At 41.0% G+C, this 285,711-nt stretch overlaps 10 protein-coding genes and 2 long non-coding RNA genes across 16 annotated transcripts; 6 read left to right on the top strand and 6 right to left on the bottom strand.

The window, feature by feature from the left end:
- Window positions 1–44,879: 44,879 nt before the first annotated feature.
- Window positions 44,880–56,234, bottom strand: LOC124152354 (cyclin-L1-like). 2 transcript variants are annotated; one of them, XM_046525274.2, is made up of 11 exons: window positions 56,003–56,233; window positions 55,812–55,886; window positions 55,446–55,555; window positions 50,063–50,183; window positions 49,634–49,698; window positions 48,295–48,394; window positions 47,452–47,556; window positions 47,193–47,313; window positions 46,933–47,020; window positions 46,201–46,293; window positions 44,880–46,078 (listed from the first exon to the last, which is right to left on the bottom strand). In XM_046525274.2, exons 1-11 carry the CDS (start codon window positions 56,204–56,206, stop codon window positions 45,751–45,753), a joined length of 1,410 nt encoding a protein of 469 aa, XP_046381230.1. In that variant the 5' UTR covers window positions 56,207–56,233; the 3' UTR covers window positions 44,880–45,750. The 2 variants fall into 2 exon arrangements, with proteins under 2 accessions (XP_046381230.1, XP_046381231.1); XM_046525275.2 differs by lacking the exon at window positions 46,201–46,293 and having other exon boundaries at window positions 56,003–56,234.
- Window positions 56,235–56,602: 368 nt separating this feature from the next.
- Window positions 56,603–67,975, top strand: LOC124152355 (45 kDa calcium-binding protein-like). Its single transcript, XM_046525276.2, has 6 exons — window positions 56,603–57,178; window positions 59,384–59,520; window positions 61,619–61,732; window positions 62,069–62,227; window positions 62,428–62,603; window positions 64,095–67,975. Exons 1-6 carry the CDS (start codon window positions 56,787–56,789, stop codon window positions 64,269–64,271), a joined length of 1,155 nt encoding a protein of 384 aa, XP_046381232.2. The 5' UTR covers window positions 56,603–56,786; the 3' UTR covers window positions 64,272–67,975.
- A 1,738-nt stretch (window positions 67,976–69,713) lies between these two features.
- Window positions 69,714–108,341, bottom strand: LOC124152353 (condensin complex subunit 1-like). Of its 3 annotated transcripts, none has more exons than XM_048394111.1 (34): window positions 108,274–108,341; window positions 107,849–107,978; window positions 106,287–106,359; window positions 104,661–104,719; window positions 103,733–103,911; window positions 102,663–102,808; window positions 101,496–101,617; window positions 98,687–98,810; window positions 96,309–96,456; window positions 95,720–95,842; window positions 95,069–95,143; window positions 94,667–94,801; window positions 94,065–94,158; window positions 91,862–92,006; window positions 90,472–90,687; window positions 89,962–90,026; window positions 89,252–89,352; window positions 87,813–88,066; window positions 85,529–85,613; window positions 84,200–84,396; window positions 83,577–83,709; window positions 83,378–83,462; window positions 82,806–82,964; window positions 80,286–80,497; window positions 79,433–79,547; window positions 78,383–78,506; window positions 77,400–77,555; window positions 76,147–76,324; window positions 73,668–73,762; window positions 73,222–73,302; window positions 72,428–72,611; window positions 71,434–71,578; window positions 70,797–70,952; window positions 69,714–70,424 (listed from the first exon to the last, which is right to left on the bottom strand). In XM_048394111.1, exons 2-34 carry the CDS (start codon window positions 107,961–107,963, stop codon window positions 70,285–70,287), a joined length of 4,419 nt encoding a protein of 1,472 aa, XP_048250068.1. In that variant the 5' UTR covers window positions 107,964–107,978; window positions 108,274–108,341; the 3' UTR covers window positions 69,714–70,284. The 3 variants fall into 3 exon arrangements, with proteins under 3 accessions (XP_048250068.1, XP_048250069.1, XP_048250067.1); XM_048394112.1 differs by having other exon boundaries at window positions 84,260–84,396; XM_048394110.1 differs by having other exon boundaries at window positions 108,251–108,321.
- Window positions 108,342–108,529: 188 nt separating this feature from the next.
- LOC124152352 (mucin-5AC-like) lies at window positions 108,530–135,522 on the top strand. The gene is made up of 11 exons (XM_046525268.2): window positions 108,530–109,185; window positions 111,326–111,559; window positions 113,099–113,182; window positions 113,685–113,756; window positions 115,730–115,982; window positions 116,731–116,846; window positions 124,365–124,446; window positions 124,889–125,011; window positions 125,349–125,472; window positions 126,876–128,933; window positions 130,567–135,522. Exons 1-11 carry the CDS (start codon window positions 108,575–108,577, stop codon window positions 130,692–130,694), a joined length of 3,885 nt encoding a protein of 1,294 aa, XP_046381224.2. The 5' UTR covers window positions 108,530–108,574; the 3' UTR covers window positions 130,695–135,522.
- A 4,304-nt stretch (window positions 135,523–139,826) lies between these two features.
- On the bottom strand, window positions 139,827–183,923 carry LOC124152350. The gene is made up of 3 exons (XM_046525267.2): window positions 181,186–183,923; window positions 146,899–147,088; window positions 139,827–142,293 (listed from the first exon to the last, which is right to left on the bottom strand). Exons 1-3 carry the CDS (start codon window positions 181,945–181,947, stop codon window positions 140,285–140,287), a joined length of 2,961 nt encoding a protein of 986 aa, XP_046381223.2. The 5' UTR covers window positions 181,948–183,923; the 3' UTR covers window positions 139,827–140,284.
- Window positions 183,924–201,769: 17,846 nt separating this feature from the next.
- LOC124152349 (myeloid leukemia factor 2-like) lies at window positions 201,770–213,511 on the bottom strand. Its single transcript, XM_046525266.2, has 6 exons — window positions 213,351–213,511; window positions 205,626–205,863; window positions 204,838–204,972; window positions 204,324–204,483; window positions 203,447–203,630; window positions 201,770–203,029 (listed from the first exon to the last, which is right to left on the bottom strand). Exons 1-5 carry the CDS (start codon window positions 213,500–213,502, stop codon window positions 203,464–203,466), a joined length of 852 nt encoding a protein of 283 aa, XP_046381222.1. The 5' UTR covers window positions 213,503–213,511; the 3' UTR covers window positions 201,770–203,029; window positions 203,447–203,463.
- Window positions 213,512–218,301: 4,790 nt separating this feature from the next.
- On the top strand, window positions 218,302–238,835 carry LOC124152348 (solute carrier family 35 member F6-like). 2 transcript variants are annotated; one of them, XM_046525265.2, is made up of 9 exons: window positions 218,302–218,641; window positions 220,312–220,384; window positions 222,218–222,530; window positions 223,628–223,798; window positions 224,683–224,793; window positions 225,372–225,527; window positions 226,663–226,989; window positions 233,088–233,181; window positions 235,582–238,835. In XM_046525265.2, exons 1-8 carry the CDS (start codon window positions 218,565–218,567, stop codon window positions 233,141–233,143), a joined length of 1,284 nt encoding a protein of 427 aa, XP_046381221.2. In that variant the 5' UTR covers window positions 218,302–218,564; the 3' UTR covers window positions 233,144–233,181; window positions 235,582–238,835. The 2 variants fall into 2 exon arrangements, with proteins under 2 accessions (XP_046381221.2, XP_046381220.2); XM_046525264.2 differs by lacking the exon at window positions 233,088–233,181 and having other exon boundaries at window positions 218,303–218,641.
- Window positions 238,836–247,011: 8,176 nt separating this feature from the next.
- LOC124152316 (potassium voltage-gated channel subfamily C member 3-like) lies at window positions 247,012–254,467 on the bottom strand. Its single transcript, XM_046525212.2, has 4 exons — window positions 254,381–254,467; window positions 252,145–252,409; window positions 250,689–250,910; window positions 247,012–250,055 (listed from the first exon to the last, which is right to left on the bottom strand). The coding sequence occupies exons 2-4, from the start codon at window positions 252,364–252,366 to the stop codon at window positions 249,075–249,077; spliced, it is 1,425 nt and encodes a 474-aa protein (XP_046381168.1). The 5' UTR covers window positions 252,367–252,409; window positions 254,381–254,467; the 3' UTR covers window positions 247,012–249,074.
- Window positions 254,468–262,626: 8,159 nt separating this feature from the next.
- On the top strand, window positions 262,627–262,897 carry LOC125378772. The gene is made up of 2 exons (XR_007220489.1): window positions 262,627–262,744; window positions 262,782–262,897. It is a non-coding gene; the product is annotated as an uncharacterized LOC125378772 (long non-coding RNA).
- A 3,566-nt stretch (window positions 262,898–266,463) lies between these two features.
- LOC124152346 (E3 ubiquitin-protein ligase TRIM56-like) lies at window positions 266,464–273,730 on the top strand. The gene is made up of 3 exons (XM_046525262.2): window positions 266,464–266,632; window positions 268,457–268,754; window positions 268,869–273,730. The coding sequence occupies exons 2-3, from the start codon at window positions 268,457–268,459 to the stop codon at window positions 270,467–270,469; spliced, it is 1,899 nt and encodes a 632-aa protein (XP_046381218.2). The 5' UTR covers window positions 266,464–266,632; the 3' UTR covers window positions 270,470–273,730.
- A 3,543-nt stretch (window positions 273,731–277,273) lies between these two features.
- LOC124152347 lies at window positions 277,274–279,397 on the top strand. The gene is made up of 2 exons (XM_046525263.2): window positions 277,274–277,578; window positions 277,693–279,397. Exon 2 carries the CDS (start codon window positions 277,884–277,886, stop codon window positions 279,321–279,323), a length of 1,440 nt encoding a protein of 479 aa, XP_046381219.2. The 5' UTR covers window positions 277,274–277,578; window positions 277,693–277,883; the 3' UTR covers window positions 279,324–279,397.
- Window positions 279,398–281,730: 2,333 nt separating this feature from the next.
- LOC125378771 lies at window positions 281,731–283,872 on the bottom strand. Its single transcript, XR_007220488.1, has 3 exons — window positions 283,809–283,872; window positions 283,021–283,123; window positions 281,731–281,815 (listed from the first exon to the last, which is right to left on the bottom strand). It is a non-coding gene; the product is annotated as an uncharacterized LOC125378771 (long non-coding RNA).
- Window positions 283,873–285,711: the final 1,839 nt, after the last annotated feature.

Raw genomic sequence — 285,711 nt, 5'->3', positions numbered from 1 at the left:
TTTTCCCGGTACATGTTAAATGGTTTAGAAGTACACATGGAGAATCGCACTCTCGTGTCTTTCGACATAGTATAAAGAAATATATCAAGACGAGTTGATATAAGTTTGACACTCCCAGGCTTGCAGAGGAGTCTTAAACTTTTATTGAAGAGTGTTGATATGTTTGTATGAAAAGACACGAGAGGGGGGGGGGGGGGGGGGGGGGAGGGGGGTCTTTTTACCATCCTAAATCATTCTTCTTTTTTCCGTTTGTCATCTGCAAAAAACAGTGTAATAAGGACAGCTAATTACTGATCACGTGATACTTACCGATGACGTCACAAAGTTCTAAAAAGCAATGTGATGCGGTATTGCTGAGCTAACCCAAGCCATATCTCCCGTGGGAGCCAGTTTTGGGATGATAAGCAAGTTTAGTAATGACATTGTCAAAGTCAGACCAATGATTATTGCCTTCGTAGTCTCAAATATCGACTCACTAGGAATGGTCTTCAAACATTATATACTACTTTTATCCTGCCTACATTTGATTATTATTATTACATACATAGCAATAGTACCAAAACTCAAAGAGTTTTAAAAAAATATACTCAGATGCCTTGAGAACCATATGCGGAGCTGTCAGAGGTATTAATCATTGCAAATGTTATGATGAAACTGGATTCACTTTCCCAAGTACTCGCCATCAAACTCACAAAATGATCTTTGGTAAAGCTCCGCAATATCTGTTTGAATCCATCTAATGTATCGATAAAGCGAGGTCATTAAATACACTCTTAATGCCATTGTGTTGTGCTCAATTATAAAACTCATAATCAAACTCATTATTAAAAAGACTTTATTGTACCAATAATAAAAATAATGCACATAAGATATTTAGAATGGAACAAAACCAAGGCAACCATTCATTAGACTTGGATGTGGTGACCTTAATGGTCAGACCGTTTTATTCAAGATGTTATTTGCTGTCTAATTGTGGGTATAATTACGAAGGCAGACTTCTCTGCCATTTTCGGTGTCCTAATTATACTTATTTATGATCAAATAGCTACTTTTACACCGACGGTTTTGATCTGAATACTGTCATGTATGATAATCCTAACCTGCCAGAAGATATTAATTTGAAATTAATAGAATCTGTATATGATATTAGAGCTGAGAAGGGAGTGAGTGCAGGCTGCTAGAGCTGAGAAAGGGATGAGTACAGGCTCCTGGGGCTGAGAAGGGGGTGGTTATAGGCTGCTAGAGCTGAGAAGGGGGTGGTTATAGGCTGCTAGAGCTGAGAAGGGGATGGTTATAGGCTGCTAGAGCTGAGAAGGGGATGTTATAGGCTGCTAGAGCTGAGAAGGGGATCAGTATAGGCTGCTTGAGTTGAAAGGTGATGAGTATAGGCTCCTAGAGCTGAGAAGGGGGTGGTTATAGGCTGCTAGATCTGAGAAGGGGATGGTTATAGGCTGCTAGATCTGAGAAGGGGATGGTTATAGGCTGCTAGAGCTGAGAAAGGGATCAGTATAGGCTGCTAGAGTTGAAAGGTGATGAGTACAGGCTGCTAGAGCTGAGCAGGGGATCAGTATAGGCTGCTAGAGTTGAAAGGTGATGAGTACAGGCTGCTAGAGCTGAGCAGGGGATCAGTATAGGCTGCTAGAGTTGAAAGGTGATGAGTACAGGCTGCTAGAGCTGAGCAGGGGATCAGTATAGGCTGCTAGAGTTGAAAGGTGATGAGTACAGGCTGCTAGAGCTGAGCAGGGGATCAGTACAGGCTGCTAGAGTTGAAAGGTGATGAGTACAGGCTGCTAGAGCTGAGCAGGGGTTCAGTACAGGCTGCTAGAGTTGAAAGGTGATGAGTATAGGGTCGCAGTGCTGGGAAGGGCTGATTATATGATGTTAGAGCTGAGAAGGAGATGGGTACAGGCTGCTAGAGCTGAGAAGGGGGTGAGTATATGATGTTAGAGCTGAGAAAGGGATGAGCATATGATGTTACAGCTGAGAAAGGGGGAGTATATAATGTTAGAGCTGAGTTTGTTTGTTGTTTAACGTCGAACTCAGCAATATTCCAGCTATGTTACAGCGGTCTGTAATAATCGATTCTGGACCAGATACTCATGTGATTGATATCATGAGCATTGATTCACGCCATTGGGATACGATGACATGCATCAACCAATTCAGCGAGCCTGACCACGCATTCCCATTAGTCGCCTCTTACAACAAGCATGGGTTGATGAAGACCAATTCTAACCCGGCGTCATTTTGGAGCTTAGAACAACAAACAAACGAACAAAACAAACAATATCAACCAGCCTGGACTCATCCCCTTCTCATGTTTTTTTCCAACAATGTGAGGCATTATTCATTTTTTTCAAGAACTTTTGGGAAGAATATTTTTGTCGATGTAGTCATGATATTGCCTATGTAAAAAAGAATGCTCCATTGCCATTAACTACAATGTGCTCAGATGAGATGATTATTATCATTATTGTGTGACGTCATAGCGCTGTGGTGATACGCTCGCAGTCCCTTACTCGTGACAACCGTTGTTTGAATTTACACTGAATTCAAAAGACAGAACTTCCATGCGTTCAAGATATTGCATAAAAATACTCAATTGCCATGAATTACAAGATGCCCAGAGGAGATGATTATTAACCCATTGTATTGTACGTTTACTTTCGGTGACACGTGAAGATCCGGGGTAGAATCGGTTTAAGCAACACATGCTTGCCGTAAAAGGCGACTATGCTTGTCGTAAGAGGCGACTGACGTGATCGGTTGGTCAGGCTCGATGACTTGGTTGATGCATGTCATCGTTTCCCAATTGCGTGGATCGATGCTCATGATATTAATTACTGGATTGTCTGGCCCAGGCTCGAATATTTACAGAATATTGCTGAGTGCGGCGTTAAACAGCAAACAAACTTTCTGACTCTAAATGAGCTGTGCAACTATGAGTGCTTCATTATAACTACGACTTTGGATGGCGCAGTCTATTAAGGCGCCGCATTCGCTGTGCAGAGCTGCGACTATTCGGCACGCCAGAAAACTATGATTGCTGGTTCGAAACTCTGTTCGCTCTGATTATGTTTCTTGATTTGTCAGCACCCCTGGTTGTGGGTTTCAAACGTCTGAGAGCTGCATCATTTCGGGCTTTCCTCCCACATTAAGCTGACATGCCATTATATAACTGGAAATATTGTTGAAAGTGGGGTTACACCCAAGTCACTCACTCACTCACTATAACTAAGACGTCGGTGCGACTTTGGCTGTATGAGCGTTGGCCCATTGACAAGTCGGGGGCAGATCTCACTCTCAGCTGGGGTCATCCATATTGGATTCTAGGAGATTGAAGTTTCTTTTGAAAAAAATGAAAATGATGGAAAAGGAATAATCCTGTCCACAGGTTTTTACAACAACAAACACTGGACATACTCGGTTGTCCCCCAATCCCGTTTGCAGAAAAGAAAAACTGTTTTGTCTCCATTAAAAAAACCACCACACCTCCACACCCTCATCTATCCTCGATTATTCACTGAGAAATCTGGGATGAGGCAATCACGCGTTGGTTAATACTATCATAACTCAAATGATATCACTCTATGATTCATGTCCACGTTACCATTTATCTTAATGATCCATGGAACCTTTTGGTTTAACATAATAGTTTTCGTGTGCAATATGATCAAATAGTTGTTTCAATATTGATTCTAAAGCCAGACATATCAATTCCGTTTAAATATATTTGTAATATGTTTTGTTTCCATTTGGTGTAGCCTATCATGAAACCTTTGACGTAAATGCGACGTTATAGTTCATCAATGGTATCAGTAAACCGGAGACACTAAGGAGATCTGTTGTCAGTTTGAGTTGAGAAAAAAAACTTAAACAACTTAATTGAAAAACTAATTTGAGCATGGTCAGACATGTACAAAACTACCGAACAAACTGAATAAATGTGTCCACGAGAACGGCTTTGGCAATTCTCAGCCTTGTGTTACCCACGCATTGACATTCCTGAGTGAGTGTCAGCGTCACACCAAGATGACGTAACCGACAAACCAACACACCGACATGACGTTACCCACACACTAACATGGCGTTATCGACAAACATGACGTTACCGACACACCGGCATGACGTTTCCCACACCAACATGACGTTAACGACAAACAAACATGACGTTACCAACAAACCAACATGACGTTACCGACACACCAGCATGACGTTTCCCACATACTAACATGACGTCACCCATACACCAACATGACGTTTCCGACACACCAGCATGACGTTTCCCACATACTAACATGACGTTACCCACATACTAACATGACGTCACCCATACACCAACATGACGTTTCCGTCACACCAGCATGACGTTTCCTACATACTAACATGACGTTACCAACCTACTAACATGACGTCACCCATACACCAACATGACGTTTCCGACACACCAGCATGACGTTTCCCACATACTAACATGACGTTACCCACATACTAACATGACGTCACCCATACACCAACATGACGTTTCCGACACACCAGCATGACGTTACCAACACACTAACATGACGTTACCTACACACCAACATGACGTAAAGGTCAAAGCAACATGACGTTAAGGAGACACCATCATGATGTTACCGATCCGACCATTTTCCTGAGGTAAGGGAGTTAACTGTCTATAAAAGTCATGTTTTGCTGAACTTGGCTGGATATTGTTCGTTATCGTGTGGCTGGGCAATTGAGTATGCAAAGTAAAATCAAAGTCGCGGTTTGTAAATAACATAGCAACTGCCGTACAAATTTTAAAGTTGTTTTAATCAAGGTGCCCAAGTAAGTTGATGGACTTCTCGAGGAATAACCCGATTTATTACAATATGGATCTTTATTATCGATCAGATCGATCGCAAATGCAAGTGAGTGAGTTTGGTTTTACGCCGCTTTTAGCAATATTCCAGTACTATCACGGCGGGGGACACCAGAAATGGGCTTCACACATTGTACCCATGTCGGGAATCGAACCCGGGTCTTCGGCGTGACGAGCGAAGGCTTCAACCACTGGGCTACCCGATGGCCCCGCAAATGCAAGTAATATGATAAGTATAATATGACTGGTCAGTAGAAGGGACATACATCGTAATAGCCACTTGTGGCTCTCCGACCTAGCTACGAAATTCCAGTCCAGTTCAGCAAGGGCAGAAACTGGACTTTGATAGACAGTTTAACTCCACTGCCTCGGGAAGATGCGATCCGACATATCAACATGACGTTGCCGAAACATCATTATAACCTTACAGACACAGCAACCTAACATTAATAATACACCATCATGACGTTACCGAGACTTTATGGAGACGAGTCCGAAGTGATGTCCGAAGTAAGGGCATGGTGCTGACGAGACAAGAAATATAATCAGGATGAAGCTAGTATTCGAACCCACGATGACAGATTCCTGAAACGAAAAGGGGACGCAACTCTGCACAGCATATTCCGGCATTTTAACGAAACTTTCAAAGTACTGAAACAAGATTTTCACGCCACACCAACAAGACTTTATCGGGGGAAAAACATGACGTCACAGTCTTGGCAACAGTTCATTAAGGGGACATAAACGAGATATCGTGGTGACGGTATTTGCAACAGACGGTAACGGTGAGAGACGCAGTAACGAGTGTATTGTGTAACATCGCAATTGTAAAAGTGTTTGTAGCAGACGTGGGCATTCTTAATAGCATTTTTTCACACCAAGTGTCAAATGGTCATACAAGATTTATAAGATTTGATAAAGAAAAGGCAAAGTTCTTTCAAAGTATCACGTACAAGTTTTGTAACTTTACAACTTTGCCAGTGAATTAAAGGTCTACAATCCATAACAAAATATAGCGGTGACAATAGCGAATGTTATATTGATAGGTACGGCTTGGAATGACCCAAATCAATCTCCAAAACACACGTTTTTGGCTAACGCAGCGGATGGCCTTTGACGTCGGTGCACACGTTTCCTGATTACATACCAGACATTCTCTATGTGGGGAAGGTCAGGACCCATGGCTAGTCATTGTATTCAGGTTAGATTTTGCTGCTGAAGGTCGTCAGTTTCGATAAATACATTGTGGGCACGAGCGTTATCGTCTTCAAAGACAAAACGTGGATAAGCATGGGGCGAAAAGGGCACAATTATTGACGTCAGAATATTGCATCGTGGCCCTTCCATGGACAATATGTAGCGGCGTTCTGATAGTCATAGTAATCGCGCTCTTCATCATTAAAGACCAACTCCTAAATCTGCCATGTTGCCTTACGTTGACGTTCGCATGGCGTTCGTTGGGACGCCTCGAGACACGGCAATACCTGTCTGGACTCATTTGAAAACATTACACGAGACCATAGGCGATTCCCACATTTTCTACGCTCTAAACACTATTGGCATCTGGCCAGATTGTGCCGATTATTGACCGTGGTGCAACACGTGGTCGTCGTGCATGAGACGATTTTAATCGCCTGCTCAATAATATGAACTCTGGTGGCCTGGCGCAAGAGAACATCGATTTTATTGGTTTTTGGGCTCGATTTCTTAAAGCTTGGTTTCTGTTTAATCGATCCTGGACTTGTTGACAAAGAGCGCCCCGTGCGGAGCCGATGATTATTATATTGCGTCTGCAGAAACCTGTTTAAGTCTGCAAATCACAGGCTGAGACACATTCAACGGATTGGCTACCTCTCGAGTTCTATTGTAGACGATGTATTCCTAATATGATCACTATAACTGTTTTCGCGTAACAGTAGAGAGCTCACGTGTTACTGTGGATAATGAAAATCAACAATACTTATGGCTCACAGCGATTTGACGATCTTTCGCTCAAGAGTCAAAATCAAGAATGACTCTCCTACCCAGGTGCACGGAGGAATTGCCGGACCACGTGCCCTGTTTCGGGTGTTTGAGGGCGTTAGGTTTTCTCCAGCAGTCATTTATCAAAGCTGATCTTTCTACTGAACACAGATCATAACATTTTTATTTCACTATCTCCGTTTTTTGTCCGAGAGTATATTTGACTTTTGAAAAGATCAACCAAGTCATTGAGCCTCACCACCCGATCCATTTAGTCGCCTCTTGAGACAAGCGAAGGTTGTTTGGGAGCAAGATCCTTACCCAGAATCCCCACGACGCAAATCTTCATGACAGAAAGGTTATGTATACTCAACAACAAAAGTTCCTGTGACACCAATATTTTAGTGTAATTTTTCGTTTTGGTTTTCAATAGTGTAGTCCATGTATGGAATCAAGTCACATAAACGCAACTGCTACAGAAAAGCATGCATTCCATGCAAAAGTTGACTTATATGCAAGCCCAATGCATTTCACTACCCAAGAATGGGTATAAAAACATGTGCGTTAACAAGATTCCATATGTATTGTTTAGCATCGTGCTGACAACAACCAAACAGAAAAACAACAACAAAAATTATTTTTTTAACGCAATTTTTCAACATTACGAAATGCCACGCCTGTCCGAAATGAGCGTCTGCAAGCCATTGGTATGCTTGAAGCAGGACAAGACAATTTAACGTCCACAGAAACACCATTTGGTGTTTATGGCAACGTTGGCAACAGACGAATGCAGTCAGAGACCATCCTCGGAGTGGCAGGCACGCGTAACCAATTATCGACAAGACAATTGGATTCGAACAACACACCTACGAAATCGATTCCAGCCAGCAACAGTGACTGCAAGAAGCATCCCTGGCCTTCGACGAATATCTTCACAAACCGTTCGTCGTCGCCTCAGATGTGCAGGGATTGTCACCAGAAGACCCGCCAGACGTCCCATTTTGACAGGAAACCACCGTCAAGCACGTCTACAGTGGTGCAGACAGCGTTCTATTCACTGACGAGTAAATTTGTAAATTGACATTTTGGCATGTTCATGGTTTTTTTATGAAATCACGCATTTTCTGAAGTCAGTGTGGCAAATTAAACCATTTGGACGATTACAGGAGTCTTTTATCTGTTGCAAACCGAAATTGTTTCAGATTTGGTTAAAAACATAACTTTGCATTAAATCTTATTCAATTGCACAGGACTTTTTGTTAGTATATTACGGCGAGGAACACCTGGTTTCATCACTATTTGATAGTGATTCATAAACACCAGCTTATGTTATAGTTGGAATCGAACAATTGACTCTGATTTTTTGTAGAGATTTTTGTGTGTTTTAAGCAGAGATTCCTTATGCATATGGAAAGAGTCGCTTTTATTTACGTATATATATCTTTAGAATAGTTTCAAGGCATTCAAGCAAGCCTCCGCTATAAGTGAGGATTCTAGTCTTACACGAGGATCACTATATTTCACTGTGTAACCTGACAAGAGTGTCCATCCTGATTGTTTGACCAGATGGCATGGAATCTCGTTTGTCAAGACTGTATTAATTAATAAAAGACAACGTCAGACATGTATCTTCTGTAGAAAACAACTGAAAAGTTTATCTTATAACTTTGCATTAAATCTTATTCAATGTCACAGGAACTTTTGTTGTTTAGTATATGTCCATGGTCTCTCTCTCTCTCTCTCTCTCTCTCTACCCTCTCTCTCTCTCTCTCTCTCTCTCTCTCTCATTCTCTCTCTCTCTCTCTCTCTCTCTCTGCATTATCAGCACATTCACATATCATAATGAACATTAAACCATGGCATCATTAAACCATGATTCATGAAGATGAAGATGATATTTCATATGATTGATGCACGGCATTCTACGGAGTTGTTGAATTCCCTATATGTCTAGTTTACTTTTTTCGCAGCATTGCAATATACAGCAAAATGTGAACATTTGGGTTGATCCAAATATGCACGGTCATGTTTCGTGAAAATGAGATCTTCTCCCACACAAATTCTTGTATCTATATATATTTATCCATAAGTATACAAGTAAGATAAGAGCCTTCAAGGTGTCTGCTTGCTTCATATCTATCGATCGGGAGACGGCGGCCAGACACGGGCACCGCCAAGACACCCAACAAATCTTAGGACACCTTTGGGAAGAGCACCGGCAGAGGAACTAACTTTACAAAGGTAAATGTCACATGTGTGTCCAGGTGTGAAATGTCCTTTGTATTCATCACTAGTAGTTGTACTTGTGTATTGAACACATTCAATATTTATAGACTGAGGAACTCCACATGCTGGAAATATTATATCCAGATTATCATTAGCAAAGATCATTATGATTTTATTTGAAAGAAAGACATCTGTTTTGCACTTTGGGCTGAGCCATGAAGATCCAGGGTAGAATAGGTCTTCAGCAACCCATGCTTGTCGTAAAAGGCGAAGAACGGGATCGGGTGGTCAGGCTCGCTGACTTGGTTGATTGGTTGATGCATGTCACCGTGTACCAATTGTGTAGATCGATGCTCATAATGTCAATCACTGGCTTATCTGGTTCAGACTTGATTATTTACAGACTGTCCTCATTAAGCTGGACTATTTCTGAGTGCGGCGTTAAACAACAAAAATTCAAACACTTTGGGGTATTATTGAATATTTTAAACCATGGTGTACATTTGATATATCTTGTGGTCGGTTCAAATTCTTCGATGTTTATACAAAATCTTGTAACTGTTTGTTATCGATAGGTCTCAGAATGACTTCATTTAGGAATACGAAAAGTCATCAAAACAATGTTTGCAAAACGAATGTGAGTGAAAAATGTTGTTGAATGGTATGCCGTGAAATTTGGACGTATGAATAATTTCTCTTTCAGTATCTTGTTTCGTTGTCGTAAATTTGAAAGCACTGTGTTACAATTGGTTGTTATTAGTATCCTTGATATCATGAGCTTTTCCACTGTGGTCCGACTTTCTATGACCATTTGACAAAGGTCCCTGCCGAGCCTTATTTGTTTTTTTTGCTTGAGAATTTCGCTGACGTGGTGTTGATGAATCTTGACTGGCATATTCACATGTGTCATGCGCGGATCCAGGACCAGAAGCACGTGGTGCAGGGGTGCGCACCATCCACCTATTTCAGAAGCATGCTAATCATGTAAACGTATAAAAAACATTGAACGGAATAACTTTGAGACATTTTTCACAAACATTACGATCAATTTGTTGACAAATTGTTTCCCGAATGAATTATTTAAATCCATCCACCCCCACCCCTTGCCTGTACCAAGCAGCTGTATTAGTGCTTGGGATGCAAATAATTGGGCCATTTTCCTGAAAAAAGTGCAGAAATGTGTTTTCTACTCATATTTACGATACGTAAATACTCTCGAATAATATTTTTTATTTATTAGTTTTACATAAGATACACTTTAATTGCCATTTATACCAACCAACTCGCCTCAACGACGACAAGCTTATCAGAAATATGTCTTTGTCGACTAAATGAAAATAGCAAAAATACTATTATGTCAAATACATCGGGATTCGGTAGTTAATTGACGCAACGAAATTGGTAAAGAATTCGAAAATGAAATTGCAAAAATGACAAATGGTATAACGGAGTTTCATGGCTTTTACCAAGTAATTTCAAAGAATGAGTAATTGGTAAGGTGAGTTCAAATGGAGTTCTCGTCCAAGGTTAATGCACTTATACGGAGCGCGTGCGTGCGTGCGTGCGTGTGTGTGTGGCTGCTTGTACGAGTCCGGTTTAATGCAGATGTTCTAGTGCTAGCTCACTGAGATACCATGCCACAGTTTTAACATGAATACCCCACTCAGACATAGTATACTGACTCCAACCGACCAGAGCTTGTTTTAGAACATTAAAGCCGAGTGCCAGGTAGGGTAACAACAAGTACCATCTTTTAACGTCATTTAGTATGATACGGCCGGAGATCGAACCGACCTTCCGCTGGCCGGGCAGATACACTACTACTTGATCACGGAGGCGGCCTGAAAAATAAGGAAATGAGTGGATAGACAACATAACAAGTCAACTTTTATTATTCAAATCCTACAGATCTTGTGATGTGGGAGGAAAGCACGAAGTGATGCAAGTCTTAAACGTTTACCACTTGAACCCACGAGCAGGGTGTGATGCTGACAAACCTAGAAATATACTCAGGGCGAATCTGGGATTCGAACTCACGATCATAGATTTCTGGCATTCCTATGGAAGGCAACTCTTCTGCATGATCTGATGATCATATGCAAGTTGTGAAGTCATATTCCCATTCTTGAATGACCACTTACACCCTTACCGTGAGATGTGAAAGTTTCCCCCGAGGAAACATGTTGCGAATCCGATGAAATCAAGGCAGTACAGATATTGACACCAACACTTACTTGAAGAAGCCCCAAGATAAGGAAGACCTTCAACTGCCACCACTGAGAAAAATATTAATAAAACACATTATATAATTATGGATGATCGACGAGTCACTACACATCAAATGGTCAATACGGTAGGCATCCCTCGTGAGGCATGAACTGGCCGTGACAAAGGTCTCAGCACGTTGGGTTCCATGATTTCGTACTCCTAATCATCTTTTGTGAGAATTTACGCCCGTGGGAAGCAGAATCAGCTGATTGTGTTGAGCGATTTCTAACAATGGATTAGTCGTAGGTTAACCACTAACAGCCACAGACCAAACAACAGTCAAAACAGAGGAAACAATAATGGCCAATATTAGGCTCATCTGCTGAGGCAACTGCATTAGAGAATCAAGGCTCAACGTCGTGGAAAACTCACTGACGGTGTGTACAAGTTTGTTGATGGCAGCAATGCATGACTGGTTTTGAACACCCCGTATTCACCAGAAATGGCACATTCAAATTTCTACCGCTTCCCAAACTTGTAGGAAACATTATGGCAACCATTGTGCAAATCATGATGACGTCATTTCAGCTGTTGGGAACATTTCACACAACGAAGCGATAGCCTTCTAGACAAGTAGGATCTGGGCTCTAAAGCATCGTTGGAAGAAGTGTTTGGACCTCGGAGCCTTCTAAACAAGTAGGATCCAGGTTCTCCAGCATCGATTGGCAGAGGTGTTTGGACCTCGGAGCCTTCTAGACAAGTAGGATCCAGGTTCTCCAGCATCGTTGGCAGAAGTGTTCGGACCTCGGAGGGGATAATGGTGAAACCAGTTGAGCAACCAACGCAGTCCATCATAGTATTTCAGCCACCCTCTTGTACATCGACACCCGTAGTTGCATCAAAACTCACACCGTCGCTAATGCATGCAAAGTTGCAAGAAGGTATCTTCAACAGACCACAGTATTGACTACAGTTTTAACGAACTTAAAGTGACCACTAATTTTAGTTTTTATTGTAATATATACAACAAATGGCCGGGACAAAAAGAACAGTTCGTCATATCCGTTATATGTTATAAGCGTGTCCGTAGTTTACTGTACCGACAAAAGTACATTTAGATTAAAAGTGGGGGAGGGTAATAAAATTCACATTAATCGCTTTTTCAGAATAAAGTTCCACATGAACGGACCTAAACATCTGCATATCTCTGGTATCATATTCTGTATATTTTTTTCTCCAACTCTCGAGAAGTAAGCACACCTGCCGATACAGAGGGATCAGATTTCAGTCAGCGTATTTCTCCATTTCGTTATACATTTATCGTACTGTCTCACGCCGTCGATACACGATTAATAACCAACAACCAAGGCAGCGAGTCTGACCACCCGATCCACTTAATCGCCTTTTTCGAACAGCATAGTAGGGTAGTTTGTAGTGAGTGAGTTTGGCTCAACATCGCTTTGAACCGTATTTCAGTCAAATCACTCCATGAAGCAAATCATCGTATCTCAATTGTGAAGATCGATTCTCTGGATGTCAGCCAATGGATAGTTGGGTCCAGACGTATTTACAGACCACCAGGATATAGCTGGAATGTTACTGGGTACGGCGTTAAACAGCAAACAAACACACAATCATCCATATGTGTGAGCATGTTCAAATTGACGCAGGATGTAGACGTTTTCCACGTTGGCGAAACAAACAGCTGGGATGTTGTGCTGTCCGACTAAAGCTCATAAATTATGGCGAACTCTGGTTTGGAATCTATTGCTAGCGTATCCTAGTACAAATAAGGAACGCAACCCTTTACACAGTGAATAGCGACGCCTTATTTAACGGGAATATGCATTCTATCATGTGGGAAATGACACAGAAATCTTTTAACGACTGGCAATATGACTAGCAACAGTTGTATCTGCAGGTGATGTTAAGTTAAGACGCGTACTGCTCAAGTTAAGACGTACACTGCTTAAGTTCAGACTTATACCACACAATTCTGCTTTAGGTAAGACGCGAAATGGTTAAGTCAGGACACGTATTGCTTAAATTAAAACTTGCAATATACAATTTAAACGGGTAGTGCTTTAGGTAAGGTGTATAATGCTCAAGTTAAGACTTGCAATATACACAATGGTTGCTGCTTTAGGAAAGACGCGCAATGCTTATATTGAGGAATGAACATATGGTATACAAACCTTTGTTTCGGCGATCTATATTTTTGACAAATTTAATGAAAATGACAACTTGACGAAACACTGGGACGAAAATGGGCAGATTATTAAGCAGTTGGCAATAGACAACCTTATGCCAATATTTAGATTTGAAAACACAAATCTTGACAATGCGTTTCGATATTTTTCTGTATGTGGTATATGTTAAATATTTTTCGGGTTCCAGTAAATATTTAATTGATCTACGAGTGTCACATCTTGAACTAAAGTACTTCATTCTTGACTAAATATGCCAATTCGCCTTTCTTAGAATTTATTGATAAAAGCAACTTCATCGCCAACAGGGCGGTCGGGTAGCCTAGTGGTTAAAGCGTTGGCTCGTCACGCCGAAGACCCGGGTTCGATTCCCGACATGGGTACAATATGTGAAGCCCATTTCTGGTGTCCCCCGCCCTGATATTGCTGGAATATTGCTAAAAGCGGCGTAAAACCATACTCACTCACTCACTCATCGCCAACACGAGTCGTCTTATGTGCCGTTAATCGACGTGCAGAGTCACGTCCTTTGCACGTGTATGTGGATTCCAGATTCTCCCTCATTATGTTTCGAGGTTTGTCAACACCATACCATTGCTAGTGGGTTTGAACAAAGTGGTAAACGTCTTCAGGAATTCCTCCCACATCAAATTGACTGCTACACTGTCCAAAACGGCGTTAAACGGAACTGACCGATCAGAATCGATTATGAATAGATCACCGTGATGTAGTTGCAATATTGCTGCGGGGTTATACGGCAAATACGACAAATGTAAAAAACAAAGGTTGTTGGTGAAGACATAGCAGTGGTATCAACATGTTTATCGTTGCACTCACGAGATACCGAATAGACCAGACAATCCAGTGATTGATAACATGAGCAACGATCTGCGCCGTCAGGGTACGTTGGCACGCCACCAGCCAAGTCACTGAGCCTGCCAAAGACGGCGTGTTTATGACGGGTGTCACAGGTAAGGCAGGATACACTCACATTTTCGCGAACACCTGGAAGCATCACTATATGATAGTGATTCATGAACACATGGTCATAACATAGTCGGAATCGTACAACCGATTCTGCTTTTAGCAGGCATTTCTAATAAATATGAAAAGGGTTTTATTTTACAGGCATTAAAAAGTCGTTAAGTCTAAAACTCGTCTTTTGAAATATGACACCTAACTGTTTCCACTGAACGAATTTGCGAGTAGACACAACAAACAAATCGTAAACCCGAGGCCCATCAATGGAACTTTAGAACGCTACATTCATTTTTAGCAACCTGAGGCTATGGTTTTCGGTTTCAATTAAAATACAATTAAAAACACAAAGCAGGTGTGTCTACATTCTACCAAGACTTACGCTTATATACTGAGTCAAATTAAAAACTTCACATTTTTAAAAGTAATCCCATATATGATATACAACGGACAAATGTATCAGAGAAGGTAATTTTTAATCATTAATGTCCAAAGAAGGATTTTAATCAACGGTGGTAACCATAATTTGTTCCAAGCACCTACGGTATTCGGTAATAACATCAACAGTTTAAATCATAAGTCCCAAGCACGAGAATCTGATGGCACACAAGTTCAGTAGCGTGTATGGCCACCATGTGCGTTGACAACTGCCACACAAAGCCTGCGCATGGACCTTGTGATGCTTGTGAACACATGATTGGGAAGACGACGCCATTGTTGCTGCAAAATGGTGCCAAGATCTTGCAAATTCTGTGGTTAGTTCTGTAGAGTGCGCAGACTTCTGCCAAGAGCATCCAAGACGTGTTCGATGGGATTGAGGTCGGGAGACCTTGACGGCCAGTCCATGACGTTGACTCCCACATTCTGAAGGAAATTCCTTGTCAAAATTGCTGTGTGGGGTCTGGCATTGTCGTGATGGAAGATCAAACCGGGTCCATGTGCTGCCATAAAAGGCAGAGGTTCTGGTGCCAGTATCTGGTCGCTGTAAGCAGCAGCGTTGAGGTTGCCACGGATGACTAGAAGCCTGGAACGTGCATTGCCACAGAAAGCACCCCACACCATGACACTTCCGCCTCGAAATCTGTCAACTTCCTGTACACAACACTGGGCGTAACGTTCATGACGGTGCCTCCACACCCTCGCCCTACCATCAGCAAATCGAAGATTAAATCGGGATTCATCACTGAAGATGACTTGATTCAAATTCATCTGAGTCCATCGTAAGTGTCGCTGTGCCCACAATTGACGTTGACGTCTGTGTAATTGAGTCAGAATCGGCCCGCAGTATGGCAGTCGTGCTTGAAGGTGAGCAGTTCTCAGACGGTTTCGAACAGTTTGCGCACTCAGTCTACCCCTAAATAGTTCATTTCTGGTTGATGAAGCCTCAAAAATCAGTTGCGGAGGTGACGTAAGACAATCTGACGATCTTCGGCCGAGGGCGATCAGCGGTGGTACCCGTTTGCTGTAGACGCGTCTGTAAATCATAAACAGTCCGTCGACTACAACCCATCGTCCTTGCGACTTCAGCTACGGACGTTCCCGTCTGCAACATGCCGATGGCACGTTCACGTTGCACATTTGAAAGGCGTGGTATGACAAATGTCCGTAAAGACTTTTGTTTTCTTGTGTTTTTCTTTTTTTGTTAATGACTGCTAAGAAGTATGGCTGAAAATACGTGCGGTATTATGGCCACGTGACCAGTTGCACGTGAAAAACCACTTTTGCCACTATAGTGCTGTGCACATGATTTTGATCGATTCATCTGCACAAAAGAGGGTGTTATATGAAGACAATACGTGGCCATTACTGTAAATACACGATAAGGGCCCACAATGCTAACTGGTCAAAATGTTAAAATTTTAGGATTGTGAAGTTTTTAATTTGGTTCAGTATATTTATTATTACCTGCTTAATAATGCATATAGTTAGGAATGATACAGATTGTTGTTTTCATTCATCATAAGCTATGTATCACAATTGTGATGATAATGAGTGAGTGAGTTGGGTTTAACGCCGTTCTTTACAGTATTCCAGTTCCATGTATATCACGGCGTGTCATCTGAATGTAAGAGACAAGCCCGAAGTGATGCAGGTCTCAGACGTTGATCACTTTGGTAAAACCCACGATGACGGGTATGGTGCTGACAAACCTGGAAACATAATCGTTACAGGTTTCTAGGGTGCCGAAGGGGAACAACTCTGCACATCGAATTGCGACGCCTCAGGCGACTGGGCCACCGGTGCCACCAATTGTGATTTTAAACAACGGTTTCAAAATGCGACTGGGCTTCTATTTTTTTCTATTTTTGTATGTTTTATATACATATATTAAACAAGCCTTACTCCCGAGGCTAATATTATTTGCCCAATGTACTATATACGCAGGGTGTGATACGCCAACTGTAGCACACTTCTTTTCCCACCAAAGGTTGTGATTTACTTGATTTCATTCATTGTTTGTGTTTGAACTAGCAATGGGGCGTCCGCAATGGTCTTAGCGTCTTCGGGCGATTGGCATGCTGGAAACTGGCAAAAGTCAGCGTGGCCAGTACCTTTCGATCTTTAACAGCCTGTGATTAGCAGACTATGGAACAGGTACCGACAAACCAAAATGTTGACGATCGGCCTCGTTCAGGGAGTCCCAGGTCAACGAGATCCATTAATCCGAAACCAGGAACCACGAAATCGAGCTGAAACGGCAAATCAAATCGATGTGCAAACTTTCATAAGGATACTGGAGTGCGAGTCTCATGATGTGCCGCCCCCTTACAATAACGCCGACAGACGTCAATGGTGCACACAACGTCGAAACTGGTGTAGTCGTTGCTGGTCACGTGTCATGTTTTCAGATGTGCCCCGATTCACTTTGCACTTCCTTTATAGACGTGGTCGTGTCTGGCGACGTCGAAATGAACATCTAGTTAATGTCATCCTGAGACCTCATGACAGATTTGGCGGTGGGTCGGTTATGGTGTGGGTTGGCATCACTAGCACTATGACTAACCGAACCCCACTCCATATTGTGCAAGGAAGGGTCACTAATCAGCACTTTCGGGACAACACACCGACAGCCTTTGTTGTCCCGTTTGCAAGGCATGTGAGTAGACGTTGTGTCTTTCAAGACGACAACGCCCGTCCTCACCGTGGAGGAGTAATGTCGCCCAAGCTCACCTCCAGCAGTACAACATCCATGGAATGCCATAGCCAGCAACGAGCCCAGACCATTTCCCCATTGCACACGTCTTCGACATTACAAGCTGCTTGTACAAGTCCGAATTTATGCCGGTTTAAAGTGCTAGTCCAATGAGAAACCAAGCTGCTGTTTAACATGGACATCCCACCAAGAAAACAGTGTACTGACCCCGAGCCAACCAGTCCTTGATTTATACCAAAATTCCGAGCACGAGGCAGGTAACAACGAGTACAAACTTTTAACGTCTTTCGTTATGACGCGACCGGGGATCGACCAACCGACCTTCCGCTCTCCGGGCAGACGCTCTATCCACCACAGATGCGGTGAACACGACAGACGGATCGTATAATTTCCCTGTTTACATATGAAAAACAGTTCAATAAAAACATTTCCCATCTCATGCTCCAATTACTTTATAAGCAAGGTACCCCTGAAATACCAATAAAACAGTAAGGGTTGAAACGACAGAAGAATGCTAAATTGAGTGCCAAAATAGAGAGAATGTACACATTGTTCTCCGATGATTAATCGAAGCTTTCAATATCGCTGAATAGTGCTTACTATGTACAAGGGGTGGTCGGGTAGCCTAGTGGTTAAAGCGTTCGCTCGTCACGCCGAAGACCCGTGTTCGATTCCCGACATGTGTGAAGCCCATTTCTGGTGTCCCCCGCCGTGATATTGCTTGAACATTGCTAAAAGCGGCGTAAAACCATACTCACTCACTGCTATGACAAATCGTTCAAATTGCTCATAATAGATTACTGTAATCACATGGGACAACTGCAATATTCATAAACATCGATACTTGAAAATTTACATCTTGACGCGCTAAGTGCGATAGGTGGTGATCCAAGAGGTACTGATCGTTTGAAACGTTTTATAGAGAAAACTTGATGAAAGTTTACTAGTACAGTCAACTACGGTTATAACGAACCCAAAGGGACCACTAATTTTAATTTGTTATAACCGTAGTTCGTTATAAGCATATGTACAACATATAAACTCAAAATGGACGGGACCAAGAAACAGTTCGTTATATCTGCAAGTTCGTTATAAACGTAGTTAACTGTATTTAAAAATTAAAGTCTGTTGTTTCATGATACATGAAGAAAACCTTCAATACTTATATAACATTGTTCCAGACAATATCTCGTCGGTAATAATCATTCTTCAGAAACATTGATCCGAATATAACCTGAAACTTGGGCGACATGTTATCCGAGATCACTCTCACCAGACACCGTTAAATTGTGCAACTAGCTGTCTGATAGGTGAGGTGAAATGGGGTTTAACGTCGATTTCTAGAATTTTGCTCTTATATAAGCGACGTGCATACACGTGTGTGTGTGTGTGTGGCTGCTTGTACTAGTCCGGACTGATGCCGATTTATAGTGCCAGCACACTGATATACCATGCCTCAGTTTTAACAAGGATACCCCACTAAGACACAGTGTTCTGACTCCGAGCCAACCAGTCCTTGTTTTAGCCCAGTACCATCTTTTAAGGTCCTTTGGTATGACGCGGTCGGGTATTGAACCCCGAACAGTCGCCAAAACTGCAAACTTCACGTGCAAAAAACAACTTTGATACCTGTATTAATTAGATCACCATTGATACCATATTGCCATGTTTGACGTTTTTGTTGAATGCTTGTGTCGGATGAGGCGTTGTTTGTTTTGCTAATCCTGTTCGAAATATTTTATAGGATGTGATGTGCACATTCACTCACAAATCTACTCGTTTACCATTCAATCAGTAATCAGTCATTTCACTCAAGAAACAACTCACTTATCAATCCAAACACCAACCTGTACCTTCAATCACTCGCCCATTCAATTATCAATCTATCATTTCACTCAATAATCCACTCAGTTATCAATACAAACACCACCTGTATATTTACTCACTCACTGACCAACTCACTCATTCATTCGCCCATTCACTCACTAACCCGTACACTGGATAATCCTCAAAATCAGTCATTCATATCTGTATGAAGAACACTTGAAAGTCTTCGTCTTTAAGAATTGCCATTTTAAGAAACAATGTCACGAATGGACAAGTGGCCGAAGCTGCAGCAGTTGCTTCCCTTTGGCGTGCCAGGATCCTTTCATCGTGAGTTCGAAACCCAACTTTTAAGCTTTCTCTTAAAAACAAAAGAACATATCTCTGTTCCGTGGGTTGAAACACAATCAATATTGAATAAAGGAGTTGTTTTTAATGAAATTTCGCGACGTAAACGAGATGCCGGCGCGTGTCATGTAGCTCCGTCTGCGAACATCTCGAGATGAGGAACAGAAATAGATCTAACGGAGATGACGCATTTGAAATAGAATATGATTGTTTTTTAATGCAGCACATTAACTGCTCTCTCCCAGAAGAGGGATATTCATCGAGTTATTGTCCACAATGCGCAGAATCCAGTCACAGTTGCCTTCTCACGCTGCTACGTGTCACTCCAATGTCATTTTCATCTGGAGAGAATACACCCCAAACTGTCGTATGTGGTGGTAGTAGCTTCCTGCAAGAAAGTTTGGCCTGGAATGGGTCCGGCTTAACGCCGTTTTAAAAAATATTTCGCTTTTAACAAAACAAAACCCACGTAGGACACACATTCGACGGAACTTGGTGCTTTTGGGTGCCATGGAGCTCAGAAAGGACAAGGAAGATATATTATCAACAACAACATATGGCGGGGTCTTCATTATGTAGATTCGGAAAAAAGTCGTTTAAGCTCGTTTTCGAGATGCAGAAATCAGGTGTGCTGATCTGAATGCTTCGGAGTCCTCAGATCTACACACACAGAGGTCTCGTATCGCAGTAAAAGATTTGATGTTAATGACAGGTCGTTCCCCTTCTTGGTCAAAGGGTCATTCTTGGGGCAATACAAGACTTTACATCCAGAGACTTACCCTGCGAATGTCTACCACAAATTATGTCGGCAAGGGCGGTAGGACAACCTAGAGGTTAAAGCGCTAGCTCGCAACGCAGAAAACCGAGTTCGATTCTACGGAAGGTTAGTTGAAACAATATGTAGCTAAACACGGCGTAGCACAAACCTCACTCAGCTTTAAACACACTTTTAAAGTGCTGCCGCCCCTCACAATTTACTTCTAGGATAGAGTTCTGAGGGTATTTCTTTCAGTTTCGTCAGGTTTTGACAAATTTAGTAGATCTAAATGACGTTTATCACCCGGTTTATCACATTGACAACGAAATTGGGAGCCGAAGTACAAACGGCTTTTCATCTGATCTTGAACGTCAAGGCCACCGAATATGAGTGAGTGGGCTTTCCTTAGCTGACCAGCCTGTGGTAAGTTATATACTTCCGAAGCGCAGTTTTTTCACAATATTGATCAAGTAGATTACTTCGGATAACTATGTAGTCCATTCCATAACAGTCAAAGTGTTTGAATCAGCGGATTTTCGTCGCCTTTGCTCCAGCTGCATGACGGTAGCCTGTACATGTTTGTTTGTTTGTTTTTTAACGCCGCACTCAGCAATATTCCAGCTGTATGACGGAGATAATCGACTCTGGACCAGATATCCCAGTGCTTGACAGCATGGACATCGATCTTCGCAATTGGGATACCATGACCTGAACCAACCATGTCAGTGAGCCTGACCATCCGTCGGTCGCCTCTTACGACAAGCATGGATTACTGAAGACCAATACCAACCAGTATCTTCACCAGGGCATGTCGATTTGGGGGGTCATATATGACTTAGTCACAGAAGCGGTACACTTAAAATGTGTAGAATGATTGTCAATGTCTGGAATACAGTTGAATAGCGAATAAAACAACTTCGTTGTCATTTGAGTTCCCTATCCCTTGAATAAAACAGGCCTCCCGTGGACAATATTCTGACAAACCTGACAATGTATTCATCATGTAAAGTTTACATTTGGCGAAACTGTACGTGTCTCTTAGTTGGTCTCTAATCTAAAACATGTTTGTTGTTTAACGCCACACAACTATCCCAGCCTGTAAATTAAAGAATCTGGACAATACAATCCAGCGATCGATAATGAACGATCTACGCCGTCGTGGTACGATGACACGCTATCAACCAAGTCACCGAATCTTTCCACCTGATCTATTAAGTCGCCTCTGACGACCAGCATTGGTTGCCTATTCTAACCCGGAATCTCCATGATTTCTTTTAAGTGAGACAGGCGGTGATGGAAATGCTACTATTGATTTTACGTCGCAACTGCTATACACTGATTCTTTTGTTTCAGAATGCCCTGTATTGTGCCTGTCGTTCTCTTTCTCCTTCTCCCGTACCAGTTCGACTCGGCGCCTCTACACCAACCTGCCATAGACGACTACAGCCTTATGAACTACACCCACAGACAGTTAAACCACTACAAAATACACACAGGCAGCCTAAGCAAGAGTGTCTCCAAACTAAGCACTCGCGACAGAAAACACATAAAACAAGACGCTGATGAAAGACCGGTGATCGAGAGAAGGAATATGTGTCGTAGTGTGTGTACCCTGTGTGAACGGATGGGATCGGCTGGACATTCAGCTGTGTGTCATAGTGGGTGCGTTTTGGCGCCTACGACTAGTCGCGCCTTTGAATACTGTCTTGGACTGTGGGAACACCATAATGGACGACAAAGCACATGATTGGAACTGGAACATATTGGCACTTATTTGATGCCATTTGTGTATCATAGAGATATATTTTAGTAGTCTGTAGCATACATATTTTGTAAAATGCATCGCTAGTTCAGCTCAAGTCCGACATGACGAATATGAAAAACTGTAAATGATTCAATATTTAAATGATAAATTGATTGATTCGACTTTGCTTGCTGATGATAACGAATATTTGTTGCCTTATCAGAAAATGTATTGGGCAGGACACTTACACCAGGTATCAACACAATTTGATAGTGATTCATAACCACATGCTTATGATATAGTCGGGATCGTACAAGGGACTCTGCTTTTAGTGGAGCTTTCTCATGATTATGGACATTTTCTGACGCTTTATATTTATTAGATATGTCATAGCAATGCTTCCTACGTCTGCCATGACTGTCAATGTCTGGAATAAAGTTGAACAGCGGATGGAACAAGGTCGTTGTCTAATGAGTTCCCTATTCCTTGTATAAAAAGGGTATCCCGTGGACAATCTCTACACGAAACCTGACAATGTTGAATGAAGACGTTTTTGGTTTACATACTTCTGCATTTCGTATTTGTGGATTTTGATACGAGCGTTACTCTAGATTATGTAACTGTATCCTGTCAGATGATAGTTATCCTCTAGATAACGTAACTGTATCCTGTCAGATGATAGCTACCCTCTACATAATATAACTGTATCCTGTCAGATGATAGATCTCCTCTAGATAATGTAACTATCCTGTCAGATGATAAATCTTCTCTAGATAATGTAACAGTATCCTGTCAGGTGACAGATCTCCTCTAGATAATGTAACTGTATCCTGTCAGATGATAGATCTCCTCTAGATAATGTAACAGTATCCTGTCAAATGATTGGCATCCTCTACATAATGTTACTGTATCCTGTCAGAAGAGAGGTCTCCTCTGGATAATGTAACTGTATCCTGTCAGAAGAGAGATCTCCTCTGGATAATGTAACTGTATACTGTCAGATGATAGCTATCCTCTAAATAATGTAACTGTATCCTGCCAGAAGAGAGATCTCCTCTAGATAATGTAACTGTATCCTGTCAGATGGTCGCTATCCTCTACATAATGTAACTTTATTCTGTCAGATGGAATTTATCCTCTACATAATGTAACTGTATCCTGTCAGATGATAGCTCTCCTCCAGATAATGTAACAATATCCTGTCAGATGATCAGTCTCCTCTAGATAATGTAACAGTATCCCGTCAGATGATTGACATCCTCTAGATAATGTAACTGTGTCCTGTCAGATGATAAATCTCCTCTAGATAATGTAACTATCCTGTCACATGATAAATCTCCTCTAGATAATGTAACTGTATCCTGTCACATGATAGATCTCCTCTAGATAATGTAACTATCCTGTCAGATGATAAATCTCCTCTAGATAATGTAACAATATCCTGTCAAATGATTGGCATCCTCTACATAATGTTACTGCATCCTGTCAGAAGAGAGGTCTCCTCTTGATAATGTAACTGTATCCTGTCAGAAGAGAGATCTCCTCTTGATAATGTAACTGTATCCTGTCAGAAGAGAGATCTCCTCTGGATAATGTAACTATATCCTGTCAGATGATAGCTATCCTCTACATAATGTAACTGTATCCTGTCAGATGATAGATCTCCTGTTGATAATGTAACTGTATCCTGTCAGAAGAGAGATCTCCTCTGGATAATGTAACTGTATCCTGTCAGATGATAGCTATCCTCTACATAATGTAACTGTATCCTGCCAGAAGAGAGATCTCCTCTAGATAATGTAACTGTATCCTGTCAGATGGTAGCTATCCTCTACATAATGTAACTTTATTCTGTCAGATGGAATCTATCCTCTACATAATGTAACTGTATCCTGTCAGATGATAGCTCTCCTCCAGATAATGTAACAGTATCCTGTCAGATGATCAGTCTCCTCTAGATAATGTAACAGTATCCCGTCAGATGATTGGCATCCTCTAGATAATGTAACTGTGTCCTGCCAGAAGAGAGATCTCCTCTGGATAATGTAACTGTATCCTGTCAGATGATAGGTATCCTCTACATAATGTAACTGTATCCTGTCAGATGATAAATCTCCTCTAGATAATGTAACTGTATCCTGTCAGATGATAGATCTCCTCCAGATAATGTAACTGTATCCTGTCAGATGATAGATCTCCTCTACATAATGTAACTGTATCCTGTCAGATGATATATCTCCTCCAGATAAGGTAACAGTATCCTGTCAGATGATAGCTATCCTCTAGATAATGTAACAGTATCCTGTCAGATGATAGATCTCCTCTAGATATTGTAACAGTATCCTGTCAGATGATAGATCTCCTCTAGATAATGTAACTGTATCATGTCAGGTGATAGATCTCCTCTACATAATGTTACTGTATCCTGTCAGATGATTGGCATCCTCTACAAAATGCAACTGTATCCTGTCAGATGATAGATCTCCTTTAGATAATGTAACTGTATCCTGTCAGGTGATAGATCTCCTCTAGATAATGTAACTGTATCCCGTCAGATGATAGCTATCCTCTAGATAATGTAACTGTATCCTGTCATAAGAGAGATCTCCTTTAGATAATGAAACTGTATCCTGTCAGATGATTGGCATCCTCTACATAATGTAACTGTATCCTGTCAGATGATAGATCTCCTCTACATAATGTTACTGTATCCTGTCAGGTGATAGATCTCCTCTGGATAAGGTAACAGTATCCTGTCAGATGATATATCTCCTCCAGATAAGGTAACAGTATCCTGTCAGATGATAGCTATCCTCTAGATAATGTAACTGTATCCTGTCAGATGATAGATCTCCTCTAGATAATGTAACTGTATCCTGTCAGATGATAGATCTCCTCTACATTATGTTACTGTATCCTGTCAGATGATAGCTATCCTCTAGATAATGTAACTGTATCCTGTCAGATGATAGATCTCCTCTAGATAATGTAACTGTATCCTGTCAGGTCATAGATCTCCTCTGGTTAATGTAACTGTATGCCGTCAGATGATAGCTATCCTCTACATAATGTAACTGTATCCTGTCAGATGATAGATCTCCTCTGGATAATGTAACTGTATCCTGCCGGAAGAGAGATCTCCTCTACATAATGTAACAGTATCCTGTCAGATGATAAATCTCCTCCAGATAATGTAACTGTATCCTGTCAGATGATAGCTATCCTCAACATAATGTAACTGTATCCTGCCAGAAGAGAGATCTCCTCTAGATAATGAAACAGTATCCTGTCAGATGATAGCTATCCTCTAGATAATGTAACTGTATCCTGTCAGATGATAGATCTCCTCTACATAATGTAACTGTATCCTGCCAGAAGAGAGATCTCCTCTAGATAATGAAACAGTATCATGTCAGATGATAGCTATCCTCTAGATAATGTAACTGTATCCTGTCAGATGATAGATCTCCTCTACATAATGTAACTGTATCCTGCCAGAAGAGAGATCTCCTCTAGATAATGAAACAGTATCCTGTCAGATGATAGCTATCCTCTACATAATGTAACTGTATCCTGTCAGAAGAGAGATCTCCTATAGATAATGAAACAGTATCCTGTCAGATGATAGCTATCCTCTAGATAATGTAACTGTATCCTGTCAGATGATAGATCTCATCCATATAATGTATCTGTATCCTGTCAGGTGACAAACTCTCCTCTAGATAATGTAACAGTTTCCTGTCCGATGATTGCTTTCCTCTAGAAAACGTAACTGTATCCTGTCAGATGATAAATCTCCTCTAGATGATGTAACTGTATCCTGTCAGGTGATAAATCTCCTCTAGATAATGTAACTGTATTCTGTCAGATGATTGGCATCCTCTAGATAATGTAACTGTATCCTGTCAGGTGATAAAGCTCCTCCAGATAATGTTACTGTATCCTGTCAGGTGATAAAACTCCTCCAGATAATGTTACTGTATCCTGTAAGGTGATAAATCTCCTCTACATAATGTAACAGTATCCTGTCAGATGATAGCTATCCTCTAGATAATGTAACTGTATCCTGTCAGATGATAAATCTCCTCTAGATGATGTAACTGTATCCTGTCAGGTGATAAATCTCCTCTAGATAATGTAACTGTATTCTGTCAGATGATTGGCATCCTCTAGATAATGTAACTGTATCCTGTCAGGTGATAAAGCTCCTCCAGATAATGTTACTGTATCCTGTCAGGTGATAAAACTCCTCCAGATAATGTTACTGTATCCTGTAAGGTGATAAATCTCCTCTACATAATGTAACAGTATCCTGTCAGATGATTGGCATCCTCTACATAATGTAACAGTATCCTGTCAGATAATAGATCTCCTCTAGATAATGTAACTGTATCCTGTAAGATGATAAATCTCCTCGAGATAATGTAACTGTATCCTGCCAGATGATAGCTATCCTCTAGATAATGTAACTGTATCCTGTCAGGTGATAAATCTCCTCCAGATAATGTTACTGTATCCTGTCAGGTGATAAATCTCCTCTACATAATGTAACAGTATCCTGTCAGATGATTGGCTTCCTCTACATAATGTACCTGTTTCCTGTCAAAAGAGAGATCTCCTCTAAATAATGTAACTGTATCCTGTCAGCAGATGAAAGATGGATATATTGAAATGGCCGACACAGTGAAAAGACGGGTACAGGCATACGGATCCAATTTTAACTCCATTGTAGTTACAATATTGTTTAATATTCCTGTCATAAAAAAGTAATATTTGGTTCAGTGTGTGCTCTTGAAGTTTGGTTGCATCATACAAAAGATGCTTAGTATTAAAAAATGATTGGGCGCTTTCTACTACTCATGATATTGACAAGTAGGTATACTTGTTAATTCCATCTCTTTCTTCCAATCTGCCCTGGGATAAGACCATAAGTTACTTCGGTCATGAAATAGTATACGGTGAATCTATCGGGGAATATGGTTTTATGGACCCTTTTATGTGGGCGTGTAGCCGTCGGATCTGGTGACTAATTCTACTTGGAATGAAAACAAGCGACGCTGATCATTCACAAAAGTGACATTATTCAATGTCATGAACGTCAACCCTTTACATTAAACACATAAAGTGACCCCTTCTTCACAACGTTTTTTTTTTATTCTTCGCGACATGGCTTATTATTATAGAATTTAAATGTTTCCGCCATATTAATTGGCCAAGAAGCAGTCATGTGTCATCCGACAGAAAGGTCTGATAATCTATTAACTTGTGTTATTACAAATAGAATGAGAATTACATGGAAGTGGTATTCCCCAAACCTAAGCCAATCTTATGTCTCGTTTGTAAGAACCGACATACGTTATTGTAGCTAACAGTTTGATTATAGACTTTGCGTGAGGTCAACACCTGTTTTTTTATGGACAAATGGAGTCTATTATTGTATAATGTCACCGCATGGAGTCTCTCTATGTGTATATTTACATATTTCAAACTGTATGAAATCACATTCTATATATTTAATAAAGCATGACTGTTTAATTGTGTTACTTTATAACTTCAGCAGTGGGTGGTGATTTGGGCTCAATGTTATTTACATGCGGGTAACAGTATGCATGTAAGCCTTGGGAAAAATGTTAGAGAACCGATAGTCAAACAAGAGTAATCTTTATAAAGGCTGGTTTGGTAGATACGCCCGAAGTGCATTTCTGAATGGAATGTATGTTATGTAACAAACTACCTCCAAAAATGTTCTTTCTCTTGCTCTCCTGTAACCTGTACACCTAAACACATAACAGGATACAGATGAATATGTTCTTGAGGTTTTGGACAATACATACAGGATCTCATTTGCTCAAACCATCGGAAATAGAAGTAGGAAATAACATCCTCACTTCATGGTTTTAGGACAATAAGTCAGTGGTTGAAAAAAGTGTCAATGTAACACAATTATTTGCAAAAATTCCAAATTCCCCATATACTGGATTGTCCAGTGTATAATATACACATGAGACTCATTGTTTGAAACATGACAAAAAGCAGTTAACTGACAAATAGAACGCCTGGCACTGCCATCACACAAATAATGAAGTTGACACTAGCAATCGCTCACTGTGATTGTGACTGGATATGGTTGTTTTTTCAAATGCTTTGTAAATTTATACCTTGTTACCCACTGCACATACTTGGGAGACACGTTTTCTTTAAAAAATGAGTCATTATCTAACATGTCAAAGTAAACTTATTTCATCATACATTAGAAACATCCACAACTACAATTATACAACTAAATCACAATACAGCTTTACCATAAACTGCAAGACGTGGATAAGCCTTCTGGCAAGATTGTCAGTTTCCTTCTTATCAGAATCGTCCTGCAGTAAAATAAAACATTCTGGTTACAATATCTTGACATTGTTTTATACGAAGGCTGGTCAAAACGTTCTAAGCCAAACAAACAAAACCAACAATTGTGAAAGTGTTTTTCATTTTATTTTTTAACATAATCTCCTTGCTTTTAAATACACTTCTCATATTGATAGGGAAGCTTTTCAAATCCAGTCAGGAAGAAGTTTTCCGAAGCCACCAAGAAAAAAACCCATTCACGGAAGGTTTGAGCGTACCGTTGTCGTCATAGCTCCTTCCACAAAGGTGTTCTTTCAGTTAAGGGAACAGGTGGAGTATGTAGGGTGAGAAAGCGTTTCGAACCCACATTGTCGCACAGCAGCCTTTGCAAGTCGAGAGGTGTGAGAAAAGGCGTTGTCAAGAAAAAAATAGAACTCGCGCAGTTAGCATTCCTCGCCACTTTCCTTTGATAGAATCTCTTTGGCGCTGAAGCAAATCAGCAAAGTAGGCACAAGGTAATCGTCTTTTGAATTTCTAAGTAATCAACAAGGGTCAGACCCTATGCATCCCAGAATACAGTGGTCATAGCTTTCTTCAATGATCTTGAAGACTTGAATTTCTTTGGTGTCGGTAATGTGGAATGGTGCAATTCCATGGATTGAAGTTTGGACTTGGGATCTAGTAGTAGACCCATGTTTCATCACCCATTACTATTCTCTTTTTGATGAAATCCTTCTCAATTAGCTCTGGCAATGTCAGTTCTTTTTGCCTTGCGATAAGAATTTAGAAACTTTGGCACCCAACGAGCAGTTATCTTATTCATAATGCTCATGAATAATATTTTCAAAAGATTTATGACTTAGACCTGTGTCTTCTTAAAGTTCAGTAATGGTAATACGTCTATCTTAAGTTTAATATTTTCAGCCTCCTTGATTGATTCTTCATTGCCACTGTTGTGTTGCATATATTACCCAAGTAGAATGTCAAAGTAAGATAAATGTGTAATAAGTAAAGAAACTTCAAACTTACATCATATACTTCAAAGAGTGCGTTTTCTTCAACACCCAAGTAGTGTCCCACACACAGAATCACAAAAATGAGCTAGGCTTCCACACTGTCCATCTTGCTCTGGTGGTCAGCTTCTTCAAAGAAGTCTTCCGCTCTGTCGTTTGTACATGATAATGCATTTCGAAAAAAAACACTATAAACGTGGAGCCTTATTAAAAAAAGGCATTGTATATGGTATCCTTTACATTAACCCCCCAAACATGCCTCAAACTTCAAATAGCAGGGTCACATGTCCATTAACTCAGTGACAGGTCGACCTTTATTGGTGGTTGCACTCTGCAGAGGATACCAGCTGCCAGGGTCCTCGTTGTGCATGAGTTTTAAATCCTCTCTACCTCTTTCTGAAGAATTTTATATCTGTTTCAGGAGGTGACCAATTCGCGCACACATGTACATCTTCACTTTGATCATTGTCTGAACCTGACGATTTCCTTTTATTAGTCTGGGAGAGACAAAGACTTTGCGAATTCCTGTCTTAATTGTCATTTCGGTTGACAAACTGCATCATAATATTCTGTCCAACAACATCATTCTCTATTTTACCTGAAGGCTTTCAGAAGACATGTCCACAACTCTCTCCGCAATGGCACCAAACTGTTTCTTTTTTGGACGAGGGATTTCTTGACGGACCTGATCCATGACATCTCTGACAAAACCCAGTCTAATACGTCCTGTTAAACGCTGATTGTTCCTTAATCATGTGTAAATATCCCTGGGTAAACGGTCCCATAGTATGTGAAACTTTGATGCCCAGTTTGGATCTCTGTTTCCAACTTCAATAAGGATGGGACTTTGGGGTTATGAGGATGATGCACTACTTGGTGGAGGTGCAATTACTCCTGATGACTGTGTGCTGTAACTATCTGTAAGACTTACAAATGAAGAACGGGATGAAATAGCTTGACAACTTCATGGTGATTGTGACAATATATACTGAGTCAAATTAAAAACTTCACATTTTTAAAAGTAATCCCATATATGATATACAACGGACAAATGTATCAGAGAAGGTAATTTTTAATCATTAATGTCCAAAGAAGGATTTTAATTAACGTTGGTAACCATAATTTGTTCCAAGCACCTACGGTATTCGGTAATACCATCAACAGTTTAAATCATAAGTCCCAAGCACGAGAATCTGATGGCACACAAGTTCAGTAACGTGTATGGCCACCATGTGCGTTGACAACTGCCACACAAAGCCTCCGCATGGACCTTGTGATGCTTGTGAACACATGATTGGGAAGACGACGCCATTGTTGCTGCAAAATGGTGCCAAGATCTTGCAAATTCTGTGGTTGGTTCTGGAGAGTACGCAGACTTCTGCAAAGAGCATCCCAGGCGTGTTCGATGGGATTGAGGTCGGGAGACCTTGACGGCCAGTCCATGACGTTGACTCCCGCATTCTGAAGGAAATTCCTTGTCAAAATTGCTGTGTGGGGTCTAGCATTGTCGTGTTGGAAGATCAAACCGGGTCCATGTGCTGCCATAAAAGGCAGAAGTTCTGGTGCCAGTACCTGGTCGCTGTAAGCAGCAGCGTTGAGGTTGCCACGGATGACAAGAAGCCTGGAACGTGCATTGCCACAGAAAGCACCCCACACCATGACACTTCCGCCTCGAAATCTATCAACTTCCTGTACACAACACTGGGCGTAACGTTCATGACGGCGCCTCCACACCCTCGCCCTACCATCAGCAAATCGAAGATTAAATCGGGATTCATCGCTGAAGATGACTTGATTCCATCGTAAGTGTCGCTGTGCCCACAATTGACGTTGACGTCTGTGTAACTGAGTCAGAATCGGCCCGCAGAATGGCCGTCGTGCTTGAAGGTGAGCAGTTCTCAGACGGTTTCGAACAGTTTGCGCACTCAGTCTACCCCTGAACAGTTCATTTCTGGTTGATGTAGCCGTCAAAAATCGGCTACGGAGGTGACGTAAGACAATCTGACGATCCTCTGCATGTGACGTCACACGTGGTCGACCTGGCCGAGGGCGATCAGCGGTGGTACCCGTTTGCTGTAGACACGTCTGTAAATCATAAACAGTCCGTCGACTACAACCCATCATCCTTGCGACTTCAGCTACGGACGTTCCCGTCTGCAACATGTCGATGGCACGTTCACGATGCACATTTGAAAGGCGTGGCATGACAAATGGCCATAAAGACTTTTGTTTTCTTGTGTTTTTCTTTTATGGGTTTATGACTGCTAAGAAGTATGGCTGAAAACACGTGCGGTATTATGGCCACGTGACCAGTTGCAAGTGAAAAAACACTTTGCCACCTGCACAAAAACGGGTGTTATCTGAAGACAATACGTGGCCATTACTGTTTAAATACACAATAAGGGCCCACAATGCTAACTGGTCAAAATGTTAAAATTTTAGGATTGTGAAGTTTTTAATTTGGTTCAGTATATATGTGCAAGGCTTGAGTGAACTGAAGACGTTGGTGAGCTACTGAAGCTTGTTGCTCGAAGTTGTGGTGTATTTTCAGTTGAATTGATTGAGGAAACATTTGATCCCTCGAACCCTGGTGCACACAAAACTGCAAATAAAATAGACAAATAAAGTACATGATCTAATGTATGGTTAAAGGACATATGATCATTTATTTCATTTCCATTTTCTACTTTATCAGTGTTGAAATAACGCACCAAAGCTCAAAGTTCTTATGCCCCAAAGAGATAAAATCCTTTGCTCAGTTCAAGGAGTTCTTCAACATAACAATATATGGACAGCTGATGTTGTGTCAGTAACATGTACCGTAAAGGTAACAGTCCACTCAAATGTAGAATGTGCATATCCTTTGCAGTTGCTTACTTTCTTATTCCTAACAATCTGCAAACCAAAATACAAAAGTAATTCTAAAATTGTGACACCTGGCGACTGTGTGTCATTATCCATCTGGTAGCAATAGGTGTCAAAATACCTTCCAAGTCACTATCTTCAACGAAAGTCATATAAGCAATGCACTCTTCTCCAAGCTTATCCATGGTCATCATTAGATCTGGGAGAACTGTTGCATCAAGATTAGGTCGAATGCCACATATGTAGTCCCTCAGATGCTGTTGTGACTCAAGCAGAGGTGTCTCTGCCGGAGGTGACTCTCACATTCTCCATCTCTAATGAAAGGGATGAATGTTTCAGAGAAAACTAAGTGTTTTCATTTACATTATAAACTGTTATCAGGATAGGCTCCAAACGTTCAAACACACTCATACACGAAGTATCGTCACTTTCAGTACCAAGAGCATGCAAACCCATTGTAGGTACAGGTTCTGACTGTGTAACTGGGTTTTAAATGACACATGGAACATTGTCGTTGATGAGAATGACTCGTAATTTGCCAATCATCAAACCTTTTTCATTTCCAGATGTAATCAACATCATACCACTTTTGTAGTCAGTGTACCTACAAAGTAATCAAAATATTTCTAGAATTAATGTTTTTGGACACAGCTTCTTTGCGTATATCTTCACTTTAAATAGTTGGGCCCTATGGTACTGCATCGTCAAGTTTGGTGTTATTTGAAAATGATGAGTCTGTAGAGAGGGAGCACTGAAACAATTGATGCAAGAGTCATACCAGTATGCTTGAAATGTTGTAATTTCCTTACACACTGCTTGAAGTAGGATTGTTCACTTTCAAACCACATAGTCCAAAGTCTGATACAGGGACCAAAAACTAATATCAATTCTTGGTAACGTGTCAAAAATCTGTGCTTGATCAATTGATTGACAACAAATTATTTCAACTTTCAGTTTCAGGTTTAGGTACATAGTCCACACTTCCTTATCGACACTGATAATGTGCTGACCAACAAACTTTGGGAACAGTCGCAGAAACACCAGATTCTGAACTGCATGACCACAAATCTTCTCACATTATTCGCTCACAGTACATGGCTTTTCAAGAGCATCTTATCCCTGAAAGCTTAACTTTTCTATGCTTCTATTCATTTGATCAAATCTAAACCACTTTTTGTTCAGGGCGGATTAATTGATCATGAGCTTCATATCAAATGCCACAATACCCTAAAATAATCATGACCTAAACACGGCTGAAGACCGGATGCAAAACATGGCCGTACTTGAGACTGTTTAACGCAGATTCTGCCTTAACACCAAACACATGTTTTGCCATACTGACTTCACCATGAAAATCTGCAGTTAACTGACCAAAATGTGCATTTCTGTGCAATTCTCTAAGGGAACCTCTGAGTCCCTTATCTGTTCATTAGAGGCCAAACGGTATCTACAATAATGTGAGCCAGAAAAAACTTTCAATGAAACCTCCTACCATTTGGGATAGCAGATTGTCTCTAACGATGCAAAACAAACTGTCAGTAGTATTTTTCCTATCAGGACAATGGATCTCATTTAATTCCAGATCTCTGTTAAAAGTGAGGCAAATACATTTTCTTGCGTATAAGCCTTTCATAGGTCATTCACTTTGCACAAAAGAACCAACTGCATATACTGTCAATACTGGATCAATACGGTTCAAACTTGGCGAGAGTGAAAAGCCAAGATGTTTGTGTTTCTTTTTGCCCGAACCAAGAGGGATGACAATCTCAAATTTCATCTTGAAAAAGTATCTTTTTTACTGAAACACATATTCTTGATGAATGTCCATATATATTTTGTTTAACAAGTCCTGAAATAGAGTTGAGGAGAAGTTGCAGAACGAAGGTAGTGATTTTTAAAGTTTCGTTATTGGGACATACTGAAATGAATGTCTTGTCCCCTTTCGGTCATATCCAACTTACATATCTCTAGGTGGGACATCAGTAACGTTTTGGCTGTAAAACACCTTTCTCATGTATTTGTTCCCAAGGGGCATTTTGTTACATGCTGAAAATACATTCGATTTGTCAAAATCTTCCTTTAAATCTTGAATGATTTCCTCTGAAATGCAGCATGACTTTAGTCATTATTACACTTTGGCTGAAATTATGAAGATCCTGAAACCCTGGTGTGTATTCAATGACTGACTGTGGTAACAAATATTTCCCTTCCAGTTTCATATCTAATACTGAAAGTGATCCTTGGAATTGTGAAGCAAATACAGTTCTAGCCATTTCAGATGAACTCCAAAGCTGTCATCTGAAACTAAATGAAGTCCATTATAATCACTATTGCCATCATGATCATGACAGTCTCCCAGTTCATTTGTATTATCACTGTCAACATTAACAGTAGGCGTATCACTAGTTTCTGTCTGGAAACACGAATGTGTTTTCTTGACAAATGGGAAGAAAATGACACATTTACAAATTGTGATTTACACTCAGAAATAGGAAAGTTCACATTCTCATTTTGACGAATGTGTGACTTCAAATGAGCTATAAGTACTGCCTCACTATCAAGAACAACGCCACACAAAATGACATTACATTGGCACTGCCGAAATGGAGGGATATGATTTGCTTTGTGGTCTTGAATGGGACCTCTGATTATGTGTCATTAAAAGGCTGTATATTTGGAAAACGAGCGGCCACAATAACCAAAGCAACATCTTATATCGGGAGCATGCTTGTGAATACTGTAAAGATTCACATACTTCTTCAAAGATAATGTTGAAAAACAACACGTTTTGCAGCGAAAACTATGTACATCCATTTGAGAAAAACCCGCTAATAACTGCCGCAAATAACAATGTCAAGACTAACTGAGGGAACAAGCAAATCATTTTCACATCACTTCATTATTTGTTTAAACACTGAAGTCGGTACCTGAACTCTAAAAGGGCAGATGCAACCGATTTTGATTCTTTCACACTACGACGCCGCCAAAACGTGCTGCCAGGTTGGTATAAGCCATCCCATAATGTTACGTAAACCGTACCTTTACGTTATATTTAGATTAACCCACATAACGGACCGTAAAACTAACAGTAAAATCAACAGTGGTGGTAACTGAATAAAATAGCGGCGCAAAAGTCGTAACCTAAACTGTAATTTTTACGAATATATTTACAGTGCAGTATCCAGCAGTACTTGAACAGAACTAATCTGGGATTGACTTCGTTCGGGCAGTTGTGTTGGATTAAACGCCGCTTTGAACAGTATTCCAGTTGCATGACGGCGTGGCAAGTGATACAGGCCTCAGACGTATACCTTTTTGGTGAAATAACCCTAGAAACATAATCGGGGTGAACTGGGATTCGAAACCAGGATCATAGGTTTCTGGCGTGATCAAGGGACGCAACTCTGTACAGCGAATTTCGGTGCCTTGGACGACCGGTCCACCTGTGTCCTCTGTTAGGGTAGTTGAGTTCAGGCTCCAATGATTGTATGCACAAATTGATCTCAGCGTTATATGTACATTGTAAGATTATGTTAACAGATTGCGTTGTGCAAGTTTATCAAATATGAAAGCGATGCAAGGAGTGAGTGAGTATTTTTTCATGCCGCTTTTAGCAATATGCCAGCAATATCACGGCGGGGGACACCAGAAATGGGATTCACACAGTGTAGATGCTAGATTTGACCACGGAGGCGGTCTATATGCACATAGAACACTTTAACCACGAGGCTGCCCCACTGCCCCACCGCCCCCACGATGCAATGAAATGGGTTAAATTCATATGTCTCCGTTGTGAGGAGTCTTAAGATCATATGTACATAGGAGAGGTGTGGTAAAATGAGGGTTAACGCTGCGTTCAAATTATTGCACTAATAAAGCGACGTAAAATGCACGTGTGTGTGTTTGTGTGGCTGCTTGTACTAGTCCGGACTAATGCCATTTTGTAGTGCTAGCCAACTGAGATACCATGCCGCAGTTTAACATGAATACCCCACTCAGACGCAGTATGCTGACTCCGAGGCGACCAGTCCTTGTTTTAGGACATATGCTTGATCCATGAGACCATGGAGGCGGTCGATATGCACATAGAACGCGTTGCTTATGCAAGTTGTCTGACTCGAGTTAGGGTGAAATGGGCTCACGTCGCGCCCAAGATATATATTTTAATAGCGATGTCAATGTGTGGTTGCTTGTACTAGCTCCGACTACGTCAGTTTTATATTGTTTGCCCACTGAGATGCCTTGTCGCAGTTTAACATGGACACCTACTCAGACAGATTAGAATCCGTATCCAGTCCTGGTTCTGTCCCCTTAATGCCGATCGCCAGGCAGGATAACAACGAGTGCCATCTTTTCACGATTTTTGGTATGACGCGCCCAGGGGATCGAACCCCGGACCTTCCGCTCTCCGGGCAGACGCTCTATCCACTAGACCATGGAGATAAATATAAAATAACAAAAGAATAAAGAAAAAAAAGCTACAAAATCAAGACACTTTTAATAGTTAATTAAGACTTAATCAAGTGAAAAACAAAAGGGCCAAAATGAGTAACTCAAAATATAAGTTTATAAACCGTTTCTGAAAATCTAAAAGCACAAAAAGTATGAAAAGTTCAAAAACGTCCAAAAGGCAATATGACACAACGTCCAAGATGTCACTCTTAGCGTCCATCTTGACACGAAACATTCTCCTCAAAAATCAAGACACGCACAACAGGAAGACTCGAACCCGGGGTGTCGTCATCATCGAGGTAGATAACGACGAAGTGAGGGGCATCACGAAGGGTGGAGGTAGAGAGAGGAGCAGGGTCGGGGATAGAGGTGGGAGGCACGAGCAGCTCTGAGTGGGATTCAAGGATGGTCATGTATCTCCCCCTGGGACGCTGACAGGGATGGAGAGAAGGAGAGTGACAGAAGATGGAAGTAGAAAGTAGAGAAGGAGGAATGTACTTGTTGGAAATGGATTGATTAAGGAAACTCATGATGTGAAAAGAAGGTAAGTGATAAAGGTATTCACTGCTGTATACATACATACATACATACATACATACATACATACATACATACATACAAAACATACATACATACATACATACATACATACATACATACATACAAACATACATACATACATATATACATACATACAAAATCACCCGTGTATGTGTTAGTATGGCCTTGTGTTTCCGTCAGATTAACTGGGAAAGGCGATACCCACTTGGCGAGGAGAAGCCCAAATGTCAAAGGGAACCTGATAACGAGGTCAACAGTTGGCAGGAAAGAAGGAATGGGAGTTTTATATAAGGAGAAATGAGACAGGATCAACTGGACAGTATACATCAACATTTCCAAAAAATCTAAAATGATCTTGATGATCCAGTGTCATCTGATTCAATTAGTATATTAGACATTAAAAGTCAACACTCAATAGATTATGACTGATTATCATCAGTGCAAAGTACTTAAAGTAAACATTTGAAAAGGGTTGTGGTAAATAAAAGATACACTATAAAAAATGAGGTAAAATGACCAAAACAAGTACACCAAACTTTGGCAGATGGTATACAATCATTGTACTATCAGGGTCCCGTCCAGAAAGCGATCGAAGCGCTAAGGAGGTCGTAACAACCATACTTTAACATAGACTGTCGTAAGGAGGTGCTTCGATTGTTGTTTAACGCCGAACTCAGCAATATTCCAGCTGTATGACGGGGTCTGTAAATAATTGAGTCTGGACAACCCAGTGTTTGATATCATGAGCATCGATCCACGCAGTTGGGAAACGATGACACACACCAACCAACTCAGCGAGCCTGACCACCACCCGATCCCGTTAGTCGCCTACTACAAACATGGGTACCTGAAAACCTATTCTAGCCGAGATCTTCACGGGTTCATTTGAGTTAATAGAATTATTCAAGACATGTGATTAAGTAAATGTATGAAGGAATTGCTTACTAAAGGTTGGACAGAGAGCAGAAATATACATGGTATTTGGGTTACAACGTGCTTGCGGGTGCACATGAAGCAGTGCTGTGATAGCAGAATAAGTACAGTGCTTGTTCAGTTATACAACAAAGTAAACACAATTACAGGTAATTATTTTACACATATCCTTGCCAGTGAGCGAAGACAATGTACACCACTCACCCAAGGCAATGTTTTGACACAGAAACGTTGAACATTTTTTTTTGGTATTTAATAGTTAAAATATTGGAATAACCAATATGTTGTCAATGTTGGGAGTTAATGCTTAGAAAATAGATTCGGTCTCCCTTCAGTGGGTAGTTTCAGGAGGTCCAAATTCGTACGTTCTCACACGATGTCCATACACTATTGCCTGACAAATTCCCATCACTTTTCCGCTGTATAATGCCAGTTTTCCATGATATATCAGTAAAAAATATAACAGAATTACAATCTAAACTCGGTTAATTCAAATTTTAATTCACTTTGGTCAAAGCATTTATTTGCCTGTCACTAAAATACATCATAATGTCACCAGGAACTGGCGTATTAATATTCCCTGATCCCTGATTTTTCCATGACTTTATAACAATATTCAAAACATAAAAATTCCCAAACTATTCAAGGCGTGAGAAACTCTAACTAAAATTCCCTGACTTTCTACGATGTCGTGATCTGTGGTAACACTGTTATAATGTTGACACTAGTGATTGTGTTCTAGATATTCATTGATTATTCAAAAATGCCAGGGACAGTGACTGTTTGGCGCTTTCAAGTTAGGCAACGAAGCCCTCGTAAAAGCATCACCATAGCGGTCAGTTCAGATTTTAACTTGTTGCTGGTGCGCACTTATGTGTCAGCTGTTGGAAATGTTTCAGGTCTATTTTAATTTATTACGGTCTCACAGCCGATCAGTTCTTGTTTTATCCACTTAATGTTGAGCACCAGGCAGGGTAACAACGAGTACCATCTCTTAACGTTCTTTCGGTAAGACGCTCCATCACTAGACCACGGAGGCGGTCTTATATAAATATGATTGTTTGTTGTTTGTTTGTTGTTTAACGCCACACTCAGCACTATTTCAGCTATATGACGGAGGTCTGTATATAATCGTGTCTCGGCCAGACAATCTCGTGTTTGACATCATGATCTTCGATCCACGCAATTGGGTTTCGATGACATGTACATCAACCAAGTCAGGGAGCCTGACCCTCCGATCCCGATTGTCACCTCTCACAAGCATAGTCACCTTTTACGGCAAGCATGGGTTGCTAACCCAGATATTCACAAGTACATACAAGCATGAAATACTCATATCCCCCGCCAATAATACATGTCCGGTTGCGTGCAATGCATTAACTCCTCTGAACTATGTTCATTCGAACTTTTTGTAAATGGCCTAATTGCAGCACTAAAACGTTATTACTGGTGTTGTTTTGCCATCTGTAGTTTATGATAGAATACAGAACTGTATTTGTAATGAGTTGTCATATTACTTAAACAGTAATCAGAGAAGAAAGGGAGTTCTTACTTTACTCAGAGATCATTGAGAGCATGGGTCACCATGAGGTGTACGGAGAAGTAAAGTACCAATCATCTGATGATCTGAGTAGTAGACTGGAGTCTGGAATGCTACAGCACTGGCAAGATCAGTAAACAATAAGTCCAGTGTAGCTCCAAGACAGTGAGTTGGAGAGTGAATGAGTTGTGTCATTTTCCGCACATTAAAGAAATCTTCAAGTTTCGGCTTTTCACTCAGATAACAGTTGATATCCCCAGTAACTAGGACATGTTCACATTCATGCTGCTTGGGGAGATCCTAAAGTTTCTGCATGAAATGAGTTGGTGAATGTGACAATGGTGTCCATGACACTTTTGGAGGAGCATACACAAGGAATGCAGAACTTGCAAACAAGAAAGGAAATGTATTCAATACTACGAGATAGATGACATTACATCACATAGCTGGACACTGTTCTTGAAACTTGTTGAAACATACACAGCAATACCATGTGTAGTATCTCTTGGATATACTTGATAATCTTGCAGGTCTCTTTCACTGTAATCATTGATGTGTCTTTCTGTGAAACACAAAACATCAAGCACACCAGCAAAGTTACACTGCGAGGAAGTAGGCTTGTTCAGGTGCCCATGTTCATGTTATCACTACCCACTGCGAGGAAGTAGGCTGGTTCAGGGTGCCCATGTTCATGTTACTGGCATGCACTGCGAGGAAGTAGGCTGGTTCAGGGTGCCCCTGTTCATGTTACCGGTACCCACTGTGAGGAAGTAGGCTGGTTCAGGGTGTCCATGTTCATATTACCGGTACCCACTGCGAGGAAGTAGGCTGGTTCGGGTGCCCATGTTCATATTACCGGTACCCACTGCGAGGAAGTAGGCTGGTTCGGGTGCCCATGTTCATGTTACCGGTACCCACTGTGAGGAAGTAGGCTGGTTCGGGTGCCCATGTTCATGTTAGCGGTACCCACTGCTAGGAAGTAGGCTGGTTCGGGTGCCCATGTTCATGTTACCGATACCCACTGTGAGGAAGTAGGCTGGTTCGGGTGCCCATGTTCATGTTACCCACTGTGAGGAAGTAGGCTGGTTCGGGTGCCCAAATTCATGTTACTGGCATGCACTGCGAGGAAGTAGGCTGGTTTGGGTGCCCATGTTCATGTTACTGGCTTGCACTGCGAGGAAGTAGGCTGGTTTGGGTGCCCATGTTCATGTTACCGGTACCCACTGCGAGGAAGTAGGCTGGTTCAGGGTGCCCCTGTTCATGTTATCACTACCCACTGTGAGGAAGTAGGCTGGTTCGGGTGCCCATGTTCATGTTATCACTACCCACTGCGAGGAAGTAGGCTGGTTCGGGTGCCCATGTTCATGTTATCACTACCCACTGTGAGGAAGTAGGCTGGTTCAGGGTGCCCCTGTTCATGTTACCACTACCCACTGTGCGGAAGTAGGCTGGTTCGGGAGCACATGTTCATATTACCGGTACCCACTGCGAGGATGTAGGCTGGTTCGGGTGCCCATGTTCATGTTACCCACTGCGAGGAAGTAGGCTGGTTCGGGTGCCCATGTTCATGTTAGCGGTACCCACTGCGAGGAAGTAGGCTGGTTCGGGTGCCCATGTTCATATTACCGGTACCCACTGCGAGGAAGTAGGCTGGTTCGGGTGCCCATGTTCATGTTAGCGGTACCCACTGTGAGGAAGTAGGCTGGTTCGGGTGCCCATGTTCATATTACCGGTACCCACTGCGAGGATGTAGGCTGGTTCGGGTGCCCATGTTCATGTTACCCACTGCGAGGAAGTAGGCTGGTTCGGGTGCCCATGTTCATGTTAGCGGTACCCACTGCGAGGAAGTAGGCTGGTTCGGGTGCCCATGTTCATATTACCGGTACCCACTGCGAGGAAGTAGGCTGGTTCGGGTGCCCATGTTCATGTTAGCGGTACCCACTGTGAGGAAGTAGGCTGGTTCGGGTGCCCATGTTCATATTACCGGTACCCACTGCGAGGAAGTAGGCTGGTTCGGGTGCCCATGTTCATGTTAGCGGTACCCACTGTGAGGAAGTAGGCTGGTTCGGGTGCCCTTGTTCATGTTAGCGGTACCCACTGCGAGGAAGTAGGCTGGTTCGGGTGCCCATGTTCATATTACCGGTACCCACTGCGAGGAAGTAGGCTGGTTCGGGTGCCCATGTTCATGTTACTGGCATGCACTGTGAGGAAGTAGGCTGATTCGGGTGCCCATGTTCATGTTACCCACTGCGAGGAAGTAGGCTGGTTCGGGTGCCAATGTTCATATTACCGGTACCCACTGCGAGGAAGTAGGCTGGTTTGGGTGCCCATGTTCATGTTACCGATACCCACTGTGAGGAAGTAGGCTGGTTCGGGTGCCCATGTTCATGTTAGCGGTACCCACTGCTAGGAAGTAGGCGGGTTCGGGTGCCCATGTTCATGTTACCCACTGCTAGGAAGTAGGCTGGTTCGGATGCCCATGTTCATGTTATCACTACCCACTGCGAGGAAGTAGGCTGGTTCGGGTGCCCATGTTCATGTAATCACTACCCACTGTGAGGAAGTAGGCTGGTTCAGGGTGCCCCTGTTCATGTTACCACTACCCACTGCGCAGATGTAGGCTGGTTCGGGAGCCCATGTTCATATTACCGGTACCCACTGCGAGGATGTAGGCTGGTTCGGGTGCCCATGTTCATGTTACCCACTGCTAGGAAGTAGGCTGGTTCGGGTGCCCATGTTCATGTTAGCGGTACCCACTGCGAGGAAGTAGGCTGGTTCGGGTGCCCATGTTCATATTACCGGTACCCACTGCGAGGAAGTAGGCTGGTTCGGGTGCCCATGTTCATGTTACTGGCATGCACTGTGAGGAATTAGGCTGATTCGGGTGCCCATGTTCATGTTACTGGCATGCACTGTGAGGAAGTAGGCTGGTTCGGGTGCCCATGTTCATGTTACCGATACCCACTGTGAGGAAGTAGGCTGGTTCGGGTGCCCATGTTCATGTTACCCACTGCTAGGAAGTAGGCTGGTTCCGGTGCCCATGTTCATATTACCGATACCCACTGCGAGGAAGTAGGCTGGTTCGGGTGCCCATGTTCATGTTACCCACTGCTAGGAAGTAGGCTGGTTCAGGTGCCCATGTTCATATTACCGGTACCCACTGCGAGGAAGTAGGCTGGTTCGGGTGCCCATGTTCATGTTACTGGCATGCACTGTGAGGAAGTAGGCTGATTCGGGTGCCCATGTTCATGTTACTGGCATGCACTGTGAGGAAGTAGGCTGGTTCGGGTGCCCATGTTCATGTTACCCACTGCGAGGAAGTAGGCTGGTTCGGGTGTCCATGTTCATATTACCGGTACCCACTGCGAGGAAGTAGGCTGGTTCGGGTGCCCATGTTCATGTTACCGATACCCACTGTGAGGAAGTAGGCTGGTTCGGGTGCCCATGTTCATGTTACCCACTGCTAGGAAGTAGGCTGGTTCGGGAGCCCATGTTCATGTTACCCACTGCTAGGAAGTAGGCTGGTTCGGGTGCCCATGTTCATGTTACCCACTGCTAGGAAGTAGGCTGGTTCGGGTGCCCATGTTCATGTAACCCACTGTGAGGAAGTAGGCTGGTTCGGGTGCCCATGTTCATGTTAGCGGTACCCACTGCTAGGAAGTAGGCTGGTTCGGGTGCCCATGTTCATGTTAGCGGTACCCACTGCGAGGAAGTAGGCTGGTTCGGGTGCCCATGTTCATATTACCGGTACCCACTGCGATGAAGTAGGCTGGTTCAGGGTGCCCATGTTCATGTTACTGGCATGCACTGTGAGGAAGTAGGCTGATTCGGGTGCCCATGTTCATGTTACTGGCATGCACTGTGAGGAAGTAGGCTGATTCGGGTGCCCATGTTCATGTTACCGATACCCACTGTGAGGAAGTAGGCTGGTTCGGGTGCCCATGTTCATGTTAGCGGTACCCACTGCTAGGAAGTAGGCTGGTTCGGGTGCCCATGTTCATGTTATCACTACCTACTGCGAGGAAGTAGGCTGGTTCGGGTGCCCATGTACATGTTACCACCATGAACTGTGATGAAGTGGGCTGATTCAGGTGCCACACGTAAATTGTGCTTTCTTCACCATATACCTTGTCCAAGTTCCTTTGTCAAGTGGTATACATCTAAATTAGGTAATTATGGTAACGGTTCTCAGACAACCCTGCGTAGATATTATTTTTGTAGAATAGGTAAACGGTTCCCAAGTTATGCTCTTGCTAAGGAAACATTCGTAAAAACTCCCAAACTATCAAAAGGCACCAGTTTACCACTAGACCTATTTATATGCCAAGTTTGGAGGAAATATTGCACGTTTTTCAAGATCTGTGCCAAGTTTGGTGATTTTCAGTGTAAGTCAAAGTCGTTGCCAGGGAAACTCAAAAAATATTTATTTTTTTAAATCCCAAAGTATCAAAAGGCACCAGTTTTCCACTAGACCTATTTATGTGCCAAGTTTGGTGAAGAAATATTATACAGTTTTCAAGATCTGCTCCTGAAACGAGAACTACCGCCATTTTCAGTCCAAGTCAGCATGGAAATTGGCACTAGTCATGTAGTCCTTGCAAAACTGGCCAATAAAGGTATCGTAAGGACCAGTAGAAAGGGTTTTGCTATATGTTATCATTATAAGGACTAATGGACTAAACATGTTTCTATCCCTGCAAGTGAAATAATCATTGTAATAAGCGCTTTCAAATTGAAATTGGGGGTGTCACAAAATCAAACAAATTAAAAATATTTTCAAACCTAAATGAAACTTAATGAAAAGTGTTTTCAATTCTGGTTAGTTATTGGTCTAGAAAAGAGTCAAGGATGCTTATTGGAATACAGTATAATATATTCTGCTTGAAACAACATAACAATGAAACTGTCGTCATTAATTTATTCTTCATGTAAAATATATATTATTTACAAAACAGAATTTCCATTCATTCAATATGAACATTCATGCAGTCAGATCTGACAGGCACACAGTCTTGTACCCTGAGTACAGGCATAACATGAACAGTGACCAGAAATTGTAATGGACATGATTGTTATGTACAACATGATAAACTAAATACAGAAGTTGGAATGCAAATCATCAATGCCAACTCAAGCAAACTGAAAGTACTGTTGATCTTTCCAATAATATTCTTAAGAGAACACCAACTGCTAAAGCAGGTATCTGAACATAGTTAATCAAAAGTAATTCAACACATCACATTTTTTTCTACTTTTCGATCCCACATTTACAGTATAGGTCAATTGCACTTATAGGTCACTTGCAGGTGACTGGGTTTTCCGACCAAGCAAAATATCCAACATACATTAATCACAGCCATAACTTCAATATTTGTACAAATCTGCCAACAAGATTATTACCTTAACTGTTGACAAACTAATATCAGCGACAGTCCAAAGAGCTGACAAAACAGAAAATACTGTTGACATGTCACACTCCTCATAACCAGTGTAGCAGGAAAACAAGAAGAAAAGAACACATTCCCAGTTGTTCCTAATCAAATTCCAGTACACATTTCATGTTGTCTGGTATCAACTCAACATTGTAATACACAATATGAATAGTAAACATATTTTTGAGTCAATTAGAAAGTTAGCTCCCAGCTCCAGTCACAACTTCAATCTTGTCCATAGCGTATATTTGCTGTCACCGTACTGTCTCACTGGCCAATGTTTCAAACACTAATCTTTGTGCAAAGTTACTCCAATATAGCACCCAACTTGCTTCAAACAGTATCACCGACGGTATTTATCATACCTGTCCCTGGAATTTGCACGATGGCCATTCCGATGTTTCCGAGAACGATGTCTGTCTGGGCTGTATCCCCTGTCTTTCTCTTTGTAATATTTTTTTAGACTTGATTTGGAGTAATGCTCTTCATGGGACCGACTTTGAGATCTAGAACGTGATCTTCGCTTTCGCTTGTGGGAGTGCTTTTCTTTATATGTGTACCTGATGGGTGATAACCGCCTTTCTTTCTTATATTTCCTGGAGGGGCTTCGCATTTTCTTCCGCGATACTGGACTCCTGCTTGTGCTTCTACTTGATGAGGTTCTAGAGGATCTGCAATTACAATTGTAATAACAAAATAACCACCCGATGTCTGACAACAATCTGTGCAAAATTGGATTGTAACTTACTTATTTACTATGAAGTGTGTGTAAGTTTAAATTTGGTTCTATTACCTTGAGCGTGAATGACTTGGACTTCTATCTGAGCGGCTATGATCACTACCAGAGTGGCCCCGCTTTTTGGAATTGTGATTGCGGCTTCCATGACTAAAATAGATAAGGGCTTTATGTAAGAGAAGCTTCTATATTTATTTCGATAAACAAGTTCTTCAATGAAGTGAGTGCAATAAATAACAGTGCTGAGTGGCAACAGAGCTTATTGATGTTCTTTTCATTCAGGAACACAGAGAGGGAAAGAATTGGATTTCACGCTGTCTAAAATATTACTGCAATCTGTCAAGGAAATACACTTAAGGAAGCTGGGTGATCTTGTTGATAAACCTACAAATGAGTGCATGAGTGTGTGTGGGTGTCAGTGTGCGTGCGCAAATTCCTCATTCAGCAATATTCCAGCTACATAACAGCAGTTTGCAAATAACCCAATCTGGACCAGTGGGTGGGCAAGTGACATGCTTTTGTTTACACCTAAGTCAGCAATATTCCAGCTCTTTCCAAACAGCCAGTACATAATCTAGTGCATAATCTAGTCCAGCACAGTGGTATGATGAGGATTGATCCATATCGTAACTCCTAAGGAGCTCTTGTTTAGCCAATGGTTGACAGCACAAGAAAGGGCCTTCAATCAGTAACGCTATTCCATTCAGACCTCACTTTTTGACAAGCATGTGGCACAGGGGGCCTTGTCTGCAAAGGATTCCACAGGGGGATCATTTGAACTGAACCCACCTTCCATCAGAATGATGATCTTCTTCAAGCTTGACCTTCCTCATCCCAGGCAATATGGACGGATTTGGACTGACATTTTTTGGCGAGTCTGAAAGAGATGGTGTTCACAATAAAAATAATATTTTCAGTACAAATAGTTTTTTCTCAGAAAGCATAAGAAACCAAAGGATGTTAGATGTTATTTTCAACACTTCTTAAAGGAATATATATTTTCTAATTTTTGTTTGATAACCTAAAAATACATAGTTGTTAAAACTTACTCTGTCTGGATGTGGAGTTGGGAGTGCCATACTCAGATGAAAGTCCTTTGGCTTTGAGTTTTGCTTCAACCTGAATCTTCTTGGCCTTTTCCACTATCTTTTCCAGTTCATCACAGTTCGGCTAAAAGTATATAAAATGAAACATGACACACCACAACATAGAAAACAATCAAAAGGACATCAGATGAACTGACTTGGACAATGTTAAAGAGATGCCAATAAACGTGCTTTCAGCAAACTTCAGGCAATATATACATACCTTTGGTCTACTGTAAAGATTCAGCAATGCTATACATATATCTCGTATCTCATCTTCCTCCACTTCAAACAAGTAATACCAAGGAGGGCTGTCAGGTAGGGGAACCTAAAAAACAAATTGTTCATGTGAGGTGAGGTGAGGCGAAATCGGACTTAACGTTGCATCCAACATTATTGCACTTATGTAGCGGTGTGTGTGTGTGTGTGTGTGTGTGTGTGTGTGTGTGTGTGTGTGTGTGTGTGTGTGTGTGTGTGTGTGTGTGTGTGTGTGTGTGTGTTCTAGTCCAGACTAATGCCAATTTTATGGTGCTAGCCCACTGAGATATCAAGCCATAGTTTAACATGAATACCGACTCCGAGCTGACCTGTCCTTGTATTAGCCCATTAATGCCGACCGCCAGGCAGGCTAACACCAAGTGCCATCTTTAAACATCTTTTGGTATGATGCGTCCGGGGATCGAACCCCGCACCTTCCACTCTCCGGGCAGCCGCTCAACCACAAAGACCATGGAGGCAGTCGAATACATGAATCTATAGTATGAAAATTGTCTTCAGTAGGTTCTACGTCATGATAAATGTGTCATATTAATTCTGCTTGGGGTGATGGTTTGGTGTCATTGCTGTCATGTAAAAAGCATACAAGGCTATAATTTGCAAAATACACGGAACACAATTTGCAGTGACTTTTTACAAGACATGTCAACATAGGACACTTTCAATGTCAAACGTGTAATATCAGAACATATGCTATACTTTTTTACATTCCAGTTGCTGTCCTGCTAATATTCTCTCAAAAATGTCTTGCATCAAGGAAAGGTCCACTTGCACTGCAAAAGTTTCTCACCTGTAGCTGTCTGGCTGCTAGGAAAATGCAGGCACAAGCAATAGTCTCAGGCTGGTACTTCATAAACACATTTGTCCGAAAACTGTCATTCATGTAGTTCCTTAAACAGTAATTTGACATTGCATTTCCTTCATAATCAACAGAACAAAAGGATCTAGGACAAAACATTGTATAACGTTTACTTTGATTGATCTGTCATAACATGGAAAAGGGATATTATTTGTTTTACCCAATGAAATATGTTCAACAGTGTAGTTTGGTGAAGATACAAATTCATCCTATGTGTTTCTGTTGCATGTATGACAGCTCTCAAATATCTTGGCGACTGTCAACACAAAGTGTTCTCTTTCTGCAATCAAAATTCATTGGTCTTACCTCAAGTTTCTGAAACTTGACAAAGTTACATGTTGAAATGAGTAAGATTTCATGATACAAAATTGCACCCTTTGTAACAACACACCATCTCCACAATGTACCCAAGCCACCATTCTCTCAATATCCTGGTCAATGTCACTGAATAACTGCACGTTCTGTGCTTCTCTCGTGGGCTATGTCCTAGCATGTGTGTGCATGCCACAATTACCACAACAAGTCCAGTTACCACCTCTCACGGCATGCTGCTATGCCCCAGCAAACCAGACTTCTAACTGGAGGCCACACAGGCTGCTGCCAGCCTTACACATCAGTTCTCCCTGGCTTCCCTCAAGGTCCAAGACAAGACATCTGAAAGAGTCTCACATACTAGACACTGTAAATAAGTTCTCACAGCCTCAAGTGGACACTTAATTCTTACTGTCTAAATGAGTATGCCATCTTTACTTTAGACTTTGCAAATGCAATGGCAATTATTTTAACATTTTTTAGCCACACATATCCCCACACACTGGTGTGAATAAGAACCACAATGCTGTCAGGTCTTGATCTTTCATTTGGCGTTTTAACACAATCACAGTCCTTGTAGAAGCTTGAGTAAAAACTTGGCCGAGGTCCATCGTTGCTTGCGACTGGGAGAGGCAGGTGGGTGAAGTTGTGTTGCTTGCATTGGGTGCAATAACGTCACTCATTCATTGGCTGGGTGAGGCAATTCAACACTTCTACCCACCTATGCTGGGGTAGGCAAAAAGGAAAAGAATAATATGTTAATGCCTGTTTCCAAACCCTTGTTTGATTAGAGCAGTCAGAGCATGGGATACAAGACAAAGAAAACAACTTACCAGGGATGAATTTGTATCGTTCACGAAACAAAACTGCAATGTTATAATGTCCTGTGCAAACGGAAAGCGCCTCATATATTGACGAGACAATGCAACTAGGCATTACTATGTATGAAAATACTTACCATGCACACTGCACCAGGCGCCGGTTGTTTGCACTATCAAGCACTTGCAGATACATCACAATGATCTAGAAATATAAGGAACCACATTAAAAAATGATAACACAAAAATTGTTCCAAATCAAGAAGGTTACGTTATGTCGGAATCCAGATGTAAAAACCCTACAATTTTTTCAAGAAAAAGTATTTGTATCTCTTTTCCTGATGTTTTACGCATCATGAGCGTTAATCAAGCTATACAATTCAATATATACAATTTCAAGCTGTAAAAGATCAAACAAGTGGTTGATATCATAGTAAAGTCCCAACCCATCAGTGTACATTGACTGAGCCTGACCTTTACAACAATTGTGCTTGGGTCCTACTTTCCCTGCTTATTCAAATTATTGAACACTTTCTACATCCCCACTGTGACATGATGATTCAACTTACTTTGTGAGGGTGTTTAACATGTACACAGAAACCGAGCTCCTTGAGGACACGTCTTTCTGCCTTGATGACTTGGTTCTTTATGTTGATGTAGTTCTGGTCAAGGATAAGGGGCTGGATGGTCCTGGAACAAATCGCACATCTCACACACTGACCAGACAGACAGCAGTCGGTCAGTTACATATCACTGCCTGCACAGTTAGGTCAAATAGCCAGTGGTCTCAGCAGACTCATCACTTATCACAATATTAAGCATCTTACTTACTCTTTCGTATACAATCTCACATACATGAAAACTATTGACTGAATAATTTGAGAGACATGTTCCACTCAGCAATCACAGAGTAACATCAATCACAAGGCTAATTACGGACGCTATGTCAGGTGTTGTCTGTCGATGACTTTGTGGAACAAAGCCCAGATCTGTAAAAGATTGGTAAAAGATATAGCGAATACATGTTACAAGATGTGTAAATACACTACACCTTACAAAACCATAGGTTCTATTCATTGAACTTCAAAGTCAATGAATTATTCAAAGCATTTGAGGAATGCCTAATCTCTTACTGCAAATGTTAATTAGGTAGGTGGAAAGAGCAAAAGAAAACTCAAGTTTGGAAACAATCAAGTATCAAGGCATGGCCAGCATGAATCAGGCAATAACAAGGTAAGACTTTGTTTGGAGATACTTGTCACAGGCAGCTGGTTCCTCTATAACAGTTTAATATTGAAACAAGCCAACCAACTCATCCCAAGAGTACAGTTCAGAAAGGACTAATGACAATTCCTTGCGGAGAACAGTGTTTGATACTGACCAAAAAATCTACTAGACTCGATCTATCGCTGATTTCAAAAGTCGTCCAAACTTAAATTACCTTTTTAGTACCCCAAATAACACTAGACCACCATTTATTAAATGAACTTGTCCTTAAAAAATATGCCAGACTCGGGCCAACGTTAAGGTCAAGCACTGACATACTACTTGGAATATTCGGTACATGGTAACTCTGTAGCAGATCACTATGGACATGGGGAAATTACTTTCGGACAGTGTAGAATCATAAAATATTTTTCTCATACACATAGGGAGAGCATTATCAGCATTTTGACTTTGCATTTATGAGGAATTTTCAGCTGCGTGGGTTAACTCAACTATACCTTATGTGGTCTAGTGGATACATACCCAGAATTGCATATGATAATTTATTGAGTTAGTGAAACTTGTGCAATGCCTGTCAGCAATTATCAAGCTTTATCACAATGGCCTGAAAATAATACGAGTCCGTAAAAAGCAAACCGGTATTTGAAAACATGTGCATCATGACATGACGACATGCTAGCTGTCCAAGCCTCTCCAGAGAATCCGAACACAGGGTAGTAAATGTCTTTGAACTGCAATAATACCCATAACTTCTATATGTTTTCATAAGAACGATAGACAGCAAATTGTTTATATTATAAGCAAAACTCACTTGTTTGATAACAACACAAATAAAAATAGTCTTTCACACATCTCTAAAGTTCTATCAACAAGAGAATATTTCAGTGACAAATTCTGATCAGTATTTAACATTCAAGACCCTCAGGAGATTTTACAGAGCTTCTATATCAGATTGACCAGAGTAGCCTCCCTTGAATGATTCTGTTGATACAGTGCATGTAGGACAGTTACAGAGAAGGTTTAAAATATTGATAATTTACATGTTGACTTATTCACAAGCAATCATAACACTACAAATCATGTTTCTCAGAAGCAGAATCAAAGGGACCCCAACTGAAGGTTAAATAATAACTTATATCACCATATGGATGAGGCCAAGGAAGTGGAACATGCCATTAATAAGCAGCCTTATGAAGTGATAATCTCCACCATATTATTGTAATTTATCTGAAATTTCTTGTTTTGTAACATGTAAAATAGGGATTTACCGCACAAAATTTCACCCATATTACCAGTGATAGTCTTACAATGAGAAGATAAAGCAAAACCCTAAAAGGTCCTTATGCTATCTTAACTATTGGTCAGTTTGGCAAGGACTATAGGACCCAGTGCCAATTTCTAACACTGATTACTATAATGGTAAGAAATTGACGTTCAAACCGTCAATAGGCAAAAAATTCTGAGCATGTGCAATGACATAAGAACAGAATCTAGTGAAGCGTGCCACGTCACCAGCTTGGGAAACAACATTCATGCCTTGGATCTCCAAAAAGTATTACTGGGTGTCCCATAGTCCCAAAATCAACAGACCCAGGAATATCATGACTTTAGTTATAACCAGAGCTCCAGACAAGCAGCATAATTGTGTGAATAGCGCAAATAAATCACCATCACCCAATTAATTGATGATAATTACACAATGTATCCTAATCAACTTGCATACCTACATTTCTTTAAAGATCTTTATTTACTATTTGAATACAGACATCACACATTCATACATAGCTTATTGTTAATTAGACATACATTGCTTTCAGTTTATGCGACATGCTCCACACTTTTGGCAGCACAATCCGATATAAATTCGTTTTAAGGAGAAATATTCTTTAAAAATGTCTCCTCATTGATGTAAAAATCTTTGACACTGCATCCAAGGGAGCAAAAACACATTGAATACCCAAAGAAAATTACCAATACCAAATGTGAATGAAAACATTTGAGCAAAATTTTCTGGCAACTGTTTTAATAGCTGACAAAGCATGAAAATAAATCCTCAATAGAACCACGGAATTTACTTCACTGACAAGTGTTTTACTTGCTTGAATTTACCAACTAAAATCCTTAAGTTTCAACTCTCAGGTTGGTCACAAATATCTATTTACTATCTAACAATAGCAAGCCAAATGTGTCTTAACACAAGTCTTTCCAATTAACCATTCCATTTCATGAAATTGTCCATGAAGTGTGTTACTACATGACAGCAACCTCTAAATAATCAGGCCTGGAACAGACAAGTGATTGCAATTGCAACAAGCTCCCCCGTCAGGGAACGCCATCAACCAAAGCATCGAGTCTGGTCACCCAATCAAATAAATAGCAGATTTCAACCGGCATCAGTTGCTGGTACCAAGTCAAAACCTGGCATCACCACAGATCAAGATCTGGAAGATATTTCAAATTAGGTGCCAAGTATTTGTCCCTTACAAGTACCTAAAGGCATGCAGAGATGATATAATCACATGTACCATTAACCAGACTGTTGTTTTCATATCAACCTGTCAACCCGGACAGTGAAACAAACTATCCGATTTACCATGATTTCCAAATCTTGCGAAATTTGGACATGCAACTTCTGAAATGAAGTGAATGCATTCTGTTTGTTTTAACAGGAAACCCAAACAAGATAATATACTGCAAACTTTGACAGAACATATCAAGTCGAGCCTGTGATGCAGATGCCTAGGCATTGTCATGCATTACTTCGGAACTGACTACAAGCTGAGCTCTAAAGTGTGTTCTTTAAAAAGAAAGAGCTTTTGCATAAATCCCTGTTTCCCTACAGTGCCTCAGTGCCTAAGCCCACATCAAAATGAACCAGACATGGCATCTTGTAAAAGGTGCTTGAAGAATAGTCTCCCTTTGATTGCTTGTGGTCTCCATTTCTTCATGGGACACATCAGTGTCGTCATATCAAAGTCACAGCAAGCCAGACACTGATGAAAGACCTGTTCTGTTGTTTGGCTTCATGCTTCCTTTGATTGTTTTTCCCTTTTTCAAGTGATTTCTTTGCTGATGCTAGATCCTCTTCTCATTCATCAAAATAGGCAAATGCTATTACACAGAATGACATTATGAACATAGCAACTTGTATTCATATTAATAAGCAAGTGTAGAACTGTTGAAACATTTCATAATCAAATCTGGAATAACAATAAAATAACATGTCAATTTAGGAATGTGAAAATCAACATGATCAAAACTTATTATTTTACTTACTTGCTATTGTACTAGCACATGAATGAAACAAAAACTTTATTTGTGAAAGTTCACATCTACAATTTAACCTTCCCATTACATTTTTGGTAATTATGTGACAATGTCTACAACTAACTAACAATATTTGCCACAAGTATCACCTCATCTTAACTTGCTGAGACCACTGGTAATAACATGACCATACAAACCAGGTTTACATTAAGTGGCTGGGACGTTGTCAGGTGAGTCACATGAGAGGCTCGTGTGATCACCAGATTGTTCCACAAACCATTCACGAAGGCTTCCATCAACTGTGCAGGCAGTGAAAGAAAAAATAATACAAGTTAATAAAATAATTCTTCACCATAAATGAAAAGTTCAAGATTTGCAAAAGTTGTGAACACATGTCAAATCTTTGGCTAAGACAAAGGATATTAACAGATATGAATTGATTATTTCTTGCTTCAGCTCACAAAAAGGTGTTTGGTTAAAATCTTGAGATCTAACATTTCACAGGAAATTGTAATTACACCAAACAAATTAAAATCTTTTAAGTACTGTGTATTTTTATGCTATCATGAAAGCTTTGTCCAAACACTCACATACATATATACTGTTCATGAAGCACATGAGAAATTAACCTTTCAGCAATAAGTCAGTGATTTTACTCAAGAAAAATTGTCACTAGGACATTTCATGATTTCAGCAAATTCTGTAAGACATTCTTCTATATCACTACCAAAATTTAAAAATATCTTTGGGACTTTTAAGGACAATCAATGTCGAAGACATGTGAAAAAATGAACCATTCTGAAACCCTAAGTGTCAAACAAAACAATTACATAATGAATAAATTAAGTAAGTGGTGCAGAGACTGTAATAATAGATTTAAAAGAATTCAAAACAAATAACATTAGCATCGCTCTGATGTGGACACTTATTCTATCCTAAACAATTTTACATCTCAGTCACTTAACTTATGAAAAGATAAGCCATGAATGGCTGACAAACAACCGTCCACCAATCACCAGTTCAAACTATTGTATTCACTATTGTGGACCTAGAATCTCATCCAGAACAATTGCAAATGTGTCTTTTGAGACACAAAACACAGATGTCGTACGGTCTGCCCAAACCTCCTCAGTCAACAAGCCTGAAATTGTCTCTTGATATCACTTCCATTTGATTGTGGTGACATAATCAATAAAAAAAGCTGAGTGAGAGTGAACAACAGCGAAAAACAAATTACTTGACTCAAGTTTCGGACTTGTTGAAGTCACAGACTGTCTTACCAAAAGATTTGAAATAAAGGGGGAATCTCAACCTCACAAACAAGAACTAAACCAAATTACCCAATAAATCCTGATTTTCATTACAAGCAAAATTAAAATCTATCCCCAAGATGTCCTGTAAAATGAACCAGTACAGAAACATTAGAATCCCTGTACAAGATCACATGTTGGTACGTACCTGCCACTTCGAACTTGTTTGATGTGATGGAAAACGTTGATCACATCTCTAATTCTCCGAGGGGACTCTTCAATTTTGGATGCCAGGTTGACACATGCCATTGCTACAACCTGGAGAAAATTAATACAATGAGTACTCATTCAAACAGCTATGATCACAAAATACCTCCATCTGATGGACACCGTGCACTTGGAATGTTGAGGTTGTATTCATTTTATGAAATCATTCAACCCCCTGGGGACAATAATAACATATATTCTGTTTGAAAAAAATAATATAAATCACAGACAGGTACATCGACACTGACAATATTGAGTACTTTTTCAAGATTTTCAAGGAACGTGAATAGTCTTAGAAGTCTCTTACCTCCATGTTGTGTTTTACGAATGATTTCGAATAATAAAATCGTTGAAAGAGAACTTGACCAGTAGCCATGGCGACCTACAACAAAAACAAACATTTTCAAATATCAACATCACCAAATTATACATGAAATTGTCAATGATCAACAACAGCGTTTCGAACATTTGAAAGACAAAATGGCCGCCATGACTAACCTGTGGAAGTTTGAGCAGGATCCCCGACGTCTGAATTAGCTCACAGCCCAATATTCGGAGATCTGTTTCAGTTTCAAAATCAAGACCATCTTGCATGGAGGGTGTTTCTGACAGTTTCTCGCTCTGTACAAGAACATTATCTAAAGTTAAAATAACTTTACTGAAGTCACGAACAGTCAAAGGATTCACCACGCTGTCCGCCATGTTTCTTCGTGATGGTGAAGCACTACATACTTCCGCAGATTTTTCACTTTGACATGGTTAGGCGAATTTACAGTATCGGGGATGGTAAGAGGGCAGGGTAGAGCGACAAAGTTATTTTATGCCGATGGTTGTCATTGTTGGTTTATGATATCTATCATTCCCAATTAAATCCACAAATACTTTTGTACTATATTCGTACGCGAAATGATCATTTTTGTGAAGAGGGTAAACAGTCACGGACAAACTGAAACCGGTTTGAGAAACAGGGTTAGCAATAACCTACCACACCTAAAGTGTGTAATAGAATAGTCGAAAAAGACCACTGGAATGGTTTATTATTCTACAGAGGGTAATAGAAATGCATTATTCGCAACTGGTTTCAGTGCCAATTTTCCAGTTTCAAAATCAAACACAGCTCATTTCCTGTTTTATGGTGTCAACGTGTATTATGATATATGGCTGCACATGTAATGGTCTATTATTGATGTGTCAACCACAATGATCATTTAGGTCACTGACAACGTTAGCGAAAGACACCACTGTTCAATTGATTGAAATATTTTGGCGTTCTCCAGCAAACATGGATACCGATGCATGGATTTGTGGTATTTGTTTATGTTTATGGTGTATAACATTTGGAAATGGGATTCCACTAAACCCACCAAAAGTTAAAAATGTGGCAGACGATACAAAGGCAATTGATGATGCAATTGATTCAGACAATCTGAGACCGCTGGAAAACGACCAGAATAAGAATAACGTTTTAAAGTTTGAACCTTTGAAAGACATAAGGAAAGATGAGAATCTTTCCTTGGATAAATTGAAACCAGTAGATCATATCGATGCGTTAAAGATGGAACACGATGGACATATCAATAAGGAGTATCATAAAGAACTATTTCTGGGCAATCACGAGCAGTTTGAAAAGGATGGAGAAGACTCCACAGCGAAACTGTTGGATATCTTCTTCAGGTAACAAACCTTACCTCTATAAAAAAAAGTTGGTTGCCATTAGAGTAGGTCTTTCTGTAGGATGCTTTATTTTGAGTGTTATTGTTGTAGTAATTGTAAAAATAATTGATTCATCTAGCATCTTGTTTCAATCGGAAGGTGCTCAACAGAGCTGACATGTCATATTAAGTTATGCCATGATTATTCCTTGTAAGTGTGTTTCTGGTTTAACACCACACTCCACAATATTCCAGCTGGTCCAGACAACCCAATGATTGCTTAAAATGAGCAATGATATACACAGTCAGGGTAAGTTGACATGCCATCTACCAAGCCAACGAGTCTTACTACGGATGCTTTTATTCATCTTTACAACCAGCATATGATTCTGGGGACCACTAATAATCTGGATTCTCCATGCGGCCCTTCCGAGTAAACTTCCACCGCATTGCTGGTAGAAGTATGACATTTCCTCTGTTCAGAGTATTACCCATAATGGCGAAGCTTTCTCTTCCAGGCACCATCTTTGTGCTTGTACTAATATCAGGACTCTCCTTCACTTGAACGTTATAGGAGATGAAGTAACACATCACGGAAATGATATTTTGGATATATATGCATTGTCCATATTTATGTAAATATTGTTAAAGTCAGTGTTCCAAATTAAGCATAAAATTGAAAGCCAAGGAGTCCTTACAATTTTAAATACCTCTGATAATAAGAAAATATGAGCTTAATCCTAACATACCCAGTATTGAGCAAAATAACAACTCATAAGGTTGTCTCCCAAAACAACTACATGCCACAATTACTACACTACACAACAAACGCAAATTGTCTACTGATGGAGCTGAATAGTCCAGGAGTAGGGATTAGATGGAGAGAAACAAGCCGAGAGAGATTAAGCTGAGAAGGATCATGTTAACTAGAAGCTGGTTTGTTCTGACAAGTATATTCATATATTGCAACAACAATATGATATTGCTTAGAATATCTTTGAAAAAGAATACAAATATACATGAATGTGTATTTGATATTAGAGGTTAAATGAGGTGAGTTACCCAATTTTAAAGTAAGTAAAACAAATTCAAAAGTTTGTGAGTGAGTTTGATTTAAGCCGCTTTTAGCAATATTCCAGCAATATCACAACTAATCATTGTACAAATACAGTGCAATGAACTTGTTATCAGTGTTGGAACTAGGCATCCTTAATATTTTCTCCTAAAGTATTCAAATATTGGGACCCCAAACATTTTAGCTTTTGACATAACGGTTATGACAAGGGTGCCTGTCTTTCATTATTTAAAAAAAAGTAAAATAAAAAGTTATCATTCCATAAATTGTATCTACTTTGTCATCCATTAACTTCTAAGAAATGCCTATCAAACTGAGAATAATTCATAGATAAAAGAATGGGTTTTTTTGTTGGGTCTGTTAACCAACAAGAAAAAAACCCATACAGGCTGAAATAAACTAAATTTGCAAAAATCACATTGTTTTTGCTGATAGTAAACTTAGTTGTCCTGAAACATTGTTTATGTTGTGACACATATTGCGCAATGCTTGTGTTGCAACATGGCCAAAAGCACATGGATACCACTTGCCGCTATCACTCCATGCTACATCTTCCCCATGAAGATCCGGGTTAGAATAGGTCTTCAACAACCAATGCTTGCCATAAAAGGCGACTATGCTTGTTGTGAGAAGCGAGTATCAGGAAGGGCTTGCTGACTTGGTTCATGCATGTCATCGTATCATACTTGCTTATGGCGTCAATCACACTGGATTTTCCGGTCCAGACTCGATTATTTACAGACCACCATCATTCAGCTGGATAATTGCTGAGTGCGGCGTTAAACATCTCTAATAATTATATGCAAGCTTTGATTGTCATTTGAGGGATTAATGAAGGATTCTAAACCAAAAGCACCTGGCAGGCAAATAAAAGCCCTTGATTGGTCCAAACACATATACTGCTCAAAATAAATTTAAGAATATATTAACTGTAGTAATGTGAAAGAATCAGGGGTTCCTTAATTTCTTTTGAGTAGTATATATTCCCTGTTGATGGGAACGTAAGACCTGCAAATATATGTACATCCATTATACGTCTGAAAGAAAAACGTTATGGCACAATGGTGGTATTTACAGAGTCAACATTGCCATCTCACAAGTGTTATTTAGTATGTCTCTCGTGTCAAGTATATTGTTGTGCTTTATTTACAGAGTGGATTCTGATAAAGATGGCCACTTGAGTGAGGCCGAGATGGAGGCATGGATTATGCAGAAGATGGACGAACATTTTGATGAAGCTTTGCAGGAAAATGAGGAGATCTTCAAGCATCTGGACCCAGATGGCAACGGTGAGTGTGATAAGAGGAACAAGACAGAGACGATTTGCAGGGGGATGCAGGCCGCTGGGATGGTGTATGGTGTTACATTCCAGGGGGAACTCGCATCCCATCACATGTTAACGAATATCTTTTTTGAAATGCAAGGAAATCATCTTCATTGATAAGAATAACTTTTCTTACACACCTGTGGGTGAGAAACCCATTTGAGATAACTGGTATCAAACATATGTGTGAGATCGATTTCCAGGCCCGTGATTGGCTATTCCATGGTTCATAAGTTACTCGTGCTTCAGTCGAATGTTCACCAACATATGTGTTGAACCACAGGACCGTGTAATTAATAATAATAATCACATATACTCATCCTCGTCTGAGAGTTTATTATTATCAGTTACATTGTCTGTTTTTTTGTCAAAGGTATGTTTTTTTAGAGTGTAAATACAGCGACATATGTCCCTCCTCTTCAACCTTCGCTTCGAAATCGAATAAAATCCAAAGTACATCACTCAAACTAATACACTTCAAAGTTTTGAATTCCCTCTTCTGTGACATCCTTTTCTGTCATTTTAGGCAAAGCAAAATTTCTGAAAGTGAATTAGGTGCATCATAAATCTCGCTAAATCACAATTCATGGCGTTATTTACTTTGTGTTTAGAAATATAGATATCGGATATTTACTCGAAGAATTAAATTTCTAAAATAGCATATTAGCATGATTAGTGATCACGGGTATCTGTTTTTCATCAAATCACTAATGATAATTCTGAAACGTCGCCAATAAGCCTGGAATCGTTTAGAATGTTTTCGAAAATACGCATACACGAATGCTGAAGTGTATATTCCGCCATATTGGATTGTGTTTACAAAATGCTGGTTATGAGAAGCCTGTTAGATCATGTATGTTTCAAACTCAGCTGCGATACATGCATCCCTTAATTCCTCATACATTTATGAATCAAATGACAAAAGGGTTTTGTCACCAATGCAAATTAGGTGTGGAAACAAAGACTGCTCTGAAAACAGTAAACAAAGCAAAATTCAGATTTTACACTGTGTAGCATTTTTAGAGGTACTTTCGTCTAATTGTTTGATACATTTGCTCGATCGCGTGTTTGAGAATATTCGTGGGAAGAGTATCGTTGCAGGAATTATGGAATTTTCACATATATACATTACAATGATGTGCTAAATTCAACAGAAATCGTAAACATGTCCGTCCTGTGTACTTACATGACACATTAATGTATCGGAAACCTTTTTGAGGGTCACATTATTTATGCTTAGTAAATAGTACGTCGGATGACGTCACTCATGGTCGTAGTGTTATGTATTAATGCACTGCTGCGATCATGAGAAAAGACAAAATGCATCGATTCGATGCAAAAAAGGTGCGATTTTAGAGTGTGTAAGATACAGATTACTGCACTCGTGCCTGTCAAATACCATTTATCTTACAACTCGTTCTTACAAAGCGTATCTAACTCGCTTTCACTGGTTAGATACGTTTTGAAACATCTCATAAGATAAATGGTATCTGACACTCATGTAGTAATCTCTATGTTCACCACATTCCTTCAAAAGTGGCTGTGGTAAACTGGAGTCATGTGGAAACCATGTGAAAAAGTGTGTAGTCATGTCGTATGTTGATATATGTTGACAATCATGTGATATTCGTTGTAAATCATGTAATGCACAAGTCATTCATGTGAAATAATGCTGTCGTTACATTTTTTGTCAGTCATGGGGTAGGAGGTCGGGGAGCCTCAAGCATTCGCTCGTCACACTGAAGACCAGTGTTTGATTCCTGACATGGGTATAATGTGTGAAACTGCAATATTGCTAAAATCGGCATAAAACCATACTCACTCACTCAATCATTGGATTTGGTGTTAATCATGCCTCACAGGTAGTTTGGGTTGTATACTCCCCAGGGAGATGAGAATGAAATTGAGTGCACACTGATCCTCTGACCTCTTTGAGAATGCTCCTGTGGAAATATAGAACAAAATAAATGGCCTAATGTTGTTGTTGTTCTTGCTTTTGTAATTATAATTATTATCATCATCCCATATTGTGATTTATTTACGTGATATGGGTGTTCTTGCAGGGTTGGTACACTGGAAGGAATACTACACACATTTCCTTCTGGCCAAGGGATACGATGACGTCCGGGCCAAGAAACATGTCCAGGACTATGATGAGATCGAACTTGACTCAGATGGTAATAAGATACTTTATCTGAACCCGTGAGGTCATGTGATCTGTTCTGTCACAGAGAATTCGAAGTCAGTTGGGAGAGAGGCATCTGGATCTGACTTCTATAGCCAAGTTAACTCTCTTGCCTTGGAGGATGACTTTAATCATGATGTGTTTTGATGGGAGGCTTTCATTGTAATAGCAGATCAAGGTTAACAAACAAAAGACAAGGGCTCTGCTTAGATTGAAGACATCGTTTGAGTAATATGGGCCCTATAATGTTCAGATTTTGATGTTCATCTGGTTCATGTGCCCTGTCATTGATTGTAGTGGAGATGAGTTTAATGTGATGATATTTCAGCCAAGGAGGAGCTGGTTCGCTACAAGTTCCGCTGGACGGATGCCGACCTTGACCCTGCAGACAACCAGTTGAATAAGACTGAGTTCCTTGGGTTCCGCCACCCTGAACAGAGTGACAAAACCATCAGCACTATGGTCTCCAGCATCATGAACAGTATGGGTAAGTTGTGTTGAACACCCTCTTGGAAGCAGCCTCTAATGTTTTAAAGGCACACATGTGTTTCTACACTTTCATAAAATATCAACTTTCTATGTTTAGATAAATATAGTATTTCATCACTAACATATCAACTAACTACAAAGTCATATGATTAAAAACATTGTGTGCACATCTGACCTCTGTTACATGGTGTGTTGCAGACTCCAACGAAGATGGCTGGTTGTCCCTGTCGGAGTTCATCGCGCTGCCCCCTGGTGAAGTGGAAGGAGATGACTTCCGCGAGATGGATATACACTGGCAGGAGGAGCGCAAGGCTGAGTTTAGTGACGCCATCGACCAGGACAAGAATGGCCATGTCACAGCAATGGAACTCAAGGTCAGTGTAGTATTTTTCTCATAAGTTAAGTGTCATTTGGGATCACAATTGTTTTCACATTCAGTACTAATAACAGTTCAGTCGTCTTAGGCACTGAGTTGCATCCCTTAATCACAGCAGAAACCAGTGATCATGGATTTGAAGCCTGGTTTGCCCCAATGATGTTTCAAGGTAATTCTGCACCAGACACATGCTCGTGGGTTCACCGAAGTTGTAAATGTCCTGCATCACTTCGGGCCTTCCTCCCACATTAAGCTGACATGCCATGATTTGACTTGAATACTGTTAAAAGCGATGTTACAACCAACTCACTCACTGAGAGTGAGAGTCCACTGAATATCTATTGTCATTTGTCTCACAGAATAAGTCTTTGCAACTTGTGAATTTGCCAGCCTTTTGTGTGCAAGCACATTCTGCATATAAGCACTGTTCTCCTCACTCTGGTGCTGTGATCAACTCATGTTTACACCCTTGGGGATTACAAATGGTCATCAGCAACCTATACTGGTCATACAAGCTGACTTCATTGATCATCTAGACAGACATGGTGACTTGCTCAGTATTTACTGGCTGCTGTCATGTAGCTGGTGTCCCCCGCCGTGATGTTGCTGGAATATTGCTAAAAGCGGCGTAAAACCATACTCACTCACTCACTCACTCATGTAGCTGGAATATTGCTGAATGTGTTGCTAATGAAAAAAACAACTATGTTTAACCAAGACTAGGGTAAAGGGTTTTTAACTGGGATATTATCTAGGATAGGGGGTGTTTATGAGGACATCTGGCCGGTGGAGTAGAAGACAGCAATGAATTGTTAAGCTGAGGACCCGGGTTTGATTACCCATATAAGTACGATCATCTTCAAATATTCAGTGTATCATATCTCCATGATTTCTGCGGTAAATACCTTGCATCTATTTGCAATGGGAGCCATATTGAAAATCAGATTCAAACCTGTGGACCAAATTCTGGGGTCATCATTGGTGGGAAGACGTGAAGTTTCTGCTTCAATCGAAACTGAGATGATGTTCACAGATACTGACCATGACATGAGCTCATTGGACTTTCATTTGTATATTTGAAATTAAGCTACATTTGTTTCTAGCCGATTCTTGGTGTCCATGTGTGATGTTGCTTTAGTGGCTTAAAAGCCTACTCAGTCAGGGACCGGTCATTTATTAAATGGGTGGGTGGGTCGGAGGGAATCAAGGGAGGGTCTCTTTGGGAGGGTCAAAACTAATACTAGGAATATTTGGGGAGGGTCAGGAACAAATGGACATTTTCTAAGAAAATATACACTGCTTTTGCAGATGGTTTTTTTCAGGGTTGGATCATGACAAATAGTACAAGGACATGGGGAGGGTCTTCCAAACATATGACAAGCATTTGGGGAGGGCAGTTGTTTTCAGTACATAAGTCATCAAAAACCTCTGACCCTCCCACCCCTGTAAGAAATTACTTGTCCCTTACTATTCACTGATTTACTTGCAGGCGTATCTGGACCCACGGAATCCTGTGCAAGCGCTCATGGAATCAAGGAATCTCATCTCCCTCATGGACGAGGACAAAGACAAAATGGTGTCCAAGGATGAAATGTTGAAACACAAAGACATCTTCATCTCAAGCAAGGTCGTCGACTTCGCCGCCAACGTACATGACGAATTCTGAAAACATTGGGCTACATATGATATTTTTGTAACTATATGAATGTGTGTGTGAGTAAGAATGAGTCTGTGTTATATATATATATACAATTGAGTTCACATGTGAGAGGTGCTTTTCTGCAATTGGCACACAGTTTAACCTTGACATTTGTTAAAGCTTTGATGGTGTTGCTTATGGTTATTTAATGATTTTTTTATTTGTTAATCAAATTGTCCCAGAAATCAAATTGTTTTGTTTGATGTGCCTTTACAGCAAAGTCGTTTTGAAGTTTTGTATTGTCAAAAGGTCATCTTTAGAATCCTGATTGCACATAGTTATTCTGTGTGCTTTCATCCCATATCAAGCTGACACGTCATGATGCAACTGGAATACTGTTCATGGCGGCGTTAAGCCATTTTACTCCTAATCAGGCAGTCAGTGTTGAGGCTTCAGATATACCAAACAAATTCATTACTTTGCCTCAATTCCCTTAAATATACCAGGAAGTGAAATATATTGTCTCTAGCCCTGCCATTGATCATTGTTCCCTGACTACACAAAGGTGAATGACTTGACTGGTATGATAATACAGTATCCTGACTATTGGAAGATAAAACAGTGGGTTTTCATTTTGGGAGGTATTTTGAAGTACACATACTTTATTCATAGCAATTTCATTTAGTACCTCAGCAATTGTCAGCACGATACATTGATCCTTTTATCTAGTACTGGCACTGGTTGTGACCGTGGCTCTTGTAGTTGATAATTGTTGTGTTACAAGCACCGTGTTTGATACTAACAGTATAATTGACCTGATCAGGCATTTACCCTGTCTTGTAGAGTGTGTGTTGTAAGAGCCTTTGAGGTTTCTCATTCTTGAAATCCATGCAACCCAAACCTCCTGTATTATCTCCAGTCTCATTAAATCTGATCTTTTGCTTCTGTTGAGAAAGTGCAGGGTGTATAACATATCCACAAGATGATAGTGTGGCATTTTGTTTGTCCCAATGACAATTGTTTTCAAGATTGTTTGTGAGTTCTATCTCCCATTCTCCAAGAAAGAAACAATGGGATACAGTGTTTGGAGTGACGAGTATTTACTTCTGTACTTGCCGCCACGTTAGATGAGAGGGAGCAATCATTGCTTCTGATAACATCTTTTATGAGCACTATGCCTTGATAGTTTTATTACAACAAATATATCTCACCAACATTCATTCATATAGACCTGGAATATGTCTAAAGTTGTGACAGCTAGCAGACAAGGCAAACAAACCAAGTTACTTCCCTTTATCCAATGCATTGGGATAACGATCTGTCAGCTCGATGACACTTACGCGAGATAAGCAAGTTACAAAAGTGTTTTTCTCAGCAGGATACATGAGCAGGCTAATGGAAAATAATTGCCTGCTCCTAAACCAAGCGGGGGGCCCGGGTGGCCCAGTCATTTAAGGTACCACGATTCACTGTGGCATGTGCCTTGGGCACACCAGAAACCTGTGATTGTGGGTTCGAATCTCGGGTTCGCCCCTATTATGTTTCTAGGTTTGTCAGCACCATACTTGGCTCGTGGGTTCACCGAAAGGGTAAACATCTGAGACCTGCATCACTTCGCGCTTTCCTCAAACATAAAGCTGACACGCCGTGATATAACTGGAATATTGTTAAAAGCGGCGTTAAACCCAACTCAAACTCCTAAACCAAGTAGAAGCTGGTACATTAATGTAAGGTGAGATAAATATCCTAAACCTGAATCCCCACAGGGTTGTGAAGTCTATTTTTGTCTATATTTGGTGTTCGTGTCTTGGCTGGGGTGTTGGTGGCAATACATACTGTTATCATTACTGTTAATAAGGTTAACTGTACCTTATTGTCCAGTAACAATGTAGGTTACATATTGTATCGTTATTTTCCTGGCTTAAAGCTCTAGACCTAAGGTGTGATTATATCATGGATGTGTGATTGTTTCGTTTTCATCTTTTTTTTCTTTTAGTCCGAGTCATGAATAACTATTTGATCGAATACATTTTCCTTTGAAGAAAGGAATTAGTTAACACTGTCAATCATGGGAGGTGTGATTTTCTTTTAAGGAGACAGGATATACTCACACATGGCCACTTCCGTGTAACTCGGACAAGTGACCTTTTGAAGAGTGAGGTGGAAGTAATACTTTTTAAATCTTCCGGAGAGCCTAAAAGGCATTTCTGATGGGGATCTATGTCAGTGTTGTGTGTAATCAGTGGAGGGAGTCACAAAATATATGTTCGGAACTGTTTAGTTTTTTATGCAAAATCATTGTTGGGATTACTTTTGGCATCCTTTCTGGCAACAAGAACTAAGAAACTTGTTCAAAGTATTGACAGGAGTAAAAGTTCTCTACACCTTGTCTTCAGAAAGATTCCACTGTTGACATTAAAAGCCTGTAGAACAGAGTTGTTGTTTTTTTGTGGCCTATATCATATACTCTCTGCAAGAACTACCACGAAACGTAAATGAATTACAAGCATGTTTGTCATCATTCTGTTACTGTTGTTTTGAACGTTTTGTTGTCTACATTCCATCTCATAGATTTTGCATGTGATGTTAAGGAATCTGTGCTCTAAATTCACAATATGTAGCCCTGTGCACAATATGTTCGAAAGTTTGTGAAATTTGTATTTATTATTACTTACTTGAGTGGGTCATAATTAACTTATTTCATTTCCAGGTGAACTGTATCTGTATGCATTTTGGTTTTCAACAAAGTAAACATCCTTTCTTGTCGCACATAAAAAAAACCAAATTGTATATTTTTAACAATTTTGTTAATTTATTTTAGTTTTTTAGAATGTGTTATGTTCATTATCAAAACACCCTATGTGAGGCATGAAATTATGAGTGCTTGTGCAGAAGAAATCTGAAATTAGTAATCCAGGCCAAACTGTTTAGTGTCGAGGGAGACATCGTGTTCTGAGAAGCCTGTTTTGAAGCATAATCAGTATGTTCAGTGTATGATTAGTTTATGGAAAGTGTGTGCATATTATGGAAGTAAGATAATGAAGATGAGCAACAGTAGATCTAAATGCTAAATGAAAGAAAACCATGTTCTCAGAAATTTCTCGATATATTTCTTTAGCTGCGCAATATGAAAAAGCTGTGCTCAAATTTCTCTTCCAATATCAGATACGGGTGACCAAGGAATTGTTGTTGTCATTGGAAATGTTCTGAGAAATTAGATAAAATAGTTATTGGAGGTGCATCTGAGAATTTGTGAAATCCACAATTCAGCAGGTATTTATGACAAGCCTTTATTATGTTTCCATGGAAATACACATCAGTTACTTATTTCTATATGTAAAAAGCAATCATATCCTACAGAACAGAAAGTTTCTTTGATTCTCCTTTCAAATGCTTACTCTGCTACTTGCAACCACAGGGAGGGACATTCAATGTACTTATAAATACTTTTCTTTAGGTATTGATGGCATGTTTTGATATTTCGGGAAATATGAAAAATATAGAAGTGATGGTGTTTAACATTTTTCTAGGTGTATATTTTTTTCTCCAGGAATTGATGTTGAAGTACACACGTTTGGGTGATCTATATTTGTGAAAGTGTACTTTTATGGTTTCTTTGGTTATGAGTAATTATCCTTACTAATGGTGTTGAAGTACATATTTTGTAAAAAGTGTTTTATTTATAATGGACATCCTGCTGTGCTTATAATATAAATAAATGATTCACATTTGGTCTGGCAATATTGTCGTTATACTGAGCAGATTGGGAATGTGACAACATTTGTCTCCTGGTAAAATAACTGTTAATGCCATTCGGGCATCATGTCATGCTATAGATGAGACACAAGAATGAAAAGTAGCTTGGACCCCGAGCCTGACACCCGACATCAGGAGACCTGGACCGCAAGAAATAAGTTTCAAAACACAACCCCACTTATCCTTCTGATGGAGACATGCTTGGGGTACTGGGGACCTATGCTGATGGAGAATCTATCAAGGAGACATGCATGGGGTACTGGGGACCTGTGCCGATGGAGAATCTATCGAGGAGACATGCATGGGGTACTGGGGACCTATGCTGATGGAGAATCCCTCAAGGAGACATGCATGGGGTACTGGGGACCTATTCTGATGGAGAACCCCTCAAGGAGACATGCTTGGGGTACTGGGGACCTATTCTGATGGAGAACCCCTCAAGGAGACATGCTTGGGGTACTGGGGACCTATTCTGATGGAGAACCCCTCAAGAAGACATGCATGGGGTACTGGGGACCTATTCTGATGGAGAAGCCCTCAAGGAGACATGCATGGGGTACTGGGGACCTATTCTGATGGAGAATCCCTCAAGGAGACATGCATGGGGTACTGGGGACCTATGCTGATGGAGAATCCCTCAAGGAGACATTCATGGGGTACTGGGACCTATTCTGATGGAGAATCCTTTAAGGAGACATGCGTGAGGTACTGGGGACCTATTCTGATAGAGAAGCCCTCAAGGAGACATGCATGGGGTACTGGGGACCTATTCTGATGGAGAAGCCCTCAAGGAGACATGCATGGGGTACTGGGGACCTATTCTGATGGAGAATCCCTCAAGGAGACATGCATGGGGTACTGGGGACCTATTCTGATGGAGAATCCCTCAAGGAGTCATGCATGGGGTACTGGGGACCTATTCTGATGGAGAATCCCTCAAGGAGACATGCATGAGGTACTGGGGACCTATTCTGATGGAGAATCCCTCAAGGAGACATGCATGAGGTACTGGGGACCTATTCTGATGGAGAACCCCTCAAGAAGACATGCATGAGTTCCTGACCTATTCTGATGGAGAATCCCTCAAGGAGACATGCATGGGGTACTGGGGACCTATTCTGATGGAGAATCCCTCAAGGAGACATGCATGAGGTACTGGAGACCTATTCTGATGGAGAATCCCTCAAGGAGACATGCATGGGGTACTGGGGACCTATTCTGATGGAGAATCCCTCAAGGAGACATGCATGGGGTACTGGGGACCTATTCTGATGGAGAATCCCTCAAGGAGTCATGCATGGGGTACTGGGGACCTATTCTGATGGAGAATCCCTCAAGGAGACATGCATGAGGTACTGGGGACCTATTCTGATGGAGAATCCCTCAAGGAGACATGCATGAGGTACTGGGGACCTATTCTGATGGAGAACCCCTCAAGAAGACATGCATGAGTTCCTGACCTATTCTGATGGAGAATCCCTCAAGGAGACATGCATGGGGTACTGGGGACCTATTCTGATGGAGAATCCCTCAAGGAGACATGCATGAGGTACTGGAGACCTATTCTGATGGAGAATCCCTCAAGGAGACATGCATGGGGTACTGGGGACCTATTCTGATGGAGAATCCCTCAAGGAGACATGCATGGGGTACTGGGGACCTATTCTGATGGAGAATCCCCATAGGGTTCTGATAAAGAACAAAGTAGGTGAATATACTGCAATGGTAATTTAATCATCTCAATATAACAAAGAGGCAACAATGGCAGCTGATGGTGTCAGCTTCTGCAGTGAAGTTAACAAGGTGTGTGACTGGTGAACAACTTTCTTCACTTCTTGATCCAGTTAGAAAAATAAATACTAAAATATTTAAAAAATGCATTTTGCTGAATGGACAATGTTGTATGAGAATTATATTATTTTAATGAATAATTTCTAAACTGTAATAAGATTTTTCAACAACATTCTTCTTGACATACAGTGAAACTGTTGGTCCAGGGACCTGTTAATCCAGAAACACAAGGTGAAGCGCTTATTAAAACCATACATGGGAGTATTAAAGATGAAACTATCTGCAGATTGGTAAAAAAAACACCTGCTCTGTGGGTGTTTATTGGAGCAGGGCACTTATGGCTCAGGAATGGTTTGTGGTTACCTACTCCGGCTGTAATGAAGTGAGCCACATCTGTCTGGTGAGGAGTGTAGAGAGGACAGGGAAGAGAGAACAGAGATAATAAAAAGATCTGTAGCATTTCATCAGTGGAATATATTAACAAAGAGGTCTACTATTCTGAAGTGTTTAGAGATCTCAATCCTCTCTGTCGCGGTGTCAACTTGACTTTTCCACCCTTGCTGCGCTTGTTGACCGGACTCTTCGCGGAAAACGTATTATCAATGTCATCCTCTGCCTCAGATCCATCACCACCTGAAGCGACAAAAGACTGAGTGAGTTGCAACTCTTGCGGGACCTTAGACTACAGAGTCATCCTACACCACCACAGACAATAATCGGGATATTCACCCGAATCTGTGGTTTGTTTGTTGTTTAACGCCACACTCAACAATATTCCAGCTGTATGACGATGGTCTGTAAATAATCAAGTCTGGACCAGATAATCCAGTGATTGACATCAGGCGCATCCATCTACGAAATGGGGATACGATGACATGCATCAACCAAATTAGCGAGCCTGATCACCTGATCCCATAAGCCGCCTCTTACGACAAGCAGTGGCTGAAGACCAATTCTAAACCAGATCTTCACGGGCCCCATATCTATGACTAAGGAGCAACTCACCATCTTTGACATTGAACAGCTCTACATCGCTTTCTTCATCAGAACTGAAGGACAGTTTTGGTTTTCCCTTCAATTTTTTCTTCTGTTGACATTTTTGTTGGGATGGACTGTCATCAAACTCACAATTTTCCTTCCCTGTGTTGCGCCGCCGTCGCCCTGAAAACACACAATTTAAAATGCAATGCTCAACAATCCTTTTATTCTTTCCTGATTTTCTAAGACAAAGCTATTTCATGATGTGACAACGGTCCAGGGTGAAATTTCATGGGTTTTTTTCTCCACTGCATCTAGAGCAGCCTGCAGTTATAACACAAAGCCGTGACTGTTTCCCTAGGATTACCATGTTACAATTAAAACATACTTTTGGCTATTTGTGTATATAGCGCAGATTTGAGGTCTGTAGCGTACATAAACAGGATGTAAACATGAACATCGCGCGAAGTGAAAGTAATTTTATTTTAATTTGTTTACATCTTGCATACATGGTATAAATCTGAATTGTATTTATGAGCCTCACTGTGGATTATTTTACCATCTTGTCCGTGTGAAATCAAACCTTGCTGTCACACAACAATGGATCATGAACCCGACAAACAAGTGATTGATACAGTGAACCCCAATGCAGATGAGTACCTACCTGGTGTTTTGGCGGGTGTCTTGTGTTTCCCCTTATGTGATGCAGCAGCCCCTGATGCCTTGCTTGCTTTGTGGGCTATCTCATCATCCTCTAACCCCTTGTTGCGACACCGTTCTATACGATCCTCAATTTCATCAACAATCGTCTTCAACAGAAAAAGATTGCTCAGGCATTAATACAATATATAGAACTCTTGTCTACATAACCCATGGTTAACTGTGAAATAGCCAGGTTTATGGCTTTTATACAATAGGGTATATATATAAATATACATTTAGAAATCCCTGGATCAAAGACTGCATCAATACTCCCAAAATACATACAGAAATCCCTGGATCGAAGACTGCGTCAGTACTCCCTGTTAATGATCATGAGAAGGTAACACATTTTTTATTGTGTGTGTGTGTGTGTGTCTGTAAATAATCAAGTCTGGACGAGACAATCCAATGATTGATATTATGAGCAATGTCACATGCCATCAGGGTACATTGACATGCCATCAAACATGCCATCGACCATGTCATCTAGCTTGACCGTCATTTCTAACCCCAAATCTCCATGGGTTCCCAATTTAATAGGCTCTTATGACAAGCAACAGGGTTTCGGGACGTTTCTACCCTGTGTCCTCCGAGGATAGAGCGTCTGCCCAGCCGCATTATACCAAAAGAAGTACTTGTTGTAACCATGTTACCATGTAGGGACTAAAACAAGGCTGAGAGTCCGTATACTGTGTCTGAGTGGGGTATTCATGTCAAACTGTGGCATGGTGCCAGTGGGCTAGCACTATAAATTCGTCATTAGTTGGGACTAGTACAAGCAGACACACACACACACACATGCATGCATGTCACTATATGAGTGCAATAATCTTGAAATCAATGTTAAACCCCATTTCACCTCACCCACCTCACCCACAGGACATCTTTGATAGACACAAACAGGCAACAAGGAAGAGAACTGATAACGTCATATAAATGCAGGAGATATTACACACCTTGGCCTCTTGTTTCTGAAAGGACCTGGCTTTGCTGATGATGGTGAGGAAACAGTTGTACACAGCATCATCAGAGAGCTTGTCTGAGTAGCAGGAGAAGTTCTCCTGCAGTTTGCGTATACTCTTCTCGTTGTAGGACAGCATAGACAGACAGAAGGACAGGTCTCGTGACTGGCGTTCCACTCTGAAACACATCAAGGCCATTTCATTGAGATGGCAGTACTGTGGCCATTGGCCTACAGACACTTCACACTCATTCGATGTTAAGCCATTATTTGTTGGATCACTGATTTTAATTTGTCAAAGTCATATGTTGGAGGAAGGAATTTTTTAAAAAAAAGCTGACATTCTGCCATGGTTATTAGATTTGGCACCAATTATTACGTCAAATTATGAATTCGCGTTAAGTTAATTTCGTATATATGTGTATCAAGGACAAGGGACATAACTCTTGAGTTACTATGCAAGGAATTTCACTTCCACTCATCAAATGAACAAATTGGCAAAAAATTACTGTCAAATTGATTATTTGATTGATTGATATATTTAGTTTTAAATAAGATACTATGATGGGAGGCTTGTATTCTCAGTTCCCATGTTAACATGTTGCTACACGAAAGCGACGTGTTTAAAGAAGTATTTATATGTAAAACAAATGAACCTGAGAATGAATGGCATGTGTTCAGAAATTGAGTTCCCAGGATCAGAGTAATCAGTTTAATATAACTATTTGGAGGCGAGGTACAAAGCAACAAAGAGGATTGAGAAAGGTATAACAGCCTCTGAATGCGTACCGTGTAGCTCTGAACCGATGACAGATCTTCTCAACCAGACTCTCACACTGCTTGTCCTTCTGGATGAACGCGAACAAGTATCTGGAAGACATACAGCAGGATACGTACTCACACACAGTATGTTTGTTGTTTAATGCCGCACTCAGCAATATTCTTGCAATACGACAGCGGTCTGTAAATAATCAAGTCTGGACCAGACAATCCAGTGTTTTACATCATGAGCATCAATCTACACAATGGGGATACTATGACAAGCATCAACCAAGTCAGTGAACCTGACCTCCAGATCCTGAAACTTGCCTCTTACGAAAAGCATGGTTTGCTGTAGACCATTTCTAACCCGTGTCTTCACGGGTTTACTCACACACAGCAATACACACCATGACACACTTAGATTTAAGACAAAGCAACCTATTTTGTGTCAGAGAGAACGACAGGTTACTCACTTCATGATGATGTTGAAGTTGTCTTCATCAACGCCGATGTCGGGGTCTGAGAGGCGGCTGATGATGTCAGGCATGACATTGTACACAGCATTACCCTGCAACAGGGGCACCAGTAAATAACATGACGATATGCAACAGGGGCACCAGCAAATAATTACATTTAGTACTAACTTCTAAATGACTTTATCGCGCGTATCCAAACCATGGGCTAATTACGTCTGTAACCCAATCACCCCTCGGAACCCAATCACCCCCGGGTCACCACTCTGCACCGTGCCCGGGGAATAATCCCGCACAAGCATCATCCCGCCCTTTGTTAGTCCGTCATTCGCGAACAGCCCTTCCCCAAGTACACACGTGTGTCACTCTATCTAATCGCTTTCCCACCCACCCACCTACCCACCCAGCTTGCCACTCCTTTTTCTTTCCTTTTCAGCCTGACGTGTCCTCTTCACCTGGAATGCTAATCACTTCTTTTCTTCAGCGTTTATTCTATTACAGGTACCAGCAGTGCGGATTGTATATATGTAAATAAACCTGTACATATGTAAAATAGGTTTTCAGGGCGCTTGTATATATGTACATACTTTTAAACGAATCTGATATATGTAAATAAACATGACTTCTTAATAGCTGTATATATGTATATATGCAATACCTGTCACAACAATAAACTATGTCGAGGTGTGCGGGGTTCTTGTGGGCTACACTGCTAGTAACAAATTAACTTGCTTCCAAATTAATACTCGTGCTTAAGGCTACCTGCTTCTCAGTGGGAACCTTGTCTTTCCGACTTTTCAGCCGGGGAATCGTAAAATAACATACGTTGGGGCAAACAATTGCCACGTATATGGGCCCGGCGGCGGATGTCGTCTTGTCAAGCGGTAGCTGACAGTTGGGTTTGCGGCGGGAGCCGCACAATGGTTTTGCTAATGGGGCCGGGCAGTGGGATCTGCTTTGGCCAGCTACCTAGGGCCGGGCAGCGGTAGCCAGCAGCGTGGAGCTGCTTTTGGCAGCGTGGGAGTTGCCAAGCAATGGTAGCTTTTAAATATGCTACCGTGGGGGCCGGACAGCGGTAGCAGTCTCAGGCCAGCAGCGCTAGCTGCAATCGCCGTTGGCCACGCGCGTGGCCATGGCAACGGTAGCATTTTGGTATACACAATTAGTAGCCCACTAGTACCTGCACACCCTCGGCCATTTAACCCAATCTCATCTTCTGTTTGTATTATAGGCACGGGCACCAGTAAATACCATGACAACATGCAACAGGGGCACCAGTAAATAACATGACAACATGCAACAGGGGCACCAGTAAATAACATGACGATATGCAACAGGGGCACCAGTAAATACCATGACAACATGCAACAGGGGCACCAGTAAACACCATGACAACATGCAAAAGGGGCACCAGTAAATACCATGACAACATGCAACAGGGGTACCAGTAAATAACATGACAACATGCAACAGGGGCACCAGTAAACACCATGACAACATGCAAAAGGGGCACCAGTAAATACCATGACAACATGCAACAGGGGCACCAGTAAATAACATGACGATATGCAACAGGGGCACCAGTAAATACCATGACAACATGCAACAGGGGCACCAGTAAATAACATGACGATATGCAACAGGGGCACCAGTAAATGACATGACGATATGCAACAGGGGCACCAGTAAATAACACGACAATATGCAACAGGGGCACCAGTAAATAACATGACGATATACAACAGGGGCACCAGTAAATAACACGACAATATGCAACAGGGGCACCAGTAAATACCATGACGGTATGCAACAGGGGCACCAGTAAAGAACATGACCACATGCAACAGGGGCACCAGTAAATACCATGACAACATGCAAAAGGGGCACCAGTAAATACCATGACAACATGCAAAAGGGGCACCAGTAAATACCATGACAACATGCAACAGGGGCACCAGTAAATAACATGACGATATGCAACAGGGGCACCAGTAAATAACATGACCACATGCAACAGGGGCACCAGTAAATAACATGACAACATACAACAGGGGCACCAGTAAATAACATGACCACATGCAATACGGGCACCAGTAAATAACATGACCACATGCAATACGGGTACCAGTAAATAACATGACAGTATTAAAGGATCACCAGTAAACATAATGACAGTATTAAAGGATCACCAGTAAACATAATGACAGTCCAACAATGACTGTAGTGAGGTCACTATATACTGGTAATTCAAATTACAGGCGATATAGTTTGGACAAAATTAGTTACCTATTGTACTCAATCAAATGGGCAGAATTTGGTTCAAAATACCACGATTCTGCAAAAATCATAAAGGTGGGAGCAAATGCATACAGTAGGTCGGAAACAAAGAAAGGGGTGGTTGTTCTGATAGGGTTGTGTGTTCAAGGTCAGTTTGGTCTGTTACAGTTAAGGTAAGAGACTTGTTACAAGATTAACTTACCTTCTTTGACAGTTCCAAGAAGAAGAGTTTGGCAAGGTTGGCGATTCTCTCATCGTGATCAACAATACATGACGCCAGTTCACTGATCTGGCCTTTGACCTTCACCATGTCATTGAGAATGAGATGGGTGAGAACTTGCAGTGTATTCTTCCTCACATGCGAAGACTCATCGCGCAGTCTGTGAAGAAGTAACACCTTCATTTATACACAAAACACAGGCCTACAGGTACTACATTGCCTTATTTCCCCGGCTCATAAAGACATACTGGACCACTATTGGATGAAGTTGCATCTTAGGAGTGAGTGCATGAATATTGCTATACATGATAGGTTTTTAAACCAAGAAATAGAAAATATTTGTTAACCCTTCAACAAGAATTAACCCACCAGCCAAGATGGAATTTCACAAGCCCCATGCATGAAGTATTACTATTGTCAGATATGGTCTGATGTGCACCTAGTGGCATTTTGGTCAGAGAATTTATCATTTATGTCTTTACAAACCCTTTCAAAACATATGAAAAGAATTTACTCATAATCCAAACTCATTAAAACCAGATCTTAGTTCTCGCTACCGCTAAACAAAGATCTGAGGACATCCCATCCCGTCAGACTGACCTTTCATCCGACCAATCAGAGCGTCGCTTACCAGATAATGAAAGTGACAGTTGGAATGTGATTTCTAATCATGCAACCTCGAAAACTGTAACACGGGGTATTCCGAATGATCGTTACGGGTTTAACAACTAAATCCATACAACAATCTAGACCATATATTTGACATTCCAGAATGTTCTTTTGTTCAGGTTGCAAATTCGTACTCGAGAATTTGTCAAAATATGTTTCGAAGCGTAGTCGCCAATTTGAAATTAGTGCCGTAAAGCACGAGAATGCTGCCTTCTGATTGGCTAATGTCGACTTCTTATCAGTCATTCCATTGGTCGGTCAAATTCGCACATGGTCGGTCTAACGTGACCCGTAATGGGATGTCCTCAGATCTTTGTTTGGCGATCGTGAGAACTAAGATTTGATTTTAATGAGATTGCTCATAACCACAACAACTTATTATGGACATGTCGACCAGACTTTCAGGCATACATTTGTACAGGTAACGTTCAAGTAAGCATGGTAGGTGCATAATTGGCCAATAGAAATATCAAAGTGGTTGCCAGGATAAAATATCATAAGCATTTGTCTTGTGGGCCAGTGTATTGTGGACCCTGCTTCTGGTGCTAGTTGTGGCTGTATCTCACCTGCCATAGAGGTGCGGCGTCCAGGGTTCGATGAGATTTGGAAAGCGGAAGGCCAGGTCGCCAAGGGCGATGATGGTGTTGGCGCGGATGATTGGGCTGTGAGATTTCTCCAGGATTGTAAACATGAGCTGCAGATGGTTGTCACAAAACTCGGAGCTGCAACAGAAATATGAGATGTGAGACTTAAGTGTGTCACCCAAACGTATCCTATCATATCCTTGAGATGGAAATATGCTTTGTCTGAATGATTTTTCAGAGGGTGACAACAAGCAATGGCAGCTATATTTTACAGCATAACTTTGTACATATTTTGGATGTGAATCAAGACAAAGACAAAGTTAGTGCATCAGATAATCTTTATGCTGTTTCATTCAGAGGATAGAACTGACAAGGTTCATGGAACTTTACATAAGCCAGTAGTGTTTGTCTGTTTATTGTTTAACACCCAACTTTATTGTGTGAGACCCCATCTTTCAGCTATGTGAGAGCGACGTGTAATTAATCATGTCTGGATCAGACAATCCTGTGATTGACATCATGAACATCAATCTACATAAATGGGATGCAATGTCATGCTTCAACCAAGTCAGCAAGTCAGACCACCCGATCCCTATAGTCGCACAAGACAAGCATGGGCTGCTGAAGACCAATTCTAGCCTAGATCTTCACGAGTAGCTGCTAGTCATCTGCATGTGCAGCATCAGTGATGTATGAGTGATGTCTAAATGATTTCCAGGTGATATCTCACAGTATTTCAGTCATATAGTGGCTTATCAGCTTATTGTTGGAAGAATATGAATTCCCATGAACATTCGAATGGTGCTGACAATCATAGGATCATAATCAGGGGAAAATGGAAATCAAACCTATGATCACAGTACTCAGGCTCACCCAAGGTATGCACTGATGTCTGTTAGTGCATATGTTAGTTATGTGCAAGTGATGGGTGAGTGATTAGAGCGAACATGTTGTCATGTACACACCTGACCGTCATGAACTTGGCGAGTGCGAGTGATGCAGCTGTCTGCAACTGCTGGTCGGGGTACTTGCTAGGGGAGCTACACACAGCCACCAGCAGAGGCTCGAACTCAGACAGCAGTCCTGCTCCTGGTCACAGAGGGTAATGGTAGTTGTGTAAAACCAAACAGATACCAGGCAATACATATAGCTCATACCAGGATAAAGTCAAAGACAACTGTCAAATATGCTGTAAATACCAAGACACATTTCATGGAAGTCAGTTCTTTTTCTCAGTCACTGCAAAAAGATCGGAGGACACCTGCATAGGAGGCCACGTAGGATGAGCTTTCAAATGAACCAATCACTGTTGTGGTTTCTAAATTCATGGTACGAGTGAGTGAAGCATTCAGACAAAAATGAATATAATCGGATATCTGACTGACCAAAAAGAAAAAAAGAAAGCAGCACCATGATATTGATGTGGATATGTTATTATGTTTGTTTCTGAGCGACATGGTCCCAAACAACGTATGATCGATGGAATATTTGTGTTCCGAGTAGGTTTTCATTTGTATACATAGAAATTTCCCAATCGAACTGGGAAAGAAAAGAGGCTGAATCAGTTTAGGAAGCCGACGTCTCATTGGCTCAAGAACCCACACATCCTCCATACAGGGTTCACCTGTCATAACCTTCTATGGAGTTGTCCTTTGACCTTGACACATGGAGGTTTCATATCAAATAAAAGATCTGATCTGAACGGAACTTCTCCATAACATGGAAGCTGTCTGTGAAGACACAGTTGACTAAGGAATTTCAACTTCATTATTCTTGCAATGCCACATTTCAGTACTGATGCTAGTTATGTTTATCACTTGGAAGTCAACTCTTCATTGATACTACAGCTTCTAAAATACCACTGTTCAATACTGTTCACTGAAGTTCCACATCTTGATCAAAGGAGAACGATAAGTGTGCATCTTTGGAGAACTTGTTACGATCAATAATCAAATATATTCCCATTCCAATTTAAAATTTGTTTCAAGCAACCATATCACTTGTGTTAGTATTACCAGAGACAATCTCCATCTCACAGATACGGCGGATGTATTCACTCTCCGTGTCCTCTGCAGCCGCACCCGCCAGCCCCATCTCATCCTCCGTCTCCTGCTCTGTCATCACGCTGTCCTGGTTGAATCACACACAGCCGTAAGAAACAAAGACAGAATGGGAATAGCATTCTCTTTACTACCCAGAGTTATTTATTAATATGTGTGTGGATGCTTTTGTGTTGTTGCTGTTGTTGTTGTTTAAGGACGCAATCAGAAATATTCCAGCTATATGGTGGTGGTCTGTAAATAATCCAGTGATTGATATTTTGAGTAACAATACGTGCAATGACATACATGCTCTCTACCAAGTCAGCGAGCATGACCGCCCAATTCATTAGGCGAGGTGAAATTGGATTTAACATCGCATTCAAGATTATTGTGTGTGTGAGGTCTTACCATACAGCAGATTAACATGAATATCCCACTCAGACACAGTGTACACACTCCAACCGAAAAGGTCCTTTTTCCTTGTTTTAGCCACTTAATGCCAAGCGCCAGTCAGGGTAAGAAGATGTACCTTCTTTGAACATCTTATGGTATGACGCAGCCGGGGATTGAACCCCCGACCTTCCGCTCTCCGGGCAGATGCTCTCCAACAAGACCATGGAAGCAGTTGCCTGATTCATAAAGTTGCCTCTTATGACAGCATAGTTTGCTGGGGACCAGTTCTAACCCAGAATCCCCATAGGTTCATTTGATACTAGAAATCCACGAACTTTGCTTTTAAAACCAATCAAGTATCAAGATCTCCACAGAACTTTGGCTTGTTCAGAGAACAATGAAGAAATGACAACAGTTTCTATGAATCCACTACCTTTGTCTTGGAGAGTGATGTGTCACTCTTCCTCCCTGCCATCTTCTTGTTGTTGCGCTCCTCTTGCACGGCGAGCCGTCGCTTCACCTCCCCAAACACGCTCACGTCCAGGTGCACCAGCTGCTTGAGGGCCACGTGTCCAGCCAGCGACAGCAGCCGGGTCAGCAGACCTGAGTCACACTCAGGAAGCGGGGTCTCAGAGCTGGTGGCTCCTGCAGGGACGTGAATACACAGGTATAGTGCTCATAATATATTGGTGACTGTGTGGATGGTGAGTGAGTTGATGGTTGAGTGAGTTGATGGTTGAGTGAATGAGGATTAACGCCGCTTTTAACAGTATTCCAGTTATATCACGGCGTGTCAGCTTAATGTAGGAGAAAAGCCCCAAGTGATGCAGGTTTACCACTTCGGTGAAAGCCACGAGCACGGGTATGGTGCTGACAAACCTAGAAACATAATCAGGGCGAACCGGGATTCGAACCCACAATCATAGGTTTCTGGCGTGCCCAAGGGACGCAACTCTGCACAGCAAATCACAGCGCCTGAGACGACTGGGCCACCCGTGCCCACGTGAGTGGATGAGTGAGTGAGTGGATGGATGAATGAGTGGATGGATGAGTGAGTGAGTTGATGGTTGAGTGAGTGAGTGAGTGGATGGGTGAGTGAGAGGATGGATGAGTGAGTGAGAGTGGATGACTGAGTGGACTGGTGAGTGAGTTAATGGATGAATGAATGGATTGGTGACTGTGTGGATGGGTGAGTGGGTGGATGGATAAGTGAGTTGATGGTTGATTGAGTGGATGGATGAGTGAGTGGATGGGTGAGTGAGCTGATGGATGAATGAATGGATTGGTGACTGTGTGGATGGGTGAGTGAGTGGATGGATGAGTGAGTGGATGGATGAATGAGTGGATGGGTGGGAAAGGATGGATGAGTGAGTGGACGGATGAGTGAGTTGATGGATGAATGAGCGGATGGTTGAGTGAGTTGATGGATGAATGAGTGGATGGGTGAGTGAGTTGATGGATGAATGAATGGATTGGTGAGTGAGTGGATGGATGGGTGAGTTGGTGGTTGAGTGAGTTGATGGATGAATGAGTGGATGGGTGAGTGAGTTGATGGATGGGTGAGTTGATGGTTGAGTGAGTGGATGGGTGAGTGAGTGGATGGATGAGTGAGTTGATGGTTCATTGAGTGGATGGGTGAGTGAGCTGATAGTTGATTGAGTGGATGGATGAACGAGTGGATGGTAGAGTGAGTGGATGGTTGAGTAAGTGAATGGGTGAACGAGTGGATGGATGGGTGAGTTGATGGTTGAGTGAGTGGATGGGTGAGTGAGTTGATGGATGAATGAATGGATTGGTGAGTGAGTGGATGGATGGGTGAGTTGGTGGTTGAGTGAGTGGATGGATGAGTGAGTTGATGGGTGAGTGAGTTGATGGATGGGTGAGTTGATGGTTGAGTGAGTGGATGGGTGAGTGAGTGGATGGATGACTGAGTTGATGGTTCATTGAGTGGATGGGTGAGTGAGCTGATAGTTGATTGAGTGGATGGATGAACGAGTGGATGGTAGAGTGAGTGGATGGTTGAGTAAGTGAATGGGTGAACGAGTGGATGGTAGAGTGAGTGGATGGTTGAGTGAGTGAATGGGTGAACGAGTGGATGGTAGAGGAGTGGATGGTTGAGTAAGTGAATGGTGAGTAAGTGGATGGTTGAGTGGGTGGTTGAGTGAGTGAATGGTGAGTAAGTGAATGGGTGAACGAGTGGATGGTAGAGGAGTGGATGGTTGAGTAAGTGAATGGTGAGTAAGTGGATGGGTGAGTTGGTGGTTGAGTGAGTGAATGGTGAGTAAGTGAATGGGTGAGTTGGTGGTTGAGTGAGTGAATGGTGAGTGAGTGGATGGTTGAGTAAGTGAATGGGTGAACGAGTGGATGGTAGAGGAGTGGATGGTTGAGTAAGCCAATGAGTGAGTGAATGGTGAGTGAGTGGATGGTAGAGTGAGTGGATGGTTGAATAAGTGAATGGGTGAATGAGTGGATGGTAGAGGAGTGGATGGTTGCTTAAGTGGATGGGTGAATGAGTGGATGGTAGAGGAGTAGATGGTTGAGTAAGCAGATGAGTGAGTGGATGGTTGAGTGAGTGAATGGCGAGTGAGTGGATGGTAGAGTGAGTGGATGGTTGAGTGAGTGAATGGCGAGTGAGCGGATGGTAGAGTGAGTGGATGGTTGAGTAAGTGAATGGGTGAGTGGATGGTTGAGTGAGTGAATGGTGAGTGAGTGGATGGTTGAGTAAGTGGATGGGTGAACGAGTGGATGGTAGAGTGAGCGGATGGTTGCTTAAGTGGATGGGTGAACGAGTGTATGGTAGAGTGAGTGGATGGGTGAGTTGATGGGTAAGTGAGAAGATGGATGGGTGAGTGGATGGATGAACGGTTGAATGAGTGAGTGAAAGGACACATGAGAGTATGAGTGGGTGGAGGAATGATTGGTTGTGTGGGTGGAAAATTGATTATCCGCCTACCTTCCCCTCCCGACTCCTGACAGAGGTGCAGGGTTTTAGCAGTCAGAGCCTTGAGGATGTCCCCACACACCAGGTCGGGGTGCTCGGACAGCTTGTAGATAACGTTCACAGACAACTCTGCCAGGGGTATCCAGTGAGGGTTGTCTACCTTGGTCACACCTGCATTATACAAAACACTCACTTCCTGTATTTCTGTAGGTGATTCAAGGGAACTGTTCTACAAAGCGAACATGATGCTACAAATGTTGTATCTCTCACACTTTAGGATAGACCAAAGATAGTCACAGCCTAGTCAGGCCACATGTTTCTTTTTTGTGGTTTACAGATTTTTGGTCCAGTAGGTCAAAAACAAGAAAATTAAAACAATATTCTGATTTCAAAATTCCTCAAAATGTTACAGTTGTTAAAGTTTGAGTTTTATCGCAGGTTTTAATCATTATATATGAAATAATTTAGTCTTGATATCAACAGTGTGTTTTTAACAGTTTACTTATATCTGGTCAACAGAATCAAAAGAACTCACTGCTTTCAATGTGTTTTATTTTTTTCAGATGTCATGGGGAGGTACATACCAGACACCAGCAAGTAAGATAGCCTGGAGAACAGCTCGTGTGTCTGTGGAAGGCGGAATGGCTCAGCTGCTGTTTCCCCTCGATTCTGAAAGGAAAAGAAATACCTGTTCACTTCCTACTCCTTCAATAACTTCATTCTGCACCTGCCGTCCTGTCAGACCCCAGTTTGACAACAGCATGATTGTAGTTCTGCACCTACCTTCTTGGCAGACCCCAGTTTGACAAGAGCAAGACAGGCGTTCTGGGCCAGCAGGAAGTCCTCCTCAGCTCGTGGTCCCAAGCCTTCTTTGATCAGCACCTCAATGTTACTCTTCACCATTTCCATCTCTGCCCTGTGAAGAACACAAAGAGGCCAACAATCAGAATACATGATTAACAATCAGTTCTTTTTTTTCACATGTCCATTCAATTTTACTTCAAAGCAAGAAAGAATTTATTTGACAACAAATTATCTGTGTCATCCAGTGATGCCATATTGACGACATCTGAAAGAAGGAAGCTGAATCACATTCACATATAGGTTACAGCCTTATAATAGAGAAATATTTTTTACAAACCAATATCAGTTTTAGAAAGGCTATTTTTCCAGAAGTCATCTCTTCTATATCCATTCTGTCTCGTTTTTATTTTGTTTATAATAGGAACTTGAGAATTAAAATGCCCACAGAAATAACAACAGGTTCAAGCATGTGTAAAGCTATTCAAGAACAGTAAAAAAGAACTTAAATAAACCAAAGTAAACAGTTTAACAGCAACTGCAAGCCAGTAACAAGTTCAACCAATACGGAACCAGCGTGCCGACAGTCAGACAAGGAGGCCTACCGCTGGTTGAATCTCCTGCTGGGGATATATCTTGTAGGGAAAAAACTAAAGTTGTCATACCCAGCTGCCATAGAGAGCAGCAGCAGTGCTGCACGGCTGTCTGATGCCGTCGTGTGCGCCACCTTCAGCGTGAACCTCTCCCACAACATCTGTATCACTGGCGGTCCAATCTCCCCGCTCTTAATGAACTCAACAACCTGCAACAGACAACATTCAAATGCCAATAACATCAGATCTTATACTCGGATACGACAACTGTGTGAAGATCTTCCGGCCCGTTCTGTCCATAGGAATCACGTCAGGTGACCTTTCTTGTCAGCCAATTAGCATCAAGGCAATTTTCAAAATTAGGCAGTAAAATGTTCTTCATTGAAGAACTAAGTGTATACTCATTTGATATTGAAAAACAGATGCGTAATTTTTTGGCAAGAAATGCTTTCAGGATCTTTCGCGGAGGTACTTGAGTGAGTGAGTTATGTTTAACATCAGTTTGAACAGTATTTCAGTTATATCACATGTCAGCTTTATGAAGGAGCAAATCCTGAAGTGATTTAGGTCAAATACATTTAGCAATTCGGAGAAATCCATGTGCATGGGTATGTTGCTCACAAACCAAGAAACATAATCAGGGTAAACCAGGACTTGTACAATGATAACGGGTTTCTGCAACGCCTACTTTCCAGCATTTTAGCCACACTCCGTCGCAGTGGTGACTCAGCATAACACCACTGCCACAGGCTAATTTGCATATCACGTGACCGGACTATTCTCTTGTTTGTAAACAAACGCGCTTTTCAGAAATCAGTATAGAACGGACTAATGCAAATATTTGGGGGCGCTTTACATATTGTTTTGCATAACTATATATATATGCTACTACAACTGCGACAGTGAGTTGCATGACAATATATATTTATGCATCAAAGTGACCGTGTCGCTAGCTCTCCGTTGGGCTTCGATGACAGCACGTGGAGCCGTACAACCAATGTAAACATAGGATAACTACGCAAAAACAAGTAGATTTTTACGTATTTGCATACTTTCTCAATGAAAGTTAACGATTCTTTGACATTTGTTTATGAAAATGTGTAGACTTGTGAAACATGAACGGATGAAAAGCATATACAATATCTTGAATGGACTGTGAAAGATGTGACGAATCGTCACATGGCGCTGGCCTGTGGCAGAGGTACTATGCTCGTTGGCTGCCGGCCGCATGGAACTCTGGGTAGGAGAGTGCATTTTAGCCAGCCTACTGGGGCTGAGTTGCAACAATATTTCAATCACAGTGGGCCTGGGATTGATGATAAGTACACAAAACGGACATACCAGCCCCTCCAGTGACGTCAGGTCTCCCAGGGTGGCTCCGCTGGTGAGGGCTGTGAGGTTCGTCACGATGGCCAGGGCCTTCGACCTGCCACAGAGCAAATACATTCAGGCTGACCAAACATTCCACTAACCAAATAACCAAAAATCTTATCACAAGTAGCTTGATGGGTATCAATGTTAAAACGGATTTAATGTTTTACATCTGTCATAAGTGAATAGTGTTGAAAAATAATGGATTTCACATGGTAATGGGTTTCAAATATTGTCCTGTACTAGGTAACTAGGTTCACATACAGTACAATACAAGGTAAAGTGTTTCACATATTGTCCTGTACCAGGTAACTAGGTTCACATTGTGTACAGTACAAGGTAATGGGTTTCACATATTGTCCTGTACAAGGTAACTAGGTTCCCATTGTGTACAGTACAAGGTAATGGGTTTCACATATTGTCCTGTACTAGGTAACTAGGTTCACATTGTGTACAGTACAATTGAGTGAGTTGGGTTTAACGCCGCTTTTAACAGTATTCCAGTTATATCAAGGCGTGTCAGCTTAATGTGGGAGGAAAGCCCGAAGTGATGCAGGTCTCAGACGTTTACCACTTCGGTGAAACCCACGAGCACGGGTATGGTGCTGACAAACCTAGAAACATAATCGGGGCGAACCGGGATTCGAACCCACAATCATAGGTTTCTGGCGTGCCCAAGGGACGCAACTCTGCACAGCGAATCGCGGCGCCTTAGACGACTGGGCCACCCGTGCCCCCTGTACAGTACAAGGTAATGGGTTTCACATATTGTCCTGTACTAGGTAACTAGGTTCACATACAGTACAGTACAAGGTAATGGGTTTCACATATTGTCCTGTACCAGGTAACTAGGTTCACATACAGTACAATACAAGGTAATGGGTTTCACATATTGTCCTGTACCAGGTAACTAGGTTCACATACAGTACAGTACAAGGTAATGGGTTTCACATATTGTCCTGTACTAGGTAACTAGGTTCACATACAGTACAATACAAGGTAATGGGTTTCACATATTGCCCTGTACCAGGTAACTAGGTTCACATTGTGTACAGTACAAGGTAATGGGTTTCACATATTGTCCTGTACAAGGTAACTAGGTTCACATACAGTACAATACAAGGTAATGGGTTTCACATATTGTCCTGTACCAGGTAACTAGTTTCACATTGTGTACAGTACAAGGTAATGGGTTTCACATATTGTCCTGTACTAGGTAACTAGGTTCACATTGTGTACAGTACAAGGTAATGGGTTTCACATATTGTCCTGTACCAGGTAACTAGGTTCACATACAGTACAATACAAGGTAATGGGTTTCACATATTGTCCTGTACCAGGTAACTAGGTTCACATTGTGTACAGTACAAGGTAATGGGTTTCACATATTGTCCTGTACCAGGTAACTAGGTTCACATACAGTACAATACAAGGTAATGGGTTTCACATATTGTCCTGTACCAGGTAACTAGGTTCACATTGTGTACAGTACAAGGTAATGGGTTTCACATATTGTCCTGTACCAGGTAACTAGGTTCACATTGTGTACAATACAAGGTAATGGGTTTCACATATTGTCCTGTACTAGGTAACTAGGTTCACATACAGTACAATACAAGGTAATGGGTTTCACATATTGTCCTGTACCAGGTAACTAGGTTCACATTGTGTACAGTACAAGGTAATGGGTTTCACATATTGTCCTGTACCAGGTAACTAGGTTCACATACAGTACAATACAAGGTAATGGGTTTCACATATTGTCCTGTACCAGGTAACTAGGTTCACATTGTGTACAGTACAAGGTAATGGGTTTCACATATTGTCCTGTACCAGGTAACTAGGTTCACATTGTGTACAATACAAGGTAATGGGTTTCACATATTGTCCTGTACCAGGTAACTAGGTTCACATTGTGTACAATACAAGGTAATGGGTTTCACATATTGTCCTGTACTAGGTAACTAGGTTCATATACTGTACAGTACAAGGTAATGGGTTTCACATATTGTCCTGTACAAGGTAACTAGGTTCACATACAGTACAATACAAGGTAATGTGTTTCACATATTGTCCTGTACAAGGTAACTAGGTTCCCATTGTGTACAGTACAAGGTAATGGGTTTCACATATTGTCCTGTACAAGATAACTAGGTTCACATATTGTACAATACTTGGTAACTGGGTTTTCACTCCCCTTCACCCCCGTCCCCTTCGACCCCACAATGACCTTCAGGTTATGACCCCTCCTCACCTCTGGTTCCCACCCTGGGGACTGAGGTACAGCCTCTTGTACGCCGTCACCACCGCCTCCTTCACCCCTGACTCTTTTGACCACACCAACGCCAACATCCGCCTGATCCCCAACATGGTGGCCGTCACACCGAACTCAAACCCTGTCACGAAGAACTCGATAGCCTCAAACACATCGGATGTGTTCTTAGATCCCAGGAGTTGGCAGATGGTGGGGACAGATGTCTGTACTTGTTTGGCAAACGTCAGCGAGTCCTGCAATACACATAATGACAGTAAACATGAGTACACTTCACAGTGAAGGATGTGTTATGCTGGAGCTGAGTATTGCTGAGATCTCAAGATACAATAGTTTTACAAACAATTGGATCTCTGGTGAGAGGGGGCAATTCAAACACCAAATTTGCCCAAACTGAAGACTTAAATGTGCGTCCACTATTACCGCCATGTCCTCATGTTCCGTGATACTACTTCCGTCGTTACAGGAGGTAACTCGATCAGTTCCTGTTCCGTAGTTTCGATCACATCCAAGGTATCGATGAATCATTATAGCCCTATTTTTTATCGTTATCTATGCAGTAGTCCAGCCTTACAACAGCACGCTATGAATTTCTGATCGGGGACAGACAGGCCAGTGGTTGGTTTAATGAGCAACATTCCACACAGTCTAATCATGATGAGATCAAATTGTTTTGTTTGTTTGTTGGTTAACGCCGCACTTGGCAATATTCCATCCATGTTACAATGGTCTGTAAATAATCGAGTCTGTGCCAGACAATCCTGTGATCCATGCATCCATCCACGTAACTGGGAAACAAGGGGCGTTTCCAGGATAAAATAAGACCCAAATAATACTGCACAGTATTACCAGAATACTGCAATACGCTATGTAAACACATACAGTGACCAAGCTAAGTAATGTTTACTTTAGTATGCCGAAAATAGAATCTGCATTTACAATCAGTGTTAAACACAGCTCCCAATATATATGTAGCAATATAACTTGCTTGCCAATACACAGCCCTAATCCCAAGCACCAGTGCTGTCTCCCAACGGAAATGTCACGGGAGAATAAATCCAGAATGTCTGTTGTCAGTGCTGACTAAAGGAGGGTTGGTGACCATGTGTCATCCTCCACCACATGCATGAATCAGTGCTGATACTATCAACCACTGGATAATCTACAAGCCGTAATGACATGGGGCATATTAGTGAGTGAGTGAGTGTTGTCTTATGCCGCTTTTACAAAGTTCAATATTCCAGCAATATCACGAAGGGGGACACCAGAAATGGGCTTCACACATTGTACCCATGTGGGGAATAGAAACCAGGTCTTTGACATGACAAGCGAACACTTTAACTACAGGCCTAGCATAAAAAAGAAGACTATGGCTAAGATAACAGATTTTTGAGGTAGAATGTAGAGACAGAGTTATCTACCTTGAGGTACTGGACAAGCACCTGCTGCTTGCACACCTCGCTGGCAGCATCTCCCTCTCCTGCATCAGGTGCGGCGGACAAATGGGCCAGCTTCTTGTTGCCTGAAACAGTCAAATGTAGATATTCTCATGTTTTCTTGTCATACAGTGGGAAAATGATCGAAAGAAATATCATGACAAATTATGTCAACTTATGTTATGACACAGCATTACTAAAATCAATGAGTCTGATACTTCTGTCACTCACAGTGTAAGTGAGTGAGTATGGTTTTACGCTGCTTTCAGCAATATTGCAGCAATATCAGGCGGGGGACACCAGAAATGGGCTTCACACATTGTACCCATGTCGGGAATCGAACCTGGTTCCTCGGCATAACAAGCGAATGTTGTAACCACGAGGCTACCCGACCGCCCTGCCAGTTTAAGGGAAATGTCTTATATCATGTTAATGCTTCACAATATCTTTTTCTGAGTGTTTTCAATTAATCCCAAGGAATGGATGTCATTTACATTGTTCTAATTACATGATTAACACTTTCTCCATTTGCCAAGCATGTGTGATGAGGACCCCCTCAATCTTCAACTTTCAACATGGGGTCATGACAAGGACCCACTGACCTCCATCTTAAATTTCAAACACTGAATCAATACCTACAAACAAACCAAACGACAAACATTCTGCCCTCTGTCCAGCAGTGGTATATCTCTCACCTAGGAAGATCTCCTTCAGCTGTGTGACTGTCTCCGACACAGGATCTGCCTCCGGCTTGTCGGCACTGAAACACAGCAATACAATTCCACATCAACAACACCACAGAAATAGAGTACTTATTCAATTATGTAACTTTAGAAACCGTGTACAGATATAGTGTTTGAGTGAACCATCCCACGTATTATAGAGTGCCATATGATTTTCAGCCATGTATTTCTACATAATCACCCACACATTAAAATAAACAACAAAACAGTCAATAGATTTTGGAGCAAGCACTCTTTGAACTGATGAATAGAGATAAAAAGTAGTTCCTGCATGGGGACCTCATTTGCATATTTATCCAATCATGATACCAAATTTAGCACATGTATAACATTGTCCATCATATGAAAAATTGATTTACCAGTACTCATCTTTTATAATTTCTCAGAATATGTTTTCCTTTGCGACTACTTGCAACTGTATCCCATGACATATATCTTTCTTCACTGAGTTGTCTCCCTTACCTGTGACCCTCTTTCTGTCCATTGTCCTCTTCTTTCTGTTCATTCTCTTCGCTCTGACTCGTCTGTCCATCCTCGCCATTCTGTGTGGTGTGCCCCCCCTCCTGTCTGTCTCCCCTCGGTGCCAGGTCTGGCCACTGCTGCTGTGTGGCTGACAGAACCTTCACAGCAGACAGGTATCGACCCTCCAGGAGCAGGTGGTAGATCCTGGTCAACTGACTGAACACAGGGATGTTGTGAGTGGAAATTGGTACATGATTCAGTCTGATTTCTTTCTTTACCCCACAAAAGGATTCAGCCTTTGGAGTGGGGTGGGGAGGGTTTGGGTGGACTTGGCTGTGATTGGCTGGGTGGAAGTGGGAGTAGTCTTTGGGATTGTTCGGATAGCTGGGAAAGAGAGGCAGTGGAAGAGGGAGGGGTAGAGGTGCTCTTGGGAAAGGATGAGGCTCAGAATGCCTGTGAAAAAGGAGGGACAGAGGTGGTCTCAGGATCGGGAGGAGGCCGAGGGGAGTGGAAGAGGGATTGGGTGTGTGTCTTAGGGAAGGGTGGGGTATGGGAAGAAGGAGAGAGGAGAGGGGAGTGGAGAACTTGTGATGAGTGGTAATGGGATAGGGATGTGGTGGGTGTGTATTTTGGGGGAAGGTGGGGCTTGGGAATGGGGTGGGTGTGTATCTTGGGGGAAGGTGGGGCTTGGGAATGGGGTGGGTGTGTATCTTCAGGAAGGCGGGGCTTGGGGATGGGTGGGTGTGTATCTTGGGGGAAGGTTGGACTTGGGAATGGGGTGGGTGTGTATCTTCTGGAAGGTGGGGCTTGGGGATGGGTGGGTGTGTATCTTCAGGAAGGTGGGGCTTGGGGATGGGTGGGTGTGTATCTTCAGGAAGGTGGGGCTTGGGGATGGGGTGATGTGTATCTTGGGGAAGGGTGGGGTTGGGAAGGGCATGGTCATTTACGTGCTAACTGGATTACAAAACATATGCATTGTTTGACTGGCATTACTTTGAAGCTGCAGAGGGCAAAGTGGAGATAATTTAGGGTTAAGAACTTAAAGGTTAACAACTACTTTGGGGAAGATGTAAATAAATACATTGTTCACCATAAATATCTCCACTTTGTAAGACATATGCAGTGTTTAATGTGGTGTTCACAGCCTCAGCACAAGAGTATAGTACTATCATAGCGGGGATATAAAGTCCAGACTGCCATGCAACCACAACCCGTACATCCTTTCACCTTTCCAGGCATATCTCCATTACAGCAAACCACTGTCTGCCACCAACCATCTACAGCCAATACAAACCATGTTTCATATCAATCCCCACTACATACCAGCTCCTGCACAAGACACATGACACTTTATGATTTATATACTTGCATAACCTTGTATTTCCCTCACCTGGCGATAGTGATGTCCTCCTGACTAATGTCCTCCTGGCTGTACTCGTCCTGCGTGTCCTCTTGGCTGTTGTCCTCATCCAGGGCGGCAAGCAGCTTCTGCTCAACGGCCAGCCACTCCCTTTCAAAGCCTTGCAGCACGTCGTCTGTAACAACACACACAACATAATTTCATTAAAATTACATGAACTGGATATTCATGATGTTAGTATACTTATCCTGACACAACATATTGCAATTTCCTTCTTGTCTTTGATCATATAACATAGAGCCTTCTACATCCTGGGAGTCTGCTGCCATGCTACCAATCAGAGCTATCTATCCTTGATCCCTCTCTTTTCCAAGCGATAGCCCATACACAGAGCTCTCTATACTATCGCTGCCTCTAGTCAACAAAGGTGTCACGCTATGGGAAGGAGCTCTCCACTTTCCTTCACATCACAAACGAGGATACCCTCATGTGCACGCATTTCAGAAATTATATCCTTTAACACCACTGGTCTTATTGTGCTTTCTTGAACAAAACTTCACAGTTCCCTTCTTTGGAAGTTACTACATTATGATATGAATTTTGTATTTCATATTGTTGGGTTCTGAGTGAAGATCTGACTACCCCTCAAAGGAGCATTTTCCCAATGTCCCTGCCAAGGGCATTTAGTCTGGAATCTCCACTAACTACCTGGTAAAGCTAACTGCCAAGGGCATTTGGTCTGGAATCTCAATCAACTACCTGGTAAAGCTAACTGCCAAGGGTATTTAGTCTAGAATCTCCACTAACTACCTGGTAAAGCTAACTGCCAAGGGTATTTAGTCTGGAATCCCAACTGACTACCTGGTAAAGCTAACTGCCAAGGGTATTTAGTCTAGAATCTCCACTAACTACCTGGTAAAGCTAACTGCCAAGGGCATTTAGTCTGGAATCCCAACCAACTACCTGGTAAAGCTAACTGCCAAGGGCATTTAGTCTGGAATCCCAACTGACTACCTGGTAAAGCTAACTGCCAAGGGCATTTAGTCTGGAATCTCCACTAACCATGCTAACTACCTGGTAAAGCAAACTGCCAAGGGCATTTAGTCTGGAATCTCCACTATCTACCTGGTAAAGCTAACTGCCAAGGGCATTTAGTCTAGAATCTCCACTAACTACCTGGTAAAGCTAACTGCCAAGGGCATTTAGTCTGGAATCCCAACTGACTACCTGGTAAAGCTAACTACCAAGGGTATTTAGTCTGAAATCCCAACTGACTACCTGGTTAAGCTAACTGCCAAGGGCATTTATTCTGGAATCTCCACTAACTACCTGGTAAAGCAAACTGCCAAGGGCATTTAGTCTGGAATCTCCACTATCTACCTGGTAAAGCTACCTGCGCAGGGCATTTAGTCTGGAATCTCCACTAACTACCTGGTAAAGCTAACTGCCAAGGGCATTTAATCTGGAATCCCAACCAACTACCTGGTAAAGCTAACTGCCAAGGGCATTTAGTCTGGAATCTCCACTAACTACCTGGTAAAGCAAACTGCCAAGGGCATTTAGTCTGGAATCTCCACTATCTACCTGGTAAAGCTAACTGCCAAGGGCATTTAGTCTGGAATCTCCACTAACTACCTGGTAAAGCAAACTGCCAAGGGCATTTAGTCTGGAATCTCCACTATCTACCTGGTAAAGCTAACTGCCAAGGGCATTTAGTCTAGAATCTCAACTAACTACCTGGTAAAGCTAACTGCCAAGGGCATTTAGTCTGGAATCTCAACCAACTACCTGGTAAAGCTAACTGCCAAGGGCATTTAGTCTGGAATCTCCACTGACTACCTGGTAAAGCTAACTGCCAAGGGCATTTAGTCTGGAATCTCCACTAACTACCTGGTAAAGCAAACTGCCAAGGGCATTTAGTCTGGAATCTCCACTATCTACCTGGTAAAGCAAACTGCCAAGGGCATTTAGTCTAGAATCTCCACTAACTATCTGGTAAAGCTTACTGCCAAGGGCATTTAGTCTAGAATCTCCACTAACTACCTGGTAAAGCTAACTGCCAAGGGCATTTAGTCTGGAATCTCAACCAACTACCTGGTAAAGCTAACTGCCAAGGGCATTTAGTCTGGAATCCCAACTAACTACCTGGTAAAGCTAACTGCCAAGGGCATTTAGTCTGGAATCCCAACTAACTACCTGGTAAAGCCTTGCTGTGAGGAAGGAGGATACGTACCGGGGATGGGTGGCGCCTGCTGCTCTGCAGGCTTCATCTCCACCAACTTCTCTACCTCCTTCTGATGGTTCAACTCCAACTTCTCTATAGGCAGCTGCAACATCAGTGCGAGTTGTAAGGGGATCATGTGGTCCGAACAAACATCACATGGACTGTTCGTGTTTGAATGAATTTTAGCAAAATTGGGGCAATAATACGAGAGGACAACATGGATGAGTTTCACACACTGTACCCAAGAAAACTCATTTGAAAATCTGGTTATTGGGCATAACAAGTGAACCAACTCAGGGTTCTGGTCACCCTTTTCTTTTTGAGTACACTGGTCTTGGATTTCTTGTTTTAAGGGGAAATTCAAATCGGTGCCTGATTATGTTTCAACACATGTGGTGTTAAAATACATCTGAATTAAGGTAAACGATAAAAAGTTCCAATTTTGAACAAAAAAATCACTTTTACCAATTTGCCTGCCAATCCTTAATAAATCCCTGAACTGTTAGTAGTCTTTATCTACCATATATATCTAAACATCCCTTGCTTCCATTACTAAAATTAAACTCTCCTGATACAGTACCAGTATTCCCAACACACCAGTCTGTACTCACCTTGGCAGCAAAGGGGTTACATTTGAGTAAGGCTGTCATCAACTGGATGGCGTACTTGCGAACCTGGCTGGACTTGTCTTGGAGGCGACCGATCACCTTGGCAACCAGGTGCTCTTGGCGTGGCAGTGGTAAACACTAGGCATCAAGGTAAAGAAGAAAAGTTACTTCTTAATGACAACCAGTGTATCTGACAATAAAATGTTTTAGCAGTGAGTGAGCGACTTTAAGCCCAACGTTTCTTATCTCCCCTGTAGGAAAGTGAACCAGGTTATTCATGGACAAATTTTTAAACCACTTGACAAATCCCAAAGCCTCTCCATAAAACTCAAATTCAGTTGACTTGAGAAGCAAACAGCATGATGCATAGCTAATAATGTCAAGTAGAATAGATGGAACTCTCACCTTTTCATTGACAATTGTCAACCAGATCTGTAGAACTTTACTTCTGACGAATGCATGAACATCATGAATATGTTCCTGAATAGAAAGATGAAAAGGCAGATGTTATTTAGTGAGCCGGTCATAGTTTAATGTTACTTTGAATAGTATTTGCATCATGTCATGACAGATCAGCTTGAAGCATAATGTTTTTAGACATTGATAGTCAGTCTCTCTCCACAAGAACTCTCACAGTTGTGAGACATAGATGACGTCACTCTGCTGTGCTATGACCGTCAAATGTGATGGTGCCCACACAATTGGAGACATCACATGCTTCTGTGAAAACTGAACTCGCCTTGTTAGCAGAATGTGGAAAAATAACACCAATACCAAAGTTTATATTTAATTAAGGTGGTGTCCATTTTGCCAAGTCAAAAGGCATGCTTTTCAAATTTTGGATGGAGGACAAGATACGTATCAACAAAAATATTCATGTGAGAGAGTCCAGGAGATTTCTGTGCGTTGAATACCACTTCATCTCGTTTTTCAACCCAACAGACAGCAGAACACAGCTGTTAACTGGGTCATATATCATGGTCCTCTGATCCCCATCTTCGTCAGGTTTAATGATAATTAGCCTGGGGACAATTTCAGTTTCTGTTCAGTTCTTACCTCTAGTTTATCAAAGAATCCGCCTCTGGCATTCTTCATGTTATCGTCCAGGCCATCCTTAGACAACACACGCTGCAGGATCTCACCAAGCACACCCAACACACCATTCCGCATTGAGTATGACTGCAAGTTACATAAAACTAATATCACAAGGACAATTTTGGATAATATAGGTACATGATTATTGTCCCCAACCACATCAAGTGGAGTGGAGTGGAGTGGAGTGGAGTGGAGTGGAGTGGAGTGGAGTGGAGTGGAGTGGAGTGGAGACCTATGTGCACATGAATGTAAGATATATGCAAACATTGCTTGAAATATTTAAGTTTCTTTGTTTGCTGTTTAACATGGCATGCAGCAATATTCCAGCTATAATGACAATGGCATGTAAATTATCAAGTCTGGCCCAGACAACCCAGTGATGAATATTGTGGGCAACGAACCACGCTCTCGAGGTACAATCCACCAAGTCACCAAGTTTTACCATCCGGTCCATTAAGTCACCTCTTACGACCAGTATAGGTTGCTGAGGAGCAATTGTATCCCCGCATTAAGAACCAGCACATTAAGCATGTGAAGCATCTGCCCATACATCTCCATCCAGGTGACACAGCAGGACGCTAATGTTGGGCAGCATCACTGCCGGCACCCGCTCCGCCAGCTCCACCAGGAACAGTGAGTATGCCCTCGTCCCAGACGTATCACGACTCAGGTCCTGGGAATCAATGCGGCCGATTTCTCTGAAATAACACAAATAAAATTTTAAGTGATTTCATATTAATGACTGAAGAAATAAAACAAAACCTACACACTGAATAATTGTAAATTTTACAATAAATTGTATATTTCTATATTCATCCTTGCTCACACTATGCATTTTTCATTCTTCTTTCGAACCTAATTGGAAACAAAGGTTTTCAGCTTCTAAAAAACAGTTCACCAGAACAAACCTAGCCTCACAATCGTCACCTACCAAAAATCTGGGTCACTCACACTTTTCATGCCGGTCGACCTACATACGCTAAACACATGATCTCCACAGCCAACTCATTCTCTCTTTTGGAGCTTCATTGGCCAGAGGAATTGTGATGCGGGGGATGGACAGGTGGGCATGTGGCTCAATTTTCAAATTCTTAAAATTATCCTATCTCACACTATGCATTTATCCCCCAGTTAGAAAGTGGGGTGCAAAACCCAAGCCTATTAAGGCAACAACAGTAGGATATACATGAGGAAGCTGGAGCTAAGAAGTGATACAGAACCATATGAAGTTACAGTCTCGTGTCATAAGACAAAGCTCTTGGAAAGGGAAGAAAAACTCCAAACAAAAAGAGTGTTGTGACCCTGATATGTGAACACAAGAAACACATGAAGTTTGGCACAATATGTCGAAGATGTTCATGTGTAAAGAAGCATAATTGTAAAGCCAGACGACAGTCAGCTTGGTAGTGTTCACCTTGGCAAGGTCACCCACTACTGTCCATATTACAATGTACGACTTATAATCAACCAATCAAATCTACAAGACAGGTGTATCATGGACGATAGATGGATTGATAGGTTAAGACAAGAAGAGGAATGATGGACTATATCCACAAAAAAGGATCGTCGGGCAAATAGCCAACAACACACACCCAAAGCAGAGGTGAGGGGAATAGAGAATTGGGACGGTGACTTCCGAAGTCTCTACAGACGAGTGAATGCTTCCTCCAAACAGATATTCAGTCTGGGAAAACCTGAATAATAATACTAAACTCAAAGAATCATGTCAAGGTTTATTACATAGAACCACACCGGGTACACATCTCACCCTATCTGTGCAAATGTGTCCGGGAGACTTGTTGTCCGAGAACCAATGGCCCTTATTATTGCATACCTTGGACATCAGTCACAGAGTCACAGATCCTAAATGCTTATACAGGACACAAACATACGTTTTCATGATCCTCAGGATTCAAGATAGATGTCAAAGGCGGGATAGTAAATAACCGATCAAGTTGTCGGGAAGTTGATTTTTGGCGATGCCCTAGATCACTGATCCCAATCTTAGGATTGTCGATTCTGGGACGATCATCAATTCGAGGTCTGTGATTGAGCTGTGGAGGAAAGTTTATCCGGGGAAAGCTGAGAATCGCAAGCTGACTCTTATCCGGGGATCGTTGATCCTCATGAGAGCACTCCAGAGAACGAGACCTATGCACAAGTCTTGATTGAGAAAAGTGTCCAACGAGTCTGAGCAGCAATCCCGTGACAACGCCTCTCAGGGAGAACGATGATTAGGGGATCTGGAACGTCGAGGAGTAGACGGGGGTAGAGGCGACTGAAGAGGGTCCAATCAAGAGTTCTGGCGAAACCACGGTCTTAGGGATGCCCTCTGGCAGCAAAAGTTTGACATTATCATCAACAGAAGACGAGGGCGACAAAGAAAAGATAGGGTCTACGGAAGGCTTCGTGAAGCAAGAGGATTCGCGGCCGACTGTGAAGAAAATACACGTTCGGTTGGATAAAAAATCACTGACAGAACTTTCCATACATCGGAACCCGTAGGTTGACTCTTCATAATGGGCCGAGTGGCCAAGACGGAAACGTCTTCTGTCAGACAGATAATACGGGAAGCAAATGGTTAAACGATTCCCCAATTGCCAAAGATGTAGATAGAATTAGTAACAAAAGATTAAATACAAGATGTTGCTGTTGATGATTGTTGCAAACCCATCAATAAAACACCTTTTTCTATTTGGCTTCATCTGCAAGTTTTTTTTACTGTGGTATCAAAAAAAAAAGGAATTTGTCTTTACAGTTGCCATGCACTGACTATTTCAGCATTTCATTTCGAACCAATGTCTTTGTACAGATGATAGTGGCATCTGCAACTCTAGCAGATAGTGTGTGGGTTAAATATGGCAGAAAAGAATATGGTGTGTATAAAAGTTCAAACCAATGTGGGTGAGAAAGGTGAGAAATGTTTACCTCATAATCTCGGACACAACACTCTTGGCCCCGTAATGGTTGACAAACAGCTCCACCGTGAGAGACATCGGCGACACCAGGTGTTCGAAATGCTGGAGCAACTGGATCACCTTCAGGCTGGCTCCTACAACACAGCAGCAGTCCTGGTTCACATGCAGGCAATATTACAGGGTCACTCATAGAAAATACAGGATCACTAATTGTGAATATTAGGAACTTTAGGGCAATACTGGGTTCTTCATAGGTAGTACTTGCCCACTTTAAGGGCAATACTGGGTCATTTTTAGGGCAATTATAGGGATGATTTGTTCACTTTTAAGGCTTTACTGGGTCACTTAAAATGTAACTGTAAGACTGGGATGCTTGAAGATATTACTTGCCCACATTCAGGGCAATAGAGGGTCACTTATCTGGATTACTTGCCACTATTAGGGACATACTGAGTTTCCTTCAGAGCAATACTGAGTCTCTTTTAGGGCAATACTGAGTCTCCTTCAGGGCAATACTGGGTCTCCTTTAGGGCAATACTAAGTCTCCTTTAAGGCAATACTGAATTTCCTTTAGGGCAATACTGGGTCTCCTTTAAGGCGATACTGAGTCTCCTTTAGGGCAATACTGGGTCTCCTTTAGGGCAATACTGAGTTTCCTTTAGGGAAATACTGGGTCTCCTTTTGAGCAATACTGGTTCTCCTTTAGGGCAATACTGGGTCTCCTTCAGGGCAATACTGGGTCTCCTTTAGGGCAATACTAAGTCTCCTTTAAGGCAATACTGAATTTCCTTTAGGGCAATACTGGGTCTCCTTTAAGGCGATACTGAGTCTCCTTTAGGGCAATACTGGGTCTCCCTTAGGGCAATACTGAGTTTCCTTTAGGGAAATACTGGGTCTCCTTTAGAGCAATACTGGGTCTCCTTTAGGGCAATACTGGGTCTCCTTCAGGGCAATACTGGGTCTCCTTCAGGGCAATACTGAGTTCCCTTTAGGGAAATATTGAATCTCCTTTAGAACAATACTGGGTCTCCTTTAGGGCAATACTGGGTCTCCTTCAGGGCAATACTGAGTCACCTTCAGGGCAATACTGGGTCTCCTTCAGGGCAATACTGAGTCTCCTTCAGGGCAATACTGGGTCTCCTTCAGGGAAATACTGAGGCTCCTTCAGGGCAAAACTGGGTCTCCTTTAGGGCAATACTGAGTCTCTTTTAGGGGCATACTGAGTATCCTTCAGGGCATACTGAGTCTCTTTTAGGGACATACTGAGTCTCCTTCGGGGCAATACTAAGTCTCCTTCAGGGCAATACTGAATCTCTTTTAGGGCAATACTGGGTCTCCTTAAGGGAATACTGAGTCTCCTTTAGAGAAATACTGAATCTCCTTTAGAGCAATACTGGGTCTCCTTCAGGGCAATACTGAGTCTACTTCAGGGCAATACTGGGTCTCCTTCAGGGCAATACTGAGGCTCCTTCAGGGCAATACTGGGTCTCCTTTAGGGCAATACTGAGTCTCTTTTAGGGGCATACTGAGTATCCTTCAGGGCAATACTGGGTCTCCTTTAGGGCAATACTGAGTCTCTTTTAGGGGCATACTGAGTATCCTTCAGGGCAATACTGAGTCTCTTTTAGGGACATATTGAGTCTCCTTCGGGGCAATACTAAGTCTCCTTCAGGGCAATACTGAATCTCTTTTAGGGCAATACTGGGTCTCCTTAAGGGAATACTGAGTCTCCTTTAGAGAAATACTGAATCTCCTTTAGAGCAATACTGGGTCTCCTTCAGGGCAATACTGAGTCGCCTTCAAGGCAATACTGAGTCTCCTTCAGGGCAATACTGGGTCTCCTTCAGGGCAATACTGAGGCTCCTTTAGGGCAATACTGAGTCTCTTTTAGGGGCATACTGAGTATCCTTCAGGGCAATACTGAGTCTCTTTTAGGGACATACTGAGTCTCCTTCGGGGCAACACTGAGTCTCCTTCAGGGCAATACTGAATCTCTTTTAGGGCAATACTGGGTCTCCTTTAAGGCAATACTGAGTCACCTTTAGAGAAATACTGAATCTCCTTTAGAGCAATACTGGGTCTCCTTCAGGGCAATACTTAGTCTCCTTCAGGGCAATACTTAGTCTCCTTCAGGGCAATACTGGGTCACTTTTAGGACAAATACTGGGTCACTTTTAGGGCAATACTGGGTCACTTTAGGGCAATACTGGGTCACATTTAGGGCAAATACTGGGTCACGTTTAGGGCAAATACTGGGTCACATTTAGGGCAGATCCTGGGTCACATTTAGGGCAAATACTGGGTCACATTTAGGGCAATACTGGGTCACTTTTAGGGCAAATACTGGGTCACTTTTAGGGCAAATACTGGGTCACATTTAGGGCAATACTGGGTCACATATAGGGCAATACTGGGTCACTTTTAGGGCAAATACCGGGTCACTTTTAGGGCAAATACCGGGTCACTTTTAGGGCAATTGAAGCTTACATGGAATACAGGTTCACCAATAAGCTTTGCATACACTACACTCCTCCATCACCCGTTAGTAAATACATACTGCCGTTTGTGGTGTAGCTGCTCATATTATGTAAAGTGAAGAGATTCCAATGAGAGGGAAACTAGTGAATGTTCTGCATGCACAAGCACACACACACAGGCACATATTATATAGCATCTCATGTCACATATCACCAGCCCTGGGACCCCATGTTCTTGCCTTGGACCCCAAAAATTGAGTGCTGAGAGTCCACAGGGCTCAAAAATAGACAGTCCCAGGTATTGAAGGACAGACAATGATCCACAACAGTCAACATACATACCAAGGCCATGGTTGTACCTCTTCACCAGGCAGCCAAGAATGTGAGAAATTGTCTCCCTTGTGTCCTTCGCCTTGGATATTCCAGGATTCTCCAGCAATTTGTAGCAGGTATTACTCACTAGGCTGTGGAGAGAAGAGAAAATGTTGAATGTCTTCTTAACTCTCTACATTGTCATAAAACTCTCTCCATAGAAGATTTGCCTTCATTTCTTTACCACCTTGTATATATTGAACAGTTGAATCAGTGGTGAAGTGAAATCGTCTTCAAGATTATTGCACTTTTATAGCCTGTGCATGCACATTTGTGTGGCCGCCTGTACATATCAGTCTGGATTAATGCCGCTTTTATAGTGCTTGCCCACTGAGATACCATGCTGCAGTTTAACATGAATACCCCACTCAGACACAGAATACTGACTCCGAGCTGTGTGCCAGGCATGGTAAAAACAAGTACCATGATGTCCATCATTCAATGCATTTTGGTATGAGATGGCCAGGGATATGACCCCCGACCTTCCCCTCTCTGGGCAGTCGCTCTACCACTAGACCACAGAGAAGGTGTGAACAGCTCAATAGGATGTTTTGTCCTGAGTAAAGGAAAACTGCCACAGAAGACAAACATTCCCGGGGCAGTACACCCTTTGGGATGTAGACAGCATGGTGCTCATAGACAACAGGATGTATAATGATAAAGCATCCACAAAATAACAGTGGGTTTTTATGTTGTTGCATTTGGCATTTGCAAGAGGCTTCACTCACCTATACCACAACGCTGATTAGAAAGTTCACCTGACGCTTACTCCAAAAGAGGTCCACTATAATTGTGACAACATTCACCAATGGTCAGTGATTGACATCATGAGCATCTTTTTTTACACAATTGGGATACCATGACATGCATCAACCTAGTCTGACTACCCGATACCACTAGTCGCCTCTTACGACAAGCATGAGTTGCAAAAGATAGATTCTAACCAGGATCTTCACAGGTCATCTTATACCAGTGAACACAGCTTGTTTGTACAGATATTTAATGAGGGATGTGTCTTTTGGCTAGTTTTGTCCTGCAAACAAGTCATCACCTAACATTACAGAAAATGTTAAAGCGGCATACAACATGATTATTGTTGTACTACTTGACATTGATTCATAACACAAGATGGCTGACCTGACAAACTCCTCCTCAGGGATGGGTGGGTCCCAGAGCTTGGGAAGGTTGAGCTGTATTATCTGCAGCAGGGCATGCACCCCCATCTCTCGCTCCCTCTCCCAGTCAATACCTGCATCCACACGCTTCTTCTGGGATTTTCGACCCTGGGGAGAAAATTAACCCATTCTTTGAACATGATTAATGTGGATAGAAAACATCACATTGTTATACCTCTTTGAAGAATCTTAGAATTTCATTGGTTAATCCATATCATGTAATGAAACAATGTATTTCAATGCTGTCTCAATACAAAACTGACACAAAATGGTTTGATCAGATCATGTGACTGACAACTCGAACATTGACTCATCACATGATTACTGTTGACCTGTCACATGATCAATATTCACTTTGTCTGATTGGTATGGTGGTGAAATTGGGTTTAACGTCGCGTCCAAGATTATTGCACTTATATAGTGTGCGTGCGAGTCCTTGTTTTAGCCCCTTAATGCCGACAGGTACCATCTTTTGGCAGGGCGCAACCGGGAATCTAACCCCAGACCTTCCGCTCTCCAGGCAGACGCTCTACCACTAAACCATGGAGACGGTCTTATTTGATAGAAACAACATGGCATCTGTGAGTGGCAATACACAGTTTTTCTTTCAAAATGGTGAAAAATAAGCACTGAACGGAAGTGTAACAAACCAATTGTATACTCTTGGCAGGGTCATTATGCCAAAACATTGAGGTCTGGTAACACCACCAAAGGGGTCAGGTCAGCATTTTTTTAATGAATTTTGGGATAAAATACATCTGAATACTCTTGACAAGGTCATTATTCCTCAGAGGTCAGGCCTTGAGTAATTATTTGTATAGTGCTGTAACCATGGTAACACCAGCAGCACCAGAAACTAACAGTTTTTGTCCACTTGTCCTTATAGTGACCACATATAGCAAAACCCTGAAAAATGGAAAATTTCTACTAGTCCTTATGCTACCTTAACTATTAGGCCGTTTGGCAAGGACTGATGGACCAGCGCCAATTTCTATCGCTGACTGGTATCACAACAATTCCCAAACTGTTTACCTTGGAGATGCTGATCTGTACAGCATTAGCTTTGTGGAAGTCCGTCTCAAACATCTCGATGAACTGACACAGGAGGTATACGGTCATCTTGACCAGGTTCAGGTTGTGGGCGCGGGTGTCTGGGTCAATACCAGTCTCCTCCACCACACTGGACACTTGACTGGCTACGCCCCGGGCAGCTTCAAAATAGCATGGTTTTGGTAAATGTCTCCATTAACACTATCTGTTTCAAGAAATGTGACCCAGGTATATGAACACATGATGAAACTGGGTACTGATTTTTTCAACCAGACAGGCATGATGACATATTAATAAGTGTCACTATGTCCCAATACGTGTCTTTGGTATCAGTGAAGGCGGGGGTTTCAATGTGATGTTGTGGTACAGGTTCAAATACTTTTATGAAAACAAGTGATGAACATATGAAATGCTTAGGCATCAATTATTCAATGAAACCCACACATCTGAAAACTAGACTGATCTAATTCTAACCAGATCAAATAGCTCATCACCATCCTAGACCTCTGACATACAACACAAGATCCCCCATTTCTGAATAACATGGGACCATTGCACTTCATTTTCGTTGGGAATGATTGGTCATTTAACAAATAAAAATACTCAAAACAAGTTAAAGAACATGCACAATTGGAAGGCTGTGTGTAGCAACACCCACCAACGATGACAGATTAGCAGCAGTCACGTGAAAGATCTGGTGTCCTGTAACTTCATATGAGTAGTATTTATATCCATATGAATCTCTGGATCATAACAAGTGTTGGACACTTAGCTTGAAAGTCAGGGATCCTTGTCAAAACCATTTTGTTAAATTCACAGATTCAGGTTCAGATTCAAATACTGTAGCACAGATCCCAAGGACACTCCTTATTTCTCTACCACTGTACAACTGTGGACAAAACATACACACCTTTCAACAAGCAATCCCATGTCTCCTCTTTCACTGCAGCATCAAGATCCCTCTGTAGACTGGGAAACATAGCAGCTGATAAGTATACAATCTCATTAAAATTAGATCTTAAAGTACTCATGGAAATGGAAAAAAACTGTTTTGCTGGATTTAATAATCGACACAAAGCATTACGTAGATGTAAATACGAAATAACAAAACAACTGGAAAAGAACTAGTCTGGATTTGCTAGTTTTATCTCAGTGCTCAATACAAAATGTACTTTACAGGAGGTAATTTGTAGGCACTTTCAACATTCAAAAATAAAACTAAGTCCAAATTGACATGGCAGAAACAGGCTATAGGCATTATGGAAATTAGCCTGGAAAAAAGTTATCAAAACAACAATAAAAATAACAGCTATGTTTATGTACATAATAATAATGACATGTATTTGTTTGAGAAGGGAATATGTTCCTTTTGATATTTTGACGATGATTCACTATCCCACAATGCCACTCACAAATCACTAACCACTGACAAATCACATGCACGTGGGTTTCAAGCACCTGTTTTCACCTGTCGTCAAGGTGTCATAGGTCATGGACATTCACCTTGATCTACTAACACCTGGTTATGCTCAGTTTCACAATAGTCTGTTTTGTTCATATTTTTACACACTTTTACGTGTAAAAAGACATCAAAACCTTTGATACGCTGTATTTGTGCCAAGGCCCAATTAGTACAAATTGAGTTGTTTGAATATTTATATATTTTGTATATAAACTGCATTTATTTAAAATCTGAGAACGAAAAAACAGTTTTTTTTCATTTCCGTGAGTACTTTAGTTCTCGCTACCGCTAAACAAAGATCTGAGGACATCCTATTAGGGGTCACGTCAGAACGACCTTTCATCCAACCAATCAGAGCGTCGCTTACCAGATCATGAAAGTGACAGTCGGAATGTGATTTCTAATCATGCAACCTTGAAAACTTTTTACACAGGGTATTCCGAACAATAGTTATGGGGTTAACAACTGAATCCATACAATCTAGACCAACTATAAGCCATTCCAGAATGTTCTTTTGTTCAGGTTTCAAATTTTTAATCGAGAATTTGTCAAAATATGTTTCCGAGCATAGTCGCCAATTTGAAATTAGTGCCGTAAAGCACGAGTAAGCTGCCTCTGATTGGTTAATGTCAACTTCTCATCAGTCATTCCATTGGTCGATCAAAGTTCACGCAAGGTCGGTCTGACATGACCCGTAATGGGATGTCCTCAGATCTTTTTTTAGCGGTAGCGAGAACTAAGATCTGATTTTAATGAGATTGATAAGTATATGAATACACCGGATCTGAGTTGTAACTCATGTTCAAATATTAGTCATAAAGCAAACAGAAAAAGTACATTTCCTTCCCAAAACTTTGACAAAATGTTATGGACAAAAATAAGAAATCTACTTGTCCCTTGGCATGAGTTCTGTTGATTTGGTGTTAATGTATGGACTTTTATTAACTGAGTTTACTGAAAAGAAAGATATTTTACAAGAATCAAGCTTGGAACGACTAGCTAAATTCATCTACATGTTGTACTGATACTAAGTAACAATTCTCAAGCTGAACATGTAAGTAACTGGATACTAACCACAAGATGCTGAAGAGTGAGTCAAAATTATCAATAACGGCAAAACTGTTGGATCGGGTGGCATATTTGAAATCTGAAATTTGGAGAGAAAAAATAAGTTTTACAAATTACATATCTGATGAGGATAATAATACATGTCATTGGGGGTGAGAAAGTGAGTTGGGTTTAACGCCACTTTGAACAGTATTCCAGTTATATCTCAGCTTGTCAGTATAATGTGGGAGGAAAGCCTGAAGTGATGCAGGTCTCAGATGTCTACCACTTTGGGTCTGGTGCTGACAAACCTGGAAACATAACTGCGGCGAACAGGGATTCAAAACTAAAATCATAAGATTCTGATGAGTCCAAGGGAGGCAACTCTGCCCAGTGAATTTCGGCACTGTAGACGACAACAATGGTGAATCTGGTATTGGAAATAACAATCATAGGATTCCTTTAGGGCTGGGATGACACCAAATTTACTTCCCAGGTGTCCAATTACATTCAACGACAACATTCTTCACATTCAGATCATCAATAAATACCATTTTCTTCTGTGTATAATACACAGGGTATTTTTAAAAAATACAGCTGTGTTGAGGGGAGTAACCATGATTGATATTTTTATTGTTACAATATTATACAATGTTTCATTTAACTAACCAAGTTTCACTGCCCAGGACCCACCCGACCTAGGTACCCGAGTTACCCGTCCCAGCCCTTGAAACCTGCTACATTATACATTTGTGCATGTGAGGACAGCTTTCAATGTTGAAATTGTTCCTGTGACCAGATATAGAAATCAACACTTGTCAGCTACCCTGTTCGAACAAGCTGACTCAATCAAGTTACTGTTAAAACTATCTTTTAAAACATTTTAACAATAATTCAGCTTAAAATGCTGTAGGTAACTTTTAATTTTTTTTCTCTTCATGTGATGCCTCCCAAGCGTCATGTGTCATAAGTAACAACAGCGATATATGTATCAGTTTTAATCAGTGAGAAAGTGCAGTGCAGAAAAGTATATGAATGTTTGTTATATGATCAGTTAATATAAGTGTATAAACATTGTAAAGATTTTTCGGTAGGCAAGCTGAAAAGGTGATACTGGTAAATTATGAACAGCGTTGTAATACTATTGGGTTTTTTTCTCACTTTTTCTTGCTTATTCATCTGCAAGTCAACTGAAATTATTTGGGCTATTTTGATTTATTTAAAACAAATATGCTGATTTCTTTGGGCTGTTTCACAGTTTTCTACAAGACTTACAGATCTATAAGGGGAACTAAAACTATGCTCATCTATCTTGACAATGTGTCTGTCAAGATGTTGTGTTACATTGCCTTTTGCTTCAGGGCAATCCTAAGTGATAGAAAGATGGACATGCTGACATGCATCTTTGTAGAGATAATACTGAGTTATCACAAACATCAACAGTGGGTCAACTGTAATGAGTGTTGTTGATACAGATCGAGAGGCTGACATTTTTCTCGATACTGGAATTGTTTTCATAATAATCGCACCATAACATTCAAATTGCTCGTTAAAACACATTGTCCGCTTGGTGTCCCAGCGTCACATACCTTGAAGAGCTCCTTGAACTAGTCTGTGTGTCAGGATCTCTTCCACGGCGTATTGGTTGACACTTGTTTTGGTCAGCAAGTCGTCTCGAGACACGGGGATTTGGAATTCAAACATCTTGTAATTTGTCGCCTGGAACATTATGTAATGCTCAATCTACTGCCATTGACATCAACAGGTAAAAACGAGTAAGAGTGTTGATCATGCATCATGTGTATGGAAAAAACTTCAAATGTATGGAAAATCACATCTTAGGGCCACTGTCAAGTTTGTCTATCACATGGTAAATCAACAATTATCGCATGAATCTAAATCCTAAAAATGTTTTTCATTACGAGCTTAAATTCAAAATTGCATCGATGCGATTTATAACCCACAGGGAGAAGCCAAAGTTCAATATTTACGATAATGTTGCTCGTCTTTGTACCTTCCGGGTTTGAAAAGTGCGCCTGAGAGTGTCAGTGCACGATGTTGGCCAATCAGATGTTCCTAAATCTGGAAATGCGGAGAGTTTTAGATTAATCATCCTGCAAAATAAATAAATATTTAGGTGGAATCTTTTGCATTGTATATTGTATATGAAAGTGTAATTACAAATTAAGTGTAAACAATTGTAAGAAATTTTACCTTTATTTTCCACCAATTAACGAATTCACCGTTGTTTACTGTTGTCCTACCGGATACTCTCGTGTCGAACGCACCGGGAGAATGTGAAAGTTTTATGAATAATGTCTTTAAATTTTTCTCCTGTTTTATCTGTTGTTTTCTTAACATTGTTATCATGTATTGTGTTTGGTTTTAAAACAACGCTGTTTTTATATATTTTGACTGTTTTATGCGTGTTTTTATTGGTCGAGGGTAGAGAATGGACCGGTCTTCTTCCGGTAAGACTTTCAGAGCACCTGGAACCGGCCGCTGAACAGATCAGACTGAGCACAAGATATATCAGCACTGTTCTTCATAAACCTTTATTCAGATACAAAAGTCCAAACATGTTTGACAGTTGGAATCCCTTGCAATGGTTGTGGAAGGGAAAAGATGGCCAAACATCAGGATCGCGACAAGTGACCAGATCAAAGTTTGCCAGGCGAACAAAAAATTCAAAATTTGGACAGAGTAGTAAGCAAAAAGAAAGATCTAACGCACTGAATTCACCAGCCCCAATATCTGTGTCATCTCCTAAATCGCCGAAGAGGGGTCTAAGCGGAAATGTATCAACTGGAGATTTAAATACAAGTGTGTCAGTGTTGAACGCATCTGGTCCATTGCTGTCTACCCCATTGATGCCCATGATTAAAAGAGCTGTAGGAAACACTTCTGGACATAATGACACCTTCAGGTATGTGTTACATTACCATTTAGCTTGATGCTTAGATTTGTCTACATTGGGGAGTAGTGCACTTTACCGGGCGCACTTTTTCAGATCCAATTAGCGCTGTGGGGGCTCGAACACGCTTCGCCAGCTCACCAGCTCTGCTAATTAATGTGTTAATTAGCCGACGCTCTACCACTGGACCACAGGCGCTATCACATGTAATCAGTGCTCGTTTAACGGGTCATTAGAATCCCCTTAGTTTCCCTAAGACCGAGGACGGGTGTTTGATCGTAAAGACGTGTAAGTTTCCCTTAGACCGAGAATGGGTGTTTGATTGTAAAGATGTGTAAGTTTCCCTAAGACCGAAAACGGGTGTTGGATCGTGAAGCGAGAGTCACCAGAGCGTGAGGCACGGTAACAGTATAACGAGACAGCAATGGCACTATAGCCCGGTAATTGAGCGGATGGTAAAGCTCGGGCTGTGCCCGGTAAACTGCATTGTTGCCCTACATTGCATTGAACTTGTGGGAATTCTGAGGCAGAATAGACAAGTACACAGCGGTAGAAACTAACAGTTTTAGTCCACCAGACCTTATAATGATAACATCAAGGCCGTAGTTAACTTTTTTTTGACGGGGGGGGGGGGGGGGGGGGGGGGCGCAAATATTTGTGGAAGTATCACTTGTTCCCAACTTGGCTGGGTACGGCATTGAACATAGAGCAAATCCCTTAAAAAGGGCAAATGTCTAAGAGTCCTTATGATACCTGAACTATTGGGCAGTTTGGCAAAGACAATAGGATTAGTACCAATTTCTACCGCTGGTACAGCTGCACTGTGGTTTGAGAGCAGCACTCGGAGCCCAACAATCTTTAGTCTAAGACTTGATGTAACTTTATTCATTTTGTTTACTCTTATTTCAAGACGATTACAGTAGCACAATTGAAAGCAAACTTTTTCTTGTAGATTACAACTTATATTCTTTTTTCTATGATCATGATGATGAGGCAGAATCAGTATCTTCATTTTTCCCTATAGTTTACCATGTTTAAGAGGATTTTGAAGGGTAATAATGAAATGAGTGAAAAAGATTATAATGGAGCATTCCTTTGTCTGGTTCTGCTCTTATTTGTAATTTCCCTTAGCATTACTGGTAAACTCCTTGAGTTTATTAACGAGTCAACATGGTCAACAGCCCATTTTCAGACTTGTGATTTTTTCTGAGATTATTAGCGTGATTAGTCTTGGGGAAAATAAACAGGTCTTTCCATGGGCCTACCTTTAGAATACAGTTCCACAAACTTTTCAAACATGTCACAGTACCGTATGACATAATTTGTAGTATTTTGTTGTCTGGTCACTCTGACGAAACAATGCACTGTGACGTCAGGGGTCATCGGGTGTGCATAAGCTCCTCCCAGCATTGCCCAGTGATCTGTCATCTCTACACGCAATGTCATTGAATAAGCCCAATTGAGAATTTTGAATTAAGTTTACTAAATATAGCCAGCGGCGGTACAATTTATAGTAAACTAGTTAGTGAAAGTATTTTTAATTTCAATATATTTTAGTTGTTTCTTTTTCTTTATTCAAGTAGCTAAAATGATTATAAATGGGAACTGATATGCATATATTAATTTTTCGATTCATTATTTTTCATTATTATGCACAGGAATGCAGTTATTTGGTATATTATATTGGTACTGAACACACCCAAATGTCGCGGTGTTAGGGTACTTTATCCTTAGCCCTTGGACACATATTGGATCCCCTTTACGATCTCTCATCCCTTTCAATCATTAGGTACCCGTTTAGTGGCGATTATAGATTCTAAAGCGGCTCCTTATATTCTTCACACAAAAATGTCGAGAAGCAGGGTGAAATGGTTGAGTTTTAGCAACTGGAATTGGAAACTGTCCTGGAACATCACACAAACCACTTTCACCCGCTATATTAAGTCAGTACTGATTCAAATGCGAACTCACCCTGTGTCGTCACTTGTGGCTAACAATCCGAAGGTCGTGAGTTCGCATCCGACGGATTCTCACAAAAAATGGTCACCTGTGCTCATTCAGTTGATTCGTCTATAAACTGGTAATCATTTTTTTTTAAATTCCACATATATCAGGTAATCTAGTGATCTACTCTTTTATTTACATGTTTTAGCCCTGATGTGAATTCCCCACTAGCTAGTGGCAGTCGAAGCCGACCAGTCAGACGAGCCAACACGTTCCACTTCACGCCAACACATCCTGTAGATTCATCGCCTGGAGTGCTGCCATGGGTACGCTTTGGCAGGAGAGATCGACATTCCCTGTATAAAGCTGACATCAATTCCTTCAAACACCAAAACACTGTACGGGTAGCTCCACCTGATCCATACAGAGTTATCTCCCCAAGGTAAACCAACCGTTCTAAGGCATTGACAGGAAATATTTGTCTTTACCATGTTTGTACAACTTTGTCATTTAAAGGGTTAAATTGATAAAGAAGAACCGTGATACAATTTGCAAGTAAGAACGAAACGACCATAAACTGTTTAGTGAGTGAAAAATATGTATCACAGTACAGACCCGTATTTTAATGTATCATATTGAAGGCCACATACAGGGTGCATCGGAGTTTCAATGTATCCTTTCACCCTCCACCAATGAACAGTAGAGGACGTAACGTGTACGCGAGACGGCTCTCCCGTCTCGCGTACAAGTGACCACCTGAGAGGGGTCACTCGTATGTGTGACGGTCTGTCAGTGGACCATGGATTTCTGCATGTTGCACAAAAATGTCTCCACCAGCGTTATTTGTGAAAATAATAAAACAAAATTAAGTACAGTTATTGATTATCCTACTAGTTATCGAATGACATGAAAAAAATGTCATAAGAAAAATAATAAACGGTCAAATTGGGAGAAAAATGTGTAAAAATCGAGCAAAATGTTCTGTTTTTGACAGCGATTTTCTCCTATGTACATATTTTTCAGAAACTAACACGTAGTATTTTCTAAAAGCTTATTCATCGTAGAGTTACAAAATATGTAAATTATTTCACGCACACCAACGCACACCCATTTTCCATCGCGTTGAAACATGAAGACCTGGGTTAGAATAGGTCTTCAGTAACCCATGCTTGCCATAAAAGTCGATTATGCTTGTCGTAAGAGGTGACAAACAGGATCGATTGGTTTGACTCACTGACTTGGTTTAATGCATGTTATCGTATCCCAATTGCGTGGATCAATGCTCATGATGTCAATTATTATATTGCCGGTCCAGACTTGATTATTTTCAGACCGCAATCATAAAGCTGTAATATTGTTGAGTGCAGCGTTGAACAACAAATAACCAACCAACCAACCTTTCACCCACAGCATGCTTAGTCATTTATATTTAGGCTGGGTTCATAGATGTGAATAGATGAGTTTAGTCACAAAAGGGAAATCCCAATGTTGACGTTATGGACAGTGTGCATCCTAATATGTGACTTCAGTTCAATCTGTGTATCCCTGGCAAGTATTAAGCTTAAGTAGAGGTGCGCAGTGACAACAGAGATACCAGAACTCATTTCATAAGATTGATATTACACGGGAGCTTATTTAATATTCTATATAAATTATTGAATTTCAGGTCTGGTGAAAAGTTGCCAGGACCTGTGTTTTTTTATAAATACTGATCACTATCAAATATTGTTGTGTTCAGCATTTTCAAATAATAAAACATAAACATGATAAATGCAATGAGAGATGCTAACCTGAAAAGTACCAGTACTGTAGAACTGAGAGGAAGAATGGAATTTTAGCAAACTAACCAGCTTTTGTCATCAGCTCAACTGGATCAGTAGCTGGAAAAGAATTCCTGGCTTTGTGTCTTACTCCTTCCATCATGTCCATCTCTCTCCTCATTTTTAGCACTCTTCAGATCTGTTTTTGCTTCTGTTCACAGTGTAATGCCATTGAAAGAGAGATCTGACAACACACCAAAGCCAGTGGACACGCAAGCTGTGGTCAATGCACTCCGGGAAAGAAGGTAATTTGTTGAAGCATGAAGCCAGCATTGGGGTGGGGGGATTCTGTGCACTGCTTATTCTGTGGATAGAACAATGTTACACAGAGAGATCATTCAACTGATATTATTTACGGTATTATTTCAGACTGCAGCGTGCGATAACAATGCTATTCCAAGAATGGTGAAAATCACAAGGACAAGTAATAAGCAGTTGAACACTATGCAAGTTGAATAAATAATCGTGGCAATCTTCTGATAAGTTTCTTTAAAATGCTGTCTGTTGTCCGCCATCTTACCTGTCTTAATTTTTGTCATAAACCTAAAGTTACTTAGTGCTACATGCTCAGACAGCTTTGAGAATTGACCTTTACAACAATCACTAAGACAGCTTTGCGAATCAGCGCCCTGTCTTCACCTCTAGACAATGCATGCTATCTGCACTGAATGATTGGTACATTGATGATATCCAGTGTACTGTTGCCCTCCTATAACTAACAATGACAATTGTGTTTTGCTATTCCAGGAAAAGATCACTTGTTGTTGCAGTAGAAGAAGACACACTTTTTGAAGAGTCAGGTCAACATGCCAAGAGAAGGTGATACAGAGTAGTAGGATCTCGCTTTGATGAAACTTACCGTACTTGTCAGGATTACAGATGGCTGGAAATATTGCTTTTGAGGTGTAAACCCCTTCTCAAGCTCACTGTGCAGAGTTGTGTCCCTTAGCTTCCTTCATCATCTTATTATGGGATGGACAGGGTTTTATCTAGATCTGCTCTGAGGTCAATATATAGCCCCAAGTCTGCAGCAAATGTCAGTAAAAATTTCCAAATTGAAAATAACATTTCCCGTTTTATGATGTAACAGGTATATCTACTAGAATGTTAAATTTCAGTGTTTAAATACCTCTGAATTAAGGCCTATATTTTTTTGTAAATCCCATAAATAATAGTTCACCAATTTGCTGCCAAGGGCACTTAGTTTGGAATTGAAGAGAATACTCTGGTTGTGGTTCCAGGTTTGTCTTGATTAGAAACCTGGCTTGTCAGCACCATAACCAGAGAGAATATAAGATGCTAGTGAGAAACTGTCTGTCCCATGTTAAAAGATTCTCTGGTTATAGTTCCCAGGGCTCCAAATGATGTTTTAACCCTTGAGTATGTTACAATGACCTTTGTACATTATTCACAGTAGTTGCGTTAATGTATAGGTTATGCAGATCTGTAAAGAATATGGGAAAGGCAACCTTTAGTTTTTTATCCCCCGCCGGGCCAGAATGGCCGAAGGGGGATTATGTCATGGCGCAGTCCGTCCGTCAGTCTGTCTGTCTGTCTGTCTGTCTGTCCGTCCCACAGAAGGTACTAAGCTTGTGAAATCAATTCCTCCTACAGTATCCAGAGAATATCCCTGAAACTCTACACACAAGATGTCGACATGTTGATGATACGCATATTGCAGTCCCGTTTCATTTCGACCAATTTTGACAGTTACTGCCCCTGTTTTACGGAGCTTCATTTGCCTAATTGTGAGAGAGGGTACTAAGCTTATGAAATCAACTCCTCCTACAGTTTCCAAAGAATATCCCTGACACTCTACACACAAGATGTCGACATGTTGATGATACGCATATCGCAGTCCCGTTTCATTTCAACTAGTTTTGACAGAGTTACTGCCCCTGTTTTACGGAGCTTCATTTGCCTAATTTTGAGAGAGGTTACTAAGCTTGTGAAATCTACTCCTCCTCCATTTTCCAGAGAATATCTCTGACACTCTACACACAAGATGTCGATATGTTGATGATAGGCATATCGCAGTCCCGTTTCATTTCAGCTAGTTTTGACAGAGTTACTGCCCCTTTTTTACGGAGCTTCATTTGCCTAATTTTGAGAGAGGGTACTAAGCTAGTGAAATCTACTCCTCCTCCAGTTTCCAGAGAGTATCCCTGACACTCTACACACAAGATGTCAACATGTTGATGATACACATATCACAGTCCTGTTTAATTTTGACAAATTTTGACAGAGTTACTGCCCCTGTTTTACGGAGCTTCATTTGACTCGTTAAAAAATTCATGCGGGGGATGTTGTTCTCTCAGAGCACTCTTGTTATGTATTTGTTCACATGCATCTTACGATAATTTGGGTAATGGTGACCTGTTTTACATATCTTACGCAAATACGCAGCTTATCTGGACAGCAGAGTTCCAGGTTTGTCTTGATTTGAGCCTTGGTCTGTCAGCACCATACCCAGAGAGAATATTAGACCCAAGTGAGAAACAATCTACCCCATGTTAAAGGATTCCTTCTGATCCTTTGCTGAAAGCTTTCATTATTCAAGCTAGTGCTGAAAAACAGGAGTAAGTTTCATTACATACCTGAGCTTGTGTGTTTCCCCATAGTGATAAAAGTCTTCACATAATGTGAATATCAACTGCTTCACTGTATGATAGGGTCAGCTGGGATAGTTTCATAAATTCACCTATCTGTGTGCTCTTCTATGTATCCTATGTTACGTGTGATAAACAAAACAAATACAAAAAAGATGATGCTAAGTTTTGTCTTTGTTGCAGGCGGCAGGAAAGTAGCCAGTCCACAGCTTCCTCTGCATCCCTGCCTCCCATGCCGGATCACCTCCCTGACTTATCAGACAAGAATGTGATGATGCAGCTGGATGAGGTCAGTCTGAAGCGGCCATCAGCTCCAAGCAGGGAGGCCATGGAGGAGGCAGAGCAGGATGTCAGCCTCGCCAAGCGACAGAAGAACACTCGCAACAACCCCATTACCAGCTCACTCAGCTCCAGCAGGAAGATTCTAATCAGGGAGGTGCGTGTACAGGAAGATACAGGTCGAATGTCGGGGTTCTGTTTGTCCAGCATAGCTAGGTTTCAATCTCCATTCTGGTACTAGTGGCTCTGTGGTATCATGTGCCTCAATAAGTTATCGTTTCATCTGGGAGGTGCGTGTACAAGAAGATTATGGTTGTCTCTTCCTTGATTGTCTGGTGCTGGGTGTTAGGGATAGGAGTCAGGGCATCTGTTTGTCCAGCATAGCAGGAGGGTCAGTTGCCTCAATAAGCTGTGTATAGTTGCTTCTGGGTGGAGTCTGTACAGGATGATTAAGACTGGCTTTGCTTTGATGTCTCCTTCTTTCTGAGAGATAAAGGATATATGTCAGGGTATCTTCATGTTCAACCTTGTTATGGATATTCAGTTCCTTTGTTAAAAGCAAGAAAGTAAAGCTGGCCAAAAAATAATAATCATGGACTGTTTGGTCTGTCAGCACCTTATTGTGCTTTTAGGTTTCTCAACATGGTTGTGTCTACAACCTACATTATACATGAGGCTTCCTCTCATGCACTATGTTTCTGAATGATTGTTCCAATGGACTTTAAACACAGCAGACAAACTCTGGTTGTTGTCTCTGAAGGATGGCTACAATGATTTCCCTCATGCATCATCATCTTCTTTCCCTATGTTTTATTAATAGAATATCATTTGTGACAGATCTTCTAACTGTATATTTCTGTATTGTTTGGAAGGTGTTGTCATGAAGTATTATTTTCATGTTGCAGAGAATTGAAGCGAAGAGTAAGACTCCCCTGTCCCATCTAGATGCAGAATTTCCACAGACCAAGCGGCGAGCTCCTGACCAGTCGCCTGCCCCCACAAATGATGTCCCTCAATCAGAGTAGGTGACACTTTCACTGATCATCACTTATGCAGTGTTTGAAAATATGCATAAAAGTTAACATGTCTGTCATAGGCCTAATGTGTTACAAGTTGAAGATTTTTGGTCCCCACATTAAAATGTTTCAGGAAAAGACCTGTAAGACCCCAGGACCTCCCTTAATTTCAAATTGTGCTTAATTACATTAAGTAATACGTTACCACTGTTATACCGAGGCTGTTGTCTCCCACAACTGCTGCTATCGCGAAATCTACCACAGAGATCTCAATTACCTCATGCAGCACGTGCGTAGCCACCTAGCTGCCATGTGACACCCTTCACTCTTGTCTCTTCGCTTGCTCTAGCAAGACGTACAATAAACTGCTCAAGCTTTCCAGTTTCTCCGACCATTCGGTGATATTTATTACTGTTTATTCTCTCTAATAAACTGTGCTTTTACGGGGCGTTTGCTGTAACTACGCTTGGAAATATTTTCCCGCCACAAGGAAATATTTTTCCCGCCCTTTTTTTCTATATACTTTCGGGGTGTCTCGTATGCACGTTGCGTCTTAGGTTCCCCTGTTCTAGTATATCTTGGGTTTTTTACATCACTTATACCTCTATATGTTATATGTGTATGTTCTATATTCGCATTGCTCGTTTATTTTCTTGTGAAAATACTCGTTTGTGACTATTTGTGGTGCGTGTGTTGTAACCATGTTTTGCTCTTTGTTCATAGTACAAACAAAATGTCTGACATGGATGTTTCGCCGTCCTCCACCCCCTCTACCCCCGCAACCAGGAGCTGCGGGGTGTGCCGCAAGCGAGCGCTACCGGCTGTATGTGCAGTCCGTTTCCACCCCTGCGGTGGCCGGCTCGTCCGGTCGGGGTCCCCTTGCGGGTACCACCACCACGGCTGCGGCGGATCCCTTGGCGGCCCGTGGGCTGTCCGGGGATTCCGTCGCTGCATTACTTGCATAACTTGTGGACTCCAAGCTGGCAGCCTTATCTCAGGATAGGCCGCTGGCTGTTCCGTCCCCGGCCACTTAGGTGGCCGCGGGGTCCACCGGTACGGCGGCGGCTCCCTCGGTCACCGGTCCTTCCCCCGAACCGTTGCTCCCGCTATCGGTTAAGGACCGCGTGGCCATGGTTTATGACCTCTTTGAGGACATGCCCCGGCCGGTACCGCGGGGAATCCACGACTGTGGGTTCCTCCGAGGTATACGATGAGTCTTCCGACACGGCTTTCCCCGCATCAACCTTGCTGCGCGGTATCAAGCCTTCCTTGGAGAACTTTCGCGGCGGCCTCCGGTCGGGGTCTCCCTTTGCCTCCGACGTCGTGGAGAAAGGGTTTATTCCCTTGCACCAGCTGGACACCCTCGCTCTGCACTCCATGTCTCACGGAGACACTTACTTGGCTGCAGCGGCCCGTCTGGTCGAAGGTTCTCCCACGGACCGTGACCAGCGCATTTACAACTGCCTGCTCAGTTTAAATGCTTCCCTGGAGTACGTTGCCGAGGACTCTCGGCACACACTTGCTCTTGTTGGGTCCCTGCATAGGCGCCTGGGTGCCGCTCCTAACCGGAGCGCGCCCCAGGCTGCTGCGGCCGGTAGGTCTAAGGGGTCGGGTTCTTCTTCCTCTGGGAAGTAGCCCCGCCCTGAGGGCTCCGGTATGGGCAATCAGCTGCCTTTTCGCGGGAAGACGGGGAACTGGGGGAAGCCAAAGTCGTCGACGGGCGGCAAGGGCCCCTCCAGGTGACTCTCATTGGAGGGGTTTGTATGCCGACAGCGCCAACTTCGGTTGGCCCTTAGGCGAACCCGAGTCACTTGGCCCTGGACAGTTGCGCCTGCCGCAGCCTGTCAGGGCCCCCTCTCCTTCCCCAGTGGGAGCCAGACTCCAGACTTACTGGGAGAATTGGGAACAAGTGTTCGACGACCCGTGGGTGGTCAACACGATTCGGTACGGCTATCGGCTAGATCTCAAAGCGAATCCGCCGCTCACCGTTGCCCCGTTGGCAGGTTTCGATTCGGAAACCGATCGTCCCATCCTCGCCGATGCCATCGGCAGGTTGGTGGAGAAGGGGCAGTACGGGAGTTAGCTCTACCAGAAATAACACCGGGGTTTTACTCCAGGATATTTCTCGTTCCCAAGTAGGACAGTGCCGAACTCACTGGCTGTTCACCCGGTTAACCACCCCCATAGTGGGGTTCCTCCACAGGAGGGGTGTCCGGTACTTCGCGTAACTGGACGACTCGCTAGTAGCAAATCGAATGACGGACACCCTGTCACGCCATCTCGTTTTCGCACGTCGGCTCTTGGAGCAATTGGGGTGGATTATCAATCTCCCCAAGAGCGAGTTAACCCCTTCTCAGAACTTGCTGTTCATCGGAGGTCGGTTCAACACGGTGTCCCATCGCCTCTTTGTCCCCCCAGACCGGTGGCACAAGATTCAGGCGATGATTGCCAAAGTCTTAGCGGTGTAACAGACTGTTCACTTTTGGGAACAGCTGTTAGGGCTACTTGTATCAGCCCAGGACTGCACCGAACGGGGTCGTCTCCAACTCCGCCCGCTGCAACGGTTTTTAATCCAGTTGTTAGCAACGGAGGTGAACAGTGCGACCGTCGCCCTCCCGGATCGGCTCCGACCGCATCTGGAGTGGTGGACGGTCCCTTACAATGTCTTATCAGGAGTCTCTATGCGGCCCTACCGGGCCACGTTTAACCTGTATACAGACGCCTCTCTAGTGGGCTGGGGCGCCCATCTAGAGGGGGAGGTGAGCTCGGGGCTGTGGTGCGTAGACGAACTAGGTCTTCACATCAATTGTCTCGAGTTCAAGGCAGTGATCAACGCAGTCAATCACTGGAAGCATCGTCTCGTCGACGCCCAGCTCATGCTGGCGACCGACAACACGACGGAAGTGTCCTATGTGAACAAACTGGGGGGAACCCACAGTCACTCGCTTCTCGATCTCACGTTCGAGTTTTACGCTCTGGTGGACAGTGTCCCGTGCCAGATACGCGCCCGTCACATCCCAGGTGTGCGGAACGTACTGGCCGATGCTCTATCGAGGCCTCAGGATCCGAGCCCCACAGAGTGGATGCTGAACCCAGTAGTGTTTCAGTGGCTGTGCGAACGTTTGGGTCGTCCGATGGTCGACCTGTTCGCAACACGGTTCAACAATCAACTCCCGTTGTTTGTATCACCAGTCCCAGACCCGAGGGCCATCGATCACGATGCTCTCGCGTTAGACTGGACGGGCTTGGACGCTTATGCTTACCCGCCGACAGCATTGATACCACACATTCTAAGCCGGCTCCGAGGAGTTCGCTGTCGAATGTTACTGATCGCGCCCATGTGGCCGAACAGATCGTGGTACCCCGACTTGCTGACCCAGGTCACGCAGTCGCCACTCCCACTGCCTGTGAGACCGGATCTCTTGATCCACCCTCACACCCGTCCGCTTCATCCAAACGCAGGGCAGTTCAATCTGCACGCGTGGATGTTGTCACCGAGCGTCTGAGGAGTAAAGGTTTTTCTCGCCGGGCGTCTCGGGCATACGTTAGTATGCATCGTGATTCTACCCAGAAGGTGTATAATGCACGTTGGGTTATTTTCACGAAGTGGTGTTGTAAACATCACATTCATTCGCCAGATAAGGTATCTGTGCAGGATATTGCTCGTTTCATGTCTCACTTGCGAGAGACCCGGAAACTCTCCTGGGGTTCCATTGCCAACTATGTCTCGTCCGTTGCTACGGTACGGGACGTTGCTATGGGTACCAGTCTCTCCAAAGAGCCGGTGATACGGAGTATTATCAAGGGTTTCAAACAGCACGATCTTAAGAAGGGCCGCCTTCAGGCACCGGCCTGGGATCTTTCCCTAGTGTTGCAATCACTTACGGAAGCTCCGTATGAACCCTTGCATAGTGCTTCGTTCCGGCATGTGACTTGGAAAACAGCATTTCTCCTCTCCTTTGCCACGGCGGCACGTGTATCCGAAATTCATGCACTCGATGTCGCCAAGGTACGATTCGATAGGGGTGACAAAGGAGCGGTCCGCCTGGGCCTGCTCATGGGCTTCGTCGCCAAGAATCAGAGAGTCGGGCAAACGGAGAGAGAATTCACTGTAAGATCACTCAAAGAAATCTTACATCCTGCTGATTGTCCGGTTAGGGCCCTTAAGTATTATCTTAAGGCTTCGAATGAACGTAGACAAGGGCGTGACCGTCTGTTCATATCGTGTAACCCTAATCGCACGGTTGACATAACTCGATTGCGTTGTGGCTTCGTTCTGTCATCAATCTGGCGTACCGGTCTCGGGGGTTACCGGTAGCGGGGTCACACCCGCACGAGATCAGGGCGCTAGCGGCAACATTTGCCCTACACTCGAATATCTCTGTTCGCAGAATATTACGAGGTTGTTACTGGCGTTCTGACTCGGTTTTTGCCAGTCATTACCTCAAACAGGTCGCTGATGCCGTCGTGGAGAGTGTGCACTGTCTTGGCCCGCGGATCGCGGCACCTAAGGGGTGTGCCCAGCGCAATTCCGAACTCCTCAGGCGTCAGACCTTGCACGGTGGTCAATCTGGGTCGACTCCACAGGAGTTGGGGTCCCACAAACCAGCGCACTCACACCACAGGTGAGGGCGGCTTTTTGTGTGCTTTGTCCTTATTTGTATTTTGACAATTATGTATTTAATTGTCTGTCGTGTATCCCAACCTTGTGATGCATGCTTACAAATACTGGAATTAGGTCACGCGCCTAATGCATACTTTAAGTAGGCTTGCTCTGGGATATACGGTCTGAATGAAATTAATTTCCCTCTTTTCGACTGTTTAACCTGATCTAAGATTTAGCTCACGCGGATACAGTGTTCTCATCCGCTGCGGCGATGAAATACCTATCCAGTGGGGCCGTTTGGAGTCACCAATCGTTTTGGCAATGACGATTGAGCCTTACGGTATGCGCTTGACAGTGCTTTGGTATTCCTATAGGGTAACGCCTAGCTAGGTGCATGCGCATCGAGTGCTTCCGCCTTGGTGTTTACTTCCGCTGGTCAGAAGGAACGCTAGCAGTCAGGATTCGGGTTGTAGGTGCTCCCCACCGCCTACTGTGGTAGTCAGCCTCGGTATAACAGTGGTAACGTATTACTTAATGTAATTTGTAGAATTTTCCTATTCGGAATATTCTATAAGTAATACGTTACCACTGGGCTGCTGCCCGCCCGTCCGTCCCCCGAGCACTTGCTCTCGCAAGAGACAAGAGTGAAGGGTGTCACATGGCAGCTAGGTGGCTACGCACGTGCTGCATGAGGTAATTGAGATCTCTGTGGTAGATTTCGCTATAGCAGCAGTTGTGGGAGACAACAGCCTCGGTATAACAGTGGTAACGTATTACTTATAGAATATTCCGAATAGGAAGATTCTACAATTTTGACCAACCTTGCATTAACTCAGGGGTATAAGGAGAGTGGACATGGGTGGCCTAGTTGTTTATGAAACTGCAGTTGTTGTTTTTTTCAGAGTTGCCTCCCTTTGTCATACCAGAATCCTATTATAGTAGATTTGGAGCCAGACTCAAATTAACTCATTGTTTGTGAAAAACAAAAGGAAATAGTGTTGAAAAAGTGAGCCAATATCATGGCACATCCGTCAGTTCGTTGAAAACTTTTGCATCTCCTCCGAAACTACATGCATATGAAGCTGAAACTTTGCATGAATGTCTCTGAGAAGTACTAACATATTTCAATCCTCTTTTAAACATGGCCACCATGACAGCCATATTGAAAATATCTTTTATTGCCCATTTCTGATCCTGTTGTTATAATGGAAGTTGAGATTCAGCAAGCAGGTAGTACGTAGAATGACAAGTAATACGTATTTTGGCAGGTTTTGATTTTTCACCTATGCTTTACCTTACCTGAAGCTTCACAGTGCTCTGTTTTCCAAGCTCTCTCAACAGCGAAAATCATATGTTGAAAAGCGACCTAGTCTTGAGCGGAAGTCCTCTTTCTTTCAGCCCAAGCGTCAGTCCCCTAAGAAAGACTGGAACAACAAGGCCCCCCGACCATGGCCGCTTTTCCTGTGGGGACCTTAGTAAAAAATGAGTCGGAGGGAGACTTCAATACAGCTACAGCATCAGTTCGTCACAATCTGGCACTCTTCAATCTCCGCTATCTTGCGCCCCCGCCCCCGCCACAGATGATCCATCCATTCCCTTCACCACCTGATCATTGAAGATCATCAGTGGTTCCCAGCTGTCCTCGATCCCAGCCCTTTTTGCCATGATTTGAGGTTTTCAAGTGGAAGATTAGACTAAGAAGTCCCATCCTCCAGCTTGGGATCTCAATATTGTTTTACTGACTTAGGCCAGGCCTGATATCAACCGCTTGCATCTGCCTCGTTTGAAGATTCTTGAAGACTTGCTTTCTCCTGGCGCTTGCCACGGCGGGCAGGTTAGTGAGCTTCATGCACTGGATGTGACTCTGGTCTGGTTCGACCAGCGACCTCACGTCAGTTTCACGTCCCGCCTTTTTCGGAGATTTTCGGTCCAGATGATGACATTGAACTCGCCCTCTGCCCTGTTGAAGCTCCATGACAATATATTCAGGTGTCTGAGCAGCGTCGTAGTCAGCGTCAGAGGCTGCTCATTCCTGTTTCCAGCCGACCTACACCTCCAGCGGTCTACAATCCACACGTGATCCGAGCCCTAACTTTTTTATGTTGGCCGTCCATGCTAACATCTCCATCAGGTCAGTGATGGAGGGATGTTTTTCATCCTCTACCTCTTTGCCAGCCTTCTTCGCAACACTTCTGTGGAATACATCGAGGGAACTCACAGCTTTGGTCCACTTGTCCTGGCCCAGCAGGTGACCACCCCAAGGATGCAATTGACCATGCCCTATCTGAGGAAAGAGGTTGTCTGCTGGCCCCGCTGCCTTGCTTTTACCCAAGCAACTTCTCAGTACATTCAGACCACCATTCTGTTCTGAGAGGGCTTGACCTGCATCCTATCCCCTAGCCTGCCATGCCTGGTGCCGCTACCTTGCTGTCACCTGAAGGGTTCCTTGCTGGATGGTTTAGTTGTACTTCCTCAGCTTGACTGGTGCTTCTCACGGTTAGCCCGCCTTCCATTTCAGTCAAATAATGCACTGTGTAGCATCAGGTAGAACATGAGCATTTCTGATAAAAAGCAATGTTTTTATACTTACCTGATGCTACACCTACAGGCCCACCCAAACTGCATCCACCTCATCCACCTTACCGATTTGGCACCACTGTCTACGCTGCACCTGCTGTCATACAGTGAAGAATTTGAGGGAGATGGGGCCAAGGGAAATAACTCATGGATGCCGGGGGACTGGCGATAATTTGTTTCAACTGTTTCTTTTTTACAGTACTGTCTGTTTGTATAAGGTAGGGAAGATGTTGAGAGAGCACTGTGTAGCGTTAGGTAAGTATAAAAAAAACCATTTAATCAGATATGTTCATAATTACTGGTGTGTTCTCATCATTGAAATCTCTGTGTTTTGTTCCAGTGAAGGAGATTCTATCATGATTCCAGAGTGTGAAGAAACTAGGCCTGAAGCATCCACAACTGAAACTGTCAATAAAGACAAGGTACCTACTTAAAAAAATTTAAAATATGAAATTGGAATCTGGAGTAGAATGAACCTGTCTTTAACTGCTGTGAAATGTTTGTTTGAATAGGTCCCTAACACCACATAGCTAGTAATTTATAAAAACTTGACTTGATTGATTGCATGTTGTCGTGCAAGTCTAGATTATTTACAGGGCACTATGATATGGCTGCAATATTGCTGACTGCAGTGTTAAACAACACTCTCTATTGTCTCTTACCCTGTTATTGTACATGGCTCCCCCTGCAGGGACGAATGCAATGGAGGTTTTTTAATGCAAACCTTTTAAATCAACTAGCAGTTTCACTTGTTGAAGGTACTATAAGGGAGACATGCTCTATGTTATAAATCTATGAGAACTGTTTGTTTCCTTAATTTATGTTGAAATGTCTACATATTTGTGTGATGTTTTGATTGTTCAGTCATCTACACCATCAAGTAAGACATCAACACCCAACAGGAGACTGCAGCTGGATGGTGTACACAAGCCAACAAGACGTCGGAACCTGTCCCTGTACCCAGGCTTGAATACTTCATTTGCTGGGGTTAGTATTCTATATCTATATGTCCCTGTACCCCACTGGTACCCAGGCTTGAATACTTCATTTGCTGGAGTTAGTATTCTATAGTAATATATCCCTGTACCCAGGCTTGAATACTTCATTTACTGGAGTTAGTATTCTATAGTAATATGTCCCTGTACCCAGGCTTAAATACTTCATTTACTGGAGTTAGTATTCTATAGTAATATATCCCTGTACCCAGGCTTAAATACTTCATTTACTGGAGTTAGTATTCTATAGTAATATATCCGAACCCAGACTTTAATACTTCATTTACTGGATGTAGTATAATGTACAGATGCTCTTGCCTGCTACCCAGGTGCCGGTGGCGCGAGTGTCAGCTACAGCAGAAGACTACGAGGCAGACAGGGAAGCTGAACGGCAGAGAGTGCAGGACATGTTGGAGGATGCTGAGACGTCCAGCAAACAGAAGAGCAGGCCAGGTACATGCCACAACACTCTCATGCACATGTTTGTTTGTTTTTTGTTTGACACCGCACTCAGCATTATACCAGAGTCACCTCTTTCGACAAGTATGGGTTGCTGAAGACAGATTCTATCTCTGATCTTCATGCGAGCTTTAACTTGACATACATAGACTGGATACCAGATTTACCTGTGTAACTAGTAATTAGTTCTATGTGACAGATAGGCCAGCTGGTTGTATGCTCACACAAAAAGTCATTTCACAGTTCACCATTAGGGAAGCTTAGTACTGGTATTGAAAGGACAAAGATGCTCACAGATACTGGAAAGTCTTTTCCTTGTCACAAGGGGTTGACCTCCTCAGAGATGAAGTGGATAGAGCATCAGCGGAGAGAATTTAAGGACAATCGTGAGATGTTAAAAGATTGTACTTGTTAACCTGCCTGGCGTTCGGCTTTAGGGGAATAATAGGGGTATTAGCGTTCCGTTCGTCCGTCCTTCCGTCCTTTCATCCAAGCTTTTGTACGGCCCATAACTTTTTAACCATGCACCCTAGCTTCACCAACCTTGCTACACACATTAACCACAATGAGTATTTGTGCCTTTTGCTAGTTTGAAGATTCTGAATTATTTTTTTTTTTTGCCGTTTCCATGGAATCATGGTGAAACATAAATTTTGGGAAGAATTTTTTTACAATCCATGTTTACAATATTATATATCCTAGCTTCAGCAAACTTGCTACATTAACCACTATGATAAGATTCTGAAAGTTTTCTCTTTTGCTTTTTTCTTGGAAACATGATGGAATTTGGAAATTTTGATGACTGGTTTTGTATAGCTTATATATTTTCAAAACTTGTTGCCACACATGTAGATCATCATAAGTATCTGTGCTTTGTGTTAGTTTGAATTTATGAATTCTTTACCATATCTGTTGAGGCTAGATGGAAATTATTTATTTATTGATTTTCTTATATGATATTGTTCCATTGTTTATGTGTTTTTATATCAACAATTTTTGGTCCTTTTGATAATTCTTCTTATGTAACTCCGCAATCAAATTTTATTCAAAGGTGTTCATGGTGATCTACTTCCTTGTAGTGAACACTGGTAACATGGAAGATTTGGGTGGTGTCAGCTGTCTCTGGAACTTAGTTTTTAAAACATTGAAGTTAAAATCAGTTAGAAATATGTAATATTTCATTAATTAACAAACTATTTATTATTTGTTGTTGACCAGTGGGTATAACGGGGGTATGTGAGCTTTGCTCACTTCTTTCTTGTTTTGAATGCAACATTAAATCCCATTTTACTTCCCAAAGGGCTGTTTTCTCATTTGGGCAACCACTATATTTGAAAATTGTGAATTGTGAAATGAAGTGGAAACTTCATGTTAATAATATGCTTCTGTTGTTCCAGGTGCTGATGTGTTGAAATCTGCTGCCACTCCTTCAAGTACCAGCCAGACAGTGACCACTACCAGCACCACCTCATCTCAGCAGACAGGCATAAGCACCACTTCATCACTCCTGTCTCCCCCCTCTGAAACAAAGACTCTAACTGCAGTCAGCAAGACACCAACCTTATCTTCCATCTCTGCCACCAACCCTCTGTTGAACTCCAAGCCAACCTCCACCACTAATCCTCTCTTAAACACCAAACCGACCCCAACTACAAACCCTTTGTTGAGCACCAGACCGACAGCCACCACAACAGCCGCCCAGCTGGACCTAACCTTCAAGCCCATCTTTGGTACAGTTGCCACAGGATCATCAACAGCAAGCACCTCTACAACAGCGTCAGTGACAACCCCAGTGTCATCCACCACTATTTCAGGCTTCAACCCCATCTTCCCACAAGCAGCATCAACAGCTTTATGTACAGGAACATCTACAACAATGACTAACCTTGTTGTGCCGACTCCATCAACTAAAACAGACTCTGGCAGGACTGGTTTATCAGCAGCTCAGGCTATGTTCAACACGTTCAATTCACCTGCCAATCCCCCACCACCGTACCCAGGCACAACTCAAGTTGGGAATGCCCCTGTCAACTTCTCCAGTGCTCCAGCTAAGCCAAGCTCTCAAGTGATCGGCATCTTACCCCTGTCTACCAGTACACCCAAGCCTCCAGTACAGCCTGGGTTCTCTTTAACTGGACCCACTGCTCTGCAGTTTGGGCAGTCATCAGCTCCTGCAACAACGAGTGCAGCATCGTCAGTCCAAACAGGATCTGCTGGGCCACCGGCACCTACATTTTCCTTTGGTCAACAACCAGCAGCAACTACCACGAATGTTGGATTTGGAGGAAGTAGTTCTGTACCCGCGACCACAAAAGGCACCACAGCAGGACAGACAATTGGACTTTCAACTCCAGCTAAGAATTTGTTTGGAGCAACTACAGCAGCGCCATCCACTGCATCAAGTATGCTAGGGTTTGGGCAGTCTGTCACAGGCTCTTCAGCAGCTAATCAATTTGGGCAGAATACAGCTGTGTCCACAGTTTCTGGTGGGTTTCCGTCTACTGCGTTTCAGATGGGATTGACGTCAACAACACAAGCGAAGACATCTGCAGGTCCTGGGTTGTTCAACTTCGGTGCGACTCCTGCAGCTGGGACAGCATCTTCCTTTGGCAACACCAGCAACACCGCGCTAGGGGTGGGAAGCACAACATCTTCAGTGTTTGGATCTGGGGGCAATTCCGCATCAGCCTTTGGAACGGGAACAAGTGCAACATCGGCCTTTGGTTCAGGAACCAATGCAACATCACCCTTTGGAACGGGTACTAGTGCAACACCTGCCTTTGGAACAGGAACAACTGCAACATCAGCCTTCGGTTCAGGAACTAATGCAGCGTCGGCATTTGGCTCAGGAACAAGTGCAACATCGGCCTTTGGTTTAGGAACTAGTGGTACAGCAGCCTTTGGTTCTGGAAACAGTTCTGCACCAGGTTTTGGCACTGGATCTGCTCCAGCCTTTGGGTCTGCAACAGGAACAGCTGCTTCTGCATTTGGGACAAGCTCTGGGAGTGCTGCATTTGGCTCGAGCACTGGGCCATCTGCACCAGGGTTTGGAGCTGGTGCAAGCACAACAAAACAGAGCAGTACAGGGTCAAGTACATTCTCATTTGGTAACACTTCCACTCCTTCACAACCAGCTTTCGGGTCCAGTCAGACAGCCTCTACATCTTCAGTGTTCGGGGCACCTGGTGGGAGTCAAGACCAGAAACAGACAAGTGTGTTTGGTGCATCCACAACTCAAGCAGGGTTCAATTTTGGATCAACATCGAGTGCGTTTTCCTCAGGTTCTCAGCCTGGTTTTGGACAGTCATCGTCAGGGTTTGGAGGCACAACTACTCCCAGTAAAAGTAACACTCCAGGCACATTTCAGTTTGGACAGACAAGTCAGCCAAGTACAGGGGAAAACAAGGGATTTAACTTCAATGCATCCTTCACAGGGACTCCACAAGTAAACTTTGGTAAGTTGCTCTTTCATGATCTTGAATCAAATATACTGTATGTGACCGTATATAAGCAGATCTAAAAGATAAGCCGAGGTGTTTACGTGGTCCTTGAAATCTGTATGAAAATGTTATGTGCGGTAGATAAGCCGGACTCCAACCTAAAACTACACCTCGTTATGATCTGTCAACAGAAATAGAATGTCAACAAATCCTTATTGAATTTAAGTTAATGGTGTCGTTACCCCGTCGGTAATAAAAAATGTTCATTGTATATCTGGACTCTACGTAATCTAGTTTAATCAAAATTTCATTCAACAATGTTTGCATAAATTTCGTCGAAATTGCGTGTTCCTACGATACATACAACTTCCGTTTGCCCCATTCCATACTGTGACAACACGACTTTTTACATATGCAGCAACCACGATCATATTACCGCTATTGACACCTTGAAACAAACCTTAGTTGACAGAATGGATACATATATCATGTGTAAAACTGCCATACATTGACTCGTTATAAGTAATATTTGTTGTAGTTTGATGATTAAATGTCAACATATTGTTTTTGTGATGGAAATCATGGAAATAGCAAGATTGCGCAAAACCTCAACATTAATTTGTCAAATTGTTCCATGCAAAAATGTATCCCACAATACACCAAAGTGCTACCACATAACCCTGGTTATAGTTATAATTATTTTGAAGATATATAGTAAAACCTGTAATTAAAATAACAAGATTTTATTTTTGTCTGATCATTGCATACAAATTCTTTTCTGATATATCATTGGGTATGTTTTAACATAATCACTAGTAGACATGGTAGATGTAGATTGAGAGAAAACGTTTGTACAGCTGATTGCTATTTCTGGCTAAGTTTACAAGACAATACACACTATCCCTGCATATAAAACAATGCCTACTATAACAAGAAATACAATCCAAACTGTAAATAAACAATGTCTTGTGATGTTTAATTGCAAATTTCAAATTTTCATTGACCAAATTTGTTATAGCGTTGTTCATTCACCTGAAGTGATAAGATGTATTTTTTTTAACCCAAAATTTGGTTTATTTACGTCACATAGGTAAATATTCGTTACATTAATCATGTTAATATTACCCAAATGGTGACTTTTTGGCATTTTCTTTCACGGGTACATTGTAAAGGATTTAGGTAACCAATAATACCCAAGGTAAAATGACATGAGTGTCAATATTGTTTTACACAACAGTGTGTAGTTTTGTTATCAGTCGGACTTAGTCATGTTAGTGGCTGTAAACATTTTAGTGCCTCACAACATGATGATGATGATGATGATGATGATAATGATCCAGGTTAGAATAGGTCTTGCCGTAACAGGCATCAAACATGATCGGGGGTGGTCAGGTCTGCTGACTTGGTTGATGTATGTCACTGCATCCCAAATGCATAGATCGATGCTCATAATGACAATCACTGGATTGTCTGGTCCAAACTGTCAAATAGCTGGAATATTGCTGAGTGCAGCGTTAAACACACACACACACACACCCTTCTCTACCCCCCCCCCCCCCCCCAACACACACACACAAATCTCATTCATGTGTCTTGATTCAGTGTTGCCAGGTGTGTGATAACTCACGATATGACTTCGCTCTTGCAGGAACCCCCTCAACTCCCAACACTTCTTTTGCCTCTCCATCCAACATGTTCAGTGTGTCAGGTGCAGCGGGGGTGCCTCCCAAGCCGCGGGTCGCTACTCGCGGACGAAGGAGAGGTGCCAGGAGGTGAGAGCGACACCCAGCAGCCAACTCAACAAACATGTGAGGGACAGGACCATGTCTCTCTACCACTCAACATTTCCAGCTGACTCGGTTGTGACTTCAACTCTTCTGCTGTTAACGAAGACAGAGTTTGTAAGGAGTCAGTTTGTCAGTTCAGGATATCTACAACATGACTTGGGTCTCCTCAAGATGCAGTGTTACAAAAGATGATGATGTAATGGTAACAGTTTTGCAATATATGACTGAAGCCAGCAAGTGAGGAGTCAGCATGTAAGGTTGGATCCAAACCCTCAGAAAAGAGGTGTTCTACTCTTTGATGCATATGATAGACATGCATATTAATATCAGGGGAACTGAGCAGGATATTCTACTCCTTCCTCATCGCTAGGATGTGCATGATACACATGCAGGTTGTGAGTCGGGGTAATTCAGCGAGATGTGTTGCATATTTTCTCGTAGCAGTAGCAGGGATACAGAAGGTTGTCTTACAAAACGTTAATGGGACATTATGCAAGTTTTTACAACACAAACAAAATAACCAACACATAGGACAACCGAACCTGTTCAATGAAACTGCAGGTAGAACTTGTGGCAGGTCCTCGGTCACAACAAATACATATTGGATGTTGAATGTGTAACCATGGTAACAGTGGCTGCAGTGGCTTACAGTGAAAAGAGTAAACAACTGCTGCTTCCTTCAGCACTTTGCCCAGTCATCTATCCTGGGTATTTCTGTTATCTGGTTGTGCTTCTTGTTAGGAATAAACTGGGATGTAACTAAACCTGAAACATTTGCTTGTCTGAACAGTTATGACATGAGGACACCCGCTAAAAACCTGAAATTCTTCTCACCCAATGGATACCTTTGACACCAGACAAACTGACTCAGGCTAGCGGGGCAGTTGCATCCCTGATGAACGATGCATAGCCTGATCTGACATGCCACCCCATTTCATTTTTTGAGGTATTTCAATGAAGACTTGATTTTATTCTCGAAAATGTTTGTTTAAAAGGTTTACTTGGATTATCGGTTAGTCTACCTCAAGGTTTTGAAAGACTGTGCATTTAATTTCCATACTTTACCAAAGTTATCAATCATTGATTATGAAGCATGGTAATATAGTTACAATATCATCTGATTAATGTGGTCATGAACAGCTTTTCATTTTCCGTGGTATAATTGTTTGCCAACAAAGAGATGAAAGGGGGCATAATATTAAAACTGTTGTTATTTCCTTCATAGCACTAGATTTATTTTACTTTTCACAATACTCCAGCATCAGAACACATTCAGATACCAGGACTGCTGGAAGTGGTGATATTGTTCTCATTAAGTTTGACACTGCCAATTTTACAAAAGGAATGGTATTTCCTTTTTCACCTATCACATGATGGATATTGTATGCTGGATATACTGAGGTAGTGTCATTATTTCTGTAAGGAGTTGTTTCATCAACAGAGAACTAAAAACAATTCATCTGTATTACGTATTGTATAATATTACGTTACTTAGTTTGAGTTAAGAGAATATTTATAAGGTTTATTTGTCACAAAGTATGAATCATGTTGAATAATAAATTCTGTCTTCAAATTCTGTATCTTGACAATACAATGAATCAGATTCTTGTGAATGTCTCAAAAACTGAATTGCCTTGTCTCTGTGCATTAAAGGGTTGGGTACACGTGCATTATACCGGATACCTGATACATATTGGTTGGATCCCTTACCAGGGATATATTGCTTATAAAGCAACATGAGAAAAATAGAGTGATAAACTGATATAGCCACAAAACTGAATATGAAAGCAATTACTTAAAATCAACATGGAAATACTAAGGGCATGCAGCAACCTCATCAGTTAAACCATCAAGATTGGTATTGTTTATTGACTTTGGTAGTTCATTAGTTAAGTAATTATTACAGCAAGCCCCTAAACCCCTTGTTTTAGTGAGACTGCTGAAGGTGGCAGGTGAAATATTTAGAAACCATCACAAGGGAAGAAGCTTGTGGACATCCCTAACCAAAATGGAGGAAGGTGTCTGGTATACTGCAATCCAGCCTTGTAGTGGTTCATTGGTCTGCTTCACCTCAACCAGGCCCATCATGTTCTCGGACGACAAGAAGCAGTTGGTTCACCAATAGTCTGTATTCACCATTCATTTAATCAATTATGATATATTCATCCCACTGACTCCACTACACTTTGCCTCACGTCAAGATGCTACAAAATGTGCTACAACCGAAGAAAATTACTATGTGTGTTTACTTGATAAAACATGTCTTCCCACAAACAGTTTTTGCTTCATGTGAATCACATCCATCAACGATTTATAAATACAGATAACCTGAAAGGTTTTATAAAATCAAAAGGCCTCCCTCCATTTTTACAATTTGAATGAAAATCAGATAATTAATTTATTGTGGCCTTTAATCTTTCAGAATGTTTGTAATATGTTCAGTTGAATATTGTACCATGTTTTGTTATTTTATGTGAATTCTTCTAATTTGTTTCCTTGTGATGTCTGTTCCAGTGTATATAAAACTAGATCCTCACAGATCATGACAGAATATATCACTAGAGTTACATACTCGCATAAACACTCATATTCCAGTGGGAAATGAGAAAAAGCCTGTTTATTTAGTGTTGACAAATCAAATAAATCTTTATTTATTCCTGAACGTTTAGCATGGTTAAGATTGTTGTACGTCACTGTACATACTGGGAATGTAAGTGTATGTGAGTATGTTGCTCTTTCTGTCAACGTGCATATATAATTGTAATATATGACCTTCACCTTGGTATCTGTGGATGTGGCATTGTAATAATCTGTATTCGCCATTTCTAATGTGACCTTCACCTTGGTATCAGTTTGTGGGTATACTATGGTCACTGTATTGCCACTTCCAATATCAGCTGTAACCTTGCCCTTCAACACAGCAGATGTGACCCAGGTTATTCTGTATTAAGGGGCATTCAGATGCGTTGTTCTGGTGTCCTTTTGGTAAAACTAATGTTAAGTTTTGTATTTGTCTTTCAATTTCAGCCTACCATGAATATTCAAATGGATACCAAAAACAGGTTTTGAATATTCTCTTTGTGGAAATATGTCTTCTGGAAATATCATTCGATCATGTCCATTGTCACAGTAAAGTTTGATAGTCCATTGAAACCTTGATAATCTGTCCCAGTAAAGATCCAGGATGGAATTGGCATTCATCAATCTGTGGTGTCGTGTAATTAACGGATCGGTGGTCAGACTCACTAATTTAGTTGCTGCATGTCACCATATCCCAACAACATAGATTGCTGCTCATGACATCAGTCACTGGATTGGCTGGCTCACACTCGATTATTTACAGACTGTTGTCATAAAGTTTGAATGCAGCATTAAAAAACTTGATAATCTGGACCCTGTTAATCCAAACGCCCAACTTTCTCGACAATTATTTTTGAGAATGCCCATGTGAATCTAAAGGGTTATTACAGTATATTCATTAATCCTTAAATCTGCCAACCCGATGAACTTACCCGCAAACAATGTCATCTGGATTATCGAGGTTTCACTGAAACAGTACTAGTTGAATGTTGCCCTGATGGATGTAGGTTCCTATTTTACAGAAAAGTTAGTCGACCCTAAATTTTTCCCAAACACAAGCTTAAAAAAATCTGGAAAACTAATTTGGTCTGGATGAAGGGTGTTTGAAACTGTTAACAACACTTATTTCTACACTTTGTAAATGTGTTATAGTTTGTAGTGCTAATTTACAATACAGGATATGTGTCAACTTTTTTCTAAACAAAATTCATTGATTGATTGTTGAGATGGACATCTGTTATATGTAGTGCTGTGTCCTGCCGGTCCCAGTTAAATGTTTATAGAAGTGTTTCTGCACTGCACTGCACACACTGGTTACTGTACTTAGTAGAAGTGCTTGCAGAGTAGTAAGTGCTGCTCAAACTCAGGTAGTATCAAAGTGCTATATTTAACTGAATATAATAATATTACTTTATGGGTGTTTATTAATATTACGCCATTGGATTTGTGAGTAGAATCTAAAGTTTAAAATTACTAATGGAATTATTATTATTGTTTATTGAGTGGCACAATGTTGTGTTCTTTTAGTTCGACATTTTTACAACTCCTGAGACTGAGATCATTTACTTTCCTGCTGTCATTGACATGGGAGTTTGTGACTGGGAATGAACACTTATGCTGGGTGTACTTTTATCAGCTGATTTGGGAGATGAGTACTGGGATGAACTTTGCTGATGTGGAAGTGAGTGACTGGACTGAAGAAAGACATGTTGTATTATATATGTGAAAATAAGTATGATAAGGGGGTAGAGATACTGAGGTACACATTATTGGTACATCTTGTACACCTGAAACAGTCCATGTTACTTAAAGCAGAACGATCATGTTTAATTAATATTTTCAGAAAAAATTATATTTAAGTATAACTGTTTTGAAATGTGTTACCTTTTTTACTTCATTTAAAGCTCATGTAGGGTTTTAGCTCTGTGGGGAGGGGGGTGGGGAATGGAGTGGTTGTTCGGCGAAGCGCCAGTAAAATATCAGATTAACTCGCTGCGTTTACTTGCCTGGAGCCCGTCTGTAACCTGTATGTATCCAATCATGTTATCCTTTGTATCGTCTGCTCATTGGGTGTAAGATGATCAGTGCAGAATTGTGTGGAAATATGAAGATGTGTGATTATTTCTGTGAAAGTGAAAATACAAATTTATGTTTCAGATATTTATTTTGGCACTTGTGTTTTCGAGAAAAATGCTCATTCATGACGATCTAAATTTGTAATAAATTCATACAAGTGATTTTTGTGTTGTTTTGTTTAGTCTGGATCAAGTGGATTCTTTTTTAGAAGTTTACAAGTTACGCAGATCGATACTCGTGATGTCAATCACTGGATTGTCTGGTCTAAACACGATTATTTACAGACAGCCGTCATTTAGCTGGAATATTGCCTATTACGTCAAACAACGAAAACGCTCAGTGCTTTCGATGCCAATTTTAGGTTTACGCCCGACTTCACTGTTCATCAATACATTTTGGGTTTATCAAGACTAAAAGAATAAGTGCATGTACCGTTTAAGGAACTTATCCTCTTGTCCTCGAGTGCATTATATATCCATTCTATTATTATATATACCGAGAACCCATTCGTTGTATTAAGTTCGTTACCAACATTTGTTTTTGTTCACTTGCTCATATTGAAATACGACAACAGAACTCGTTTATCTTATGACATGTCTTGTAACTGTTCAATGGCAAAACCTTTTTGACTTCTGTTATAACTGCTTCCTTTGCTTCTTCGCATCAAAAATGACCTAGTACTTTCGACCATCTGGAGGATGAGAAATTGGTTTTAACGTCGCGTGCCAGAATATTGCACTTACATACCGACGTGCATGCACGCGCCTGTGAGTGGCTGCTTGTATTGGTCAGGACCAATAAGGTCGATTTTATAGTGCGAGCCAACTGAGATTTCATGCCGCAATTTAACATGAATACCCAACAGAATACCGACTCCGAGCCGACAAGTCCTTGTACCATCTTTTAATGTCTTTTGGTATGACGCGATCGAACCCCCGACCTTCCGCTCTCCGGAGACGGTCCCACATGATTTTTTCATATTACAAACGTTAATCTGTCTTTGGCATTGCAGATTAACTACAGTAATATGAAATAATCGGGTGTCCCTTAACGTCGTTTGAGTAGCATATTAAAATACATCAGGGCGCTGGTAAGCATTTCCCCGGTGTGTTTATATGGAATGGGAACTGTTCAGACAAGCTTTGTTTATCGAAATATCACAATAAAGACAAACTCCAGGGTATATTTTCTAAAGATAAATAATTTAATTGATTATTTATACAAGACAATGCGTCCCAGCACGGGTTACAGTGGTGTGAGGGACGACCTTGCTACACAACACAATATTTACAATAATCTCAACACGATCCTTGATAGAATATTATCGCTCTCCAGGGTGGCACCAAGTTGATAGACTTGGTAACAGAGTGACACCTAGCGGATGGATCATATTCATATCTATTGTATAGTAAAATCAAGCAAAACAAAATTTGAGGAAAATACTGGTGCACTTCGGACCAGTTGAGCTATTGATTAATAACATAAGGTTCAAATGATGTTAAAATGCATACACATATCGGAAAGTTACTGTTAATCTCAATGCTGATTGGTCAGATGAAGCCATATAACGTCACAGTGCTTTATGTTGAGAAAAGTGCGTCTCCACTGACTCCCACAGCTGTCGAAGACTTCTGCACTGATTGCGGTGACATATATTTTATGGATTGTATCTTGAGTAGAACGCATTTCAAATTTAAAAACCTAATTTATATGTATTACACAAATTAGGGAGCAAACATGTTATTCTTCAGACCAGCGGTTGCACAACTTCGAGAATGGCGATATTCTTTTCAAAGCTAAATATAAACATGTACAGGACGATGTTCATGGAACACTGCATACAGCAGCCTGATTGTTTTACACCTGATGGAACAATACAGACTCACAACTAAAGCTATATTGCCGAACTAGTGTGTGAATACACGAGTTATCATTTCTCGAGTACCGGGTAAGTGTTTCAGCCTTGTGGCACAGTGTTACCTAACGGAATAACATTGTAGCGAACTGTTACCTAATTGAATGACAATGTAGCAAACAGTTTCTTAACGGAATAACATTGTAGCAAACTGTTACCTAACGGAATAACATTGTAGCAAACTGTTACCTAACATAATAACATTGTAGCAAACTTTCCTAACGGAATGACATTGTAGCAAACTGTTACCTAACATAATAACATTGGAGCAAACTGTTACCTAACGGAATAACATAGTAGCAAACTGTTACCTAACATAATAACATTGTAGCAAACTGTTTCCTAACGGAATTACATTGTAGCAAACCGTTACCTAACATAATAACCTTGTAGCAAACTGTTTCAAAACTGATTAACGTTGTAACAAACATATAGTTCTGTCATGGCGACAACAGATGTAGCACCTGCTTGAAGTTGGCTCTGCTTGAAACTCTGGCGTAGCTGATCAAATAAAATTAAAATTAAAAATAATGTATCATTTATTGATGTGTAACACATGTGGCACGACCTTCTATTTCAGTGTCAATAATGGCTCTGCGTCGATTAATCTCAGCAATTCAGGAAATGAAACGTAATTATATACCAAATTGCTAGCTGAAACGTAAAAGAACAGAAATGATTCATAAACTTTCTGTGTGATAAAAAATAACTCCAAACCACGAATATCAGAGCTATATTCACGCAATGGGATATTAATGGGTCAGCTGTGAGAGTGGAAGCGTGAAACCTACGTTTTGCCATTACGAGATGGTGGGTGACGAAATACGGTTGTCGTTCCATTTATTCGAAATAAATAAAGGGCTTAAAATACCATAGTCCACGCATGCTTGAGTGCTATAATCATAAGAATACGTAAATATCAGTGTTGTTACAATGTTGTTACGTCATAATACACCTTACGTCATAATACTATGTTAATACGTCATAATACAATGACCATACGTCATAATCTATGGTGATGACATAAAATCATAGTGATACGTCATTATACCATCGTGCTACGCCATAATTCCATGGTGATGCGTCATTCTACCAAGGTGACACATCACAATACCATGGAGATACAATGGCGATTCGTTATAAAACAATGGCAATACGTCATAATGCCATGGTGATACATCACAATAACACAGAGACGCGTCATAACACAATGGTGATACGTCATATATGATATAGACCAGACAGACCGGGAAATGTTTTGTGAATAAGTGCTGAATTCAAATGAGTATATGTAAATCGTATTTATAACAAAATGGCGCCCCTAAAATTATTCCTTTCAGATATTAAATCCCACTTCCAACGAATATTTGTTGACAGGCCGCAATAAATCTCTTTGAGAAAGCACTTGAGAATTCCTTACTTTTGAGGGATTGTTTCTTTTCTCAAACCAAACACAACAAAAAAATCGCTGTCACTCTTGACACAATGTCCGTCAAACTAATAATCAATTGGTGATGACCTTTCGAACATCTCCGTGCGTCTGTCAGTATAACGTTATATCAAAACAAGTAATGTGTTCGAGTCCCCGCACAGCACCCGTGTTACTTTGGTGATACAGGTTCAATGTGTACCACTGATATATTTAAAAGGAACTATACTTCAATAATTCAATCTTTGTATTCACCAGAAGATTCATTCACACTCCAACATAACTTCATCCCTGGACAGACTAATCCATAACCCACACCTTGTCACGTCATAGTGTCTAACGTCTTGTATACCGTATTTCCTCTAAAAAGAGTTCTGGAGAATTCCAGTACAGAAGCTGAGTCTCGTCTCTGATTTCTTTCGAGAAGGCAAGAATAAGTTTGGTAATGGGGGAGAAACAAGCGCGGATGCAGCCTTTTTTTCTTTTTTTTCAGCTCTCATGTCCAGACCTTACCCCTTGACACATTTCTGAATAGAGGAAATTCGGTATCTATCCTTATTTCATGACACAGAATATACCTGCTACCCCCGATGTTTGGATCAAACCTAGCTCTAACTATTCACACACCGAACCATCTCGTACATTGGCGGTCTGTCTAAACATGGCTACACATATCTACATGTCGGGAGTTACACAAGGTCACATGCTCTCTCATGGGCGCCATGTTTGTATCTTGGTGGCGCTGTTAAAACTGACGATTGGCTTCCTATGGTCGGGTGAGACACCTTCCAGGATCAACGACGGATTTCTTGCTCCTGTGATAACAATTCAATAACGACGAACACAATTATATGCCAGCGGTCGAAACTCCTCATTTGAATCGCTTTACTGAAGCAACTGTGACTTCTTGAATATGAGTACTAGTTCAAAGTCAGATCTACGTCAGAACGTATCGTTTAGACGACTACTGCACAGGTAACTGGCGTTAACTTAGACATAAACAATCTCTCAATTACCGCATTTCCAAACACAACCCTGAATCTAGATACACGTAGTTACTAATGCACCATATATTTATCCTTTACTCGCCACTGTGGTTTTGATTGTTTTAGAAGCGTGTGTTCAGCAGCAGTCATGAATAACCGTAACTATACACTACTCAAGTTTTGATAGGGGTGTTCCCATTGTGTCATGAGCGTTACTTTAACGCCGCTTTGAACAGTATTTCAGTTGCATCACGGTGTGTCAGCTTGAGGTGGGAGAAAGCTCAAAATAATGCAAGTCTTTGACGTTTTCCACTTTGGTGATTCCCCCGAACACGGGTATGGTGCTGACAAACCGAGAAATATAATCAAGGTAATTCTGGGATTCGAACCCGCTACCATAGGTTGCTCTTGCTCCAAATGGACATTACTCTGTACAGCGAATTGCGACGCCTTTGACGACTGGCCCACCCGCTCCTCCAATTATTTCATGACACACTGAACGTATAACTGATAATTTGGAAGTTATTTGGACAGGAAGGCTTCGGTACCTCAGTTACCCTGTCTGAAGTTGAGTAGTACATAACATAACTATATCAGAAGAACGCAGCGTCCTGTTCAGTCTCAGGTGTTTCCCCATTAACTGCGTGACTAGAGACGGTGGATGACACGAACCCATTGACTTGTGGTTTGCTAACATCCGACTGACTGTTTGAAGTGGACACCTCGGAAAAATCAGAGTCGAAAGACATATCAAAATCCTGTAAGTCATCCTCGTTCTCGGGCCAGGGCCCTAGACTCTGAATACCAGGTTTGGGAGACGGCACGTCAGGACTTGACCAGGCGCCATCTTTACCGTCGAAATAATAAGTCTGATCGTCCGGTCCAGTTTGTCCATTGGCTTCAGAAAACGTGAACCTCTGTCTGGCACCGGTCTGTTCTGGGGCATGCTCCGAGTAGAAGGAATCATTGTGGTCGATATGTTCTACTGGTTTTAAATGCTCTTGGTTAGCGTGGTTATCACGGTCACTATTATTATTATACACTTGATGGTCCACACTATTCGCGTTATAGTGAGGAGAGGCCGGGGGGCCATCCTCGGAATAACCAAACGTCCTGAAAGGTGTCAGTCCGTTGACGTTCTCTGTTGTCGGGTTGTTATAGAAGCGGCCGAAGCTTGTTAAGGGGCCTTTATAATTCTTCTCGTACTGCTCTAACTCCTCCTCGGAACATTCTTCGGCTATAGGTTCAGAGACGCCGTTGAGCGGTATGGTGTCAGACCGGCTGTCATCGAGTCCAGGACGATCTGAGATAGAGCTTGCTCCGGAGGACGACCCAGACGAGACAACGGCTTGCGTCTTGAACACAGTGCCTGCAGCGGCGTCAGCCTCCGTACCACCTTCACTAACAGTCTCTTCAGGTTCCTCTCTAATGGATTCGAAACACAGCCCTAATCCCCCTGGTCCATAGCCCGCGGCATAGTTTAAAGCTAGAGCTTCTTCAAAACCTTTGTCAATGTCTGTCCCAAACTGTACAGCATTGGGGTTGCCAGAAGCGTCCGGATAAGCTGTGTTTAGTGACTCACCAGACCTGGGTGAGAGATCATCTTCGTCCATCCAGGGCGGACGTCTCTCCTCTCGGTATGGCTCCAGAGTTATCGAATGATCACTTCCGGGAGTACCTGGCTCTTCGTAATGCTCCACCGCACCAACAGGCACTACATCAACATCGACGTGCCCGGAAACATGATGCTCCGGGTCTGTAGTACTCTCTTTGGTCAACTCCTCCAAACCAACACAGTCTGAAGTAACTCCGCTTAACATTTCCTCAAATGCATCGTTCATGTCCATGGACATGCTAGTGTCGGCCACGGCGGTGTGTTGGGTGTCGAGGATGTTGTCGATGTCATCGTCACCGTAGGTGTAACTGGCGCCTTCACTTTCACTCTCCTGGTGGCGAATACGGGGCATATTGTCTGTCAGGCTGTCATGGTGATAGTCACTTGACATGTAATAAAGACTTACATCACTTCCGGTTTTTCGCTTCTCACGCGGCTCAACCCGTTTGGGCGAAGCCAGTTTATTTTCACACGGAACCTCGTCTCCGTCAAAAGCTTCATTTACAAATATGGCAGGAAGATGCTTGCGTCTCATCTGTTCCTTCCATTCAACACGGGAGGAACTTGACGCTGTCCGCCTCAAGTCGTCCCCCCTTACCGGGGTTGACAGGAGGGACTTGGACGGGCTGGCGGGACTTGACTCCCTCATACTGTTCCTCCCACTATCACTCTGCCGTGACGTCACGTCGTGGTTACCGCCGTGTTTAGCGCTGTGATTTGTCATAATAATCATCCCATCATCTAAATCTGTTGTCCGGATTTCCAACATGCCGCCATTTCTGTTATCACCATGCACGTGGTTTACCGCCCCTTGTATGACGTTGCCATTAGCCCTGACGGCTTGTCCGTTGGCGACGTGGTTGGAGTTGCCTCTGTCGGTGACGACTGCTGTCTGTCTGCCCGGGGCTCTGGACGCCACGCGGACAGTCTGACCGTCCACGTCCCGTACCTTCCTTGTGTAAGACTGTAGTGTGCAGGCAGAAGGATCTGGAAGTATAACAATGACGCTTACTTTAGCTCGGTACTGTATTCTCGTACTTTACTGTTCACTGAGTAACCGTCACATGTAAATCCAACAACACATGAAATTATATTTATAAATACGTTCTTATATTTGAGAACATGAGGAATGAACATCAGAGAACTTAAGAGATTAACTGACGACCCAATCAAACACTAATCTTAACGAAAAAAATAGTTTGATGTTTTGTCGAATACATCTTGTTACATTCGTGTTAAAATGTAGAAATAGACAAACATATACGAGATGTGAGTAATAGAGATAGATGCATATTATATATTTTACAGAACGTTATATAAACAACAGAGGTAATATTTCAATGAGTAACATAGAAACATCCTGTGTAATAAAAAGCTCTGTGTCAGAGATGCATTTGAACTTAACTGTTTCAGAAATATCCTTGAGAGACCAAGAACAAATAATAAATTATATGTAATTAAACAATTTAAGATAAAATCAATTATTACTAAAGTACACATTTTAGTATTTTGATGAAAGATCAGTGATAGACGACACAAGCACAGAAGGTTCTTGCAACACATGATATAAACTAGATGGCCGCCATGACGACACTCGCCTACAACACGGCATCCAATAATGCATCAGTCTGTTTCATTACATAAACACTAAACTTTCGATTCCATACAATGAACTTCTTTAAGTGGCATTTAGAAGTTGGTGTGATGAAGTAAGACAAGTTCTATTGATGAACAACTTCTTTATTACAATTAGTGCGACGTTTCGGTGTAGATCCTAACACCTTTATCAAGCAAGTGATCATCTCGTCTTACTTCTCCATACAATGAACATGTTTCAAACGAAATTAATATGGCATGTATTTTGTGGTTATTGTTGAGAAATTCGAACAGTTAACAAGATGGCATCCACACACACAAGCAGACGCACCTGGGACACATGCACGTGGCACATGCAAATGTGCACGTGACTTAAGGAAAAAATTACCTGAAGGCCTGGTTATGTGTCCAAGCGACCGCACATTTACCCAAATACTTATTTCATCGCTTTCATAAGCTTAACGCCGCACTCAGCGTTTGTTCCAGCTAAATGAAGGCGACCTGTAATTAACTGTGTCTGGATCAGACAACCCTGTGGTTGATATTATGAGAAACCATCCACGCCGTCGGGGTACGTTGACAGGCAATGAACCAAGTCCCAGCGTCTGGCCATTTGGTCGCCTCTTAAGACCAGCAAAGGTTTCTGGGGACAACATCCTACCCGGAATCAGTACTCCAATCAGATTCAGTATTCAGTGTGTGAGTTGGGTATCCATGTTGAACTGCGGCATGTTCGAACGCACGGACACCCATACGCAAGAACGCACGGACACGCATACGCAAGAACGCACGCACACACGCACGCACACAATATATAAGTGAAGTAAACTTGAACGCGAAGTTAACCCCCTGGATGCCAGAGGGACATGTATGTCACAGTTTTGACAATTTCCTGTTCTGTGACATTATCTACTGTCTTTTCAGGGAAAACAAAATTACTGAAAAGTACCTCTCAAAAATAAGGCACATCGTAAAACTCGCTATTTGTAAACATTACTAAATCACCATTCACGGCGTTATTTACAGTATCGTTTGAAATCGAATGTAGGTCCTCGCACAACGTTCACTATTAAGATCTTATGAAAATGTGCGTCAGAAAAACAACGCGGCATCCAGCGGATTAACCCACATTTGACGTCACCTCACTTTTGTCAAATTCACGAAACGGGCTTTGGTGCTGACAACCCCCGGGTCATGATTAGAGGGACCCTTGGAGAGGAACCCACAAGCAGCTACGACTCTAATGTCTGTATATCATCTTAATAAAGTAATTATACTAAACTTACATCAAACTAAAGTCCGTACATCAAACTAAACTGTAGACTTCAAACTGCGTACATATATTGTATATATACCACAATATTATGTACATCAACTCAAAGAAGCTGCAGTTTGTGTGCTGGATTCATCAGTTTGATACTGGAATAACAGGGAAAGAGATTTATCAAATTACATTCCGTGATCTTCAGTTTGACATCAGTAGCGGTTATATTACATCTCTATTTGACAACGTTGAAAGCGAATCCGATTCAGTCAACGATATATTTCAACATTTCACTGTTTCTTTTCTAAATTTATCTCCTTTTATCGATACATATAGGTCTCAAGTCATTATATATGGGTTTCACAAGAGGGGAAGAAGTGAAATTGGGTTGAGTCTGAACATGGAGAGAGAGGATGTTTGTATTAATCTGGACTAATGCCTGTTTCATAGTGCTCGCCCACTGAGATACCATGCAGCAGTTTAACATGGATACCAAGCTCAGACACAGGCTACTGACGTCGAGCCGACTGGTTCTTGTTTTATCCCATTAATGTCGAGCGCCAGGCAGGGAAACAACAAGTATCATCTAACGTCTTTTGGTATGACGCATCCGGGAATAGAACCACCGACCTTCCGCTTCCCGGGGAGACGTTCTTTCCACTCGACCACGGATGCGGTTTTCATTCAACATCTGTAGGAACATTACATGACAAGTATTGTTTGCCTTGTTTGTTGTTTAACGTCGCGCTCAGCAACATTTCAAGCTAAATGACGTCGGCCTGTAAAAAATCGATTTTGGACCAGATAATCCAGTTGTTGATATTATTATCCACCAAGTCATCGAACCCCACCACCCCTTCCATTAAGTCGCCTCTAAGTGGAGGTGGTATATTCTCACCAGGAATCCCCTCGGGGATACACAACAACAAGTGACAAGAGACATTTGGCAGTGAAGTGACATTCCTGTGATTGAACATGTAGAAGTGACCAGGTCGAACGAAGACTGAGACGTAATCGTGACGTAACTGTGACAGAAGTAATGTGTCAGATATTGGTTTCCTTGTTGACAGACAAAATAAGGATACGAATGGAATCTTGTGATGATAATGTTTCGTGTTTTATCTCCAAGAAAAATAATAAAGTGAAGACTAAAGTGAAGAGAAACTACAGCAACTTCGTGTCTGAATATTTGAATTTACCGGGCGACTCACTTGGTCTCCATATTCCTCGTCTCTGATTGGTCGGTTCCGGCCACAAGGTGTGCCGGAAGTTGACCATTTGCGCTGCAGGGGTTATCACAGGCAGGTCAAAGTTCACATACAGAAGCAACGTCCAGTCTAATCACTAATATATGATACTCCTACAGATCCGTATACATTAACGATGATCCAGAATATTTGGAAACTATTTACTACTTCATCTATGAATCTGTCAGTCAGCTACAGAGAATTATATAGATTTGTATATAGTGAGAATGTCATTGCTCTGCTTACTAATATAATCTCTATCAGTATAAGATTACGAAAGCTTCACTGATCTACGAATTGTAATGTTTACAAAAAATAGGATTAAAATTCATTTAATGAAATGTTTTCAAAATATTAAATACAAATAATGTTGTCATTCCATTGTATTCTAGTTATACCACGACATGTCAGTTAAATGTGGGAGGAAATTGATGCAAGTCTTAGATGATTACCACTCTTGTTAAAAACCCACGAGCACGGGTATGGTGCTGACAAACCTAGAAACGTAAACTGGGCGAACCGTGATTCGAACCCACAATCATAGGTTTCTGACGTGTTCAAGGAACGCAACTCTGCATTGAATTGCGGGACCTTAGGCGACTGGGCCACCCGCGCCCAACAATAAAGTTTCGAACTGAATTGAATAAAAACATCGTATACTCTTGATACGCTCCCTGAACATCCTAAGGTGAGTATTATTGGGTGATGGTGATGCTTTTTTCTAAAGATTTCAGGAGGTGGATTGCCTGTGACACGTTCCTAAAGATTTCAGCAAGTAGAAGCATTGTGTTATTTTCTTTTAAAGAGTTTAGGACTTGAGGCATGACGAGATTGTCACACTTACACATGTGCTTGATCTTTACTGAGTGTTTGAGACTGCTTTTGAAGTCCACTGACTTGTCGATTTTATTTGACGGACAGACCTCAGGTCATCGAGTTCGTTGACTTTGCTAAATCAATATAAGCCGGATGAAATCCCGTAGTAATTATAGACACACGCTACCGTCAGTTAGCAATAAATACCCTCTTGGTCATTGGTAACGATTTATATTATTTTCTCTACAAATGTGTATAATAATGCTAACAACGCTAGATCCCATTGAAAACCCAAACGCTCAAATGGCTGGTATTGAGCAGGTCGTAGTCAATACTTCGCATTGTGAATATGAAACAAAATATGGTTAATCAAACCCTTCCATATCCACAATTTTGTCCTGAAACTTTCACAGGGAAAAATACTTTCTGGGGACAATTTCGGGAAGGTTTAGATTATCTAGCCATTGCATCCTATTCTTTCTCTCTGAACTGGAAGTGCACGGCACACTGATTAATATTGGATGTTCTTTGTGTAAAGACGCAACTTGATGGAATGACCTTGACCTGTAGATGACCTCTACCACATCATTGTGTCATCCCCAGCAAGGTCAGTAAAAGTCGAGTCGTAATTTTCAAGAGTGAGTATTGACCGAATCACTACTGGATTACCTTCTTCTTCCGCTGCAGAATCTCGGAGAACGTAGACCTTCCACGTATAGATGAGCGCGTGCCTGTAGCGTTTGCTGATGAGCCAGAATGCGTGCGGTAACGTGAGCGACTGCACCAGCAACAACCACTGCACTACCATCTGGACAAGAGCTCTGTTTGGTTTCTCAACAAGCTGGCTGAACTCAATTAGCTGTGAACAAAAACAAATACCCTTCAGAAAAAACAACAACTTACATTCAGAAAAATATCATTGATGACAACGAGGTAATGAATCAAAGGACAGGTCATTAAATGTTATTTAATTAAAAAGTGTGTAAAGAAACGTTCAAAATCCATGAACATACAACTACACGCATGCAACGACCAAGAATATTTGATTTAACGGAAGAGATGATGTCTGTGTTATATATATGGGCCCACTCGGCTTATTCCGCCACCAACATAACACTGTGGCCAGCAATGGAGTAGGGATATTGCATGAATTCTCTGAAAACCGCTTAACAGCAGATCATACCGCATATAGATCTTCTAACATGACAGACATTTTTCAAGAAAGTTACATTCGTAAATAAGGACTCTACGCATGTGCACATGTAGCCTGGCACAGATGTGTTTGGGGCCGTCATAACCAGTAAGAACTTTACAACATATTTCATCCGCAGCCTCTTGGTTGAAATCGTTAAGCTTGCTGCGCGTACAAACTGTGGAGCCAGTTTAGGAATACGTGTGTGCAGATATGCTATCTTTATATATTTGGCGCAGCCTTGGGACCAAATATCGGACTCAGAACAGGTCTAGAGAAATCCCTGTATTATCAATCTGTCTGTCTGTTTAGCGTTGGGGTGACAATATGATGAAAATGACCCACCAATAAGTTCTAGACAACTCTTGCCTTGACTATTTTCTAGAGCAAACTGCATAGTGACCTTGACATTCACACACGGTGGGTGCAACCGGGAGGACAGCACGTGCACACCCGTTTCGCGGGCCCCGGGTGTCATCACTGTAATGTTACCATGGTTCGTTTTGTATTCTTATCGAAGGTCAGAGAGTTGGCGGTTTGGGTAGCCTTATGGTACAAGCGTTCCCTCATCACGCTGAACGCCCTTGTTCGATATACAACATTTTACAATATCTGAAACCCATTTCTGGTTCATTATTGCTAAAAGTAAAATTCATCTTGCATATTCGACATTTCCTCCAATTTATATTTATGCTTTCATATGTACATATCTGAAAATGTCGTTTGTATCAATTACAATATTTGAACGCACTGCACTGATCATGTGCTAATTTCGATGTCTTTTCATTCTTGGTTCCACTGCCACGCATAGCCATGAATGACACTGGAGAATCTAAACAAGACTTAACATTATTGACATTCTTTGTGGGAATTATTCAGTTTGTTGGACACCAACACCGAAAACTTCACCCTTCTGTTGTTTACCTATTAATTCACTTGTTTCCAACATGGCGGCAGACGAATCATTTCTTGCGCCATTTACGTTAATAACAATTTGACGCGAAATTTGACTGCATCTGGTTGAAATAGTTCAAAGGGTGAGACAAAACCATGTAAATAAATACAGATGACTTAAAGCAATGCCGCTGGCCAGTGAAGCGAGAGGGGGGAAGGAGGCAGGATGGGGCCCGTCTCAATAGACACTGTTGCCTCAGTTGACCGACTTGAGTTGTCAACAGTCTTGGTCAACACGCCGGACATTGTGTCCACTGTGAAGTCAACATGGCGTTTGTTCATCTGGCAACGAAAATACGAAACTGTTTCGTTAAGTCATTGCTCTCAGCTGTGTACCAGTGTTGATTCAGTTAGGTCTATTGTAGCACGTGGCGTGTTGATCGAGAGACCTACAGGAGACACGGTAGTCAATCTCACAGAATATGACCAATATTAGTTTCCCTTCTGCCCAGCCCTTACTGTTATGCTATTGTCCTAAATGAAGCAAGTCTAGATTTTACACAGGTTCTGAATCTCCCATCTCACTGGAGCTCCATTTAAATTTAAATGTTGTTGCTTGTTTTTATCCTAAGAAATTATTGTCAGAGACTAGGCGTAATTCTACATACACGGCAACGGGAGCAATCCACACTTTACTGTCAGGTCTTTATTACTGTGAAGTCTTCATCGTCGCTAAGTCTTCATCGCTTGACAATGAGCCTATGACATCCATCATCCTAAAATAAGGACATGTGAACATACGTCGACGATTAGCTACCAACCATTCAGCTTAAACTCATGCAGTTTCTGTCACAATGCTTCGTATTGTAAAACACCCACGCCTTCAGACATTGAGGACATTTCATTGAGCGATAATGAAGCTACTCTCTCATTGGTCGAATTCAATGTGTTCATACCGTCATCGTCTTAAGGTTCTGCGACTGCAATGAACACGCATATGATGTTTGTATGTTGAGCGGGAGTGTCCTTGAAGCCCCGAGTGGCATCATCGGGTCAACACGGCTGATTCCGTTACAGTCACCGTCTTCACCGTCACGTACGTTCTGCTACACAACACTAAATATGTTGTGATTATGTGGAGCCGGAAGTATCCGCGCAGCACCCGAAGCAGGGAATGGCTTCATCGGGACCACTCGGTTAATTCCGTAAAGGTCGTCGTCTCCACTTCTGTTACACCATCTAACACAAGATGTGTTGTTGGTGTGTGGAGTCGTAACTGTCCGCGTAGCCCCCGAAGTTTCGGAGGGTGTCGGGTTTTATTCAAATCCTTCAACAAGAGGGATCTCATGATCATCCCTTGAATATGTGAAAGCAATATGTCAAAATGTTTCTGACGAGAAAAGCCTGGTGCGAAGGCTTAATTTCACGATGAACTTCATTGTATCTATTTGATTGGCATTCTAGAAGTTCGTGAGTAAATAAGCAAACATACAACCTCACGGATACCAGTTTCACACCGTTATCAAGCTTAAAGCGAGTTTCATGGAGCTTGAAAACGGTGTAAGAATCTTCATCGAAACGTCTCTTCATGCTATAAACTGGAAGTTGTTATCCATAAAGTTGAATGTTTTCTTATCAACACCATTGTACATACGGACATTTAAAACGTATTGTGTGAGGAGGAGGATGCCATGTTCGGTAGGTTTGGAGAAGAGATTTTCAGTGCAAGCCGACGACGAAGCCCATAACACATAAGCTGACAGGAACGATGTCAAGATGACCTCAAATTAAGTTGGTTGTTTGCTAAATTGTATTTTGTAGACTTAATGATGAATCTGAATACTGCGTCACTGTTGCTTTACCCCCATAGTTGACAGGCCAGGTCATGATATTGAACTGATGCTGGGGTTAACTTTCTTTACATGGATTACCGTACAATAATTGCGAGAAGATATGGACAGATGTGCCATAAAGAAAATACAAGGAACGTTTGACCACATACAAATCACGGCTTACATTGAACTGGGACTGGCGGCTGGGATTTGCATAACATTGCGGCGTTGTTACGGTACAACACGTAGAACACCTGTGGAAGGAGTTCACAGATACGTTGTTTGTTTGTTGCTGAGGCAGAAAATGATCGGTTTTGACAAAAGTGTTTGAGTTCTGACACCAAGGTCAGACAACGCATATAGGGATCATCGATGACACAAAAGCACGTTAAATCCATCGCAACATAGCGATAACATACAGCCTGGCATCCCAAGGCAAGTAGTGGAAACACAAGGCACGTTGATTCTTTGGGCACATCCTGATAACAAAGCACGTGCACAGGCGGGCACACGATAACACAAAAGCACGTGGCACATGGTGATATCACAAACACGTAGCGTCCATGGGCACAGAGTAATATCACAAAACATGCTGGGCACATGGTGATCTCGTCCTGCACCATGATTGTGGAATATGTGCATTTTATGAAATAAAACCAATATAGATTTATATAAAAGCAAGTCGTGTTATCTTTATTTGCAACAAGAGCACAGCTACATGAGATACATAGAGGAGATAAAATTCTCTTAGCAGATTGAAATTTCAGTTTCCCGAGCCTAAATTTTACTTTGAAAATATTTGTCACTATGGATGTATTATGTCGGAATAGCATAGCACGGGACCACCAACGTGTCTGTCCAGAGCCTAAATAGATTAGCACAAGGCCACCAATGTGTCAGTCCAGAGCCTAAAAAGATTAACACAAGACCACCAATGTGTCTGGTCAGTGCCTAAATAGATTAGCACAAGACCACCAATGTGTCTGTCCAGAGCCTAAATAGATAAACACAAGACCACCAATCTGTCTGTCCAGAGCCTAAATAGATTAACACAAGACCACAAATGTGTCTGTCCAGAGCCTAAATAGATAAGCACCAGATCACCAATGTGTCTGTCCAGAGCCTAAATAGATTAGCACAAGACCACCAATGTGTCTGTCCAGAGCCTAAATGGATTAGCACAAGACCACCAATGTGTCTGTCCAGAGCCTAAATGGATTAGCACAAGACCACCAATGTGTCTGTCCAGAGCCTAAATGGATTAGCACAAGACCACCAGTATGTCTGTCAAGTGCCTAAATGGATTAACACAAGACCACCAATGTGTCTGTCCAGAGCCTAAATGGATTAGCACAAGACCACCAATGTGTCTGTCCAGAGCCTAAATGGATTAGCACAAGACCACCAGTATGTCTGTCAAGTGCCTAAATGGATTAACACAAGACCACCAGTATGTCTGTTCAGTGCCTAAATGGATTAGCACAAGACCACCAATGTGTCTGTCCTAATCAGATTAGTACTAGACCATTAATATGTCTGTAAAGTTCAAAAAGAGAATAACACAAGACCACCAATATGTCAGTATCATTTGATGCCTGATTATTTCTCTCATGAAAATGTGCATTTATACCCTCGGCAATTCCATCCATCCATCTCATCCCCCATCCCTCCCTCTCTCTCAGATTATCAGAGTGTAATGTGTTTTATATTAGTCGCTTAACATTTCAGGTGGCGCCACGTTCTGTGATGCTCATTGAAAGTCACTAGACGTTACCAGTCATCCCTCCGTTTGTAACCTCATGATAACTGACAGATACTCTTCGCTATTTATTGCCTATTGAAGTCGCGGATAGAAGTACACTCCCTCGAGAATACGGTACTCGTGGAGCACGGTCCATCATGGCGCGGACACCTACAATAACTTAAATGATAGCAAAGTTACACAAACATTATCTATATTGGTCAAAATGATAATGAAATCCATCACTCAGTACGCTTTTATTTCTGACTCAATCATTTTATTAATGTGTTTGCCGTGTTTGAGAACACACTCATTCAGATCACTTATCCACCAACAGTGGCCCAGTCATGGCAGATGAACGCGTGAATTACACCTGTTGGCCTTACCTTACGTTACAGTAATAATTCAATTGGTCTTTTGTGTGCTCGACGCGGACATCTGCTTCGCGTTGCAGTTAATCTTTCTGGACTCTTTTCATGCAGGTTATCGTGCTGGGGAAACATCGATTGAGTGCTCCATGAATATACATATTATTCTAACGAGCAATGCTTTGATAATCAACGCCGAGATTGAACACGTGAACAGACGGATTTAAATACAAATCGCTGTGAGCCTATTGAAATTTACTTCAAATCATGTAATTATACTTATTTGTCTCAGACACATGTTCGTGATTTCTTTCTGAATTCAGAGTAAACACGAAAACCACGCAATTTCCATGTTACAGGTGGAATCAGGTTTGATGAAAGGCTGGTTGTTAGATACAAGTCGTGAAATTGTTGCTTCAAGTTTGTTCAGACAATTTACACGCAAGACAAGGGCATTTTAATCTCTTCTCTTCACCATGACACTGTTATGTCACTTGATTTCTTATCGTCCCCTCTGTCTCCAGCAGCCACGGGGATATTCGTGCACCCGTGATGTCGTGGATAGAGCGTCTGCCCAGAGAGCGGAATAGCCTTGGATCGATCCAAAAGGCATGAGGCACTTGTTGTTACCCTGCCTCGCGCTCGGCATTAAGGGGATAAAACAAGGAGTGGTCGGCTTGGAGTCAGAATACTGTGTCTCAGTGGCATATCCATGTTAAACTGCGGCACGGTTAATTCAGTGGGCTAGCATTGTTAAAGTGGCATTATCTGGACAGGAGCATACACGTCACCATAATCTTGACGTTAAACTCATTTCACTCACTCACGGAATGTGGGTTACGAAAGCTTCCCACCAATCCGGGATGCATCAAGAGTCCACTTAGAGGCGTGTTAATGTAACCCGACGGCGTGGATCGTTTTTCATAATATCAATCATTGGATTATCTGGCCCAGACTCATTATTTACAGGCAGCCGTCATAGAGCAGAAATATTGCGGCGTTAAACAACAGATAAACAAACAAACACGAATATCCTTGAACTTGGCTTCCCAAAGCCCGGAGACAGCACAAATCGTTGCTAGGCCTGTGGACATGCATTTGTCTATCGCGCATATGTCTATGGTTTAATTTTCCATGAAGAGGGCACACACCGATCGCTTATATCCAATGTCTATCACTCATGTCCAATGTCTGTGGAAATCCCCACTCTCCCCGATCCCCGATCTCCAATGTCCAATTTCTGTGGAGACTACCAACCACTTATGTCCAATGTCTGTTAAGATACCCAACCCCTATTGTCAAATTGCTTTCAAGATCTGCAATAATTCATGTCAAATTTTCGTCAAGATACCGAACATATAATGTCCATTTTTTGTCAAGATCCCAACCTCTAATGTCAAAATTGTGTCAAGATCTCTGCTCACTAACATCCAATTTCCGCAAAGGTCCGCAACGTCTCATGTCCAAATTCTGTCAAGATAGCCAAACGTTAATGTCCGAATTCTGTCAAGATCTCCACTCACTAATGTCGCCATGTTGTGTATGAATCACACCGACAGATCACTTCGCGAAAATCTCTCAACGTAAGTAAGATGAGATCACTATGGATACAGAACAGTGTTAATTTACTTCATCGAATTGCCTTCACCTTAACCAACGACCTTGGCAATGCAGGTCACCTTCATGGAGAAATAGGGAAGTAGTATTTTATTTACACACGTCAAATGTCAATTACCCCGTCACACGGGTCGATCGTATCAGTCAATTCCCAGTCAGCGGCTTGATAATCAACGTAAATATGTCTACATCAAGGACACTTTACCAGTGACTATAGCAGTCCAGAGATTTCGTGTGAAGTAAATTGAACATCGATCCATGACGAGGGCTGGTCTCAAAATATCTCCCTTCTTTCATATCCTTGTATTCAGACGTTAGAAAGATAAACATATCGAGCACATTAGGAAAAGACTGCGAGAGTTCATTATCATGTTTGTGGCGCCAATCAACCGACACTAATTTGTTCCAGAATTTTTTTTTGGAAATATTGGAAAAACAATTTGTCATCAGGTTTTTACCACCACCCCCAATACACACACACGCACGCTCACACAAACGCGCACACACACACATTCACGCACGCACACACGCACGGTTCGGGTCCTCTATTCACTGAAAAGAATTGCGTATTGTGCGGCAATGTACTTTCATACATATTCTACAGAATACTGAGGGTTTTGTACGCATGTAAGCGAACACAAACAGCATACGTGTCCATTGCATATCCTTTGTAAACGTTATCAGATTAAGTTCAGCTTCACGGATATAAAATTTATTTTAAGAAAGAATAAGAGGCAGTATCAAAGAAAATGTGACTGTCAAGCGTTTTCCTGAATCTGTGTAGGTGGTATCACTCTCGCCAACAATGGCATAGGCAATCAGGTGAACATATTGTTCAGCTAACTAAGATCGATGAGCGTTGTAATGTGCAATAAATGTGAACGATACGTTGAGAATGTTCCGACTTCAAAGTTGTTAACGTCAGCAACAGTAACATTAGGCAACGACAACACAGCACGACACTACGGGTGGCGCCATCTACCGTAAACGGGAGCCTCGATAATCAGCGGAATTAATGACAAAAAAGTGATTTCATGTTCCCTAGTCGTGTTACAAGTTTATATCACGCGTCAGTTTATAAAAAAACATGCATTACAGAAAAGGAAATGAATCTAATCCTGATCGATAGCCTCTTAGCGACGTGTTTATGAGAGAACAACAGTGTGTGCGTGCGAGTTTGCGTGTATGTCCATGCATGCGCATATATATATGTGTGTGTGTTTGTGTGCACGTGCGTGCGTGCGTATAAGGTTGTATTGATGGCAGTGCGTGGGTAGTTGGGCGGATAAACCGATGAGTGAGTGAGTTTGCTGTTTAACGCCATACTAAGCCATATTTAGTAAAATGACATCGGTATAAAACATTATCGAGTCTCAGACAATCCAGTGACTGACATCATGAGCATCGATCCACGCAATTGGGTTATGATGACATGCATCCGCCATGTCAGCGAGACTGATCACCCAATCCTGTTAGTCGCCTCTTTCGAGTTATTTTAGTAATCTCCCAGCAATATCAAGGCGAAGGATACCAGAAATGTGCTTTACACATGGTTCCCATGTGTGGCTTTGAACTTGGGCCTTCGGCGTGAGGAGCGAACACCTTAAACCACAAGGCTACCCCACCGCCCTCTTACAAGTGAGTGAGTATGTAGGTGGTGAAGTGGATGGAAGTGTGTATATTTGAATGAATAGGAGAGTGAATGGGCGAGTGAAAAGTTTTGTGAACGCCGTGTCCAGCAATATCATGATGTGGGATATCAGAAAAAGGCTTCACACATTTTGTCCAAGTGCAGAATTGAACCATGGCCCCTGTGGATGGGCAAGTGAGTGTGTAGGTAAGGAGTAGGAGAATATGGAAGACAGTGAATCTGGCAATATCACAGTGGAGATCAGAACTAATGGTTTCAAACACATATCGATATTCGAACCAGGACTCCCAAGGCATTAGTCAACATATGAAATATGTCGCATGGGTAAGCGAACATCTTATTCAACCTCAGGTGAGGTTGAAGAATTTGATTCATGAAGCGATTTGCTGTCAAATTTTCCTGAACCACAACCAAATCAGATTTCGTGGTGTAGGATATAGCCATGACACTACCGCCGCCGAAATTGTCGAATTCACGTACACAATGTGGGGCAAAACGCTCATTTCGACGACGATAAACACGTTGTCTTCCATCTCGCCAGTGGAGAAGAAGTCGTGATTTATCGCTCAACCAAACTCGTCTCCAGTTTACCAATTTCCAAGGCTATAAGGTATGGCACCACCGCAAGCATCGCTGTCAATGGATGTTGCAAAACAGGGACGATAATTGGTCTTCTGGGTCGGATTCCAGCCTCGCGAAGATGGTTTCTGACAGTCTGGTCCGATATCCTCCTCAAACCAGGGATGCGTTCTGCAGTCTCCGTAGCTGTGGCATTGCGATGACGACTGGAACAGTCGAATGTAGCGATCCTGAGCAGGGGTGGTAACTCTTGGTCGGCCGGTTCTCGGACGGTCTGCAGTGGAATTGAACTGTGTGTATCGGTCCCAAAGGCGACAAATGGTGCTGTGGTGGACGTTGAAGTGGCGAGCAACAGAAGACTGCGATTCCCCTCTTTGGATACGTCTCATGGAGATGTTCCGATCGGCAGCGCTGAGTTTTGGCATTTTCGAACTTGAAAAATGTTGACAATTGAATGACAAAGTATGGGCTTATGCTTGCCCTTTTATAGCCACTACCACGAGTTACGAATGCCATAACTCGCACGTGCATTTTGCTTTATTGTTTTCCTCCATGACATTTTTGAACAAGATATTGCAAATCGACAATGACTGCGTTTTGACGCACCGTTTGTCGTGTATCAGGCCACCAACATTTTCCAATAACATATATCCAATTTATGACCGGATTTTTGTGTAGTCAGGTTCAATGAACTAAATACTACCTGTGCGTTTCATTTTTTAAAGAGTGTATTTAATGAATTCTGAGGTGTTTCAGTCAAACTAGTGCTGATTATGGAAAAGCGAAAACGACGGGTGAAAAATAAAAACTCGACTAAACAGATGTTTCGAGACTAAATATAAATTTGAATTTAAACTTTTTGAAATTTTGAATCTTTAAATCTAAATTTGTATTGAGACTAGATATGTCTGTAAAAGCAGATATAAAACTACCAGCCTAAATATATTTTTTTACAATAAACAAATTGCAACTATGTAATTATGTGGCGGATAATCAATATTTTTTTATCAACAAACTGAAGAATAAATTTTTTTTACAAGCATTTTCTGGGACAATTATCAAAATGAGTGTTTGTGTGTGTGTGTGTGTGTGTGTGTGTGTGTGTGTGTGTGTGCGCGCGCGCGCGTTGTGTTTGCGTGTATGGGAGCGGTGGCTATAATTAGATGGACGTGGTGAGAGGGGAGAGGAGGTCATTCTGTCAATGAAGCATAGCATATTTCAGCTGCGCCAGGTGACGCTCACTGTCTCAGCGGGTTGCATAATTCCCGCAGACACGGCTGATTGACATGGGGGATCAATATCCTGACTGAATACAACATCCTTGCCCTGAGTGGTTATGTTCTACAACAGATCGATTTATGACAAACTAATATCACTTTCAACTGCCATCGTCGCCATTTTCTGTTCTACTGCACATCAAGAAATCAATGCAAACGGGTTTATTCTCGCGGGGTGCTTAACTAGGCAATCAATATTTATGAAATAGATATTATTGAATAATCAGGAGAAGAAGAAGAAGAAGAAGAAGAAGATATAACAGAATTAATATATATAAAAATAATGCTATATCATCATGTCATTGAATAACAATTGTCATCTGGTTTTTTTGGAAGGGACTTTGCTCGACAGTCTGTTGCTTGGGGACCCTGAGTGACAGTCATGAATACGCGGATGCCAGACTGGAGACCTGTGGCTCATTTCACTTGCTTTCCAAGAACTTTATCAATGCACACACCCAGAAGAGTGTTACAGATGTATGAGTAAGTGAAGTCACCCGCTGACTCCCTGAACATTCAGTAAACGATAATATCGATCAATGCAAAGATTCAAACAGACATTTTTTTCTCCCCGTAAAACCCTGATTACTTATTTTCAGTCCAGACAAGACGATGTAACAAGTGTTTTGTCCCGATGGGATTTGACTGACCTTTTTCTTCCATTTTTCTCATTTGAGAGTGGGTGGGTGGTGGTGGTGTGTGTGTGTGTGCGTGCGTGCGTGCGTGCGTGCGTGCGTGCGTGCGTGCGTGTGTTAATGCTTCTTCAAAATAAGTTATGTGTTTGAACGACTTGAATCCAGCTTGCTAGTATTGTCAATTTACCCGAGCCTAGTCGGCCTTTAAGCAGAGACGTATTTCTACACCTTGATGTCAAGTTCCAGACTGGGTTTAAATGTTGTGTCAAAGAAATTGAAACATTATCTCAGCTAATTATGGTGTAATTCACCGTAGGATTGAACTACATCATGTCATTTTTTGTAGCAGACAAAGTTGTGTTTGAACGTCTTGCATCCAACTTGATTGGCCTGTCAGTTTGTCCGCGCCAAGTCCCCCTTTAAATCTGCTGCCCCTGTTCTGGTGAGTCAGAGTGCTGCTGTACCTGTCCCAAGGCTTGCTCAATGCTGTGAAATAAGATCTGCAGAATCTGGTCTATGACAAATATCCCCGTGTTATCTGTAGTCTTTGTCATGCACGGATCGTGTTCCCGTCGGATAATAAATCATTTACTGTATACAAGATGCAGTCAAGCGATGTACTCGCCAGGATCATGTTTTGTGATACATACTCGAAATGAAATCTTACTTGAAATATATCAATCGTTGAGATGGCAACCATGGGTTCATCGTGAGAGTCTGAATTCAGCAATATTATTTGAAAGCGACAAAACTCTCCATAATCATAAGAAGTCTTTCCTAAAAGCAGGGTCCATTGTACGATTCCAACAATATCGCGAGTATGTGTTTATAAATCACTATCAAATAGTGATGATGCCAGATGAAAAGGTGAGATATTCTGCCTCACCGTGACCGTCCGTGCCAAACGCATGCAAAGGTAAGTCAGGTGTTCATCTTAGAAAACACGGTAACCTATTGTACAAGTACAAAAATAATAGGAAAACCTACCACGACTTGAGGTCAGCAATATATGTGAATGTAACTATGACTTGAGGTCAGCAATATAAGGGAATGTAACCATGACTTGAGGTCAGCAATATAGGGGCATGTAACCATGACTTCTGGTCAGAAATATAAGGGAATGTAACCATGACTATAGGTCAGCAATATAAGAGAATGTAACCATGACTCGAGGTAAGCAATATAAGGGAATGTAACCATGACTTGAGGTCTGCAATATAAGGGAATGTAACCATGACTCGAGGTCAGCAATATAAGGGAATGTAACCATGACTTGAGGTCTGCAATATAAGGGAATGTAACCATGACTCGAGGTCAGCAATATATGTGAATGTAACCATTAATTGAGGTCAGCAATATAAGGGCATGTAACCATGACTTGAGGTCAGCAATATAAGGGAATGTAACCATGACTTGAGGTCAGCAATATAAGGGAATGTAACCATGACTTGAGGTCAGCAATATAAGGGAATGTAACCATGACTTGGGGTCAGCAATATAAGGGAATGTTACCATGACTTGAGGGTTACGCCGCTTTTAGCGACTTTCCAGCAATACCACGGCGGGGGGACACCAGAAATTGGCTTCACACATTGTACCAATTTGGGGAACCGAACCCGGGTCTTCGGCGTAATATTCGAACGCTTTAGCCACTAGGACACCCCTAGTCTGACTGCAATATACACACCATATTCTCCTTCTTAACAGAGGAACGTATTATATACAAAAACTGATTAAATATATACTAAACGTACACTTAATTCACACTTGTGAAGCCCCAATGGTTGCAGGTATCCTGTTAATGTTGGCCAATTAACCATATCAATCAGTCGAGTGAGCAGATTAATAAAAACAGCCAACCAGTTGAAGGACACGGTTGAGTGGCAGCTCTCCACAGGAAGAGGTATCAATACCAGACAATTGGCAATGTCGGCGAGATAAATATTGCGGTCAGACAACAGAAATCAGTCGATCAATCAATTATCCCAAACAAAGGGAAATCGATGATTACCTAGCATAAACAGTCTAACTGACCGGCCCCGCCCACCTGGTATTGATCACGTGACATTATATCGGCCGTCGTATCCTGCATGCAGATATTAAGGAATATGATCCAGGTGTTCAGATTACACCATGTATAACCACGTGCCTGTGATGGAAGCACGGTTACTCTGTTTACCCCGAACTTGGCGTACATGGCTCACAAGGGATAGATTCAAAAACAACCCATGGGTCCCCACCAACCATTGCTTGTCGGAAGAGGCGACTAACGGGATCGAGTGGTCAGGCTAGCTGACCAGGTTGATTGCATGTCATCGTATCCCAATTGCATGGACTGATGCTTATGAGTCTTGTCCAGACTCGATTATTTAAAGACCGAGGCGTTATAGCTGGAATATTACCGAATGGGCGTAAAATTAAACAACAAGCTAACATAATACGAACTTTTAATCACCGTCTTCCTTCTAAAAGCAGATGTCCTTACAAGCTAAGAGAACAAAGAACAGGTACATTTTGTAATAATGATACTTTTACACAATGTCCTAACCTAAACAATCACCGACAAAATTTACTATATTAAATCAAAAGATTTGCAACTCTTATTTCGTATAGCTATGAAGCTCTACTGATAAATATACAACCTCATATGTAAAACAAAATGGCTGCCAGGACAAGGAGAAACACACGAGCCATGCATATTGCTATTACAAACTGCAAAGAGAGGTTAACACGTGTTTCATTGCTTGACAAATGATTCAAGTGACACGTGACAAGTGATTCATAAACAAGATTCACTTGACAAGTGATTCCTAAACACATGCTCATGCAATAGTGTCGCAATCGTACAATCGATTCCACTTTTAGCAGAGATTTCTAACGAATATGGAAAGGGTTTTGTCGCTTTTATCTATTACATGCTGCCATTGTACACTTTCTATTCAATGCATGTAGAATGACAAGAATATTCAAAACAACGCGAAGAACATGAAACAGAGATGCAAAATCATCATGAAACTTGTATTATTGATTCTAAAGTATTTATATCAACAATAGAAAGTTAAATTTACCTGAAGCATATGAGACTATACACACACTGTAAATGCATTGTTAAGTATATTCATTAAATTGCTTTTATTCATGACTGAATAAAAAAATCAAACCAATTAGCTTAACGATGACGTTACTTGGATGCGGCTCACCAGAGTACCACACCTCAGAGGCTCAGTGGGTATGGGCAACTAAGGTGAACCGAAGTATGACGTCATTCAGTTAACACGTGCTAACATTGGTCAACCAAAGTAAACGTGGGTTATACCTTGGCCAACATGACTTCACCTGCATGGTCTTCCAGGGTTTTCAAATCGAACGCAAGCACTGATATCGTGATTAACCCCGAAAACAGTGAAACGAAGGGGATTTGGACCAAGTAAGATATATGATATATCTATATAGAAAGGTTCTCTAAGGAGATCGACAAGGGTATTTTATTCATACCTATTTATCTTATTTCGAAGTTCTGCCTCATTTTAGTAAACTTGTGCCGACGTTTTAAATAGGAGGCACTTTGTCTTGGTGCGAGTGGGTTAGGTTTAAAGCCGTTTTTAACAGTATTTCCGTTACACCACAGAGCGTCAGCTTGATGTGTGTCGAAAGCCCGAAGTGATGCAGGTCTCAGACGTTTATCACTTTGGTGACACCCACGAGCACGGGTATGGTGCTGACAAACCTAGGGACATAATCAGAGCAAAACAGTTTTCGAACCCACGATCACACGCCTCACGTTTCTGGCACAGCCAATTGCGGTTCCTTTGTCAACTGGTCACCCGCGCCTAATTTTTCTTGGGGTCATATGATCATGACATTCTCTGTTGTCTAATGACGTAGTTGTATTGAAAAGTTACATGTTTTTTTACGGCCCCAACTGGTATAAAAAGAACCATAGAAAAATAGTTTATCAATATCCAGGACAACACGAAATCTGCAAACATCCTACTTGATTTGCAATACACAATTACACGTTCAGTGATGCAGCACAAAAAGCAGGTGCAGAAAAGGAAGGATTAAAATAAATACAATAAATTTAGTGAGTGAGTGATTATGGTTTTACGCCGCTTTTAGCAATAGTTTTTGAGGAAATCTTGGTTTGATCAGAAAGATCGAACTCGTTTACACTAATAATGTGTTATGTCCAGAACGTTGTCCTTGTGATATCTCTGTTTTAGTTGCATCGTAAGAGCCTGCTTGTTTGGTATATTTTCTAATAAGCGTTATAAGTGTTTAAGAAAAAATAAATGTACTGCAACATGTTTGCATGCATTTTAATTTCCCCTCGCTACGCGCCTGATGTGTGTCTGTTATCACGCCTGAACATCTTCTTCTCCATCAATCTCAGACCGAGCACGTGTAAATGTTTTGACGTTGGGGAAATATATACAGTACTTTATTGCATCCCAATAAGATAGACATCTGTAGAAGTAATGGTATTGCTTTAACACTAGAGCCTACCTTCATTATTTATCCTTGATGAAAACCTTTTAATAAATCAGAACGATGCCACATAGGGTTGCCAAGGTGACGGTCTAATTCATATGACCATTGGTCAAATAATAGTCCATCAGATAACGATGCCACCGAGGACTTATCTCTACACTCCTAAATTGACCGAGCGTAATATAAATAATTAACGCAAAGAAAACGTTACATAGAATCAATATGGCGCGAACACAATAGAGGGGAACAATGTGTAGACATATCCATGCTCGTAAAAAGGTATGGAACAGCTGGTCTCGACCGACACGGACAATAGCATGTGATACCTCAATGCGGAGGATATGATTCACGGCAATTAATTGCCAGGTAATGAGTTGGGAAATGGCTCACGGGTATTGTTGTGTGTCATAGTACAAGTCGGAGATGGAGGACTCGGGCGACATGCTTCTCGGAAATGACTTGGAATGGATCTTGCTGCCATTGTTGACCAAAACATTACTACCGTTATCAATATGTTACTAGGCTGAAAACAGATGCAGCGACACTGCAGAATTAAATGTCCAAAACACAACTATGACACCCGTATCATTTCTTGTTTGTTTCTTTTTAACCACATAAAACAATGTGTTTACATTTTCTATACCCGGCAATTTAGTATTGCTTTAAGCATGCTCTTTCAACGAAGATTTTCGAGATTTCAAAGAGCGTCACATGACTCTTGCCAGAAAGTTATTTGATAAGGGTTTTGACAGTCAAGGGTATTTCATTCATTGGCAAAGCTTTCAAAATGTTTTATGTTAGACATGTGGAGAACGTTTCCAAATCTGATGCATCAGTGACAAAAATGCAGTCCGATGCAGTTCCCCATTTTGACTTGTGCAATATGTTCCTGTGTTTTTTTAGGTGAACAACTGACTTGCATTTGCATGTGTTTGTGGCGGGTGCCACCGGTCGGGCAGGAAAAGCTAACCTTTTTGCCAACAAATGGTATCATCATATGCTTTAACATGAGAACTCTTATTTTCTTTTATTTCATATGATGATGAAAACGGCTCTGTCTTTTTTATATAATCCAAAGTGAAAAATGGTGTTGCATAACAAACATACACTCAATACTATTCTTCGGGAAAATACAATTGTTTTAATCGATATCATGCTGTTTTGTAACACCGGTGAATTAACCCATAAAATAACAATGAGTATGATTTTACGTTTTTTTTATCAATATCCCATCAATATCACGGCGGGTATTGAATAACGTTCAGAATATGAATGCATAGAATGTGAATACTCTAAATGAATCTTAGTTGTAATTCATCCATGTGGGATCTGAATAGGGATGACTATCGAGGACATATCATTATCACAATAGTATTGTGTTAGTTGGAACCTTTACCGTCACACAACGCAGATTTCCCTGCATTTTAAAACAATGACAACGTTTGTGCTCCTGATAATTGACTTACAAAATTATGAACGACTTCGGAAAGGCTACCCAAAATTTAATCATTAAAAGCATTTTTCTCATTTTATTACGTCCATCGATACGACCAATGGAGTAGCTCGGTGTCGGTGTGAACTATTGACAGTTTCAGGTGTAATCGATGTATTGCCATCGGATCATGGACTATTGTTAAGCATCGATAATCGATCAGTCGTTTTATCCCTTGATTCGACCTCGAGTTTGTTTGGTTTCGATCACACTTATTACAGGCTACCCTGCCCAAACTTACGTCCAGTGTTTTATCACCAATTATTGACATTGTCGTTATGTGGCGGACGTCATTCGCAGGATACGTGTCACTGGTTCAGAGCCACTAACTGTATGTTCCGACTGTAGGTTCCGACTATTTCCGACTGTTTCGTTTCCTGAATTGTGACCAAGATCCAATAACGACTACATAGAAATGGAGGAGACCATCAGGCAATGTCAATCAGTCAATCATTGCAATCATTAAGTGTCACAAGTTTTAGAGGGCATGAATGTGGCTACATGGTTCTTGCATTTAGTGGTCTTCAAAATCGACCTTTGGCCATTGTAAGCTTAATCGGCGTTAAACAGTTAGCAAACTGTGAAACAATGACCGAGACTTGACAACATTCGTCGAAACGCAGTCATGTGTGTCCAACTCATAAGAACACATTCAGCTGCCTGTAGTTTTCAGAAAACTCGTCAATATCACCGAATTGTTTCACTGGTCCATGATCAGGTATGCTACGGTGAGGCGAAATTGGATTTAACATCGCGTTAAAGATATTGCGCTTATATAGCGGCGTGCATGCACGTATGTGTGTGCGTGTGCTTGTGGCTGCTTGGACTGGACCGGACTAATATCTGTTTTAAAGTAATATACCCCGAGATACCATGTGACAGTTTACCATGGATACCCCATTCAAACATGATAATGACGCATGATGAAGTTAAAGTCGTGCCCACATGCTCAAACTCTGTTTCGCTGTCGGAGCCTGCAACTCAACACCTGTGGTTTCTCATTGATCGTGAAGCTGGGTACGTTAATTAACTCCCTGTTACCTACGGAACCACCCTAATTGACTGAATTATTCATACATGCGCTAATTTGAACTTTTCTCCTCACGACAACTACAGTCGAGATAAACTGCCAAGGAATTTAATCCAAGGTAGTGCAAAGTGGCGCAATCTGTACACAGCCTAGTTATATTAAAGACCTTGAACGCCGACCTCTCGTCCAAACACGCGTCGTGACATAACGGTTGGCGAGATTACAAAGTTCTTAAAACTTAATTTTAATCAAATTATGTATGTATACGATAAAGAGATATCTGACAAAGGTCAGTGTTCAGTTGGAAACGGTAAGTTTATCTCTGTGTATACGCAACGTCGAATGAAGATATGGAGGCTGTTATCGCACTGGAATATTTAATTGGAGCATTGAACAATAAAAGCTGCATTATTTAAATAACATATAGTTTTCTTTGAATGGAAGACCACAGACAAATGTCAAACTTACAATTTAGGCATGAAACAATAGCCAGGACTAATATTGACAGTGTCTTAACACTGTTTCACAACCCTAAATCATAGTCTTCTCAATGTTTAAAATGAGAAATGCTTTGTCGACAGGGACATGTATTCGCATGTTATGGCCGCGTCTGGTTCGACAGCATGAAACACGCCTTCGTGTGGCTGCACTAAGACTAAAAGGAAGATGTTTCCCCGATTGTTCAACACATAGGTGAAGATGATTTCAATGACAACATGGTACACAGAAACATGGCTGATTATGTGAAATGAGTGTTTGATGTTGTTTGTAAATTTACATGAAAGAAATACAATGGTTGTAAAACCATCTCGACCATTTGGCCACCTCGGAGAGAATGCTTCGGCTGATCCCATCAAGGTCCTGTGTAATCCCTGCCCGTTCCTCCAATGTCCGGAGAAACGTCTATAAATAACCCTCTGTCCAACCCCCTAAGGTCAGTGTCGACTAAAGTAATATTTAAATTTCAAATAAAAATGTTTGATTCTATCCGAGCATATTGACTGGTACATTCCTTTAATGCCAGTGACAATTGCGCTGTTGGTCCGTCAAAGAACTTGACATTGTGACAATATTGACCAGCCTGTGCGGTGGATCTTCACGGAGGAGATATGCCAAACCAGAGGAGGGACGCTCTTATACCTAAATTCTAAAAAAATACAAATCGTCGCATTCATTTCACGCCAAACTGTGATTTACGTTGGTTCTTTCTTTCAATGATTGTTTTTTTTTATTATCAAAGCATACAAGTGAAGTGTCCAGAGCTCGTTCCCCAAAGGGACTGTACTGTAGCACAGATGAGACCGCTGGACGATTGACAAGGAAATGAATGCAGAGGAGAGTGTCTTGCATTTTATTCTATTATTTGTTCTCAGGCGTCAGAAATGTAACTCGATTAATCAAGTTTATTCGACATTATCTTGAAACCCACTCCCAACAATTCTGTGCAGGGGTATCATTATCACTCATTGTAAAAGATAAATAAAACATTTCATTTCTGCGCAAAACTTTATTTCCGCAGACAATCTATTTCCGTTATTCAGTTTAATCGGACTGTGCTTTATAGCGTCAATGACCTGGCCGTTAAACTGTGTATGGTTGCGCCAAAGTATCACGGTTTTTTTCAGTTGTGTTTTTAGGACAAGGCTTTAGAATTTGCATTATCCGCGAATAAAGTTTTGATGGTACGTGCCAGGCAGGTTGGACATAGCTTCGTTTCAAGCTAAAACATTCCTTCTCGTCAAAAGGGACATACCCTGGGAATTATCAGTTATTCGCGATATTCAGTCACTTTGTATCAAAGTAATCTCATTTGTGAATGAAATTCTAAATACTGAAAATGAAGTGTTTTACACTGCTTTTAGCAATTTTTTAACAATATCACCAGAACTCGTCTTCACACATGGCACCTATGTCGGAAATCGAACCCGGGCATTTGATATGAAGACCGAACGCTTTAACCACGGCTATCTTACTCCCCGGTTACAGAAGGGGAACGTATGGTTTGGCATGAAATGAATACGACGAGACAGTTTGTGAACACACCGGACACTAACATATTGTGGACATGAATTATATTTATTGAACATAACTATAACTATATTCGGCAATATCTCAATGTGCCCAAATATTTGTTTCCATCAGTATATATGTCAAGATGGCGCTCAGCAGCTGCAGCCAATATCAACGTGGAGATCAAGCGGATCTTCAGCAACTACACATACAATCTGTCTGCAAGCAACCTTCCCATTGTTAATAAAATACAATGCATTCAAACAATGCGACCGTTCCCTCTTTATGTTCAGTATTCAAAGAATACACAACAATATCATGCACTTTATGTTAATAATTAAGCCCCCTACTGACGAACATACGTTGTCGTCTTGTTAAATCTACTTTTCATCCAATGTATTCAGAGAATACACAACAATATCATACACTTTATGTTAATAATTAAGCCTCCTATTGACGAACATACGTTGTCGTCTTGTTAAATCTCTTTTCATCCTCAGTAATTCAACTGAGCCATGTAGAAAGCAGTCGATAAATTCAATTAACCCTTAGTCCTAATTAAGTCGACTATTCCTAATTTCGTTTTGTATTTCGTCAGATCAATTACGTATTGATGCTCATCAATGAACCATCAACGACATCCCGCTGAAGTCTCGCGTGCAAGGGCAGATAACCCTTGTTTATCTATACATACCGGCGTGGTTTTACGTTATTAATGCCTCGCCATGGCGCACCATCACCTGTTGTACACGGATGGATTGGTCTGGAGGAGGGGCTGTTGCGTATTCCCTTTGAACAGCGAATAACTGATGCGATACCAGGAACTGGAATCTGATATGAGAGTCTAGTAGGTGCCAACAGCGCGAGCCTCCATAAATACATATTTATATGTGGGTTATATGCAGAGTAAGTATATCCGAAAGCAAGCATCTGTGTTTGACTTAATTTCATTAAAATCAGATTTTTTATTCCGATAACTCTGCTGTGAGTGAGTATGGTTTTACGCCGCTAAGCAATTCCAGCAAAACCCCGGGTTCGATTCCTGACATGGGTACAATGAGTGAAGCCCATTTCTGGTGTCCCCCGCCGTGATATTGCTGGAATATTGCTGAAAGCGGCGTAAAACCAAACTCACTCACTCACTCACTCCAGCAATTTCCCTGTGAAGGACTCAAAAATTAGCTTCACACATTGAACCCATGTGGGAAATTGAAGCCGGGTCTTCAGCGTGACGAGCGAATGCTTTAACCACTAGGCTACCCCACTGTCCACTTACAAGGGAGTGAGTGAGTGAGTATGTATGTGGATACCTCCATCAGCTAGCCAGCGTCGAGGCTTCTTCATTCTTGTCACGAGTAAGGGATGCATTCAGAAGGGTATATATGATTTCTGTTTCTCGAAAACGAATACAACCGGGGAGTTCCAAATGTAAAAACAAAATAGCCGCTCTATTGTTATTCCATACATCCTGTCGTTTCTGATATACATGACATCTACACCGAAAAGGGTAAAAAAGGATTATTTGTATTCTGTGGCGGTTTTCTTTTGCAAGGATGGAAAGTTTCCAATCGAGGTATGAAAAATATGTAGCCGAATTACAACCTGTCCCAATATCAATTTATATTCTGGGATTGTCTGGGATTTCGTTGAAAAAAAAGTTGTTCCTGATTATACTTAAAAACAAATTTTGCACCAGGTTTTATAAAAGGAAACTGTTCGCTTTAAATGCATAGTAAAACACCGGTCCCCCACATAGATGCACTGTGCCTGAATATGCAATGTCAAATATAAACACATCTAATACAGAGAAGATATGTATTCATTAAACTGTATTATTCCAAATACAACCGTGTGCAGCTATGGATGCCTTGGGTTATTTGTCGTTCTCCTTCCCAGCGCTAAATATGGCTTTATTACAACCGCAATACATATCCCAGCCTTCGGCACATGACTGGCATTCAGCGCAGCTGACGCCAGCCACCTGGCGGTTGTCCTAGTCGGGAGATTTTAATATGGAGGAGATTAGTCAAGCGAAACAACAGCATCCATTGCAATGATAACATTCCAAATAATTAAATTCTTATATATCTGTGTAAGATATAGAACATGTATTTAAATATGTAACATAATCATTCATTTTTAACATTGGTGTTATGGTGGATATGCTTTGGGGCACACGTGGTGAGATTCAACCCAGTACTGTTCCCTTATTGTCTCACACTCTCATAAACAACATCACGCACTGACCAACTGGACTCATTTAGATCCAGGGTAACACGCGCCAAATTCCTGACCCACATTAAACATGTTGATAGAGACAGATTGTCCGAGCGGTGATTTCAGCACGTAACGGTCAACACGGATATGCCTGTGTGTAGGAATGATATTAGGAAACTGTTTCATGGTTACAGGGAATGACACAGTTACTGTGTAATTATGTTTAAATTTGATGTCAACTTATGCCTTTTACCACAATAGTTTGGAATCAAATCGGATTTACTTGATATGTACTTTTGTGACAATGATTTGTAATTCTCTGTAAAAAGCACGGGTGTTTTTGTCAAATTTATTTAATGTTTATATGCTTGCAATACTTCAGCATCATTTGTCTTGCAAATATACATATAAGTGTCAACTCAAGAAAATAACCAGTCTCAATTATCCATTTGGCGTAAAAGACAAAATAGCGGTGAAAATTATGTGAATGGAGCACTGAAAATTAGTCATGACACCAGGTGTTTGCGAAATAATAAGTATGTCCTGCACTGCCGGTATAGCAACCGCTGCTCACAACATTTAAAAAGAAGGTGTGTTTGTTTCTTGTCTGACGCCGCACGGCGGTAATCCTGCCATGTGACGTCGGCCTGTACACATGTTCCGATGCCCCGATTCCCTGATACTGTAGCGAATGAATGTCATTTCTGTATGGAAAGACCATTTGGTGTTCTTAGGGATTTAAAAAAAAATTAGAAAACAATTTGCACTGAGGGTTTTACCCAAAAGAATATTTTGTTCGCTGGACATTTTTGTATCCTGGAAAAATGAAATTCTTCGGTTCCTCCTTTCGCAGAAAAGTCATTACATGTTTTGAAGCAGTGACAGAAAAAATATACTGTCTCTTACAAATCTCAGCCATCACCACTCACCCAATAAAATTAATCGTCGTTCCGGAAGAGATATGACACTGCTCTTCACCGCATGTGGTGCAAATACAAAATGGGATGGCCCTAATCAGACCACGGACCTATATATATACAAGTTATACAAGTCCGTGATCAGACGCACGTTACAGTTATGCATTACAGGCCAAATGTATGCATTATTGCAATATCTGTAATGGATCATAAAATAAATCAATTCGCATTTTAGATTCTATTTTTACACGTCACCCACCCTTACCCCACCCAACGCCCACTCTCTCCCATCAACCACGCCTACCACTCTGGTAACAAAGACATAATTTCATAATGATTTTTTATCTGGGTTCTAAAACACATGTTGCTCACAAGAACCAGAATCAATGTCTTGCTCAGTTGAAGCATAGATTTAAAGTGTCTACTATCCATGCATGCTTGTTTCGCTCGACTAGTTTTTCGATCTGTCAAGCAAACCTAACATCGCTGTTGGGAGTCTTTGTTCTATGATGTTCTTTGTCTGGCTCTGCGCTGAGCTCTCAGGCATGACAGTGAGCATTGTGCAAGAGAGATGATCGTAGGATGATACCCCAGGGACTTACGAGATTTCCTGCAACAACAACTGCTCGTTATTTAATCACTTGGCTCACATTTCACACCCTAGAGTGATTTTAAAGTGCTTTCTGGTGTTTAATGGGGCTAAATGTGATGACTTATGGCTTGCGTGACACGTTATTAACTGTATTTCATTAATATCATGACGAGGAAACTTTATTTTTTAAGGAATGGAATTTGTATTGTACTGTCAAATCAAGAACCATAGCCAGGGCGAAACCAAGAATCGAAGACACGATCAGCGGATCCTGTGACGACCAAGGGACGCAACTCTGAAGAAGGATTTCGGCACCATCGTCCGATGGACCAACCGTGTCTTGTCCTTTTGTAAGAGGATAAAGGTTGCTCAAGATTATATTATTATACAGCATACATAATTAATATCATGTCATCTGAGCCGCACTCGAATAACTAACCACCCAAAACAATGTAGAGTTAAAGGGGCGCTTTATAGTTACGGGAAATAGGCTATATCCTCGTGAACGGCCCCGTCGGAGGCCCAGTGGGTGGCCCACTGAGTGGATCAGTAAGTTGCCCAGTGTTCAAAGCCGCATCAGCTAACGATGAGTTTCACCAGTATCTACCAGAATATGCCGTTCATGGGTAACAATGACTTCGAATCAGAACCGTCCCAATTATGAACCTTGGTCTGTCAGCATCACATATGCACGTCATCAAAGCGATTCACGTGTCAATGTGGGCTTTATAGGTAACTGTAAACCAGATTCACTCACTCACTCATCATTTAGGGATTTAGATGAGATGAGATGAAATGGTATTTAACCTCGCGTTCAAGAATGTTGCACTTATATAGTGACGTGCATGCGTGCGTGTGGCTGCTTGTACCAGTTCGGACTAACGCCGATTTAATCGTGGAAGCCAGGGCGGACGCTCTTCCACGAGATCACGGAGGCAGCTGGGGGTTTGGAGTCCAAGGCCACATACAGACTGAGCAAGAGATAAGTACATATGTGAGACGAAGTCCAAGTGCGGAGGATGGGACACACGGGTTACACAAAAAACTTTGTGCATATACTGAAACTCGCATATTGATTTTTAACAGATGGTGGACATTAAAAACGCTTAAGTTGCACGAAATTACAGGTGCATCCATATGTGTATCTTAACATCAAATAGTCATCAATATTCCCGCCCAAACCGTATCTGGTTCTGATATAAAAAGTGGAGTAAATTCCTTTACAGAAACAGAACTGACAAACTGCAAATCGGGATGACGGGTGAGTGCTTTAAAAGGAACTCCGATAATTACAAATTGACTTCAATATTTTTAGCGTACATGGAGGTATAATCGTAAAACGGTGTGCGTACTGCGTAAATCCGCGTAGCAAAAAACCATATTTAAGTCAATTCTTATAAATTAATACGTCAACAATAATAACTTCAAAGACTGCGGTTTTTATCATTTACATACAAAACAAACCGTAGACAACAGTACAAAGTGACATCATTCAGAGCAATAATACGACACAATCCCGGCCATTGTTTTATCAGCCACTCAGGAGAGGGCCCGCACCAACTAATTTGCGTTTTTTGGAAACATAACCGCAAAAACACTTGCTTGGTCAGCCAATCAAATGCCACGGTCACACTTGCAATGTTTGTGACGCCATGCTGTTGTTCTCTTGAAAAGAATATATTATTTCGAAATATTCGTTTGATAACCCGTTGTCTGATGGTTGAACACTCGAACCTCTCATACACGGAACCACAAGCCCTCTGAGACCTCAATGCCATAAATGAGAAAAATGACAATATTCTACCCTGAGCCTAATTACTCCTTTTGTTTATCAAAGAATGATGGCGTGGCGATGCATCCCGTGGGATGAGTCAATACACCACCCCAGCGTGAGATGACACTCTCACCGCGCATCTTATCACAGGACAAACACAGAGCAGCCCTCACAGCAATATCACGAGATATCGGTAAATATTAGAATTATCCCACACAATATTTGTCTTACATATCAGCCTTTTCTACTCATCGATCTGCATGAACATGGTATTATTGACGGCTAATACAACAGGCACACGCATACGATTCTTTGAAACAATTGATGGAAAACGTGGCTTTTTATCTTGTGTATACATTGTGTTGGAGGAGATTAATACAAACTAACGTGCTGCTTTATCGTTGTGTGTAATCCGTGACAGATCCAACACAACCACTTCAAGCTAAAGTCAAAGTTGAGTTCTACTATGATTGAGAGTTGCAATCGTCTGGATGGGGGTTGCTATAGTCTGGATGGAGGTGGCATTAGCCTGGATGGAGGTGGCATTAGCTTGGATGGGGATCGGCATTAGTCTTGATGGGGGTGGCATTAGCCTGGATTGGGGTGGCATTAGCCTGGATGGGGGTGGCATTAGCCTGGATGGAGGTGGCATTGCACTGGATGGAGGTGGCATTAGTCTGGATGGAGGTGGCATTAGTCTTGATGGGGTGGCATTAGCCTCGATGGGGGTGGCATTAGTCTCGATGGGGGTGGCATTAGCCTAGATGGAGGTGGCATTAGTCTTGATGGGGTGGTATTACCCTGGATGGAGGTGGCATTAGCCGGGATGGAGGTGGCATTAGCCTGAATGGGAAGTAACATTAGCCTGGATTAAGGTCGAAAGTCGAATCACTACATCTACTGTCCTCGGGTTCAATGCAAAATCTACTTTCAAGCAAATTTTGTGGTTTCCATGACAACACGTAACTGGTTTGATGGTGGTTTTCGGTGTTTAAGAGATAATGCAGATGGTATCTGTAGCGGCATTGATTTCAACACCCGGCCTCCAGGTGGGCAACTGAAGTGGTGTTATATTACAGAAACAGATGGCAAATGATAAGGGGCTATATCGTCCATAAAGATGAGGGATAACGGGGGATATATCTGCCGTTAGGACAGGGGGTAATTATAGGATAAGGAAACGGAACCCAATGAGGGGGATGCTGTTGTCATTATTCTATTAATGCGACGTCTCATCAGATGCTTAATACAACATGAAGCCTTCAGAATCATATTCATCTCTTGACGATCGGTGGAATCACAACAGATAATAATTAAGTCATCTTTGGTATGGAAACGAATACAATGAATACATTCTAAAAAACAAAACACGAAATAGGAACAGATAAATTAGAAGCGTTTTACTATGTAGAATGTAGAAATATACTAGCAAGATAATGGTGTGGTACTTCAGTGGTTCCAAGACGTCATTGGCGTCTTTAATATGAGATATAGGATATATATCTGACATATCAGATATATCACCCGGAGACCGTACGGGTTATCCTGGAATGAACTTTTCGCACTCTTTGTGGCTGTTTGTTCGTTATTTCACACGTACTTTTCCTCGTATATTCCAGATTTGATACTTAAACAAGGCTCTTTTGTGACTTGTTTCTTTCATAGATTGTTCCGATATCAGCTTGTATTATTGAAGAGATGACAAGCTTAACGCTTCAGAACAGAGGACAATCGAACATATTTAATTACCACCCTGTAACATAACCTTATGTCTTACACACCTGTGGGTGGGAAACCAATTTCAGATAACAGTTTACTGGTATTAAGCATGTGTGAGATCGAAATTTCAGGTCCGTGATTGGCTTCTCCATGGTGATGACCTAAGGCAATGACCTACCTTTCTGATTGTAATTCATCCATAGGTTATTTGTGCTTTCACCGAATTGACCAACGTCTGTATCGAAACTTAATGGTTTTAAAGAGTTTAATCAATTACCCTTTATCTTATCTAGTTTGCATTATCATCATCGCCTTTATAATCCGCGGAAATGTCGGAAACATATTTGCGGAGGGTAACACTTTGTATGAGCAGTAAAAAGCAAGTAAGTCGGAAGCCGTTGTGTATTAATGCGCCACTGCAATCACGTGAACAGACAAAACATGCATCGATTCGATGCTAAAATTGTGCGATCTGTGTAAGAAACAGATTCCTGCACTCGTGCATGTCATATACCATTAACCTTACAATACGTTGATTTAAAAAAAAAAGTATCTAACTCACTTTCTGTCGTTGGATACGTTTGGAAACAACTCGAAAGAAAAATGGTATCTGACAGACAATCGTGACTTGACGTTAATCATGCGTTGTGTCACTACATCTAGTGACTGTATCACTCTCAATATGGAATACTTTATATATTTTCCCAGTCGCCATGGTTATTTGGCCACATAATTAATCCAATTGAACAATATAATTCAACAAATACAGTCATTAACACATGTACACTGATGTTTCGTAGCCTTTGATGGAATATCGCTCCAAAACGCGTCACTGAAATTAGCAGGATATAACATCCATGGTCCACCAGGCTGACAATATGATATTGGTATCGAACAACGCGACATGGACACGACGGGTGACGGTGTTATTACCTTTTCATCACGACTACAACGACGTCAGCCGCAGGTATCGCGTGACCGCCTCCGTGGTCTGGTGGATATAATGTCTGCTTAAAGAGCGGAAGGTCGGTGGTTCGATCCTCTGCCTGCGTCATACCAAAAGACAGTAATGCTACACTGCTTGGTGCTCGGCATTAAGAGGATAAAACAAGGACTGGCCGGCTTGACGTATGTATAACATGGGGTCTCCTTGTAAAACTACGTTTTGTTTTCTCAGCGGGCTTGCACTATAAAAGCGGCATTAGTCTGGACTCGTACAAGCAGACACACATGTACATCACGTCGCTAAATGAGTGAAATAGTCTTGAACGCGACGTTGAACCCCATTTTTCCTCACCTGTTTAAAAGTAACAAGCAGGTCTCATGAACCTGTCTAAGCTGACGTGTCAGGTTGATGGCTTTCAGTGTTACACCCCGCTATCGATACAGGGATGCTGGCTGTTTGTACCTGACAGCATCCCTCGCAACAGTTCATTGATCCGGGAAAATGTCAGGAAAACGTGTTTTTTGAAGGGCTTTTTTTAGGGGCGAATGAGTTTTGCAGCATAAACAACATTTACATATCGATGAAACCATATTAACAGTTGACTTTGTGTTTGACGTCCTGGGACAAACTGCTGTTGCTTCTCACTGGAGACACAATTCTCAACATGTCTCATTACTACGTCATCTTTGTGCACACCAGTGCCCAGCATCAGTATACACGTACACATATTTACTCTATGATCAATACATTTACACACTCATTTATTTAACGTAAAAAAAAAGGAAAATATCATGCATAACAACTTTAATTTTTGTAGCTCGTTGCTTCATTCGTCCGTTATCGAAGAAGGGTCAAGACGAAGCCCTGAAATCCCAATACAAACACTAAAGTTGTTGTCCATGAAGGTTCTTGTATTAAAGAATGGTCAAGAAGTAACCCTGAAAAGGTGTTACAAATAATAAACTACCTGTTCATATTTTTCCCAAGGTCTTTATGTCAAAGACTTGATTCATGTAACACTACTAACCCCCTGCGACTGGGTAAACATGTCCGAGTCAGGCCTCTGATACACGAGGATGTCCTGTTGACATCAGTCACGACGGTGATATATACCTATCGTTCGGGTCACAGACGAGTGTGTCTCAGCGCAGCTGTGATTTACGTAAGGGCACTTGACTATAACACCAACTTGCTGTGACGTCATCACTGTTAGTCAGTCAGTATCGATCACAAGTTTTCTGAAAATAATCTCTGAGATGAGCAAAATCTAATTTTCGACGAGATCAGTACATTATGAAATAAAAGTATTACCGTACGCAGTTTTGTATAAACACGTATACCCCAAATGAAATAAAAATTAAACACAATATGTTTTGAAGATAAATAGAGGATATTTTGCTTTTTAAAATGTCAACCTTTTCGGATCAGGAGGTGAGATAAACATGTTATTTGACAAGAAAAGGCAAATATTCTATTTAGGATGTATGTTCTTACTGATATTAGTGTGAATTCTTTTTATTGCCAATCAGCGGATTGAAAGTACTTCCGCACAAAAGTATTATTTCGCTTGAGCTAAATTACATGTTATTTCACCCCACTGAAATGTCGATTTTATTTTTACATAATATAGTATTTCATCTCTAAATAATAATACATTAAAAAAAGAACTTGGACATGTTCGTGTTTTTGATTACTGGAAGAGTCTGCGTGCTGTCGCCACACGTGGGTGGCCGGCGACTATATTTACAAGCATCGTGTCTTTTTAAAGGTCGCCTACACGACGGAAACACAAACACTTGATGTAGTATAATCGATGTTTGCTACCATGTCTGTGACTTTTACAAAAGTCAGAAAGCGAACGTACATTACTTGCACGTGCTGATTAGTAATATAAGTCACTGGTACTGAACAAAATCATATTTTTGTATCACATATCACATATCAGTACACACATTGCATATCACAGATCATACACCACCTTGTCGCGAATAAATTAAAATGACGTCATACATTGTTCAGTAAACATTTTCCGAAGTTTCTCACAAAGTCAATTCAGAAGAGTTTGATTGTTTGCGTGGTTTAACGCCGTTCTCAGCAATATTCCAGCTATATCACGGCGGCCTGAACATATTCGGGTCTGGGCTAGACAATCAAGTGACTGACAAAACAAACACATCCAGAGTTGTATGATAAAGTAGTTGCTGTAAAGTGAAAAGTGTTGAAGTATGTAAAGTATCGATATGTGTGTAAAGTATCGATATGTAGAAACTATTGATATGTGTTTAAACTATCGTTATGTATGAATAGAATTATATCCGCCTCAATACCACTTTATATTGTCACAGGAACTCGCATGTAAAGAAAACTGGTCCGTTAAAGTATAGCCCCTTTCCCTCTACATTCTCTTCTGGTCTGTGTCAGAAGTGTTTGTTCTATATTAGCTCTACAGTCCAGTCTTAAGATGTAAACGCATTTGATGATACATCTGTAAGGTTTGAGATAACCCTGACAGCCCGGCCAAGTCGTACCGAACACAGAGAGAACACAGACCAAACGTTTCTGATGGAGACTGTGTTGAGAGTTTAGAGGGAGGAGGGCTTCACTTTGAGCAATGTGTTTGCTTTGAATACCACGATCTGTGACACTATAAATTGGTATTCAGGTAGATATAATACTATTTTATAGATGTAAACACAAAAGATGAAACAATTGATGTGTGTAAAACATCGATATCGGTATAAAGTATCGATGCATGTAAAGCTTAAACTATTATTTCCATCTTCCATCTTGAACATGCACATAGGGAAACAATTACCAGAAGTTGGCGGATTTAAACACTTCTGAATGAAGTCAACGTATGCAGATTATCCGATATTCAATGACTCGTGTTGAACAGAAAATATGTATATAAAAACAGGTAAGCTTTTTCATGCCTGAGAATTTATCAATCTCATAACAATCCCATATTTTACTCCGATACGTTACCTCACTGCGTAAAGATCTGACAACCCCTACCTAATTCCTGAGATTATTGCGTCAGTGGTGAGGGGATAACCCAATATCGAACAACATAAAGAGGATATAAAACTTTTATTAATCAGAGAAAGGATTCAGCCAAGGCGAAAGAGAAAATGTTTCCTGGTCAGCCCTTCACACGGTGTATTTCGTAACATTATGGGAAGACACGATATTGTCTATGTCTTATTGAGTCGGCAAGAGCTTGATTGATATACACCAGGGTTAAAGATGAATCCTGGGGGATTTGAATGAAATGAATCCACCTTTCTAAGACTGCCAGGGGGGGATACACATGCATTGCAAACCCTTCAATCAACCCGAAATTTGCTCGACAGTTTACGAGCCTGATGTTAAGTTCGTTACGCGATTTTGATTGGACTGTTATAGTCATGTTAACTCCCTTGCCTCGAGAAATTGATGTATGAAATAAATATATCCAATGTAGCCCATGCAAGTCTAGATTAATGCAGTTGAGGAACATTGCCTCTGTCCCTTTTCATCCTCATTCATCATGATAATTTGTTTTTCTTCTGTAAACTATTTTCATATCAGAGACTAGATGAGTCTTGAAAAGGGGCTGAACAGCTTTTTGAGGAAAAGATGGGGTGCATACAAAAGAAGTTAAAAAGGCACATTATATTCGGGAAACAATTTATATTTGTAAGACAAGAATGTTTGTTAAAAAAACTGTCACCAAATAATTAAGTTACATGATTTTACATGTGCCACTGTGATATATTTAGTATGTTAAAAACTAGAGGGTTGCGCGGTGGGGTAGGGGGTGGATGGCGTTTCCCTGCACGGTCGCTTTATGAAACAGTATTTGTGCAGCCTGCAATCTCTGATCTCACATGATAAATGATTGCTGCACCTGACACAAGGAACATTACAGAGTAATTAACGTTGACCCGGATGTGACGAGCGACATCTGGTTTGAAGGTCACGTGGTGCTAGCATATGGCGTAATGTCCATGACACAGTTCACAGTGCAGAGCTATTTTGTCAACAAATCGCTGATTCTGCAATCTGTCATTGTTTCATAGCTATTGACGATAAATTTAAACATAAATATTTCAGCTCCCCATGCAATATGCACCGTTGAACGGATACGAAGAAATACCGGCATACATTATTCATATACTGTTGGTGAAAGCGTGTTGGCGATATTTGAGAAGAGTCATCTGAACAATTAGAAACCAGCCTTCATAGCAACTCACAGAGGACTATTATACAGTGTTCCCTGATATGATAGACACTCATATATACCCCTGATAATCAAATACGGGTCATATGGCCTTGATAACCATAAACAGAACTGATCAGAACTAAACTTTACCGATATTCGACAAACAAAATTACAAAATCAAAAATAAAATCCAAATGGAGCCCAGAACAAAACATTCTCGACTTGAGTTGTGTTCTCTAGGGTCTGTGAGACGGACTAGAGTCCACACCATGGCGAGATAGATTATAGTTCTGGGCCTTCTGGAATGGCAATATTATTTCAGCTTACTATTCATTGACGAAGACAGAACAATAGCCATGTAACGCTACATCCACAGACAGCGGATCAGATCTCGCATAGATAACTAGACACAAACAACCACTTTCACGTATTGTTATACTATTGAGGCGTTCCGTAAACAAGATTTCAAGGTTCATCAAGTATTTGGAGACCCATGCTACATGTGTTGTCCATCCATCCATGTGCTCCCCTCCCCTCCCCCAGTAATTTAAACAATGCCTTATTTGGAGAGGAAACACATGTCGGGCCAGTTTCAATTTTCAATGGAATGCCGACATTTTATTGGGAAAATGCACAATGGTGTTTCGAGCAGCCAGGGTAATGTTGAACAATAGGGTTCACAGTTTCCACAGTTCACTACGTGGCAACAGACACTCAAAACAAAACATTTATTACCTTCATAACTAAGGTATGATGTGTTTTCCGTATGTTCAATATTACGGTGATGCAGGAACTTCCTTACACCTGTGCTATGTTGTGACATGTTACCATGGTGATACAGGTATGACACAATGATAGAACGCGGTGTAACGCCCATGTAGGGCTAGGGCAATACAGTGCAGTTCCGTGTGATGGAGGAAGGAGCGACGTGAACATGATACTCGTGGAACATCAAGGAAAATATAGGACCGTCAATAAATTTGACAAAAAATAAAGAAGATAAACCATTTGTTTAAAGGGACTTCTGTGATCAAGTCAAATGTGATCAAATGTCGGTCATTAGATCTTTAAAAAAAACACATATAACTTTTTGATAATAATTCCTGGTGTCCACATGACTAGTTGGTTTTGGCCCTTTAGTTGTGGAGGTGGGCAAGTTGATGTAATTTGAGTGGAAGGTGTTTTTGTGTTGCAGTTCGAATCCTGTCCTAGTCATGTAAGGCACATGATGACATAGAATATTATTTCGACGTGATGACGTTTATACGTTTATACTTATAACTCGTCGAGAATGTGACAAATTTGATGTGAAATTATAAATGCAGAGTACAAATTTCAGCTATGGTCGACACGTTCAATGATACAGCTCACAGAAGCCTCCTGGTTTAGTAATGGATGTGTAATTGATATAGTGGGAGGACGGAGATGAAAATGTCGGGCAGTGATATATACAAAGATAAATAAGACGTTTTTGAGCCTTTAGGAAACTGATGACGAAGAGAGAGGGTGGTGAGAAAGAGATGAAAAAGAAGAGTGTAATTCATACATATGTATATTTGCACTAATATATACAGGTACACAGATATACACTGATTACATTAATGAGGACTGTCGAGGACACCAATGCGCATTTTCAAGATGGAGGTGATATTGCTTACTATACATTGTAGAACCATTTCGTTATGATCAAGGTAACCTTTGAACTGCATGACCTCTTAGGTACATGGTTCTTGGTCATATTGCCTTCCATACACATGGAACAAGGAAGCGGTACTTACCGTAAACGGAATGTGGTTGATGGCTGCGGTGGCGATGACGACAGCAAGAACCAGTCGACATAAGTCGGAAGAGAACGTCAACTCATTGTACCTGGCGTGCACCGTCTGAGAACCCGTCTTGGCTACAGCTGACGTTGACGGAAGGTAGAAACGCCCAGCTTGATACTTGACCACGGCAACACGCCGCATGTACCGCAACAACACCACCGTGTCCGACGTGCAGATAAGACACAACACGATGGAACAGAGATTGAGGATGATGAAGAACAACGCGAAACTAACGCCAAGGTCATGCGGCAGGAAGAAGCAAGTTCCTTTGGTCGAGTATCCATCTTCAGTTGCACCTATAATCGGCATGATGCCAATGAGGGCCGCGAGAAGCCACATGATGGCCACGTACACCTTAACGGCCTTGGTGGACCCGTATACCTGTTTCCCCGACGGTAGTCGTAGCATGGTCATCCAGTGGACACACATACAGAGGACACTCAGGATCTCCGCCACCCTGACCGTCACGCTGAGCCAGATGTAGCAGTAGCACAGCGGCTGAGACCAGGGGATTCCCCGCAAGGTCATGACCCCTGGGATGGGGATGAGGAGGATGACGTTGGCCATCAGGCAGGCGAGGAGGGACATCAAACACAGGTCGGTGCCGTGGAAGAAGGGTCTGTAGTGAGCGATGACGACCACGGCCACGACACACGTGAGCAGGGCGACCGGCGACAACACCATCCACGCGATCGCCACGCCGTACTCAACCATTGTCCGCGGACATCGACAAATGTCTCTGGGTCTGCATAGATGGAGATGTGGACTACACCATTGAAGTCAAGCCATGGAACATCCTCTGTCACACGGGTGTCGAGTCTCCGGGTCATATGCTGCACTTACACAACGAACAGAAACAATCATAAACAGTAAACATATTCAGACCCTGATCGTTTTGGACACAGTAGCATCGATGTTTAAACAAGTATGTGTCGGGGTATATTTTCATTGATCTATTCGTGTATCCCTGTAAACCACGGAGGAATGTTTCGATGATGATTACTTCTACTCAGTAAACGAGGTCAGGCCAACCGAATCACCTGGTTCTATACGCATCCAGTATAGAAGCAGCTGTCGCCATCACGTGTTGACGGTAATGATTAACACTAATATCACGAAGTCTACAACATAGTAAGCTGGTGGGCGCATACCCCACCGTCAGTAACAACACACACTCCACCGGCAGTACCAGCACACACTTCAGCTGCAGCGACAATATCTGACACCCTCGTCGCTAGGTGTTGATGTCCGGAGCAGATCCGGAAATGATGACACAAAATAATGAGGATTTGATATCAGTTATAACCCGCTTGTCTTGTAATTACCCGGTGAATCCAAAGCCAGAATACGATACTCCAGATACTTTGTTGAAATTGAATCCCAGGATGATACTTGGTGTTTCAGTAATTCCGATTTTGTCATCCCTTTATCTGATTCAAGGACACGAAAGCGCTGCGTCTTCTGTATTCCTCTGTCGCTTCATCAAATCCGTTCTTGAATCTGACTGTCGTCTGCTTGATGCTCACCTGTCACGTGCCGGAATATGGAGAAACGGCATCAGACACCACGCGATATTAATCGGTTTAGACAGAGGTGAATTGTTTTATCACATTGGTCGGAAAGTCATCAGAAGATGGTTGTCATCAGATTGTCGAGACGTCTACCCCTCGTGTCATAACATAAGCATGAAAGTCACGATAGAGGAACATGTCACACAGGGGTCGATGGAAGTCTTTCCATTGAACGTCTGATATCCTTGCCTACCTGTCGTCTGCCGTGTTGAGGCAGTTGTCGTCTGCTAGCAACAGGTAGGTAGCATCACTGCTGCAACGTAGCCCGCACAAAACAGTAAAGTACAACTGACGTCTGCTATCCAAACCTTGAATTGTTGTCTGCTACATGGAAGCGTGATACATTCTGTAACATACACGTGCAACGTTCTCAACCGCAGTCGCTTCCCCGCGGTGAACGTGTGTCCGGACTGACCACGTCACCGGACATTCATCCCAAGTAGCATGTTCCAGTTAAGTCTATCTGGTCTCACCTGGCGGCCGTCTTTGATCTCGGCATTGGAGGTCACGTGTAGCACAAAAGCAAGGTGTTACAGCAGCTCGCACCTGTTGCTGTAGATGCCGAGGACAGCGCAACTGAAACAACGTTTTGCTCACACTAGCTGCTGTGTCAATAACAGCAAGAATGTATAGCAGTCACGATTTCGATTCAGTTTACGCATGACATGACAAATAAACAGATCGTGTGGAATGGTTGATTCCAGAAATTCACAGAACTTTGGTCAAAAACAGGCGTTAGTTATTTCCTACGTACCATTTCCATAGAACAGGGCGGGTGTGTCCATGTCGAATCTAATAATGACAGCTGACGAAGTTGTGTATTTCCTCCAGGTGAATGAATCAGTATTATTCCCACATCTGTGCCGTTATGGCACAGTGTATCCCTGTCACCAGCGTGAGGTGTACAGAGCGTCCAGTAAAATCGTCACATCGGTCCCTGGAGTGTCCGGCACTCAACTGACTACACGCGGCAGGCGACCCACAGTGACTGCAGGGTCAACAAGCAGCCGGGGACACGCGAACACCGTGTTTACGGACGAAACAAAACAATTAGCGAAGCCTCTTTCCCCTCACAGCCACTGAACAACCTGAAGCCCATTACAACCAGCGATCGATCTGGCTGCGTTTCGGCGACTGGACCATTATATATTAACTCGACGTTAAGCCTTTAATGCAACACACTTCAGTATGATGCGCGTTTTAATTATTCTGAAAATACATGAGAAATATTTCATTAAACTATTCGAGTCAAATGAAACGATTATTTGCCATATTTTACAGTGGTATGGTTCTTTCACTTTACGTATTTTATACACAATTTACGTTATTTCGTCAACTTCATGCTATACCCATGATAATGATTTTTTCGAACGTTCCGTTTTGTGACATTATAAAACCTTCTCATGTCAAACAAACGTTGATACATGTTCACCTCTTAAACCATGTTATTTGGATCAAGTCGCGTGAACGCACCAGCTAAAGGTGAGCGAACAATAGTGTCGCGCACGTCCAATGAAATGCCTGTCATCTGCCGCGCAGCGCCCAGTCCCGAGGTCTGAATGTTATTCACGTGTAGAAGGGATCTCTGTTACATAGCGCTAAAAACCTTTCGCGTTTGACCTCTCATCTTGAACTGCTTTGGCAGTAGATCGATTCATTCAACAAACTTCGACAGGCTCCTATTGGCAAAAACAGTTCGTATTTAGAATATCTCGGTGAAGCCCGTCTGTCGCCCTACATTGATTGCGCTCTTAATTTTCGTGTTATTTACAGATGTCTGCCCGTATCTCATCGTCACTCATCTGTAGCGGACTGCACAAAGAAATACTAACAGCTGATAAATTAGTTATCATGTTATTAAATGCTTCGTTTGATTGTAGTAGTTTTGGAAGAGACCATTAAACCTTAAGCTAAAGTCTTTGTGTTTCATCGGTAAGATTGTCAGAGCTGTGGACTGATGTTTTGTGTTTGATTGGTCAAGCTGAATACATGCGATAAATCGTTATGGTAAATACCTTATATTTGTGCTGACCGTGTACATTAGTTTATGGACCATATACTGTACTTTATAATGAATATTATTATCATTATTTTATCAATATTGTATTTTGCGTGTGTCGATTAACGTGATATTTATGATGCGAAAATACTGGAATAATAATCTCTATTTATCGAACCAGTTTGCTTTCAGTAAAATGTACTTTTCCGGACTAATATCGGTTTTATAGTGGTCACCCACTGAAATAGCATGATGCAGTTTAACATGGATACCCCACTCGGACACATTGTACTGACACAGAGCCGACAAGTCCTTGTTTTATCCCCTCAATGCCGAGCGTCACCCAGGGTAACAACAAGTACCATCTTGTAACGTCTTTTGGTGTGACGTAACCGTGGATCGAACCTACGACCTTCCGCTCTTCGGAACTACTAGAGGCGGTGTCATACTTGGTGTGTATTGCAGACACGATATGCAGTGTAATGGTCCCTTAAATAGTATATGTTAACGCGTATTGTGGTCGGGCAAGTTACATATACCAATACACACGTATCTCAGGAAAAGTACGTGCGTTTAAAATATAAAACTTAAGTGAACTCAGTAAGGTGAGGTCAGCATATATCTGGCAACCAATCTGGATTGATTAAAGCCAAACGTAATTAAACTGAGTTAACCAAACAGCCAAGGATAACTTAGGGTAGAACGTTATATGAAACATAAAACAGCCATGTGTATTGTATACTATATAAGTGAGTGAGTGAGTGAGTGAGTTTGGTTTTACGCCGCTTTTAGCAATATTCCAGCAATATCACGGCGGCGGACATCAGAAATGGGCTTCACACATTGTACCCATGTCGGGAATCGAACCCGGGTATTCGGCGTGACGAGCGAACGCTTTAACCAGTAGGCTACCCGACCGCCCCGTATACTATATAAGAGATGTGAACAAGGGTTTCATTGCTTGAGAAAATGGCATTTTGCCTTTTCTATTAAATGAATGTAACAAGACAACAAAGCCCAACATTACGCGTCGGACATCAGAGATCCAAAATCATCATCAAAGTTGCATTAATCATTCTGAAGTATTTGTATCAACAATCGATACTTATATATATATATACGATACATATTTCTTTGATGCATACCAGAATACATATATACAGTACATACCCGGCTAATAATATTTATTAAAATTATCTTTAATCATGATTGAGTCAATAAATGAAAGTAATTAGTTTTAACTATGACGTCACTTAGAGGATCCTTACCAGAATGCTGCACCCAAAGGGGTCAGTACTCGCGTTCGAATTCACACCCTCAAAACGGTCAAAGTCTTATTTCGATATTTCAAAAAGCTCGGAATATGTGAAATTAAACGAAAGTTGCTTAACTTTTGTACATTAGTACATTCATACAATGTCGTACTTTCGTAGATAAGCTTGATCTCATCGCCTTGTGACTTGGTGATCATCACGAACAACCCAAGCTGAAACTATTACAATTCCACTAAGATATTCGTTTTCAAATAGATCTGCACTTTCGAAATGTGGTATACGAAGGCGGTTCCAGAGAGGGGTGGTCCACCACCCCCACACACCCCACACCCATTCCCAAACAACCCAACCCCTTTTGAAAACCAAATGTAGTATGTTGTTGGCTGTAACATTATCTGTGAGAGGTGTTTTCTTAATATTTGGGTCCCCTCCCTTTTACAAATGCTTGATCCGCCCTCACTGTTATTCGACAGGGGTGATTTTGAAAATATTTTACGAGCGCTTTAAAAACTTCATCTCTTTACCTTCAAAAATGATTACTTGTTTCTGTTCTGGTGTTTTCGTTAAAAAGGAAACGAGATGTTGTGATACGACAGTAATCTGACCGGAGCCCCATACCCTCGGAATGTTCCATATAGCGATCTTAGGGCTACGACTATCAGTGTTAAAGAATGGGATAGAAATCGTGCTTAGCGATAAGATCGCGGATCGAGCCCATGTGACCACGTGTTCTCAACGTTGATGAACTTGGCTCAGATAACATATCCGCTGGGATGCTGTTTACCACATTGAACATAAACTGCCGGGCAATAGAAAATATACACCCATGTTTGTTGGTAGCAAATAATGAGACAAACAAAAGAAATGGTTATTCGATAGTGATGTATTTGATAGTTGTGTTTTGGACCTATTTGTTTTCAGCCTAGTTTTTTTGTGTTTTTTGTTTGTTTTTTGTTGTTGTTTTTTAGGGAGTGTTGGTTTGTTGTTTTACGCCGCACTCAGCAATTATCCAGCTACAAGGCGGCGATATGTATATAATCGAGTCTAGACCATACAAGGGATTGACATCATGAGCATCGATCCACGCTATTCGATTGTTGACATGCTTCAACCAAGTCAGCTTGCTGACGGGGTTAACCTCTTTGGTCATGTGGACAAGGCGTCCGACCTCGGATCAGAAGGTCCGTGGTTCGAATTCTATCACGGGACTCGGAAGTTGTATGGCCGCTACATTGACATGAAACATAATGTATTTAATCACGCGACCAAGGGATCGAACAACTGACAGACGCTCTATACGCTACACCACGGAAGCGGTTGAAATGTTCATGTAGGAACAAACTAAAATAGTTTAAGAACCATCTATGCAAAACAAATATTCTATGAAATGTGTTCAGTGTAAATATATTTCACTTTGCATGCTCAATATGGCAAAAGGAGGCAGTTCGTGCACGAAAACTTCCATTTGCTGGGTGACTGAAACACATCGAAAACACTGGGTCCACTCACTGTGTCTACATTTCGAACTATCAGTTGTTCCAGACAAGCGGAGTGCTGATATTAGATCGTTGTGTCGATAAAGAGTGATTGTTGCTGTTTATAAGCAGACTAGTAGCCCATAAAAACAAAGCCTATGGTGAAAGGCGACATAATTGATCGGGTGGTCAGGCTCATCGAGTGCGTGCGTGCTGCGATTTATCTTGACCAGTTCCGACATGGGTACAATGTGAAGCCCATTTCTGGTGTCCCCCGCCGTGATATTGCTGGAATATTGCTAAAAGCGGCGTAAAACCACATTCACTCACTCACTCACTCGCTCGCTCACTCATTCTTGACCAGTTCAGAAGCTTAAAGTGTACAGCAAATGTCAGTAACAATTCCCAAATGGGAATTAAACATACTCGTAATTCCCGAAAATATTGCAATAACTAATATGATGGCTTACATGTTTCACTGTGAACAGGACTAATAACGAGTAGGAGGCTTTAATCATGCTTCATCGAATGCAATTCTAAAACACAATGTTAAAATAACTCTGGTATTATAAAACAATATATGATGGCGGGATGTGTATATTCGAGATTGGACCAGACAAACCAGTGATTGATATTATGAGTAACATCCAAAGCTGTCAGGATACCATGACCAACAATCAACCAAGTCCCAAAGCCGGACCCCCCGATCCATTTAGTTGCCACCTTGACTACCATGCACAGGTTGCTGGGGAACTATTCTAACCCGGAAATCCCATGGTGTATGCTTTTGATATCTGACATGGTTTCATCAAGAAATACAAAATGGGTTGGGGGAAACGAACCCTACCCTCATTTAAATCAAAGTTCAACGGGTTGCCGAAAACGTAAAACGAGTTCTCAAAAAGTGAAAAAATATGGAATAGCAAAAGCCGTGATCATGTACGAATAAATACCGACCGGTTTATGATTTATGCTCCGTCAGTGAAACATGACGTCCTGGCGGTTTAGGTGTAAGTTCAGGGATTAAGAGGGAAACGGAAGTCTCTGTTAAGATTGCCCATTGACTTGCATTATCTATAAATCCATATCAGTAGCTGTGATAGTGCAATATTATATGAAGCGCCAGTAATATCCCTGCTAGTTCGGGGCCACGAACTGAAAGAAGCGCCTGTGATATATCACAACATTGAAACATGTGGTTGCTGCCAGTGACGTCAAAACTACAATCACGTGTAACACTGTTCACTCGTCTGTCTCCCAGTTACTGAATCATATTTTTTTCCGCTTCTATCCAGTCATTGCTGTTATGCTTTATAATAGCGCTAAATGAAGTAAGTCTTGATTTTTTGTAGGTTCTAAATCAACCATCTCGCTTGTTTCTGTCCAAATTAGACATTTTCAGAGACTAAACGTTAGTCTACACTGTATCCCTGTTTTTTACAGGAAATAAAAATAAGTTGAAATGAAGTGAGTGAGTTGAGCTCAATATCGCGTATAATAATTTGATATCGAGTAATTTCCAGTCAGTAAATGAAGCTTTAATGTATAAATGCATTGTGTTCCGCGTCGATGAATGAAATTGCAGAGCGTATTTACTTTAGCCGACTGACACAACACCTATCCGCACCACAGATTGCATACATTACTTGGTCAAGTCACGTGAATCAATAAACAGCTGGAGCTATGTGCTGTTGTATCGGGCGAGGATGTATGTTGTGATGTCGTGATTTGTTAGGGTCTTTGCCCCACGGATAACAAAACTCGATAAATCACACCAATAGCAAAACCCCGCGTCACGTGTGCATGTACACACTGTATAATTTCCATGCGGATAGTTTGCATTATATCAAGGAAAAGATAAAAATTCAGGACGATAACAAGGGTCAAGGCTGAATGTTGCCGGGTTTGAATATCAGCAAGCCCTGTGTGTGTTTTTGGACTAATGAAGATTTCGAATACTTCATGTCTGTCGTTACAGCTGACTAAGAAGAGGATCGGGTGGTCAGACTCTGTGGAATGGCTGATTGCGTATCATCCTGCCTCGGTGGCTTGGGTCGTTGCTTGTGCCTTCGGTCACTGGTTTGAATGCTCCAGACTGTGGCGTAAAATAACATTCCCTCACTCTCTCCGCCATATTTTATGATGACTGTCATCATTGATGTTGTGATTGCTATTATGGTCTATGAGGGAGCCTAGTGGTTAGGGGTTTACTTGTCAGCCAAAGAACCGGGCTTGATTCTGCACGTGCATGACATGGGTACAATATGTGAAGCCCATTACTGGTATTCCCCGATGTGATATCCCTGAAATATTGCTATAATCGGCTTAAAATTCGCCGAGGCAACTTTGATACGATACAGCTAACATATAAATTCCAGCCAATTTCCAATTGAAAAGTTTGTGCGTCCTCACACGGTTTCCCACAGTTAAACATGTTACCCTGGACCCTTGGCGTCGTCAAAGTGAGCATATGCCATGGGTCTTCGTCCTTGTCTCAACCACTAAACATCAAAGCGATGCTTTGAAAGTAAAAATGTTTTCTACTATAAAACAAACCAAACAAAGTATCCAGCAAGGGTATCACAAAATCTTCATAGAGCGTATAACCATTAACCATATATATCAGAGAAAATAATACTGTTGAGAGTAAAAAGATTCCGCAGCACATCTTTCACCGCAGGGGTTGTATATTTCTGAATACAGGTGCGCTTCTTTACCTGGTATATTCGTCTCCCAAATGTGTTACAGCCACGCGTATTGCACTTATCTGTGGGAAGTATGGGATATCTGGTCTATCAACTACAAATGTTACTGATAGTGATACAATGGGGTCACATTTACCTAACGTTAGTGACAAGCATTTGATATTGTGGGTTCCTGGACTATTGTACGGACAAAAACTGGGTAAAATGTGGTTTAACGTCGAATATTTTCCATCGGTATATATGTTGTGAAGTGTCGACTACTTTATTAATCATATCAGTTAGCTTCGGACATTCAAGAGGGGTGTGGTGTGTGTGTGTGTGTGTGTGTGTGTGTGTGTGTGTGTGTGTGTGTGTGTGTCTTGGTGTGGGTGTGGGTGTGGGTGTGGGTGTGATACCATGCCGCAGTTCAAGATGAATACCTCACTCAGACATAGAATATTGACTCAGAGCCGACCAGTCCTTGTTTTAGCTCCTTAACGTCGAGCGCCAGGCAGGGTAACAACAAGTACCATATTTTAACGTTTTTCGGTATGAAAAAACAAGTTGGGAATTTCTTGCTTTTTGCAAGTCTGAAGCATGATTACCTATTTCAAGCATTTTCTGGAACAATTATTTTTTTAAAATCCCAGTCACACTCACCAGCGAAACACATGACCAGCGGTTCCTTGTAACTGCAGACTGAGATGCGTCATCCATTAAATTAAAATAAACAAATGAATAAAACTGTTTTGATCCTCCCTTCAGAAAATCGACTCAGGACCAGACAAACCAGTGATTTATATCATGAGCAGCGATTCAAGTCATAGGGGTACGATGACACACAAACAACTAACTCACCAAGCCTGACTACCCGATCTATTAAGTTGCCTCATATAACCAGACTACGGGACAGTTGGAACCAATTCAAACCCGCCATCCCCACGAGTCTCCTGTCCTGTTATTAACACATTCTGTCACACAGTATATGTACTTGTATGCCCTGTACCCAAAACATTATTCTGGGCAACCACCTTGACTGTCAGCACAATGACTGATTGATTGACGCCGCCCACGTGTTTCAGCCGAAAAGATATTGTTGTCGACAAACACACATATTTATCTTTCTATAGACAGGAAGCGCAATTGAGCGCAATTACCGGTCACCTGACACAATGCTTTGCATAATTACTTTCTGGGACATAATGAAAACATTGTTTTTTTATGTCACTGCCGTGGTTGCGCTATTTCACTGACCCGTCTCAGCCGACAGGAAGAGTTTTTACTTGTGGTACGTATTTGTGCTCTTATTTGAATAGCTCATATACTCAGAGGTATTACCTGTTTGTTTTGTACACGTCATTGAATCTTGGTCACGAATATCACTTCTGCACTGACCTAGATCAACGTAATTCAACACACGTTCAATAGACAATGAATAGCTTCAGTTGGGTTTTCCGTCCTGCGTCGTACAGATGCACTGTTACCATGGGGATGCCCACATTTCACGGGCCAGCTTTCAGCTCTTTAACTCACATATATTCACCTGAAAAGAAAAAAAAACTCCAACTGTACATTTTCACATAACATATAAATTAAATTCTTTTAAATGGTATCCTATATTAATTTTCTGACGAAATACATGTGGGTTTTTTGTTGACAACGTAACTAAGGAAATACAGAAACAAACATCATATTTGGTGACATGTTTCGTAACTGATCCATGGCAATAGTTATTTATTTACTCTACCCTTTAATTTGCTTTCTCTACCTCTTTACGTCGTGTATTTTGTCAACTGATCGAACTCGAGGGCTACAGTAAATCCTCGAATAAACGCTGGCATTCATTTATTTCGGAAGGTCCCAACCGGAGTTTATTCAAGCAAAGAGGTTTATGTCTTAGGAGGGGATTTTTACATCAAAGCCTTGTGTTCATTTCTCACGGCCTGTACCTCGAGCTGATAAGGTATTGATCCTTACAAACATTAAAAGGGAGCATAACGTAACTAAATTTTGTAGACTGAAATACGACCCGGCGTTTATTCAAAGACTTACGGTATATGGTGTGATGTACCCTGTGCACAACGACTAAATCGTACCGACATGCATTCATACAGGTTCGGAAGACATGTCCGCAGTGTCACCGAATTTGCGAAATTGGTAGCAGACGACGCTAAGGAACTGAGTTACTTCCCTTACCCAATGCATTCGGAAACTGAAAAATCTTTTGCGAGAAAAGCAAGTTACCTAAGATGTGTCCCGAATGATTCCTCAATGAAATTTGAACCTCGGCTGCGCGAAGGCTTCATGTAACACAAATGGTACGCACCTTAACCAATTGGAATCCAGTATTTTAAAGTAAGGAAAGATAAGTGAAAATAAGAAGGGGTTGTATTTTACCTTCTCTTGGTGAAAAGTTTAAGGTCCCATACTGAAGTTTTGTGGTTTGAAATAAAATATCAGGTCCTAAATTACAGCATAGATACACGTATCCCCCGGCTTGGTTGCCATGGTTACCTACCTAATATATACTGAACAAAAAAAAATTGGGATCATGAGGATTTTGGGCCATATTTTCTATGAAATTGTGTGCTCGACTTCACCACTAAAACATCCCAAAATATTCAGAATCCCTAACGTTTTATGTTCAGTATAAATAGGATTTTATATTAATCGGAGTAAAAGATCAGATTTTAATTATATTGGCATTGAGGAAAGAGTCGTTCTAGGACTACCAAGGGACGTACATTTTATGCAGACGTCAAGTGACTTCTACAGCTCCTGTTTCCTCGTGACATAGGTTAAAAGTGGAAAACTTTAAATAGATATTAGTTTGTTTGAACGACAAGCCCACACTGTCCTACTGTGGGGAAACACTATTTTAATGTGTCATGGGTCATGTTAAATGTACTGTCGCGTTATTCGTGCCATGGGTTATGAATGCCATGGTTTTCGGTCCCGTCACACGCCATGACTGTCATATATCATGGGTCTACTGTCGGGTTATGCATGTCATGGTTTTCGGTCCCGTTACACACCATGACAGTCATAGATTATGGGTATACTGTCGGGTTCTGAATGTGATGGTCTTCGGTCCCGTTACACGCCATGACTGTCATATATATCATGGGTCTTCTGTCGGGTTCTGAATGTGATGGTCTTCGGTCCCGTTACACGCCATGACTGTCATATATCATGGGTCTTCTGTCGGGTTCTGAATGTGATGGTCTTCGGTCCCGTTACACGCCATGACTGTCATATATCATGGGTCTTCTGTCGGGTTCTGAATGTGATGGTCTTCGGTCCCGTTACACGCCATGACTGTCATATATCATGGGTCTACTGTCGGGTTATGCATGTCATGGTTTTCGGTCCCATTACACGCCATGACTGGCATATATCACGGGTCTACTGTCGGGTTATGCATGTGATGGTTTTCGGTCCCGTTACACGCCATGACTGGCATATAAACTGACGTTCAAAAGAAACTTTACCAACAGAAAATATAAATTTCAGACAAAGTATAAACGTTTTTTCGATGAAGTCTATCTAAAACACATAACCTAAATACAACATTAGTGTATGCAGAAAATGTTAATCGTCTGTTACATGTTTGCGAGATAACACGCGAAAAAGTGAAAAACACGTGCACCACGGACAACTGCAAATGCACGTGCGGGTAAGGGTATAAAACGTTTGCAAATATTGGAGCCACCCACGCCCATATTGCACGAACCTTCGGTTGCTCCCGTGTTGCCGTTACCAACTTGATGCAACATTACAGACAGACAGGGCGGACCGCTGACAGGCCAAGAACAGGCACACCCAGGGTGACCACGCCCCATGATGACCGGTACTTGTGTACCTTGCACCTCCGAAATCGCTTCCTGACAGTGACGTCATCGGCGACAAATACCTTAGGTCACAGGGTTAGTCGACAGACAGTGGCCAGGAGACTCAGGGCTCATGGAATCAGGGATTTTAGACCATACAGAGGACAGCTATTGACAGCGCAAAATCGTCGTCTGCGATTGAGATGGGCCCGGACTGTACGACGTTGGCAACGACGTGACTGGCAGAGGGTTGTCTTCATTGACGAAAGTCGATTCTGTATGTTTAGGGCTGATGGAAGACAACGTGTTTACCGCCGAAGGGCTGAACGAACGGCGGCGTGTTGCGTGCAGGAGGTCGTACCATATGGTGGAGGGAGTGTCATGGTGTGGGGAGGGATCTGTGGGCAGGAGAGAACACCGCTGGTCATCGTTGACGGAAACTTGACAGCTCAGCGTTACATGGATAAAATTCTTCGTCCAGTTGTCCTACCATTTCTCCAACAGCAGCCACGTGGTGTCATTTATCAGCATGACAACGCTAGAGCCCATACAGCCAGAATTGCCACTAACTTCCTCACAGCCAACAACGTCAACGTCCTGCCGTGGCCTGCACGCTCACCTGACATGTCATCCATAGAACACCTATGGGACTTGATTTATCGTCGTGTTCGACAACGACCACACTCTCCAGCCAACCGGCAAGAACTGATCTTGACCCTCCAAGAAGAATGGCGTCAAATCCCACGTGACTTCATTAGACGACTGACTTTTTCTGTGTGTCGAAGAGTTTTTGCGTGTTTTGAGGCATTTGGTGGTCACACACGCTACTAATGACTTGTTATTGAACGTGAGCGAGTGTTTATGTACTCTGCCTATTGTCCATGATTCTGAAAGCTCGAGTTTTATACCACACCCAAGTTTGGGGGGCTCTGACGTCATTCTCGGTCGCAGTATGATTGTCATTTTAAGTGTTGATTTTGTTGATATATTAATCATCTCAATACACTTTACTTCATGCATGTATGTTTTGTCGTCTTTGAGCAAGAGTGATTTCAAACTCTGGTAAAGTTTCTTTTGGACGTCAGTTTAACATGGGTCGACTGTCAGGTTATGCATGTCATGGTTTTCGGTCCCGTTACACGCCATGACTGTCATATATATCATGGGTCTTATGTCAGATTATGCTTATGGGTTATGAATGCCATGTTATACATGTCATGACTATCATTTTGTGTTTGTTTGTTTGTTTGTTGTTCAACGCTGCATTCAGCAATGTTCCAGCAATATGACGGCGGTCATTGGGATATGATGCAATGCATCAACCAAGTCAACGATCCTGACCACTAGATCCCGTTAGTCACCTTTTACGGCAAGCATGGGTTGCTGAAGACCTATTTCCCCCCCCCCCCCCCCCCATTTGTACAATTTGGAATCCCCACCACCTAGGGGTGCGTCCAACCAAATATGGTTGATATCTATCTCTTAGTTCCAAAGAAGTCGCTTGAAGCAATATAGCCAAATTACTCCTATTTGGGACAGCCCCTCCATTTGTACAATTTTGAATCCTTACTACCGAGAATGCTTCCAACCCAAAATGGTTGCTATCTATTTCTTAGTTCTAGAGAAGAAGTTGTTTAAAGCAATATTGCCAAATAATCCCTATTTGGCCCCGCCCCTCAGCCCCACCATTTGTACAATTTTGAATCCCTACCACCTTGGGATGCTTCCAGTCAAATTTCATTAATTTTCAATTAGTGGTTCAGAAGAAGTAGTTGTTTGAATAAATTGTTGACGTACGGACTACGGACTACGGACTGACGCCACGGTATCCCCATAAGCTCACCTTGGTCCTTCGGACCTGGTGAGCTAATAATGTCGCATCAACTTTTGGATGAATTTGGGTTCCAAGCTTAAAAAGTCAAAAGAAAACATGAATGAGATGAAAAAAAAGTTTTATTATTTTCATCGGTTTCACAAACCACAATACATAATTCATACATCACATACTCTGTCCTCTGCAACAGAGTTCTAACAATAACATTGATGGTGTTATAAACATATATTTGCATACCAAACATCAGAGTAACTTCTCTGGACATGAATTCCTGACAAGTCTTTTATTTCATGTACTGACGTTGGTGCATCCTCCCTTTCATGATTCAGAAATCAGTATTGCTGGTACATGCACAACCTCCTGGCACAGAACCATTGAATGCAATTTTAAAGTCATGGCCACTGTGTCATGTAATGTAGAAAATCCCTCGGAAAGCTAACATCTTCAAGGGCTATAAACCCCTCTATTCTTCCTGCTACAGTGGTACAATGTAATTAAATTGTGGCTTGTGAAGGAGTCAATATCACACATGCACTCTAAGACAGGTCACTCAAAGTATGATCTGGGAATACATGTATGTTGTCCTTGTTTGAAATTGTTATTAGTTAATCAACCCCATCTGCTTCATTACAAGCACACCACCAGTCTTCATATTTCAAGAACCTACAGAAGAGGAAAATGCTTCACCTGAACAACATCCATCAACAACCTAGGTTCACAGATGCCTTGATTATTTTGTTACAAAAGAATAAATACAAATAAATAAAATGCCTCAGGCCTCATATCTGATAAATATGGATGAAAATTTAATAATTTATTGTGGCCTAATACACTCTTCCATTTATCCCTGGATTCTTTCTTGAAACTTATCTTCTTGTATATAAAAAATAGTCTAAAGACTACTACTGCACACTAAAAAGATTCTCAAAAACTTTCCAGTTGCATATGAATAAAGATATATACAACTTTTGATAAGGATAGGGAGTATCCAGATGGGGTCTGAATGTGACTGATTGCTTCGACATGTTGTCATAAAATAACATGTGATACTGGAACTGAAACATGTGCAATTATTTGAAGTTGATTCAACAAAAATACAGTTCCATACGTTGTCTCGTTACTTCATAGAATGAAATATCTCAGTATTCCTGTCAAATGTTGAGTATGGTGGTACATGTTAACTCCCAGATCCATGAACTGAGTGACCTTGAAGGACCTTACAAGGAGCTGCCGCCTTGACTGCATGTTGTGACCTTGTATCAGTTACGGTCATAAATATACCATAAATCCTTGACAAGAAATGCATGTCAAATGGCAAAATTATGTAATGCTCCCTTTCCATACTGAAAAATGCCTCTGTAAAAGTGGAGGTCACAATTAAATGCCCCTTGTCAACATTTCGAAATGAACCCTCACTTTATTCAAGGATTTGCGGTAAACTGTATATTCAGACACACACAGCACACTAGGTTAACTACAATTTACACACATCTCATGACACAGAGGAACCAGATACAGTTGCTACACTAGGGACAACTGTTAATGATGTTTATTCTGAACTTGAAAACAGTTCTGAGAAAGAAATTGATGAAATTTGAAGAGCTGAATTACTTTGCATTATAATCATTCCACTATGACTACAAAATCATAGATATTAATGAAAACGACACGTTCAGGTGCCACAGACACAGTACATGGGAAAGATGCAGGCTTGCACTTCCGAAAGTATGCCCATGATAGAAAAAATAATATTGTGTTCTATCGGGAAGTAAATAGGTAATTAAAGACAATTATCCCAAATTTAAGAATCTCTGCGGGTATTGCTAGCAAATGCTGTGCAACTGGAATTGTGGTGCTTGAGAGTGCTTAAACAGCATAAGTGTTCATCTAACTTTCACTGACATGCAGCGATTACTCTTATAAATAAGATACAAAAAATTAAATTGTCGAAGATGAAGGGTTATTAAAAAGAATATTAATGGCTCGAAACATGCCACGTATATATTGTCGTCAATTAAAAGGTGCACATCCAGTTTTTTCTCATTACTCACATGCCCAGTACACACTGTGTCCGACTAAACATACCATGGTACATGGACAGTTAGATTACAAACTAAAGAATTTAGAGATATCTTCAAAAGAGTTAAATACACCGACCAGAAAACATCCTTAACGACCGTTTCCCTGGATGACACCTCAGCTTCGACTACTGCAATGAATGATAAAGTGCACATTGGGTCCATAGGGCAAGCACTTGAAAAATGGATGTGTTCCTTTCCAGAATCTGAATATTCGTGATTGTTCTACTTGTATCGTTGTACTTCCTGCCTTGATGGGATGGTTGGCAAAGTGACCTTCAGCTGACAGCACCTACATGCACTTTACTCAGTATAAATGTCAACCTTATATTATCCTGCCTGATCAGAGCATTTACTGTCTGCTCCACATATATGATGCTCACCTAGTCAGATTTCATGTTCTTCTCTACACTATCTCAATACAATAATACCAGGGAGTCTATATCTTTGTACAGTCTCCCTGATAATACATTGCAGGGTTAACAGATTAATAGTATGGGAAATAAACTAAACAAAACAGACAAAATAAAAGGTTTGAATTATGGGATTAATATATACTTTTTGTCCATAACAAATATTTAAGAACTGCACATTAACCAATGCAAGGTATCAGCACTTTGTATCAGTGTTCAAAATGGCTGTGATGCCCTCCTCTCAGTCATGTTGAACACAGATGTTATTGACTTGACTTTTAAGCAAAACCTTTGATGTTAATATTTCACAGCAAATCTTCATTTTGTGCCAAGCCGAGTAAGTCAAATACTTGCCGCAAAGCATGTAGCTGGTACTTTTGTGAAACTTATGAAAGTTAAATAACATCAAACACTCATATCGGCAAAAGACCAAAGCTACAAGAACACTATGCTTAATAACAGTGCCCCAAATGTAACAACTATTTCTCTAAAAGACTTTATGGATGTACCATATGGATTGTTTCTAGACAAACCTTCTGAAGTAATACAATGGGGCAATACAGTTGGGACTTCTTACCTCAGTGGTTCATCTTGTCAGATAAGACATGTGTCTCTTTGTTACTTGGTTCAATGACCTGATGACCCAAAATTTCACAAATGTGAATATAATGTAATTTAATAAATTTGATTTTTAAAATCTGTAATAAATCTTTGGGAGAGTCTTAACAGCATCAGGTTTCATTCACTTAAAATCTAATAACCAGACTTTTGAGAGATAGCATAGAAAAATTCTGAATTACATTTCACTGATTTTTTGCACTCTAGTTATGAAAAAAAACTAAACTTAATAAATGAAGCCTGGGTTTTTAAAAAACAAAACAAATAACATAATCTTCAGGGAAGCAGCTCACAGAGCCCAGTCAAAGGAATAAGGTTCTTAAGAGTTTGTTTCTCAAAACTTACAGAGTACAGTGAGTGCACATTGTATGTGGAATTTATAGGTAGAGACTATCTGAGGAACATCACTAACATTACAGACATATGAACCAAGTTAGTGTAAGTATAAAAGATAATGTTACTTTCACATTGTAATGATAAATAAATCAAGTGCAAGAGTTAACATTCCTGAGTAGAATGGTTAGAAAATCTGTACTGAAGCCAGATCAATTCCTTGTTTGTTTCTACAGATTATCTCAAAAAGAATTTCAAGCTGTAGACTGTTAAATGAAACAAATATTGTCTGGTGTGATTTGAAGCTAATTTATTTTAAAGAACAAAAGTACAAAATTTGTTCAAATAAGCATTTCTTTTCAATCACGAAACTTAATTTAATGAAACTGTATAACAACTGTGTCTCAAGTGTATACAACCAGTGCACGTGGGACTTATATTCTAAGAAACTACTACATGTATACCAAATACATATTCAGAAATAAATACTTGCTTGATAATTTCCATAAAACATATCAACACGTAGGGACTTTCAATATGCCATGAATATGCCTCATAATAGTATTTTGTTCCATGAGTTGAACTGAATTGTTTTCATATAGTTGACATAAAACTTGCTCGTTTTCAGCATTTTTAAACAAACGACCAGAGTACTTTAAATAATCACCCTGAACATCAACTGAGCACTACTCAAGACTAGGGCATACTGGACGCATTCAATTCATATACAAGTTTTATTCAAAATGTACACAACATCTAGTTATATGGTCTCTAGGTATGTACAAAATATCATAAAAAGATCTGATGTTCCAAAATATATACTGGAAACACCACCATCTAAATTGTGGAACTACAACATACATTGACATTCAATAGAAAAATCAGGCTGAAAAAGAATTTAAACAATTGTTTTGTCAGACAGGATTCAAAATGAATCTGTTCAGGTCTCTGGCCTTTGAAAATGTGTCACAATTTTCTTTTTTGTCTGAATGCAGAAACAGGTTTGTTTGACAACCAAGAATATTTGTTTCTTTTTGAGCCTCATAAACTGTGTCACAAAATTTAATGGATTAATATTAGTGCTAGGATTAACAGAATAATGTCATTACATCTTGTTTCAAATGAAGGATTATCAAAATAGTGTTTCTGACTGGAATAGAAGGCTCGATTACTATGGTTACTGTGGAATGGCATGTTGAAACTATGGCGGAAAATCTTGTGACTTTAGTTTAATATTTGGTTTATTCTGTGATATCAGAATATATGACAATGTACATGATGATGATGATGATTATCATGACTGCATGAACACTGATTTTGATGGTATGCCAATATCTCAAAAGTCCTCATGCTCTCAAATATTTCCCAAGAATAAAGACTTAACTCAGCCAAACTATTTGTGTGACATAGAAGAATTATATAAATGCATTCTTTTGTAACTAATGAAGTACAAGAAGTTAAATAATGTGGCACATGGTTTCGGAGACAAATCATTCTGTAATTATTTAAATCATTCAAGTACATCATCTAACATTTACACTAAGCTGGGATATATACTGCTGCTGTATCTGAAGCAGCATCTCATTAGGGATGTCAACGATTGAATCAAAAGTATCACAATATATCGATTAATAACAAATACTTTAAAGAATTCTTATCTGGACGTGCAATTAATCAACTAATGCCAAAAATGAATGAGGCTGATCCATGAACCTTTAAAATTGAAGGTTCTGACTTCCTATTGTCGATCTTAACCATGGCAATCTACACAAATGTAAACTTTTCTTTGGGAGTGAATTGTTAATTTACTATGGATATTCATGGAATTGAATCGATGCGTTATCAACATTAAAAAATGATACACTGATATCGCGAAATATATACAACTCAACATTTGCTTAGCACCAAATAGTCATTGGTGTGGACCTCAGCAATTGTCGAGTGGTATACAACGACATCCCTACATCTCAGCAATGTTACATACATCTTCCCGAGGCAAGAGAGTTAACTGACTGTATAAGTTTCAGTTTCCACCCTTGCCGAACTAGGCAGGTATTATGGAGTTACATTTTGGCTGGACTAATAAGTCCAATCAAAATCGCGCAAATAAATCGAAATCCGGTTAGTAAACTGTGGTGCAGATTTCGGTCGACTGCAGGATTTGCAAAGCATGTGCACCGCCAACTCGTTGTCAACAGATATTTTCCAAGTCTTTTCATGTTTTTTATCAAGGTGCTCATGTGGTTTGATGCACTTCGCGATGTAAGACCAGTTTTATCACAATATAGGTCTTGATTATCGATCAGATCGTCTTGACTGGGTGCCGCTATTTTGTTTGAAACAAATGCAAGTGATACAAGAGGTTGAATCTGATTGGTCCATAGGAGAGGCATAGAAGGGACATAACTCGTAAAAACCACTGGTGGGGCTACGATCGAGCCCAGGAATTCCAGCCTAGTTCGGCAAGGGGGGAAACTGGACTTTTAAAGTCAGTTAACTCTCTTGCCTTGGGAAGATGTGTAACATAATGCTCACACACACACATATACATAAGCTTGTATGTGATAACCCATCGGATCTTCGCAAAATATAAAAAATGTCATCCCACTTACCCTCATCCTTTAAGAAAACCCTCAACAAGTTACCTGACAAAAAGGATGAAGTTTGCAATATTGATGACACCTCAGCTCTAAGTTGCTTCAAGAACTGAGTTAACAGAAAAGGCATTTACACAAGAACCATCGTGACCCTACCACACATCAGTCCGACAATGAATACCACTCCCACGATTCCACAGAAAGTCTATCTGGAATCTTCAAAAACATTCATAAATGGGAAAAAAGTGCTCCTCTATTTAACATTGCTGTATTCCTCATCGAAAGTCTACAATTGTCTGTAGGATGGATCAACTCTGTAGACACAATAATCTGACTCGGTGCCACTGACGAAAACACTTCATTGTTGAAACCACCTTAAACATGTTTAATTTGTTAATAGAATATTCGAAACAAAAACAGCATTTCCAAGAATGCTGCCAAGGCACCATCTTTCAATGTGTAAAATGCTATTGAATAAATAAATAATATTATTCGCAAAAAAAAACAAGATCAGAAAATATAAACAAACCATAATTTGCTTACTTTGTGTAAACAGATGTTACTGGGCTCTCCAACATTCTCACAAATCAAAAGAATTTGAATCTCACAGATTGTTCACAGAACGCAATAATGTGAATAACAAAAAACGCCATGACTTGAACAACACACAGAATGCTATAATGGGAATCACACATCATGTAACTCACACCAAACACATGTTTTTGTAATGTGAATCACACCAGATATCAATTTAAATCACGCAAAGATACTGCAATGTGAATCACACCAAAAAAACATCGAAATGTGAATCACACCTGGAACTCCATCAGTGTGATCAGGAATGTATTGTTAGCAAAGAATTTTTATTTTGTCATACACTGAAAGGTGGATTCAACAGAAGAAAATATTTGTCAGTTATTAACCAAGGATCAGTATTCCAGAGGAAATGAGGTCAGTTGATTGCCAATGATTCTAGAAACACAGGTGAGAGATTATCTCCACAATGCTGATAGTTCTGTGTGCACACAGGTATAAACAGGATCAACCAAGCCTCAGAGAAATATGCTCGGCTCAGGCATCCACTCACAATCTGAAACAAAAAACAACACAAATAAAAAAAACCTGACAAAACAGTCAGAAAGATGGGCAAAAAAAAACAAACACTGGTTCAGACACAGACTTTTAAAACACCAGTCACTAGTTTGACCAATTTTATGTGCATGTGACAGATTGCTGTACCACGTCTACCGGAAATCTGAATAATATTTTTATTGCCCGAAGTAGAAATGAAATGTGTGAATGTTGTTTTGTGCAATTAATAAGAGGCAGTAAAAAAGCTGTAAGATAAGTTTGAAATTTTTGGAGATATCACCTCCCCACCCAAACTAAATATGTTTTAAATTGTATACTCATTCTGCATTACTCCTTATTGCACCAGACATAGCAATGAACTATAAGTAAAAAAATTAACCTGTAACAAATACTGACAAAAATTGCAACTACTTACTATAAATTATAAAGACATTATTCCCGATCTCTGCGAATCCTTGGTCTAGGTTCAGGTAGTGCTGCCATCTGCCGGCCAGTCCTAACATTGCCGATGGGGTTGTGCCGGGCACGGCGGTGATCCATTCCTCGCGCCATGTGACGCGTCTTCTCTTGCCACTCACGGTCAAAGGTTGGGGCTTCCTCTGTAAACATGACATCAAGTGTCCATCAAAAATGTACTACAGTACATAACACCATCACAAGCAAAGAATAGGACAAAAATTTCCCTTGACATAACTGGCAGAATTCTCCCCCGAGTGAAAGGTAAACAAAATACACCAGTGGGTGGGTGAAAGATGACAAACGAAGCAGTCAGCAATATTCCAGGTACATCCTGGCAAGCTGTAAATATTTAAATCTGGGCCAGGCAAACCAGAGACAACAATCCTTGCCTTAAGTGTACCATGACACACATTGAGCCAAGTCAAAGAGTTATTCAGCTTCGACAAACATTGGATACTGTGACTTGGAATCCTCATGGGAAAAAGTAAAAATAAAGAGGAAGGATTGGTTTAGAGTACCCAAATATCAGAGCATAACTACCACCAGACAAAAGCCTTGGCTGTTAAAGCTTGTATGCAACCAGCCTTGTTTTGCTCGTTGTCCAATGCAAATGTTCCAGTCTGTTCATAATCAAGTCTGGATTAGACAAACCAGTGATTGATAATGTGAGCAATAACTCACAGTCTGGCTTCGAGGACATGCAATCAATCAAGAAGCAAAAACCAAGTCTGACCACCAGTTCCATTCAGTTGCTTCTGACAACCAGCCTATTCTAACCCAGATTCCCCTCAGGGATGTAGGTGACCTTGGTTACAAACATTGTGACATCCTACCCTCCTCCAGGTTGATGTACTCTTGGTTTTCATTCCGATCCCCGGTATGCCTGTTCTGTGACCTCTCGATGATGTGGGCGCGGTCATTGATGTGGTGACCAATTGCTATCTTCTCAACTCCTGACTCAGTGTCACGCACTGTGCGGCGAGTTTCCTTCACCTGCAATATCATAACCATCACAGTTTTTCACCTAGTCTTTAACAACCAAGAGTCATCACGAACCAATATTTTTGAGTCTCGAGCACAATTTTTTAACAACTAAATTTCAACATGTTCTTGCCCACAAGATATTGATCACAAAAAATAACATTCTTGCAATTGAAACACATCATCAGGCCATGGAAAATGAAGTTTTTTGATATTGAAAACCTGTTCTTGCCCAAAACACACCATTACTTGTTCAAAAGTCTAGCCATCTGTCTCGTGGGGTACAAGTAAACTCCTGTACCCTGCTAGTGACACAGGTACACAGATCAAGTGAGAATAGAATCAGTGTTTGTAAGGTGCACTCACCCCGCCTGGTGCCTGTCGTGTCGATGAAGTGGCCTGGTACACCTGTGGTGCCTGCCCTTGACCATTGTTGCTGAACTGTACATACGATGACTGGGTGAACATGTGGCTGTTGGGAGTGGCTACTGCTGGCTGACCCTGGAACAGGTTACAGTCATGCAAATACTGAACGGAATCAAAAGGACATTGTCTGGACTGCTTCATGGTCTTAACATTGGTTACATACGTTTGCAAACATCCTTCTCAAATTCAATAGGAACAGTTCTGTGATGCATTCCACAAAAGTCCTATTATTAACACTACAACTATTGTAAATTTCTCAAAAGGTTCATGCAAACATAGTCTTGATAAGGTTCTCTTTCTGTCTCACAATCTCAGTTATTATTGAGTCCATACACCATGTACATGAGAAAACATGTCTAATAGCAATTAAACATGTTGGCAATAGATGTGTTGGGGGTAGGAGACAAGGCAATTTGGGAAAAATGTGTTATTTTGATCAAATTGGTCAGTGAAATACAAGTCACAAAGCCATAACATAAGTTAATACTATAAACCATGAGTAGGAAATTTGTTTTTTCCGATTTGGAATACTTACTGACATTTGCTGCTGAAATGGGGTCTGAATATTCACCCCTGAGCAGACCTCAATAAAACCCTGCATCTTGGTTAAAGACATTGCTAAATAGATTATAAACTTTTGTAAAACTATGAAGCTAAAGGACTTTTCAAGAGAGAACTCTTTATCAAGCCTGCGCATGTGGAAATGGCTGAGTATGTGTTCCACTTACAAATGATCTGTGCATATCATCCATCATTTTACGCATGTTTCGGAACATATCCCCAAATCCAAAATCAGCAGCTCCAAACATGCCGAAGGGAACCATCTGATTCTCTCTGGTGTTTCTGCGTTGTTGGTGTCTTCGGACATGAGGGTGGACTGGGGCCGCCTCCAGCATGTTGTGATGATGCATTGTGGGGAACGGGTTCATCAACTGTTGCATCTGCTGCATTTGCTGACGGTGGCCACTGTCAACAAAACAATGTTTTATTAGGTTGAAGATCCTATGTGTTGTTTGAGTATTGTTTTGTTTGTTATTTATCAACGCACTCAGCAATATTCTAGCGACGTGACAGCGGCCTGTACACAATTGAGTTTGGGCTAGACTATCACTAGTATCAGGTTACTGATATCAGAGTACAATGACATGCTACAAACCAAGTCAGTGAGCCACGATTTGGTTGCCTCTTGCGACCAGCATAGGTTCTAACCGATTCCCAACAGGGATGTAGTGCTTGAGACAGAGAAAGGGAGTGAGAGTGAATGTCACATGCCACAGTGAGCAATATTAGTTATTTCCATGATTATCTGATGAGAACAGTTTACATCCAGGCAGCCTGCAAATTCATCATTGATTATAAGGGATTACACATCATTGTATGTCTGATTGGGAAAGCTGTCAGCTGCATGTGCAGCAAGCCATGTGCTGCTCACTATGAGCTGTACCTAAGACAGCTGTACATCATAACCTTTCATATGATTATTTATTACCCAAAGTAGACACATGCAGGAACAATGATACGTTTACATTAACATGCAGGGGTTGAGCATGTTGAATGTTGTGAACGTCATAAGTCGTGAAAGTTTGAATACACCAAACAAAAGTCATTAACCATGTAAAAACTGACATGGAGGTAGGAAGGGTTTAAAACTTAATTCAAGCCCTCCCAATCATTGACAATGACATATTTTGTTTGTTTAACATCACACCAACACGCACCACAAAACTGATTGCGGGTTATTTTACAAGACAATTCTATACATTACCGATACACAAAATCTCTGCATGTTACAAAATCCCTCGCATTACAATTTACAGGATTGTAAACTGGTATTGTAAATCATGAAGACCAGTTATGGAGTCCGACCACATGATACAACATGTTAATAATTTGATACACAGGGAATTTATTTTATGTGTTAATGTCATGGTCAGAATGACCTAACATTAAAGTTACTCCAGGGATTGTATACTGTCACACATCTCGCCTCCTAGCTACAGCTCAGTAACCCTCCAAACCCTTTACCATGTTGACATGCAGTCAGTAACAGATCATAATAATGGACCAGGAATCTCAAATTAGTTGAGTTGCAATATGGCAATATTCCAGCTATTCATGATTAACCAGTATTAACCCTGTGTTAAGGTGGTATGTAAACAATCAAGTCTGGATAAGGCAAATCAGTGGTTCAAGAATCTACCAGAACTTGCAATCTGGCAATATTCTAGCTACGTCAGGGTGGCCTATAAACATTCAAATCTGAACCAGGAAAATCAGTGGTGAATAGCATGTACACAGTGTTCAAAATTCAACATGTTCAAGAGATGTCAAGGACACTTTGTCATGTTTTTTGTTGTTGTTGTTTTTTGTTTGTTTTGGGGTTGTTGTTGTTTTTTGGGGGGGGGGGTGGGCATAGCCCTAATCATTTCAATTTCTTTGTTAAAAGTTGTAGGGAATCGCTTAATTCAAATACCATAGTAGGAAATGTCAAGGACTGCAAGGTTAGAAATTTACACTAGTCCATTAACCCGGGGCTGGTACGAATTCCTGTAGGCTGGTATAAAATTCCATATTTCCCCATAATTTTTACATTACAAGGGCATTTTATCTTTACTTGGGCTAGTGAAGCTTTTGAGTCAAGTTCTAACCCTGGCACTGACGTTATCAAGGTAAGATGCTCTACAGAAAACCCCACCTTTATTGAAACCAGGTGTTAATTTTTGTGACAGATCTACATGCTGATGTTGATCCTTGCTTTAGTTTGAACATTTGGAAACAACATTGAAAACATGAAAATGATAAATACATGTTAGTTGTTCAGGTCACACTCAGCATTAGTCCAGCCATATGATCAGCCTATAAACATGTCTGGTCAGGACCAGACAATCCAGTGATTGTTTCATAAGAAAGAGCCTACCCAGGTAGGTACCACTGCATAATGTGTATGCCATGAAAACAATATTGGCGAATTGACTGATTTTTCAACATGTAATTTTATGTAAAAGCAATACCAGAAACGAAAATCTACCCATCAGAAAGGAGGAAATGATAGCTCTAGAGAGAAACCCTTACCTAAGCAAGTTCATCAAACAAGACACAACAAGCCTCTGTCAATATTTGTACCCGATGATCTCCCATCACAGGACACTCCTTGTTCTACCCAGTCATAGTGTAAGCATGGTAAGTGCAAGCTAATGCATACATTACCTCTTCAGATCAATGCTGTCTCACTCTGCAACCTTTCTTACACGATCACAACTGTGTCACACTGGCTATTCACGAATGTATGTATACATAATAAGCACAACGTAAGCATAATACTCACATCCTACAATCGTTGAATGTGACACGTGTCTCCTCGTTGATATATGTTGTTTCTTCACTCAAAAACTGTCGCCACAAAAAACTAGGATGGTCTGTGACATAGGAGAACATTCTTCCCATGCTATGCTACATATTTGCCAATATGATTTCATTCAGATTCACCTACGCGTCTTTCAAACGACTGAGCGGTTTGTACTTCTAGCCCCAGGCTGAATATAATCACTGATGCATGTCCGCTGTACCATGAAGATATATTGTGTCGAGGTCAAATGGAATGTGTGATCACGTGTGCCTTAAAAGTAGTTAATAATTCATGTCTTGGCACAACAAGAGTCACACTTTTCTATTCACACAGTCGTCGGCCAACCATGCCTAAAATAGCTTCTTTGTGAGTGAGAGTATTGACATGATTGAGACTGTTCCTGGGTTAATGAGAACATACAGTTTGCAACAAAACAGACTACATACACTCTTGTCTGGTATTCATCAAGATCCTATGATTATGTGCAACAGTATTAATTTCCACTTGCGTGTAAACAATAACTTGTTTATTCTGGCTCTGTCGTCTTTGAGCATGTTGAGTGTGAGGTGTTCGTAGAATGTGAATATTACTGGTTATCCAACTCATTCCAGAATTCATCACATGATAACATTCAATGATGCAACAAAAACAACAATGACAACTGTTACCATGGTTACCATCAACATTCTATTTTTAGCAATTGTTCACACCATCAGGAGATGAACATGTACAAGAATACAAATACACGGTGGCAAAATGAAAGTGGAAGTGGAATTTCCATTCTCGACTCATATTTGACAAGAGTCACAAGAGACAAACTTCAGCTATTATCAGATTATATAATCTTATTTCCAAAAAATTAAAATGGACAGAACATAGCACAAGCAAGTTTTGTTTTTGTTTAACTCTGCACTCAGCAATATTCCAGCTATGTGAGTTTATTAAACATTGAAGAAAGTGCAGGACCTGGGACAAGTAGGGTGTTGACCATGTAGATGTTGATAATAACAGTTATTACCATAGAGTGACAGAAATTGGCACCAGTCCTGCAGTGCCAAACTACCCAATTGACACAACATGGGGTTATCTGGAAATGGCGCCAATCAGTGCGTTTGTAATTTTATTTTGACGTCATCGCTATGTTTATGGTACAGTTTGTACTGGTAGTTAAATTCCTTTCCATGCAAACAAAAGAAAGAGAAAGTATGGTCCATGTCTTAAATGACACAATCATGCACATAAGAGCATGACATCATGACTATGTTGATTAGGGGTGACTGTTTGGGCTAGTTTCACTATTGCGACTGTACTGCAATAGACACATGATAGAAGCCCACACAAATTGCAATCATGGCAATTGGCTTGATAACCATATTAATCAATGTACATGACATATTAATCAATGTATATGCCATGAATAAAGTTGGATATTTTCCTCCCTGTCTCTACTCAAAACAAAGAATAGAAACTTTATTCTGAAGTTGAACACAGGCAGGATTAGAATTCGCATCAATTATTTTTTATTTCTAACTAATTGAAGCTATCGATTTTAATGCATACCATTGACAATACTACAGATGTACACCACATGTACATGATGTAAAACAGCGTACAAATAAAATTAACGTTCCAATGAATCCTTTTGGAAAATAATCAGGAATATAGGAGTATAATCATTCAAAGACCTTTTCAAATGTAACAATTATGTAACAAATGGTAATGTATTATATATAATATCCATACTTAAAGTTTATGGACTGTCTGCTCAAGCCATGAGTCTGCAAATTCTGTTTGGTCCATTGAGCTCACTCATAAATAGTCCATGTGATAACTATATTGAAAATTATGCTTAGAGCCATGTTCTGGCAAGTAGACTTGAAGGTTTTTGGCACAGACTCTGACCTTATACATGAATCACGATGAACATCTACGCAAGGCCACAACAATAACCCAAACCTAACCACGCTCACACATACAAGCCCAGCCCAAATACCCGTGAGGGGAATCAAACATGGGCCTTTGGCGTGATGAGCAACTGCCACTCGGCTAGCCCACTGTCAATGTATCAGTCACTTTATGGTCTGGATGACAAAAGACTCAACATTCCGACCCAGCTTCATGCAACTGGGTAGCTTGCTACAGCGTCATGCAGGTATAGGATATGAAAACAAAATTGGCAAGTTGATGCCGAAATGGCAAGCTGGACATAAGGTGAGGAATCAAACAAGCACAGCTAATCAGACACAACACAGCTATCAGACACAACACAGCTATCAAACAAGACAGCAATCAGACAAGCAAGTGAGACAAGAGACTAGCTGTACAACAGCAATGTTTAGTGTACTGTGATGTAAGAAGATAGTCTGCATGTGAACAACCAAGACTTCAGTATATTGAGATAAGAGAGGAACTAAAATGAACAGGTGATCAGGACAGAAATGTGATGAGCACTTGCCAAGATACCAACTATCAGTGGAATGTTTCACTCGGGGGGGGGGGAGGTTTGCAGTCTAACAACAGAAGTGTACCAATCGAGTCAAGACCATAGCACTAATAGCATGAATATACTCTTCAACAACTCAAGTTGGCTCACTTTTGAGAAGCTTACTGTTTGGGGACTGATAATTTAACAGGCAATATAGCGAATGTTATCATGTTTGGTTATGTTAGACATGTTACAAACAGAATATTTTTCGGTCGCTTTACTCAATATGCTCAAAGAAATAACCCTTTTCTTTGAAAGGAGGATTTCTGGAGTGTAAAACATGTAAAATGTATCCTGCACTTTCTAGAACAAAAAAAATCCCAGCTCCTCTTCCGGCCCCCCTACAGGTTTTTTCAAATGTTCTTCCAGACTGCACACTTGCAGCAATTCCGCACAATAACATAAAAAAAGCTTATGGTTTCAAACTCTCGAGACTTTTCATGCACACAATAATGTGTTCGTAATAATTGCAAACAATATACTGAATGAAAGGACTACCTGTTTGGGTTTAACATAATGTGACAAAAAAATGTGATTTCTATTAATACATATGCTAGCCTATTCTTCTGTAATACGCTACTCTTCTGTAATATGCTACTCTTCATTCCTCATGTAACATCCCGGTAGTACATGTAGTTGAGTTCTCTTATTGATGATGTCACCCTACTGAAGTTATTTGAAAGAAGTCAAGCGATTGGATACTATTGTACTTGAAAAGTATGTTGTTTACATGGATGAAATACTGATGCTCCACTATAGGGTTTGTGTATTGGTATATAAAACATATTCCAATAAATTGCAAAATGGAGAGCTGTATTGCGATACATATTGCAATACCTATTGGGGCCCTACACATATTTGTACTGTGCAAATGGTACTTCTTCATTCAATAATCCAGACTTCAGATTGCGAGATGTATGGGACAGACAAAAGAGACTATGTATCATGTTATCAATTTGAAATGTTAATGTAAACAGCATGAAGTGTGTGCTGTTACATGGTTTAGATAGGAACTGAATCCATCTAGTGAGTGAGTGAATGTTGTTTTATGCCACAATCAGCAATGGTCCAGCTATATGACGACTGTCTGTAAATAATTGAGTCTGGACCAGACAATCCAGTGATTGGTATCATGATTGATCCACGTAAGAGAGATAAAATGACATGCATCAACTACGGTAAGTCAGCGAGCCTGACCACCTGACCCCGTAGTCACCTATTATGGCAAGCACGAGTTGCTGAAGACTTATTCTACCCTGATTCTTCATGGGTCCCAAGTCTATCTAAAGGCCCCTAGAAAGTAGATGTAATTTTATATAATCATAAATCTTCTGTGACCGTATTGGAAAATATCAATACACAAGGGTAGTATTAGGATATGTGTATTGCTGACAGTCATATTGCAATTCGTAGGTATAACAGTTATACTGCAACCCCCAAGCATGCACACTATAGACATGATAGAACATCCTGATATGGAGAGGAAAACCAGATACATGAACTTTATTATGTTTATTTTGATGCAATGTCACAGTACAATTAATGGTGTTGACAGTGTTAACAATGGTTGCATGACAAGCTGAACATGTCACCTTGTTTACCAAATTAACCAAATGGCTAAAATTTTGGCTAAATCAGTACTATGCTTGTCAATTTTTGTGAAAAATATGGCTACAGCACATGCACATCAAGGCAAATAAACAAATCAATCAAGGTGCGGATTACAAGGCAAAATGAGCATTATTTAACCTGTGATAGCGGTTGTGGTCCCATGGTACAGTGTTGGCGAGTTACTACACTTGTAGTTAGAATAGACAAGACAAGCTTCAAGGTGGCAATGCTAGTATGATCCTCTGCATCTGGTACAGTTCAGTACTTCCCATATTAATGCCATACCCAAAGTTATCCACATTAAAATTAACTAAAAGTTCCATGATACATGTAATTTGAAAATATTTTATCATTGATTTCACAACAATTCTTGGAAACGGAAATAATCCTATCAGCATAATATGGACCATGGTGATGAACTTGGATATACACTTTGATTATACAGATTTTGTCCCTTGATAGTCATGTTAACACAGGGGTGGAAAAACCTGTCATGTAAATCACTACCTTTGTATTGCATCTGTATCAAAATGATCAACTGGAAAGACAGATAGCCTAAAACACTTTGTTCTTTGACTTTTGAAATTTTACACTATTATTATTATCATTATTTTAAGTACAATACGTAACAATAAATTAAGGAAAATAATTCATACATCTTGCCCAGAACGTTATTGGACAGACAAGTATAATGGGCGTCAAATGATCACACAAGGCTAGTTGGGGCTCGCGATATAACGAGTAGGCCCTCGTCAGCTTGGGTGTATACACCATACACGAGTTCCACTTTTCTGTGGATAGTTGTTACATCAGAAATAAAAATATGTACGACTTCATTGTCAAATACAGTGTTGTGTCCTAATGGTTTATATTAGCTGAACAATGGGTATATACGTCACAGTAATCTACTAAGGAAAACAACTCGGGAAAATTCTTCGAGATCGTGTGCAGGTGGTCGCGATTCCGGACATATCGCTTAGCTTGTGTGGATTTATGGGTCATAATACTTACGCAAAGAATGGATCCTCTTCAAAGAATGATCCCCCAAGCATTTCGTCGCCTTTCGAACTGTATGCTCGAACAATTAAGAAGACTATTTCCACGACAAATGTTGCGATATACTTCTGTAGTGACCTTTCGTTAACAATTTTGACAACTGTCATCAAAACATGCGCACAACGTCACAATTTTAAACCAATGAAATGCATCGTTCTGTCAATGAACTGTATTATAAAGGTTTTAGCTATTGGTCAAATTACATCGTACGGAAATGTACATATATGGAAGTTTCCGACACAACATTAACATCGGTCTTTTCCGCCACTTGACGTGAGATTTTGAAGAAGGCTGTGAATGGTTATCATGCTGAGAATACAGATCGTCTGCCACATATGATCAGAATCTCGAGTTGTTGGCGTTACACATGATCATTTCAAAAGAACAATGAGAACAAATTGTGGTTAAAGAAAATGAAGTCATTCATGTTCTAATCAGGTAAAGATATAAGTTTGTGACATCAACACTGGAAACGTTACTTCTGATCGTCTCAAGAAGTAAATGTAGCAATTTAACCAGTTCCTCTATGCTGTTCCCTCAGTGCGTTGTAGATGCGGGCTTGTGCAGCAGAGGGACAATGTTGAAAACACAGCAAAGGAAACAACATCATGACATCATGTTCTAAATGCATCACTGCTTTCGACCTTTCTTCCACCACAAATAAATGTCGGAGATGAATTGATTATTTCTTTCAATGTCAATACTTGGAGAAGGAAAGAACCTGTTATTTGTCACATGTCTACAGTGTGAAGCCGAACTTTCCTAAAGTTGCTCCTATAAGCAACCGTCAAACCGAAGTATGTCGTGCCAAAGAAAACTATTTACGATGTATAATGCCAACTTCTGTTTATTACAATTTGCCGGTACTGTATCACTGTTTAAACCTAATTCATTATTTGTGGAATAAACTTTGATTGATTGATTGATTGACAGACGTGAGAGCGCTGGTAGCTTGAGGAAGAAATCCAAATTAGATACAGGTCTAAAATTATGCTACCATTTACTCCCGGTCATGAAACTACCTACAGATTTTTTTAAATCATTTTTTGTCTTGTCAATATAAAAGAAATGCGTCCAGACAATTTCTTCATTTTCGCGAAATGAACAAATCGAGACTTGTTTAATTATTATAGATCTGCTTAAGAACTTTCGGAAAATTTTGTTTCGGAAAATTTTGTTTCAGTATTTGTATGAGAGACTAGTCCATCGATTTTGGTTTTCCCTCAGTATTTGGTGTTGTTACGTGTTAAAAAGGCGGAAGTGGGGAAAGAAAAGTCTAATTTACATTCACACGAACATATCTGATAATTTCATAAAGATTTCTAAAACCTTTGGGGGCACGGGTGGCCCAGTTGTCAAAGGCGCCGCAGAGTTGCGTCCCTTGGGCACGCCAGAAACCAATGATTGTGGGTTCGAATCCCGGTTCGCCCCGATTATGTTTGTCAGCACCATACCCGTGCTGGTGGGTTTCACCGAAGTGGTAAACGTCTGAGACCTGCATCACTCCGGGCTTTCCTCCCACATTCAGCTGACACGCCGCGATATAACTGAAATACTGTATAAAGCGGCGTTAAACCCAACTCACTCACTCTAAAACCTTTCTCCTCACATGCAAAGCTGGTGGCATGTTTCTGCTTCAAATCAATTTAGATATTATTGGTCAAGGCTGCATCATCAGGTTTGCAGCTAATCAAAGGGAGGTGGCCAAAACGTGCCTTTATTGTTCTTCATCCCTTTCTAACCATTTGCCTGTGCGAGTAAATTGAGAAATCGTGGGGATTCCGAGTAAGAATTGGCCCCTGAAGCAGCCTATGCTGATCATAAGAGGCGACTTAACGGATCGGCAGGATAGTTGCTGCTAATGTCAATCACTGGGTTGTCTGATAGATTGACTCGATTATTTCAAGACTACCGTAATATAGGTGGAATATTCTTAGTGCGGCGTTAAACGTACATTCACGAACACGTATACGCACGCACGGTAACCATTCGACAACAAAATGACTCTCTATATATAATATTTTAATTTGAATAAATATTGACGTTTTGTTATAACTTTAAATTTGTTCTTGATAAAGCAGCAGCAGCAACAACAACAAAACAACTTAAAAATATATAAAAATATACTAGTTAAAACTCTTATTATTTAGGCTGCCCCTATGTAGAAAGGCCTGCTGTACTGGTGACGTCGTTGAACCCCTTATTGGCCATGCATTCTGTGTATTTAATCGAATACCGCCCATTAATCTGTAACCCTGAGGCAAACTGCTTGATCGAAAACACTGCGATCCCATTTGGGCCCTGAGCGATACAAGGTTGACGTAATATTTTGTACCGCAAACAAAGGATGTGCGTGTGTGGATGTCTTATTTTTCTAAATATCGGATGCGTTTTTTATTGCGCCTTTTGATGTTGAATACCGTCTGACATGAAAATATACCGAGGAAATATAATTTGACAGGAATGATGCGTGATCTCTGCATATAACCATGCAGCCACATTCTTGTCAACAACTCTATCTATACTAGCTTTGCCGGAACAGGAATGAAATTCATAAAGATATCGGGACGGATATATGATTTTGACAAACAATGTTTGTTGTAGGAGTTTGTTTCCTACACAGACTGTCATTAGTGACGGACTCGAACATTTGTTTGTTTGTTGTTTAATGACGCACTCAGCAATATTCCTGCTATATATGACAGCGGTCTGTAAATAATCGAGTCTGGACCAGACAATCCAGTGATTGATATAATGAGCATCAATCCACGGCGGATCTACACGGGTCTCGGAACCGAAAATTCCTTAAACAAAAGAGATTGCTGAACTAATTGTCAACTAAATTGGATCGGGTGGTCAGCCTCGGAGACTTGGGTGATTACAAGTCATCGCACCCGACGTCGTTGGACGTTGCTCATGTTTTCAGTCACTGGTTTGTCGTGTCCAAATTGGATTATTTACAGATCGCCAGGATATAGATGACATATTGGTGAATGCGGCGTAAAACAACAAACAAAATGTTAACAACGACACAAGCAAGCTCACACACTGGGACATTGTTCAAATAGCGTCTATTTCCAGTGGGTTTGGGGGATTGTTTGGTTGTGTGGTATAAAGCGTTCGCTTGTCACGCCGAATGCCCGGGTTCCCCATTTGGGTACATATATATTACAGTCAATGCGTAAAATGACAGATAAGCTAAAATTTATCAAGAAGCTCAATAGGGCTTAAAACATCACAATAGATTAATTATAATAATAATAGATTAGAAGCAAAAATTTATAAAAAATAAATTGACTTTTGTTTTCTTTAAATCAAATCATTTTCAGTCACTGGGCGATGAACTAGAGCATTAAAATGTTTGGAATTCCTTATTATAAAATTGTAATTGGAAACATAATTGTAAAATGACTGAAATATCAGTTTTGCGTTTTGTAAATTGCCTTTGTGAAACTTTCAGTCATTTTACACATAGGCTGATTTTCACACATTGACTGTAACATGTACAATGCGTGAAGCCCATTCCTGGAGTCCCCCGCCGTGATATTGCTGAAAATTTAAAAAAGGTTTGGTTGAAAGGATTTTAGAAAAATAAAATCGAAAACGGAATTAAGTTTTTGGGGAAAAGACAGTGACCGACTCTATAGTCTGAACAGACGTTTACGTTAAATGGAAGAGTCTGCACACCAATGACTGATGGGTATGCATGTGTAGTTGTCACAGACTAACTGGCCTGACATCTAACCTTGTAAAGAGGGTATCGATAAGATTTGATTGATCTGATATATCACGAAGTGATCGCAACATCACGCTGACCACTTATGTCCCCAAGATTATCATAGGTGAAATCAAGTTCAGACTGGATTATGACTGAGCTGTTGTTAGAAGAATTTCAGTAATATCACGACGTGTTGCCTTGATAGGAAAGCCCGGAGTGATGCAGGTCTTAAGCATTTACCACTTCGGTTCAACCCACGACCACGGGTATGGTGTGGACAAAACTAGAAACATAACCAGGGCGTATCTGAGATTCGAACCCGCGATCACAGGTTCCTAGCATACCTAAGGGACGTAACTATTTTCAATCAATTCCGGCTTCATAGACGATTGGGGAAAAAAAATATATTAAAAATATGCGAAGGTTAAATGCAGAGAGTTGAAAAAATCAAAGGGCACAGCTCGGATAAACGGCGGGCCCGGTGTTTACAAATCAATCGAGGCGAATCTCGAATCCGAACAACCAACCCCCGGATCACGACAGTTAAGGGGCACAATTCTTCGCAGCGAATTACAACACCTTTAGTTGACCACTGTATTATATTAACACATATATGGACCAATGAAAACCATGCTCACTTACTCTGTCATGTTCATAATGACTGGGTCCTTTTTGACAATATGGAAACAACGCGATTCCTTGTTAAAATTGCACAATGCAAGACACAACACAACCATTTGTAGCGTGACATTCAACGACAAAGGGTGAGTGAGTGGGTGACTTGGGTTAATGCCGCTTCGAACACTAATTATACACTATGACCGCGTGTCAGATTTATGAATAGATGAATCTTGGGCTGGGACGAATACAAAATTACTATACGTGTTCCCGCTGTCGGTCTCAAAGGGTAGGGTAAAAACTGTCCGATTAAGAATTATTTTACCGGAGCCATGGCAAAAAACTATAAATTAGATACACGTATAAATCGATCTGGTCATGTATACACTTAAGTTGACTGCAGCTTTATGTTTGTATACGTGTATTTATGTTTGTATACAAACATATAAAAATCTGTCCTGTAGGTGCACGGGTCCTACTCATGACCCACCCGACCTGAGTTTCCGAGTTGCCCGTCCCAACCCAAGTTGTGCCACAGGCTCGGTGTCCTCAGTCGCGAGGGAGAGAGTCGTTCAGGAGTTATGTCCCTTTGATTTAGGAAAACCCACAATTAATTTACTCTTTTCGACCTTGCTAAGTTGACAACGTTCGATGTGAAACCGAAATTAATTTGATAACCAATCACAATGGCAACAATAGTTCCCTGACGATACAGCCTCAACATTGACAAGGAAGAAGATAGACATTCGGGTAGTGTAAAATTGGAAAGGCCTAACACGAAAGTCTTTACCAGGAAGTTAAATAAACAGAGAAGGAAGAAGAGTAAAGCAGACATGTCGATTTGCACAGAAAACAATATCTTCGGCTTCTTCTTCATTGTTAACGGAGCCATTAATTCTCTATCCCAAGGGTAAGATTAAGATATATGTTGTGTATATGTTGGTATTGATGAGTTGATTGTGTGGAACGACTTGTGGACATGTGGATGTTTCTGTTGTTATATTTCAGTGTCTGTTGAGAAAGGTTTAAAAAGCTTGTCTCAAGAAAGTCTCTAAGACCTGTGTCTTAAAATTTGATATTATGTTAATCAATTATGTGACTTAAGTTAATTTGAAAAGATTAACAATATTTACACAAGAAAAAAACTTTGCAACAGCTAGGAAGTAATAACACATGATTAAATATAATAGTGAACTTTTGAACTTTCAAATGACATGGTTAAGGAAATGAGCAATTGTGTTAACAATGTACCACCCAGTTGTATTCTGATTGTGTCCAGACAATTGAGATACTTATACCATATTTCCTCCGTGAAAAAACAGCCTCTACTCCTTCTGATTTTTAGCTGTTTGGGTAAAGATAGAGCTTGTGTCAACTTCAGTGTTTGAAGGATCAGATCATTACTACATGGCCTCTCATGGAAGTCCCAGCCATACCTCAGATTAACACCATCCAGTCACCACCACCATCAGCCACCGCAAACCTGCCCTCAAAGACCCACACCACACAAAACTCCCATACCACACATCCACACCCTCACACCGTACCCTTCTCTACTCAACAGCCCAAACCCTGCACTCACAGAGCCACATCACTAAAATCACTCGTACCATACAGAGATCCAGATAAGCTGCGTATCTGCGTAAAATACGCATCAGAAATGCAGAAAAACGCAGTAAAATAATATCCAAGCGTATCAAATACGCAACGAACATTACAGATACCCTACAAAAATAAAACTTGTGCGTATATTCAAAATATTGTGAAGTAACCCTGCGTATTCGATTGGCACATCAGCAACTTATTTTGAAATTATAAACGGGCATTCCGTCAACCTTGCCAAACTCCACTATGACAGTTACATCATGATCATTTGCCATCACACTTTCTTGTGGAAGTATCGTGGTATTTTTGAGTCCTATAAAGCTCTCGAACCCACACAACAGGGTTGCAGTTTGCAGGGACTAGATGAATAGTGTTTTTAAATATTTAACTTAAATACCCACATGTGTGAAAACTAGTGGGTAACAGAAATTTGAATACCCTGATACGCAGTGATTTTAAAATGCATGGTTAAAATACCCACAACACCAAAAGCTTATCTGGAGCTCTGACCATATATATATCCACACCCTCACACTGCACGCTCAACTACACCACAGCCAACGCTACCCACAATACTCCAATACCACACATCCACACACATCCACACCCTCACCCACACCCACACCCACACCCACACCCTCACACCCACACACATCCACACCCTCACACACACACCACATCCAGACCCACACCACACAATACTCCAATACCACACATCCACACCCTCTCACATACACCCTCACACACCCTCACACACCCTCACACACACACACACACACACACACACACACACACACACACACACACACACACACACACACACACACACACACACACTGCCAACACCAAACCCAAGATTGGAACCCCGAAATCTTCAATGTTTCATCTGGCAGATGATGTTCAGAAACCAAAAGACATATATTTCCTGTATTGTACAGTCATGGGCTAATGTTCTATTTTGTTTTATTCCTCCAGATGGGCTGAGCACACCAACACCACAGCCTTCACTCAGCATAAACAACATGCATTTGCACATCCATTCTTCCTGGTAAGTTGACCAGAGTCATTTTCACACCTACCGTCAATCCAATGTCAGAGTATAGGAGTTGTGATTATCTCAGCTCTACGCATTTTGTTAAGCCTATGTTAAAGAATGGGAGTTGCGATTATCTTAGGTCTATGCCTATCGTAATCCAGCGTTAAAGTGTGGGAGTTACGATTATCTTACCGGTAGCTCTATGCCTATTGTAAGCCTATGTTAAAGTATGGGAGTTTCGATTATCTTAGTTCTATGCCTATCGTAATCCAGTGTTAAAGTTTGGGAGTTACGATTATCTTAGCTCCATGCCTATCGTAATCGAGTGTTAAAGTGTGGTAGTTACGATTATCTTAGCTCTATGCCTATCGTAATCCAGTGTTAAAGTGTGGGAGTTACGATTATCTTAGCTCTATGCCTATCTTAATCCAGTCTTAAAGTTTGGGAGTTACAATTATCTTAGCTCTATGCCTATCGTAATCCAGTGTTAAAGTGTGGGAGATACGATTATCTTAGCTCCATGCCTATCGTAATCCAGCGTTAAAGTGTGGGAGTTACGATTATCTTACCGGTAGCTCTATGCCTATTGTAAGCCTATGTTAAAGTATGGGAGTTTCGATTATCTTAGTTCTATGCCTATCGTAATCCAGTGTTAAAGTGTGGGAGTTACGATTATCTTAGCTCCATGCCTATCGTAATCGAGTGTTAAAGTGTGGTAGTTACGATTATCTTAGCTCTATGCCTATCGTAATCCAGTGTTAAAGTGTGGGAGTTACGATTATCTTAGCTCTATGCCTATCTTAATCCAGTCTTAAAGTTTGGGAGTTACAATTATCTTAGCTCTATGCCTATCGTAATCCAGTGTTAAAGTGTGGGAGATACGATTATCTTAGCTCCATGCCTATCGTAATCCAGCGTTAAAGTGTGGGAGTTACGATTATCTTACCGGTAGCTCTATGCCTATTGTAAGCCTATGTTAAAGTATGGGAGTTTCGATTATCTTAGTTCTATGCCTATCGTAATCCAGTGTTAAAGTGTGGGAGTTACGATTATCTTAGCTCCATGCCTATCGTAATCGAGTGTTAAAGTGTGGTAGTTACGATTATCTTAGCTCTATGCCTATCGTAATCCAGTGTTAAAGTGTGGGAGTTACGATTATCTTAGCTCTATGCCTATCTTAATCCAGTCTTAAAGTTTGGGAGTTACAATTATCTTAGCTCTATGCCTATCGTAGTCCAGTGTTAAAGGGTGGGAGATACGATTATCTTAGCTCCATGCCTATCGTAATCCAGCGTTAAAGTGTGGGAGTTACGATTATCTTACCGGTAGCTCTATGCCTATCGTAAGCCTATGTTAAAGTATGGGAGTTGCGATTATCTTAGGTCTATGCCTATCGTAATCCAGTGTTAAAGTGTGGGAGTAACGATTATCTTAGCTCCATGCCTATCGTAATCGAGTGTTAAAGTATGGGAGTTACGATTATCTTAGCTCCATGCCTATCGTAATCCAGTGTTAAAGTGTGGGAGATACGACTATCTTAGCTCTATGCCTATCGTAATCCAGTGTTAAAGTATGGGAGTTACAATTATCTTAGCTTTACGCATATTGTAAGCCTATCTTAAAGTATGGGAGTTACAATTATCTTAGCTCCAGTGTTAAAGTATGGGAGTCAATGTTTGTCAGCACCATACCCGTGCTTGTATGCTTCACCAAAGTGGTAAAGACCTGCATTACTTTGAGCTTTGATCCCACATCATGTAGACACACCATGCTATAACTTCAGTACCGTTCAAAGTAGCATTCCCTCTCCACTCACTCATTCATCCATCTGCTCTTGTCCTGCAGCAATGTGGCAAGTTCTTTGGTGAACTGTTCTGCCTTCTCCTCTATGGTATCGTCTTCGGTCGATGTGGAAGTTCCAACAACATCCCCCTCACCTTACCTCAAGACTCTGCACAGAACAGACCTACGCCTGGGGAACGACCAACAACGGCGCCGATCCGAACCCCAGCAAACTTTATCCAGCTGCAAGAACAGGAACCATCAACATGGAACAAGTTCATCTTCATTCCCTGTGCGCTGTGTGACCTGGCCAAGACTGGGATGTTGTATGTTGGGTTGAAACTCACATACTCCAGCAGCTACATTATGTTGAGAGGTAAGGCAAAGGGAGGTAATCACCTGGTTATAACAGAGTTGCCCCCCTTGATTGTGTAACAACTCTGGAACAATATCTTCCATTTCGAGTTCAGTGTTGTTTAATCAGATTACTGTTACAGTTAAGTTGACAATTGCAGAACTCTGAATTAAATATCAGATATTTCACCGAAAATAAGTCTTGTAACTTGTAAGTCATAATGATCAAGAATTTCATGAGAGTTTTATAAACCTGCACACCCAAATAAAGACACAGTTTGCCAGCTCTCACAAGGATGAGGTATTTATTCAAGCAGTTACATTGACCAAATGCTTTGACTAAACTGTTATCTGTATTATCTCTCATACTCCTGTACTAGATGAAGTTGTGAAACTCTGTAACTTTTATACAGGTTATCACGCGAGTGTGTTTGGGGATGGTTAATATCCTGCATTCGGAATAAACATTGTATTTAGCAAGCCTTGACGAGGTAAATACACAGTGTTTATCCCTTTTGATATCAAATATATCAACACTCGTTGTTGGAACTTTTATCAACTCGTGTTGATATATAGTGATTCCGTGATCTAACGCTCCTCGATGTACCGCAACTCCAGATGCACCGCGGGGTAAACCTTGGCTCCCAAAATATTTAAGCTGCATTGTCTGATTTAATACTTGCTTGTTGTGATTGGTAAGACAACACTTGAGATGTCTTCGAACTTCAAACCAACCGCGTGTAATGCAATAACACCAATAGAAACAATGGCTTCCGGTGTTTAATCCAGACTTGAGTAACCGTGAGAGACAAAAACAACAACATTGTTTAAATATGCAAGTTATGCAAGTTCCCTGTATACTCTCACAACTGAGAACAGATAAATGGGACAGTCAAAAACAAATCATAATCAAAAGATACTCGGGTGAGATTCTCTATATGTCCACTGTATGCTTTGCCATCCATCCATCCATCCATCCATCCATCCATCCATCCACCATCCATCCATCCATCCATCCATCCATCCATCCACCACCCATCCATCCATCCATCCATCCATCCATCGACATGCCAGCACTTTCATCCCCTCACCCATGTCACGTGTACTGCTTCCCTGCAGGGTCTGTACTGTTCTTCACGTCGCTGTTGTCCGTGGCGTTCCTGGCCAGGAACCTTCAGACCCAGATGTGGGTGGGAATAGGCGTGTCCATCGTAGGCATGGCAGTCATCGGGATCCGGGATTATATATTTCCTCCAAGTTCCAAGTATGATGCTTATGGAATTGCTGCAGGTGAGACAATTATGCACAGATATTCATCATATTTCTAATATGGACCTGAAATTTGAACAGATGACAATTGTTGTAATGTTTCAAGGCTACACTACAGCTTCATTTGGTGAACAACTTTTTGAAGGTGTGTAGGATCATAAACTGGTTTGGGGTTCTTCATCAGATGGATTTGAAATGATTTGTGGGATTTTTGTTGTTTTATTTTTTTAGGTACATAAATATAAATTGAACCTAATATATTTTAATTCTTATTGTAATATTTGGCTCCTTTAAGGTGAGGTGAAATGGGGTCTAACGTCATGTCCAAGATTATTGCACTTATATAGCAAAGTGCATGCACGTGTGTGTGTGGATGTGTGGCTGCTTGAACTAGTCCGGACTGATGCCGATTTATAGTGCTAGCCCACTGAGATACCATGCCACAGTTTAACATGAATACCCCACTCTGACACAGTATACTGACTCCGAGCAGACCAGTCCTTGTTTTAGCTCCTTAACGCTGAGCGCCAGGCAGGCTGCTGAAGATCATCCTTAAACCTCAAAATAGAAATAATATGGCCTTGTATTAAAAAACAATATAGATCAATTCAGGATATTGTTTTGCTTTGTTCTAAATCACAATATAAGCAGAGTAGAACCTTACCACATCAGAAGATGGTTTTAATGTAGATTCACCCACACTAGGGTGAGATGAAACCTTCTAGTGCCTCACAGGCAGCTTGGGTTGTATATTCCCCAGGGAGCTGAGAATGAAAATCGAGTGCACACTGATCCAGTGACCAGGGTAATAATTAGATCTATCATGGTCTTAGGGCATTAGAGCGGTTATGAATTGGAAAGTATGTGATACAAATTCATGATATGACAATAATATTCATGTTCAGGGGATCTGCTGATTGTGATGGCCCAGATCATGACAGCAACCAAGGTTGTCTTGGAGCAGAAGTTTGTCACCAAACACAACATTCATCCTCTGCTGGCAGTGGGACTGGAAGGTGGGTACCAAGCAGTCACCTCTGGTATACCGGCCGTTAGGTCTAGTTTCATCAAAGCTGAATCTTGTTGACCATTGAAAATATATCAAGGATATTTTCTTTTTAGAAAAGGATTTTTTACAGGCCATGCAGCTATGCTTGATTGTTGTTAACTACACTGTGATTCCAGTAAGCACGAGACAGAATTTGTGTGTTTGTTTCTTGTTTAATGACGCACTTCGCAATATTCCAACTATATGACAGCGGTCTGTAAATAATCGAGTCTGGACCAGACAATCCAGTGATCGACATCACGAGCATCGATTCACGCAATCAGGATAGATGACATGCATCAACCAAGTCATGAGACAGAAGGTGATTGGCTGGTGTGTTGTCACACTCTTTCTAACCATACTCAAACAGCTGTGGGACAAACATGACTTAACTCTGGTATGATGTCATAATATAATGAATGGCCAAATATGCTTCCTTGACTTCTCCATGCAGAACTGAACAGGTGAATATTTCAACCAGTCACACTCTCCAATTCGTTTTCTTATTGCTGTATCATTGTGCTCATCAACAAGATTTATTCCCAGGGTTGTTCGGGTTCATCATCACGGTCATCCTGTTGATCCCCTTCTACTTCATCAAGACTGGAGCCTTCAGCGTCCTTCCTGAAAACCGACTGGAAGATCCCCAAGATGCTTTCATGCAGATCAAGAGCACCTGGCAAATTGCCCTGGCCTTCATTGGTGGGTTCACATCACATCAAATTGAGTCAAACAAGAAAGACTTATGCAAACTTAAAAAGAATTCAGCTCTTGTGAAATATTACAGGAAATAATCATTCCTGGTACTGTAAGTCTGGAAAGTTTTGTGAGCAGGAAAGTTCTGAAAAAAATTGCAAGTGACACACACTCAATAGTTTCATGACGCAGTTACTTTTGCAGACCAACAACAAACAAAAAACATAAGGAGGCATATTCTTATTTACACTTCCATATACTGTCAAACCAGCCAAAACATGATTAAACAAATAATCCCTCACAACAGTCTGATCAGGAAAGTTCATGAGATGGTTAATTAGGTTCCTACTCATAAAAAGTAACACATGCAGAAGTAGCTTTTGTTATCTCATCCAACTTTCCAGACACAGTTAAGGCTATTGTTAGACACTCACAATAATTTCATGGCGCAAGACATTCCAGATTTACAGTATTCTCATATTAGCTTACCATTTACAGGGACAGTGAAGATCTTGACTAATTCTCTCCCACTCGCTCCAGCAGGCCATACATAAAATGTTAAAGTAAAGATTAATACCTCCACAAAATGTTGGTGAATGTTTAAAACAAATTGAATTTTATTGACACAAGTCATGCCTAAAAGAAGTACAAGGAAATACTATGAATAAGGGCTGGGACGGGCAACTCAGGTACTCGGGTCGGGTGGGTACTGAGTAGGGCCCGGGTACCCACAGGACTCCCCGTGATGAGTCATGTGATATATTGTTTAATTACAAATATGATCAAGAAATCCATGGTTGCAATACAAGTCACTAATATTCACATTTTTTCTGACTATGCACCAATTCCTTCTGACTTTTATATGTTTGAATAAAGATAAAGCTTCTGTCAACTTTCATTCTGTGCATGACATGATCATTTTATTTGTGTATCTATTTACGTTTTGCCAGGGCTACGGTCAAACTATTCCCAATCTGACATTTTGAACCCATCTCTTAAGACCTACAGCGGGTCTCCAGATAGGGTCAGGTAATAAGGGGTTGGGTACCCGGGTAGTTAATTTGGACTCGTCTCAGCCCTACTATGGATGACTCTATATGGTTCCATAACTTCCTGAAGTCTTTGATTCTTTGATTTTCAGGATGTGTCGTGAGTGTTGCCTTCTACTACTACTTTGGTATCGACTTTGCCAAGAAACATGGTGCCATAGCCAGAATGGTGCTGGATGGCTTTGCATCGATGATATCTTGGGCAGTGTTTCTGGGAATTGGCTGGCAGAAGTGGCACCCGCTGCAGATACTGGGATTCATCCTGGTTGTGGTCGGAATCTTACTGTACAGTGACTTAGTCTTCATGCCCATGTTCAACATGCTGCGCCGGAGATATTTCCCCATCTATATCCGGGACACCAGTTTCCCTGTCCCCAGACCTGAAGACTTGCGACCCTTGCTGCTGGATGAGAGTCCAGGTAAGAGTCGATAATGACACATGTAGCTTGTTTGTGTAGCTTCATCTGAATGTGTGGACCAGTGTGGCAGGGTCAGGTCGGATGTGTAGCTTTATCTGACTGTGTTGACCAGTGTGGCAGGGTCAGGTCGGATGTGTAGCTTTATCTGACTGTGTGGACCAGTGTGGCAGGGTCAGGTCGGATGTGTAGCTTTATCTGACTGTGTGGACCAGTGTGGCAGGGTCAGGTCGGTTGTGTAGCTTTATCTGACTGTGTTGACCAGTGTGGCAGGGTCAGGTCGGATGTGTAGCTTTATCTGACTGTGTGGACCAGTGTGGCAGGGTCAGGTCGGATGTGTAGCTTTATCTGACTGTGTGGACCAGTGTGGCAGGGTCAGGTCGGTTGTGTAGCTTTACCTGACTGTGTGGACCAGTGTGACAGGGTCAGGTCAGTTGTGTAGCTTTATTTGAATGTGTGGACCAGTGTGGCAGGGTCAGGTCGGATGTGTAGCTTCATCTGAATGTGTGGACCAGTGTGGCAGGGTCAGGTCGGATGTGTAGCTTTATCTGACTGTGTGGACCAGTGTGGCAGGGTCAGGTCGGATGTGTAGCTTTATCTGACTGTGTGGACCAGTGTGGCATGGTCAGGTCGGATGTGTAGCTTCATCTGAATGTGTGGACCAGTGTGGCAGGGTCAGGTCGGATGTGTAGCTTCATCTGAATGTGTGGACCAGTGTGGCAGGGTCAGGTCGGTTGTGTAGCTTTACCTGACTGTGTAGACCAGTATGGCATGGTCAGGTTGGTTGTGTAGCTTTATTTGAATGTGTGGACCAGTGTGGCAGGGTCAGGTCGGTTGTGTAGCTTTACCTGACTGTGTGGACCAGTGTGGCAGGGTCAGGTCAGTTGTGTTGCTTTATTTGAATGTGTGGACCAGTGTGGCAGGGTCAGGTCGGTTGTGTAGCTTTATCTGACTGTGTTGACCAGTGTGGCATGGTCAGGTCGGTTGTGTAGCTTTATTTGAATGTTGCTTTGTTGTGTAGCTTTATCTGAATGTAGCTTGGTTGTGTAGCTTTATCTGAATGTAGCTTGGTTGTGTAGCTTTATCTGAATGTAGCTTGGTTGTGTAGCTCTATCTGACTGTGTGGACCAGTGTGGCAGGGTTGGGTCGGTTGTGTAGCTTTATCTGAATGTAGCTTTGTTATGTAGCTTTATCTGAATGTAGCTTGGTTGTGTAGCTTTATCTGAATGTAGCTTGGTTGTGTAGCTTTATCTGAATGTAGCTTGGTTGTGTAGCTCTATCTGACTGTGTGGACCAGTGTGGCAGGGTTGGGTTGGTTGTGTAGCTTTATCTGAATGTAGCTTTGTTGTGTAGCTTTATCTGAGTGTAGCTTTACCTGACTGTGTGGACCAGTGTGACAGGGTTGGGTCAGTTGTGTAGCTTTATCTGAATGTAGCTTTGTTGTGTAGCTTTATCTGAATGTAGCTTGGTTGTGTAGCTCTATCTGACTGTGTGGACCAGTGTGGCAGGGTTGGGTTGGTTGTGTAGCTTTATCTGAATGTTGCTTTGTTGTGTAGCTTTATCTGAATGTAGCTTGGTTGTGTAGCTCTACCTGACTGTGTGGACCAGTGTGGCAGGGTTGGGTCAGTTGTGTAGCTTTATCTGAATGTAGCTTTGTTGTGTAGCTTTATCTGAATGTAGCTTGGTTGTGTAGCTTTATCTGAATGTAGCTTGGTTGTGTAGCTCTATCTGAATGTAGCTTGGTTGTGTAGCTCTATCTGACTGTATGGACCAGTGTGGCAGGGTTGGGTCGGTTGTGTAGCTTTATCTGAATGTAGCTTGGTTGTGTAGCTTTACCTGACTGTGTGGACCAGTGTGGCAGGGTCGGGTCGATTGTGTAGCTTTATCTGAATGTAGCTTTGTTGTGTAGCTTTATCTGAATGTAGCTTGGTTGTGTAGCTCTACCTGAATGTAGCGTGGTTGTGTAGCTTTACCTGACTGTGTGGACCAGTGTGGCAGGGTTGAGTCAATTGTGTAGCTTTATCTGAATGTAGCTTGGTTGTGTAGCTCTATCTGAATGTAGCTTGGTTGTGTAGCTTTACCTGACTGTGTGGACCAGTGTGACAGGGTTGGGTCGGTTGTGTAGCTTAACTGAATGTAGCTTTGTTGTGTAGCTTTATCTGAATGTAGCTTGGTTGTGTAGCTTTACCTGACTGAGTGGACCAGTGTGACAGGGTTGGGTCGGTTGTGTAGCTTAACTGAATGTAGCTTTGTTGTGTAGCTTTATCTGAATGTAGCTTGGTTGTGTAGCTTTACCTGACTGTGTGGACCGGTTCGGCAGTGGTGCCATGGGAGAGTCATGAATTAGGAGGTGCCATCTGATGTTCATAAACACAATCGGCCCCATGAACAAACAGGGCAAACATTTTAGCAAAAGCTCTTTATCGTACAATAGAATACTGCAGGGAGAATAAACCATTAGAGGTCGGTTGAGTTTGGTATTTCCAGCATATTATCACAATCCTCACGTCGATTATCTGTACCTATTCTTTTAATATTGTTAGTCTCCCACATTTTGATGTGATCATTCGGCTACTGCATTTATCTGCGTAGCCCAGCTACATGTACGGGAAACAACTAACTGGACTATTCCCTCTCAATAATAACATTGTCCAAGGTATGGCATCATGAAGTTGTGAGCGCATTTTCGGATCTCACCTGACTGAAAATTTTGGGTTCACCCGACTGAAAGTTAAGTGAACTGATGTGAAGGCCCGTGTGTCCGTCTTGAAGCCGAAGTTTTACGTGCCTATTCCTGCTAATGATGAATCTTGACTTTGTTCAAGAGGCTTGAATCTGATTTTCAACCATCACAGTTATAGTGAAAAAAACTATTTATTGCCACTCCTCAGCCATTTATGATCAAAATTTACTGTAATGCATTTCGGGTCAGGATATATTTCCCCAGCAGCATGTGCTGGTCATAAGAGGTGACTAAGTGGATTGGGTGGTCACGCTATGTGATTTGATTGCATGTCCTTGTATTGTAATTGAGCGATACTCATGTCAATCACTAGATTTTCTGGTCCAGACTTGATTTTTTGTAAACCACTGTCATATAGCTGGATTTTTGCTGATTGATATGTTAAACAACAAACAAAACACTGTTATGCTCTCATATTATCTCAAAGGGCATTTTTGGTCCTCTCCACTGAAATTGCCCGACTTAGGAAGCTGTACTTGTAGCATGTGTAACATCATACAGTAGAACACAGATATAACGAACACGGATATAGCGAACAAACGGATACAACAAACTGTTAAAAAATCCTCGGTTTATCTCCTATATAATATCATATAAAATTTACATATATAACGAGCGAACTGATATCTGATCACCGACTAGCCCATCTATCACTAACTACGTGACGTGTATAGCGAACTGAGAAATCTCACTCAGTGTCAAGTGTCACTGACAATTGGCTGTATGCAATCAGCGGCGAATCAATTCAATCAGCAGTGATGGATCAACCTTTTTAAATTTGTATATAAAATAGTCTATTTAGCCTATTCTCAAACTTGCGACTTGCATAGATTATTGAAAGAAAACTATCAATAATAAAATCTTAACTTTTCCAGGGAAAACTCTTCCTTCTTTCATGCATTGGGGTTTATGTTGCACATGTTAAAAGTGTTAAAACTATTTTTAGAAAAGCAGTTAAGGAAGGTGATATCGTGAGAACAAATCCATGGGATTTAGAGTGTAGTACCAAAGACTTGTTTCTGTAGCACAAAAAGGTAATTTAAACAGAATTTGAAATGTTGGGGCGTAGGGAAAGGTCTTATTAACAACAAAACATAGTGATCCATATCCCCCGCTATCTTTGCATTTTTAGTACAATTGTAAATACATATACATATCCAAGATGGCGGACGTTTCCGAGCAAAAACGTGTATAACGAACAACGGATATAACAAACTGATTTCTCTGGTACCTTGTAGTTTGTTATATCCGTGTTTTACTGTTTTTTGTTCAAATCCTTAGATATTTTTTATGGATGAAACAATTGGAAATATTTTGAAGGCTCAGAGATAAAACTTTGTGTAGACTTAACTTTTGTGCATTGCAACAAACTGTGTACATTATGGAACTTTAGATACCGTATTCGACGTAATAAGTGCCCACGTCGATATTTGCTAATATATTGGCTTGTGAACAATCCCAATTAGCACCTCTTCTGATTGATCAATGTACTCAAGACTTATTTATTCGGGTATAATATGCACTCATGTGTTATATGCACCCTTAATTATGGGCAATTAAATTCTGAAAAATATATCCATAAACATTTCAGGCTGTCAGCATAAACCCCCAAATTTATCTTTCAACTCTGCTTTTTTCACCAAAATAATGTTTTAATAAGAGCCCCCTGTTTCTAATTTTGAGAGCGCCCTTGCGGCTAATTATGTCAATACGGTACTTGTTTTTCATATTTGTAAAAAATCTTGGTCTTAGTATTTATGCAGAAAATATTGGAATAGCAATGCAGGCACCAACTGTTGTAAAGTGGCTGTGTTTGTTGGCATTAAAACTGTTGATTTCATGTACAGGTGAGCTACAGAGACGTCCTATTTTTTGTTTGAACTTGAAAGAACTTTGGTACAAGTGGAGTTAGTGGTGAGGTTCAACATACATGTTCCTTTTTGTGATATTTGAAATTTTGATCTGCCCTTTCCACTTTGACCACACTACTACGTTCTCCATACTGACGGCTACAACTTTTTATTGCAATAACTGACCCATTTTCTTTCAAAATGTCATTAAATTTGTTTTATGGGTTGTTAGTGGTGGGGCTCAAAAGATATGTTTCATTTGTCATGTTTGCACTTTGGTCACAGTCCTACGTTCTCTCAAAATGCAGTTCCTTACACTGCACTATTTATGCAGAAACTGTTTCAATATAAATGCTGACGGCAATATTTTTTCATCGTCTGTCTTTATATTTTAAACTGTTAAATATATATGTTGTTATATTTATTATTTTAAAATGTAGGATAACAGTTTGCATTAATTTTCGATGTTTACAAACCTCATTTTTCTGCCTGACAATCACAACTATCTTTTTTTATATCTGACAATCTTAAACTCTCATTTTTTTTTATATCTGACAGTCTCAATCTTGCATGTTTTCATATCTGACAATCTCAAACATCATTTTTCATATAAGACAATCTCAAACTCTCATTTTTCATATCTGGCAATCTCAAACATCATTTTTCATATCTGACAATATCAAACATCATTTTTCATATCTGACAATATCAAACATCATTTTTCATATCTGACAATATCAAACATCATTTTTCATATCTGACAATATCAAACATCATTTTTCATATCAGACAATATCAAACATCATTTTTCATATCAGACAATATCAAACATCATTTTTCATATCTGACAATCTCAAACATCATGTTTCATATCTGACAATCTCAAACATCATAGTCCAGGGCCACGATTTTCTATTTCATGTCTCTGCCAATGAGTACAAAACTATGAAATTCTATGTGGTAAAACTTCATAAGTATAAGAAGGAATACTGAGGTTGAAGTTGCAGTATAAAGGCGAGTTATTAGTATTTGCACACAACACAAACCTATTTGTCATCTGGGTGCATGGGTATCCCAGTTGTCAAAGGCGCTGCAATTTGCCTGCATTTGCATTCCATGGGCAAGCCAGAAACCTATGATTGTGGGCTTGAAACACTCACTCACTCACTCACTCACTCACTCACTCACTCACTCACTCACTTCAGCCCTTGTAAGAGCAACAAATGGAATTGGGTGGTCACGCTCCCTGACTCGGTTGATGCATGTCATCACATCCCATATTGCTGAGTATGGCGTTAAACACAATGCAACACTCACTCACTCACTATTTGTCATCTGGACAAAACCATCTAAGCACATGGTCTGCCAACTCACTTTTCTAAGGATTGTCTCCCTTCCATCTGGCCTGTCATCAAAGTTATCTCCTCTGAAAGTGCCCTTGCATGCACTGTATCTGGCTTCATGTTGAGTATTCCTGATGATAAAGAGCCGTAAACTGCTTCTTGCAGGTGTGACTGGAAGTGTAGCACCAGGAGGTCCACGTCTTTACAATGCAGCGTTCTAATCTACTCATCCTCATCATCATGATCATCATCAGTTATAGTAAATACATATCACTTTTCTTACCTGAGACCACTTTTAAAACATGTTTCTACATTCATTTATATCGAGAGGCCAAGTTTAATATTTTGCCTTATTCAAAAAGATTTTGGACTTATTTTGTATTTTCAAATACATAGCATGTCAACTCTATTTTGAGTTTTAACCCGGTTGCATCTCTTATGCATACTGAAAACCCTTCGGCATGGCAGTGATCAGGATACTAGTCCCAGATTCCCCCTCGTTGTTAGAGGTTTCCAGTATACTGGTGTACCACAATCTGAACTGCTAATGAATATGTTGCAAAATATGCTTGGAAAATATCGGTATTTTGCGTTTTTAAAAATCATGCATATTTTCTTGTTTACAAAGTTTACAAAAGTGACGATTTGAAATGAAATTATGAAAGTCATAAGTTTGTAACTTGATTCAAGTGATTGAGAAAGCAATACTATTCGCAACCACCTTCTTAAGAAAAAAAATTGTATATCATGTGTCTATTATGCATACTTTGTAACCATCGCATTATTCAACAAAAGGGCGGACAACTACAAGTTGTAAAATTTTCGGGGAAAGTGCAATGAATTGGTCCATTTTTTTAAAGTTCATAACAAATAACAGAAGAATAAAACCCATGCAGTATGTTATGGTACATATTGCAATAAATATATTTTGCAATAAAGCATCAGGCTACAGTAGTCAGAGGCGTGCAATTGTTTGTGGGTTTCATCGACATCTAACACTTGCGTCATTTTTGTCTTTTGTCCCACAGAATGCTGACATACTGTTTAAAGTGGTTTTAAACCCAACTCACTCACTCACTCACTCATCCAGTTGCTGATGATGTGAAAAGAACATGGGCAGACAAGTAGTCTAGCCCTACAAGTTGAGTTGTCCCCCTTTCTTTGCAGGATCTGCTGATCACTGGTTTGAATCCCAGATTCACAATGATTATGATCCATGGTCTGAGCTCATGGGTTTCATCAGAGATAAATGTCTATGACCTGCATCACTGCTTTCTTTCAAATTTAACTGTTAACTGAAACACTGTTCAAAGCAGCCTTAAACCCTTCGGTTATTCCAAGGCATTATCTGGTCTGAAGGATCCATTGATTGCCACAAGAGCTGAGGATTGATTAGTTCCAGTGTGTGTGGCCCTGCTGATTGTGTCATCATTTCCTGATGCATGGATCGTTGCTCGTGCTATCAACCACTGGTCTGCGCAAATGTGACTATTGACAGTTCCTTGTGATATATCTTTTAACTTTTTAGCCCCGGGTGACCTACCTACTTTGTGGGATGTCCCCGCCCACCCATGCCACTTATCAGAAGTCACATGTTACTGACTCGTGAAGATCCGGGGTAGACCAGGTCTTCAGCAACCCATGCCACTATGCTTGTCAAGAAAGGCGACTAATGGGATCAGGTGGTCAGACTCGCTGACTTGGTCGATGCATGTCATCGTATCCCAATTGTATGGATCGATGCTCATGATGTCAATCACTAGATTGTCTGGTCCAGACGTGATTATTTAGCAGGAATATTGCTGAGTGCGGCATTATACAAACAAACACATGTTACTTATATTTTCACTATCACTATGATTGTCACATATCACTATCAAATAAACACACATCAGTTTTGTCTTGACATGTCAGTCTTCATGTTACATCACACATATACATGTTGGTCTGCAGTGTTGACCAAAATTTGATGTTCAGTTTTATTAAAATAATAAAAAATTGATCTGAAGGTCCGAACAAACATAAGTATCCAAAATGGAACATAGACAATTTATCCCCTCTCTCATCCCTGCAATAGTTTTGTTTCCTGAGTAGGTATATTTAGTACTTAGTACTTAGTACTTAGTACTTGGAGCAAAATATTGAGAAAGAGTGAAGCCAGTGTCTGTATTATAAATAAACTGCTGAGGTAAGAATTTGTGTTTGTGGGATCTAGTTTTACTTGACTTGAAACCCGTGAACAACTGGGTTAGAGTTGGTCTTCAACAACCCATGCTTGCCGTAAAAGGCGACTAACAGGATCCAGTGGTCAGGCTCGCTGACTTGGTTGATGCATGTCTTCGCATCCCAATTACTTGGATTGATGTTCATGATATCAGTCACTGGATTGTCTGGTCAAGATTATTTACAGACCGCTGTCATATAGCTAGAATATTGCTGAGTGAAGCATTAAACGACAAACAAGCAAACTATTGATTCTAACCGATTGATTTTGATGGTTGATCCGTTGGGACATTCCAGTCATCAAGCATGATTTTACAACCAATTCCCAACACTAATGTCACCAGCAACCTTTGCTCGATGAGAGGTCATTGTGCTATGAGTCATTGCAGGTGTGTTGCGTTGTTTTATTGCAGGTGTGTTCTGTTTTTTGTTGCAGGTGTTCAGGAGGGACGAGAAGGGCCTGGAGGACCACCACGACACAGTCCAAACTTACCTTGCTAGTGACCTGTCAACACAAACTGTCAAATTGTTGGACACCTGACATATTGTTGGACACCTGGACAATCGTTCGACACCTGTCAAATCATTGGACACCTTGGACTGTCAAATTGTTGGACACCTGGACAATTGTTGGACCCCTGTCAAATCAGTGGACACCTTGAACTGTCAAATTGTTGGACACCTGTCAAATCATTGGACACCTGTCAAATCATTGGACACCTTGAACTGTCAAATTGTTGGACACCTGTTAAATCATATTGTCACTTGTCAAATTGTTAGAGACCTGTCATATTGTTAGACACGTGTCCAATTATCAGACGTCTGTAAAATTGTTCGACACCTGTTAAATGATTGGACACATGTCAAATTGTTCGACACCTGACAGTTATTGTTGCTATATACCTTTTTCATTTTGTGGTACATAGCCAAGTAAAATATGAACCTATGTTTAATAAAAAAAAAGTGGTGAAAAAATATTCGGCTGAACAAAATACATGTTGAGGTCTCTTTCATTGCTTTATACTGAGAGAAGATAGTGCCATTGGAATAACTACTGATAAATATTACTTTCCCTTAACATTTAACCTAAAATAGGTGGGGATTTTGGTCCGGCAGGTGTTGAGAAACAGACAATACAAATTGGCTGACCTTGAAATGTGTGTGAGAGAAGAGAAGGGTAAAATCACTGACATTGTTCCTCTGCCCTTCAGAGTCAATGACGTGGATGAAAGCTAAGTCTTCATTCCTTTATATGCATCACAAAGCAATTTGTCATGAATTTATGGACAATTGCGATGAGTGTCGCTTTTTATGAACATATTGTATTATCACCGATTCACAGTGATCCATTCATAATTTTCACCACTATTTTGCCTTTTTACAATCAATGGAATCTCTTTTGACAGATAATCAAGACTGATCATTCTCTGGTGTTTACATGTTATGTTTTATTATGTTTTATTTCAGAATGAGGATGACAATCATTGTCGCAATGTTAATCATCAAGTTGTGATGTCAGAATCTCACTGGCAGAAGCTAGCATCAGTGAGCTCTGTCTCCAGCAGTTGGGAACATAATCTCATTAATTCATATACGATATCAGCTTCTTTATATTTTTACTTGCTATGGGTGTTACGATACGCCTACCTCATGTATCGATACATATTCCAGTGCTTGCGTCATGATACATATTGCAAAGCATCTTTACTGTTCATGCAAGAAGGTCTCCACATTCCACACAGTCCAGCTGCCAAGAGGTTGCTGTAAACCTATTCGTGTTTCACTTGTATGGTTAATTCTCCTGGCCAGTTCTTCCCTGTGAACATATTTGATAATTTCATAAAGATTTCTTAAACCTGTGGGGGCACGGGTGGCCCAGTCACGATTCGCTGTGCAGAGTTGCGTCCCTTTGGCACGCCAGAAACTTATGGTAGTGGATTCGAATCCCGGTTCGCCCCGATTATGTTTCTAGGTTTGTCATCACCAAACCCGTGCTTTCACCAAAGTGGTAAATGTCTGAGACCTGCATCACTTCGAGCTTTCCTCCAACATAAAGCTGACACACCACAATATAACTGGAATACTGTTAAAAGCGGCGTTAAAACACAACTCACTCACAACTGTTCCCTGTGGACAAAATAGCCCAGGCGGAACCTTTCCTAGGAAAGAATATCCTGGGCCAGTTTTTCCCCACCCCTGGCCGGTACTGCCTAAACCAAAGAATTAGGTGTTCTTTAACTTCTTTTGAGTAATATATTATGTTTTAGGGGTTAAGGTAATGCAAGAATGATAAGTTAAATATTTTTCTTTTTAAAAATTGATGTGCATAAAATATGAATTAATACATGGGTAGGTGTATCATGTATTGTACAGTCATATTGTGATGCTCCGATAAATCAGTGAATTGTGACAATTGTGCGACTTGCTCGATGCTGTGTACGATTCTCGCACAGTATGAAGTGTTGCTCTAGGAAGACATGATCCCCTGTTTTGTTACCATCTGTTGTTGTTGCTGTATGAATTTTATTATATTTTTCAACTCTGTAATACATTTTAGTATGAGATATGAGTATGATACTGCAACAAAGATATATGTTATTTTTTCTAAATTGTATATATATACAGTTGTTTCTCTTTCTTATAAACATGCCACCTCCATGGTTGAACAGACAGAGCATCTGCCTGGAGAGTCAGATGTTGGTGGTTCGATCCAGTGGCTGTATTAAGAGGATAAGAATATTCAAGTAGCTTCTCACGATAAATGGAAATTACGGTGAAGGGAGACACATCAAACAAAATTCAGCATTTCAGTGGGAAATAAATATGCTTTTTTATTAAAAGCTGTCAGTGATGGGCAATGAAACTGTCAGGTAAATACAATGTATCACAAATTAATAGAAAAATCCAGTAACACATATCTAGTCAATTAATTGAACCGCCAAGCTAAGAAATCAAAAGCCAGTTAATTGGGAGAAGTGCTTTGTCGCCATGTGGAAGCGTTTTAAGTTATTACGCGGCATGGTAATTTAACAGTAGCAGTAGGAATTGTTTGATAGGCATAACTTAGAAGTTGACGGATGACAAAGTAGACACAATTTATGGATGACAACTTCTTTAATACTGTAAAGGCGACGTTTCAGTATCGATCCTTATAACGTAGTATCAATAGGATCTTTAATTGTTGCTTCATTTACAAATCTTTGTACATCATTCTGATTGTTGATTGTGTGCTTCGTCACTGTTTATGTAATTTTGCATTTATATGATTGAGGAAACAGAGAGGACATATGTACCGGTACATGTTAGAATGCATTTACTTAAGAATTTAAAACATTTTAAATGTTTTCTTGGGAAATAAATCATACATTCATGAGATGATTTTTTTATATGTTATATTTATAAATCTATAAATTTATTTTTTTATTTCATTGAAGTTTGGAATTGATTCTGCATCTATAGCTTTGTGTGTGTGTGTATGTTGTATGCTGAAAAATTGTTATCTATGTACATACATATATATTATATGTATATGTTTGTTTCATTTTCTATTTTGCCATGGTTAATATTTTTCATGTCAGTATGTGTGTTTCATTTGCTTCTCTTTATATCTGCTATTCGATCACTTGAAATATTAACACATATATTAATTATGCAAGATAATTATGAACAATAAAAGATGACATAATTTTAGGTTGAAGTTGCTGTTTATTCCGAAATCTGTGATACAGGTCAGTGTTTATCATTAATGGTATGTAGGGTTGGACTGGGACAATGATAAATCCTCATTTGAGTGAGTGAGTGAATGTTGATTTGTGCTGCCCTCAGAATCATTGCATCTGTATCAAGGGTGCCAGAACATCATTGAATTTGGACCAGACAGATCAGTGGTTGACAGTACAAGCCCAGTGGTACAAGGATGCTGACTCAGCTATGTTCCGCACAGTATGTGATGTAGTGTACATACTTGTTTGTTGATGTTCCACAATGTTTAAGGAGATGTTGTAGTATAGATATGCACACTGAGATATGCACACTGATATATGTACATAGAGATATGTACACTGAGATATGTACACTGAGATGTACAATGAGATATGTACACTGAGATATGTACATTGAGATATGTACATAGAGATATGTACACTGAGATGTACAATGAGATATGTACACTGAGATATGTACACTGAGATATGTACATTGAGATATGTACAATGAGATATGTACACTGAGATATGTACATTGAGATATGTACATAGAGATATGTACACTGAGATATGTACACTGAGATGTACACTGAGATGTACAATGAGATATGTACATAGAGATGTACAATGAGATATGTACACTGAGATATGTACACTGAGATATGTACATTGAGATATGTACAATGAGATATGTACACTGAGATATGTACATTGAGATATGTACATAGAGATATGTACACTGAGATATGTACACTGAGATGTACAATGAGATATGTACACTGAGATATGTACATTGAGATATGTACATAGAGATATGGACACTGAGAAATGCCCACTGAGATATGCACACTGATATATGTACATAGAGATATGTACACTGAGATGTACAATGAGATATGTACAATGAGATATGTACATTGAGTTATGTACATAGAGATATGGACACTGAGATATGCACCCTGAGATATGTACACTGAGATATGTACATTGATATGTACACTGAGATATGCACACTTTAGATATGTACATTGAGATATGCACACTGAGATGTACAATGAGATATGTACACTGAGATATTTACATTGAGATATGTACACTGAGAAATTCACACTGAAATATGCACACTGAGATATGTACAATGAGATGTACATTGAGATATGTACACTGAGAAATGCACACTGAAATATGCACACTGAGATATGTACACTGAGATGTACAATGAGATATGCACACTGAGATATGTACATTGAGATATGCACACTGAGATATGCACACTGAGATATGTACATTGAGATACGTACACTGAGATATGCACACTGAGATATGTACATTGAGATACGTACACTAAGATATGCACACTGAGATATGTCGATGTGATATGCACACTGAGATATGCACACTGATATATGTAGAGTGCGATATGTAAACTGAGATGTACGTTGAGATATGTACACTGAGGTGTACACTGGGATATGAAGACTGAGATATGTACATCGAGATGTTCCCTAATTAAAATTGGGCCCAGTGAAATTCTGTTTGGCAGATAATCGACATGGTCCACCAATAATTGTAACCACACACCAACACTCATCCGGCTTCGGATTTTCAGTCCAATTATTTATGAGACATGTCGGTAATATGAAAGAAACCCCAATCAATTGAATTGCAATCACCATTTCCTAAGCCAGTTCTTCTTAATGGATTTGGCCTGTCCCCAAAACGGTTTATGTCAGACAGTATCCTCTGATTAGGGGAAAATAAGAAAGACATGTAACTATCTGGTCGACAAGATTAACATGATCATTAAGGTCGGACCTTGTTAATGACCACATTTCATGGTAATTATCTCTAAATTTGTACATCGTTGTGCTTAACTGATTTGTTATCTTTCTAACAAGCTAGTGATAAACCATATAATATTTGTTCCTGCATTGTAATTACACAGAATGTGTTTGACAACATGATTTTCATAAGGAAGAATTAATGTGAGAACGTATAATATTGCAATCTCTTTGGAAGATCGGGCATACGAACCTGTGATTGGCCAGGTGTCTTCGCAAGACATATCAATTGGTAGCAGAGCAACTTAGTGCTTTCATTCTTAGTGAATGTTTGAACATTGTTTCTGATACACTTTTCTTGACAAGCCGCGTTTCTAAAGCCATGTTTCCTTTATTGCTCTTACACTTTGTACTGCTTCTACCGAGAGAAGATGCCAAAGTTAACCCAGGACACGGCCAATCTCCTACCAACGTTAAAGTTGGCTTACGCCTTGATTTTGCCACAGCTGATCATTTGAAGGTATATGAAGGTTTGCACCTCTCAAGACAAGATATTGGCTCTGGATTCGTTAAAAGAAACGTGCAGAGACGGAACACTCGTCACCAGGGGTCAGTGCAGAACTTTGTATCAGGTAAAATTTCTTTAGAGGACGAGGTACCAAGTGTGTCATTTCGCCATCGACATATTCTGTCCATGCTTGAACAGATCGTCGAGGAACGTAACAACAGATCAAGAATATTCAACAGAACTCGCTTCGCAGACCCACATGAATGTACTGAGCGTGGTATGTATGGATGTGACAGTGGCGTTGGTAATACCAGCAACAGTGACCACTTGGATGTATCCGCCTGTAAATGTATGGACAATAAGACAGACGTACCGAGTCACAATGTAAATGACGGGTCTGGTATGGTCACAACAGAAAGTGTCCCAGAAACAGTATACGAAGATACAACTAACATGACCTCTCCAATGAGTGTTAGGAAGGCCATCATATCCACTCCAGACACCAATGGCACAGTCCTACCACATGACCATGGTGATGAAGTAACACTTCCGTGCACAAATACAGGAACCTGTCTTTATGGAAATTCGGAACTTACAACCGGGGTGCCGACTTCTGAAACAAATTTCATTGCATCGAATACTGACAGGTATCACCGGGAAGGGACGCATCTGTGCAGACTTCTTAGAACCTGTTCAGGTGGAAACGAGGAAATTCCATCAGATGTATTTACTTCAAAGGCCAACTGGACTATCTCGCATTCCAATACCAGTGACGATGAAAGAACACCTTCGACCATATCTCCTGGAACCTACTCAGATGGCAACGAAGAAATTTCATTGGAGAAGTCAATTTCAGTCAATAGGACCATCTCACACGTAGGCAATGATAGTGAAGTAGCTCTGACTTGCAAACGTCATGGAAAGTGTCCAGATGACAGTTCAACAGAGGAGAACACTTCAGACAGTAACCCAAGTGATGGGTCAGTTCTGTTAACCTCAGAGGTAGGGCTTATCATCGCACGCTTTGTGTCCTGCTCTGTCTTCATCATGTCAGCAGTTGGTGCACCTTGTAATATACTAGGTATGCTTGCTTTTATAAATTTACCAAGGAAGAATTCTACGTCCGTGTTCATAATTGCCCTCTTCATGTTTGACTTCTGGAACATTGTAGCTTGTGTTGGAGCATTTGTCTCTCGGGAACTGTCGAGGGCTAGTATCACTAACAATTGGAAAGTTCAATTTATGATCATTACTTACTATACATTGGGATTCAGTACAGTGATTCGAAAAATCACAACTTGTATTCATCTGATTATCTCATTTGAACGCTTTCTGGTGATACTGAAACCGTTTGTCGTGAGAAAATCCCGCAGGCTACACTTGCTTATGCTTTTTCTCCTTTTTCTTTTGGGTTGTTTGGCTTCTTTTCCGGTTGTATTTAGGTTCCAAATTTTGGAAATTCCCGATCCATATACGAATAGAACCGTGGTTGCCTATGTTCCTTGGCCTATCTTCAAACAGAATTGGGAACTTTTTGTAACGTTTGGTTTGGTTACCAAAGTGATGTTGACTTACGTTCCTTTAATACTTATCTTGAGCATACTTATTGTAACAGGTATGAAATTGAAACACTATAGGAAAATAAGGCGAGCTATGATTGGTGGTGCTTCCTTGCTTTCAAACAGCGAGAAACAAATCACGAAAGTCAATTTACTTTTTACTTTCACTTTTATGCTATTGTCACTCCCGGCCAATATAACATCACATCTGTCTGATAGTATTCCAGAATTCGGTCCTACCGACAGAGAAAGTACCCTATACAAGACATTGATGCAGGTGTGGTTTATGTCTGACGTACTAGCGAGCACTGTAGGCTTCTGGTTCTATTACTGCATCAGTTTGAGGTTCAGGGTGACTCTGAAGAGAGTTATCTGCAGACGAGCACCTGTTCAGGGGGCTTCGCGAGTTTCCAAAATCTCTTCATAGGCAGTTGAAAGCCCTTGTCTTTCTTAGTATCATCATATTGCGCACATGTAGAAACCGATACATGTCGATCCGATATCGAACTTTTGAAGTGGTCCCTTTGTGGCTTTCCCAAATCAGAGATCACATTCGGTATATGGTCTCTCACTTCAGAAGTAAAAGTCGACAGTTTGCACCCCCTTAACCGGCCAAGGGACCAGGGTGCATTGAAAGTGCCTTCTCCAGTCCCCAGGAATGGTCGTATTTGGTGTTAAGTGACCAGCATTGCAAGCTGTGTTTTTTCTTTCCCCGTTCTATAACTATGGCACCAGTTATGTGATCACATCTCAATTACACAAAAATGAAGACTTAACGTCTCATCGGCTTATTCATGAGTTAGGATAGTAATTTCGTCCATTGAAGCTATTTTGAAAGATTCGGGAAAAAATGATAATTGTATAAAATATAATTTCGTTGTGTTCATTGAAATTCCTGCATCCTGATTAGCTGAATTGGTCACGTGTTATTGCATTCATTTCCCAATGAATGTAAAACATTAAGCCACGCCCACCGAGGCGCACTACTTTTATTACGCGGATTCATACAGTTTACACATCGGTTTTTCGATTCATACCTCAATGAACCGAAAAAAATACACAGTCAATCCTTAAATGTATTCCCATAAGGTCAGAATATTTGAAGTAGGTCATATTTACCCACCTATGAATTAGTGTATTTATCCCTCAGTACTATTTTGTCAGGTTCGTGTGTTGTTTGTGAATAAATGTGTACTCACCCAGTATAGAGTTGAGACTTGATTATTCACTGACCGCCGTCATATAGCCGGAATATTGCATTGTGGGACGTGAAACATCACACACAAAAATAATTAAAACAATATACAGTAGTCTTCACATATTTACTGCCACTGGAGGGTACTTGCTTTGTTTAGAATCCTTAATGGTATGACACGATATGTATTTCATTTTTTGGTCAGATAATACACACTTTACCTCTTCATGTCTGCGTCCCAATACGACATGTATGTGACGATGTGAAGTATACAATGAGTAAAAAATAATAATAATGGGAAAACAGTACACATACTGTTTTGTTCACAACTATAAAAATGTATGAAGAATGAACGTAGTATACGTTCTTACAGATTTTGAAAGACAACAAACATTTTGATGAAACGACATGCATCGTTTAGCAAGACAATGGTGTCGCCTTAAGAATATGTCTAGTAGGTTAAACAAACATGTATTTAACTGGGCTGATAGATACGCTGTAAATGGTTGTAAAAATTGGAATGGTAGGGTAAGAAAGAAGTTTAATAATATGGATTTAGGACATATATTAAACGCTACAGGTTTTATTGATAAATTTTCTGTTTGTACACAGGTGGAACAATGGTGTAAAAATGAATATGTTACCCGTTGGAGCGATATGTTAAGAAAGGAAGAGGGGCGAAATGGGCTTAATAAATTGAGAATGTATCGATGTTACAAACAAGTATATGGGACAGAATACTATGTTTCAAATAAGATGCCCAGAAACTATAGATCGGCACTAGCCAAGTTTAGATGTGGTGTGGCTCCTATTCGAGTGGAAACCGGTCGATACGAAGGTGTACCTGTCAATAATTATTTTCAGTGACTCCAGTGTGTGTTTTATACTTGCCAAAGTCTGCTTTTTAATTCTTAATCGTAGAAAACATCTTTTATATGGATAACTTTTTACTATATATCTTTATATCATTTATGTATAAATTCTGTGATAATTCGTCTCTCATAATTCTACTGAATGGTTCTGTACATTTTATCTATGTCAAGTTGTATAAAGCTGTTTTATGTATGTACAGGAGTGAGACGTTAATAAACTATTGTCTGTCTGTCTGTCTGTCTGCATCACAAGCTGCATGCATACCCGACAGTTGTAACCATACCGACTAATCCTTCACTGTTTGGAGATTACAAGTGGTTTTCTTTAAAAACAACGGTTATCGACAATCCTGGCGTCCATTCGTGCTTCCCCAAATTAAGCGTCATTATTGATGGGTCACGCAGATAAAAGAAGGTTTTAGAAAAAAGTCGCATTTTCATCTTTCAAATGTTCAGTTTAGTTGCATCTGGAATGAAACATTTTATACCCATACTGACAATACTTGTCATGTATTGCACGTGCATTGGCTAAACCACTGGTTGCGCTCAGGCGTGTGTTTGTGGTAGCTTTCTCCATCACCTTCAATTTTGCACTTTTCATTGTTTTTGATAATCGTCAATTTTTCATCAAAGGCATCCAGTCAGTGTGACATAGGCATAAGCAACATGTTCTGCAACTGTTAATCACATTGTCAACATACTCAGACCTATTGACGCTTGTCTGTCATGTGTTCACGTTTGACACCTTACATTCCCTTCAATAATAGTATGTAGACAACAATTGCTTTAAACTATGATTTCTTTCTAATAGCTTTTAGATAAGTGTTTATATGGCAATAGCTCACAACTATTGTAACAATATAATAGCTATGATCTATGCACTTACACAACGCTTGCTAGGAACTGATATTTACATTATAATAGCTACACAATTAGTATCTACACAACACTAGCTGTAGCTGTAGACGAAACAACATCCACAAAGTATGACGTCATATCCATAACAATAGTCATAGACTACAATATAAACAACAATACTCATAGACTACAATATACACAACAATAGTCATAGACAACAATATACACAACAATACTCATAGACTACAATATACACAACAATAGTCAATTAGTCATAGACTACAATATACACAACAATACTCATAGACTACAATATACACAACAATACTCATAGACTACAATATACACAACAATAGTCATAGACTACAATATACACAACAATAGTCATAGACTACAATATACACAACAATAGTAATAGACTACAATATACACAACAATAGTCATAGACAACAATATACACAACAATAGTCATAGACTACAATATACACAACAATAGTCATAGACTACAATATACACAACAATAGACACCAGCAGAACATTTGCAACTACAATCTAAGAGTTACATACCAATAGCCATAATTATGATCATATATATTTTCATAACATTTCCATAATTATAAGAATCTCTGAGTCCATTGTACGATTCTAATTACGTCATAAGCATGTGTTTATGAATAAATATCAAATAGTGATGATACCAGGTGTTCGCGAAAAAGGTATTCCACTTCGTCCAGTCCGAATGGCTGATGACTAAAAGTATCACATGAGACTGTCCATCCAACAAAAACATCAGAACCTACTTCTTTTATTGATTGATTGTTATTTTTTTCGGTTCGTCGAGTTACAAATTGAAAAAACCAACTGAACGAATAGTGTATTCTACATACCCAGATATCATTACTGAAGGGCTAATACGGTGTCAAACATAAACATCAACAAGCGTCAATATAGTTTGGAGCTATTGTTGTATAAACACTTATCTAAAAGCTATTAGAATGAAATCGTAGTTTGCAGCAATTGTTGTGTAAAAACTAATTTTACAGATGTTATAATGCACATAGTTGTTAATAACTATTGCTGTAAATATTCGTGAATAGCTATTGTTGCGTAAATATTCCTTCATAGCTATTGTTTGTAAATACATTTTACAACTATTATAATGTAAGTAAACGTTTTACCTATTGTTATGTAAATATTAGTTTAAAACCATTGTTAGGTAAAATATATGTTATGACAATTGGTTAAAAAAGACGTTTATGGCTGTTGTAATATAAATATTAGTTTTCGGCCTTACCTGGTATCATCAAAATTTTCATAAATTCATAAACACAAGCTTATTGTATATTCGGAGTCATACAGTAGATGCTGCTTTTAGAAGAATTTCAATTCTTTATTCATGTACATGTGTAGGCCAGCGGCCCATGGTACAATATTTGGTCCATCATTAACATTTATAGGCTTAGTATTTGGAGTCTCACATTCGTAGCATGGTATATAAAAGTTGCAACATTTCTAATAACAGTTTCATTGTTTACCGCCATAAGCATATTGAATTTAGCAAGAGTAGGATGTACAAAATACTTCTGTGGTAAATACTGAAGACGAAGTTCATCATTAGCGTTACAAATTAATTAAAAAAATGATATTCATTCTCGACATATCTTAGATTGCAACTATTGCACAATCTCTGCTCTCGTGGAGTATTAACGTATCTACCAGTCTCAATGTGGAGAGTGTGGGAGCTACAGCGAAACTGGGCTAGTGCAACACGAAATTTGTTTAAAGTGATAGCAGACAAATACAACTCCAGACTAAATGAATTTTTGAAAAGTGTATAATGGAACATTTTAGAACTATTTGCTAAAGACCAATGCCTATCCTGTTCGATCTTCACATTCGGAAATAAATTATTCGGGGCAAATAACATATTGGTTCTCCCATATATATCCAAATCCAAGGCTGTGTAAAAGAGTTTTGACTTTTTTAGCCCAATTAGTTTTACCATGTGTGGCTAGCTGAAATAACATTTCTTAGGATATCGTGAATTTGGGAGGGACATAAGTTTACACCAATATTTTATACAGCGTTTATACGCAGAAATGTACAGTGGGTATCTTCCACACTCTCCTCGCACAACATGATTGAGAGTAGACGTTTTAACACCTAGCAGACGTTTACAAGTAAGTACATGGATACTTTCTATTTCTTTACAGTTTTCAAAACTCCACATTTCAGCCCCATATAACATAATTGGAGCAATTTTAGTATCGAATATTTAAAAAAATAGTGTCAGTGGAATAGGTTTAAGTGATGAAAGGGATTTTAGAACCGAGAACAATACCCGTTTAGCCTGTAATGAAGCATTGTAAGTATGTTTCGACCATGATAAGTTCTTTGAAAATACAACTCCCAAATATTTGTACGATGATACACATTCCAACTGACAACAACTGAAATATCATTTCTCAGATCTAGAATGTACTCCACCATTCTTAAAAACTACTATTTTCGATTTATCAAGATTTACCTTTAGGAAATCATTCTGGCAATAGTGTTCGAGTACATCGATGCGTTTTTGGAGGCCATATACAGTATCTGATATAAGAATTACATCATCAGCAAAGAGTAGCAGGAATAGTTGAATTATGTCTGGATGGAGCTGAATTCCGGGTTTACAGTTAGCCTCAATTTCAACAGCTAGATCATTGATAAACAATGAAAACAAAAACGGGCTCAGTACACAGCCTTGACGGACACCCAAGTCACAATCGAATACATCTGAGAAGCTATTGTTAAACTTTACACAGGAACGTACAGTCGTATATATGGATTGTATACATTTAAACATTTTAGGTGACACACCACTGTTATTCAAAACTATCTATAGTTTTGCTCTGTTTATAGAGTCGAACGCTTTGGAGATGTCTACAAATAAAGCATATAGTTTACCTCGCTTCTTCCCCAGATAACGCCGTATAACTGACTGTAAAATAAACATATTATCAGTTGTGGAATAGCCACAACGAAATCCTGCTTGCGACTCCACAACTTTATCATAGGCATCACACCAAGATTGCAACCTTCTATTAAGAACAGAAATACATGTATATAACTTGCTAAAAATACTTAATACTGTAATCCCTCGGTAGTTATCGGGTGTATTAGTATCCCCTTTCTTGTGTAATGGTACAATTTGGCCAGTCGACCAGGAAATCGGAAAATATGCGGAATCAAACATGACGTTAGAAGAATTACAAACGTTATCAAAACGTCAATAGAAGTAGTCACTAGCAACCTATGCGTGTCGTGAGAGGCGACTCAGTAGATCTGGTTGTCAGACTCCGTTTCTGGTTGATGTCGCGTCAACATGCCTCGCTTGGCTCGTTGCTCATACTGTCAAACGCTGGTGTCTAACTGAAAGTGATGTTAAACGACAAACTATCAGTTATAATTTAATTCTCGTTTGGGACACTCACAGAACCCTTCTCATTCTGATTTCGAACGGTAAGTTTAACAGGACGAACTGATGAAAACGTGGTATGTTGTTCGCCATTTCTGGTCTTTGTCAGGTCTGATGTTTCCTTGGCGAAGGAATAAAATGTTATAAAGTTGTTGACAAACAGTGGCATAGTTATTGCCAGTACTAAGATTCCCATACAGGCACACAGCACTCCTAGGCACTTAGAAACAGCATTAGAAGGAGTTATGTCCCCATAACCAACCGTTGTCATAGTGATCACTGCCCACCAGCACGCTTCCGGTATGTTCTGCATCTTGTGAGAATCGACAAAGTACACCAGTGTTCCAAACACGATGGAGTTAATTGCAACAAGAAGAGCCACGAATCCCACTTCCCTACATGATGATTTAAAAGTGTACACCAGAACTCGAGCTCCTGTGATATGCTTCGTTAAATGGAACAGCCTCAAGACTCGAAGGACCAACAAACCTTCAAGAATGTCTAGAGAAGAATGTCTGAATTTCTCAACGGCCGACACTTGCTCAACGATGATCGTAGCAAGAGATGCTACAACTGCGAGGACATCAATGATGTTCAGCAGAGACCTGAAGAAACGGACTATACTTGGGCAACAACCGATTCTCAACAGAAGCTCCAGAGTGAAGAAGGCAGTGCAGATGTAACCAGCTAGTTCGAAGCTCTCGTTCTTTACATGGACGTTTGTGGGGAGACTGAAGTTACCGAGGATGTCGCCATCTGTCTTGTTGAGTCTCTGAGTTATTTCATTCAAATCCCCAGTGTCAGGCTCTGCACCCGCAAGCCTAATCTCGTCGTAATGCTTGTCAAAAAAGTCCTGCCCGAAGTATTGCTTCCAATGCTTTTTCTCCAGCGTTCCCTTGAAGTAGGGAACCGTCCCCAGGACAATTAGTAGAGTAGCCGTGACGATCACCATGCAGGAGATCAAGAAGTATATCTGTTGTCAATAGAAACAAAACTCGTGACTTTTCATTGGTATCAAAATGATCGTACCTTATTTCGTTGCATATATACATTCTCAGCAGATATATCAACGTAGTAATTGTAATGTCCAATGTTGTGATATTGTTTGAATACCAAAGTTTGTTTTTTGGTTGAACGCCGCACTCAAGAAATATTGCAGCTTTTTGACGGCTGTGGAGTCTGGTCCAGACTCGATTATTTACAGACAACATGCAGCTTGAATTTTGCTGAGAGTGGCGTTAAACATCCCACAAACAAACAACCATTCATTGAATCCAGTATTTTTTTCATTCATTCACTCAATAAATCATTCTTTGCATTTATATGATTCATTCATTGATACATCATTTTCCTTCTGTCATTTCATCTATTCATTCGTTTAGTCATTTCCTTCATTGAATTTATTCATTTATTCATTTATTTTTTCATTTACTCATTCAATCATTCGTTTCATTCATTTCATTCATTCACTGATGCATTCTTTTCTATCATTTCATTTATTCATCCATTTCATTGGCGGAATATAACCTTAGGCAAAATATTTCCCCTCAGTGACTATTCTATTCTACATTAAGCTCTTCTTGAATGTAGTAAAAGGGCGGCCAACCTTAGCGATTGTAGATGAAAACGGCTGGTCCATTATCCTCCACAAACAATGTCTTCCCCACGCGAAGGCTGATGTTGCCTGCCTCTTTGATTCAGGAAACTCTAGTGTTGTCTTTTTATTAAACTCGTACACGTCATGTTGCTGCATGTGAAAGCCTCTGAGCGCACGTCGACAACACGGCTCGATGTCATCCACACTGAAGCCCCAGTACTCCAGCTCCTCCTGTCGATACAACGGCAGGCTTTGCTGACAATACCATGGTGCAATGTAAGCATTTACATTTTGTCTTAATCGCCCGGTTTGGTACAAGTAGATTGGTGACTTCTTTACACAAACGTCCACACCCCTTTACTTACCTGTACAGCACCGAGACACACATATGCAAGTAGATGAAGGTGCCCAGTCGGCCAGTCTGATGGTAGCCAATGGCAGATATGAACACCAACGTCCACTCTCCTTCACTTACCTGTACAACACCGAGATACATAGATGCTAGTAGATGAAGGTGCCCAGGCTGCAAGTCTGATGGTAGCCAATGGCAGATATGAACACCAACGTCCACACCCCTTTACTTACCTGTACAACACCAAGACCCGTAGATGCTAGTAGATGAAGGTGCCCAGTCTGCCAGTCTGATGGTAGCCAGGGGCAGATATGAACACCAACGTCCACACCTCTTCACTTACGTGTGCAGCCCCGAGACACACAGATGCTAGTAGATGAAGGTGCCCAGTCGACAAGTCTGATGGTAGCCAAGGGCAGGTATGAACACCAACGTCCACTCTCCTTCACTTACCTGTACAGCCCCGAGACACACAGATGCTAGTAGATGAAGGTGTCCAGTCTGTCAGTTTGATGGTAGCCAAGGGCAGATATGAACACCAACGTCCACAACTCTTCACTTACCTGTACAGCACCGAGACACACAGATGCTAGTAGATGAAGGTGCCCAGTCTGCCAGTCTGATGGTAGCCAAGGGCAGATATGAACACCAACGTCCACTCTCCTTCACTTACCTGTACAGCCCCGAGACACACAGATGCTAGAAGATGAAGGTGTCCAGTCTGTCAGTTTGATGGTAGCCAAGGGCAGATATGAACACCAACGTCCACAACTCTTCACTTACCTGTACAGCACCGAGACACACAGATGCTAGTAGATGAAGGTGCCCAGTCTGCCAGTCTGATGGTAGCCAAGGGCAGATATGAACACCAACGTCCACATCTCTTCACCTACGTGTGCAGCCCCGAGACACACAGATGCTAGTAGATGAAGGTGTCCAGTCTGTCAGTTTGATGGTAGCCAAGGGCAGATATGAACACCACCGTCCACAACTCTTCACTTACCTGTACAGCACCGAGACACACAGATGCTAGTAGATGAAGGTGCCCAGTCTGCCAGTCTGATGGTAGCCAAGGGCAGATATGAACACCAACGTCCACATCTCTTCACTTACCTGTACAGCCCCGAGACACATAGAAGCTGGTAGATGCAGCCGCCCGGTCTGATGGTACCAAAGGACGGACTTGAACAAAGACGTGGGCCTCTGGAAGAACACTTCCTTCTTTGTGGATGACGTCAGACGTCCCAGAGTAGAATCAGGGAATCTGGACAAGACATCTCGTCCTATCTCGAACCTACGTCCACTCACGTTGACGGTGAAGATGCAGTCCGCCATTTCTCCAACTCACTGGTTTTATGCTAGCTGTATGTGTCGTCACCTGAGAATATAATTATATGATAAAAGCGACAAAAATCCCATAATCATAATATGTGACCCACCAGGTGAAAAAGGACCTCATGGGTGCTAGGATACCATTGTGCTATGACGTCATAAGACCGTTTGCCGTCAACTTACTTCAGTGAAGGTCGCTATGTGTGATGTATCATATCACTGTAACGTCAGTCTGAAAACTGTTTGAGGTCACGTAAACTGCCGGACGAAAGACAGTGTACACTTGAAAATTAGATTTGCTCAAAAATTACAAACATTATCAAAACGTTACTGGGATGAAAACAATGGCCGAAACACTGCAACCTTCAGGTCCAAAACACAACCATGACACACGTATAAAAAATACCACCATCAAATAACTATTTCTTGTTTGTTATTTTTTACCAACCATCAAACATGGGTGTATACATTCTTTTGTCCGGCAGTTAAGAAAGGAATGCTATGGAAAATAACAGATAAGTTTTGAAGGGTACATGCAATTAATTTTAAAGGCAACATAGGTTCGTAGCTCTAGGCTGAAAAAGCAATATGTTGATCTCCCATTTTGACAATCCATATTTCTTAGACACCTTTTACTATCAAAAGCTTGCTCTTAAAACCCTTAACAGACTCATTAAGGTGTAAATCAATTCCTCTTTCTACTGGACAAATTGCTTTTAAATGTTACAAGGATTACACGACAAAGTAACAAGATTGATTAACAATAAAACATTAATGTCTTCATTCTTTGCTAATGGATAAATTCGGATCGTTCCAAACAAACATCAGTCTACCTGGAAACAATGACACCAGGTAGAGAGGTCTTAAATGGGTTCGCTGAGGGTGCAGTGAGGCGGGTAGGCGATATTGCTTCCCCTTGCCAACAACGTTGGCAACGCGCAAAGCATTATCCTGACCCGAGAGTTAGGTAATGGAGCCAGCGCTGTTTTATCCATAAACAGTTACTGCTCCAAGATTGGGTAGGGTGTTGGGTGTTCCGCCGCTTGGTACAGTATACCAGTAATATGTGCCAGCTTTGTGGGATGAAGTCCCAAGATGGTGCAGATCGGAGACGTTCTCTTCTGTGGTCAAACCTACGGATATATGTATGGTGCTGACACATTCTGGATCAGACCATACCTTGGATCCGAACCCACGTTCAGTGGATCCTGGCACATGTAAGGACTCAACACTGCAAAACCTAATTCCGGCGCCGGAGAGGACGCAAAAGGCCTGACTGAATATGTACATAATCAAATATTTGAATGTATCATTTGTTTATTTGTTTGTCGTTTAATGTCGTAGTTAGCAATACTCCACTATATCACAGCCGCCTGTACATTTTCGGCAAACCAGTATCGGTGTCGGGGCACGATAACAAAGCTTTTGCCGTTTACGCCCCGTGGAATCTGTTTCGGCAGATATTCGATTATTATCTGGCGTTGAGAGCTGACCACCCGATCTCTACAAGCATGGGATACTTGGGGCTCTTGTCATATCCTGAGTCCACACAGAGGTCCTAGTGTATGAATCAGAATACATGACGTACAAATATACCCTTGTCAGAACATCTATACTTCACTGACTATTCATGATACTGATATTTGTTCACCTGTCATGGGAAATGTATCTGTTGAAAAAACCCATTCATGTTACAATGTTTTAAACAAAGACAGAAAATAGTTTTAATAGGCACCAGGGCTTCGTTTCATAAACGATCTTAGCGCAAAGACGATCGCAACTTCAAACTTTAACAAAGAGTTAAGGCAGTCGAAGCGCCAAGATCGCTTTGCGGAACGGGGCCAAGGATATTTGCACAACTCACAACAACGAATAGGACTCGCTCACCCGGCATAAAACGGATACCTATATATGCAGACGCCCTCTACACCACTAACTACACATCCCGACAATGGCCGTCGCTACTGTAACCGTGTTCCCGTCTCGGATGCTTCCTGGTAGTGTTTACAACTCTTACCTTGATATATTACCCACGATCCTCCAGATGGTTGGTATAACCAATGCCCCCAGAAGTATTTCCTTAGCTGCTGTTGTCACACACATACGCCTGTGTATTAGCTACTTTGTTTATGTAAATATGGACAGATCAATACATCGATGACAACTTTGATTCCACAATTTCCATGATTGTTCTCCGGGTGTTTTCATCATGGCAAAACATGTGCCATGGCAATGAATTAGGCTCAACTGTAAACACGCCTCGCATAAACATTTTATGTTTAAGTCTCACGAGAGTCGTTACATTTTTGTACATATGAAGTTTGTCATTACATTTCATGTTCTGAATTCTATGGTGTGTTTTTCCAACTCTCAAGCTTTGTCGAAAGCAAGCACGTTGTTTTCCTCAAGGGAATTACATGATTACACGTTGTGTGTTGTGCAATTGATTGTATAAAGAGACACAGATTCTGTATACTAGACGAGTCATAGCTGGATAGAATGAATGATGTTAAACGCCGTGATCTATCACAACTGCCTGTAAATAATCGAATCAGACAAACCAGTTGACGACATCATGAGCAACGCCCCACGCCGGGGTAAGATGACACACAACCAACCAAGTAACCGAGCCTGACCATCCGATCCTCATTTACGACAAGCAATAGTGTTCTGTGCAGCTATTCTCACCAGGGCATCATAAGGTAGACAGGTAAGGTGAGGTAAAATGGGGTTTATCGCCGTTCTAGAATATTGCACTTAAAAAGCGACGGGCATGCAAATGCGCGTGCGTGCGTGCGTGTGTATTTGTGTGACTGCTTGTACTAGACCGGACTAATGCCGGTTTTATTGTGCCAGCTCACTTATATACCATGTCGCGCTTTAACAAGTAGTCCCCACTCGGAAACATTATACCTACTCCTAGCCGAAATTCGATCTTACAAATGTACTTGTTTCATACAAACATGGTTAAGAAAGTTGAATGTGCTCAGTTATTTACATATGCATCTCGTACTGGCGTTTCCTGTGTATGTTGCTGCAGTGTAAGTCCTCTTTACTGATATTTTATTGTATTTGTGATCCAAGCAGTTGGGATACGATGACATACATCAACCAAGTCAGCGGGCCTGACCACGTGATCCCGTTAGTCGCCGGATACTTTATCCTTTCCAACCGCTTTATGTGCATAACAGTACAGAGTCATATACCAAACTAGTTCATTCCAAAACAGCACTGTGTTTAATTACACACGTCTCATGCAGCAAATCAAGAGTACAATCGTGAAAGAACTATACCAAAAAATATGTTCGTAATATTCATCAGTTCGTTATAAGCGTGTTCGTTATAAACGTAGTACACTCTACTTACATCCACCACACCAAAATTTACAACCGTGTCTCTGTGAGGTGATGTCTATTGATTCAAGAAAAACTAAAATCATTCACATGTGACGAACACGTCGTGATAATATATATATCAAATCAGAATCAAATGTTGCGATGTGTTTGTGTATGTTGTTTCCCACGCGTATTTGGAAGATAAGGCTGGGAACCATTGATAGCATGTCATTTTTCTGTGTCTAAAACTACATGTTCCCTTATTCATGTCCATCAGTACAGTTAGATTTTGTCAAATGTTGATGATCATGCAAATTTAATAACACTAAATTCGGACTGTCCCCAAGATGACGTTGGCACATGCATCACTGTGATGTCATTGTGGAATAATTCAATGTACACTGTATTGAGACAATGCATTAATGGAATGCACTTCGGTTACGTGGCGATATACAAAATCTGAGCTTATTTATTTACCCTGCTGTCCAGACGTCGATGGCAACGATGGGCGCAATGCCACGTAATGGATGTTTGGTATAAACAGTCAAGGACAACTTGGAGCAAGTACACGATTTCGTTAAGTGGTATTTCATGTTTCGTCAATCGACTTGAAAACATACATATGATGATTTAAACCAACACGGGTACAACAATACATGTAGATTTATGCATGTCACCATGGTCATGAATGCATTTACTGTTACATGTATATTTTTAATCAGGCTAGCAAGCTACACGAAAAATCAATGGTACAGCGTGACATGTATTCAAGAATAACAGACATTTTAAAGTATTCCCACCATTGCTATTGACTGTATAGAGCTGTTCTGTTAGCGTTGTTTGGTACTTCTGGGACGAGGAAACTGCAGGGTTATTGGGTACAGTGTGAATAATTTGATTTTCACAGTACCAGAAAATGTGAAATGATTGTTGTGACCGGGCCTTCACGGAATTCTTCAACTTCATTAGCTACCAGCGAATACTAGAAAACTGGGTAATGGCACCGAGGAAACAACAGCTCTGAGGTGTTCTTCAGTGGTATGCCTGTCTGAGGAAGTAAGTCTTTAAGAAGACCGTTCTAAAATGCATCAGAGATGATCTGAGAGATCGGGATGGAATGTGCTCATTTATAATCTTAGAGATCGGGATGGCATGTGCTCATTTATAATCTTAGAGATCGGGATGGAATGTGCTCATTTATAATCTTAGAGATCGGGATGGAATGTGCTCATTTATAATCTTAGAGATCGGGATGACATGTGCTCATTTATAATCTTAGAGATCGGGATGGCATGTGCTCATTTATAATCTTAGAGATCGTGATGGCATGTGTTCATTTATAATCTTAGAGATCGGGATGACATGTGCTCATTTATAATCTTAGAGATCGGGATGGCATGTGCTCATTTATAATCTTAGAGATCGGGATGGCATGTGCTCATTTATAATCTTAGAGATCGTGATGGCATGTGCTCATTTATAATCTTAGAGATCGGGATGGCATGTGCTCATTTATAATCTTAGAGATCGTGATGGCATGTGCTCATTTATAATCTTAGAGATCGTGATGGCATGTGTTCATTTATAATCTTAGAGATCGGGATGACATGTGCTCATTTATAATCTTAGAGATCGGGATGGCATGTGCTCATTTATAATCTTAGAGATCGGGATGGAATGTGCTCATTTATAATCTTAGAGATCGTGATGGCATGTGCTCATTTATAATCTTAGAGATCGGGATGGAATGTGCTCATTTATAATCTTAGAGATCGGGATGGCATGTGCTCATTTATAATCTTAGAGATCGGGATGGAATGTGATCATTATAATCTTAGAGATCGGGATGGAATGTGCTCATTTATAATCGTGCGTGCGTGGTGGTGAGTGTGTCTGCTTGTACTAGTCTTATGTTGTGCTCTTGGATACCATGATATGCGGATACCCCACTCCTACCCGACCTGTCCTTGTTTTATCCCACAAACACAGAGCGCCAGGCGGTAAGAAAACAACGAGTACCATCTTTCAACATCTACTGGAGAGACTTTCCGCTGTCCAGGCAGAAGTTCTATCCACAAGACCCCGGCAGTGGACCCTCAAGCATATGGAACGTTTGGCATTATAATGTGGGGATTGATTATCGTTGTGCTGACTGGAGTACATGACACGCTCCCCTTACCGAGACAAACACATTAGTTATACTTCCGTCCATGTAGGGATCAGTCCCAGATCTCAATCAGAGTATTTCCATGAGCGCCACACACGAAAGCATTAGTAATGATTTGTAAAGTGATAACATCACTTATTAACGTCGTTATTATGGCCTCTGGGGAATAGCCTTGATTCACAGGGCAAGGCCATTACACGGAAAACACAACTTACCGCATATTGAATATATTGATTTGAATCAGTGGTCAGTTTCCAAAGAAGACACGAACGGGAACACAAAGGGTCATATTGATCACATAAGATCAACATGGCAGTTTATTGATGTGCATTGTGTACATTTGTTATTCTTAAATAAAACAAATTATTGTACAATACCCCTCCATATTTTGCCTAAAAGACACTATTTTATCTTCTTCTTTTTTGAAAAAATCCAAAAAAATTCAAAAAATCTTAATGTTGTTGTTGAGTCTGTGTCGGTGTCCTTCTTCATAATTCCTTAAGTTCATGTAAACAGCAATCTACTTGTCTGATCTCTGAAGGGGAATATTCCTTATAGTTGAGGGAATCACTTAATAGTAAGGTCAACACAAAAAATTAATAGAGTTTTCTAACCTAGCACGTCTGTCAATGCCTTAACAAAATACAGTAAATAAAGAAAAGCAACACCAACGACCTACTGTAAAGGTACATGAATGGCGAAAGGCATCCTCGATTGTCCAGGGTATTATCCATTATGATAAGGGGCGGTCGGGTAGCCTAGTGGTTAAAGCGTTCGCTCGTCACGCCGAAGACCCGGGTTCGAATCCCGACATGGGTACAATGTGTGAAGCCCATTTCTGGTGTCCCCCGCCGTGATATTGCTGGAATATTGCTAAAAGCGGCGTAAAACCAAACTCACTCACTCACTCCATTATGATAAATGCCCTGCCACTACAGCCTCCTTCTCATACGGTGCAAATGACACGACACTAAAAATAAATAAGAGAAACGGTGCTGTGACGTCACTTCCGCAACCAGATATGGTGGCGAATTGTCCCAGGGTACATATAACATAATAGATCGAGAAAAGACAAAAGCTGGAATAACAGTTATCCAAACCAATATATGAAAACTAAAGTGAAACGCTAATGCTGTGAGGGTATTTTCTGTCTCTCTGAGATCGACAACCGGAAGAAGCAACAGACAAGGGGAGGTCCACATCCACGTCATAAACTTCGCTGAAAGTGTTGCACGTGTTCTTTAGTTATCCTAAAATGTTGTATATCTGATATATAATGTGAGGTAAATGTTATTAAGCTATAATACTATCTTCCAATAATATATTAGTACCATTATGGTAATATACAGTCTGTTCATTGTGCAATTGCACATTAAATAAATTCATATATGCAGTATTTCCATGTCATTTTTTATTCTTATTCATTTTTTATTAACCCGTGCTTGTAATCACACACGATATTGCGCGGCTTTATCAAGACCATGACATTTTCCCTAGTCTGACGTACAGTCTCTTAACCATATTATGTTCACTTTTTCCCAGTCTACTGTAATGCGATAGCAAATCTAGATTTTCCACAGGTTCTCAAACAAAACAGGCGGTGTTGACATAATGCAGGCAATTTAGGACATAATTATGACTCTGAGAAAATCAATATAAATCCATTAATGCCATAAAGATTCCATTTAGAACAATATCAATTTCATGTACGTGTTTACCCTTAGAAGTTGAACAATGTCATTGTACCCACAAAAGGAATGATAACAAAGGCTTTATCTTCAATTATGTCACAGTCTTTGATCGTCCCTTTAACAAAATCTCTCCAATATCCGCTGAGAACATTGTCTTTGAGTGTAACGTACATTGTATAATGGTGTTTCGTCCTCATGTCAGTACAACATTCCCTCATTATATCGCGCTTAATGAAACGTCGGTGAAATTGTAATAGTGTCGCTGGTCTATTATCAGTGACAGAGGACTACATGGAGACCATTCTTTAGACCTTTGTCTCTCACGCCCAGAAGGGACAAGATGTCAGTTAATGCTTACCTACCCACGTCAGTATCCATAATAATAATGCACTAACGTGCAGCGTGACAAACTGAACCTCCGTATTGTCTATAAACACATGACTCCACACACGCAGTGAGGGAGCCACCATTTGGTGGTGAGGATGGGGCGTGGCGGCGTTTAAAAATCAAATGCAAGCGATCGCATATGTCTCACATTGTAGGAACAGATATGATAGACCATTTCTTACAGACACGCGACCAAAGAAAACTGTTCGTTATTACTATGTATTAAGAAGACTAATTGAGTACCTGTAATTATTTAGATCACTTAATCATTGTACCTTACCTTGAACTTATATTTAATGTTATATTAGAAAATGGAACATTTCCAGATGCATGGTCAATAGGGATAATTGTGCCATAATTGTACATAAACAAGGTGATCTAAATAATATAAACAATTACAGAGGTATTTCACTGCTAAGTATATTTGGTAAACTATTCACAAACATAATAAATAAAAGGTTAGTGTTTTGGGCAGATACCCTCAACAAAATCAATGAAGAACAAGCTGGATTTAGAGAGGGCTATTCAACTATTGACAACATTTTTATCCTTCAAGTTTTAGTTAACAAATACCTCAGTGTCAAGGGTGGGAAACTTTATGTGCTCTTCGTTGACTTTGCCAAGGCATTTGACTCAGTGCAGAGGCATAAACTATGGAACCTTTTAAGATCACATGGCCTCAGCTTTAAGATGAACAAACTATTGGGTAGCATTTACGAGAATATTAAGGTGTGTGTGCGAAACAATAATGAGATTTCAGGAACATTTATTAGTCAGTTAGGAGTAAGACAAGGATGTATCTTAAGCCCATTTCTCTTTACTTTTTTCATAAATGAACTGGCTGTACAAATAAATACCAACTGTAATTATGGTGTTCAGCTCCATCCAGATATTACACAGATATCTTTACTTTTATTTGCAGATGATATTGCTCTCTTTTCATCAACAATCAAAGGACTGCAGTTTCAAATTAATTTACTTGAAAGTTACTGCAATAAATGGAAGCTAACAGTTAACATGAGTAAAACAAAAGTTTTGGTATTTAAGAATGGAGGTCATTCAGCAAGTAAAGAATATTGGTCCTTTAAAGGACAAAAAATAGAAACTACAGGATTTTATAAATATCTTGGTGTTTACTTCAGTAGAAACTTGTCATGGCATAAACATTTGTATCAAGCTGCTTTACAAGCAAGAAAGGTCTTTGTAAGTATCCATAAGAGTTTGAAAGTTTTAGAAACCATTTCTCATCAATCTTTTTTTTAAATATTTGATATAAAGATACTCCCCATTTTGTTGTATGGGGCAGAAGTCTGGGGTTTACAACACTTTGATGCCATAGAAAAGATTCATTTATATGTTTGCAAAAAGTATTTAGGTGTTAAAATAAACACTGCAGCTTGGTGGTGTATGGACAATGTGGAAGACTCCCTCTCTATGTATATTCAAATATAAAAGTTATTAAATACTGGCTGAGACTTATTGACATGCCCTCATATAGATTGCCAAAACAGTGTTATAATATGATGATAGTTTATGATAACAATGGGAAAAGAAACTGGGTTACAGGTGTTAGAGAATTAATTTTCAGTTGTGGCTTTTGTGATATTTGGCAAAACCAAAATGTGTATTCCAAATCAATGTTTATACTTTCATTAACCCAGAGATTAAAGGATATTTATTTACAATCTTGGACAGCATCATTGACTCTAACAAACAAGTGCTTTTATTACAAAATGTTTAAATCAGAAATAATTATGGAAGATTATTTATCAAAAGTTAATGTGAAAAAATTTCGAACGGCTCTTTCACGTTTTAGATGTTCTTCTCACGACCTTTTAATAGAAACAGGGCGCTATTTAAACATTCCTTGTGAAGAAAGAATCTGTAATCTATGTAGTTTAAACTCAGTAGAAGATGAATTTTATTTCTTACTAGTATGTCCAGTGTATTTACACCTTAGAGAAAAATATCTGCAAGCTTATTATTACAGGTACCCTAATATTATTAAATTTGTTACACTGCTGTCAAACACAAAAAGAAGTATCTTACAAAATGTTTCCATGTACATATATTATGCCTCTTAATACCGACAGGACCTTATGAAAGAATAATCTTATCTGCTTGGTATTAGGAAACTATTGTGTACATACATTAAGTACATATTTATAGATATTTGCCTTATGAATAAACTACAAACAAAAGAGTTAAAAATGGTATTAAACTACTAGGCTGTCATATGATATTGTGGGATGTGATATTACAAATGGTTTAGTATAGTTATATGTATATGAAATGATATGATGTGACATGACATGATGTGATATGATATGATAAGTGTTGTGGTGTGATATGATAAATCATATATGAGGGGATATGATGCAATATGGTATGTGTATTATAGAAATTGTGTAAATACTGTTGTTTTTTTAGTGTACATATTTTATGGCTTGCGGTCTTCCAGTGTTGAATAAATATTGATTGATTTATATGAAATAAATTGGCATGGAATGACATGGCATTATATGGTATGATATGATAAGATATGATGGGACAAGCTATGAAATTGCTAATGTGTTGTGTGATATGACATGTTGAAATCTGATATAATATAGGGGTCATATATGGTACGATGGTATGTATAGTATGTTATGATATGATAATGGTATATGAAATAATACTATTGGTATGATCTTATAATAATGATACAATATGATATGATGTTATAGAATATGTTGTATGATATAACAAGTTGTAATATGGTAAAATAGAAATTATGAAGTTACAGGGTATGGTATTGTACTGTATGTGTGAAATTATGTGACTGCGTTGAGATGCGAGGTGGAATGACGTGAGGTGATTTGGTGAGATATGTACATAAATTGTATAAAATTGTATATTCTTCAAATTGTACTATAGGCCTGTGGCCTCTTCAGTATGTGAAATAAAGATTGGACATTTAGATCATTTAGAACACACACACACACACACACACACACACACACACACACACACACACACACACACACACACACACACACACACACACACACCACAAGCACACACACACACATCACACACACACACACACCACACACACACACACCACAAGCACACACACACACACACATCACACACACACACACATCACACACATACACCCCACACATCACACACCCGTCGCTCAACCCACCTTGTGAACCTGCCAACAAACACCTTGAAGCACCCCTGTCAGTGATGACTATTAATCACGTATAGCGCCTACACTTTGTAAATGGAGCCACCCATTCATACAAAAAAGAATGGCTTCTATTCCTTTGATATCAACGTTTGGCTTGTCCAAGGCTACAGCACGTAGAAGAAGCATCACCACGAGAAAAACTGGCTTAATGATGCTGCTAAGTAGGATAAATCTGTGTTTGTTCTTGTCAGACGTTGTTATTGATTACAATCTTGGCGATGGGACTTTATTAGCTAAACAGCAAATGCACGAGAGTCTATTTGGAAAACACTTTCCCAGCCAGCATATAATAGGAGCTTTGTAAATACCTCATATGTTTTAAAGCGCACAATACATAACCCACGAATTAGATCATTTGCCTGTCAGTAGCACACCCGCCCTCGTGTTTCTCACCAAAGAGGGTCTTTGGCGATCCACATCAGTATGAAATGTTCTAAACACAGTTTTCTTCCATACCATGGTATAAACTTTCGACGCGGACATATAAACCGACGTCACTCACTTGTAGATAAAATAAAAACGACCAAAATTATTGTACCATTCAGACCATATCATAAGCGTCTGTTTTTGAGTCACTTTCAAACATGGATTATATCAGGTATTCACGTAAAGTTAAGCGCTAGAACAATCACAAACACATGCAAAGGCAAGTCAAATGGTCACCTGAATAAACACGGGAACATATGATACAAGTCAAAATAGGAAAATTACAACGGGCGTCATTTTGGTCAGTGATGCTTCAAAATGTCATCCACATGTTTACCATAAACTGAGGCCTTGGATGTTGTAACCCTGATTAAACATCTTTTGTACAAGAGTCGAAATGAACACTGGTGAGACCTTGTTTAAAACAATTATTTCAAGTGATTAAATATTAATCATTGCTCTGTACTTTAGACAGTATTTTGTTATCTTTTACAACATAACGTTACTTTCATGAACAAAAGCTGATAATAGAACTAATCGTTGCTCTAGGCCTAACGATCAGGGACGTGTTCCACAAAGCGATCTTAGTCCCATTCTTTAACACTGACAGAGATACAGTTTCAGGATCAGCATCAGGGAATGCTTTGCTTGTGTCCATGGGAAATGGTAGAATTGTAAGCGCTCAATGCTAGAGCTCAGAACTGATTAAAGATACACATATACTAAGAGGACGCCGGTGTTTAATTCCCTGTTCAAATAAGTAAAAGGGAATGTATTTAGCCATATAAGATTTTCGTTATATGATGTTACCATAAATCATATTGAGGCCATATGTTACCTGATTGCCTCGGACTTCAACCCCATCTTCTTGCCGACAGAGACGACGTTCCCTTCCAGATTACTATCAGGGAATCTGGACAAGACATCTTCCTCGCGAACCTAAGTCCACCCACTTTGACGGTGATGCTGTCCGCCTTGTTAGTTACACATTAGTTTTCGTTCTGTTGTTTCATTGCATCAACCCTTTAACCATACCGTGTGGGTTTCACTGCTAAGCTGTGGCATCAGGAATGATCAACTCAGGGCATGACGGCTTCCATGGACAGAGACATAACCTTGTGTATTTGCAGATCACTGCTGAAGACCCGGGTCCAATTGGTCTTCCAAAACTATTGCTTGTCGTATTGGGCGACTATCGGAATGGGCAGGCTCGCTGACTTGGTTGACCAATGTCATCGTATCCCAATTGCGTAGATCCTCAACCACTGGATTCACTGGTTTGTTTCCGTCATATAGCTGGAATAATGTTAAATGCGGCGTTAAGCAACAAACAAATGTCTGACAATGTCAGAAATCTTCCGAGACGTCGCCTTCCTCTATCATCATCACCAACATCATCGTCATCAATCATCATCTGCATCTTGGTTAGAAAAAAATATATCCTTGCTTTTCACATGCAAAATAATTGAATTTTATTAACTTCTTTGTGTGGCATTTAGAAGTTGGAATGGTAACTAAGACACAATTGTTATGGATGAGCAACTTCTTTATTACAATTGGGCGACGTTTCGTTGTAGATTCTAACACCGTTATCAAGCAAAAGAAGTACAAACTAGGTATGAGCATGATATATATACATAACAATAGATAGATGTTTATATAACAGATAAGGTTGATGTACATTGATTGATAGGTAGTTATGATAAGACAAGTTTATACAAGAGATAGGGTTGATGTACAGTGATTGATGAATTTTATTGGTCAATGACTGATCACGGCCACTTGGAGGATATACCCGTGAAGATCCGGGGTAGAATAGGTCTTCAGCAACCCATGCGTGCCGATAGGCCACTATGGTGGTCGTAAAAGGCTCGCTGACTTGGAATATAGCTGGAATATTGCAAAGTGCGGCGTTAAACAACAAACCAACAAACATAATAATAAGGCTACAACGTTTGATATCTATACATTAAATTGCCTCCCAATTCATCCGGATGCCCAGTCTGGATAAGAGAAACTGGTTCTCTATACCTCAGTAACATTTGACACCGACTGTATACATTTCTAAAAAAGTTAAATAACAGCCGATCTGTGATGACAGACTGTCAAAACCACAGTCATATGACAAAATTTGGATTTTCCGTGACTCTCTTTGAGTAGGATATATAGCATTACAACATATATCTACCACTAATATCATTTGATGAAGAGTTATTTATCGTTGTCTTGTTCTAAATGCTTAATATCACTTGCATGTTTGACACAGGCCTTCTCACATACGAGATGTGGACACGTATGGAGCATGTTATCGCACGGTATACGTACCTGTCAAACTGAAAGAATGACTATTCGATACCAGAGAATATAAATAATACTGTCTCTGGTTACCCCCGAGATAAGTCACTGGATTGCCTGAATTAATTTGATGTGGGTCCCATAACATTTTGATAAATTCTCAAAGATTTTAAATAAATCCCTCTAATCTACATTTCACAGCGCAATCTAAAAGCCAAACGATTTTACATAAAAATATATTCTTTATGCTGTGTCGGCATAATATTTATGCATAAAAACTTGTTGGAACCACAGCTTTTGCGTTATTATTTCTATTACGTGTATTATTCACCGTCAGCTGTCTTATTGATAACAATTTACCATAATCTCGAGATATAGACTGAAAGTCTTGCGATAAAAACAAATTCAAAATTCGGAATAGAACCCGAAACCTTAAATCTTCGTCGCTCCCTACACTTCAGCTTGTTACAAGTCGGTTACCTCCCTTAGACCATCTTCAGCGCGATAACCCTTTCGCGGAGCTCTCTCTCATTCTGTTGCAACTGGGAAGTGACTGTAAGTAACGGAATTAGCCGAGTGGAGCCGCGTGTATTCCCGTCTCACAAAAACAACAGTGTTGCCTCAAACACCTATATGTGTATGCGTCAGTTCTACAGTCACCAGTCGTGACGCCTGTTCCCACAGACTATATATTTTAATATCAACTGTCAGCAGGCATTGTGGATGTCAGGTAGGAAGAGATAATGTTGAACAGATATCAGTCTGGCGTTTTGAACAGTCGAGGGCGTCTCAGGCTGATAATATATTACGTCATACACCGGAAGTAATATAATTACTCGTTCGATAATTGTTGAAACATTTTCACACTGAAGCGGTGGAACTTGTATATACACCCCTATGCTTTGTTAAAGCTAATATGTATGCACTATTTCACTGTGAAACAACATACAAATTGATTAATTGTACTCAACAAGGGGGCGGGACCAGAAAGCTCCTTACAGCGATATCCAATACTATCGTACACTGTCCCAGCCACCACCAGTCTCCTCTCCCCGCTGTGATAGGTCGCAACAACCATGCATGGAGTTGAACTCGCAACCGACTGACCGTTATGTTTACAAACAAGTGATGACTCTACGTTGTGTCGCCGAAAACTTGTTTTTTTGTTTGTTAGTTGTTTAACGCCGCACTCCGCAATATTCCAGCTTTTGGACGACGGTCTGTAAATAATCGAGTCAGGGCCAGACAATCCAGTGACTGACATGAGCATAGATCTACGCAATTGGGATACGATGACAAGCATCAACCAAGTCACCGAGCCTGACTGATCGTTAGTCGCCTCATAGGTTGCTGAAGATCAATTTTAACTCAGATCTTCACGGGTAGCCCCATTCGGATGACTCTTTCGACCAGCAATGGGGTGCTGGGGACACGACCCGAGGTCTCCACAGGGTGCTGGGGACACGATCCCAGGTCTCCACAGGGTTCTGGGGACACGATCCCAGGTCTCCACAGGGTGCTGGGGACACGACCCCAGGGCCCACTTGCACAGAACTATCTAAGTTACAATCGATCTTAGGCGGCTACAATCAACTTTCAATTGTAAGTTTCGATTGTAGCTTACAATGATCTTAGCCTACAATCGCTTTTTGCAAGTGGATGGCGATTGCAGCCTAAGCCTAAGATCGCGATCTTAAGGATTTACAATACTTGTAACGCTAAGATCGCTTTGTGCAAGTGGACCCAGGTCTTCATGGGGGGGCGAATACTCTTCCCCCAGCCATTTTTATCTTTGTTTGTCAATTCGAATTTCTGTTTCATTTCTAAAATAGTCCTTTCCCCATGTTGCAGCTGAGACAGGTGCATCCTAGGATCAAGAGGTCAGTCTGTGGTGGGTTGTGAACTGTGGTGCAAGCTGACACCATTATAGTATTTAACATTAAAAACTCATTGGGAAGTTGAACATGTTACAATAGAAAATTTTAACACAATATCTTATATCCACTGTATAAGGTGAATATATTTTGCTTCACTGAACATTAATAAAATATGTCTCATGTTTGTGATATGTCTCATTTATTATACCCCCGACCTAAAAAGGTCGGGGGTATGTAGTTGTACCAAGGTTCCGTCCGTCCGTCCGTCCGTCTGTCCGAAAACTTTGTCCGCGCGATTTCTATTTAACTATTCAGTGGATTCATCTCAAACTTAGTACACATAATCTGTGTCATATGGAGGGGTGCAGTCAAAAGAAAAAAAGAAGTTTTTATTAGTTTTTCATTTTTTTATGAATTTTTCAAACCCTTACTCTATCCATTTTTTAATGAAACAGAGTGACTTCCGTCAGGCATCTCGCACAGGGCAGGTTGAGCGTGATGGACTGGTTGACACACTAGGCGGGTCGGGGGTATTAGTGAGCCACGCTCACTTTTGCCTTTGTTAGGTATCAGGTTAAGTGTGATTTAAAAATTCTGTGATCTAAATGAAATGGGTGTTTATTACAATGTGTATAATCGTATAGAAAAGGTAACCGAAAGTGTCTCATTCATTGCAGATGGCGACGTCACAGGCCGAGAAAGTACGAGAATTCCTCACCTGCGTGATCTGCCAGGAACTGTACACAGACCCCTGTACACTGAGGTGTGATCACACATTCTGCAGGAAATGTGTCACTGAGTACATCCAAACCAGACCAGATGCTGTACAGTCCAAGACCATCCCCTGTGCTTTCTGTCGACAAGATACCAAGGTGCCCCACCCCAACCAACCAGTGGAGGAGTGGGCGGGGCAGATCAAACCCAGCATCATTATACAGGGACTGATTGACACACAAAGTGAAGCTGTCGAAATAGGTATGTTTTATATGAAAATCATTGGAGTGTTCTCTGTAATACGTGTTCTTGTCATTATATATAAAACGATTTATAAGATTCTTGAAACAATCAAACTGAACTCCAATATTTCAGATACCGCTGACCAGCAGTGCACATTGTGTGTGGCTGTAGGGGAGACAACTCCTGGAGCCTCGTGGTGTCATGAGTGTGAAGTTACCCTTTGCAAAAGATGTTCCAAGATTCATCACGCAAGTCCGACCTCACGTGACCATGATGTCGTTGATCTTTCCACAGGGATCAGGGTTAAAACAAAACGCAGGGTTTTGTGCACAGAGCATACAACGGAAGCCATCAGTCTTGTCTGTAAAGATTGCCGCAAGGCTGTGTGTCCGACATGCTGTGTTGTTTACCACAGGAAATGTGAGTCTGTCTTTACCATAGATTCTATGAAGGCAACAATGAAATACCACTTGACAAGGAGGAGAAATGTGATGGCAAAGAAAATAGATGGAAAAGAAATAATTGTCAAGAAAACAAAAGAAAAAATAATCAGAATTAAGGAAAAAATGGAATTAGCGGAATCTCATCTCCAAAATGCTGTTGAAAGAGCTATTGAGAAAATAAAAAGGAAAGAAAAACAGCTGATGAATGAAATCCGAGGAATAACAGAAACTGAATCTAAACAGTTTCAAGCTGATGTGAAGCGTGAAGAGATTGAGATGCAGATGTACATGCAGCATTGTGAGTTCATTGACCAGGTCTTGGTGTCGGACTGTGAGATGGATCTGTATGACGCGTATCAGGCCTGGGAGGCGGGGGGTGTCAGGGACACAGACTCGTCAGACACACAAAGAATAGATGACATCAGGTTCACACCAGATATTGTCAACGTAAATGACCTGGGGAAGATTGACGTCACATACGAGGATGGGAGCGGACGTTTGCCTACTCCTGTGATGGTAAACAAGATAGATGGAGGGAGTGAGGGGGCTTGTATGGGAGACGTCACAGTCCTGGTTGTCGATGGCATACAGACAGTTGTGGTCGCTGACTGGGGGAACAATTGCGTGACATCATTCTACACAAGACATAACAAGTCCTGTCACTGTAAATATCCCCTGAGTGGAACCCCGTGTGGCGAAACACAGCTGCAGGAGAACAAGGTGATGGTTGCTGTTCCACTCTCTTGTCAGATAGTAACACTGGAAGTGAACCCTGACCTACGTCTACTCTCGACCATCACAACCAGCAAGGGGTACTACAGTATCACTGTTCTGAGTCCTTCCTCTCTCGCAGCAGGTGGTGACGGGTGTGTTGATCTGCTGGACATGGCAGGCCACGTGCTGAGGAGAATCGCCACACACAACAAGGGGCGGTTCGTCTTCCCCTTCTTCATGTGTGTCAACAACAAGGGCAACATACTTGTGTCTGACTGGGGGGAGAAGTCCGTGACGTGTATGACGCCAGAGGTTGATATTGTATGGAGATATGTCCCTACCGGAGACAAGGCACTCACTCGGCCTCGTGGTATCACAACTACCAGGACCGGGGATATACTGCTTGCTGATCATGACTCCAACAGAGTCTTACAACTGACAGAGTCCGGAAAATTTGTCCGAAATGTTCTCACCTCACAAGATGGTATTCCGGCTCCGTCGGGCTTGTATATAGATAGACATGAGTCACTGTATGTGTGTAACCCCGGCGAGATAACAGAATTCAGCTTCATATGAAATACCAATTTGAAAAGCGTCAAAGGGTAATAAATGGACATTTGTGTTCAATGGATCAGAAGAAAACACCCTTAACCTTGACTCAAGTCGTGAACACTGATTATTATTATATTATACATTTATAAACCACACTTATCCAGGTACTGGTATCTGCTCAAATGTGCTTTTTATTTGTTCCCCGACCAGTGGATCTGTTTGAATTGTAAAGCCGAAAGCTTGTCATGAGTACCTTACCTGAGCATAACGTCATGAACACTTGAATTCGACTGCACGACCAGAACACCATCACATGTGTGAATACTTCCACTTGGACTGTATATCACCAACACTGTCTAACGCACTGCACAACCAGAACACCATCACATGTGTGAATACTTCCACTTGGACTGTATATCATCATCACTGTCTAACGCACTGCACGACCAGACACCATCACATGTGTGAATACTTCCACTTGGACTGTATATCATCAACACTGTCTAACGCACTGCACGACCAGAACACCATCACATGTGTGAATACTTCCACTTGGACTGTATATCATCAACACTGTCTAACGCACTGCACGACCAGAACACCATCACATGTGTGAATACTTTCACCTGGACTGTATATCATCATCACTGTCTAACGCACTGCACGACCACAACGCCATCACATGTGAATACTTTCACTTGGACTGTATATCATCAACACTGTCTAACGCACTGCACGACCAGACACCATCACATGTGTGAATACTTTCACTTGGACTGTATATCATCAACACTGTCTAACGCACTGCACGACCAGAACACCATCACATGTGTGAATACTTCCACTTGGACTGTATATCATCATCACTGTCTAACGCACTGCACGACCAGACACCATCACATGTGTGAATACTTCCACTTGGACTGTATATCATCATCACTGTCTAACGCACTGCACGACCAGACACCATCACATGTGTGAATACTTCCACTTGGACTGTATATCATCAACACTGTCTAACGCACTGCACGACCAGAACACCATCACATGTGTGAATACTTTCACCTGGACTGTATATCATCATCACTGTCTAACGCACTGCACGACCACAACGCCATCACATGTGAATACTTCCACTTGGACTGTATATCATCAACACTGTCTAACGCACTGCACGACCAGAACACCATCACATGTGTGAATACTTCCACTTGGACTGTATATCACCAACACTGTCTAACGCACTGCACGACCACAACGCCATCACATGTGTGAATATCTTCACTTGGACTGTATATCATCAACACTGTCTAACGCACTGCACGACCAGACACCATCACATGTGTGAATACTTCCACTTGGACTGTATATCACCAACACTGTCTAACGCACTGCACGACCAGAACACCATCACATGTGTGAATACATCCACTTGGACTGTATTTCATCATCACTGTCTAACGCACTGCACGACCAGAACACCATCACATGTGTGAATACTTCCACTTGGACTGTATATCATCAACACTGTCTAACGCACTGCACGACCAGACACCATCACATGTGTGAATACTTCCACTTGGACTGTATATCATCATCATTGTCTAACGCACTGCACGACCAGACACCATCACATGTGTGAATACTTCCACTTGGACTGTATATCATCAACACTGTCTAACGCACTGCACGACCAGAACACCATCACGTGTGTGAATACTTTCACCTGGACTGTAAATCATCATCACTGTCTAACGCACTGCACGACCACAACGCCATCACATGTGTGAATACTTTCACTTGGACTGTATATCATCAACACTGTCTAACGCACTGCACGACCAGAACACCATCACATGTGTGAATACTTCCACTTGGACTGTATATCATCATCACTGTCTAACGCACTGCACGACCAGACACCATCACATGTGTGAATACTTCCACTTGGACTGTATATCATCATCACTGTCTAACGCACTGCACGACCAGACACCATCACATGTGTGAATACTTCCACTTGGACTGTATATCATCAACACTGTCTAACGCACTGCACGACCAGAACACCATCACGTGTGTGAATACTTTCACCTGGACTGTATATCATCATCACTGTCTAACGCACTGCACGACCACAACGCCATCACATGTGAATACTTTCACTTGGACTGTATATCATCAACACTGTCTAACGCACTGCACGACCAGAACACCATCACATGTGTGAATACTTCCACTTGGACTGTATATCACCAACACTGTCTAACGCACTGCACGACCACAACGCCATCACATGTGTGAATATCTTCACTTGGACTGTATATCATCAACACTGTCTAACGCACTGCACGACCAGACACCATCACATGTGTGAATACTTCCACTTGGACTGTATATCACCAACACTGTCTAACGCACTGCACGACCACAACGCCATCACATGTGTGAATATTTTCACTTGGACTGTATATCATCAACACTGTCTAACGCGCTGCACGACCAGAACACCATCACATGTGTGAATACTTTCACTTGGACTGTATGTCATCAACACTGTCTAACGCACTGCACGACCAGAACACCATCACATGTGTGAATACTTTCACTTGGACTGTATATCATCAACACTGTCTAACGCACTGCACGACCAGAACACTTTCACATTCACTGCATGTCCTCAATACTTTTAGTTTTAATGAGCTTCCAATATTTGTTCTATAAACGTGTTCCGAGAGAACATAAGCACGCGTTTTGGTATAACAAATTGTGTAATACAGCAGTATGTTTATTAAACGGCTGATCTCTTCACGGCAAGTAATAAATAAGTATAGCTCACCAGCAACCAAGGTCAGGCCGACATACCAGGCGGTTCCTTCAAATTAGTTGCACGCGTCATTTGTCACGGTCAACCCTGTTTATATGGTGTGTGTGTGTGTGTGTGTGTGTGTGTGTGTGTGTGTGTGTGTGTGTGTGTGTGTGTGCGTGTCACAAATGGGACGATAAGGCAACAATATGGACTTCAACTTGCACCATCACCCACGCGATTGTTGACAAGGTTAGCCTGAGATGAAAACAACAAATGGCCCGCGATTACGGTAAATATAAAGAAAGACTTTGAATGAAGTTGTCTTTCAAAACCTCTAAGGGGACAATTATTTTATGCGACAACGACCATCAAGCCCAATCGAGGGCTTTGTCAATAACTCTGTAAACTACAAATGTGTAACATAATCATTTTTTAATTACGATATGTATTTCAAATAAAGACATTTGCGTTTTAAACGAATTCAATCATTCATTGAAGAACGACATGTCTGACTGATTCTCTCATCACAATGGATACACATTGCAGGATCCTCGCCCTTAAATAAATACTCATGTGTGTGAGATATATATCCCACACCTCATCAGGCACCTTCTCAAAGATCATTATACCCTTCCTTCAATGCCCTTCCACCACCGCCGGTGAGAGATCAACACCGTTATGTTAGATGAATGTAGTGTATTTTCAAGCACATTTCCTCAGAACAGTTTTCCAGATCCAAAATCTGCAGAAGAGTGTCGTCGGCAGTATTACCTTGGCTCGTTAGTTCATGGCATCACAGTCATAGATGTCATGACGTCACGTTGGTTCTTCTCACAAGCAATGAAATAAAATGAGACGGAAACATTTCAAAAATCATAAAAAAGCTCCAACGAACGATTCTGACCACATCACAAGCATGTGTTTATGAATCACTATCAAATGTTGATGACTCCAAGTTTTCGTGAAAAAGTGGGCGTATTTTGCCTCACCGGTGCCACCCATCACAAACACTTGCAAAGGCAAGTCAATCACCTATAAACACGGGTACAAATCAAAATAGGGCATTGCATCGAACATCATTTTGTCACTGATGCGTCAAACTTGAAATGTCTACCATAAAACGTAGAAAGTGCAGGCTCGCATGGACTTCAAAACTTGTGAAATGTAGACACCAAAGGCTGAATCTGCTGAAATATTGCTCGACATCAAAGGAAAATTGACTATTTGAACACTGAAGTCATCCCTTTTGCATATCATATGCTTACCGTCTTGTGGCTTTTACTGGCATCACGCAATGATTTAGCACTCTCTGAAAGACATTCAGCAGGTTCCTCTTCCCTTTTTGGCCCATTCTGACACATGCTTAGACAGCATCCATAATGATTTTGAAGTCGTGATGCCAATTTGTAGGAGGCAGCTCGCCACATTTTGATACATTTTTGAATAACTGACGAAGGTTGTTATTGATACTATGACCTTCAAGTTAGTAGTTGTATGATGTGAGTCTTGGCAGCCACAAGCAGTGGAATTTACATCATGAGCTGCCAAGTTCACGTTCTGCAACACGTTCCTATAATTGAACAATCTGGATGAAATGGTTTGAATAGAAAAATGAAATTGTTGGTGGTTCCTGAAATTTGAGATATTGTTGGACATTTTCGTAAACTGATTTTGTCTGAAAATGTTACTAAAATTATAGTCATCAATTCCCTTGTTGTCAACTATTTAATTCAAGTACACACGGTCTTGGTCTGATTTAGTGGATTTTTTTTCTGGTTTGGCCAAACGTTTTAGAGCAATAATAAGAACTATACTCTCTGGTCGATAATGTGGGCTCTTACTGTTTGTAGACCCACCTATCATCAAAAGTTGCTGGAGTCGTTTAATTTCTTTCAATGACACAGAGTATAGTCTTGTTCCTCCTTTGTGCAGTCCTAATGGTTTCTGAAGTAGGGGCAACTATTCTTCCAAATGAAGGGGCTTGAAATTAGCAGCGGGTTCGTTATTCGTTATTCGAATAACAAAAAACAAGCCAGCACCGGGTTCGTTATTCAAAGGCTGTATATTAAACAACTGCAGTAATGTTTTTATTACACTGAAACTCATTTAATAAATGACCGCAGGTTCGTCTTACATCATCATCCAAAAGCTGTTTAGATATTCAGTACTTTTGAATAACGAAAAACAAACCCGCCGCTAACTTCAGGCCCATTCCAAATGAACGGTATCGTTTGGCCTTCGTCCTCCCTTGTGAACATAGCTACGTCAACGTCTTTGGGATGCCAGAAACAGACTCATTACATTGAGGTTGGCAGTTCGCTGGTCAGAAAAATGTCAACGTCATTTATTTTGTCATTACATGCATATGGCATTGCTATATTCAACAGTCGAATCCAATGATTTTCTTTGGACGTTCTATAAGGTTTTAAGGCTATTAGATGTATGGTATATTTTCTCCAATATCATAACTTTCATGCAGGTCTTCAAAAATGTGAAGTATGTTTTAGCTGTTCAGTTATTAACATAGGACAGGTTTGGCATTTTGTGCCACATGACGAAATACTGCAGGGAAACGGGTTTGAATGAAAAATGTCCAATTTTACCAAATATTGTTTAATGATGTTAGTAAATGTTTGTGATGTTTTCGTTTTTGAAGTTGCCTTCCCGGGGACTGCAATCTGAACAATATGTTGCAGCAGTCACATATGCAGCATAGTGGCTCAGCCGAAAAAAGTTTCTATTTTATTTGTTCAAAACTTTTGTGATATGTTTGTGACATGTCTCGGGGGTAAAATGTCCACCAGAAGACAAATCGACTTGATTCATGTAAATAAAAGTGACTGCCCTAACAGAGTCGATTTTACTATTCATGAGCATGTGTCTGTGAATCACTATCAAGTAGTGATGATGCCAGGTGTTTGCGTAAAGGTGACCGTATCCTACCCAATTTGTGGAACCAATCACAAACACATCCAAAATCAAGGTAATTGTTCACCTGAAAAAAACATGAAGTCCTTGTGACAGTGTTCTGGGCATGCAGTCCATGTTACAGTGTTCTGGGCATGCAGTCCATGTTACAGTGTTCATAATAAAGAAGCTGACATCCATAAATTCTCTTCCTTATGTGTATCACTTCCAAATGTCTTTCAAAGACTTGAACTATCTCACTGAAACTTAAATTATTTACCATTGGTAATTATCCCGACACATAAAAGCGGAAAAAGCCGAGTAAACCCGAGTGTATCCTCTGTTTCGTGTTAACGACGGTGTTGTCGCACATACTGCATGTGTCAATTCAACCGTCATCAGTCGTGACGCTTGTTCCTGTGTGCCAGGTAAGAAGAGAGATACTGGATTTGATTTAAGCATAGTTTACAGCACTCGGGATGATAATAAATGACTACACACACCCGGAAGTTATGTACTTTCTCTTTAGATACAAGCCCCAGGATTAAACGATGTACCTTGAATATAAGTCTAGATAAGGAATTTGCCCAGATACTTTCTTTAAGCTGGTATATGGTCAACTTACACCGTTTCGCAGAGAAACAACATTTAAACTGTTCAAATGCAAAAGTGCATAGTTATCAAGGGGTGGTAACTCCGAATGACTTTTTGTGAAAATATTGTTTTAGTGTTCATAAAAAATAGTTACACAATATCATGTATCTACCGTACCAGGTGAATGTATGTCGCTGGACTGAACATTAAAAAGATATCTCTCATGTTTGTGATTTCTTAAGTGTGTAAAATGCTTGAAAAATATAATAATGCTTGTTAAAAAAGGACGAAATTGTCTTCGACAAAAATACATTGTTGCAAGACTTTTTAAAAAGAAAATGTTAGGCCCATAGTTTAAATTTAAAATGTATCTGGTTTACATATACCCCCCACCCCCATCCTCAACCCCAACCCAGAATACCATATGTTATTTTGTCCCAAAGTGTGATGTGGGTGTTTAGATACAGTGTGTTTAATCGTAAGAAGAAAGAGTAAATGTAACCAAAAGTGTCTCATTCATTGCAGATGGCGACGTCACAGGCCGAGAAAGTACGAGAATTCCTCACCTGCGTGATCTGCCAGGAACTGTACACAGACCCCTGTACACTGAGGTGTGATCACACATTCTGCAGGAAATGTGTCACTGAGTACATCCAAACCAGACCAGATGATGTACAGTCCAAGACCATCCCCTGTGCTTTCTGTCGACAAGATACCAAGGTGCCCCACCCCAACCAACCAGTGGAGGAGTGGGCGGGGCAGATGAAACCCAGCATCATTATACAGGGGCCGATTGACACACAAAGTGAAGCTGTCAAAACAGGTATGTTTTATATGAAGATCATTGGAGTGTTCTCTGTAATACTTGTTCTTGTCATTATATATAAAACGATTTATAAGATTCTTGAAACATTCAAGCTGAACTCCAATATTTCAGATACCGCTGACCAGCAGTGCACATTGTGTGTGGCCGTAGGGTAGACAACTCCTGGAGCCTCGTGGTGTCATGAGTGTGAAGTTACCCTTTGCAAAAGATGTTCCAAGATTCATCACGCAAGTCCGACCTCACGTGACCATGATGTCGTTGATCTTTGCACAGGGATCAGGGTTAAAACAAAACGCAGGGTTATGTGCACAGAGCATACAACGGAAGCCATCAGTCTTGTCTGTAAAGATTGCCGCAAGGCTGTGTGTCCGACATGCTGTGTTGTTTACCACAGGAAATGTGAGTCTGTCTTTACCATAGATTCTATGAAGGCAACAATGAAATACCACTTGACAAGAAGGAGAAATATGATGGCGAAGAAAATAGATGGAAAACAAACAAATGTTCAGAATACAAAAGAAAAGATAAAGGGAATTAAGGAGCATAAGTCATCAGTGGAATTCCATGTCCAAAATGCTGCTGAAAGAGCAATTGAAAATATCAAACAAAAAGGTAAACAGCTGATGAATGAAATCACAGGAAATACAGAAACTGAATCCAAACAGTTGCAAGATGATGTGAAGCGTGAAGAGATTGAGATGCAGATGTACATGCAGCATTGTGAGTTCATTGACCAGGTCTTGATGTCGGACACTGAGATGGATCTCTATGACGCGCATCAGGCCTGGGAGGCGGGGGGTGTCAGGGACACAGACTCGTCAGACACACGAAGAATAGATGACATCAGGTTCACACCAGATATTGTCAACGTCCAGCACATCCTCGATGACCTACAGCTGGAGAAGATTGAAGATTCATACCAAGATGAGGGTCGATTTTTGCCGTCTCCAGTAGTTGTTGACATAATACATGGCACAATGGAGAGTGATGTGAGTCTACCTATGCTACATGACGTCATGGTCCTGGTTATCAATGGCATACAGACAGTTGTAGTCACTGACCACAAGAACAAATGTGTCAAGTCATTCTACACAACGCACAATCATCAATATCACAGTGCATTTCCTCTGCAATACAACTCATGGTGCTTAGCACAGTTGCATGAGAACAAAGTGATGATTTCTATGCCATACCCTTGTCAGATTCTCACACTAGAAGTATATCCTGACCTTCGTCTACTCTCGACCATCACAACCAGCAAGGGATACTACAGTATCGCTGTTCTGAGTCCTTCCTCTCTAGCAGCAGGTGGTGACGGGAGTGTTGATGTGCTGGACATGGCAGGCCACGTGCTGAAGTCTGTCACTACACACAACAATGAGACACTGTTTGACTCCCCCTTCTATATGTGTGTCAACAAGGGCTGCATACTTGTATCTGACTCGGGGAAGGGGTCTGTGACATGCATGACGTCAGAGGGTGATGTTGTATGGAGATACGCCCCAACCGGAGACACGGCACTCGCTCCGCCTTGTGATATCACCACTACCAGCACCGGGCATATCCTGCTTGCTTACCTCGACTCAAACAGAGTCATACAACTGACAGAGTCCGGGAAGTTTGTCGGAGATGTTCTCACCACGCAAGATGGTATTCGTTGTCCGATGGGTTTGTATGAAGACAGACATGAGTCACTGTTTGTGTGTACTATTCGTGAGATAATAGAAATCAACTTGTTTTGAGATTGTATGAGAAACAGTAATAAGTGGCTGTTTCTGTCCAGTTGATATGGATGGACCCATCTGATCACAGCGGATGTATGTGGTAAAAGTGAATAATAATGATATGAAAACACATCTTGTGTTTTTGTCTGTATTATGTTGTCTAAAGATAATCAGAAATAAAAGACAAATATGAAAACAGAAACTGATCTGTATTATCCTTTCTTGTTTCAGTGTCTGCAAATCGGCATTTTAAGACCATTCATCCATAATCAGTACTTTTGTACCCCGTAATTGCTAATCTCGTGAAGCATTGTCTTGATATAAATATTGACAATACCGAGACCAATGTCAATAGTATCATTTATTACTTGCCCGTGAAGAGATTACCCGTTTAATAAACATACAGAAGTATTACACATTGTGTAATACCAAAACGCGTGCTTTTGTACTCCCGGAACACGTTTCACGAATAAATATTGAAAGCTCTCAACATCCCTTGGCTTATTCAACGACATTGCGTGTGGAGATGATAGATCACTGAGAGGAGCTTATGCACACTCGATGACCCCAGCAAACCTTGTTGCTAGGCTGACGTCACTTGGCATTATTTCGCCGATGGATCTTGCAACAAAATTACACAAATCATGTCATCGGGTATTGTGACGTGATTGTAAACTTTGAGGTGCAAGGCCCCGTTCCACAAGGCGATCGTATGTAGCGCAACGACAGTCGTTTGTCTAAGTTAAAGTATGTGAGTTGCGATAACCTTAGCGCTACGATAATTTTGTGGAACGGACGCCTGATTTCTAAAGGTGGACCGTGGTATGGTATTAAATTCATACGTTTCAACTTTTGACGTGTTTGAAGTATTATTCTGTTAAACTCAATTTGATTATGCCGTGGATCGTGTTGGTGTCAGCCTATTTACACTACACAGTATAATTCTCAAAATGTTATAAATGACAAGTAATAAATAAAATACTAATCTCGCCCCCGTGAATAGTGAATAGTTTCGCTCGTAAGATACCAGAACTATTGACTCGTTTAATAAAATTGGTATTAAACGGGAGCTCGTTTAGTATTCTATATTAATGACATGACTCTTTCCACAATACAACTAGATGTGTGTATAATGAAGCATTTTATTCACTGTGGGCGTCGCTGTCATACGTGTTTACATAACAATGAAAATTCCTGTCCACAGATTCAGCAACTAAGGCACTGACAATGTGATACGAGAGAATAAAACATATATTTCCAAAGGTAAAAAATAATAATTGTTGACAGGTAGGGTAGGACCCTTTTCGCAAACACCTGATGTCATCACTGATTTTCAGTGATCCATTCATATAATGTTTACTGTTATTTTGACTTCCACGCCCAGTTGATAAGTTTCGGCGAATAATTGAGACTGGTTATGCTCTGGCGTTGACGGGTTTTTTTTAATTTCCAGTATGGTTTTACGCCTCCTTACGCAGCAGTATCCAAGCAATTTTAAAGACACATGGAATGGAAAAATTAAATTTTACCCATGTGGGTAATAGAACCAGGACCTTTGTAATGGCGAACGAACACTTTTACCACAAGGCCACTCTACCTTGGTGGAATATAATAGCATGGTATATGGTGCCAGCAGTCTTTGGATCTTCATTGGGGCGGATCTGACGCTACAAGCGGTTCAAGGGAGCATGTGCATGTTTGTTTGTTTGTTTGTTTGTTATTTAACATCTATAACAATATTCCATCTATATGACGGCGGTCTGTAAATAATCAAGTCTGGACCAGACATTCCAGTGATTGATATCACGAGCATCGATCCACGCAATTGTGATACGATCAACCGAGTCGGTGAGCCTGACCACCCGATCCCGTTAGTCGCTTCTTACGACATGCATAGTCGCCTTTTACAGCAAGCATGGGTTGCTGAAAACCTATTCTACCACGGGTCTCCACGGGTCTGGACATACCATGATACACATCGATATGAAGTGCAGTATATCCAAATATATTAAGCACGGGAAATATTAAAAAAGAACACGGGGCAGTTGTGACACAGTGACTCCTTCACACTACAATCAGTGCCACTACAATCACAATCAACGGTTCTATTACTACGATGTGTCGATCTAATCGAGTTCTGTCATGACGAACTGTGCTTGATCATTACCTGGTCGAATCTGGGATTCGAACCCAAGACCAGATCTCTATTCGAACTTCACTTACTCACTCACTATACCCTGATGGTGTGCATGTTAAACGGCAAAGCCATTGTGTGAAACGGATTGGTGCAGCATTGTGGAGAAGGTAGTCATCGATCGAAAGGGACCTAAACTAACACGTGACCAAAATACATTCCTTTTCTGCACACGATACCAGTTTAATTCATTAAAAACTACACATCAAAATATAGGATAGAAATTATTTATTTGAAAATATTGTTTCAGACAGATGATATAAAAAATATAACGCAACACACGGCTGTGTTCTGGAGGTCCGTTTATCCAATGAACCTGAAAAGATAAAAAACGTCTTTTGAAAAAAAGTGAATTCAACAATAGCTGTAATTGTTTCCGTGTTATGAAATGTCTTGCAGTTAAATTCATTAAAAGACCACATGGTGTTTATCATTCCCAAGTTTAATTCTATACAATCTGAAAAATGTTGGATGTAAATTAGGATGGTGAAAAAAAGAAATGCAATATACTGGAAATTAAGATTTACTGATGCATTCAATATATTATATGTCGAGGATGTTACGATTCGCGGAATTATCGATGCATCGCGAAATATGATCTGGTGATGCATACATGCATACTCGTGTATCATTGAGAGCCCCCGGTCCCACTCGCTCCCTGTTACAAGAGACATCATTGAGTACCCGAATCCATCCCTCCCCGTCCCAACTAGCGCCCTGTTACAAAACACAATTGAGTAACAGAAGCCACCCCACCCCCAGTAGCTTCAGTAGCAGAGCCATTAGTGATGTCATTTGATTGTGATGTCATAGTAACCAGTGACGTCACAATGGTCTGCAAAGCATTGTGATGTAATTTCATTGCAGCGATATCTACAATGTAGATATCGCTTGATCTAATCCAAGCGATATCTCCTGTGGGAGCCAGTTTTGGATGATAAATCTATCTAACAGTTAATAAATGCCCTACAGAAGCAATGTCTCACAGAAGTCACAAACGACAAGGTCTCAGCACCCTTCAAAGTCCATAGTCCCACAAATGCCAATCAAACAATAAAATTGACCATAGTCCCCTTTAAGTATTGCGAAACTTGTCAGGTTAAGTGATGTATTGTGGAAGGTATCTGTCGTGAGGTGCGCGTATCGTGCCACCCATTTTTCTCCATAAAATTGTTGGGTTTTTTACATTTTTGTTAACGCAATACACAGCATTATTCCAGCTGTTTGATGGCGGCATTTAAATAATATCGTCTGGACTAGACAAACCAGTCGGTGATATTATGAGCAACGCCGTCGGGGTCCGATGACACGAATTAAACCAAGCCACCTAGACTTGTACGGCAAGCATAGGTTTCCTGGGACCTATTCTAACCCGGAATCCCCAAGACATGAATAATATCTAAGGCGCATCTACTTTGACAGACAACATCCATAATCGGAGTATACGTCTGTACGTCCGGGTTGTCAAACATATGCTTCACTATGTATCTCAGCATATGATCAGTTAAGCAGGAGACATACCTATTTCTGAAGTGGTGGTGCGTGTGCATGTGATGCATATGGTGCATATGCATGTGGCGGCAAAATGGAAGACGGCAAAAACCGATAAACAGCGCAAAGGCAACTGAAACAGAATCATGAATATCTGCATATGCTTTTTATCATCATTATTTAACTACTAGTATCGTCGTCATCCGTATCACCAGGCCTGTCGGGTAGTCTAGTGGTTAAAGGGTTCGCCTAACGCTGAATCCCCGGGTTCGATTACCCACTTGGAATCCTCAATTATCAAGTATTTATTACCCTGGATAATCAAGTCTGTCCATACGGTACAAGGTGCGAAATCCGTTTGTGATATTGTTGGAATATTGACTCATACTCATTTAATCATCATAATCATCATAATCATTTCTCCCTGATCGTCGCGATCAGTTATGAGGTTGAGGTGAGGGCAAATGGGGTTTAACGTCGAGTTCATGATTATTGCACTTGTATATCGACGTGCATATTTGTGTGCGTGGCTGCTTGTACTAGTCCGGACTTTTACAGAATACTGACTCCGAGCCGACCAGTCCTTGTTTTTGCCCCATAATGCCGAGCGACAGGTGTCATCATTTAACCGACCTTCCGCTCTCCGGATGACCACAAGACCACAAAGACGGATAGTAATAGTTGTTATATGATGATGATGATGATGATGATGATGATGATGATGATGATGATGAAAAATGGTTTAAGGTACAAGAAACAAAAGAGCAATTGATGTTACCAAGAAGAAAAGGGTAAAGGGTATATTTTGCATCACTTACCAAACAAGAAGGGCGTGCACATGACTGTTATCTGCATTGTAACGTTGTAAGTGTTATGTTACGTTGTCAGTGTCGTGATGTGCAGAAACAATCTCTTTGTATATATATGATGCACGTTACCGGATGTGAATCCAACGAACGTGACCACACAACTGTTCTCAATGCTTACAGTCGGACCCCCGGAGTTACTTCCCCTGGTTGAAGGTTGGTGGTATACCACACCGCCACAGACACACCGAAACCACATCGTCCTGCACAGTTGCAAATTGGGCGTATGAGTTGTTTATGAATTGTGTCATACATGTTTTCAAAAGGCTATTTATGAAATGATATCATCTGCTATAATTATGGCCGCTGTTCAGTGCTATGTGTTTATGAATATCATGTAACATTACGTGTTTCCTTATCAAGAGCAAGGTTTGACTGGTGATGAAAGCATGCCGGGTCAAGGCATCGGTTCGTGGGCATACGGTTAAATTTGAACAACTGACGTCACACGCTCGCTCACCAAATGTGGGAGTTAATTTGAGTTTAACGCCGCTTTGGAAAGTATTTCAGTATTTCAGTTATATAATGTAGACACCTGTTATCGTCCAATCAGATCAGAATATTTTTAATTTGATAGTAGAATGAGGCTTTCAGAAATAGCAATATTCAAATAATATCATAGAAGATCACTCTCGTATGTAGTTGAATCAATGAGTTAGTTCAAGGCCGCTTTGAAAAAATACTAATGTGATTTGAAACCTCTGATTGTCGAATCAGATTAGAGTATTTTCCAAATTGGTAGTAGAATGAGTCTTTGCAAAATAGTAATGATCAAACAATATCACAGAGGGGAATTTGTTCTCAATTTGGGGAACTGAGCCGAGCGAGCACCTAAACCAGAGATAAGTAGCTTGATGTTTGTAATCACAGAATGAGTGGATTTGCCTGAAACAGATCGTACAGTATATTTTTGTATTACAATTCAAAATGACTCGAACACGCTTTGTGCAAATGCTATGCACGACATGAACTGTGTAAATATCAACTTCTCCTTGCCTATAAAATGCTAAATGGTGTTCACCAAACTTAAACTGCACATTCCCAATCATATAAATGAGCGACCTCCCCTTTACTTCCGCTCGCTCGCTTGATTCCTCTCACTCACTCACTCACTCACTCACTCACTCACTCACTCACTCACCATCTCCTTCCGTAAGCAAACCGAGCCCCCGCATATACTAGTAGTTCGTATGTCGGCCGATTTTGAGAAGAGCACTCACTCACTCACTCACTCACTCACTCACTCACTCACTCACGCACTCACTCACTCACTCACGCAACCAATGGTAAGAACTCCTCTTCAGCAGTTTGTCGTTAGGGGCGACTAACGGGATCGGGTGGTCAGGCTCGCTTATTTACTTGAGGCATGTCATTGTATCCCAATTGCGTAGATCGGTGCTCATGACAATCACTGGATTGTCTGGTCCAGACTCGATTTACACACCGCCGTTGTACAGCTGGAATAATGAGTGTGGCGTTTAACAACAACCAAACTCACTCACTCACCAACCAACACATAGTTGGTATAACATGATGGCAGATCTTGAGAAAAGTTTTGTTGTAACTAAGGTTGATAGAAATGTGCATAGTTTGATAAAGCATTACATCTGAGTCACTGTGGCGTGAACGTGAGTCCAGTTTCAACATGGATTCCATGGGTGACGGAGTAGGGTGGGCAGTGACATAGTCTATGCGGATTTACCTCCCTTTAATTGAAGGCAGTTAATGTATCATTAAAAAGGTTGGAACTGACATTTTAATGTCAAATTCACTTTATTCATTTAAAAATCGTTTACATACAGAAACATATTGAACGGTTAAGGTAAGTAATCAGTACAGAAAGTCCAAGACGAAA

The sequence above is a fragment of the Haliotis rufescens genome, unplaced genomic scaffold, assembly GCF_023055435.1.
Source record: "Haliotis rufescens isolate VD_foot unplaced genomic scaffold, xgHalRufe1.0.p SCAF_13, whole genome shotgun sequence".
NCBI lineage: Eukaryota > Metazoa > Mollusca > Gastropoda > Lepetellida > Haliotidae > Haliotis > Haliotis rufescens.
This window is presented reverse-complemented; position numbering and strand designations above follow the sequence as displayed.

Excerpts from the sequence above, each read along its gene's own strand:
- LOC124152354 (XM_046525274.2), bottom strand. The coding sequence starts at position 56,206 with ATGGCGGACAGCGTGGTGAATCCTTTGACTGTTCGTGACTTCAGTAAA. Across the intron at positions 47,021-47,192 it reads CAACTCCACATCCAGACAGA|ACTCGCCAAAAAATGTCAGT; the intron begins GTAAGTTTTAAC and ends CATCTCTTTCAG. Across the intron at positions 46,294-46,932 it reads GATCATCATTCTGATGGAAG|TCATGGAAGCCGCAATCACA; the intron begins GTGGGTTCAGTT and ends TATCTATTTTAG.
- LOC124152355 (XM_046525276.2), top strand. The coding sequence starts at position 56,787 with ATGGATACCGATGCATGGATTTGTGGTATTTGTTTATGTTTATGGTGT. Across the intron at positions 61,733-62,068 it reads GATCGAACTTGACTCAGATG|CCAAGGAGGAGCTGGTTCGC; the intron begins GTAATAAGATAC and ends ATGATATTTCAG. Across the intron at positions 62,228-62,427 it reads CAGCATCATGAACAGTATGG|ACTCCAACGAAGATGGCTGG; the intron begins GTAAGTTGTGTT and ends GGTGTGTTGCAG.
- LOC124152353 (XM_048394111.1), bottom strand. The coding sequence starts at position 107,963 with ATGTTTGAATTCCAAATCCCCGTGTCTCGAGACGACTTGCTGACCAAA. Across the intron at positions 83,463-83,576 it reads AACTGGGGTCTGCCAAGAAG|AATCGAGGGGAAACAGCAGC; the intron begins GTAGGTGCAGAA and ends TTTTCCTTTCAG. Across the intron at positions 76,325-77,399 it reads ACGCCGCACCTCTATGGCAG|ACTGCGCGATGAGTCTTCGC; the intron begins GTGAGATACAGC and ends ACTTCTTCACAG.
- LOC124152352 (XM_046525268.2), top strand. The coding sequence starts at position 108,575 with ATGTCTTTAAATTTTTCTCCTGTTTTATCTGTTGTTTTCTTAACATTG. Across the intron at positions 113,757-115,729 it reads GGTCAACATGCCAAGAGAAG|GCGGCAGGAAAGTAGCCAGT; the intron begins GTGATACAGAGT and ends TCTTTGTTGCAG. Across the intron at positions 125,473-126,875 it reads CAAACAGAAGAGCAGGCCAG|GTGCTGATGTGTTGAAATCT; the intron begins GTACATGCCACA and ends CTGTTGTTCCAG.
- LOC124152350 (XM_046525267.2), bottom strand. The coding sequence starts at position 181,947 with ATGGTTGAGTACGGCGTGGCGATCGCGTGGATGGTGTTGTCGCCGGTC. Across the intron at positions 147,089-181,185 it reads TCAACCACATTCCGTTTACG|CTAATTGAGTTCAGCCAGCT; the intron begins GTAAGTACCGCT and ends TTTTGTTCACAG. Across the intron at positions 142,294-146,898 it reads TTCTGCAGCGGAAGAAGAAG|ATCCTTCTGCCTGCACACTA; the intron begins GTAATCCAGTAG and ends TTATACTTCCAG.
- LOC124152349 (XM_046525266.2), bottom strand. The coding sequence starts at position 213,502 with ATGACAGTTGTCAAAATTGTTAACGAAAGGTCACTACAGAAGTATATC. Across the intron at positions 205,864-213,350 it reads GAAGAGGATCCATTCTTTGC|TGGCCACCGTCAGCAAATGC; the intron begins GTAAGTATTATG and ends TTTTGTTGACAG. Across the intron at positions 204,484-204,837 it reads CACGACAGGCACCAGGCGGG|GTGAAGGAAACTCGCCGCAC; the intron begins GTGAGTGCACCT and ends ATGATATTGCAG.
- LOC124152348 (XM_046525264.2), top strand. The coding sequence starts at position 218,565 with ATGTCGATTTGCACAGAAAACAATATCTTCGGCTTCTTCTTCATTGTT. Across the intron at positions 223,799-224,682 it reads TGCTTATGGAATTGCTGCAG|GGGATCTGCTGATTGTGATG; the intron begins GTGAGACAATTA and ends ATTCATGTTCAG. Across the intron at positions 225,528-226,662 it reads AATTGCCCTGGCCTTCATTG|GATGTGTCGTGAGTGTTGCC; the intron begins GTGGGTTCACAT and ends TTTGATTTTCAG.
- LOC124152316 (XM_046525212.2), bottom strand. The coding sequence starts at position 252,366 with ATGGCGGACTGCATCTTCACCGTCAACGTGAGTGGACGTAGGTTCGAG. Across the intron at positions 250,911-252,144 it reads TGTGTCTCGGGGCTGTACAG|GAGGAGCTGGAGTACTGGGG; the intron begins GTAAGTGAAGAG and ends TTGTATCGACAG. Across the intron at positions 250,056-250,688 it reads TTTCATCTACAATCGCTAAG|ATATACTTCTTGATCTCCTG; the intron begins GTTGGCCGCCCT and ends TATTGACAACAG.
- LOC124152346 (XM_046525262.2), top strand. The coding sequence starts at position 268,457 with ATGGCGACGTCACAGGCCGAGAAAGTACGAGAATTCCTCACCTGCGTG. Across the intron at positions 268,755-268,868 it reads AAGTGAAGCTGTCGAAATAG|ATACCGCTGACCAGCAGTGC; the intron begins GTATGTTTTATA and ends CCAATATTTCAG.
- LOC124152347 (XM_046525263.2), top strand. The coding sequence starts at position 277,884 with ATGTGCACAGAGCATACAACGGAAGCCATCAGTCTTGTCTGTAAAGAT.